Here is a 235,337-nt window from a genome sequence, read left to right on the forward strand (position 1 = left end):
AGCTCAGGGTTGCAGACTTAAAAAACAGCTTCCCTGCCCTGAAGAACCCAGATACTTAATTAAGGCAGATAAGGAAGGACAAATAAAAAACAAGACAAAACTTCTCCTGCTTTGAACCTGCTCTAGGGAGCTGGTCTTGGCAAGAGAAAAGAGAGATTGTAAAGCTGTAATAATAATAATAATGATAATTAATTGTATTTATAAAGCATCCCCTAATGGCTCTGGATGCTACACAACGATTTTAAATACAATTGAAGGCAACAAAAGTAACGAGAAACCAAATAAGGAAGGGTTGTAAAAATAAAGGTGTTTATTGCAGCAGATAGTAAGATTTCAGTGAGCTGTTTTGGGGCTCTCCTGCAGCATGGACATCAGTCGGGAGCAGCTGAGGATCCCGCAGTGAATTCTGCAGGCTTGCAGATTGCAGACTTTGATTACACAACGAGCAAATACATTTTCCAGCCTGGTTTGCATGTCAGTGTCTCTGCTTTATTTCCTTTCTGTATCCCAGCCAGACAGACGGTGTAACTCAACGCAGCCCAATTTATGCTTATGCTTCTGGATTGGCTTTCAGGTTTTTCAGCCTGCATTCGATAGGGGTAAATATGTATTTTTGGTAGATTTTGGGAACAAAGAAGGGAATAAATCTGTGGGCTTTGGGGAGGCTGGATCTACCCTCATGGGGGAGTCACAGAATGGTTTGGGTTGGAAGGGAGCTTATGGAAGGAGTGGCTGAGGGAGCTGGGGATGTTTAGCCTGGAGAAAAGGAGGCTCAGGGGTGGCTTTATAATTTTCTATTCATTGATGAAAGGAGGTTGTGAGCAGGTGAGGGTCTGCAGCCAGGTGGAGAGTCTGAGCCTCTGCTCCAGGTAACAGTGACAGGACAAGAGGATGGTTTTAAACTGCACCAGGGGAGGTTTAGGCTTTATAGGACATTAAGAAGAACTTCTTCACAAAAAAAAAGTGATTGGGTGCTGGAATGGGCTGCCCAGGGAGGTGGTGGAGTCACCATCCCTGGATATTAAAGGAAGGCTGGATGTGCACTCAGCGCCATGGGCTGTTAGATAAGGCAGTGTTCTGTCACAGCGTGGACTCAAAGGTCTTTTCTCACCCTAGCTGCTTGTGTGCGACCCTGCGTGTGCCACCACAGGTGTCCCACAGGCTGGCAGACCTTCCTTGCACCGCAGCGGGCTGCTCGGAGCCACATCCAGGCTGGCCTCGGACGCTTCAGGGACGGGACACCCAAAGCTCTCCGAAAAAGCCCCCCCCGGTTCTTACTCTCTCAGGGAGGAATTTCCCCCCAGCACCCACCTAACCGCGCACAGCGTGCACCCTGTCCCGCCGCGCGCCGCTGCTCCGTGTCCGGGCTGGGCCGGCCGCGGCTCTGAGGGGCCGGGCCGGGGCGGCGCTGCCCGGGGCGGGGGCGGGCGCGGGGCCGCGCGGCGCGACAGCGCCCCCTGGCGGGGCGGGGCGGGGCGTGCGCGGCCGGCGGGCGCGGAGCGGAGCGGGCGCGCAGCGGGAGCGGAGCGGGATGGCGGGCGCGCTCACCGACCTGCTGGGAGAGGTGCTGGTGGCCGCCGACGGCGAGGAGGTGGCCGTGTCGGCGCTGGCCGCCCGCGGGGTCTCCTTGGTGGGGCTCTACTTCGGCTGCAGCCTCGGCGGCCCCTGCGCGCAGCTCGGCGCCAGCCTGGCCGCCTTCTACGGGCGCTTCAGGGGGGAGGCGGCGGCGGCCGGCGGGCAGCGCCTCGAGATCGTCTTCGTGTCGGCGGAGCAGGAGCAGCAGCAGTGGCAGGAGGCGGTGCGGGCCATGCCCTGGCTGGCGCTGCCCTTCGCCGACAAGCACCGCAAGGTGAGCGAGCCCCGCGGCCGCGGCCGGGCGGGGGGCGGCGGGGCGCGCCCCGGGCTTTGTCTGGGGGCCGCGGAGCTTCCAGAAAGTTCCCCGGGGAGCCGGGGAGGTGGCGGTTGCTGTCCCGCGGGGCGACGCCGGCTCCTGCGGGGCCTGGGTACGAGGGGAGCCCTGGGCTGGGCACCGTGGGCATCGCGGGGGAGCGGGGCTGCAGGTGAGCTGTGAGGGGAGCAGCTGCTCCGGGCACGGCGTCGCTCCGGTGGGCACCCGGGGAAAGCAGACATTGCCCTGGCAGCGGACACGGTGCCCGTGGGCTCCTGCGAGGGTTCGGGCATAGAAAGGAGCCCCCGGCAGCCGTGGGAGGACACGCGGTGCTGGAGGAGCGGGTGAGCCCGGCTCGGCTGGCGAAGCTGCCCGGCCGGGCTGTGGGATGGGGTTTGTTCCTCTCGTTTGGTGCGTTCGGTACTCTGCAAGTTACAGCCTCTCATCCGTAGAGTTTAATCTGAAAGATAATGTACAGAAAGCACGCTAAGATCCAGACAGAGCAGGCTGTGAGGAAAAGAAAGGTACATGCTGAGCCTCCACTTCCCAACGAGCTTGCAACGCTTAAAAGGAATAAAAAAAGAAACCTCTTTAGAAATCTAATCTCTGGAAGCAATTGAGTAAGAATTGAAAAGATGGTGCCCCACAGTGCCATTTGTAAACGTCTTTCTGGCGAGTGGCTGAGGCAGCGGGCAGAGTCTGGCCGAGCCTTGGCTGGGATTGGGATAACGCTGGTACCTGCAGGGTGGCTGAGCCCTCTCAGGCATCCCCTGTATCTGGACACTGAGAGGCTGGGATGGAAGGGATGAGAGGAATGACATCTTCCAGGATGGGTCTCTCTGCTCTGTTCCTTAGGTGAAGGAATTGTTTAAGGAATAGTTAGCTGTTGTCCAGCAGCGCCGTGTGATGTCCCTGCTGCTGAGAAGAGATGTAGCTTTGAAACATGGATTTGCCTCTTTTTCCCTCATTTGCTGCCTTTTTTTTGCCACTGAGCCCCCACTTCTGCAAAAACTCTCATGGATTTAATGCTGTGCACCTGGATGATAGTGCTGCCCAAGGCCCCCAGTTTGGCCCTTTGAAGTCCAGGCACTTCTAACTGGGAGCTCACCCAAGTGCTCGGGATCTGAGCAGTTCCATTAATCAGAGGAGCTGCAACCTTCAGAGAAACTGCAGTTTAACTCAGGTTTCTTTTAAACCAAACCCTCTTCCTACAGGGATGTGAAAACACTGTGGTTCCAATTAGTAGCTGACCATTTCCCTGCAGAACAGATTATTTAGATGGTGGGACTTCTGCTTGCTGTATTTGATTTAAAAATTCCACTGCAATGTAGTTAAATGGTTGGGAAATCACAGAAGTGGAAGGTGGCATTAATTTTACATGCTGGCCAATGCTTCCATCTATTAGATTGCAAGAAAACATGAAATAAAAAGATTATGGGGTCTTAAACTCTTATTCCAAGAAGCCCTGAGTTAAATTCAGGATTATTTTTGTGTGGAGTGTAAAGTAATTGAAGCTCGTGCTGTATATTTTCAAAACTAAGCAGATGTGATGTGGCTTTGGAGGAAGCTTAATCTACGGATAACAGAGAACCTATTTGTAAGTTGTAAGGGCAATTATGTCAGGATATCAGATTTCTAAACAGGAGATTTATAACCTGTAGCTCAGGCAGTTAGAAGTTTCCTTGCATAATAGGCTGATTTTTTAAATAGTCGGGTTAATGACCTGACTCCCCAGAAAAGCACAAACTTTGTATTTTTCAAAAACATGCCAGCAGAGAGCTGGGGATGTCGAGCATATGTTCAGTACCTCACGGGCTTAATTTGTTTTAAAACAAAAGCATTAGAGGAATGTAGGCAGTGCTTTTGAGTTATGGTTCCTTTGCACTAAGGGATACTCCTAAACCCCAGCGAATTATATAGATTTATGGGAAGAAAGGAATATTGTAGATACAGGGTAGAGACAGCAAGAGAGATGGGAACAGTGAGAGCTCTGTCCCTGAGCTCTCAGCTCCCCATCCTTGCAGGTTTCAGGGCTTGTTTGGGTGAAGCTCTGCCCAGCAGGGTTGAGTGTGGGTGATGGCCAGGCTCAGAGTCCTCCAGAAGTCCTTTCAAGCCAACTCTTCCCATTGTGGGTTCATTACTTTATTTACTGAGGCCATGAAAGCTTTGTGGAGAGATGATGGCTTCCTATCCTATAGAAAATCATCACTTTTTTTGCTCAGTGTTATTAAAAAATATTACTTTTAAGGTCTATCTATCATTGTCCTTCTCTGGCGTACTCTGCATTTTTCTACATCTGCCCTTCTTCCAAACCCTGGGCACCAAACGTTGATAGATCTTAAAACCCAGGCTCCTTTCTGGGTTTGCAGTACAATTCCCACAGTCCTAAAAGTAAATTAGCATCTTACTCTGATGGTTATTGGGGAAAGTAGATGGAATTGTCAAAGCAAACAGCCACTCTTTGCTGAATTCCTCAGTAACTCAATAATGCCGGGGTGCAGTTACCAGGGACGACCAGCTCAATTGGAGTAACTTCAGCACACAGCAATTTTTGCCTCCAAACCAGTAATAAAAGAAAGCGGTACAAGTCAGCAAACATCTGGCCACGGGGAGAGCCTTTGATTAATGAGGAGGATGGCATTATGCCTCTGTCTGAGCCGCAGCCAGACCTATTATTGGGTGGGTTTTTTTCAAGGACAAAACCAGAATGAGCCAAATGAGATTGGAGGCCTTTAGCTCGTGGTGCACGTCCCTCAGTTAAGTTGTTCAGGCCTGGATTTGGGCAGCCACAGGTAGATTTTGGTGATTGATTTGTCTCTGATAATGCCTGGCCTGGCTGAGCAGGGCAATGGGGAGAAGACGTTGCTCCGTGTCTTCGTTTTGGTTGTGGTTTTGGTTTAACATCACCCCGTTGTTGTCTGTTTGCGTGGACATCTGCTCCAGTTCTGGAGGGCTGATTTAATAACAGCTTCAGTGTCCTGATTGCTGCTGAGAGCCTCAGTGCTGATGTGTAAACAGCCCCCATCTGCCTGCATGCCCCCAGCACCCACAGGGAGGTGTCTCCTCCCTGCTGGAGGAAGGATCCCAGACTTGTCCTGGTGAGCTCCACACCGTCCCTGCTGCAGAGTGAATTCACTCAGGGTGAATTTGGGTGCTTTTCAAGGCCTTGTGGCACACAGGATGTTGGAGGAGTGCTGTGTTGCTGTGGGACATCTTGGTCATCTCTGCTAAAAAATGCTGAACCGTCCACATTCCCCATTGAGTAGATCCTCTCCCATGGTTTCACATAGGAGTGGGAGAAAGGAGAGTGCTGGAGAAAAGGCTCCACAGCGAGAGAGCAGCAGTTTATCTTTTGCTGTTGTTTATTTGCCTTTGCTTTTGTTTTTACTTGTTAGTTTCTTGGCCCCGTGGTCTTCCTCATTCTTTTTCATCTTGAAATTTCTCCTGACATTTCCTTGGTGCATCCACGCAGCGCCACAGTGGCTCTTGGGGCTGTGCTTTGCCTCCCTCGTGTTTTGTGTTTTTCTGCTGTATTTATGCATCTGGTTGAGTGTTGTACAGATTCTTCTTGGGAAGGCTGAGATGCTTCTGTTCTGGATTTAAACAAACGCAAAACATGTTGATTGTTTTTCTGTGATTATTCAGTCAAGTATCTGAAAACAATTTGAGGATCTCCCTTTGCTGACGCTGGTAAATTTCCTTTGGTTGGGACGAGTGTTTTCCCTTTATCTGAAAAGATCATCTGCCATGGGAGCCTCTCCTAATAAGACGCCAGGTACTAAATTTGTGTGTAGACTTTGTACAAGAAATGGTGGGGAGAAGATAGAAATTTCATTAAATTAGACTGTCCACATTTTTTTTTTGTGGAGGAAAAATCTTCAAACCCTTGATTACAGTTTAAGGTACACCCTGATTTTCAGGGACTCAGAACTTTTCTGTTTGAAATTGCCATCTGCTGAGATCTGGGAGGCAAGTGGTCAGCACAGATGTGGGATTTGTCTTACAGAAGATTTTGTAAATCACTTGAAGCAGCTTTTGAATTTCATCATATAAAAATATCTAAGTAATCACTTTCAGCTGTATTCCTGACTCTGTATTTCTGGGGTGGGAATGTATATGAACTCTTTGGCTCACGGAGCTGTAGATTTGAAAAATATGGTCTTTTCATGACATCAGGCTATTGAGTAAGAAGCGAGGCATTAACAGCACCAACTGATTCTTTGTTTGCTTTGAAACTTCCCTGGTTCTGAAATGTAAGAATGGGAGATGTATGAAGGGAGCAGAGGGAAGCCTGTGTGCTGTTTTTCATTGTGGCATCTTAATCCAGATGTTGAAATGAAAACGTTCCTTTAAAAACGCACTCTTGACAATTTCATTCGGTACTCTCAGGTTGCAGGACCGAGCAAAAGAACTTTACTTTGTAAAGTAATCCGTGCATAGTTCTTCTCCAAAAATGCATTCTTTAGAGGCTGAACACGTAACAGCTTTACAAAAGAAAGTGCAGAACAATGGAGCGTTTTCCCTGCGATTTTGGAGACGTTCAACAGCGAACTCCAATTATTCACTATTTCCACATTGTGCAGATGACATCGAAGCCAAAACATTTTGACGACTTCTTGTTTTTGTTGATGCCTTTTTTCCAAATTATTTCTCTGTGCGTTTTACACAGCTCTGCAGTCACCCTCCATGCAATTAGCAGTCCTCTCTCATTCCAAGACCCTAATCCTTGTGTGAAATCCCCATCAGCGTCAGGAGGCTGTAAGTCTGGGGGCTGTGTCCTGCTCCTGGTCCTGCAAGAGTTGCAGAAACACCACTGACGTCCGTGGAGGTTGGATTTCCCCCCATATCCAAACTGCTGCCTGCCTGAGCACTTTCCCTGGGGGAGAATTAGTATTTTAAAAGTCTTGCTGACGTGTAGTCTGCTGTGGTGTTTATTACATCCTTCAGTGCGTAATTGCCCACGTTTTAGGACCTGCTCTGAAAGTCTCGGGCATCTTTCCATTATCAAATCCTCCTGGCTCCAGGGTGGGGACAAGCAGTTTGCTGATCACAGGGTTGGTTCTTGAACAGGGCTCTATACACATCCCATCCCAACATCTGACATCAGGTTTGCCTGGCCTTTGCATGGTGTGGTTCAAATACATTTTAGTATGAAATTTACGCCATCAAGTGGTTCAATAGCATTTTAGTTTGAAATGCAGTAGCTGCCTCCTTGTTCACCACTCAATCCTTTTGTATTGTTGCCCACAAATATTGCTTAGTACTAGAAAGTTGGGGTGAAATTCTTGATGAGTTCATTGCTGGCAGGTTCAGGTTTTGGAAGAGTCCAGGGTGGTTTGGAGTTTTTTGATCCTTTCTCATGGACAAACTTTTAGTGTTTCAAAGCAGTACTTGGTGGGGTGAGAGTGTGGGCCTGGGGTAAGGTTTCACTTCTGAATTGCATTTGGGTAGAGCTCTCTGTTTTGCATTCCTGTTTTTTTCAGCCATGCTCCCAGCATGGAAGTTGGGGCATGGTTTTAATCTAAGTCAAATCAGAAAATATTGCAGTTTTTAGTGACCACACCATGGGGATTCTTGTCCCAACCCTCCTCCCCAACAATCCAGATTCAACATAGTGATTGCCTCCTCCTTATTGTGGAGTTTGATGTGAAATGTCAGGATCTAGGGAAACCAAGAGGGCATGGGAGGCTGTTGTACAGCAGGCTGAACTCTGAATTCAGCAAAACAAATTTGAGCAGTGCTTGCCTGAGCATTTGTTTGATGAGAAGCTTATTGGTGTGCGTGGATTGCTTCCTCCTCCTTCCCCTCCCCATTGTTTTTATCAGGGAAACAAGTTCCAAGCAAAATATTCCAAAGTGATATTTAATTACTCTTTAAAATGCAACTATTTGTCTTATCAGCCATGTGGATTTCTATTTGCTGCTTTGATTTGACAGTTAGTAGTTTGTAATTTTTGAAAAGCTTACACGCTCCAGGAATCTGTGATTTTTATGCTTTTGAAAGTGGAGATGTTGAATTAACTGCGGCTTTGAACTATTCACGGATAATTTCAGGCCCCCCGCTTTCAGCAGCTACAAGCTGACTCCTGAGCTTTCAGGCTGGGTTGAATACTGAATAATCACAACTTTATAGCTGCATGTGCTCTCTAAACTGCTTCCATGGCACATCACAGTGTAATGCACGATAGGTTTGAAATGTTTTTGTAGACAGATCACTTTGTGCCATCTCCAGATAATAACGGCTGGGAAAGGAGGGAGTGCTGCCAGCCTGGGGAGGGAGCTTGGATTCACTCCAGCCTGGGATTTGGGCACGTTAATTCCTCTCTGTTCTTGAGGTGGGAGCCCAGAGGGGGAACTGGGGGTGTTCTGGGGAGGGGGCTTTCTCCAGCACTGCCTTGATGTCCCTCTGCAGAGCAGCTTCCTCTGCTGCTTCTCAGCTGATGCTCTGTAGGCAAAAAACCACAATCAGAGTTAAATCTGTAGGTTGTAAATTAAAGACAGGGTCAATGGAGAAGCTGGGAGTGGGATGAGTTGACAAGTAAGCAGATAGACCTGTTAAATTCTCTCATGGGAAAGTGAATGATTTGAGTATTTCAGATTACAACATGTGTGCCTTGTCTCATAGCTGATCACGTTTTCATCATCTCAGTTTTCCAGGGAAAATGCAGTCTCTTATTGATTTGGCATGGAGTGCACACAACTAATGGAAGGGTGGAACTAAAAAGAGGCAGGAATGTTTTCTGCATATTCTCACGTCTGTCTGTCAGCACTGAGAACAATTGCAACCAACAATTAATATGTAAAGAATTTGCAGTCTTTATTTAGTGTGACTGAGTGGCTGACTGCTCGGTTCCATCAGGGCAGTAGCTGAGCATCTGCAATCTGACCAAACCCATGCTGGGGCTCAGCAAGGCCCCGTGGCCTGAAAACAAAGGGATGGGAGCCCTCAACAAGGCACAGGGCAGTGTGGGGAGAGCCCCAACACCTCAGAGAATCTGGTTCCTAAAGGATGCAATCCTGGTGGTGGGTGCTGCTCCAGCTGTGGCAACAGGAATGGTGCACGGGAGGGGAGCAAACCCTCAGCACAGCTTGTGATGAGGAAGGCAGCAGGGATACCCTGGGACAATTCTTGGGTTGCATCACCCTGCAGCAGCAGGGTGGTGTGAGACATTCGTTGCTGGGGGGTTTTTGCAGCATTGGAATCTGTCCTGCCCAACCAAGGAGGGAAGCTCCAGGGTCCTCCTGCAATATTTTGTCTGTCTTAGCAACTGTGGCTTAATCCAGCCTGACTTTAAAATATTTTAATGGAGAAAAGGTGCAAAAGTCCCTATTTAAAATGAATTTGGCAAGAGTAACCAGATTTTAGTTATACATTTGAGGTTTAAAAAATAGCTGGTGGCTCCTCAGCTGTGGGCTGAGACCCCAGGGAATGGGTGGCAGCTGGCACAAGGAGACAGAGCCCACCAGGAGGGAGCTCAGCAAGGCTGGGCTTTGACAGCTGAGAAGGAAACATTATTTTACATTTCAGGGGCAAGGATTTAAAAATCTGGGTGAGAATTAAGTAATGTTTGCAGAAGAGAGAACAAGGCGACCGAAACAAATTGCAACTGCGTGAGCGAGCCGGAGAGAGAAATTGTAGTTCTCCCTTGTTCCCAGGAGATTCCCACTGGAGAGATGAAGTCATGGCTATGACTTCATCAGTGTTAGCTCAGGATGCTGACAAACGAGCCCCTTTGATTTGTGTCAGGCTGGCTGGGACACTGCTCTGGCTCTCTCCCCGTGCCCTGGCAGTCACTGCCCTTGCCATGACAGTGGCAGAAGTGGGCACTGCTTCCCCAGCCAAGCTGATCCAGCTCAGCATTTGCTTTTGAATTGCCTCTGCTTCATCTGAGCTGGCTTTGATGAATCCTGCTGGGCAGAGGGCAGCAGCCCAGGGATGAGCGAGCAGCAGCCAAAACATCTCCATCAACACCCGAGCCTGTGCCTGGTGTGGGGGGCATTAATGGTACCCAGCAGTTCCAGCCTGGCTTCCAGAGTGAGCAGAGGGGTGCAGGATCTCACCCTCGTGACTCTGAGCATTGCTGTAGGAGTCCCTTTTGGAAAAAGTGTGAAATTTATTGTAATACACGCTGAGGATCTTATGGCGGATCTGAGCTGCTAAATCCTCTAAACCTGAGCCTGCAATTTCATTGACAGGGCCTCTCACTTCACTCAGCTCCAAGCTTATGGTTTCACTGCTCCAATATTTTTCCATACATGGAAGCATTCCTGCCCCAGCCTGGGCTAATCCTGACATGCCACTGCATCTGGATGTTAGCTCATTTCTCGCAGCTGACACTGTGCAAAGGCAGATGTCTGACCTTACTTTTGTTTAAATAGATGTAATTCAGCCAGCTAAAGTCTCACTCCTTAGGTGAGCATGGGGGGAAAAAAAGAAAGGAAAAAAGGTGGTTTTCCATTTTATGAAGCTCCCAGGGCTGTTGAGTGGATGAATTGGTCACAAGGAATGTCATACTTCAGAAATGTGTAGTTTAATTTGCAGAGGGGTGACAAAACACGGATTTGTTGCTGTGGCTCTGAGAGGGGCCCCTACCCATCCCATCAGAGGATGCTGCTGATCACTCTGCTCTGCCCTGCTGGCTCTCCAGGCTCTCTGGGCTGTTTGATGTGTGTTTAGCAGCTCGGTGGAGCTGGGACTGCTGCACCCCTGCAGTGAGCCCAACGCCTCGGCCATCCCACAGAAAGAGATGCTTGTGCTGCTGAGCTGGGGGCCTGTTCATAATCCCTTCCTCACCGGGGCAGGCTGTAGGATTTAATTAAATGTCTGTGAGGTGCTCTGCGAGCCTGTGCTGAAAGGCCCTGCGTGAGGGCAGTGCCTTTGAATAAAAGCTAGAGACCTTCCCCAGCCACTGGGAAAGAGCTGGAGCTGAAGCAGTGAGAGCCAGGCTGTTGAATCTGAACAGATGTTGGTTCTCCCCCACTTGGGTAGTTCAAAAGGATTATCCTGCCTCTCCCAAAATAAAGGAGAAGCACAGGGATTGTAGTGGTGTTGCCAGGGGTCTCAGCTCCATCCCTCGTGCTCGCTGCTGGTTGAAAGGTTCCACGCTGGGCTGGGGGTGTGTGGGGGGTGTTTTGGTTGTTGGCTGTGCCCTTGTGTTTGCAGTTCAGCATCCACTTCCCCCTCACTGGGGTCCCAGTTTGTCCACTCTTCACTAAGACAAGCTGAACTGTGCCAGGATAGAACAGGTTTCAAATGAACCAAGCTGTGTGATGGCGTGGGAAGGAGATGACAATTTCCAGATCTGCTGTCAGATCTCTCAAGCAGTTGAAACTTCCCTTGTGTGACTGTTTCAGCCCCTGAGAACCAAGTGAGTCCAGGAGCTGTTGGGGTCTGTGGTGTCCCCAGCCCCACTGGGGGGCTGCTGTCCTTCTGTCTGTCCTTCCCAGTGCAGCTCAGGGTCTGAGCAGCAGCAGCACCCCAGTCCTTGTGCACAGTCCTGGGTCTGGTGGGATTTTCAGCATCAGATGGGTCACCAGGACATCAGAAATGTTCTTCCCCTTCATGTTTTTCTGACTGCTGTTCTGTCACTCTCAGAGCAAATCAAAGAGCACCAGGCTACAAATCCTGCCTTGCAAGTACTGCCTGGCTGTTTGGCTTGCAGGATTGCTCCTCTTTTATCAGCTGATATCTGGTGTTTTAAGAGGGCACGGAGCTGTGCTTATTTGCTTCTGAGAGGCTGATGACTCTACGAGCTGATTTTTTAGGATGCTCCCATTTTGATTTGGTTTTGTGGCCATAGAACAGAGGTCACTGTGCTGTTACATTACAGACTGCTTCTAATGAGCTCTTCCCTGTAATCTCTGCTTGGAAATTTGCAAATTGCTGCGTGCTTAGGGAAATCCTGCTGGCTTCACCCCGTGGGCAAGGAAGCAGAGGTGAGAAGGGGCTGGATGAGTGACCAGAGTGGGGCTGTGCCTCTGCCACAGATGTGATTTCCAGGTCCCAGCACTCCAGCCTCCCAGGAAAGCCCCATCTCACATGGACATGACCCCGAGATTGAGCTCTGCTTCCCTCAGCCATTGCCCCCTGCTGCTGCTTCCAAAATCGCTTCGTTCCACGGTTAGAAAAATCCCATTTTTGCGTCCTAAAGCCCTGGATTTCACAGATAGAGAAGGGGCAAGGTCTTAATGCCTGCAGCTTGATCTGCTAATCTGAAAGCATGGGAAGTTGTTCCTAGGGAGATTTGCTGCCCGGCTTTCTCAATGCAGCTTTGCACAAATGGGGTTTGTTCCTACAATGAGCTGGAGCAGCTGGATGCCTCCCACCAAGATTGCTGATATTTAGGCCTTTGATTTTGGCGGAGACATACAGCAATAAATTAAATGAGATGGGGAGTTTCAGAGAGTTGTACAGATGGTGGGAAACTGAGGGTAGGGACTACTTAAGTGCTAACGTATGGCACAGCTTCCACTCCTTCCTTTCTTAAAGGAATGGAAAATGCTATGGGCTGCTGTTCCAGGGATTTTGCCTCCTCCTTGTCTTTGGAGACGTGCAGACCACCTCTCTTACAGTGTTTTCTTGATGTTCAAGAAAGGAGTGTCCTGTGTGTACACAGCAATGTCCTCCGTGCCTGTCTTCATCCCTGCCTGATCCTGCTTTGCTGCATACTTAGTTTTTTGCTTTTCTCTCTGGGAAAAGCAACTGTTAAATAATATTTCTTCTATCTTTTGCTTTTTTCCTCAATAGGTCTGGCCCGGTTTTGCTTTTGTTAAGCTGTGAGGATTCAAGTGAAACTCTTTCATTCCTTTGTCCCCCTCTGTCTGCTTTAATTCGCTGTGTCCCGACTGATGGTTTAATTATTGTGTGTGACAGGAGCATCCAGGGCATCGATTGGTGTTTATCTCTTAGGTGCTGCACAAAATAGATGTTTGTCACCCTGGTGGCTCCCAGGATGAGTTTTTGCCTAGAGAGGCGGTTTTCAAACCAGTTAATTGCTGCCTTGTAAAGCAGAAGGAGTAGGTGGCTGTCCCTGCCTTTCCCTGCAGGCATGTCCCTGCCGGCTGTGTGGGACCAGTGGCTTTTCAGGTGGAAAGAAGGGGATGTGTTAGGCTGGGAGGAGCCTCCGAGGTTGGGAAGAGATGCTTTGGAGTGTGGGAGAAGCAGGTGGATGGAGGGAGGCATGAGGACCAGGCTGGAGCAAGGAGTGGTGCCTCACCTGAGAAGCCACTTTGCTTCAGACAGCCCAGATTTGAATTGCAGGGTTTACTCAGTTTTAAAGCTTAAGCTCCCTCTGAGCTCTGCATGTTTTGTGTTGCTCTTCTGGCTCTGGCTGACCGAGCAGTGCCCTTGTGTTGAGCCACATCCAGATCCTGGTTTGATGTTTGTCCCCACGAGGATTTGCTGCAGGCTTTGCTGCTGGAAAAGTGGAGTCATCTGCATAAACCCCAGTAAGTCTCTAGGTTAAGAGGCCACCAAATACCACCTCTGTCTGCTGCCATCCCTCTAATTATGAAAATAATAACCCCAGGCAGAGCTAATGGCCCTGCTGGTGGCTCAGGGTCTGTTGTGCTGGGCTCTGTTCAGAAAATTGCATTTGAAGGAGATGGTCCTTACCCTACAGTTGGTTATGTAGGGCTGTGTTACCTCTCCCCTACAGTGACAGGCCAGGCTTGATGCCTCCTGCCTTGTGGACACACAGCTTTGGGATCTGGAAGGGGAAGTGCAGATTTCCCTCACCTCCCTTCTGTCTTCATGGTTCTGCCTTCTCCAGCCTTCAAACTAGAAATGGGATTTACACCTGGCAGGTGGCTGGGCCGTAATAAATTCCCTAAAAGTGGTGGCTGCCATCTCTGGCTGAGTGCATCTTCATCTGTTTCCTCCCCTCCTGAGAGCCTGAGCAGGGATTATCCAGAACAAATCCTGTTACCCAGCTGCCTCCTCAGTGAAGGAGTCCCAGGACATAAATCTGTTAGCAGATGACATCACAGGTGAAGGCTTTTAGGGTTTCTTTGCCAGAAAGTGGCAGTGTTGATTGCCAGGCTTAGTAGTGAAGAATTTGAAGTTGTGATTCATCCCTCAATCCATGTCTTAAGTATGTAGTGGTAAAGCTTAGGAAAATTTGTGTATGAATTAAGTGTTTCCTCTTAGGGAGCTGAGAACCCCTTAGGTGCAGCAATTACTATTTTATTAATTGGGATTGAAATACCAAACGTTCAGAACATGCCAGCTCATGTCTGTTGTGGGGAGAACTCAATTGCTCAAGAGAAAGGGCTTTTCATCCTGTCTGGATGCAAATCTATTGAAAAGAAAAATACCTGACATTTTTTGCTCATCTGCTCAAACATCTGTCTGGGCCCATGGAGGTGGTTCTTGGTGGGGAAAGTCAGCTCCCAGAAAGGAAAAGGGTTCTTTGCTCATTCTCAGACTTGTGGTATTTAGTTTGGTATTTTACTTTGTAATTACTCCACCAATTAGCACAGCTACAGATTTGCCTTCCCTTTGCTGCACTGTGTGCATCTCACATGGTATTTGCTGGCCCTGAGGATAAACCTGCCTTGTGCAAAAGCACAGGCTAGCCCTGGAGAGGCTTTGGTGAATTTAGGAGAATCAGGATCCATGTGGATGTTGGCTCTGTCCCTCTGCAGTCAGTGAGACCATGCCTGGCCCTGAGCTGCTCCTGCACAAGTCAGTGCTTTGCCTGTGTCCACCTACAGCTGCTTAGTGACACAAAAATGAGGGGCAAACAAGCTGTCCCTGTGTTTCCCTTCAGCTGTTAAATACTTCCAATCATCCTTGCAGTAGCTGAAGGTGCATCAGTGTTGGTGCTGTGGATCCATGGCCAGAGCAATGCTGAGAACATGAACCTGTAAAAAGAATTAAACTTCTTCTGTAGCTCAGCAGATTGGACATTGTGTCACAGAGATAGAAAAGTCGTGCCTGACATGAGCTTGGGCAAACACTTTCCATGCCATTTTGTGGGGTTTTTCCCTCCACCATTACTCGCAGCATTTGCTTTGTTCAGAGCTTCAAGCTCCAGGAACCGGTGTGTAATTGCCCTGGAGGGTTCATCACACTGACACAGAGCTGCCAGACACCTTCTGATTTCAAAGTGCCACTCACTCACACATTTTCAGTGTTTCTTGTTTGTGCTGGTGAAGGCAGCTCCCGACAGGGAAATGGATATTGGTGTGAGCAGCTCCTGCTGCTGTGCTGAGCCTGCTCAGCTCCTCGGGGGAATGAACAGCCTCATTCCAGCTTCCCTGGGAAGAGCCACTGCAGGACACTTAGCTAAATGTTCCTAAAGAAAATAAGTTGATAATCAAGTCCTGACCTTTTTGCAGGAGTTGCTGTGCTTTTCTCCCACCCTGCTCTCCTTCCCCTGTTGTGTTGGAAGAGCCTTGTTGGCCAGGTGGGGTTCAAACGTCCTACAGTGACCATCCAAAGAAAAATGCAAAATCCCAGTGGTCAGGTTGCTGTCCCTCCGCTCTCCTGCCTGTAATCAGCCCATGCTCAGTTATGAGCTCTTCTTCATTCTGTTTATGCTCTACTTACCAAAAGATGTTGGAGCCAGAGGATTTTTCTGCAGAGGATTTAATTTCATTGGAGAGAAGTGACAGTTTGTAAAACAGACCATGGGATTAGTGTCACCTCAGCTCCTACACGATATTCCCACCCCCTTCTTGAGTATTATTTCTTTGAAAGCTGAAATTTCCATTGCTCTTGATGCCCTGCCAGGCACTCCAGCAGGGCATGCTTTCCCTTGGATGCAGCTCAAGAAACCATCATTCCTTTTCTCTTATTGTTTCTCATCAAAGGAGAGGAGCACCTTCCCTGCTCTGCCCAAAGTGGCCATGGATGTTCATACTGGAGATGTGAAATGGAAATAATTTTGGTGGCATGGAAGCTGAAGCATTCATGTCCTCAAAAAATAGACTTCAGCATTTAAAAATGTGTACTGGCAGAGATCTTGATTAAAGCCTGTGCATGTCATTGGAGTATCTTCAATTTTGAGGCTGTATAATTTAAGTAGACTGTGTTGGGTGAACTGGTGTGTATCTGCATCCTGTGTGTCCACCTGATTTACCTGATGTCTCCTTATCCCAATTCTCATTTATCATAATGAAACTACAACATTTGTGTTGCTGGGGGAAAACCCCTTTTCCTCGAGAGAATACAGAGGTTCTGTGGATTTTCGGAGAAAATAAAATGTATGAGTTTCACTGGCAGGAGAACCAGCTGGGCAAGTCAGCAGTGGATTTGAGATGTTGGCTTTGTGGCTTTTGTCTAGCAGAGCCCGAGCAGCATTTGATGTGTAGACATGTTTTCAGACATTTTGTATGGAGAAGGTGTTGGCAGGTCTGTTGTTAACACCCTCCCCTTTAGGCCAAACTATTGAAAATTCAAGTTCAGCTTGAATCTCATTTCAATGGCTTGGAAGGCTGCAATCTGATGGGCTGAAAAAAAAATCTCATCCAATTCCAGCCCTTATTAGGAGCTTAATCTGAAGTGTAGCCAAAGCCCAATAAGGGAGAGGGCAAAAAAAAAAAAAAAAAAGCAGTAAAATGGAACAAGAAATGTGCATCCAATTTACTGTATTCCTCTGCAACCTTAATTCATCCCCCTGTATACATTACAATGCCATTTCTAATTATGGGATCACATATGGGATTTTTCCATGGCACCCCTGCCCTTGCTGCTGCTGGAGGGCAGCTGAGGCAGTCCAGTGAAGGATGGGGTTCCTTGTGTAGAACCTCAGCCCTTCACAGGCTTGGAGGCAAGGGAGTGAGGAAAGTGATGGAAAAAGAGAGGATAAAGTGCTGCTTAAGGAGATGGGAATTCCTGCTCTGCTGCTGCTGCTGCAGGGCTCGGGGATGGTGCTGGGTAAATTGCTTTTCATGCACAAGGAGGGACTTGATTTCCCAGGTCCCCAGGGTGAGGGTTGAGCTGCAGAAGTGCTGAGTGCTCCTGCTGCAGATGATCTCATGGGAAGTTGTACGTCAAACATTTAAAATGCCTCTCCGTGCTATTTATTTTTTTAAAAGGGAGCTGGAGGCTGATTCTGGAACTGGGTGCCCAGAGCTTCTCTGTAACTCTTTTCTTCATCTGTAAACCCGAGGTGTTGTGAACGTAGTTCTCTAGGATTTTTTGAAAATAAATTCAGAACCTTTTGAGAAGAATCCCAGTCTGCAGTGGCAAGACGCCTTCATTTTTGCCTTGGAGCAGCACATGAAAAGTGTGAAGTGAAGAGAGCTGAGTGCTGTGCATGCACAACCAGCTGAAGCCCAGAGCTGAGTAATTCCCCTCTAGTTGTGCATCTATTCTTGGTTCTGACTGCGTCAGGGCTGTGTGCACACATGGTCTGTGGCCATGCTGTAGAGACCCCTGCAAGTGGGCTGGATTAAAGCTACAGAGACAGCACATTTCCAGCACATCCCTGCTCCTCGGGGCTTGGCAGCTGTGCTGTGTTCTTAATGCAGCCCTTTGGGTGCAGCACGGGATAAATGACAGCACTGGGTGAACCAGGAGGGCACAGGCATCACTGCAGCAAACAGGAACAAGGAGGAGGCTGAATGTGGTAATTCCTTTGCATTTCTGACCTGCAGCATAAAGTGGGAGGTTTCTGGATCATCCAGGAAGTGTGTAGTTTAGGCTGCTAATGCCAGATGTCTGCTTTTGGCTTATCTCTGAACGTGGCTTGTGTTTGATCTTTAGTCTGGACCAGTGTTGTGTGTTGGAGCCTGGCTTGCAGAATAACTCCTGTGTCCATTGAAGGGGGAGGTGGAGGGAGTTATTTTCTCCTGTGGTTTTGTGGAACTCGACACCGTTGTCTGTGTCCAAGGAAGATGTGACGCACGATGGCTTTGCAGCTATGCAGCTGACGGAGAGAGAGGCACATAACTGTGGGTGCTGCCTCAGGGATGCTCCAGCAAGGGGCTTGGAGAGCCAAGAGGCAGCCAGCATTCTGCTTCAGCACCCTTTGGACTTTGTCCCAGCTTATTTCCTCCCCCCCAAAACTCTCTGCAAAGCTTTCTGCAGGAGGAGCAGCAAGAAGAGCCCCATGAGAGGTGGCGTTGGGAGGAAGGGCAGTGCTCAGCCCTGCTCCTCCAGGGCTCTGCAAGGGTTTGAGCAGAGCTCCCTTCCATCAGCAGATGTTGTCAGGCGTGCACAGGCAAAACCTTGCTCTAATTCAGTAATTATAAAAATTCCTGGCAGGAGCTGCGTGTGACTCAGCTGCAGAAAAATTACTTAAGGGAAAAAGAAAAGTTTACAGAATCGGGCTGGCTGTAGCACACAAGGAGGGAAGCTGGGGCTTTCTGTAAATCCTTGTCCAGCTTTAGCCCACCATGTCTCTTCCTGGAGAGAGATGAGACGGGAGAAGCAGAGCAGTGCAAGCCCAGGAGCTCGTCCTCCCCTGGCCACAGCTCCCGGATGGAAGAGGATGGATGGATGGATGGATGGATGGATGGATGGATGGATGGATGGATGGATGGATGGATGGATGGAGAGTTTTCCCTTCACTGCCCCTCAGAGCCAGTGCCAGCCCTGAGGATGGGAGGAGGCAGCTGCTGCCTGCTCAGCATTTGGCTTTGCCTTTTCCTTGTCTGCACACACTGGCACAGGAACCCAAGGAAGCCTCAGACAGGTCTTGACTTATCTGCAAAGGGTGTTTGCAGCACTGTCTCCTAGGGAAGCTGCCTTTTTTTTTTTTTCCCTTTGTAAACATTGGATTTAATTTTATTTTTGTTAAAACCCACATAACTAATTTCCCTTGGAATCTTTTGCAGGCGTCTGCTCTCAGTGTGTTTTGGCCTGGCTGCCCTGTGCTGGTTTTGAATCCCAGTCCCAGTGGTGGGAAGTTTTTAGAATGAATGCCAGTTGTATTTTTTTCTTCAATAGAATCACAGTGTCCGCCTGTGGGTTTTGAACAAATATCCTTGGTTTTATGTTTTGCTTGCAAGTAGCCAGGATCCAAAGGGTGTGTAGGCAACCACAGAGATTCAGCAGGGATGCAGCACTTTCCCTTTGTCAAAAATGACTGCATTTTCCTTTTTTTATTTTGCACCTCCCAGACCCTGCTGCTGTGCCTGGCTGTTCATTTGTGCCTTTGTACAGGCACCCAAGGGAGGTGTGTGACAGCCCCAGCAGTGAGTAATTTAAAATCACACCTGGGGAGTGTGGAGCAGGAAACAATCCTGCCTGGTCCCTCTGGGAGTGGATGTGTCTTCACTGCCTTGAGTTTTCAGGTGGGAAAAATATATTTGTTTGCATTTGGTGCTGAATTTTCTGCCTCCACTGGTTCTGCTTTGGTCAGCCCCTCACAGCCACACATTTGTGTTACACTGGCTCTGTTGTCCAGGTATTTTTCAGCATTTCCATACAAAATCTAGTTGCAGTAGCACTGACTTCTCTGCAAAGCTTCTGTTATGTGGTTTTTTGTTTTTTGGGGTTTTTTTAATACGCCATTCGCTGAGGAACTTCTAAGAACACACAGCTCCCTGGTGTCTCCAGTGAATCAGTAAAACTGTAGCATTCATCAGCTGTACTTTTTATAGTTCCTGTAGTCTGCAGTTTCCTTAGTTCTTTTCCCTTTGATGTTGGTCACTGTCAGAAAAAGAAGTTTGAAGCTGGCTGGATAGGTAATAGCTGATGGATGTTATAAAGTATTAATAAAGAAATGGGAAGTGACTGTGTGGTGGTGGTTTCAGCAAGAACACCCAGTGGGAACGGTTGATTTTGGTGTTGGGGAAAATCAGTATAAACTTGTCCTTTGCCTGGTATGGGAGAGGGAAGCAAAAATCCTGGAAAGAAGTTTGTATCTGTGTGAATCTTCCATAACTGAAGAGCTGTCTATATCCTAAGAGAGGCTTTATTTATTCCTTGGAATCCTGAGTTTTCAGAGCATGTGTTGGCCATGCAAACTCTCAGCTTTGTCATAAATCTTTGTTTTGGCAGTGCTTGTCCAAATGCCATATTATCCAGAAAGGAGTAGATAGGGGATTAGAGCAGAATCCTTTGCTATTTATGGACTCCCTTGGGGAACTCATTGTAATATTCTTTTGAATGAGCTAAAAGGTAACCACAACAACCCGAAGCTGCAGGTGCTAAATCTTCCCAGTGGCCCTCCTGTAGATCTGCAGGGGAGATGGAGGGAGATATTTCAGCTTGCAGATCTGAAATAACCTTGTTCTGGCTTTGACCATCTGCCACCTGCTGACTCCCTGAGATTCAGAACAGAATCTGGGACTCATGCTTATTTATTTATTTTTTTTTTTTACAAACAGGCTAACTTTGGAGCTTTAAATCTCTCCTAAGCTAGCACAGAGCTGAAAAACCATTAATTTTGTACAATCTGTGGAAGAATCTGTCCTGTAGAAGTTGCTCATCCCTTCCCCTCGGAGCTGCCGTACCGAGGCGGGTCCTGCGTATCCGCGTGTCCCCGTTGGCACGGAAAAGGAGGAGCAGGCTGGGTGCCAGGCTGCCAGACTGTTTCCAGGCTGTCTGGAAATGTTCAGCAAAGCTGCTGGCTCAGGCTGTCCTGATGCCCTTCAGCAAACTGAGCAGCAAGAGCTTATTTACCCGGGAAGGGCTTTTCTGGTCCTTTTGAAGTTGTCAGTGATCCAAAGTGCCGCCAGCTCTGTGCCCAGAATTTAATGTGCCAGGCTCCAGCTCTGCCCAGTGCAGGGAGGAGCTGCTCAGACTTCTGGAGAAAGCACAGAAGACCCAATCCAATTGTAGAAGGTTATGTGTAGGTGGACTCTTCCTTTGTCTTTGCTTCCTGGCCTGACTGGGCACCTGGACCCTCAGACACCCCTTCTTTTGTCCACCACCTTAAAAATCACATGTGTAGTTTATAATGTGCAAAGCAAACACCATAAACTTCATAACTTGAAGACAGAACTCCTCTGTGGGGTTGCAGCCTTACAGACCTGCTGGCTCTGGTTTGGTTTGTCAGAGTTTGGGAATTCCCTGGGTTTGGGGGTTTATCCCAGCTGCCGGCCTCTGGGGCATTGTGTCTGCAAGGGGACCAAGGTGTGCTCCTTTCTCACTCCGTGGTGGGAGAGAGCAGTGCACAGGCTGTGAAGTGCAGGTTTCTTCTGCAAAACTCTTGGTTTTTATTAGGAGCAGCAGGTTTGTTCTTGGAGAAGGGAGCATCTGCCCATTTTTGTGTGTGCTCACTGAGAAACAACAAAAATCAGGAGCAAACTCGTGGCCAGGGCTGCCTTCTCCTTTATGTGCCTGTTTAACTGAATAACACGCATGGCTTTGCCTTTGTGTTTACCTTAGGGTTTGTTATGACACTGAAGATGGATTTTTCCTGGCTCTTGCACACACAGCATGTAAAACCAACACAGCTCAGTGCACAGCCAGTGTGTGAAGCCTGGTTCAACCTGGGGACTCAGGCTGTGCTTGGATGCACCCCATTGACAGCAGCTTTGATGATGCTGGTGGGTCCCTTCCAGCTCAGGGTATTCCATGATTCTGTTCTGTGATTCATTCTCAGACTGGGAAGCTCATCTCTTCTCATGCTTGTAGCCACTTGCACTGCTTGTCAAGCACAGGGGATTGTTTCAGATTGGTTTTTCTGGAAATAAAGATATTTGGGAGAAGAGAGACCTTTGAGATATTTCTGTGTTCAGCTGTGGATCTGTTGAGTTCTTGGTAGCCGTGGGGAATGAGTTTGTCTGCATCTACAGATGCTTTTGCTGTCTCTTTGAGTACAAAAAAGTTGCCTTCTAATCTTGAGATGATTTTTGTGCAGACTTTTTCCTTCAGTTCTCAGTTTCTGAGCCCTTAGTTCTTACCTAGGGAATTGGAGGGTTTTTTTCCTCCTGTGCATCATAATTCCTGGGAGATTATGTAATTTATCCATGCTGGCTTGTCAGGAGAGACTTGAAATAAAAGCCTTTGTAGTGTGCTGCTTAGCTGGCTGTATAAACATGAAAGCACCAGGTTTTTAACTGGCTTGCTCACATGGCTTTCCTCGGCAAAGCTTTAGCCAAAACACTCCCAGATAAAAGGATACTGAGAAAGTCCAGGTCAGGCAGAGTTTTCCTGAGAAGGGCTATAACATTGACCTTTGGTTTAGTTTTGTTTCTTGTAGCCTCTCAGTAAGGGCAGGGAATGAGGATAAATTGTTTTCATCTCTCAGTGGTCAAAGATTAAGGCAGATGAGGCCGTGGCTTGCCTGGAAGAAGCTGTTAAGTGAGAGCCTGGCTGTGGCTCCTCTCTCTTGGATCTTGGATGGAGCTGACTTTGTGCTTCCTGCTTCCCAGGCACACTTCCCCACTCTCCTCCTTAAATATCCGAGCTGCTGAGTGATTGCCTTGAGTTTTCTGAGCTCTGTGAACTAAAATAAACGAGACGGGCTCTGGGAATGAGGCCTCCCATCAGTCACCTGCCTTTCACCTCCCAGCACAGGGGTTTCCATCAGGTGTGGCATTAAAGGCACAGGGTTTGGTGCCCCTAAGGTCACATCCAGCCAAGCCTCTCATGGGGGATTGGGAGCCCCCTGGCACCTTTGCAATGCTCTCTTGATGTTCTCATTTGTTAATAAGCATCTGAAAAGGTGCTGGTTGGATCTGGATGGGGGTTACAGGTCTGGGACTGGACTGGTCCCTCATGTTCTGTTCTGAACGCTCAAACACTGATGGGGAAGGAATATTGGAGAAATACCCAAGTTTTGGGGCTCCCTGAGTAGCTGGAGTTTTTGAAGCCCCAAAAGAATTCCCTACAAAACACATGGCTGCTGTTTGCTGCTGTTGGAACTACAGCCCCTGATTGGCATCTCTGCTGTCACTAAGTGGGGACTGAAGCTCCAAGAGGCATTTTTACCCTCTGTAGCCCAAGGCAAGGGTTTTGGGGAGGGGAGGTGGTGGGTGCTGCTCAGGCAGGACCCTGGGCACTGCAGCATGGCAGGGTGGCTGCCTTCCTTCTCTTCCTGCCCTTTGATGTGCTGTGGGATGTGTAATGAGCATCTGCCCTCTAAGAGAAAACAGATTTGAGTTCTGAAGTTGGAAAAAGAGGGAGCAATTTTGTTTAATCATTTTCACACAGATCCACAGGCTGTAAGAGTGAGCAGCATCTGGTTCAAGGGCAGCCTTGGCTGCTTTGAGCTCTCCTGCAGCTTCTGCAGTCTCAGGCAGAGATTGATGTTCCAGATGCTGTTCTCAGCAATCTGATCAGTGATGTGCTTATTTAGACTTTTTTAGACTTTTCATTTTTTAAAGGAAAAAAAAAGGAAGTAGATTATACTTTTCAAGATCATCTGAAATATCAGAGATCTCTGAGAGGTTTTTGTTTTGTTTGTTTCTCAGATCAGGGACCTGCAAATTCTTTCCCTGGTTATGAACACCAGTCAGAAAACAGATGAGCTGCCTGCCTTGGTACCTGGGTATTCACCCATTCCCTCCCTTCAGCTTCTAGCCACTGCAAGAAATACAGGGGTTTATTATTCCAAACACAGAGTATTTGTTTTAAGGAGAAAGTACTAAATGCAGTAATGCCCTGTGCCCTGCAAGCTGCACTAGCTGTCCTGGTGTGTGCTTTGGGCTGTCTCCAAACTTGTTTGTGGATGTGAGAAAATTACTGAGTGACAGGGAAAGTGCTGGAAAGCTTTGGGGATTTGATTTAAATCTGATGAAAATCAAGGCTGCTGCCTGTTCTCCCATGCCAGCACCCATTGGGGTGGCTGTAAAAACGGCTGCTGTGAGTTTGTTGCTGTGGTTTTCCAAACCCAGGCTTCTTATTTACCCATTTCCATCCATCCAGCATCGGTGTTGCCCTCCCAGAGCCCTGTTGTGGTCCGTCTGTTGCTTTGGAGGATGTAGCTTGGAAAAGTGCTTGGATTTGGCAGGAGCACTCCAGGAGTCCCATGGGAATGAGAGTCCTGAACCACTGTCCCAGCCTTTATCTGCTGCCTTTAATCAAGGAGATCACAAACGCTGTGGTTGCTTGGGAGGCTGAGGCAGTGTTTGGCTGCTGGCATACCCTGGGGCTGCCCTGGGATGGAAGTCTCTGATGGTGAGCAGTGAAAGCTGCTCCTCACCAGCAGGAGCCAACAGCATCTTGTCCTTCTCAGGACCAGTTTGGCTGCTGGGATGGGCCCTGAATCCACACTTGGCTTTTGCTGACAGGAGGAAAAGCTTGAGCAGGCCTGAGGTCTAGGTGTCACATGTTAATTTTTGCCCCTTCAGGTTCTCCTCACAGTGTGAGATCCAGAAAAAAAAAAAAATCCCACAAAGTAAGCCAGAATTAAGCCGCAGGTTTTGTTCTCATTAGTGTAAAATCAGAAAATCTGGTGTTTCTGATGCCTCTGAGGAGAGAAGGAGAATTAACTCCCGGTGAATGTAAGCAGAGGATACTTAAAAGGCAAATTGTTCACATACTTTCTTTAAAATTTGCATGAGTGTAGCAAAAGGTCATCACAACTGCAGTCTCCTCCTCAGATCCTGCCTGCCGGTGGCTGATTGCAAGAGCCTGTTGCTAAGTGTTCCTGGAAACAGAATAAAGATGAAGCAAGATAATTGAGGGAGAGGAGGGAGAGGGAGAGGAGGGGGAAGGCTTGGAGCTCGCAGCGGAGCTGCCAAACGAGATGAGTGTGTTGGAGTTTGACTCGGTGGCTGCATTCAATCAGTTCTGACCCAGGGGTGGGGAAGGGGTGACTGAGCCTGAAACTTCATGGCAGATCCTTGGAAAAAGACACTTGGACACAAGTGGATGATTTGCTTGCGTTTCCGGTGGCTCATCCAGCTCCAAACAAGTTCCTTCCTTGCACTGAGGCTGGAGTGGGGATGGGAAGATAGACTGTGCTCCCACGGTGCTTTTCCTCTGTTCTTGCAGCATGGATTTAGTTACCCTGGGATCATCTTCTGGACAATTCAATAATCATGGAAAGCAACAGGATAAAACAAGAATGCAAGCAGCCAAATCCAGAGCTTGACTAAGGCAGAAAGCCTTCAACTCCAGGTGATTTGAGGGGTGTTATCTGTCCATTTCAAGTCAGGCTGCTCTCTGAGGAAACAACTGATGGTGGTTTTGTATGTTGCAGAATTAAATAAACTCCAGCACAGCTCCTTTTTATTGCTGAAAAGACAAGGAAGCAAAACTTGCTGCTTATCTTTGGTCTTCCTCTAGTAGAAGCTCTTGTAAAAACACCAGGCTTTCTCTGACTCTGTGAATCTATTTCCTGGAAGCAGTTTTAGTAACTTTCTGGAGTGATTTTTATCATCCCAAAGCATTTTACAAACTGAATATAGTAACAGCTGAAATGCAGCCCCATCTGAGGAGAGTCGCTGCCAGCGCACAGAAGTTTTCGGCATGTTATAAAAGAACACACAATTTGCTTTTTCTTAGCACAGAATCTCCTTTATTCTCACCAAAAACATGAGGCAGCCCTCTGTGTCACCTGCTTTGCTCTTGACTCAGGCTCAGTGGCAGAGCTGGTGTTGGGTATCCTGGGCTCTTTGAATCCTGCAGTCTCCGAGCCTCCCCCTCCAGATGGGGCTGGCTGTCAGCAGAGGGATTGAATACTCTGCATCTTATCTGACATTCTGAACACCCCCGTGGGATTCACATTTCACCAGTTCCTGGCAGCAGCTCCTTGTTTCTCCATGGCTGTCTGTGCCATGCCCGTGGTGGCAGGAGAGACACGATGGCCAAGGCTCTCTCTTCCTCCATATGATGCCTGCAGGCTCTTGGCTCCTTGGGAAACTTTTTATTTTCTGACTTCCATCAGTGGAGCTTTTGACTTGCTACTGATTTTTCACTGTCCATGTTCAGCTTCTTAGCTGGTCTGGCTGTTTCACAGTGCCTTAAAATGAAGAGGAGGGATTGCAGGCTGCTGTCCCATTCCTCCCTGCTCGGTGGCTCTGGAGCCAGGGGCCTCCTGTGGTTCGGTGCTGGGTTTCAGGGACAGATCGGGTTCCCTCTCTGGCCCTGCACCTGGCCCTCCATGTGTGTGTGTCACAAACCCCTCAGCCCTGGCTGCTGGCCCCATACTGGTTGTCCCTCCCCTTCCTCTGTGCCCAGCCCATACCATGGCTCTGCTCCTTTCCCTCTCCCTCCCTTCCCTGCTCCCCAGCTTTGCTGGAGCACTGTGTGATGGAAAAGCTGCTCTGCAGAAGGAATGGGTGGAGAAATGGCTTCTCCAACTTTCCACCTGCTGGTTTGTGCTGCAGTTGAGGTGTTGGTGCATCTGAGTTCTGGGCAGCTTTGTTCTGCCCTGGTTTTTCATGTGTGCAGGTGATTAACTGCAAACGTGGGACTCCCAGTGGCATTTTCCCATTCAGAGATCCTTGGCTGGGGCAGGTTTACACTTCCAGCCTTTCTGCTGAGGGGCTGAGTGTCAGTTTGGGGAGCAGGAGGGAGAGCAGTGCTCAGCAGAAGAGCATTTTCCAGCAGCCTGTGTTACATCTGTCCTGCCCACCTCACTTGAATGCTGTTCCCTGCAGGGCACCCAGTGCTGGCTCAGGCCAGCACAGCTCTGGGGCTCAGCTGTGCTGGTGAAGTGTGATAGGAGGGCACAGAGGCCCTGAAAACACATCATCATCATCATCAGGGGTTTGCCCAGAGCAGTTTTGTTGGTGTGATGTTTGCTCAGGATGGACTTGGGGCTCCAAAGGAAAAGCCCCCATGAGCGCTGTGGCTGCTCCAGGCTGGCACAGGCTGTGGGATCCCTTCCACCCTGAGAAGAGGAGTAGCAGGACTACTCAGAGCTGTCACTGGCAGGGATTGCTCTTTCCAGCTGGAGCTTGAGAGCACCTGGCTCTGGTTAGTTGCTGGCATATTTTGATCTGTGGTTACAGAGTGAATCCCTTGAGCTGGGAGCAGAGCCTGTTGCATGCAAAGCCCAGAGCTGCCCCCGCAGCCAGGGCTGTGGTTGTGGCCTTTGTAGCTCTGCAGCTGTGTAACCTTTGCATGAAAATCCTCCTTGGGTTGCAAACCAGGAGTGCTGCCAGATGAGGTTCAGTGCTGTCGGCTCTGAGACACCGAGATGGATGCAGCTGTAGGGAGGATCAGACCAACCCCAGCCAGTGCATCCTGAGATCAGCTGCTTTCAAACAGTCTGAGTGTCTGCAGTCATGCAAGAGCTGTGTTGAGTGGAGGAGGCATCACAGTGATGTGATGGATGAGCTTTTGCATTTCAAAAGGCGCTGTGGAAAAGCAAATTTGCCATCCACCCAGTGGGTACTTCAGCAGTGGGCACAAGGGGGTATCTGTGATATCTTGGTAGTTTTACAGGAATCTCCAGGTCTGGAGGATGTCCTGGTGCTGCCTTGTCACTGCTTGGGAGGCTCCTGGCTGCCTCACTCCCCAGGGTGTGTTACAGTGCTAACAAATGCTCCATTGTTTTCCGGGATTTTGTTGGTCTGATTGTGTAAGGTTCCCTCTCGGATTAACCACTGAAAACAAAACAGAAACCTCACTAATACCTCATTGTGTGCATTAAACAAAACAAAACAAAAAAACAAATCCCGATTTCCCTGCTGATTTAAAAGGCTTTTGTGTTTGGTGGGAACTCTGTTTTAACTCAAGGCTTTTCAGAAGTGTTTGTTTCTTAATGATCCGGGATTGCAAGGTGTTTGACCTTGAGATTACTGCCAGCACTCAAGTGAACAGTAGCAGCAAAGGCAGTGGGTAGGAAACCCATGTTCTGGCAACTGTCCCACTTCCAGTGACAGATGAGACATGGGACCAAGGGAGGCTCTGAACTCCAACATCCCAGACTCCCACCCCACCCCTCGCCTTTCCTATAAACAGATGGGAGAATATCCCTTTCCCATAGACAGAAATTATTCTTTTTTCTTATTGCCTCTATGTTTACATAGCTATTTCTTACTCAGTGTTAGTCATTTGGGGGAGTAATTTATAGGGGCCATGGATGATATACTTCTACATGTGTCTTAAATTTTTCCCACATACGTTTTAACTCCCACTGCCCTCACTGCTTTTTGTGTTTTTGCAGAAAGAAAAATGTTTATTAAATACCTTGCTCATGTGCAAGCCCCCTTTTAAGAGGTAAAGCATGGTGGTGTGCACATGGAGGAAAAAACCCCATTTATTGGATATACATGGAGGTGTATTTCCTAGTCCTGGGTTCAATGCTGCATCCTTAAATTCTGCATTCTTTGGGCTGTTGAATACAATTTGAGGAACGCTTGAAAAAAATGTATTTATGAAAAGCATCCTCAAAGTGTAGATAGACCAGCCTGTCTGGTGGCATCCTCCCAGCTTGATTTCCTGCCTGTGTTGTTATCTGTGTGTTTAGTCAAATGCTGCTTCCTCCTGATCCTGAGATCAAATCAAGCTGCCATCCCAGCACCTCTTTGAAACCTGCAATGTAAAACAACCAGGCCAGCTCCCGTGTCTGCTAAGGGCCCTGGGGCTTTGCTCTCCATACATCATGTTAACTGCTCTTCAGCTCTGCTCAAATTAAATGTTTTCCTATCAGCTGTGGGCTGCGGAGCATCCAGCCTGTCAGGCTGTGTGTGTGTCAGGGGGAGAGCAGGCAGCTTGTGCTCAGAGCCAGCCTTGCTGCCTGCCCTCAAACAAAACCTTCAGCTCTCCATCCCTGGGATGGCACAGCCTGGGAAATTGCAAAGAGCAGCAGCCAGTGTGAGGAACAGGGTGATGAGGGAAGAGGATGGGAGGAAACGCCAGGACATGAGGTTGGGCTGGCCCAGGTTCCTCATCGCAGGTTTTGGCTGTGGAGCTCCTCAGGGAACAAAGAGCAGCTCTCTGGCCGTGCCAGAAACCCACAGAGAGGGTTTCCTTCTGCTTTACCTCCAAACCTGCTGCTGATGTGCTCCGTGTCCAGGAGGAGCAAAAGCCCAGGGTGTCCCCTGTCCCCACAGCAGCTGTGGGGCGATGTGGGCAGCCACAAGCTGGACTGTGCTGTGCCAATCTCCCACCATGGAGAGGATGGAAGTGACAAGCAGAACTTTTGGGTTGATTTTCTTTAGATTTTTTCTTGCACTGAGTCATATTGCTGGAATGTCCCCAGCAGGTGCTGCCGGGCTGAGTGCCAGGGGACAGTGTTTGGGTTCCACTGGGCTTTCAGCCATTGCAGGCAGTGTGCACAGGGAGGGGAGCAATGGGGTCTGCATGGACCCACAGCCCCTGTGCCCCGTGCTGTCTGTCTCAGCTGTTCACATCAATCTCGTTTATTACAATTCCAAATCCTCCCTCCTCAGCTCATTAACGCTCCCGGAGCAGACATCTCTGTCACCGTTGTGTTTTGTAATTAGATTTTGATTTACTTTCAGAGAGGAGCGAGAGCACAATGGACATTAATTTATCCCAAGCCTCGCTCGGTCTCCTCCGTGTCACAGGGTCAGACCTTGGCGTGCACCATCTGGTCTCCCCCCTCTGCTTGGCTCTGTGTTGCTCCCTCATCGTGTTCTCCTTCTGCTCAGGGGCTTCCCTGATGGAAAAGGAAAAGGAGCAGTGAGGGAGGGCTGCAAGAGCAGCTTTTGTCCAAGCTGAGCTTGAGTCGTAAGGACAGGCGTGAAGTAGATTTAAATCGACAGGGAGAGGAGCAGCCTGTTGTCTGCAGAGCCTGGGTGGCCCCTGGTGCTTGTAAACCCTTTAAGGCACGATGTAAAAGCTGCAGTTTAACACTGTCAGTGAGCCAGGACAGAGGGGTTCCCGCAGCGCTGGAGCACTGGGAATGGCCATGGATATCTCAGCCTGGAGCTGCTCTGGGTGGCAGAGCTGGACATTGAGCTCTGCTGGTCCCTGCAGCCCTGGACCAAGAACATTTTCCCACCTGAGTGCTGCTCATGTGTTCCTCAGACAGATTTAATATTTCAGCCTGTGGCTCTTGAATGAGAGACCAGCAAGAGCTGAGCCCATGCTGTAATGGAAACCCCTCTCTGTGCTCTCACATGGTCACTCATGGAAGCTGAGATCTTTCCAATGCCTCACCAGAATTCTCCATTGCTTATAAGAGTGAATTTTTAGAAAAGTGGCTTTACATTTGTGCTACTACAAAGCAGCAGCCATCCACAGCAGGAATATGTTAATTTATTGCTGCCTTCGAGTATTTTAACTGGCTTTGTCTTCTGTCACTGGTCAAGGTGGAAGTGTAGGTTGCAAGATGAGTAGAGACCATGTCTGCCCTCTGCATCCCTGGGCAGAGTCAGCTCCATATGCAATGGAAGAGGGAAGTGTGAGAGCTTTTCTGGTCCAGTTTCACACAGCAGCAGAGAAATGCAGCCCCCAAGGAGGGTGGGAGCACCACTTTCTCAGTGCGCTGCAGGCAGTTGTGCTTTATCTCTGCCAGCATTCACTGCTGCAGCTCAGGATTTATGTGAGCCAGTGAATGCGAGCAGGGCTGATAAATCAATCAGCACAACCAAAAATAGCACCTGGCAGCTGTTGGAAGTGGGGGATCCCTTCCCCAGCAGAAGGAGCAGAGCAGGAGGGGATTTCATCCTCCCCGGCCGGGTGCCAGCCCTGCACAGAAACAGCCGTGGATGCTGGGGAGACCTCTTGTCTGACACCTTTATCTGGAAAAATTACTGTGGCTGTCTGCAAATGTCTCCCCAGCCTCTCAGCCAGGAATTCCCAATCTTCAGGATGAGGGGAATAATGGAGCCTGTGCTGGTGGGGAGAGCAGCCTTGTGCTGCTGATGGTCGATGTCTGTGGATCAATGTCTGGAGATCAGCCTTCAGATCACAAGTGATCTCTGAAAGCCTCTCCCAGCTGGCTGTGGATGGAGCCCCCAGGGTTTGTGGTTTCCAGGATGTCGTGGTGATGCTTTAGTGCAGGGATAAAGTTTCCAGAGGAATCTGGTGACTCTGGTTTTTCCACTGGACGCCTGCACTAAACCACCTGCACAGGAGCCAGGGAAGTTTCTGTAAGGCTGCTCAGCCTGCACAGAGCCTTGTGAGGGGCTGTATTTCCTCACTCCTTCTCCAGTGGGTGTCCTGGGGTGAGCAGTGACTGGAGCAGGCCTGAACCAGGAGAGAAGAGCCCTGCAGGAGATCAGCTGCTTTCAGGCTGAATAGTCCATAGATTATTTCCACATCTGTGTTAGCTTTGGCTTGATCCCACAGATTTGCAACAGCTGTTGGGAAGCAGAGCAGAGATCCCCTCTTTAAATGGATGATCAAATCCTTAGAGTGTGTGGAGTATGTTATTTCTATGTCATCCTCTTCACAGCAGGAAAAACAGCTTTTCAGAGTTGCTGAGGCAGCACTCTGCCCTGCTGCCTGAGCTATCATCCCATCAGCCACAGTCTCACAGCAAGTTGTAATTTGCTTTCTGCATCCCACACCCAGCCTGACACAGAATCCTTTGTGAGGTGTGTGGTTGTGCAGGTACCCATACAGGGATGCCTTTTTTCTCCTGGATTTCCCTTTCTGCATGGACCACAACCAGTGGGTGTAAGCTGAGCTTGTCCCCTTTGCAGAACTTTCACATGTGCAAATCCCTGGCATTTTACCCTGAGAAAAGCTAACTAGCACAATGGTTTGCCACAGGACAGGTTGGGTCATCCCAGTGGTTTTAGGTGGGGATCAGATGTCCTTGCTGGGAGCTGTAGTTTGGGTGCAAAATAATGGCACAGCGTGGGAATCCCATAGGAGCTGTCTTCAGCTTGGCTAAAATGAACCAGCCCATTTCCTCTCAAGGTTCTGCTCTTTCAGGTCAGACCTGCAGTAAAAGGAGCCATCAGGCTTCCTTCCCAAAGAGTCTGACAGGCTCTGGAAAGGCTGGAATCTGGCAGATGAGGGCCAGGGTGGTGGGAATTGTGGTAGATCCTGGCGCTCCTCCTGCGGCGCGTGCGTTTCTCATTCCCCATCAGCTTTCCTGGTGCACAGGGGACTCATCAAAGCAAACTGCTCCCACTTTAAACAGCACATTCCTGGATGGAATTAATATGGTTAGTGCAGCGAGACCACTAACTTCAATTCAAGGCTTTTATAGAGGGCTTCAAATGGCAGCCCAGTTCCAGTTGCTTTATGTGCAGTTGTTGTGTTTGTTCACTGGTGTTGTGTGATGCGTTTCAGTGATAACCCAGGCTGCAAATCTGTTAAAAATAGGAAGTGCTGCTCAGCCTGTGTGAAGCTCTGAAACTTGGTTTGGTGTTACCTGGGCTGGTGGGCTGTGTCCTTTAAAAACCTTTCCATTTGAATTGTTTTTCTCACTCATCCAAGGTGTGACTGAGCCTGACATGATGTTCATCAGGTTCAAGTCTCAGAGCTCAGTGATGGACATGCTCCCCCAGCAGCAGGAGATGTCACATTGACCTCTTTTGATGCTTTTTGACCCTTTTAACACACACCTGGCTTGATGCTTGCTTGAGGCATTCTCTTTTGGACCCTCACTGATGAGTGAGAAGTGGCAACTCCTGATTTCATGGGGACAGAGTGTCTGGATTGCAGATTGCCTCTGCCATCCATGTCTGGGATGTGCCTGCAGATTGTGTCCAGTGGGGCCTGATGGTTTTCACGTCCTGAGAAGACCCAGGACCAACTGTTGGCAAGAGTTGCCACATGTGCTGGACCTCATAGACTGCCTGGAGCCAGCCATGCCACGCTTGCTGCAGTGCTTTGGGCAGGTTTGGTTTGCTGTTATCCCCATCTCTCTGAGCACAGAGAGTCCATGCAGCCTCTTGGCTCCAAAGTGCAGACCCTGCTCCTTCCCCAGCCAAGCAAAACTGCCAGGACCCACCGTGATGCCCCGGGGGAGCTGCTTCTGTATACAAAGGACTTGGCAAAATGAAGTGTAATGTAAGCAACTATTTAAAGAGACTGATCCGATTGCTAGTTGTAATTTCCTTATTGTTTGCAGCACCCTGTTAAATGCCTGTGATCCTTATAAAGAGCTTTCCCCCACCCTTTAAACTTCACAGAAGTGGATTTTACCTTCTGTGGTTTGAACACAGTCATTGTGAGGGGGCTGATTTGCACTGAGTAAGGTTTCTTTATTCTTTTCATGCCCAGGGCCATTTGGTTTGTGTATCCATTAATATGTCTGTTGGAAATGGAAGGCTGGGGGGTAGGACACAAAACCTTGCCTCTCTGTATGTCCCCAGATCATTCCCATCTCAGGAAATGGGATTGCCTCTCTTTGCAGATCAGGGACAGCCATCTGCAGAGTTCTCCTCTGGGAACATGTGGGTGCAGTTTCCCTGTGAGATACTGCTGGAAACAGCAGGACATTGATGGTTTCTCTGGCTCTTGCACTGGCTGGCACTGGTGGGCCCCCTCTGTGCTGCTCCAGTGCCTGGGTTTTATTCTCCAGACTGGAGCACGTTGTAAACACACAGAGCCTGAGGGGCTTTGCAGAGCAGAGCTTGATGTTAGAGGAAGGTAGAGATTAGTTTCCTTCCCCATTTGGCTCTTGGTTATGGTTTGGCTTTAGTTTGAGAGTCTGATAATTCAGCACTGGGCTGTTTGGGTTGAAATGCTTGGAGAAATGAAGGAGAACGAGGTGATGGCAGCAGCTCCTCCGTGCATGGTGGGGAGAGCAGCTCTGCCAGCCCACACCTGCAGGCTGGGCTGTGCCAGCAGCTGCTGCTCCTGTTCCTCCTCATCCCAGCCAGCTTCTGTGCATGAATTAAGCTCTAAATGATCCTGTGCCAGCAGCATATCCTGGGGAACGTGAGCCCAGCAGTGTGTGACACCCAGAGGGCTCTGTCCTGATGCTGTGCAGAGCTGAGCTCGCTGCAGAGACCGGCACACAGCCTCATCCAGACTGGGATGCCCAAAATGTGGCCATCAGCCTGCAAAGCTGGCACTGCAGGATGGATGAGCTGGGCCCCCAGGCTGATGTCAAAACCCTTCATCAGCTCCTGGGAACAAACCCGGGAAGCCCCAGTTACAGAAAAATAATTTTTTTGTGTGTTGGCCTTGTGCTCAGCCTGGCTGTGTCTTGGCAGGGGTTGCTGGTTTGTTTAATGAACATGGAAATGGGAGGGGAGGAAACAGCCAGGGAAGCATTACAAATTGCTTCAGAGCAGTGGCATTAAAAGTATTTGTGCTTACCATGTCTTCTAAACAAAGAGCTCAAAGCATGGCAAGTATTATCCCCATTTTACTTGCAAAGAGGTAAAAGCAGGAGGAGGAGAAGCTTTGCCTCTGCTCATGGGCAAGCCCACAGAAAGTGGGAGATGCACAGGGGTCTCCCCTGAGGTCCTGAGGGGATGGTGGTGATGGTGAGGGTCTCTCTGGGCCCTCACCATCCTCACATTCCTTCACACTCATCCCTGAAGCACCAGCTCTGTTTCTTTGTTCACCTCTCACCTCTGCTCTGAAAGATGCTAATGCTCCAAAATCTTCCTCTTCACGCAGCCAAGTTTACCTTCCTTATCTCCCTTTCCAATCTCTTTTGCAGCTGAAGCTGTGGAACAAGTACAGAGTCTCCAACATTCCTTCCCTAATATTTATCGATGCCTCCTCTGGGAAGGTGGTGTGCAGGAACGGCCTCCTGGTCATCAGAGATGACCCTGAAGGTAAGACCTGCAGTGCCCTGTGCCACAGAAACATGGACACACAGCTGCCTTTTCATCTCAGTTCATTCTGAATGGCCTGGGGGAAAAGGGAACAAAGAACTATTGTCATAATTAACTATTCAAAGCACTGTGCTATTTTCTGCATCATTCCTGCCAGATCTTGTGTTTTGGTTTTGCTTACTGAAAAGAACAAAGAATTTCCCTCTAGGATTTTTGTCTGGAGTGCTAATGAGGAAAAGGTTAGGCTAACTGAAACATGAAGTTTGGATTTTTCCCTAATGGAGGCACATGGACGGACAGAATGGGAGCCCAGACCTTCCATACCTTGGGAGCAGAATCCTTCCAGAACACTGAGTGGGGCTTTTATCACTGACATCACACTCAGGTTAATGCATTTCCCATTATTTAGAAATTAAACAGAAATATATTACTATTCTCCCTTGCTGAGGTTTGCTGTGCTGGGAGTTGGTGTTAAATCCATCTTCCTACAATTTGGAAAAAACCCAAATGAGCCAAATTGTGAAAAAAAACCCATCCAAATGTGCCCTTATTCACAGACCCTGCAGACCCATCAGTCATGTGCTGTAGTTTTCCATCCATTTCTTTTATTACTGGCTGATTGTTTCTTGGTGCAGTAAATCCTGACAGAGTCTTTAATTCAGTGGCAGGAGCTGTGCAGCAGGAACATGTTGTGGCCTGAGCCATCTGTGATGTTTCCTCCTCTCTGGCTGAGCACATGGATGGATTGCTCTGGGAGCTGGCAGCAGATGATTCAGAGCATGTTTTTGTGTACACACACAGCTTGCTGTGGGGTGCAGAGGGTTAGTGTGAGATATATAGAGGTATATGGATATAAACACACCATCTTTTACATAGATATAAAGCTAAGGTTTGTAAATAAAGACATGTATGGATATGTGTAAAAATATATGGTTAGTGTCAGCTTAAGGGACACATTCTGACTGCATTCCTGAGCACGTACCACCTTGCCCTCTCTTGCTAAAATAAACACTGTTGATAAGGAAAAGGTGCCTCATCAGGCACAAAACCAGAGCAGGCTTTGTCAAGCTGAAGGTGCTGTGACTTGGGTGAGAGTGACCCTGGCTGCAGTGCAGAGCTTGGCTGTGCTGGTGCCTGACAGCTGAGGTGTTCTGCATCCCCCTTGGGTGGAATAAACCCCAGCAGGGTTCCTCAGGCAGGATCCCCTGTATCCTCAAGATGGGATGTTTTGAATCTGTAGAAGTTGCATGCACATGTTACCATCTTGTGTCTTCTTTCCACCCCTATCCCGACCCCTCTCCAGGTCTGGAGTTCCCCTGGGGGCCAAAACCCTTCAGTGAAGTCGTTGCTGGGCCTCTGCTAAGGAACAATGGGCAGACACTGGACAGCAGTGCCTTGGAGGGCTCTCACGTCGGGGTCTATTTCTCTGCACACTGGGTGAGTAGCAGGTGCTGGGCAGAGCAGCTGGACTGGGCTCAGGGAGAGTAAAGACCCCAGGCTGGCTGGTGCTGAAGAATTTAAAAACTTAAGAAGAATTTAGGATGCTTTGATTATCAGCATTGCAGTGGCCTGTCATCCTCAGGGAAAGAGTGGTCAGATTTTAAAAATGGAAGAGGTTTTGTTGGTAAATTACAGACCATAAACCCCAGGCACCTTCAGGCACTGCAGCAAAGATGAGGTGACTCCAGTTCATGGTCACTGGGTCACCTGGCCCTGCTGGCTGTGGGGCTGGTCCTGGGCAGGAGACAATTCCTCCTTATGCTTGTGTCTTGCAGTGCCCGCCGTGCCGAAGCCTCACGAGGGTGCTGGTGGAGTCCTACAGGAAAATCAAGGAGGCAGGCCAGAAGTTTGAGATCCTCTTCGTCAGTGCAGACAGGTGAGGCAGCCCTGAACACCCTGTGCAGGCAGAGCAGGTTGGCTCTGGCACCAGAAATCTGCCTGAGTCCTTTCCCTCTGCCTAGCAGGGAATTGCAGAGTGGGGTCAGCCAGAGCAGGTCTGTGCTTCACTTTGTGGCTCTGGGCTCTGAGGGATGCTTGAACTAGTGCTGTCCCCGTGGGCTGACATTCAGATGCCCTGGAGAATTTGAAATATTTTATTGGGGAAAAATACACTGTGGACTTCTTAATATTTTACTGGGGTAAAATGCACCATGGAGTTGTTCATGAAGAACAGGCAGCTTTAAATTTGGTCTGACTCTCTCCCAGCTGATGGGTTTTGGTGGGAGGGATAAAAGGCTTTGCAAGGCAGGATTTTTAGTGAGGAAGGAGCCTGGCCAGTGGAGGGCTGTGCCTGCCATGCCCCGTTCCCCTGGCACAGGTCAGAGGACTCCTTCAAGCAGTACTTCAGCGAGATGCCCTGGGTGGCCGTGCCCTACGCCGACGAGGCCAGACGGTCACGCCTGAACCGACTCTACGGCATCCAAGGTAGGAAGGGCCTCACTGAGGCACAGATCTCCTTCTCCCCCCTCCTTTTCCTGAGCATTTGTAATGTCTCCTCTTGTTTAACTAAACCAAGAAAACAGCAAAGCAAAGCACAGTGCCCCAGGCAGAGCAGCTTCGTGTTTCTGCTCTCCACAAACTCACATTCCTACCACCTGCCAGGCAGGCTGTTAGTTGAAACAGGACTTCCATAAACAACCTAATTCTTCCTGGAAACTTGGAAGCTGTTTTTGGCTTGGATGTTTTTTGTCTAATTACTGATTTATTTATTTTTTGCTATTTCTTGAAGGTTTAAATTTCATTTTCTTGCTGGTTTATGTAATGCAAAGGCAGGCCGTGTTCTGTGAAGGGGCTGAGGAAGATGGCATCTGGTTTATGTTAGTGACATGAATTACAAAGGACAGAGTGTTTGATGTAAACCATGGCTTTGCTTTTACTGTACATGCCATTGCCAGAATTCCAGCAGCCCTGGCTGCTCACAGGGGCAGGGAGAGACTCTGTGTGTCTGGGTGGCTTCAAAGAATCTCAAAGATGACAAAAGCTCACAGCAGCCATCCTGGGGGCTGGCACCTTGTTCCTGCAGGGACAAACTGCACACAGAGAGGTGCCAGGTGACTGGCTGGTGAGGAGATCTCATGTATGTACAAAGAGTTTCTCCCTGTGGTTAAAGGATCTTGCTGCAATGTGGCTGTTGCTCATCTGTTTCTGTGTGGTGTCATAGAATCAGAATATGCTGAGTTGGAAGGGACCCATCAGGATCATAGATCCAGCTCCTGGCCCTATGTAGGACACCCAGCAACCCAACCCTGTGCCTGACAGCTTTGTTCCAATGCTTCTTGATCTCAGACAGGTTTGGTGCTGTGAACACTTCCTTGGGGAGCCTCCTTCAGTTCTCAGCCACTCTCTGGGTGAAAACATTTTTTCCTGATATCCAACCTAAACCTCCCCTGCCTCAGCTTTGTGTTGTCCAGGTGGGTGCAGGCTGGCAGAATGTTCTTGTGATCTGCAGGGAAGGAGGAGTTTTGCCAAAGGAGGCCGAGGGCTTTTGGGAAGAGTGACAGGAGAAATAATCCCTCCTTGGAGTCCTCTCCAAATCCCCTTCTGGTGTGAGCTCAGGTGCTGCCACTCAGCCCTGTCCCCTGACCTTAGCCCAAGAATAACCATCAGCCTGCTTTAAATAGCCATCAGTTCACTGCTTAATGACCTTCCCATGAGGCAAGAGCTTTCCAAATTCATCCCTCTTTTCCCAGCCCACTCACAACCCTCTCCAGTGCTGGTTTCAGCCCAGCGCTGCAGGACTGCTGCCAGTTTCACTGGGACTTTCTGTAAATAAGGTGTCCAGACATGGATACTTGAGCACCAGGCATGCTGTAGCCAGGGAAACAGTTGCAACAGCTTTCCCTCCAACTCCAACCTTCTTAAAGGTATCTCTCTTTGTTGTGTGCCGACCTGAAAATGTAAATATTGGTTGTAATATGTAAATATTCCCCTGTATCCCAATCCCCTCCTCTGTCCCTGAATTTCAGCTCCATGCAGATTTGGGGCTGCCTGCCTGTTTGCAGTCAGGCTTTTCACACCAGCTGGGACCAAACCTTCCTGCAAACAGAGCTGGATGTCATGGGCTCTGCTCATCACCACACGTGGTTATTCCACCCAAATGAAAAATTAGATCTGTGTAACCACATCTGCATTTCCCACATTCATGGTTCTGATGTTCCCTCTCTGAAAGGAGCTGCACCTATGACCAGTGAGTGTCCAAGTTACCATCCTGGTGCTTGGGTTGTGAGCACAACATGAGGAAGTTTCTCTCTTTTTTTGAAGGCTGGGTACTGAAACAACACAAGAGTTTGTCTTCCCTGTCTGCTTTAAGTTCCTGAGTGGTGGAAAGTAGCAAGAGAGTCAAATCTCTTGTTGTTTTAGTCCTCTGTTGGCCCCTACAAACTTTTAAAAACTCGGTATAAAATGCAAGTTGAGTTATAGGCCTTTATTTGGGTTTAGTTTGAATGCCTCTATTCATAACTCATGCACACTCAGAGGCTGTGCCCTACCACCTCCAGTAAATTGCTTCTGGGTGCAGGGCTGTTCTGAGAAAGAGCCATGGCTTGTGTTGTGGCTGCTTAGAAATAATTCCCCTTTGTGCAGCAGCTCCCAGTCCTGCCTTGGGTGAAATCCCCTGCCCTTAGCTCTCCTTCCAGTGGGATGGGGAGCAGTGATAAATTTTGTGCTTTGATAGGAATCACCCCTTCTTGTTGTGTTCCCCAATATTCCCTCTGGACTCTGTGGTGTCTCTTTGGGATTTGCAATGCCTTCCAAAAACTGTTTCTCTCTTCCCCCATGCTTTACCTCAACAGGTCACCCTCACAGCCTGGAAATCACTGCTGCAGGAGATTTCTGGAGCTTTCTTCTGAAAAAGTGAAAACCCAGCAATAAAATGCACCACCTGTGCTGTGGTTGGTGTGGGGTTTGCTTCACTTAGATTGTGATTGCTCACCCAACAGACTTCATGCAGATGAGATTTCAATATCAGGTCTGGGGTTTAATGTATAAATATGTAAATGCCTTGCCAGGTTCGGTAACAAACCATTTGGCCCCTGTGTTTTCATAAAACGCTGCCCCCGTGGGAGCCAAATCCATTTTCTAGTGCATAAAATCCAACCAAGGCTGTCTATGCTAATTCTCATCCAAGCTTATACAATATTCATTGCAGTGTCTGATCGCTGATTTTTCTTGATAAGTAAATTCTGGTGTTATGACTTAAGGCAATTACCAAATCCCCCAAAAGGCACTAAAATAACAAATAGTGGCTGGGACGAGCGGGGAGGGGGAATTATTTGGGTTAGCAGCTGTGGATAACATTAAAGATGGTTTTCCTGGTCCTGCAGGTCTGTGTCCCATGGAAACAGGGTGTGTCTTTTAGGGGAGTAATCACAAAGGTCACCTGAGAAGATGAGGATGTGAATTATCTTTAAAAATATTCTGTATTTTGTATTTGCAGTTGGAGGTTCAATGGCTGGGTATGGGGAGGGTGTAATCTGCATATGGAAATTAGGTGAAGTCTAAAGGAATGCTTTGAGTAGTGGATGAAATCCTTGATAGCTGCAGAATCACAGCGATCTGTGTCTAAATTGAGCCCTTCATTTTCCCAGATCAGCAAAGCTCGTTTGAAAGCTCTGCCCGGGAGCGCTGCTCAGGCTGACTGATGACCTGGGCAGCCTGTCCCTCATGAATAGTGGATGGAAAGCAGGCGTTTGGGGTGGGGCTGGCAATCCTAAAAGGACCAAGATCCGAATCCTGAGAATCCCGCGTGCTTCTCCTGGTGTCAGTAGCACTTTGTGCCTCTAAGGGCAGGGCCAGCGTGAGATTTCCCAATTCCTTCCAGTCTGTTTAACCCATCCCTGCCCTGGGGCTACACTGAATTACCAGCAGGTAATGAATAAGCCTTTTTGTGATACAAAATGGTTTTCTTGGCGTACCCTAAGGATCTGCAAGCTCAGCCATTGGGCGGGTTCCTGCACTGCTGCTTAGCACCAGCCCCGGCGCAGGCAGGAATGCTGGGGCTGGAATGCCGGGAATGCGGCCGCTGCCTGGACCTGCAGGCAGGCTGGGACACACAGATGGCCGAGTATTTCCTCGAGAAACGCCTCCTCCGATTCTGAGGGCTTGTGAGTAACCCACTGTTGGGCAAACACGGGAGTGCTCGGTGCCAGCAGCCTGGCAGGGGCACACATGCTGTGAAGGGAAGGGCTCTGCAGGGGATTTCTGAGGAATGAGCTTTAAAATGAACCTTGAGATAAAGGGCAGGAGTGTTTCAGCTTGCCAGGGATGGTGCTGGGTGAAGGAGATGCTGCAGAGGGAGCAGGGCAAAGCCCAGGTGATGAGCAGTGACAGCAGCACTTGGCACTAACACTCATCACTTCATTTGTCCCTTGGGGGCTGATCCTGCTGTCCCCTCTTCCTTCCTGGTGGGATGTTTCTGTCTCCCTGATGACAGAGGAATGGTGAGCTTTCCAGATGAAGTCACCAACGTGAGCCACTCCTGCTGACCCACCCGTGGCTGTTTTGTGGCAGGAAAGCCAGTGCTTTATCAGATGGGCTGGTCACCAGCTGGTGTCCAACCTGCCCCACTGCAGTGACCTTTGATTTGTGACCTGTGCTATGTCTCTGCTGCAACTCTGCTCACCTCCTGTACAAAGCTTCTCCTTTATGACTAAAACTTTTCAGCCCCGTAGATCAGGGTAAAATGTTGCTTTTTCCCAAGGGCCAGACCATCACTGGATATGCCCTGAGCCACATCCTGCCAGGCTCCTGTAGATCTGGACATTCCTGCACAGCTTTGTTGGTCTCCAGAGGGATGTGCTGTGGAAATGGCTGGGCCATTAGTGCAGAGTGCTGGAGGGCTGTGGGGGCAATAATACACGGTGTTCTTCTAGGAAGGAACACACCCTGCTTCCTGGCCACTGCTATCTGCAAGCCTTATGAGTGAGTTCTTGGGAATTGGGCTCTTCCAGAGGCAGCCACATCTGGGCACTGGGATGGGGGTGCAAGAAGGAGGGTTGTACAGTGGGATTTGCACCCATTGGCACCAGATTGCAGCTGGCAGGGAGAGGCAGGCAATGCCAGAGCTGTCTGTCAGCTTCCTGCTCTGGCTCCTGACTCACAGTGCTCTGCTAGGACTGAAACAGGATCCAGGGAGCCTGATCCCTGTGGGAATCCACAAAATCAGAGGGTTTTGGGAAAGCTGCAAAAGGCAGGCCTCAGAGACAGTAGAACTGTGATTAGAGCTAAGCAGCAGCCATGAGATAGGTCAGCAGAAAAATTATTTAAAAAGTAGAAAAGCAAGGACAAATAGAACAATGGTCTGTGTATTAACACTTGTCTAAATAACTCCCTAAGCTACAGAAAAGTTTATCTAGCAAGATATTAGGAAGTTTAAAGCTTAATAATGGAGCTCTGTGCATTGTGTTTTAAGGCTTACAAGTAGATATTGTATTCAAAATAAGCAAGCATTGTTTTAACCAAAGGTAAGTATGCTTATAGTGGTTGGGCAGAACTACTGTCAATGTGCTTTTGCTTTGTGTGATTGGTCAAAAAACTTATAAAGTGAGTTGTAACATTAAGTTCTTTGTTTGCTGCCTGGGATGTGAGCTGCTGGCATCTTCCCATTGTCATAACCATGTAATGAGGCTGATGGTGAAAAATAAGCCAGCTCAAGGCAGTTCCACAGCAGCTCCATCCCATTTGTGATTTGTGCACAGCCCCTGGCTGGTGACAGATCCCCACTGGGTGAGCTGCACGGGGCAGGAGGCTCGCTGGGCTCCTGCCACAGCCAGAGGCCATAGGAAAAAGCCTTTTTCCCCACACCCTGTGTCTGGCCATTCATGTTTGGCTGTTTTTCCCACTGCAGGCATCCCCACTCTGATTGTGCTGGACGCCAAGGGAGAGGTGATCACGCGGCAGGGCCGGGTGGAGGTGCTCAACGACGTCGAGTGCCGCGAGTTCCCCTGGCACCCCAAGCCCGTGCTGGAGCTGACGGACTCCAACGCCGTGCAGCTCAACGAGGGGCCCTGCCTCGTTCTCTTTGTAGGTATGGATGGAGCACCCCTGCTCTGGCAGCAGAGCCTGTGCTGGGGAAGGGGGCTGGGTGACCTGAGAGCTGGCCACAGGGCTGGGGACTGCCTCTGGTGATGACAAAGGAAAGGATATCACTTCCATTTCCATTTTCCATCACTGTGTGCTCACAGAAGGGCCTGTGGAAGCCCCTTAGCCCCTTTCCTGTACCACAGCAGCTCACAGGGGTTTGCCAGAGCCTGCTGTGCCCACGGGGCTCCTGCAGCTCCCACACACCCCCCTGGGATGCTGGAGCAGTGATTGGCAGCATGGAGGAGCTGTCATAACAAAGGTGTGGTGGTGGCTGTGGATAGGAATGCTGATGAGCTGTTGGGAGTGTGGGAAATACACTGTCACAGCTGGTGCTGGTGGAGATGGGAAAAGCCTTTCTGGAGCAGGTACTTGAGGCACATGTGATGTAACAGAGGAGTCAGAGGAAGTGTATGTGCAAGGGATTAGAGATCTGTGCTGGAAACCACAGCTAAGGGCTTGAGCCCTGAACAGGGCTGTGACAATCAGAGCAGCCTTTCATGCTCTGCTGGTCCTTGATTTCCCCAGTTCCCCTGGCTGCAGGACAGGGTAAGGTTTTCCCCAAAGTTCCTGTCCTTTCACTGCTAACCCACACATGAAGCTTCCCTGCAGTTAGAAACAGGCCTGGAGCTACAGATGGCTCATTCTTCATCACTTCCCTGCCAGCAATGGACACAATAACTCAGGAAAGGGCATGGCTGGGATGAGCTGTGCTGCAGGCTGAGCCCTGGGGTGGACACAGCATCCCAGGCAGGGAGTTGAGGGGGTGCAGCTGTCCCCTGTGTGCTGTGTGGAGTTTGGGGGTGTGCTTCTTCAGCCCCCCTTGCCTTGCTGTGCTGTGCCTGGCCCAGGGCAGGGCTCCTGTCCCGCTTCCCTGTGTGCCCTTTGTGAGCAGCACACACTCCTCTGCAGCTCTGATAACATGGCCCTCGCTCCTTTCCTTCTTCCCTTTCAGATTTCCTTTTGACCCTGGTTATTTATTCAGCAGAGCCCAGCAGGGGATGTGAGCACAGAGCCAAAAATCCTCTCCTGACGCGGGAAGGGCCGGCTGGCCACGCCAAGCCTGATGGATTGGGGCTGGCCCTGCAGGCCTCTGCAAAGAGTTATTTTTATCTTGCTCTCAGCAAAGTTTTTCTATCACCTTGCTGCAAACAGCTCATCAGGGGAACAGCTGGGGCTCTTGCTCACTGCTTTTGGGGGTGGATGGTCTTGATGAAACCCACCAGTGATGTGCTGGGGCAGAGATGCAGCTGGTGCAGGGAATGGGGGCTCCTGGCCAGCTTTGTCCTGCTGGGAGACCCCCCGGCAGAGCAGTGCCTGCACTGCACAGGCAGCAACACCCCCAGGAGAGGGCAGCTTAGCAAGTGCTGGTGCTGAATAAATGCTGACTGATGCACCTCCTTCCCCAGAGGGGTTAGGGCTGGGTTAGCCAGAGTGCGCAGGGCTGCCTGGAGCACCGCCAGCAGCTGATGTTTGTAGGAAGAGCAATCCCTGCAGACACCCCCTAGTCAGTGTATTTATCACTGCCCTGCACGCAGGACAGACCCTGAAATCCAGTGTGCAGGACCTCTGAAATCTTCTGCTTTGCTTGGAGAGGAGGACAGGGATGGGTGAAGCAAGGGCAGAGAGTTTTCCTGGCATGGGCATGGCTTGTTCCAGCTGGGGCTGGACCTGTTGTGGTGGTTACATCAGAGACCATGAGGGGAGACAAGGGGCTCTCTTCTGCCTTCTTCCTTTAATGCCTAAAAGTTGTCCCCAGATTGGAATCTTTTAATCTCCACGCTTCCCAAGGACGCAGACTCTCCTCTTTCCAGCTCACTATTTGAACTGCAGTGGTGGCTGGCATTTCATTGATGCTGCCATCTCTTTCTGCCCTACCTCTGTCAAATCAAAGCTGCCTTCCCAGCGCTGAGACTGGAGCAGTAAAGCTGCAGCTCAGCCATCCTGAGGCAGAGGGACGGTGGGTGGTGGGCAGGGGTGGCAGCAGCCTCAGATCAGTGCCTTTGTTTGGTCTTCAAAACACTCTCAAACCACAAAGCAGCTTTTTTGTGCCTGTTTGTCCCTGCACCAGGGAGTGAGCAGTGGAGTATTTGGGGAGCAGGAGTTGCTCTTCAGTTTGGTGTTTCCCTGTAGTGCATTTCCCTGGTTCCTCCAGAGCTCTGTGCCTTTGAAGTCCGTGCGGCGCATCCGGGCTCCGGTTTCCTGCCTGGTGGTGCTGTGGGACAGAGCTGCCAGCTCCTGGCCCGTTTGCATCCTTTGATCCTAACCTCCTTTTTTTGCCCTGCCTCTTTTTGTTTTGTCTCCACCACCCCGTGCCCTGCAGATTCAGAGGATGACGGGGAGTCGGAGGCGGCGAAACAACTGATTCAGCCCATAGCTGAAAAAATCATAGCCAAGTACAAAGCCAAAGAGGAGGAGGCACCGTTGCTCTTCTTCGTGGCGGGTGAGGTAAGTGAAGAGGAGAGCACAGGGCTGTGTCCTGCTGGGTACAGGGACTGAGCTGAGTTGGGTGCTGCTGCTGTTGTTGTTGTTCATGGGGTAAACTGAGGCACGGAGCTACTGCAGATGTCAGGCAGCACAGAGCAAAGCCAGACTTGAGGCCTTGCTCAGTCTGTGTTCTCCCTAGCAAAGGGTTTGCTCTGAGATAGAAAAGCCTGAAGGTGGGAGAGGACAGGCAGAGTGGGGCAGTGGGAGGGAGTGGAGCTGCCATGCTGGGGCTGCTGCCTGCTCAACCCTGAGGCTGTGCAGGCAGGAAGGTGGCTGGGCAGGGGAAGAGGAGCAGGGTTTGGTTTTCAGCCTGACCCAGCTAGTGAAATTTTGGCTGTTTCTCTGAGCTGACCATGTTTTTCTTGGCTGGGATGGTATTTGAGGCATGTGCAGGCTGCAGTGCTCCAAGTCAAAGATCTGCTGGAGAGAATGGGAAGTGGGAAAACTGGAGGACTTCTGGCCTCCCTTGCATAGACACTTTGCCTTGCTGCAGTCTGGCAAACGAAGGTTTTGTGTCAAAAAAGCTCCCAGCACCCCCAGGCCTGCAGTTCCCCTCCCACATCCCTGCTCAGGGCCTGGGCAGGTGGCAGCGGCTGCGCCTGCTCCGTCCCCGCACGCCCACGTCACACTGCAGCGCTCCATGCGCGGAGCCCTCCGGAGCCGCCCTGCGACAAAAGGGTCCCCAGTGCCACACCCAGGCCCCCCCAGCCAGCCAGGCCCCCACTGCCACCTCCCACAGCCCCTTGGGCCCCCTCCGTGCAGCCGCTCCCGCTCCCACCAGCGTAACGGGTCTCTGAGCATCCCAGCTCAGCCCCGCACCCTTGAATAAGTCCCTTGTTGGAAAGGGCTATTTTGGGAGGGTCCGGGACCTTCCCCCCTCCCCCAGAGCCTGGCTTGCCGGCTGTAGTGAAACATTGCTGCTATTCATGCAGCTCCCGACGGCCCTGCAGCAGCCAGCCCGAAGAATGGGGAGCGTCCGGCACATCCCATTCATCCGTCACCTCAATAGCCGGGAGCGCTGGCCCCGGGGCTCCGCTGGCCCCCACGCACAAAGCAGCCCGGCCATGGCCAGAGCAGGCGCCTCCCATCGCTCTCCCAGCACCGTCTGCACCGATTTTGCATTGATTAAAAAATATTCCTCGGTGCCTTTGTAAATAAAGGACGAAGGCGTCCCGACACCTGGGTGGGGGGCGGTTGAGGCGACGAGCCCAGCCCTGCTGGCCCTTCCAGCCACGTGGTCCAGCTGCGCCAGAAACCCCTGCAAAGGAAGGGGAGGCGCGAGCGGAGCTCCCCAGCACTGCAGAGCCCCGGCCGCCAACCAGGTGGATGGAATCCAGATTCCAGATTCCATTCCTGCCCCTCGGAAGGGGCGCGCAGGAACGCCCCGCTGCGGGTGCGGCACAGCCTGGGCTCGGGGATGAATCGCGCCAGCATCGGCTCTTTGCATCCCGCAGCCTTGGGAGGGATAAATCATTGCCTTTGCCTAGAGCTGAGCCTTGTCTGGTGAGGGGAGAGCAGCCCTCTCCTCCTGCAAGCAGCCTGCTGCTCCTGTGTGTGCCCAGACACTGGGACCTGCTGGTGGGGTCTCAATTGTTGGCTCAAACTCTCCATCCCATCCCCGTTCTTTGTTTGGTTCTGGGCGTGCTCTTGGGTCCCTTTGGTACCACCCTTGGTGAGCAGCGAGGCCATGGCTGTGCTGGCAGAGAGCTGGCAGTCCCCACATTCAGCACTTGTCCCCAGTTCCTTGAGCTGTGGGTGTCCCAGAGGCTCTGGGGTGGCTGGAGCAGCAGGTCAGTCTGGGAGCAGTGCCTCTGGGTTGGAGGAGTGTGTGTCCCATTCCAGCCTGGGATAAACCAACCCAGTTTGGTTCTGACACAAACCACAAGCAGAGCAGGCACCAAGATCAATGTTGCCTGCTAGTGCTGGTGCAAGGCCCAGCCTTGTGGGATACTCTGTGGCAGCAGCAAACTGCTCCTGGTCTCCTGGCTCTGCTCTTGACTCCTCTGTCCTTCTCCTTTTGGCCTCCAGGACGACATGACCGACTCCCTGCGGGATTACACCAACCTGCCCGAGGCTGCACCCCTGCTCACCATCCTGGACATGTCAGCCAGGGCCAAGTACGTGATGGATGTGGAGGAGATCACACCTGAAATCGTGGAAGCCTTTGTCAGCGACTTTCTAGCAGACAAGCTAAAACCCGAGCCCATCTAAGGGCCCCTGTGCCAACAGACGTTATTTAAAACCAGGTCTCTCTTCCGCCGCTTGTGGATTCTCCAGCGTGTCCTCACGCCCGACCCAGTATCCAACCTTCTTGTGGTGCCTTGTTTTACGCAGTGAATCCTTCTCCTAAGCAAACTCCTTGAGATGCACTTTCAGCAGGGAGTTGTTGGCGTTTGGAGACTTCGCTTGTGCTTCATGGTGATATATTCTCTAATAACCAGGCCAGAACTGTTACAGTATCGTTATTTTATACACGGCACTAGCTAGCAGGCAAATCTTTTTGCATGGTGTTCTTCCCAACGTATGCATCAGGCAGTGGGTGGGGTTCTTGGGGCTCTTTTCTTTCTCCTCCCCCTCCCTTCTTTCCTTTCTCACCACCCCTGCTGACTAAATGACTTCCAGGAAGCAATAAGGAAACTGTCCCCATCGCCCCTGGCCAGTTCATTCTCTCCCACGAAAGTGCCCTGACAAGGCCAAGAAAAAGTCTTAACTGCTGACAACCTCTGAAAGACCACGGCACAGCCAAGCTCTTCCTCCTGGGGGTGAGACCTTCCCTTGTGGGTTTGCCACCCCCCACTGCAAGCACCGACAGCCTTAGGCAGCGCTGGCTGTTGTGTCAGGGTCCATCCCCCTGCCATGGGTGGGTATTCCCTCTGTCCCTCCCACTCTGAGCCAGGAGGAGGATCACCACCGGGCTGCCCTCACCTCTCGTCTCTTCCTTGTGCTCTCCCTGTCCCCTCTCGTCCCTCTCTCTGGTATGAATTGTCCTCTCCCCTCTTTGTTAGTTGATTGAGATGTTTTTCATAGGTGTGTCCCAAACTCAATGTCAATGGTGCTGTTCTTTAAAAAAAAATAACCAAAAAAACCCCTTCCCAAACCCTAAGAAAAAAAAACAACCCTCCCTCCCTAACCCAAGCAGCACAGCCGAGCCCTTGAAAAGTGACATTGTAAAAACTGTACATGGTGATTGGAACTTTGTAATAAAACTGTTACAATGACCTCGTCCCCGAGGTGCCATTGCTGTGTCCTGCTGTCACAGAGAGGAAACGTGTGGGGGACAGGAGCCCACAGCCTGTCCCCATGGATGGGGGGCTCCAGGGATTGTGTGGCCCCCTGGGCTCACAGCCCCTGCCTGTGCTGCTTTGCTGGCACTGCTCAGAGCTCTCCAGGAGGGAGGGAGCCCTTTGGCAGCCACTGGGGCGTTCCCAGCCTGCACAGCCCGTGTTGTGCAAGCCCCTGCTTCTCCCTTTCAGCTCATTAGTCAGCCATGGCAGGATTAGGGCCTCCCCTTTTATTCTGCTGCAGCTTCCTGCCCTGCCAGGAGCTGGGAAGGGCTGCCAGCTCTGCCTGCATAAACCCAGCCTGTGGTTTGCATGTTTCAGGGGTTCCCCTGTTCAGCAGTGATGAAGTGACTGGGGAGCAGCTCCAGGAGCAGCCCAGCACCTCCCGGCAGTGTGGGCAGGAGGAGCTGGGACACCCCACAGCACAGCCATGGCCATGGCAGGGTTGGCAATGATTGCTGGAGCACAGGATCTGGGTAAGCACAGGCAGGACCCTTTCAGGCAGCAGCAATCTGGTCTTTGTGACCCAAAACCACAGCCAGGCTGGGAAGGACACACACTGTCAGCAGCAGCTGGGCTGGGGCTTCATGGATTTCCTGGATAAAAGAGCTGGAGCAGGGAGGAACTGGCTGAGGTGAGGCCAGGGCTGCTACCCTTCCCTTCCCTTCCCTTCCCTTCCCTTCCCTTCCCTTCCCTTCCCTTCCCTTCCCTTCCCTTCCCTTCCCTTCCCTTCCCTTCCCTTCCCTTCCCTTCCCTTCCCTTCCCTTCCCTTCCCTTCCCTTCCCTTCCCTTCCCTTCCCTTCCCTTCCCTTCCCTTCCCTTCCCTTCTCTAGCATCACCGTGTGGCCACCACATCCACTGGGAGCCACACGTTCAATCCAGCACTCTCCAGCCTTAAATACTCATTTACTACAAACCAAACAGCCCGAGCTGCTCTTTTATTAACCCTCAAGGAACCAAATGCAAGAAGTGCTCCTTCAGCACCCAAACCACAGTTCAGCCTGGCACAGGCAGCTTGTGCCTGCCATCCTCCTGCTTGTGCCTGCACAGCAGCTGCCTCCTGCCCTCGAAGAGCAGGATGCCAGCAGCGATAGCAGAGTTGAGGCTGTCCACGCCTGGCACCACGGGGATGAGCAGCCTCCTGCCCCCTGTGCTGGCTGCCAGCCCCAGTGCAGCTGGGCTCAGGCCCTGGGTCTCCCCTCCAACCACCACGGCCACTGGTACCTTTGCCCAGTCCTCGTAGTAATGCTGCACAGCCAGCTCTGGGATTGCTGCTCCCTCCTCATCCTCGTGCTCAGGAGCAGCCCTGGGGCTGGGTTTCACAGGAGCAGAGGCAGCCCCTCTGGGCAGGGATGAGCTGCTGGGGGCGTTGTTGTCGGCCACGCAGACCTGGGTGCCCGCAGGGAGGTTGGTGGGTACAGAGTCCCAGTCCAGGCTGGCGATGATGGGCACACGGAAATGAGCCCCCATTCCTGCACGGAGCACCTTTGGCTCCCACGGATCCACACAGCCTGGGAAGAAACGGGGAGGAACAGTGACAGCACAGGGATCCACACCAAGGTGGGATTCACACCACAGCCAGCCACGCCAGCCACTCCTTACAAACTCTGGGGAACATCTCCAAGCACCTCATTCCTCCCCTTACCCCCGAACTTTTCTCTTACCTTTGGTGAGCAGCACTTTCTCGCAGCCTGCTCCTGCTGCAGATCTCAGAATAGTGCCCAGGTTTCCTGGGTCTCGGATGTTGTCGCAGATGAGGAGCAGGGGCAGGGAGTTGGCGAGCTGAGCTGCAGGGTAGGACATCTTGGCAGGGTCAGGCTTGGAAAAAATGCCTGAGGAAATGGAGTGTGACAGGTTTATGAGTGACCCACCCCAAGGAGAGGCCTGAAAGAGTTGGCCCAAACCTCACTAAAGATGTGCTGGAGGAAGCGTTAGGAAAAGCACCACCTAAAGGAAGTTTGAGCAGAGTTTGTCACTTGGCAAGGAAAACTTATTTTCCAGCAGTGCTATGTCTAAGGAAAGATTATTAAGAGAGTCATTATCCTAAATATGAAAAGTTTCCCTTTGGGCAGTGTTGCAACTGTTTCAGAGGCAACTTACCGAGAAGCCCCTGAGGAGTTACGAGGTCAGACCAGGTCTTGATGTCTTCAAATTTCACCTTAACCAAGCTGGCTCGTTTTATCTCAGCCTCAGGCAGCAGCTTCAGGTGCCTCAAGGTGCTGAAGAAGAGTGTCTGTGGCACAGCCCCTGCCTCCAGAGCATCCTTGATCAGCCTGTGCCCCTCCAGCAGAACCTTCCCGTGATTATCCCGAAACTTCTTTGACTTGGCGATAGTCACCACTTTTCTGTGGAGAAATCATTCAGGGAATGTGGCTGTGATGCTCACAACACCTCCAGTCTGACCTTCACCAGCCCCTCAGAGCTCCTCTGGGAGGTCACAAAGGTGATCTGAGGGATGGAGCACCTGTCCTAGGAAAGAAGGCTGGGCAAGGTGGCTCTGGGGTGACCTTTCAGTACCTGAATGGGAGCTGGTGAAGGACTGCGACAAGGGCCTGGAGTGCCAGGACAATGGGGAATGGCTTCAAATTGCCAGAGGGCAGGATTAGATGGGATATTGGGACGGAATTGTTCCCTGTGAGGGTGGTGAGGCCGTGGCACAGGTTACCCAGAGCGGCTGTGGCTGCCCCCGGATCCCTGGCAGTGCCCAAGCTTGCTTGGAGCTCTGTGGGAAGGTGTCCCTGCCCACGTAAGGGGTGGAACGGGACGGGCTTTGAGCTCCCTTCCACCCCAACCATTCCCCGGTACCCTCAGCCCGGCAGCGCCTGTCAGACCCCCCTCCCTCCCACGGGCAGCCCTTTCCCTCCAGCCCAGCGGGGCTCTGAGGGGCAGCACGGCCGAGCCCGCTCCCCGCGCTCACCCCAGCCTGCGGTCCCCGGCCGCCGCCTTCTCGTACCACAGCCCCGGCGCGGCCGCGCCGCGCTCCACAGCGGGCGGCGGAGGCGGCGGCGGCTCCTCCCGGGGGCTCTGCGGCTGCAGCACCCGCACGGGGCTCCGCCGCAGCGCCCGTACCCCGCGCCGCCCGCCCGGCTCCGCCCGCGGCCCGCGGGGCCTCAGCAGCGCCCGCCACAGCGCCCGCCAGGGCGCCGCCATGACACCGCCCCGTGACGTCACCGCGGCACCGCGCAGCGCCCCGTGACGTCACGGCCGCCGCCGCCATGGCCGCCCGCAGGGCGCTGCACTTCGTCTTCAAAGTGGGAGACCGGGCCCGCACGGCGCGGTTCTACCGGGAGCTGCTCGGCATGAGGGTCAGCGGCGGGGATCGCTGGGCTCGGGGAGTGGCGGCTGCGGCCGGGAACGGGCGGGTCTGCGCCCTCCGTGTGCCCGGGGCGCGGCCCTGGGGACGGGACGGGGACTGGGAACGGGGATGGGGAGAGGAACGGGGATAGGATGGGAATGGGGATGGGGACGGGGATAGGAATGGCATGGGGATAAAAAGGGGGTGGGGATGAGGACGAGGATGGGGATGGAATGGGAATGGGGTGGGGATAGGGTGGGAATGGGGACGGTGATGGAGACGGTGACGGGGAAGGGATAGGGATGGGGATGGGATGAGAATGGAATAGAAATGGAATAGAAATGAAATGGAACGGGATGGGGATGGGGTTGGAGCTGTTTCCTTCCTGCTCCCTCCCGCTTCCCCGGGCTTGGGGAAGGCGTTTCATGTTGGAATGAGGGGCTGGATCCCTGGGGTCCCCTCCCGGCCCAAGCCGTGCTGTGGCTCTCCAGGTGCTGCGGCACGAGGAGTTCGAGGAGGGCTGCAAGGCCACCTGCAACGGGTGAGTGCCCCGAGCTGTTATTCACACCAAAGTAAGGGTTATCTTGTCTTCTATTCAATTTCTTCCCTTGGAACATACAGCCCCCCACTCTGCAAGTGTGGTGTTATATTGAACATAAATACCACATCTATAAATTTGTTCTTAACTGAATTATTTCTCATCTTACCAGGAATTACATCCAGTTCCCACTGATTGTTTATATAAGCATGGCACTATCAGGGTTCCTGAGTTAAAAATCCCTCCTGTTAGCCCCAAAGGCTTTTGTAAAGAAAAAGGAATGAAAAAAAGAAGAAAGAGGAGCACATTTTATTCTAAAGTGGAAGGAATCTTACAGTTTGGTGCACTTTCCTATTTAGCAATAAGGAAGTGATTATGTAATTGCAGCTAATGAGCAGCCTGTGCCCTTAAAGCACTGTTAATGAGGTGGAATTGCTTTTATCATATGGGCATGAATGACAGCCCGGGGTCAAATCTGCCAGATCTCACTCTAGAAATGCAACTCCCCCTTGAAACACAAATACTTGCAGCTCTTGGTGGTTCATTGCAACACTAATGACATTAAAATATGGGTAATATTTATATTGCAGCCCTTATGATGGAAAATGGAGCAAGACCATGGTGGGCTATGGACCAGAGGACAATCACTTTGTGGTGGAGCTGACTTACAATTATGGCATTGGGGAATATCGCCTGGGCAACGACTTCCTGGTGAGTTCCACTGCAAGCAGCCAACCCTTCTCATGATAAACTCATTTACCTTAATAATTAGAAGCTCATTTGTTGTATGGGTTGTACCACCTGCCTTTTTTTTTTAATGCTGTTTGGTCCCTTCAACACTTCAGTGCTGCTTTTGTGGTTGTCTGCAAGATGGAAGAGCAGATTTGTGCTCACTTAAACATTTCTGGAGCTCTGCCTCTGCTCTGCTGTTTGCTGCCAGATCCACCAAGGAATGCTGAGCTAGGAAGGACTTGCTGCAGGAAAACACTCTTATATTTATTATTTTAATAATTTTTTTTTGTGATTTAGTGGCTGGCAGCAGGTGGAGCTCTTGTGTTTGCTGTGTGAAAACAAGTGATGCCTCTGCATCCACCCCATGGATTGTGTTGTGTTCTCTCTAGGGCATCACTCTGGTGTCCAGCCAGGCTGTGAGCAATGCCAAGAAGATGGGCTGGCCCCTCAAAGAGGTCACCTCTGGTGTCTTTGAAACTGAAGCCCCAGGAGGATACAAGTTCTACCTGGAAGACAAAGAAAAGCTCAAGCAAGGTGAAATATTAACCCCTATTGGTGTCCAACAGAGATTTACCAGTGGGGTGTCAGAGTGTGTTTATTTTGATGGCATTTTGTAAAACATAACACTTTTTTTATCGTTTCTCTGTTAATTCTCAAGAATACCCATGACATTAACTGTGGGTTTTAACCTATAATATGTTTGTAGCTAATTTGAAATTATTGCAATCCTCAAGATCCCGTGTGGAAGGTAACCCTGGGTGTCTCAGACCTGCAGAAGTCTGTGAGCTACTGGTCTGGCTTGCTTGGGATGAAAATATATGAGAAGGATGAGGAGAAACAAAGAGCTTTGCTGGGCTACGCTGATGACCAGGTCAGTCCTTGGAAAAATCACCAATTTCCTGAGAACAGAATCTTAAAAGGAAAAAGTTCTTAATTGAAGCAACTATGCCCTTAATTAGGAGTGTTTTAATTGAAGGTGTGTTGAATTGAAGCTTTTAAAAAAAGCAGAGCTGTTTGCTCTGGCTTGGTAGGAAAGGCGTGGATGGGGGATTTTGGAATCACCAGATGCTGGAGGAAAAGCTGCAGCCTGGAGAGCAGTGAGCAGTGTCCCTGCAGGCCAGGCTGTGTTTTGTGTTTTTCCCTGCAAGCCAGGCTGTTTTTCTGTTGCAGTGCAAGCTGGAGCTGAGGGCTGTAGGAGGGGCAGTGGATCACGGGACAGCGTTCGGCCGCGTCGCCTTCTCCTGTGCCAAGGACGAGGTACCAGCCCCCCTTCCCTCAGCCCTTTCCCATTTTTAGTATTAACAAAACACACCTTTTTATCTTCCTGGCATTGAGGTGATTTGAGTTTGTTTTCTGTTTCCAGCTGCCCAGCATTGAAGCCCTGATGAAGAAGGAGAATCAGAAGATTCTGACCCCTCTGGTCAGCTTGGACACACCTGGCAAGGCCACGGTGCAGGTGGTGATTCTGGCTGATCCTGTGAGTGAAACTGGGAACAGGGATCAAACTGGGGTTAAATTCTCCTGGCCATTGGGTATAACTGAGCTGCTTCCTTCCAGGATGGACATGAAGTCTGTTTTGTGGGAGATGAAGCATTCAGAGAGCTGTCCCAGGTGGACCCTAATGGTGACAAGCTGTTGGATGATGTAAGTGACTGCATGTTCATTTTCTTCCTGATCAGAGATACATGTAATTTTTCTCATAAAAATAATTATATTTTAAAATATTTTTATTCATTTTTTATTATTTTATATATTTATTTTTATTTTATTATTATATTCTGTTATATATTTTAATTTTCATTTATCCATAATTTTATTTTATTATTTTTATTATATTTTAGTATATATTTTATATCTTAACCTTATTTATATTTTGTTATTATTTTAATTATTATATTATTGTATATATATTTATTTTATTTAGCTATATAATTATTATATTTTATTTTTTTCATTTTCAGTTTTATTTATCTATATTTTTTATTTTACTATTATATTTTAGTATATATTTTTATTTTTAATCTTATTTATATTTTGTTAATTTTATTATATTCCAGTATATATTTTTATTTGTATTTATTTTGAAATTTTCCACATTTTATTTTATTAGTTTTATTATATTTTATAATACATATTCATATTTTATTATAAATAACCATATTTATAATAAATATGAATGAATGAAATCGAATGATTATGAATGTCCATATTTTTATTACACATTTCCATGTTTTTATTATTTTTATAAATTTTAAAATTTATTTTTAAAATCTAATTTTTACTCATAAAAAATTGAGTTTTTCCTAGAAGCAAATTACCCAGGCTCGGTAAGGAAAATAAATCAATTTTTAAAGCTCACTTTGTGCCCTAGTTGGACTTGTCCAGCTTCACTCTTGGGGCATAGTCACATTGTTTGCTGTGGCATAGAACATTGGTTTTCAGTGTCAATTCTCCTTATTAATGGCTAAAAAATAATTAATCCCTCCAGAGAGAGAGGGATAAATTATTCCTGCTGTTCTGAGCACTTCCCCTGTCTTTGTGCAGGCCATGGCTGCAGACAAGAGTGACAAGTGGTTTGCTGAGCACAACATGAAGAAAGTTTCAGCTTAGCTGAGGAATGGCCTGGGCTGCTCCTCCGTGCCTTGGAGCCCTTCCAAGAAAATCCCAATCCTGTTAAAGAGCTGCCTTCCCAACCAGAGGCTGCTGGGATGTCCCGTGGTGGATTTTTGGGTTGATTTGAGCTGATGTCTCTGCCTCTCACATCTCCTCCTTCCCAAAAACTGGGGCTGTGCAGCAAAGGAGCAGCTGAGCCCTTGCCTTCAAAACCAGGGATCACCAGTCAAGAAAACCTCACATTTCTGTGGTGTTTGAAAAGAAAGGTGAACAGATTCGTTATTTTCTGATTAATTAATTTTATGATTAGTTTGCTTTAGCTGATGTTTATTTGCAGGCTAGAGAGGAGATTTTGAGGTAGCTGTGGCTACTCCCCCTCTCCAGTGGGGTGTGGGGTGCATCCCTTTATTGGGAACAAAGAAATGATCTGTGTGAGTGCTCCATCCTTGTTTCATTCCAAGGTGTTTCCCCAAATTCCAGGGGGAAATTTCACTCGAGAGCCCCTGGGGTGTTTCTCACTGGGATCCTGCTGTTACTGGGATGGTTCTCACCCCTTCTCCAGGAGATTTCCATGGGCTGAGGCTGTGCTTTGGGGTTTGCAGCTGCACTGTCTGCTGAGGTGCCAGGGGCAGCTCAAAATAAGTTTTGCAGTTAGGTTTTGGTGAGAAATTTTTGGACATAACAGTTCAGAGTTTGTTCTGTTGGAATGAAGTCACTCTGCTGGAAATGCAGGGAGTCATTCCTGGCATTGTTTGTGCTGCCTGACTGCTCGTTTTCCTGATGAAAACCTTAAATAAAATACCTTAAATCTGATTTTCATTATGAAACTGAAATGAATTTCATGGAGAAGATCAGGCAGTGTTGGCACTTCTGAGCTGCAACAGGAAAAATTCCTGCTGCAATTTTGTCTGAGCTTTTCAATTCACTTTCAATGACGGTTTTGAATCCTATTGGTCAAATTAAACACGTTGATATTGCAGCATGACAATTAATTAATTAATTAAGTCTGATTAAATTAGTTTTAATGACTGTTTTGAATACTATTTGTCAAATCAAACATGTTGATATTGGAGCACAGAATTTATGAATGAATGAATGAATGAATTAAGCCCACTTCAATTCGTTTTAATGTTTGTTTTGAATACTATTCATCAAATTAAACACATTGATATTGAAGCGTGGCAATTAGTGAATGAATAATTAATTAATTAAATGCAGGTTTTGAATCTATTGGTCAAATTAAACACGTTGATACTGGAGCATGGCAACTAATTAATTAATTAAATATCGGCTTTGAATCCTATTGGTCGAAATAAACACGTTGATACTGGAGCATGGCAATTAACGAATTAATTAATTAAATGAATTAATTTAATGAATGAATTAATTTAACTTAATTTGAATCCTATTGGTTAAATTAAACACGTTGATATTGGAGCACAGCAATTAATGAATGAATTAATGAATTAAGACCACTTCAATTCGTTTTAATGGCGATTTGGAATCCTTTTGGTCAAATTAAACACGTTGATACGGGAACGCAGCAATTAATGAAAGAATTAGTTAATTAATTAATTCAGCCCACCTCCGCTCCGCCGGGGGGCGCTGCGGGCTGGGGGGCGCGGCTTGCGGCGTGACGTCAGCGCATCGCCGCGTTGACGTCATCTCGCGGCGCCGCCGCCATGGAGCCGGCGGGGCGCGGGGCCGCGATGGCGCCGGGCTGCCCCGGGGGCCCGTGGGCCGTGGGCGAGGAGACGGCGATCCTGCACGGCGGCTTCCTGCTGGCCGCCCGCCTGCTGCAGCCGCGGCCGCTGCGGGAGCTGCGCAAGGCCGACTGGGCCCGCGCCGGGGTGCCCATCACGGACGCGCTGCGCGAGATCGGCGAGCGCTGCCCCTCGCCGCGGGGCCGCTGGAAGGAGGAGGCCGTGGCCATCGTGTGGGCCAAGATCCTGCTGCCCGCCCCTCCCGCGGCGCTGGAGTGGGGCTGGAAGGAGGACGGGTTCTTCTCGGTGGGCGCGATGATCCCCGATGTGAACCACACCGCGCTCTTCGAGCTGGTCAAGGCGCTGGGCGCGCCCCGGCTCTTGGTGCAGCTGCTGCTGGCGCTGCCCCCCGGCGTGTGCCGGGCACAGCTGGAGAGCTTGGTGCACTACATCTCCAGCGACACGTCCCCGTCCGACGTCAGCTTCTTCCTGGACGTGTGGTGGGAGGTGCTGAAGCACAGGGAGGGACAGGAGGATGCCACGGTGGCGGCGTTCGGCGCTCTGATCCATCAGCACGGCGGGGAGCCCTCGCTGGAGGATGGGCTGCAGCCCCCCAAGAGGTTCAAGGGTGACCCCGCTGCCCCCGGGCTGCCGGCGGTGCTGCTGCAGGGGTTGAAGCAGATCCGAGGCTGCATCGCCCAGCCCCGCCTGAGGTGCCACGCCCTGGCCAACCTGGCCGAGCTGCTGTGCCTGTCCTCGGCGCTGAGGCCAGGGGACAGCCCCCTGCCCATCGCAGAGCACCTGGCCAAGCTGAGTGCCATGGTCAGGCTCTGGAGCAGTGACCCTGACAGCCAGTACCACCCCTGTGGGCTGGGGGAGAAGGTGAGGGAGGCACAGAGGAGCATGAGCCTCCTGTGCCTGACCAGACCCTCTCGTGAGGAGCTCTTTGCTGGCTTGGACTTGCTCTGCAGCTTGTTGCAGGCCTGGGGAGAGGAGCTGCAGGACACTCTGAGGGCAGCTGAGGAGCTGAGCTTCGAGAGCTACCGGCTGCTGGAGGCTCTGACCAGCCTTGGGAAGAACCTGGATTCCCTCTCAGAGACCACAGACCTGGGAGAAGGTGAGACACATCTGGTGTCAGAGCTGGCACAGCTCACCAGGGACTTCCTGAGGGACACCAGGGTTGTCCTGGAGGATCTGGACACCAGCCTGGTGTCTTCAGTTGCCATGGCCATCATTGCACAGAGGCTGGACCACCATGTGGACACCTGCTCTGTTTTTGCATCTGAAAAGACCTGGGCTTGTTCAAAGGCCTGGGTCGAGTGCCTGGTGGAAAACAAAGCTCTGTTCCAGACCCCTGAGCTGGTTTTGAAACTGCTGGAGACACTGGTGAGCTTTGCCACATCCCACCATGACAAGGAGGCCCAAGAGCTGCAGATGCAAGTGACCAAAGCCATCGTGGAGTGTTACACTGAGCTCTCACTGAGTGACAAGAACAAAGTGATCTCAGGTGTCCTGGCGTCCTGGGGTGGCCCAGGTGTGTCCCAGAACGTGCAGGTTGTCAGGGAGGGGTTCCAGGAGGACCTGAATGTGACTTTGAACCAGATCACAGAGAGTGTGTCTGACGAAGGCCTGGCCAGGGCTGTGGCTGCAGTGGCCAGGCTGACACTGCTGTCCCCCGAGGCCACAGTGAAGCAGGTTTGTCACCTTGCTGTGGTCAACCTTGGAGCACACCAGTTCCTTGCCCAAATCCTCTGCTCCTTCCCAGCACTGAGCTTCCAGGAGAGCCATGAGGATGCAGGCAGGCCAGGCAGCCTGGTGCTGAGGTGTCTGCAGGAGGCAGTGTGGGGGAAGCTTTCCACAGCAAGGGAAGAGGAGCAGTTCCTTCAGTTCCTGGCCTTTCTCATGCACCCAGGCTCAGCCGCCCCCCTTGTGTCACCTGCAGAAGTGACCAAAGCCTTTGTCCTTCCCTGTCTGAAGTCAGACTCTGCTCAGATTGAGCTGAGCCTGCAGATCCTCAGTAAAGTTTTGGGAACACCGTCCTGCTCAGAAGAGCACTGGATCAAATCCTGCCACCCATTCCCGCTTCTCCTCAGCCTCTGCAAACTTCTGGATGGTTACACCAAGTACTGGCATCAGCCTAGGGAGCAGCTCTTCCCTTCCCTGGAGACCAAAGATGTGATTCTGAACGTCCTCTGCCAGCTCTGTGAGCTGCTGGGCCCAGAGATTTTCCCCTCCTCGGAGCTGTGGGTGCAGTCTCTGGCCTGGCTCCACAGGAAGGTGGCATCCCTGGACTGGACCGTGGGGCTCCGTCTGAAGAACCTTTATGGGGACCACTTCAAGAACGAGGTCCCAGCAACGCTGTTTGAGATCTGCAGGCTCCCTGAGGACGAGTGGACATCCCAGTCCTGGCCAGCCTACGGGCCGGGCAGCGGGCTGCTGGCGTGGATGGAGTGCTGCTGCGTGTCCCCCGCGCTCAGGGACACCATGCTGGCACTGCTCTCCGTCAACGTGGACAACCCTGAGGAGGTGAATCTCTTCAGCAAAGGCTTCCTGGTGGCTCTAATCCAGGTGCTGCCCTGGTGCAGCCAGGGTGAGTGGAAGAGGCTGGTGCCCGTGGTGGAGCAGCTGCTGCGCAGGCAGGTGCTGCACGTGCCCTACACGCTGGAGTACGTGCAGCACCTGCCCCTGCTCAACCTCCGCCCCTTCTCCTGCCACCTGCAGCTCTCCGTGCTCCTCCTCAGGGGCTTCCAGCTCCTCTGCAGCTCCAGCTGCTCCAGCTGGCTGCCCCCAGAGGCCTGGCTGCACCTGGTGCAGCTCTACTGCTCCAGCCTCACCGAGCTGCTGGCCTCCCTGCAGGCCACGGCGGGAGCCGCGGCCCAGCCCTGCGCGCAGGAGGTGTCCTTCACCTGCATCCAGCTCTTCTGCCACCTGCTGCACGTGGCTGCCATGCTGCCAGCTGGGGGCTGCGAGGAGCCCCTGCTGGTGGTGGCCCTGGAGGTGCTGTCCCAGTATGAGGCGTCCAGCAGGGCCGATGTGTCGCCGTGCGCCGCGCTGCGCAGAGCCAATGAGGGGCACTTCCTGCAGTCCGTCACCCACAGCCTGGGGCACCAGGAGCTGCGCTGCACCCTCCTGCAGAAGCTCAGCAAGCTGGGAGCACGCTCAGAGCACTGAGCTGGACCTTGTAAGATGTGTAATAAACCCTTGTTTTTAATTTTTGAGTTTGTTCCCTCCCTGCGGTGTTCCCCCACTAAGCAGTGGAAGTAGGAGTATAAAGATGGGTAGGAGGAGCCGCTTTGGTTTTCCATTGGAATAACTGGGCACAGCTGTTCCTGAGCCAAACTGCCAGTTCTGTGGCTGCAGCCTTGCCTGCTGGCTCTCTGCATTTACACAGCAGCCTCCAGCATCGAGGAAATCACTTCCCTCTGGCTGCTTTGCCACCAGCCCTCTCCTAGTCCCGGGAGAATTGCTGGTTTTGCCACGTGCTGCCTGAGGCTGGAAAGCAAGTTGGAGGCTGGGAATCGAGTTGGGTGAGTTCAGGACAGGCAGGAACCTTTGGAAATCCATGTGTGCTGCTTCTGCCCCGAGGTGGGGGTGCAGCAGTAACCCCACATGTAACGCCCCCACCCAGCAATGAACAGCACGTGGAAGAGCCAGCCAGTGGTGTGACTCAGAGAGGAAATCTTTATTGGTCTCCTGATAGTAAATAGGGCAGCGTTAGTGCAAACTGAGGTGCCTCATTGGCTGGGGTTTTTTTTGGTCCTTACATAAGGCACGTTATTCGCAATGAAAACAGTGAGATACAACATCTGTAAGGAGTTGCAGGAGTTTGTAACATCAGCTGGTCTCGGTGGTTACTGTGACTGTAGAGTCTCTGCAACAACAGCCACAGGTTGGAAGAGGCCCTTTTTGTTCTTTTACACTGTATCCAGAACGGCAGCTGTGGTTGGGATGAGGTCCAACACCCAGAAGATCCAGGTTCCGCAGAGCTTGCCTGCTGGTTTCAGACAGAATGAAAGGCACAGAGTGGTCACAGGTCTCTGGGCATGGGGGCTGTGCCAGGGCTGTGCCAGTGCAGTTCCCTGCCTGGAGCAGGCACAGGAGGCTGCAGGAGGAGGTGGCTGTCCTGGCTGGTGCTGGCTGCAGGGGATGAGCTCAGCTGTGGTCTGATTGCACACATCCTGTGGTGCAGGGCAGGCTGGAGAGCCTGTGCCCATTTTGCTGTGACTAAAAGTGGAAATGGGCTGAGCTGGTCGAGGATCAGCTCAGCATCCTGCTCTGGGGTTGCTGGTTCCTTCTGTGCAGCCCCAGTTGTGTCCCTGGCAGCCTCACGGGGTGGGATGGGGCTGCAGGGATGTTTGCAGGGTGTGGCGGTGCCAGCTGCAGGGCAGAGCAGGGCAGGGCGTGCCAGGTGGTGTTAAATACCTGCTGAGGGGATGCAGGCCAGGTAAAAGCAGCTGTGGTTGGGTGAGGGGAAATTGCACCCCTTGCCAAGGAGGGGCTCTGCACAGTGCTCTGTGTGTCGGTGGTGAGACAAGGACTTGGCAGGCTCCTGTCCCCATGCTGCCCTGAGACAGCAGAACCATCCTCCTGTCCTGGCATGAGCTTCTGCCCTGCTGGGAGCACAGGAGTGCCCCAGGACCGTCACAGGTCTGTAGTGAAAAGCACCCAAAAGCACCGGGTGGGTTGAGCGGAGCTTGACCCCAGCAGCAGCAGCAGGAGCAGGTGAGGTGCAGGTGGGAGGTCAGAACAGGGCTGTAGTGTAGAGCTGAGGTCAGCAAAGGTCGGGAAGGGCTCTGCAGAGCTGTGCTGCAGCTCCAGGCCTGCCTGGGGCCGCGGCAGGTCCGGCACAGGCTCCCCGTGTCCGGGGCTGGGCCCGCTCCAGCATCGCCGCGCCGGTGTCCGGTGTCAGCGCCGGGGGGGCTGGAACAAACCCCTCTCGTGTAACCCTCGGGCCGCAGAGCCGCGTCCCAGCGGGAATGTCGCTGCTTCCAGGCCGGTTCCCCTCGGCAGGGGGACACGAGCAAAGCCCTCCCAGCCCCGGCTGTGCTGCCCGGAGGCGCTTCCAGCGGAGCCGCCGCTCCCTGAGGGACGCTGCCCCGCGCCAGCCCCGCCGTTATCAGCTCCGTTATCTGCTCCGGTGCGCGGCAGAGCTGCGGTAGAGCCGGGCGGCCTTGCGGCAGATGAGCGTGAACCAGTAGAGCTGGGGGGCGATGAGGGACGCGTTGGCGATGTTGCAGTGCAGGGGGATGCGGAACGGCACCAGGTACGCCGGGATCCCCACCTGGCGGCCGTACGCCGCGTACATGAACGGGAACAGGAGGATGCGGCACAAGAAGAAGGTCACCAGGACGATGATCCCGTTCACCTTGTGCAGGAGCGTGTCCTGCATTTTGAGCTGGGGAGGAAGGAGGTGAATGTGGGGTGAGCAGCATCCCAAAGCTCCGGGGCACTGGGAGCATCCCGGAGGGCTGGAGGAAGGGGAGTGGGAAGGGATGGAGGAGGGCAGAGGGCAGGGGTGGGAATGAACGTGGTGCAGGAGAGGGCAGCACCAGCCCAAGGCACAGCTCCCAGCTCTGGGGTGCCATTGGGCTTCGTGGTGGGAGAAAGGGAGGAAGGCAACGCTGCCAGAGAGATCTGTGCTACAGCTGTGGGGCTGCCCCTCTCTGAGACACCCCCAGCTCAGCCATGCTTGGAGAGGGGCTGATGGAGCCTGGAGCAGGGAAAGGGGATGAACTGCAGCTGGGGCCTTCCCAGCCCTGAGCCCCGTCCCTCCTGACCTACCTGCATGAGGATCTTGCCCAATGAAACAAAAGGCGTGCTCAGCTCTGCTGTGAAGATGCAGCCCACAAAGAAGTCCCCCAGCTCTCCCCTGAAGTGCTGTAGAGAAAGGCAGCACTGAGCACGGGGCCCTGCAGACACCCAGCACGTCCAGGGGGTCCTGGACTCCTGCAGCAGCCCTTACCTGGGTGATGGGGGTGAGCACGATGAGGATGAAGAGGTGATGGGTCACCATCAGCCTCTCCTGCAGGAGGAAGCTCCACACGCTGGCCAGGGAGTGCTTCTTCTCCAGGATCCCCTTCTCCTGGCTCTTGTGCCAGTGGCACAGGTACATGACATAGATGTCATAGGTCATGTAGGGAACCAGCACCCAGACATACTCGACAGCCAGCCAGTGCCTGGGGAGGAGCAGCACACACAGAGGCATCACAACAGCTCCCAGCACTCACTCTGGGAGATAGAAGAGTCTTTAGGACTGAAATGGCAGCATTTCAATGGATTTTGAAGCTGAATTTTAACTCTGTTTGGCTCAGGCTGAGCCAGAGAAAGGTGCCTGGTACGTGTGGAGGAAGGATCTCGGTGCTGACCCTGCTGCTGCTGGGCTGTGCCAGGCACTGAGCTCAGCCTGGCCAAGCACAAACACAGCACTAAGGATGGATCCTGATTAGCCCCACAGCCAGGTGGTTGCTACACAGAGGCACAGCATTTTTTGGTGTCCAGCACCAAGCCAACACCTTTGCACAGGTGATCTCCTCCCTAAGCCCTCAGACCCCCAGAGCTGGTGCTTGGTGGTGGAAATCCCCAATCCTGGGTCTCTCCTGCCTGTCACACTGCACCAGCTGGCTGCCTAACCCAGGGAATGCTCGGGAAGCACGTGGAGAACTCAGAGTTAAGAGATGGCTGGCCTGGAGTTTGGAGAGTGAAGCACAAAATATCCAATATAGGCAATAAACCCCCAAGAGGCGTTTGTCAGTTGGGAAATAATTGCAGGCAGCTGCCTGTTCCCAAAGCATGTTGGAATCCTGGTTGCACAATCTGGGCAGCAGCAAGCCCTGCTCTGCAGGGACACCAGCCTCCTTAAAAAGTCCTGCATGAAATCACACTGATTAAAAAAAAAAAAAAATATTAGACAAAACCACCCTTTGCTGCTGCTTGGAGAAACGTAGCTTGGGGCTCAAATCTCTTTTTGCTCTCTTGCCATCCCAAGAAAAAAAATTGTTGTGGCAGTTCTGCTCCAGATGGGAAGATGTGAGTGGTGTGAAGCACGGGTGGCAAGTGATTGTGTTTGCTAAACTTGCCCAGGGCTTTGGAGGGCAATTACAGCACCAGCAATATAACGATTGTCTGCCTCTGTAAATAAACTGGCAAATTTTGCTGCAACCTTTGTGATGCTTCCTGGCTCGCTGTCTTGCTGTCATCCTCCCTGCTGAGCACTGGGCTCAGTTTCCTCCAGATTCAAAGAAAATCTAGGTCTCTGCCCACAAAGTGTTTGCACAGAGCCCTTGGCCTCGAGTACACCCAGGCAGGGAGACAGCTCTGGGGGAAGGAGGGCTGCTGGCAGCACCTGCTGTCTGTGTGGCTTTGGGATCCGTCATCTGCCTTATCTCTACAGCATAAATTTTATTTCAGAACAAAAAGATAACTCATAGATTGCCTGGGTTAAGCAGGTGTGAGGATCTGGGTAGATATCACTACCTAGAGCAAGGCAAGATAATTCATATCTGTTGTGGTAAAGACAGGTGTGCTGTGGCCAAGGTGGCAGCCATTCCTAAAATTCACCATAAAATCAGTGTGTGACAGTCAAATTCCAGCTCAGCATAATTATATTCTTCCCTCCTGCAATCTTCTCTGCTAGTCTGGATAATAGCTCTGTTTTTAAGCCTTCTGACCCAGATTACACTATCACTCCTCCTGAGAGCCACTTCTGGGCAGTTTATCTCAGAGCACAGAGGAAAAGGCAGCAGGATTTTCCTTCAGAGCAAACTCCATCCCAACTTTACCATTTCTGGACTCTTTCAGAATCCTTTTGGATACACCTCTAAAATCAGTTCTTACCAGGTCTGCTTGACTCTGGAGCAATTTCAGTTTCCAGTAAGGAGGCTCCCTACCCTTTCAGAGCTTTGATATCTGTATTTTTGTTATGTACAGCCCCTTTTCCACGTTCCAGCCCATCCTTTGAGGGCACTGTGCTGGCAGAGCACCCCCAGGCCTGAGCAAGCTGCTGCTGTTTCAGGGGCTGTACAGCCAGCACATTGCCCAACCCGAGTGGGGCAAAGAGGAGCACGAAACCGATTTTCCTCTCCCCTTTGTACAATGTGCAATGCAAGCCTTTGGCAGAGCACATCCCCGGCACATCCCCAGGGGGCTCTGCCTTACCTGTCGTGCACCACGTTCTTGCAGCTGAGCATAACCGTGATCCCCGACACCGTTGCCATCGCGGCTTGGACCGTTGACACCAGCCTGAAACGGACGGAGAGGAAAGGGCTCACCCCAAAAGTGACCCCAAACGGGCCGGGGCTCGGGGCTGCCACCAGGAGAGCGGGTGGCACCGGGATGCCCGCTCCGTGCACACCCCAGCGGCTCGTCATGGCGAGGACGTGTCGGGGTGGCCGTGCCAGGGGGAACCGTGCCAGCTCCCGTCCCTTCCACCCCCGTGGGCCCGGGGAAACGCTGCCGGTTCCCCGTGGGCAGAGGGAGGGAGGGATGGAGAGCTGCAGCGGAGCATCCCCGCCCCGACAGCGGTACCGCGGCGCGGGTCCGGCCGGGCAGAGATGCCGGTGCTCGGGGGATGCTCTCACTCGGGGGATGCCCGTTCTCCGGTGGGATGCCCGTTCTCCGGTGGGATGCCCACGCTCGGAGGGATGCCCGCACTCGGGGTGCTGCTCCTGCCGCCGGTCCTTGCTCCCCCCGCTCGGGCCAGCCAAGGATCGTCCCCCGGAGCGTCGCGGCATCCCCGAGTCCAGGCTCACGGCCGGCGGGACTCGGTGCTCGCGGCCCGCCCGGATCTCTCCCGGTCCCCATCCCGGTCCCGCCGCTGCCGCCCGTACCTGCCGCTGAGGAGGATGCGGTCCTTGAGGCTCAATGCCGGGGCGGCCCAGCGCAGCAACCGGATGCAGAGGATGAAGAGCCCCGGGAAGAAGGCGGAGGCGAGGGCCAGCGTCCGCCACATGGGGACGAGCGCGCTGTCTCCCGCCGCTGCTTGTCAACAGCCGGCCGGGCGGCGGGAGAGCCCGGCTCGGCTCGGCTCGGCTCAGGTAGGTCCGGCTCTGCTGCCCAGGCTCGGCTCGGCTCGGTCCGGACCAGCCCCGCCGCTCCCGCCGCCGCCGCCGGGACGCGCCCCGCTCCGCCGGGCGGAGGCTCCGCCCCCGTCCGGTTAAACCCCGCCCACTCAACGGAACCACGCCCATCCCGGCACCTCCCCGGTGCCCCGAGCCCCGCCCCGCCGGCGGCCCCGCCCCTCCCGCGCGCTGCCGGCGGAAGCGGCGCCGCCATGGAGGAGGACGAGCCGGAGTTGGAGGCCGGGCTGGAGGCGGCGCTGGAGCTGGCGCCCGCCGTGCAGGCCGCCATCGAGCAGGTGCGCCGGGCGGGTCCCTCCGCGCAGGGGACAGGTGCGGGCACGGCCCGGGGCCGCTCGGTGAGAGCCCGCGGCCGGCTCCGAGCCCCTCCCGCCGGCTCCGGGCCTTCCGCTGCCGGGCCCGGGGAGCCCCGCGCTGGCCGAGCCCCGTCAGCCCCTGTGGGCTCCAGCCGGCCGGGCCCGCGTCGGGGGCTGAGCGTGGCTCGTGGTGTTCCCGTCGCTGTTGCAGACGCGGTCCGGGTGTGCAGAGCAGCCCCGTGCGGCCCGGTGTCCGTGGCTCGGCTGGAATTGGGGTAACGGGAATGTCCTGGTTCTGTTGTGGTGAAACACACATTCAGAGGGTGCTGGCACTGCCCAGGATCCCCAGGGAATGGGAATGGGCACGGCCCCGAGGCTGCCAGAGCTCCAGGGGTGCCCAGCACTGATCCCTGACTGCGCTTGGAGTGGAGCTCCTGAGCAGCCTTTATCTCCCATCTCACCCTCTTGTTTCATCTGCTCTTAATACCTGTGCAGATTTGGGGTTTGTGGGGTTTGATTGAGTGTGAGTTGGGCACCGCTCCAGGGGTGCCCGGGGTGGGGTTGTTGGGGCTCTGTGCAGGGCCAGGGCTGGGCTGGATAATCCTTGTGGGTCCCCCATAACTCAGGGTATTCTGTGTTCCAGTGTTCCCTGAAACCCTTCCAGGCACCTGGAGCCCATCCTGTAAGAACCCAGGGTCAAACCGTGGCTCTTGTCCTCTTTGAGCCTGCCCTGCCCCGCCTGCAGTGACTCTTCCATCCCAAGGGCTCTTCCTGGAGCAGAAGTCTGGGCAGCAGCAGTGTCCGCCTCACAAAGCAGCACTCAAATTTAACTTTTTGCACTTTCTTGAGTGTTGAGGTTTGTGGGTCGCTTTTGGTGGCTCTCTTTGAAGAGCAGAGGGTGACTTGGGAACTGGTAAATTAAATAGCAGCTTCTAAAGGGGACCTAGAGCTTGTCCAGAGAAAGAATCCTCTGCACTTGTAGACATGAGTTTTTGAGCAGCGGAGAACCCATCACATGCCTGGCTGAATTATTTTAACAAACATTAAAGCTGTAGGAAAATATTCACGTGCTGAACACTGGGAGATGCTGAGGATGACACCACCTGCTGCTTTCCATTTTCCTCTCTAGCACCTCTCAATAACCCTGTTGTTCCTGTCAGTGCTCCTTAACCAGTTTTGGGGCAGAAGCTGCCCGTTTCTGGTTAAATGAGCAGAGCAGGCTCAGCTGCCGTGCTGGAAGCGGGGTGGGGAGCACAGGCAGGGCTGGTGCCCCACCAAAGCCAGGCCAGCACTTTCTGATTAATGGGTTGTGACAGATTGCTGGGAGTGACAGCTCCTGCAGCTGCTCCAGCTGCCTGCAGCACTGATCCCTGTCTGCACTTGGAGTGGGGCTCCTGAGCAGCCTTTATCTCCCATCTCACCTCTTGTTTCATCTGCTCTCAATACCTGTGGAGATTTGGGGTTTGTGGGGGTTGGTTGAGTGTGAGTTGTGAGCAGCATGGGCTGGGTGTGATGCTGCAGTTTGCTCTTACCGTGGGGTGATGTCAGAGCATTTTCTTCCTTCACCACGGCCTCGTGCAGGTTTGGCAGCTGCCTGCTTCTCCTGGGCCACAGGAGTCACTGGGAAGGCTTCCCAGGAGGGCTGGTTCACGCAGAATTTGCTTTAATCTCACAAAATCACTGATTTCACAGTGCAAAATGTGTAAAACGTTGTGTTTCATGTGCCCAGGTGTGAAGGCTTTCGGTGAGCAGGGGGATGCTGTGGGATCAGCTCTGCTTTTGCCAGAGGTTGGCCATGATGGCTCTGTAAATGTGGGACAAATAGCAGAATCATGGAATACTTTGGGTTGGAAGGGACCTTAAGGACCATCTCATGCCTTCCAGCATCCCAGGCTGGTCCAAACCTCATCCAGACTGACCCTGACCCCTTCCAGTGATGGCACATCCACAGCTTCAGTGTGCTGGCAGAGAAGGGAAAGCACCACACTCCAGTCTGTGGGGACAAAAAGCAAATCCTGGCAGTTGTGTTTGTGTTGTTTGAGCTGCTGAGGAGAGATGAGATCTGTTTGCACCACAGCTGCTCTTTCCCCCTGCCCAAACCATTCAGCAGATTGTGTTTCTCTTCTGTGAAAAGTGGCAAACCCAAGTCTCCAGAGAGCTTGTACAGCCACTCCTTAATTCGTCACGTTTCTGATTCCAGGGCTGTGGAAAGCAAACCCTCTAAAAAGAGCAGGGCAGAGCCTCAGTTTTTTCAACAAAAGCATCAGCATGGTTTGGGATACAGAGCTCGTGTGTCCTGGGAATTCCTGGATGGATGGGTTGTGCCAGGGCTGTGTGTGTGAGTTATCTGTGTTGATCCAGGCTGATAGCCACAGGAATTTTGGGAGGTCACAGCCCTGCAGAGCATGTGGATGCTCTGCTCCTGGCCACTTGTTAGAGAAATGCTGTGAAACACAGCTGGAAGTGGGTGCTGAGGGAATTAAAAGTTGTAGAAGCTGTGTAAAGTTACAGAAATCACTGATATTGGTTGATTGTGTTTGTTTTCCTCCCTCTTTCCAGGTATTTCCCAGCCAAGATCCATTGGACAGAGCAGATTTCAATGCTGTGGAGTATATTAATGCTCTCTTTCCCACTGAGCAAGTAAGTAATGCTCCAAATACTCTCAGGCTTCACTTCCACACTTTTTACTATCAGATTTTAGTTGCACCCTTTACTATCAGGGTAACCTGATAGCAAATGACCAAAGCAGTGTTTAAACCTGTACCCAACCCTTTCATTATAAACAGTAGCACAGGAAATGAAGCTTTAACAATAATCACTTCTTAAATTTGCAGCTCACAGTGTTACTGTCATTATGTGGTGCTTGCTGCAGTTAAAGTCCTGCTTTGATTTGTAGAAATAAATTAATTTTCTCTGTAGATGGAGTAAATGTCATAACTTGCCATATATCAATCATTGGTGAGTTCCTGGGGTTTTCAGCCAAATCAGGCAGGTCATGCCTGTACAACATCACAGGAGAGTTTGAACCCAATTATTTATTTTGAGATTTAAACAATGATATTGCTGTGGGCCCACATCCCTGCTTTGTGTTCCCAACTTCAGCCCCAGGGGGAGTTTTGGATTAACCTCTTGCCAAACAGAGATGTTTCTACAGGTGAATTTTGCGTCTTGAGGCTGCTCCAACATCTCTCATGTCTGAGATCCTGTGCAGCACCCTGGTTTTGCCTTGCAGCTTTCTCCAGTGCTGTGGCTTGGCTTTTTTCCCCTTTGCCAGCAGGGAGGAGCTGTTTCCCCAGCAGTGCCTTCTCTGCATCCCCTCCCAGGCTGTTTTCTGTGGCTCTGGGCTCTGCAGGGGGGTCTCAGCCCCAGGGCTCTGTCCCCATGCCCGGTGCCCACTGGAGGTCACTGTCACACCGTTCTGCTGGCAGAGCACAGCTCAGCGATGGGGGGAGCCTGACCTGCCTTTTTCTGCTCTTTGGCATGTGGCAGAGAAGCAGCTGAGGTGTTGTCTCAGCTCCTCCACGTGTAAAACAAAACCATTGCTCTCCTCTTCCCCAAAACCCCTGTGTGATGGAGTGTTTGGGATCACAAATTCCTCTGTAAAACATTCACCTTTGGGATCACAAATTCCTCTGTAAAACATTCACCAGTTCACTTCTCGCTGATATTTTTTTTTTTCTATTCCAGTCTTTGGCAAACATTGATGAAGTCGTGAACAAGATCAGGTTGAAAATAAGGTAAATATTTATATTTCTGCATTTCATTGCATCTCAGGTCTGATTGTGACCAAGGCTTCATAAAGTGCTTCAGGATTTAGTTTGTTTAAAAGGCATGAATAGGACCAGCTTCAAGTCTAACAGTGGCACAAAACAATTATAATTTTTATGGCATAGAAACAATTAGAATTTTTATATTTCACTTCTATTACGTGTCCTTCAGGCTGTTTAAACTGATTTGTTGCAAAGTGCAGCTTTGAAAAACAGCTAAGAACCAAAAAATACCAAATTTTAGTGCAGTTTGAAGGCTGAGTGAGCAAACTACCCAAAAGACCCAGTTGCTAAAAATTCATTGTTTTTAGGGTTGGAATATAAATTGTAAAAACTCCCACTCTGTATTTTTAAATTGTCATTATTGGTCCGAAAAGTACAAAATAAACACAAATGTGCATGAAATAATTAAATTTTCTGTGCTGGCTGATACTGCCAACATGAAATGATTGAGACAGCATTTTCACATGTGGGAAGCTGAAATGCAGACAGACAAGGGAGAGCTGACAATATTGCTTAAGGGAACAGGAATGCAAGAGACCCTGGGTAAATTAGGAAATGGATTTTTATTTTTGCAACAAGACTTTGAAATTGTGCAAGATAGTGCCATTGAACAGAGAGGGAGGGGGGAAATAATGAGTTTAGCATTGGTTAGAGCAGGTTTTTTTGTTGTAAATTGGTTCTGTAGCTCTCAGGACTCCCCGAGTTGTTTGGGTCAGGCTCCCAGAGCTGGGTTTGACACTCTGGGGTTTTTCCTGCAGGAGGTTGGATGACAACATCAGAACTGTGGTGAGGGGCCAGACCAACGTGGGACAGGATGGCAGGCAGGTATGTGCAGTGCCAGGGCCTCTCAGCTTGGCATCTCACCCCGAGGAATGGCTCTGGCAGGCAGAACTCCACTGCTGCTGTTCTGAGATGTTCCTGTGCCTCTTGCACTGATGAGCGGCTCACTCAGCAGCTGCTGTGCCCTGCCTCTCCCTCTGAAGGGAAGGAAGTGAGGAATTGATTTAAAGATCCAAAGCAGGAGGCCTGTGTGCCACTCTGGAGCTGATATAAAACAAGCAGCACTGAGCAGGTACAAGTACGTTTGATCCTCCTGGGTGGGGATCAATCCAAGGCTGTTTGTCCTTTTCACTGAGCTGTTTGCTGGGGTGTCCCAAGTTCTGTCTCTGTGCTGATCACTGCTGCCCCTTCCCCTTGCAGCTCCTCAGGTTTTCACTTGTTTTTTGCCTGGCAGAGGTGTTTGCTGGAGGTTCAGCACTGGTGAACCATGTCTGCAGGGGCAGTGGGTGCTCAGCTGATTTTGGGCTGTCACCTGCTTTGGCTCTATTTCCTGTCGTGTTTTAGAGGGCACTGAACCTTGAACCATCAGTCAGAGTTCCTCAGTGACTTCTTAATACCAGCCTTAACACTGGCATGGGGTAAAGCCCCTCTCTATTTCCCACTTCTTAATACCAGCCTTAACACTGGCATGGGGTAAAGCCCCTCTCCATTTCCCACTCCTTGCTGCCACAACATTTGGTATCTATTTCTAATCTTATTTCTGCCACAGAGCCCTCAAGGGAATTATTTAAGCTGCCTATATTTTTGTCTTGCTTTAGAAAAACACGGGAGATGCTCACCTGTCCTGGCAGAATTAGTTGAATCATGGATGTCTCAGCAGTGCTGTTAAACTGGGGATGTGCTTGGGATGAGGCTTACCTGGGAGTGGTGCTGCTGTAATTATTGTGCAGGATTGAGAGCAGCAATCAGGTGGGGTGGCAATTACAGAAATTGAGGAGGGAGTGGAAACTGGTGCAGTGCTTGGAGAGTTTGGCTGTGGTTGGAAAGCTGGACCTGTTGTAGCCTTTTGGGCCCATCTGAGAGGATAAATTCTATGAGAGGCCACAAAGGAGTGGGATTGAGAAGAGTTGTGGGTGAGAAGTGCTTGGAGAAAAGGATGAGCACATGCAGTGCCATGATCAGTGTCTGAGGGGCTACAGGAGCATTTCTGTGCTGTGGAAATTGGCCAGCTTTGCTCAGAGCTCTGTCCTGGGTCTGTTCTTTCTCACTCTTCCATCCCTTTGAAGTTCTGCAGGGCATGCACAGTGTCCTGCTCTGAAGCACCAGGAAGGCAAAGCTGTCTGTGCTGCCCTTCCTTCAGTGGGGTTGTACAGGAACCAGTAAAAATCCTGATTAACTAAAAACCTTCAAGTGTTCACTTGGGTGTCCTTGCAGGACATGTTTCAAGTGGCCTGGAGCTGCAGTTAATCACAAATATTGCTGTCTTTAGCTGTGGATTTTCCTGTTTTCCCTCATTTTGCTGCTTTGCAAAGTAGAAGCAAACTTTAAGACAGATTGCAGAGCTTGCAGTGCATGGGCTGAGGCCAGACAATCTCCCAGGAGCACAGCTGTTGTTTCTTACTTTGAGATCCTAACAAATACTGAAACCATTCAATTATTTAATGCGTTACTTCTCTGGGAAGAAAAATAGATTGATCTGAACTGCTGTGAGCTTTTTCTTTCTATGTTTCTAGTCCAAGCCCATCGTTTCACACCTGGATTTGCATTTTTTTTTGTGTGAATTGCTGGAACCAGACTGTTGGAGTGGCAGGACTTGGCTGGGTCTTGAAGTTTAAAGCAGTGAAGGAGCATCAGCAAGCTCAGATTTTGGAGATCACAGGGACCTGGAGCAAAGGAGGTCTGAGGAACTCCTGAATGGCATTTCAGTTTGAGATGGAATTTTATATTTGTTACTTCAAAATCAGAGAAAACATAGAACGAGCATTTCTTTTTGTTGTCACCCTTGCCCTGTGTCCCCTGAGTGTCCTGGGTGCTGTGTGGGGGAGTGAGACACAGCCCTTTTCACATGACCACCCTGCTGATAGCACATTGTGGGGGTGCAAACCTTGTTTTCCAGCTTCAGCTGCCTGCTCCTGTGCTGAAAAGTGCCTTTGTTTTTGCAGCATATTCTCAGGGGGAACCAGGGACACTTGGAAATGTTTTTATTGAGTAAGAGGCCTGACTGCTCCCACTTGGAGAGGAAGGGTTTTATTTTCCATGCAAGAAGTTGTTTTGAAACAACTGAAAACAAGGTGTTGTTAAGGCAGGTCAGTTCTGTGCTTGGAAGGGAGTTGCTGTTTTCCTTATTTAGTTTTCCTGGTAATTTGGTCCCACAGCAAAATTAAGTTCTTGTTCCTACTCATCTATTCTTACTGAATTTGTAGGAAACTTATATCCTCAAGCCTATTTCCCTGCAAAATTGGATTGACACCTCCCCATGGACAGACAGTGGCATCCTGTGAGCCTCACCCTCAGGCAGCCCAGGATGAAGATCATTACTGCATTTTATCATCATAACCACAACTGCAAACCACCCTTGATCAGGAAGGAAACAGTTGGCAACCAGCTTTTGCAAGAGGTTTGAGACAAAGCTCAAAGGCAGCCACATCAGTAAATTCAATCTCTAATCTTCTTCCATTTGTAACTCTTAAGAGTTAGAGATGTCTCCTGCCTGTAGTGCACAGAACTTGGCTTCTGGAAAAGTCAGAAATTTTTGGAAAATTCCTGCATTTTGATTTCCATCCCTTGGCACGCTGAGATCCAAGGGGAGCACTGCAGTCCATCATCCCTTTGAAAGCATGTGCCATAAATAAAAGTGCATCTGAGCTCTGATTTTGTAGCTGCTTGGATTTCAGTGGGAGCTCAGGATCTTGTGTATTTAACTGCAGGATTGGGCCTGAAAGGTGTTTTTCAAAAATATCTTCCCTTCAGTTATTCTCTCCTAACAAGCCCTGATATTGTGGCCAGTGTTTGCCAGCATTGCCTGTGTTGTGTTGGAGATGTCCTTGTCTGAGGGGTAATTAATAGTTTGAATAAACATCCTTTCAGTCTCTGACTTCCTTCCAAGGGAAGCACAAACCTTGGATGCAGTGACAGAAGGAAAAAAAAAGTTGTTTAAGTTCTAGCAAGCCAAGAGGGGATTCTTTGCTGAGTCCCTGCCCCTGTGCTGGTCCATCCCATGCCCTGGCAGGTGAGGGAGCTCAGCGTTGGCTTTCCCATCTCCTGTCAGCCAGAACTGCCCAAAAAATGCTTGGGAATCTTGTGCTGGCACTTAATTCAAAGCTGCTTGAATTACTGGGGTTTATCACCAACCTGCCCAATCCCTTTTTAGACACCAGTGATCCAGGCAGGTTCTAGAAGAAAAACTGAGCTTATCAGCCTTGCCAGCCTGTTTTGTTCTCTTTTTTTTGGAGGAGAATGAGTTATTTACCCACTGAGGCCAGCAAGGAGCTTTCCAAAGCTGTCTTGTGGAGCTGCACCTTCCCAGCTGTCCAGGAGAGGGGAGCCCAGCCTTGGTTTTGAGAGCAGGATAACGTTTCCAGAGGAATCTAAATCCCAGTCTGAGCCACTGGGGAACATGGAGTGTGCAGCTATGGAAATATGCTCTCTGTGCTCCTTAAGGAAAAGGAGACCTTAGGGATGGGAAGTCCAAAATGCTGATTGCAGATCCAGCTGCTCCAGCTGTGCTGGAGTCTCCTGACCTGTCCGGCTGGGATGATGGTTGGGATTTCTGTGCCCCCCTGCCTACTGAGCAGGGCTTTGAGCTGAGTTGTAGCTATGAGAAGGCATTTCAGTAAGAAATTTTCATGTGAAAATAGCTTTTTTTAAAAATCTATAACCTTTTAAACTGTTCCCCAAACATTCTTGCTCATGTGTGGATAAATTAGCAAGGAGGTGTCTGAAAAACCAGATTCTGAGTCTAAAAATAAAGGCCATCACATAGATGTGGCCCCAGAAGAGTTATTTCAGCAGCTCTGAAGGCAGGAATGCTCCCTTTCCCACAAAGCATAACGTTCCCCAGTTCAAAGCATCTGCCTTCTTGAAATTTTGCCCTAGAATTTCCTCCAAATGCAAAAAGCCTTAAAATAGTCTGGCTCATTTGGCTTCCCCTTCCTGGTGCGATATTTCAGTGAAATCTGCAGACAATGCCCCGAACCTCAGAAATGATCTCCCTAATGATCCCTTTATGGGAGGAAACAACAGCCGTGGGTGGAACATTCCTCTGCAGGGTGTGACAGAATTTTCCTTGGGAGTCCCAGACTTGGACTATTTTGGATGCTTTGGGAGAGGCTGGGAATGCAGGAGCTGCTGTGCTTCAGTTGTAGCAGTTTCTAGGGAGCCAGTGCTGCGCAGATTTTTCCTCTGGAAGGTTTTTTTCCCCTCCCTCAGAGCTGCTGTTGGTGAACTGGAGTGTGGGCTGACCTTGCTGAGAGCTGCAGCCCAGTTGTGGCATCGTTTCCTCAGTGCCCCAGGGTGCAGTAGAAAAAGTTCCCATAGATTTTTCCAGGGAGCGTTGAGCGCTCTCCCTCTGGTTTGATGTGTCACTCCTCAGTTGTGTTTATTGCTGGAGCTTCTGCATGGGCTGGCTGTAATTTTTCTGACAGTTGCTGACATGCCTTTGCTGGTTGTTTGGCTGAAGCTGCTTCACCTATCAGGCTTTTGTCCTTGTAATAAGTAGCCTCTGAATTTACTGGTGGTTTAACCCTTGGCAGGGTCTCTGCAAGCAGGGTGAGTAAAGGTGAGGTGGATTCAGCTGAAATCCATTTTAGAAAGAATCAAGAGCCCCAGAGCAGTCCCAAGATCCCAAATGGATTTGTGATTTGATAGTTTGAATCTAAATAAAACCCAACAAACTTTTCTGTTATCTGTGGTCCATCTTTCCCTTCCTGCCCTGTGTAAGTGACTGAAGTTGCATCAAACAAGGACTGTGTTTCAAAGAAAAATGTGGTTTATTGCTCAATGTGTCTTATTCTGTTAGGGTCTGGCTCAATTAGTGCTAGAACAAAATTAAGTGTTAACCAGAAATGGATGTGCCTGGGCTGGGAAAATCTTTGGATATTTCTCATGGCTGAAGATACTGCCTGATAACTTGGATTGCTTTGCTTGGCTCCTTCTGTGTTTTGCTCCATGAAAACAGCGATATAGATTTTCTTTCTCATAACTCCAGCAGTACAAGCAAAGGGATGGCAGCTGCTGTGGTCAAATAATAGGAATATTTCCTTGCTGCCCAGACAGTTCACTTGGCCATCCCATCCTTTGGTCAGCCAGGGCTGTCCTCTCTCCTGGCATGTAAAAATGAACATCTGGGCTCTGCAGCTGTGGGGAGGCTCTGCCTGCCCTGCCCTGGGTGTGCTGCAGTCTCTGGCAGGGTTTGAGCCTGTGGGAGGAGGAGGAGGCTGTGTCTGGCGGAGAAAAATGCCCACAGGTTGTGGGTTTGACAAGGTCATGGCTGGAAATATGTGAAATACTCCCTTGGTTTTTCTTGTCTTTAAACAGAGATCAGGGAACACTTTGCAGAATCAATAGAGGGAGGAAGGAGGAGATGGAGATGGAGAGTGAGCAGAAGAGGAGAGGGATGCAGGTGCAGCACAGGGCAGTGGGTGTGTGGTGTTCACAGGGGTCTGAGGATGAGGGAAGAGATGAGAATGTTGACTCCATGTTTCAGAAGGCTTGATTTATTATTTTATTATATATATTATATGAAAACTATACTAAAAGAATAGAAGAAAGGATTCCATCAGAAGGCCGGCTAAGAATAGAAAAAAAAAATTATAACAAAGGCTTGTGACTGACTGAGACAGTCTGGACAGCTGGGCTGTGATTGGCCATTAATTAGAAACAACCACATGAGACCAATCACAGATGCACCTGTTGCATTCCACAGCAGCAGATAACCATTGTTTACATTTTGTTCCTGAGGCCTCTCAGCTTCTCAGGAGGAAAAATCCCAAGGAAAGGATTTTTCATAAAACATGTCTGTGACTCTCTGCTGGTTTTCTGAGCCGTGTCCTGAGCTGCAGGAGTGTCAGCCTGGCAGGCAGGGAGGTGCTTTTGTGCTCTGTGTGTGCAAACCTGCTTAGGAAGCTGCTCTGTTGCTTCAGCCTCCCTCCTTCACCTGCACCTCCTTTCTGACTGCAGGTCGTGTTTCCTGCTGAACTGAGGCACCCAGTGCCTGCACATCTCCTACCCCAGGCACTTCCCTGCCATTTATTTGTTTATTTAAACACTTCCAGCCATCAAATTCCAGTGCTGCTTCCCTGGCCCCAGTGCCAGGTTTGGCTCACATGGGAGGTGTTGATGTGTCCCTGCTGCTGGGACAGCACTGGCTGTCATAATCTCTTAATAAATAATTAAACCTAAGTCTCTGGAATATTTGGGAGCTATTTTGTGTCACAATCCCTGGTGTTGTAAGCACCATCTCTCAGTTGTATTCATTCTCTCCTGCCTGGCTAAGCTTTATCACCTGGATTTTTATGAATGGGTCATTATTCTGAAATGTGAGCATATGAAATATGACTAGTGTTAGATTTCAATACCTTTTTAAGATAGTGAATGGATTGGGGTTAAATATGGGGTTTTAAGCTGTGTGACTTCATATATTTTATAAAAAGTCATGCCACAGATCCTGTAAGGCTCCAGCTGAGTGATTAAAGTCCCATAATGTTCTTTTGTAACCCATGAATAATAAGCAGGAGCTGAGCTGCCAAAATGAATCAAAAGTGAGTTTCATTCAGAGTTATTTCCCTAGTGAATTGTGACAGCTGGACAATGTCCTTCCCTTGTAGTGACACCGAGCTTTTTCTAGCCCAGAACACGTTCAGTGAGCAAGGTTTCAGGTGAATGGCATGCCAGGAAGAGCTGCTGCTGTTTATTCTCATGCTGGCACAACTTTTGCCATCTGCTGCAAGGCAGGAGCAGGTCTGAGCTCGACCTTGCCTTGTGCTTGAGCTCAGGGGCTGTTCCTGCCCTGCAGCCTGAGCCTGGGCATGGGGCTGGTGCTGTTGGAGGCACTGCAAGCTGCAAACTGTGACCAGTCCTGAGTGCCTTTGATGCCAGCAAAGCAAGAAACCCAGCCTGAAAATAGAATTCCAGACAGGCAGGATACTGTGTCTTATTGTGGATGTTTAAAATTGGTTTTTCCCCCCTTTTTCCCCCCTTTTCCCCTCTATCCACAATATTTATTTTTTTTTTAAATATTGTGGATATTTAATATTCTTCCCCCCCCCCCCCCCCCCTTATTTGTCTTTTTTTGTTGTTGTTGTTGCCTCACATACATTTTTGGTGTGTGGTCACGTTTGTTCCAGCTGTGTTGCATCCGTGCTTATGGCAGGTAAACTGACAGGAATTCCACTTGGAAATCCCTCCTTGCAGAGTTCCTGGTGTGCCTGTCCTTTCCCCCCATTTCTATTTGCTTTTAAACTCTTCACCTGTGCTGGTTTTGACTGGGGCAGAGAAAGAGCCCCATACTTGTGATGAAAATTAGAAAATTAGCTCTTTCCCAACCCAAACCAGCACATGAACCTGGATAAAAATTCATCTTGCAAAACCTGATGTAACCTGAGTGGTTGCTAAACTTACCCCCCATGGAAGTCAAGCTCTGGAATTGCAGATGTGGCTCTGATGTTTCAGATGTGGCTCTGATGTTTCAGATGTGGCTCTGATATTTCAGATGTGGCTCTGAAATTGCAGATGTGGCTCTGAAATGTGGCTCTGAAGTTGCAGATGTGGCTCTGATGTTTCAGATGTGGCTCTGAAATGTGACTGAAATTGCAGATGTGGCTCTGATATTTCAGATGTGGCTCTGAAATGTGGCTCTGATGTTGCAGATGTGGCTCTGAAATTGCAGATGTGGCTCTGAAATTGCAGATGTGGCTCTGAAATTGCAGATGTGGCTCTGATATTTCAGATGTGGCTCTGAAATTACAAATATCACCAATTGCAGTGTGCAAACACCTCAGCACACAAATCAGCTGGAGCCCCTCAGTCATTTACAGCCTTCCCAAATAAATTGAGAGTGTTTTCCCTCCGATCAAGCCCAGGATGGAGGGAGGGTGAGGAGCATTTCCAGGGTCCCTGGGTTCTCCAAGGTGTGTGCTGGGCACAGGGAGGTGCAGCAAACCCTGCAATCAGGGTGTCAACACCAACAGGAGGGCAGAGCCTCACCTTGGCTATCCTGACGCAGATAAGGAGAATAATGAGTGGCTGCAGAGATTTTCTGCATGATAATAGTGTTTAATTTTGGGTGTGGGCAAGGCTGTGGCTGCTCACCTGCCACGTGAGGAAGCTGTAGTAACCTGCCATGAGGTGATGGTAAAGCTGTAGTAACCCTCCATGAGGTGATGGTAAAGCTGTAGTAACCCTGCATGAGGTCATGGTGAAGCTGTAGTAACCCTCCAAAAGGTTATATATGTTTTTATAAATACTTATAAGTACATTTATAGTATTTATAATACATTTTTAGTATTTTATAGTATTTATGTAATATTTTTATATTATTTATACTATATTGGGCCAAGAAGCCCCCAGTGCTCGGGTGTAAAACTGTTTCTTCCCAAATCCTTGCCATCCCCCAAATTCTAAAGCTGCACCACTAGCATCAACCTTTCTTTTTTATTTTTAAATTTTTATTTTTTAACCCTTTTATTTTCAATTCTCATTATAAATATTACCATGAGGTGATGGTGAAGCTGTAGTAACCCACCATGAGGTGATGGTGAAGCTGCAGTAACCTGCCATGAGGTTATATATATTTTTATAAATACTTAAAAGTACGTATATAGCATTAATAATACATTTTTAGTATTTTATGGTGTTTATATAATACTATACTGTATTTATATAATACATTTATAGCATTTATGCTATATTGGGCCAAGAAGCCCCCAGTGCTCAGGTGTAAAACCATTTCTTCCCAAATCCTTGCCATCCCCCAAATTCTAAAGCTGCACCACTAGCATCAACCTTTCTTTTTTTATTTTTAAATTTTTATTTTTTAACCTTTTTATTTTCAGTTCTCATTTTAAATATTACCATGAGGTAATGATGAATCTGCAAGGTTTTGGCCAGAACTACCTGGAAGTCAGCTGTCACTTCACCCCCTGTGTCTGTCAGTGTTTGTGCAGCTGTGGAGAACGTGGGGTTTGATTTCTCAGCGTGATTTGGGGTTAAGTGAAGGGGCAGCTCCAGCAATTTTAAGCTTTGTGCAGCGTTGGATGTAATGTGCTGATGGAAAGTGTCCTGTGCAGCCTGAGTGGTTGGGATTGGAGCTGATGACACAGAACTCTCTTCTTCAGTGACAATTGTGGTAGTTATGTTCTATTTGCTGACCTGCCAGGGTGGAAATGTGCTCAAATCAAGCCCCAGGGTGATGAGCCCTTCAGGTTTGCCTGCTCAGGGAAGTCAGCTGGGCACTGTCCTGTGCTGAGACGAGCCCAGGCTTCAGCTTGCAGTGGTTAAAACTTGAGGGTTTTCTCTCGAATGAAATCAGTCTGAGAATCAAAGTAAAATTTCCACCCTTCCCCAGTCTGGAGGGACTCGTTTGTGTGAGGTTTCAGCAGCAGAAAATGTGAGGCTGGTTCCAGTGTGAGAGGGTTGCTTTGAAATCTCCACAGCTGAGGCTCCTCGGAGAATTTGGGGATGGGAACTTTATTTTTAGTCGTGGTCTAGATGTTCATTGATCTGGGCTGGAAGTGTGGTAGCAAATGAAAGAAGCATTAACACTCAGAATTCAAGAGCAGGGACCAGGCCAGGAGCATTAAATTCTCAGCATCATGACCACAGCCCTATTTGTAACATTAAAAATGCATTTGGATGCTGTGAATTTGGCAGATGTCAAGTGTCTATAAAACACTTGGTAGAGGGCAGCTTTCTGATGTGAATAACAACATTCAATTGAACTATATATTGGCTAGAATCAAATAAAAATAACATGTTTCTAGCACAACACCAGCAAGCAAATAGAAACCATGGAGGTATTTTAACCATTACTGGGAAAAAAAAAAATCCCCAGTGTTAGTTCAGTTAATCCCCAAGCAAGGGAACCCCATCTGAAAATTTGCTTTTTCTCCCACTTCAATGACATCTTCTAGTAACACACAGGCCTCTTAATTCCTATTTGCATATTTCCTGGTACTGAAGGTATTTTCTTGCACAAGATTCCTGATGGGATGCATAAAGAGGTATTTGGAAATTAACACACCCACTAATGAGCTGCTGGTTGATGGGGTGATGTGACAGCTCTGTACCTGGCTGGAGGAGGAGGCTGTGTCCATCTGCAGCACTGCAGGGATTTGGAGAGACTGGCTGTAATTCACTGGGCTGGTTTGTTTTGGCTGCAGTTATTGTTGCTAACACTGTTTTTTGTCAGCCTGGTACTGTAAGTCACTGGAACATAACCTTTTAAAGAATGCATCACTTCCAAATTTAACAAACATGTCACAGTCTGGTCCCACCTCTCGCTTGGGTTATTTTCTTCTCTCCTTTTGCTGCTTGGAAGATCTGGTGTGAGGGGGTGACACAAGGAATGATGTGTGGTCTGACCTCAGGAGCTGCTTGGGACAATGCCAAGGAAAGCAATTTTTGAGGCAGTCTCCCAGTGATTCATGGTTTACCTCTGCTCCCCATTGTTTTACACCGCTGCCTTTGGAGTCTTTTGCTGTCGCATCTCAAGGTGAAGGAGGTTGCAGAGCTGTGGCTGATTCATGGGCTGTGTTTTTCCCTCCAGCTTTGGAGAATTTGGCAAACAGCAGAGCTGCTCACTGGCTGCCCAGCTTACCTGGGCTCAGGCTGTGAGCTGGGGTGGAGTTTTTCCACCTGCTGTGTGTGGTGTGAGCACAGCAGCTCCCACTGCGTCAATCCTGCCTGAAAAGCAGGGATGGCTGAAAAAGCACAGTGGCCTTAAACTGGGGAGTTTAACACCTTGGTGTGTTCCTATCCATGAATTATTCTGGGGACTCACTTCTGGAAGCAGGACAGGCCACATCTCCTCCTTCCCTCCTGCACCCAGGATGTGTCAGACACTAAACCACAGAGGAGGAATGTGATCCCTGGCTTGTACCAAGCACTCTGTGCCTGGAGCCACTCCCCCCAAGGCTGCTCCTGCCAAATTTACAAATTTAGTGGGTTTTTCTAAATTTACATTGCTCAGAGCAGTTGGGAAGCCTTGGTCAAACATTAGGGAAAAACCTCGGACACTGCTGGCTCTGCCTCCCAGCCCAGCCCTCTCCATCCCCACCATGATTCTCATGGCACTTAGAGGTTGCACAAAATAGAATAAATAATTCAACTGGTCCTGCCAAATTTACTAATTTAGCTGGTCTTTGCTAAATTTACACTGCTCAGAGCAGTTGGGAAGCATGGGGCAAACCTTAGGGAAGAAGTTTGGACCTTGCTTTCTCTGCCTCCCAGCCCAGCCCTCTCCATCCCCACCATGATTCTCAGCTGGTGCTGGCACTCAGAGGTTACACAAAGTTGAATAAATAATTCTGATGGGTTAATTGTAGCTTGCAGGCTCAGCTGTTGATTGAAGTCATATGGTGTTTTTCCAGTGTGTCACAACCTTGTTTTCAACATCCTCGTTTCGTACAACCACAACAGATGATGTCTCCAGCCTCTTTATTTCTTCCTGCTCCTCTGCCCCCAGAATGAACTGCAGGAAATGCAATAACTTCACTCCTGGTTGCTGTTTGGGGTGTGTGTGCATTTCCATGTTTCCCAGTTGCACTGATGAGGAAAGCAATAAATGAGTGAGGCAAAGTGCTGGGGCACAGCTGGGAGAGCACTGCCTCTCATCCATCATGGCAATAAAAGCAATTCCTGGCCTCTTGATACTGTTTTTCCCTAGAATTTCTGTCCAAAAGAAACCTATTAATAAAATAGTAACAAAAGCAGGAAGAAAATGCTTTTAAAATTCATGATTCACCCTTGTAGCAGGAGCAGAGTGTGAAGGGAAATGCATTTTTTGGATTCTGTGGTTTCCCCTCTCTTTTTACAGCTGAAAGAGCAGTCATTTGTTACATTAATAAACTTCTGTATTGCACCTTGAGCAATTAGACCTAATTTCATGCCCCAGATGTTGTTTTCTTATCCCCTAATAACACTATTTATTAAAGATGAGGTGTTTTCTTATATTTGAAATTTGTTTTTCTATTTGCTTTAATCTGTCTTTATAGTAATTGGGAAGGTGATGGTTTTCTTTCATTAGTGGTTAATTTTCTTTATTTGTTTATTGGTTAATTTTTTTTGTTGGTTAATTTTCTTTATTATTGGTTAATTTTCTTTATTTGTTTCTTCTACACTCAGTATTTTACTCTCAGATGCTATGGTTAGAGTGTACAGCAAAAAAAAAGTTTAATTGATTTCTTTTAACTGTCTTTTATCACAATTATTAAATATCACCATTAGAGAAATAGGTTCTTTTGAAGAAGCTCTGAATTTCTGGGACTGTGCAGAAAAATCAGCATTTTCTGTTAGTGCTGAAGCAAAGGGAGACAGCAGTTGGCATCCGTGAAGAATTTCAGGCTGAATCTTGAATTTTATCCAGACCTATCCAAAGCTCAGACCATACAAAACAGTTGCTGCTTGCTTAATAATTTAATTATTAATTATTAATTATTAATTACAGAGTAATGTACTGCAGACCTGAGCACAGAGACAGAGCTAAATACGTTGAAAAGAGCATTCTTTGCTCCTTTGCTTTGCACTTAATCCACAAGCCTTTAAATGGAGGAGAAAATTGAATTCTCAGAAGAATTGGAGAGGCTGCTGGGGACTGTTCAGCCCTCACACATTTTTGTGTTTTCATGTCCCTCTGTGAAAATCTGTGACACCAATGCATAAAGTGTTAACTTTCACATGATTCAGAACATTTTTCAGAGGAGACTTTCCTTCCCCCCCCCCCCCCACTCTGGAAAATGAATTATAAACCATCTCCAGCTTTTTCTACTTTTATTATAACCCAGCTATATTCCAGCAAAAGCTCCTGGCAGATAGTTTCCTCATCCACTTCCAAATGAAGATGTGTTAAATTTATTTGCTGAAGGAACTTGTAGCTTGTGCTGTAACCTTGGTCATGGGACTGGATATAAAAGCAGAGGGATAGAAGCCCACTGAACAGCAGGGAACAAAGTGGAGCTGGAAATGTTATCAGGCTGGGCAGGCAGAACGTGTAGAATTACTGCAGAAGGCAGATTTTGGCCATGTGTTTTTGGATTTTGGATTTTGGACATGTGGCTTCCTTCACTGCATCCACGTGTGCTTCACACTGCTCTGCCATGGCTGAGTAAATAAAAGGGACCAGGTGCCCCAAGAAAATAGCACTTAAATCCTATTTTAAATATTAAAAATGTTTTTTAATCCTATCAAATGGTGAGAGCCATTTCCTGGGCTCCACCTCTTTACCTGTGCTTAGGAAGAGCCATTCCTGCTGCAGGTGTGTGGGAGGCTGAGGTGCCCATTCCAAAGGAATCAGCCTCATGTTTTCCACCAGGATAATGTCCTGTTAATTCAGCAAGGGGTTTGGGCAAGCACTCAGTGTTCTATATGTGTGTTTTTTATTTATAATTAATGATGAGCATAGAGGTCTTGTGGAGGTTTCATTTTTCTGCTCTAAATATCTGTTGATCAGGAGTAAGTTCTACCTATTTTTCCACACTTAGTATGGAATTAGTCAAAATATATTCCAGCAACCCTTAAGAGCTGCTTTCATAAAATATCTAGATGAAATTTTGCCAAATCATTATTGTAAAGTGGATACTGAAACCCTGGCCCACTCAGGTTCAATATTCCAACGTGGTATATTGACTTTTGTTGTGCTGCTGGTATTTATTTTCTTTGTAAGAAAGCTGCTCCCCTCCAGTGCCCCAGCCCCAGGGAGTGTCAAGAGCAACTGTGTATTTCTTAGAAAGGTGAAAACTGAATGCAGATTTTCTTTCCTCTCTGACCTTGTTTCTTTTCCAGGCCCTGGAAGAAGCCCAGAAAGCCATTCAACAGCTCTTTGGTAAAATTAAGGATATTAAAGACAAGGCTGAAAAATCTGAACAAATGGTGAGCAGCACTTTCTTTCTGGCCTTTGAAAGGGAGGGGACACTGACTTTTCCTGGCAAGTGACATTTTTGTCCTTGGTGCTGGCTGGTTGGGAATTTCCTGTGTTGAACCTGTGGTGTCCACAGGGCTGCTGATCTGACGGTCCCAAAGAGGAGAGAGTGCCTTCTTATCTCCTGAAAATTCCATTGCTGGGGCTTGATATTGAACCAGAATCCTTTTTCATTCCACAGGTGAAGGAAATCACCAGGGACATCAAGCAGCTGGACCACGCCAAGCGTCACCTGACCACCTCCATCACCACCCTCAACCACCTGCACATGCTGGCAGGGGGGGTGGATTCTCTGGAGTAAGTCTGGGAATTCTTGGTGTGATGTTTGTGCAGTGTTCTCAGTGGGTTTGGCACAGCCTGCCTGGTTTCTCTGAGGGAATTTTGCTCCCAGGTCTGGATTTCTGCTGGCAGGTCTGTGTTGCTCTGAGTGACCCCCAGCCTGGGTTGTTGTGTTTAATAATTTGCAGCATTGATTGCTTGTATTTCTCTGTTGCTTTTTGGTGATGAGGAATGAGTATGGCTTCAGTAAGGAATCCTCATTAGGGATGTACTCTTGGGAGGATTTTTGTCACTCTTGTATCTAAAACTGCAATGAGTTTTGGTAAAGGTCAACTCTAATTTTTATGAGTTTAAGGAAACCTTGCAGCTTGTACCATGTGTAAATTGGGGGTTAAATATTTCCAATAATCCTTTTTGGTTTTTTTAATGTGCTTGAGGAGCACACAATTTAGGAAAATACAGGTTTTTTACATGTTGCATCTGTGAAGTTGCACAGCCTGTTCTTGGTTTGTAGCAAATCCTGCACGAACGCCGGGTCGTGAAATGCTGAGAATTAAATTTTACTCAGCCTGCTGTCTCCACTGGAATGATCCTAAAGGATGATATAAAAATAAATTAACTTGATTTTCTTTTTTTTTCCCTGTCAGTTCCCTGTGAAAGTTATTAAACAGAGAAGTCAAGGCTAATGGCTTTTCAGCATCCTTCTCCTCCAGAGGAGCTTTAACTCACACTTTGTGTGTGATGACGAATGGCTTCACTCAGGTCATTACAGTGAAATAACATTTACTGCCTCCAGACCCATACTGGGAAGTGGATGCACTCAGTAGTTTACATGTTCCTTGCCAAGTGTTGCTTTGACATTTATGGTTTTTTTTGAGGCATTGTTAGATTTGTGCCAGATTGGTTTATTTTAGCGTCGCTTAAGTGAAATTTTAATGCAGCGTTGGAATGTTAATGAAGAGCTGCGTGTTTTAGAAAAATAAATGTCAGTAGGGACCAGTGTGACCCAGTGGGGATGAAGTAACCTGTGGAATTACCCCCCAGGACTTTCATTGAATCTGCCTTTGTAAATCTTTAATTTCCTCTGCAGGGCTATGACCAGGAGGAGACAATATGGGGAGGTTGCCAACCTTCTGCAAGGCGTGGTGAATGTGTTGGAGCACTTCAACAAATACATGGGGATCCCTCAGATTCGACAGCTCTCTGAAAGGTAAAAGGTTCAAACCCTGAGCATTCCCTTTCCTGCTGGGGAAGAGGGGTAGGAAATGTCTTAGGCAGGTTCAGAATCTCAAGGAGGTGAAGCTTTGATTTTTCTGGAGTTACAATAATTTGGTGAGGTTTGGTGTGAGTCCCCACCACCCTCAGCAGTAGCAGGTGAAGGCTCAGTGGCCACTAAGCCACCATTTCTCCTCAGTCTTGGCTTCATTTGGGATGTGACAGCTGGGATTTGAGAGAACAAGGTCATCCCTGTTCTGGGGGACAGTGCTGTGCCTGCCTGAGGTGACTTTGATCATTACTGGGGTACTCAAAGGAGTCTCCCAGGCACAGTCATTAATTTTTTGTGGTGCCTCTCTTTGCTAAGACAGCAGCTGGCTCCCTGTGTTGTTTAGTGATGGAAACAGAGTTTGAATGATTTGTTTGTAATGTTTTCATGTAAATCTGTTGGACTTTCTTTATGGCACAGACACCTCTTCCAGAAAACACAGATGGAATCCATGAAGCAGAGCAGAAGAAAAATCCACTCTAAATCTAGAGAAGGGATGGGGCCTTGTTTAACAAAGCATCTGACCATAAGCATTTGCTTAAATGAACATGAACATCAAGGAAATGTAAACATATGTCAGTGCTTTTCTGAGCTGAGGCTGTTGTCTATTCCAACCTTGTGCTCAGAGATTGCTTGCAGTGGTAATGCCCTTTGGGCAGAAACCTGCTGTCATTGGCCATTTAAAGGCCAAATATAATTTAAGCCTTGCTCTAGAATTCTGGCTGGTTTTCCCTTTCTGCTGGATGATTATTTAATACTTTTGTAGTTTGCTGATTGTTACAGAAACCAATTCAGGCTCCTGCTAAAAGTCAGGGTGGTTTCGAGTCACGCCAGCAAGACTGGCAAGGACATGGAGGAAAACTTCTTTTGTTTTATTCTCCCTTCAAGATAAGGATCTGAAAAGCTCAAGAAAGTCTGTTCCTCCTATTTTTAGCATTGCCTCGGCAGGGTTTTCCTCCCAGTGTTTATACAGGGAGAGCTGCACCATCTGGTAGTGATAGAGGAGGCTGCTGTGGGGTGGAAGGAGCTGCTCTGGGGGCTCCTCACTGCTCCACATCCAGGCAGAAAATTCCTGCAGGGAGGTCCACGGCACCATCATTCTGCTTTTGGAGTTTGACTCCGTGGCTGTGTGTCAGGGTCTGGTTTGGAGTTGATTTTTCTCTCTCTTTTTTGCTTGGGAATCCTTTTGTGATTCATGAAACATCAGAGGAAGTTTGCCTGGGTTGAAGGAAAACTTGCAGCTTGTACCATGTGTAAATTGGGGGTTAAATATTTCCAATAATCCTTTCTGGTTTTTTTAATGTGCTTGAGGAGCACACAATTTAGGAAGATACAGGTTTTTTACATGTTGCATCTGTGAAGTTGCACAGCCTGTTCTTGGTTTGTAGCAAATCCTGCACGAACGCTGGGTCATGAAATGCTGAGAATTAAATTTTACTCAGCCTGCTGTCTCCACTGGAATGATCCTAAAGGATGATATAAAAATAAATTAACTTGATTTTCCACATCCAGGCAGAAAATTCCTGCAGGGAGGTCCACGGCACCATCATTCTGCTTTTGGAGTTTGACTCCGTGGCTGTGTGTTAGGGCCTGGTTTGGAGTTGACTTTTCTCTCTCTTTTGCTTGGAAATCCTTTTGTGATTCATGAAACATCAGAGGAAGTTTGCCTGGCTTGTTGCAGGGGTATTTTTAGACTGTGAAATTGCTGGGGTTTGATATCTCATGGATTTGTTTTAATGGTACAAGTGAAGCCTCTAGGATGGTGGGGAAGGCAAGAAACGCTTTAGTAGATGTTGGCACAGACCTGTGACATAACCAGTGTCTGTTATATACAATAACCCCTTTATATGCACTGCTCAAGGAGCAGATTCTGTTGCTTTCTGAAATAAAAAGCCTCTTTTTTCCTGGTGTGAATGGAGTGAAGCCAAGTATGAATGGGAAACCATGGGAAGGAGAAGTGCCTGCTTGGTGCTGTTGGATGTGCTCTTTGTCATGGGGTATCCAATTTAGGCTGCTGCTCCTGGATGCTGTGAGAAGCAATGATGTGTTTTTAATGTTGTTTTCCACCTGTTCTGTCCCTTTGAAAACAACCAAGCCAAAATCCCACTGTAAGGATTCATTGGAAACCTGGACTGAACTCTCAATTAGTTGGCTTCTTGTGCTGTTCCTGTTGAGTATTGATGTAAAAATGTCACAGTTCAGAGCCAAATGTAAATATTTTCCTAAGAGTGTTCCTAAAGCAATTTCTAAGGCAGTGCATTGGTAGCTGTTGTAGTAAACAGGAATATTTTCTTATCTCTTAATGCTCTGCTGTTTTCTGAGTTTGGAGGGAGGTACAATTAGTGGTCCCAAACCCACCCAGAAAAAATGGTCTTGCAAGCCTAGCAGATAGTGGAAAAAAGCCTGGAAAGTATTTAGGGGAAAGATAACTATAAGTTTGCCACAGGAAAACAGGCTGGCTCAGCCTCTTTTTATCTCAGCAAGCTGCCAGGCTTGGTTTAAGATTTCTGGTAGCTTTGGCTAAAGGAATTGTGGTTTCCAGTAATTGAATGTCATTTGAAACATAGCAGTGGCTTTTGTTGTTTTTATTTTTTAAAGGCAGGGGAAACAGAGAACAAAAGCCACTAATAATAAAACAGAAGTCAGAGGAACAGAAATCATTAATAGCTGGATAACCAGAGGGTTTGGCAGCCCCAGGAAAAGGCAATTCCCTGCTGTGTGGGATGGCTGCTGGGGTATCCCAGGTTCTGGGGGAACCTACCCAGGGAAAGAGACCCTTAGCAAACCCACTGAGGCTCTGAGGGATCCTAAATCTCTTATCTGGGCTTGCTGAGCCAGCTCACCTGGTGCAGGGTTGAATGTCCAGGCTTTTATGGCTGCACTTTCCACTGCATGGAGAATATTCTGAATTATTGCTGACAGCTTTCCACAGGAGCAATAATCTCCAGTGGCTGAAGCAGGTGCCCCCCTTGTGCTCTGCCTAAGGCAGGTGAGCTCTAAAGAGGTGGCAGAAAGGTTTTCTTGCTTCTGGCTGCGTGTTCATAATCGAGAAAATAATTGAGTGTTTCTCTGTGTGTGTGGTTGTATAAAAAGTGAATTTTACTGGGAGGGCACTGGGGCTCCCTGTCCTTGCCCACACCTCAACTTTGGTTCTGCTCTGTCCCTCTCTTAGAAAATATGAAGGAAAAAAAAAAAAAAAGAGATTCAAACTTGTTCTCCCTGCCTGCTTTTGAGAGATTTTTATGCAGGACCTATTTTTAAAAAATACATATTTTTAACATCCCACTGGAGCAAGGCATTCCTGCAAGTTTCTTAATTTAAGGATATGAGAATCCCCATTAAGATTATCCTTAAGTACTTTCCTGAATCAGAGCCTAAACCAACAAAGCTTGTGGACAGGGCTTTTAACTGTTTGACAGAGGCTCTTTTAAATGTGTTGAGTCTTGAGGAATCTGGCTGCTGCTCTTTTCAGTGCCTCCACTGTGCTGCACTGCAGCTGTTGTCAAACAGAAAGGTCCCCACAGCCACTCAGAGGGAAAGAAGTATCACTGCTGATAGCTTCCAGTTGTTCATACAAACTAAACTCACTAATTTCTGTGACTTCTTGTTTCTGGATTATTTAGAAGATAAAAAATTTCTTTTTTTTTTTTTTTCCCATTTCTTTTCCTGAAGAATGAAATATTTCTTTCTGTGATTCTCACATGAGCTACAAGTGCTTTCTTGTAGAATTTAGGCAGGAGTAAACCTGTAGCTGTGACTTCTTCCTTACTGATTAAATTCCCCACTCCTATTTCAACAAATGGAATTAGATTTCAACATTTTGTTTCCCACTTATGAAGCTGTTTTCTGGATGTCTTTACCTGGAAGAGTAGAGGAGTCTCTGAACATTCCTGTGAAGCAGAGAGCTTAAGTGAGAATTATTTTTGACACTGCAGGCAGGAAGCTTTTCCAACAAAATCCCCATAAATAAATCCTGAGGAAGGCAGGTCGTACATCCAGTTAAATCACAGATATAAATTTATATTTCAGCCATCAATTTTAAAGGACCAGAGTTTTCTGCATTTGGCACCAGGAAAGAATCCAGCATTGTCAGATCATCTCGTGGGTTTTTCCTACTAATGGAACTCAAATGGGAAGATTAAAGAAGCAGATCATTCCTTGATAAGGTCGAGGAGTCTTAAACAAGCACAAAAAAAATTCCCAAGTCTTCTCCCCACAGTCTGAACAAACATTTTCACAACAGTAAATGTCGCCAGTCTTGCTAAAGTATCAATCTCAGTGGAAAAATCCAGTGTGTGAGTGATCAGCTCAGACCTTTCCAGTATAATAAAAACTGATGGAAGAATTCAAGGGCTGCAGAGGGATAGAAGTGCCTCACTGTTTGCTTTGGCACTTTCTAGTGTGTGTAGGCATTTCCATTTCCCTAGAAGTATCAATTAAGCTGTATTGACTTTTATTTCTGGAAATTGGAAGCTTTATTCTCTCAGCCAAATAAAGAGCAAGGTTGTGGTTTATTCTACTCTCATTTCATACCTTTTGCTCTTTTGTGCTTCTCTGAGACACTGAGAATTTATAGGATAAAAGTGCTGCCAGCTGTATTCATTTAGAAGTGGATCAGCACACCTGGAGCTGTGAAAGGTTCATGGTGGAGATTGAGACATTGTGAAGCTTTTTGCATGTTGGAAACATATTTCTGTTGAAATGTGGGCAACAGAAATGAATTTCAGTGTAGATCACACTGGCATTAAAGGCCTTTCAAAGAGCTGATTAAGTGGCTCTTATCGAAATATTAAATGGCAGCAGGGCAGGAGAACCCAGAACATGTTCTGCTGCAGCTGAGGGCTCAGGAATTGCCATTCAGGGAGCAAAAAGTCTCCCAGTTTTGACACAAAGACCTTCTGGGTGTGGATATTTTCTCTTCAGCATCCTTTTGATCCCTTACAAACCTTCCTGCACCTTGCAGGGAGGTTTTTGAGGTGCCCCCCAAAGCCTTTCCTGTATCCCCTCAGGGTGAAGGCAGCACAGAACGAGCTGGGGCAGCAGATCCTGGCTGACTTCGAGGAGGCCTTTCCTTCCCAAGGTACAAAGGTAAAGTTCTCACTTCCCCTCTTCCTCCCATTGAAAAGTGTCACTGAAAACTCTTCAGGGTGATTGGTTGTTGGATTTAGTCTCATTTTTCCTCTAGGTTTGGTCTCTGCCTGTTTCAGGAGTTTCTCTAGAAAGCAGAGGGGGATTTCTGCCAGCCTTCCCTTCACCCTGCACCCAGCTCCTGCAAGAGGGCTGCAGCCAGGCAGGGAATGCTCAAAAATTCATCTCTGGGGTTTCCTTGGGGTCTCACCCAGTCACTGGCTATTGGTTTGTCACAAAAATCAGTGTTTTGTTCAGAGGAAGCCAAGCACAGGCTGGCTGCTGACACAGTGCCACCAAGTTTGTGTCTGGTTTGCTCAGCACAGATACAAATCTGGGCTGGGGCTAAAGCACCAACTGTGCTTCCCCAGCACTGTGCATCCAAACATTTGCAAACAGTAAGGGGAGTAGGTGTGAATTTGAATTTACTTCCAAGAAAACACCAGTTCTGTCTTTCAAAATACCAGCTCTGCTGTTTTCTTCATACAAGTACAGAAATGAGAAGACTCTTTGTGAAGGGCAAATCTGTTTGTGAGAAGCAGCACCAAAGCAGCTTTTGATTTTTTTTCTTTAAAGTTTCTAAATTTTCTGCCTTTACCATGAAACAACTTCATGGTCAGTGAAATGGAAGCAGCTCAGTTTTCATGCAGCCACAAATAAAGAGTAGCAGCAGAAAAGAGAATAGTAGGAAAGGATAAACTTGGATACATTTACAATCACCCATTGAACTTATTTAACCTGAAATAATTTTCTTCCTGTTTATTTTGACAGAGGACTGGTGGGCCCAGCAATGTCCTACGTGATGCCTGCCTGGTAGCCAACGTCCTGGACCCCAGGATCAAACAGGAAATCATCAAGAAATTCATTAAACAACACCTCTCCGAGTATCTGGTCCTTTTCCAGGAAAATCAAGATGTAAGGGAAGCTTTGCAAGCTCCATTTGGATTTCACATTTTGCTCTGCTGGCATTCCCAAAGTTCTCACTTCCACAGGTTCCTGTGGTGAAAAGTTTTTATCCCAAGGGCTTGGAAACTGATTCTGGGTGTGATCTGGAGTGGCTGATGAGTTGGGAGTTATCTCTGCCAGGATCCTCCCACCTTAGACCTCAGTTTCTCAGATCATCACTAGAAATGTTTTCTCCCACATATAGAAAATAAATTTGTGTTAGTTTTATTTCAACCCTGCAAAAGGTTGAAAAATGAAACTGAAAATTGAAAACTCAACACCACCCCCCAAACAATCAAGTACACCCCAAAATGCTCAGGAAGCTGAGAGGGAGTGATTTCTAGAAAGTTGATTATCTTTATAGCTATTTTTTAAACTATCCTGATACTAACAGCTTTGTAAAAGTTTACCATAACCTTCTTGAATTTGGAAAAAAACCCCACACAAACCAGAATCACCTTTAGATCAAAATGTGTTTTATCAATTCAAATGTTTGACATAGGCAGTTTAGGCTTTCTCTATTCTAAGTTTAAATAACATTTTTCCATCAAAGTTTTCTGACCAGAAAACACAATTATTGAGGGGAAAAAATCCCATCCTGCTCAGCTTGTAAGAATTTTAGTTGGAATTTAAATGTGAGCTGAATGTAAGAATCCAGGAATTGCTGCACTCTCATCCCACTCACTTTAACCTCTCTGTCTGAAACAAAGAGGGTGGGATCAAATGAAATATTATTGGATTGAGTTTTCAATAATCTCTGCATGATTTAGGAGCACTGTTATCCTCATTTTCAACAGAACTTGCTCTCTTAATTCTCACAAGATAGTATTTTCAGTCTGGCATGTGTTTAAGCACTTAGAATCCCAGAATCATTGAGGTTGGAAAAGACCTTTCAGATCCTTGATTGCAGCCCTTGCCCAAGCCCACTGCTAAACCCTGTCCCTAAGTGCCACATCCACACATCTTTTCAGTCCCTCCTGGGATGTGACTCAGCCAATTCCCTGGGCAGCCTGTTCCAGTGCTCGATAACCCTTTCAGTAAAGAAATTTTTCCTAACATCCAAGGGGGATTGATATTCTCTGAACCTGGGAGAAGCAGTGAGAGAAGCAAAGAATGATCAAAACAATTCTTATCTCATTTACTCATTTGCTCCTGTGTTGTTGACAAGTGGAATGCATTGTGGAAGGTTGTTTACCTGAAGGGAATTGGTGATTGGATTTTTGTGTGAGTGTTTTGATTCACTGCCCAATTGAATCCAGGTGTGTGTGCAGTGGAGATGAGTTGAGTGCTTGGCAGATTCAGTTTAGATGTAATTTAATATAATACAGAATAATATAGTATAATCAAGCAATTAATTAGCATTCTGATAGGATGGAGTCCTCATCATTTCTCTCGGACATCGGGCAAAAATATCACCAATAATCCAAAGCATTCAGAGGATGTTAATCAATATAAAATCATGAGACACAGCAGAGCTGCAGCAGCAGCACAAGTCTGAATATTTGCTAAAGATGCTGATGGTGCTAAAAAGTCATTTTCTCTGGGGTTCAGGTGGCCTGGCTGGACAAGATTGACCAGCGCTATGCCTGGATCAAGATCAATGTAAAATAATCAATGTAAAATCACCTCTGATTGAGAGAGAGCAGAGCTGCAGCAGCAGCACAGCTCTGAATATTTGCTGAAGTTGTTGGTGGTGTTAAAAAGTCTTTGTCCCTGGGTCCAGGTAGCCTGGCTGAACAAGACTGACCAGAGCTACGCCTCAATCAAGATGTTAATCAGTGTAAAATCACCTCTGCTTGAAAGAGAGCAGAGCTGCAGCAGCAGCACAGCTCTGAATATTTGCAACTGCTGCTGATAAAGTTGGTGGTGGTGTTAAAAGGTCTTTGTCCCTGGGGTTCAGGTGGCCTGGCTGGACAAGATTGACCGGCGCTACGCCTGGATCAAGAGGCAGCTGGTGGATTATGAGGAGAAGTACGGGCGCATGTTCCCCGCAGAGTGGTGCATGACGGAGCGCATCGCCGTGGACTTCTGCCACATCACCAGGTGAGCCCCTCCTGGGTACCACACATCTCTGACAGACACAGAACTGCCCCAGGATTCTGCCACATCACCAGGTGAGCCCCACCTGGGTACCACACATCTCTGACAGACACAGAACTGCCCCAGGATTCTGCCACATCACCAGGTGAGCCCCACCTGGGTAATCACATCAACAGACAGACACAGAACTGCCCCAGGATTCTGCCACATCACCAGGTGAGCCTCTCCTGGGTACCACACATCTCTGACAGACACAGAACTGCCCCAGGATTCTGCCACATCACCAGGTGAGCCCCTCCTGGGTACCACACATCTCTGACAGACACAGAACTGCCCCAGGATTCTGCCACATCACCAGGTGAGCCCCTCCTGGGTACCACACATCTTTAACAGACACAGAACTGCCCCAGGATTCTGCCACATCACCAGGTGAGCCCCACTTGGGTATCACACATCTCTGAACAGAGAGACACAGAACTGCCCCAGGGTTTTCTGTAAGAAAGCTCAGAGAATTAAAACAATTATTATCTCTCTTTGTATTATTTACAGATATGATTCTCCAGAGTATACTATTCATAGTTCACCAGTAGTGTAAAAAAAGATTCTTATAGTGTTGCTCTGGTTTTTTAAGGTTTTTTAAGCTTTCTGATGTTTACATTCTTGTAATGAACTTTCTCACACGCTTTATGTAAATAACTCATTGTTTTGCATTCTTTTATGGAGGAGGAGAAATTTAATAGACTGTTGGTTTGTCCAGTGTCATTGGAGAGGTGGCACTTTCATCCTCCAATCCACTGTCACTTTTGGAAATCTATAAATATTAGAGTCAGAAAAATAAAAGTGCCTTTTTTACCTTAGAAAGAGCAGTGAGTCCATGTCTTATCCTATAGTGACACTAAAGGGCAATCAGGACTTAAGTCCACCATTGTTTCTATAAAAACTGTAAAATAATAATAATAATAATAATAATAATAATAATAATAATAATAATAATAATAATAATAATATAGAATAATAATTTTAAAAACCCTGCAAATTTCTGATAATAAAGTGCCTTTTGATGCCTTCTGATGATAGAGTGTCTGTATCACCTTTGTCTGTCCCAGTACCCCTTTGGTGATACCATGCAGCTCCTGCTGCCTCCCAGCTTCCTGAAAATAAAAGTTTGGCTAGGCTCTTGCCATGAAGGTCAGTGTCTGAAGGCAGGGTGCAAATGTCTCTGTGGAATTGTCTGTGGGTAAAAGGAAGTGAGGAGTGAAAAGGCTGAGAAGCATCGCTGAAACGATGAGAAATTGAAGTGATGTGAAAATCAATTTTCAGCGTAACAGGGGTAAAAATCAGCAATATTTCAGGCCAAGTGGAATAGCCTGAGCTGACTGTGGTGACCAGGATCTTTGCCAGCCAGAGACAGGGAACAGAGGGAGGTGCCAGTGGAGTCCCAGTAGCACCATTGGCTTTATTGTGGGTCCCAGTGGGAATCCCTGAGCTTCCCAAGCTTGGTCCCTCAGGGCTTCCCCAACAGGAGATGGGGTCCTGTTACCCACAGAGGCACAACAACCGTGGCTGTGTTTGAAATGGGATCTGCAGAGCAGTTTTATGTTAGAGAGCCTCTTAGGAATCAGCCTGAATTCTGTGATGAAAGTCTCTCTGGGGAACGGAATGAGTTCCAGTGTTGGGTTTCAGACCTTTATAGGAAACCACATTTGTTTTTTCTATCTCCCCTCTCTCTTGCAGGGCAGAGCTCTCCAAGATCATGCGCACCAGGGCCAAGGAGATTGAGGTGAAATTGCTTCTGTTTGCAATTCAGAGAACAACCAACTTTGAGGGGCTCCTGGCCAAGCGCTTCTCAGGCTGCACCCTTGCTGATGGCACAGGGGTAAGGGCATTTCTGAGGAGCTCTCTTTACTCAGCAGCTTGCTCAGGAGGAAAAAACTCCCTCACACATAGCTCAGGTGGTGGAGACTACAAAAAGTGTCACCTGCAGCCTCCCCATGCTCAGTGTGACTCTACTCAGTATCACTTTTTTTTCTGTATTGGAAAAATGATTTTTTTAGTTGTGTAGACTGTAGAGAAGATGGCACAGGGCTCACAAGAATAAAGAATGCACTACTTGTGTGCTTTTTTTGTTCTCCTGGGGCCCTGTGCTGTTTGAAGCCACAGAGTGATTATGGTGTGGTTAAATGCCTTGTAATGTTTGTTCTCTACATGTCAGTGACACATTATAAATTAAAGTCCCCTCTTGTCCTCATTTCTGGGTATCACACATTGACCACATGGCACCAGCTTTCAATCCCACATTGTTGGGTCACTCTGGCTTGCAGGGACATTGGCAGCTTCTGCTTTGTCTCTTTTGGTAGATTGTAAAGGCAGAACCAAGAGAAAAAAGCTCAGGGAATATCTCTGGAGCCATCTGTGAGCTTTTCCTGCCTGGAATCTCAGCCCAGAGCTCTGCCAGCCAGATGCACACACAGAGCATGTGTGCTTGGCTTCTCTGTCCAGCCTGGATGTGAAAATTCAGCCTCCAAGGAAAGCCTGCTGGACCCACTGGTCATTTGCTAATTAAAAGAGGAAGTCCTGCGAGGTTTTCCTCCTGGCTGAATTTAGATCTCTCAGGAGTATAGCTTTATTAATTCTGACAAGTTTCATAGAAAATTTGCAGCTTTAATTAAATTGACTTCTCTGGGTTGTTGTGAGAAAAGCAGAAGGGAAGGGTGTGCTTTCAAATGACAGAAAATCCTGTGTTTTCCCCTTTCTGACATGTCCAGAGGCTGTGACACTCTGGCTGTCATTTGCTCTGTTTTGTACTCAAAATGAAGGCCACCATTATAAATAGCTGGCTGAGGGGAGGGACAAACAGTGGGAGCAGCAATTTGGGGTTTATTTCAGGGCAGAGTTTTGGAGCTGCCGTTGTGGTTTATCCCAGTGGAGACCACACACTTTGGAGTGGAAATGTCACACTGGATAAAATGTCACACTTCCAAGGAGGATTCAAGCAGCATGGAGGGGTGGAGAGGGAGCCAGGAGCTGATCAGCTCTGCTGGGAGAAGGGAAATTGCTGGGCAGTGCTTTGAAGGGCTCAGGAAAGCAAAATGTGGGTGCAGCTGTGTGCCAGAGGGCACAAAACTGGCTGTTCTCTGAAGAGCTCCCTCTTTTCCAACAGAAGAAGCCAGAGGTGCCACCTCCCTCCACCAACCCCTTTCTGGAAGATGAAACTGGGGCAGAGACAGATGAGATTGTGATGGAGAAAAGTGATACAGACAAAGTAAGTCTTTGAAGTTCCCACTTCTCAGCCTCTGTCAGGATCTCCAGTGGGGCCTCAGCTTTTCCCATCCCATTGATTTGAAAAGTTTGTTTTCACAGCGATTAATTTAGCGCAGTTTTGATCCTTTGTGCAGCATTCAGGCTCCCAGTACGACCATGCTTTGCTCTGGCTCACTTCACTGAAACCAAAGCAATCTTTATTCCAGTTAATAGTGCAGAGACAATCCTGCCACGTGAGAGTGAGCTGGATTCTGTTCCAGCCTCTACAGCAACAGCCCAGGTGTAACTGCAGCATTTCTGTCAAAGGGAGATGAAATAGCTATTTGGGTTTTCAGATCCCCAAAGAAACTCCTCTACAAACAGTTGCAATTCATATTTTGCCCTGTCAGCCAAGCAAACTGTCTGGAGTCACCAGGCAAGTCATTGACCTTTCAAGTGTCAGCTTTAGATTTTCACCCCAGATAAATCACTTGTGGGATTTTTATCTTTCCAGTGCTTTTTATCCATTACCTCTGCAAAGCAGGCAGCACCTCACTGCTTGTACAAGCACAGGGCTTCCAAAGCCCTCTGCAGACATTAAAGGGTGAATGGTAAATGCAATTGTTTTAATTGGCACCAATATCAAAGCCTCTAATTTTTTTTTATACAGCAGAAGGATGTTTTCTAAATGTTCAATTGTGGGTTACTTGAGGCTGGTACTCTCCTCTTATTCATGGGATTTACAGCCCTGTAAATGGGCCATGTACAGGTGTATCCTGATGGGTGACCAGGGCCTCAGGACCTGATCAAATCCATGGCCCTGGGGAGAGCAGGAGGTGGGAGCTCTCTGCCTTCATCTGTTACAAACATTTTTTATGAAAAGCCTTTTCTTTAGGATTTTTCCTCTTGAGAAGCTGAGGCTTCAAAAGCAAAATGTCAACAATGGTTATCTGCTGCTGTGGAATGCAACAGGTAGATTTTTGATTGGCCTATGTTAGTTGTTTGTAATTAATGGCCAACCACAGAGAGTCCAAGCCACAGGCTTTTGTTACCATTCTTTTTTATTCTATTCTTAACTAGCTTTCTGATGAAATATTTTTTTATTCTTTTATTATAGTTTTAATATATATAATAAAATACTAAATCAAGCCTTCTGAAACATGGAGTCAGATCCTCATCTCTTCCCTCATCCTAAGACCCCTGTGAACACAGTCATATTCAAAGTCCTGAAACAGAATGATTTAAGCAAGGTTTTGCTCTTTCCATTAAAATCCAGCTTGGACAGTTGGTATTGTGTGGATTTTATCAGTGAGACAAAGATTGGGAAGCTGGGGAGACACCTCTGATGCATTTTTTGGGAGGAGTTTGCTTTCCAGTAGCTCTGGACTGGACTGTTGGCTGGGATGTGCAGTGTTGAGATCAGAGGACATCCTTGGAAAAGCCAAGGTGTTAGGAGGCAGGTGAAGAGATAATTACAGCAATTAGGGCTTTATTGAGCAGCAGAATGCAGCAGTTCTGGAGCTTCTGAGAGAGGAACTGCTGTGTTCTTTTTACCTTGTGAAGCCATCCATGGAGAGGAGACATCCCTGGAAGTGCAGGTTGTGGTGAGGCTGCCCTTTCCCTGCAGGAAACAACAGCTGCACCCTTTAACCTAATAATTTTCAAATTAGATACTAGTGATTGTATGTTTGTCAGAATATTTTTAGGGTAAAGGTTTTCCTCCTTTGGTTTTAGTTGATCAATATTTTGTGTGTTGCCCTTTTGCAGTACGGATTAACCCCAATTCATATTTAGAGAATAAAAACCTCTGCCACTTTCTCTGTGAAATTCCCTTTTGTCTGCAGAAATATTTAAAAGAGCTTTAGAAGTTAGAAAAGCTGTGAACACTGTTGAACACAGCCCCAGATTTCCCCCCAATTTTTATGTAATTTTAATGTTTTAATACAGTCATATGTGGCAGATAACTTTCATAATTCCCATGAGCAGATAACCACTAACCTGTGAGTAGGAGTTAACTTTGATGCAGCTGTTGGTCTCTTTTGGGCTCTGCTGCCCTGCAGCCTCCTGGGTGCCAGGTGGGCTCCAACATTTCAGTGTCCCAGTGCCAGCAGCTGCTGGTTCATGCTGGGAGTGCTGAAAATCTCATTTTTCCTGTCACTGCATGAAGAACAGAAGGGACACAAAGAGTTGAAGATGAAGGGTTTTCAGTAAAAGAGCCCTTCCAAGGCACCACTCCTGAAAATTCAAGACTCTTGGGAATCTAAAAGGGAGCACAAGAATTTTTTTGGGGGGAAATCCATGTTAAAAAAGCACCTCTTTTGGTAATCCTAGCAGTTCCATTTAATCTGTTTACTTTGGATAGTAATGAAAGGAAACTGGGCCAGCTGCAGACCTCCTTGCTGTGACAACAGTAACCTTTTATTATTTCCATCAAACTCAAGGAGGAAATAGCTTAAACATCTGCAGCTTTTGGACAGGGTTGCACACTCAGAAATACAGCTTCAGTGCTACTGGTAAAAGATTTAATATTCCTTCCACCAGACATGCTGGGAGCAGCGTGGTGCAGAGGCACAGAGAGCCAAGCCTGCTGCAGGAGCTGAGTGCTAAACTTGGTGAATTTGCAGCTTTGTGCTGGCACTGCCATGCCAGGGCTTTGCATATAGAAGTTTTTTGTGATTCCCAACTATTTTTTAACTCCCAGCCCCATTGAGTGAGTGCATCCTGCATTGGGTGGAGGATGCCTGGTAATGGTTCTGTCCCAAGGCTCCTAAAAGTTCAATTCTTCATTCAAGGCTCACAGAGGTGGTCTGGCCTCCATAAAACCATTTCCCCACTTTAGGTTTGCAGCCATAAGTTGGGATTCATCATTTGGGGCTGAATTGTTGCTGAGAAAAGTTTGCCTTGTCACACTCTGATAGTTCTGCCAAATTCTTAGTGCCACCTCCTGTGTTGTTTAGGAGAGAAAGTCCTTTAGGCTTTGCTTCTTTTGTTTGACTTTTCCTGCATTAAAAAAAAAAAAAGTCAGCTGGAAAAATTCATATCTTCATTGGCTGGGAGCTGATCTTGGCTTTTTGTGGAGAGAGAAGCAAGAATTCCATTCCAGAGTCACTGCAGCCCTTTTTGCATCCAGGGAAAAGCTGCTGGTCTGCTGGGAAGCACCAAGAGAAATTATCTATTAGTGAAAAAGAATAATAACAATCTAGCTGTAGGGCAAAAAAGAGCTTAAAGGTCCTGCCTAGCCTGGTATTTAAACATGCACAAATTTAAATGTGTGAGTAGTCCCAGGGCTGTGCTGGGCCATGGTTAATGCAGCACTAAACTCAAATGAGGGTAAACAGGATGGCTCCCACATGGCACCTGTGCTTAATGCTCTGAAAGTGATTTAAAAATAGAAATCTTTGCATCGCCAGAAATGTGTTTCACAGTGAAAGCAGGCCTGTATAATTCTGGCTCCTGCTGTAATTACATGCTGTTTATCTAAATAAAATTCATTCAGATGGAGCCTGTAGCTTTGAGTTATTGCCCTTGATGCTCTGAAATGTAAGGATTCTTTAATCTTGCTTCCAAATAACTGCTACATTTGATTTCAGAGGGGACTAGGGGAGCCTTGTTACTGCTTGAAGGATTCGGGGAGATTTTATTTGCAAACTGCATTAAGGTTCTTCAGCTGAAATCTGTTAGCATGGAGCAGCCTTCTCTTTAATTCTAAGAATATTTTACAAGTGGAAAGATAATTCCTTGGATTGCTAACAGCTCTCTAAGAAGGAGGGAAGACTTGGATATAATAAGATTTATATGCTTTGATGATTTGACAGCAAATTTCTGTGTTACAATATCTCTAAAGATTTCTATCCTTCTGTGCTGTTGCATTGCTGTTCCTTCAAGGCAGGTTTGAACCAACATTTTAAATGTTCCCTTGCAGCCAAAGAAGCCAAAGGTCCCTGACAATCCTTTCCATGGCATTGTTTCCAAGTGCTTTGAGCCTCACCTTTATGTGTACATTGAGTCCCAGGACAAGTGAGTAACCAGCCTGAATTTCAGCGTTTGTTTGGTTTTGGATGTGTTGGGTTGTGCTGGATTCTGTATTAAAGCTGCAGAAAATTTAATGTATTGCAACTCTGCTGCCTGATTTCAACAGGAGCAGTGTTTGTGGTTCAGGAAACTTTGAGTGGGGCCTTTGCTTGGACAAAATGAGTGTTCAGGGGGCTGTGGAGTGGGGTTTGTGTGTAATTGCAGAGGGCTGCAGGTTTGGTGCCTGCTGCCTTTCTCTGGAAGAGGCTCAGAGCTCCTGAAATTGCTTCTGTTCCTCTGCAATTCCCACTGCAGACGTGTGTCTTTCTTTCATCTCATGTCTTCCACAAATAACAGGGTTGGGTTTTCTGTAAAACACACATGTGGCTTTGTGGCAGAGGAGCTGCAGGATTTGCTTTGTAGGAATAAGTTATTTGAGATCCTCAGATGAAAGCTGGTTGTAAGATAACATTATCATTGCTCACAGATTGGGACTTTGTCAGGGGCTTTAATCCCTGGCACCCTTCCTCACCTTCCTCTTTGACTTGCAGCAAAATAACTTGAATGAAAGGAGCTTTCAGCTTTGAGCTCTGAGGAGTTTTCAGGGCTCTCACCACATTTCCTTGTGCACCTCCATTCACACCAGGGCTTAAATAACATCTCAGTAACAACTGCAGTGCCACCTGGGAGAGGAAATAGCTGAAAAAGGTTCAATTTTTTAGCACAGATTAGTGGCTGGAAACGAGGAGGTTCCTACTTGGTGTATCTCATCTGTGTGTGCTTTTGTATCTTCCAATGAGACAATTCTAACTCAAGGCTTGTACTGTCCTGATTTTATCCAAACTCCATGAAAAACATCTTGGAAAAGCTTTTCCATGTCCCATCAACTTTTTATGCTTAAAGAAATCATTAAAATAGCTGAAACCTTGCACAGTGCTGTGTCCTGCTGGGTTTAGGTTCTGCTCTGCAATATCACAAAGGGAAACTGATATTTCCCCCCTGCCCTCGGCCAACTGAGCACAGATTTCTTTGAGTATTTCTTCCCTTTTCACTGGGGGCCATTTTAATCCCCATTTTGGTAATTCTACCCCACTGTGCTCCTAGCCCCTTCAGTTGCATTTTTTTTTTCTTCTCCTTTTCCTTTACAATCATGAGATGTTTTATATTATCTTTATAGCCACAAGCTGCAGGGAGTTAAAAGAAAAACTGTCACAGTATTCCCCATGCTGCCCTGACTGCCAAAAATTGCTTTCCTTCCCTATTTTCTCTCTTCTTCTTCCTTTGATTGAACTTTTGAGGAATCTGTTGCCATTGTCTGAAAATGAGATGTTGCTTAGATCATTAATTGTATATTTGAGCTCTGAATAGTGAGAGCAATAGTTTTGTCCATCATTTTTCTGCCACATTAAACCTGTGGGCATTTTCTGCCAAAAAATTGTTTCCATACCCATTTATATAAACACAGTGCCAAAATCTGTAGCAGTTTAAGAGGAGACACCTGAAAGAAGGAGCTTAAAGATGCTGCTCTTCACCCTCAGCTGCAGAGTAAATATCAGATTTCTGTCCAGCAAAGTAGAATTCATTCCTGCCCCTTTGGGATGTGCATCTTTAGCTGTCCTTTGTGGTCAGCAGGAGCACACAGATGTGAGCTGAGCTGTTCTGGGAGAGGAGGAAGAGCTCTGTCAGGGCTGAGAGTGTGCAGAGCCCTCCTTAAATCTGCTCAGAGGCACGTCTGAGTCCAGAGAGCTTGGAAAGCTGGCACTTTGTGCTGTGTGTTTGCAGCCTCATCAGCAGAGGGGCTTCCAGAATCCCCAGGGCATGGAAAATGCTCTGCAGTGCTCCAGGTGTGGCAGTGCCACCGCTCTGTTCACACCCAGTTTCCTGAGCATCCTCTTCTCCTCTGCTGCTCCTTGTGAATTCCTGGTTCTTCTCCTGATTGCCAGAACAACCCTGAATAGGTTGAGTGAAAGAAAAAAAACCAAAACAAACAAAAAACAAAGGAAGAGGAATGCGGGAATGAAAAGAAGCAGAATAGAATTCCCTTTATGTGATTTCATTTCATTCTTTCTCTTGGTTAGATTTGGCGAGTTCTCACTGCCAATAAATGTGCTACTGTTAGGAAATACCACATCTGCACTACCAGAGACTTTTCTTGGAGCTTTTCCTTTTTTGCGGAGTCTGTGCAGAAAATACTCATTTTCTGCAGCTCTCCTGCCTTCTGCATGTTTCACCTCCCTGCAGCTTTTTCCGCCAGGCTCTCTGTGCTCCCATTGCACCACACAAAGACTTGTGGCCTTGGTATCATGTCACAGACATCTTTTCATGAAAATCCTTTCTTTAGGATGTTTTTCCTCCTGAGAAGCTGTGAGGCCTCAGGAACAAAATGTAAACAATGGTTATCTGCTGCTGTGGAATGCAGCAGGTGCATCTGTGATTGCTCTCATGTGGTTGTTTGGAATTAATGTCGAATCACAGCCCAGCTGTGATTAACTTTTGTTATTCATTCCATTCTATTCTTAGCTTAGCTAGCCTTCTGAAAAGAACCTTTTCTTCTATTCTTTTAGTGTAGTTTTAATGTAATACATATCATAAAATAATAAATCAAGCCTTCTGAAACACAGAGTCAAATCCTCATCTCTTCCCTCATCCTGGGACCCCTGTGAACACCATCACAGTATCACATTTGGGACAAGCTGAGGCTCCTGTGAAGCTTTGCCATCAGCCAAGGTGTGCATTAATGATGAATTAGCTCTTTTAGTGCACAATATCCTGATGTTTTGCTGTCACCAGTGCCATTCTGACATGGGAGCTGTCCCACAGCCTGCTTTGATGGCAGCTTTATCCAGGCTGGGATCAGAACAAGCCTGTAGCCCCAGCACTGCTCCCCCAGCCCTGCTGAACAGCTGCATTTTCTCCTGCATCCCACTTGACAAGGCCTTGTAGGGCGGGCAGGAAAACTCAGATCCATTTCACTTTGCCTCAGAGAAGAGGAGAACATGTGGCCTAAACATAAAGAAACAAAAGCCATCGACATTCCTGACCGTGTCTTGAGACTGAGAGAAGGCAAAAAATAAAAAAAAATAAAACCAAGTGACTGGTGAGTGCTAAGAAAGCTCCACTTTGCTGCCCAGCTGGAGGCCAGCACAGATGCAGAGGTGGAGATGCAGCTGTTGGGTTTGACAGGGAGTGAGGCACGTCCTCTTTCCTTGAGGAGCTGCAGGGATGTGCAGGCTGCAGCCCCCCTGCAGCAGCCATCTGTTTGGCTCTGCTACAGCTACAGAGGGAGGTAAATTCTGCTTCTCTGTGGCCCAACACAATCAGTGCTTCACTTCAGCCCCCAATTGCTGCTGCCAGCGTGGAGATTTATCACATCAGTGGAGCAGCCTGATGTTTTTACAGTGCTTGTAACACAGCTGAGGAGCTGGGAGTGTGCAATCAGAGCTGTGTGCAGGGCTCCAGCAACAGGCATGGAAAAAGGGGCTGCTTGTCTTTGCAACAGCCTGGCTCCATGATGGAGATCCTGATATTCCAGGAACATCTCTGGAGATAAGTTTGGCCCAGCAGATCACCCCTGGTAGGAGCTCATCCATGCTGAGGCAGCAGCCTCTGAGTTTATCAGGGAAGAGATTTGTGGGTTCTTGAATTCTCTGAATTCTCTGACTTGTGGGTTCTGTGAATTCTCTGACTTGTGGGTTCTCTCAATTCTCTGACTTGTGGGTTCTCGCATTCCCTGAATTCTCTGACTTGTGGGTTCTCTGATTCTCTCAATTCTCTGACTTGTGGGTTCTCTCAGTTCTCTGATTTGTGGGTTCTCTGTTTCTCTGAATTCTCTGACTTGTGGGTTCTCTCATTCTCTGACTTGTGTCTCTGAATTCTATGATTTGTGGGTTCCCTGATTCTCTGAATTTTCTGACTTCTGGGTTCTCTGATTCTCTCAATTCTCTGGTTTGTGGGTTCTCTGATTCTCTGAATTCTCTGACTTGTGGTTTCTCTGAATCTCTGGAATTTTCTCTCTCACAAGAGGGAAAGCAAAAAGTGATAGAAACTGGGGGAAAGTTGGTGGTGATGGGTGTTTCCCCTTTCACTGGCAGAGGTCTCAGCCTTTCTCCTGAGGATTTGGTTTTCTCCTTAGGAGCTCTGGACCATGGCACAGCCCAACCATTGCACCCTCAGAGATGTAGTTTGTGCCATGGCAAGAGGAGAGCTACAGAAAAACCATATTAAAAATAAGAATATAAAATACAGGAACTCCTGGTCAGCAGAGTACCTCTCTCATCTGAAAGGCTTATCTATTTCCCAAAATCCAAGCTTCCTTGAGGAAAGCTGTGTGAATTTGCCTGGGGGAGGAGGTTTATTGCTGGAATTCATCTGGCAGAGGTTATTCCATGGATATTCCATTCATCTGGCAGAGGTTATTCCATGGAGCTGGGCTGGACATGGATGTGCTGTCTCTGGAGGGGCAGGACCAGAGGAACTCCCCAAGATCAGGAGATTCTCTGCTCCTGTGTTGATGGCTCTGGCTCTCTGCCATGCTCAAAAGCCTTTTTGTCCTGGTGAAAGGATGGAGTGAAGTTTATTGTTGCCTAAAGACAGAAATATTAGAGTAAGGACCAGGCTGTAATGAATCACTGGAGACAATAAGAGGGCTTTTTGTGCTTTTAAAAAGGGTCTGAGTAGGAAGTGCACTTTGTGCTCACGCTAAATAAAACTTCTCTAAAGGAAGTGTGAAGTTGTGCAAAAGCAGGTGGTATCCAAATGGGACCAAGCAATGGCAAATGGGACTCACCATTTTGAGCACATCCCTTCAAAATCCAAATTCCCTAAGCTCTGCTGGGATGGGAGGCCTGGCTGCTCCTTTTCCTGGTGCCAGGAATGAAACTTGAGCACAGGCTTAATGCACTTGCATCAAATGTGCTGAACTGAGCCCTGGCAGACCTGGGAGCTTTTATGTGTGGCTGGAGAAGAGATTTGAAGCTGCCACTAAAACTCCTGAGCACAAAAAGGTTTGGGCTGTGGAATTGTGTGAGCTTTGTGCTCAGAGTGTGGAGATAAGAAAGGGCTGGGAATACCCAGCTGCTAAACCTGAACTCGCTGCTGTCACAAGACAGAGCATCTCACTGTGAGCATTATTCTCTCTTTTCCCTCCCAATTCCTCCCTCAGCTGACTCAAATATGTTTCTATTCCCCGCCCCAGGAATCTGGGAGAGCTGATTGACAGATTTGTGGCTGACTTCAAGGCTCAGGGTCCCCCCAAGCCCAACGTGGATGAAGGGGGAGCTGTGCTGCCCAGCTGTGCTGACCTCTTTGTGTACTACAAGAAGTGCATGGTGCAGTGCTCCCAGCTCAGCACTGGGGAGCCCATGATAGCCCTGACCACCATCTTCCAGAAGTACCTGAGGGAATACGCCTGGAAAATCCTCTCTGGAAACCTGCCCAAGTGAGTCTGGCACCCCCAGTGCTGCACACATCCCCCTGCACTGAGGAGCTGATCATTTGTAAAGATAATTCATGAATACATCCTTGTGAACACTCATTTCCCTGTCAAACAGCCCAGGTAGCAGCAGGATCACTCCATTTACTTCATGGTTTTCTCCAAAATTCAGTTTTTTGCACAGAGAGAAAAGCAGGAGAGCAAATGTGCAGTCACACATTGTTTTTCTTTTAAGGGCCTCTGGAGGACAGCTTCATATTTGGCTTTGATTCACAGTCAGATTTGCAGTTTCTTGAAGTTCCTTTTGAAATGCCAGCCCAAGACTCTTCAGAGGGTCCTGGCTTTCAGAATTGCTGCTTGGGTAACCAGCTCATACTGGGATTCTCAGCTGCCTTAGCCCAACACAATCTATATGGTAATTTGTAATGAAGGTGGTTTATTTCTGAGATGCTGAAGTGCTTCCCTGTGCCTCCCTCTGCTCTGGAACATTTTATCTCTGTGTAAATAAGATCTGGAGATGTAAATCCAGTGAAAGGAAAGGAAATCATAATGAGATTGCACCAACATGGATCAGTGTACAGGCTAAAGGTGCTCCTGAGATGTTGCCAAAACTCCACTGCAGATAATTTTATTTGCCATTTAACATCTTCAGCTTGTTTCCTTTGTAAACCTGGGAGCAGCAGAATGACTTTCTGAAACCAGTAAAACCTTTCACAGATGGAAGGGGAGAGGGTTCCATCCAGACAAGTGGAAAGATAAATTTAATGTGTGTTCTCCAGCAGACCTCAGTTGCATTCTTTATCCATGTTTTTTTGAGTGCTCCATTTTTGCTGTCCAAGATAAATATCACTGTCCTATTTTTTTTAATGGATTTGGATTATGAAGAGTTGAGAGGTAGGGAATTTCCTGCCTCTAAACTGCTCTGAGTCTGCCTTTGTTGATCCATGAACCTTGCTCACTGGAAGACAGTGGAGGGGAAGGCACACCTTCCATAATTTACTTTGTTGATACCATCAGCTTTTAAACCAGGTTGCCAAAGTCTCAGATGCATGTGGACAGCTGTTTAGTGCTGCAGAGATAAATATGACAAGTTTCCTGATAGTTCTGAGATCCTCCTGCAATCTTTAATTAGATTTTGGCTAAGTGGCAGTGAAGGTGAAGCTACCTGGGGAAGGCTGTGTTCCACTTGCATCCTAATCTGTTTTCTTGTCAATGAGTGAGTTGTCCTTTTCTTGAAGTTCTTTGGAAAAGAAATTCCTTTTGTGGGTTTGATGTCCTGTATTGCTGTGGTCATAAAGCCCTTTTAGGGCATTAAAATCCAGCAGTAATTTTGCACTTTGAGTGTCAAAAACCTCACAGGTTTTATCTGATTTGTTTTTGGTTTTTGTTTTTTCCCCCAGGACAACCAGCAGCAGTGGTGGGCTCACCATCACAAGCTTGCTGAAAGAAAAGGAAGGCTCTGAAGTGGCCAAGTTTACTTTAGAAGAGCTCTGCCTCATTTGCAGCATCCTGAGCACTGCAGAATATTGCCTGGCCACCACCCAGCAGGTGAGCTTTCCTCTGAGGGGGCACCAGCCCCTCCTCTGTGTGCCTGTGGAGACTGGGACAGCCAAAAGTACTAAAAACATCCATTGATTATTGAGCTCTACATTATTCATTCTGTATTTCAAAGAAAGAAAAGTATTGATTTTCTCAGAAAAGTAATTTGCTTGTAATCCTGCTTTGCAGCCTCAGTTTTGGGGTCAATCCTTTTCTGCTTGTTACATAATTTGTTTTGGCTTGGGGACCAAATGTTAGAAAAAATTAATTCTCTGTTCATTATCTCCCCTTCATAAGAACAAGCACAACAATAATTTTGGGAAAATACTTGCATGAAATACTGGGGCAATGTGGAGTGGAGAGAGGAGGAATTTATGCTGATGTGATTTGCAGCCACTGCACTCATTACATTCAGGTGCTTCCAAAATGCCATGGGTCAGCAATGAGCTGTGATGTTTGGCTCTCTCCAGGCCTCTCCACCACTAGGTCTGGCAATCCTCCTCCTCCTTCTCCTCTGCAGTTTGGGCACAGGCAGAGTGTTGAGAAACATCTTTATTAGCAGGACAGATGCCACAGTGTTAAGCTAGCACGGTAGCATGTCATGCTAGAGTTACATATTTGACCTTGGAGCTTTCATTCTTTGAGCACATGGAGCCACCATGGCCCAGCCTGCCAAACCAACAGGTCTGGGATGCCAGGAAGGAAAGATTTCAGTGTCACTAGATGAGTTTTGGATATGGTTTGGTCACAGATGAAGTTTGAAGAAGCTGACCTTTCCAGGGCATAAGTTTTGAAGAGCGATTATTTCGAGTTGGAAACCTGATCTGCCTGTTGCTTGTTTTGTTTCCCAACAGTTGGAAGAGAAGCTCAAAGAAAAAGTGGACACAAGCCTAATGGAGAGAATCAACCTGACAGGAGAGATGGACACTTTCAGCATGTATGTCCAGCACATATTTCTTCCCACAATGTGTCAAACATCCCCTTTTGTCAGCCAGATGGTGCTGGAGTAAAATCAACCCTGAGGTCCTGGTGTGACAGGATGGGCACAGGCATTTCCCTGCTCAGGAATGGTTTCCTCTGGCTGAGCACTAGCTCAGGCTTTAGCTGCTCCCCATGGCCCAAGCCAAAGGAGCAAGAGCACTGGAAAAGGGAGAGGAAATAGTGAGTTTCCATTTGAAGCATGGTTTGCATCTTGGCAGCCCTGCGAGGTGGCTGTTACATTTCAAGAAAAGGAAGCTATTTCAGTACATTCCTTCCTGCTTTAACTTCCCCCTGGTAATCAGCAGCCTTGTCAGTATGATCAAACCCCATTTCAGATGACATAAAAGACTGATCCAATCTTATATTTGGGGATTATAATTGAGAGAAGATTATCATTCATTAAAATAACTTTTCATGTAGCGGTGCTAAAAATATTCTGCTCTAACATCCTTTCCTCTCCACCCCTGACAGACAGATTTAATGTATTTTTTGAGACAAGAAAATTGAGGCAAAAGTTGTTTTGCCTCTTATCAGACAAAAGAATATCTTGGCAAGACTGGGAAAATAATCCCTGTCACCAGCTCCTCCTCTCCCTAAAACAAAGATTCAGCCCAGATAGCAGTAAGATAATTTTTTCAGAAGACTTCCTTCCTGTGATTCCTCCTTTTCTGCTGCAGTGGACAGGATCCCAGTGAATCTCCATCCAGCTCTTCCACATGGCCCCAGGCTCCATTCCAGGCTGCACAGACTCCCTTCCCTTCCCTCCAGGCTCTTCTCAGACCTTTTTAGGAGTGAATCCCTGCCTGAAATTCAGGGTTGCTGTGTCCACTCAGCCAAAGCAAGCAAGGTAGCAGGAAAAGAGAAATAAAATGTGCCATAAGATGGGGTTTTCTGAGCATGGACAGGTGAGTTTTGCCAGCAGGAAGCAGCAACTTCAGGTGGCTGCTGGATTTCCACAGTGGCTGCCTCAGACAGCCCATGTGAAGTGTTTTGGAAGTTGTTTAATGTACAGCTCACATTTGCTGCTTTGGACAGGTTTAAAGTCCAACTGACAGGGCTGATGTATCTTGTAACAAAGGCTTTTAATTGACTTTCATTCTGTTCCAGCTGAGGGCTTTGTCCAGCCTTCTGTCAGTGGAAGTCTGAGCTATAAACCTTGCTGGCTCATTCAACATCAAACAAGGGGTTTCTTCTGGGATTTGATGTCTTGTTAGGCAGTCATAAAATAAGTGATAAAATGCTGTTTATGCACCCTGGGAAGTGTTTCTTCTTTCAGAGAAAGGAGAGTGCAGAACCACCCCAAACGTGGAGAAAAAGAGGGGTTTATCCTTGGGGTGGCAAAGCAGCTTCTTTAGGAGAGTTGGAGAAATTATGGGAACTTCTTCTTGATATTCCACAAAAGAAAAATTATTGTAATGCAAATCCAGCAATCCATCATTTCCCTGTTTTGTGGAATAATGGGCAGCACGCAGAGAACCCCTGAAGTGCTGTGCTCCCTGGGGCTGCTGCTGCTCCTTCATGGCCTCAGCTCCTGATCCATCCCTCTGGGCATGCCAGGATTGTGTCAGGAGTCACCCACTGCTGCCTGCTGAGGATTGGAAGGGTTTTCCTGCAGAACCAGCCTCCAAACCCTCTCATCCAGCACGGGGTGATCCTTTGTGCTCCCAGCACATCCCTGCACAGCAGGAGTTTGTTCTGAAGTGCAGATAAATGAATTTCTCTCCCTCTTTTGTGGTTTTCAGGTGAGAGCCTGCACTTCTGACAGACTCCTGAGCGTGGACACAAATGGTGGGGGGGCATTTTCCACCCACTCAGAGCTTGGTGTTGCTCCTTGGATGGACACAAATGGTGGGGGGCATTTTGCACCCACTCAGAGCTTGGTGTTGCTCCTTGGTTGGACACAAATGGTGGGGGGCATTTTGCACCCACTCAGAGTTTGGTGTTGCTCCTTGGATGGACACAAATGGTGGGGGGCATTTTCCACCCATTCAGAGCTTGGTGTTGCTCCTTGGATGGACACAAATGGTGGGGGGGCATTTTCCACCCATTCAGAGCTTGGTGTTGCTCCTTGGTGCTGAGCTCATCTCCTCCCTGCCTGGCAGTGGCAGCAGGTGCCCTGCAGGGTGATAATTTCAGCCTGGCCTGGGGGAATCCCCCAGGGAGGGGATTCTGGAGTGCCCAGCAGCAGCAGAAACAGGCACAGGCTTTTTTTATCCCAATGCAAGTTTTAGATGGTGTAACTTGAAGCCTGTAGTCGCTTCACCTCCCATGTTAATTTTTCCAACTTATTTTGGATGAGTTTGCCTTTACAAACAAATGAATTGCTTTGAAGGAAGTGTTTTAATTTGCATCCTGTTCCAGACTTTGTGCTGGAGGTGCAGGAAAGGGAACAGGCAGCTTTTCTGCGTTGTGATGAAGAATAAAACCCATGTGGGTGTCACCATATCTCAGTGAGAAGGTGGACACTTACAGATATTTTGAACAGTGAACCCCAGATTAGTGTCCAAAACTTCACAAAGACAATGAGAGAGAGGAAAGATGGTTTGAGGAAGCTTTCTGGTTTCTGGTTTAAAAACCCTAAATTGCTCAGATTTCTCACAGCCCTGTGATTCTCATCTGTGCCACCATCATGAGAAAGAGCAAAAGTAAAATCCACTTCTTACAAATATAATCCTGAGGTTGTAAACACGCATCTGTGGCAGATTTAAAGTTGACACTTTTAAAAAGCTGTGCTTAGTGAAACAGAATCAGTTCTTGCTCCTAGCAGAAGCTGCTGCAGGCAGAGTTTCTTGGCTGCTGTTTTAGGATCAGCTGCACCTCTGTTCACATCATATCATGATGGCATTAAATATGTCTCTAAGCAATATCATGCTGTTCAAAATTTAAAAAAAAGGGGGGGGAAGGGAGGGAAATGTGTTTGACTAATGTGTCCTTTAGTCTGGTATATGTCTCAGGAACTCAAACAGTGGATGGCAGCAGTCCTAGACATAGTGTAAATAAGACATCTGCCTTCATCTTCACACGTGGGAGACACAGAACTCATGCAGATGTCATTTTTAAAATCCTCTCTGCGAGATCCTGTGAGCAGTAGAATATTGGCTGTGAATAAATGGAGAGATGATAAAATGTTGGTGTTACACAGCCTGGATTAAATGTGATGCTGAATCCCAGGCTGGGCTTGATGCTTGGGGATTTCTCCTCTTCATCTGCCACCTTTGATCCCCAGCCCCTTATTTGTGTTAAAACAGAGAAATGTCAACTGTAAAAGCATCCTGTCTGCCCTGGAGCCACTTGAACCATTGTGCAGCTCCCTGCAGGGTTTCCCAGCTCCTCCCCAGCACAAGTTGTGGCTGTGAGCACTCACATCACAGTGCTGCTGTCAGCCAGTGGAGGATTTTCCTCCTCTCACAGACAAAGGCTCCAGTTCTGGCACTCTGTTACTCTGTGTGATTCTGAAACTCATGCTTGGTTCTTTTTTTTTGCAGTGTGATCTCCAACAGCATCCAGCTGTTAGTGCAGGACCTGGATGCAGCCTGTGACCCTGCCCTGACTGCCATGAGCAAGGTAGGGCTGGATTTTCAGAAGAAATCACCTTAAGATCCATGTGGAGTTCTTGTGTGCTTTCATTGCTTGATTTCACTACTGATACATTCTTTTACTCTGATTTTTTTTCTTGCTTTTTACAGCAGCAATTGCTGTATTTATAAACCCATCCCTCACTCCAAACCCTCTTATTATTCAGATTAGAGCTTCCAGGCCTTTTGCACCACATTAAAACCTACAGACAATGAAATACATTCACTAAGTGCTCAAGGCTTTCTCTTTCCACTCCCAATGCCAGTGAGAGCATTTCAAATTTGGAAAAACTTTTGTCAGCGTGAAATTCCAAGTACACCTTCAGGTTTTGCTCTCCCCTTTGTCTCCTTTGGCAGGGAGTTTTACCAGGCTGCTTGTTTGGGGCTCTGAAATGGAGGCAGTGCACTGGAGGTGATGTGGAATTGAGATTGAGCCTTATTGCCTCTGTGATCCTCTCAAGGACATGTGGAGCCATTCCTGGAGAGGCCCCTAGCACTGAGCTTAAGGATTTTGTTGCAGTTACACTGCTGGCTTTTATATGTTTGAAATGCAGAGCTGTGTTTCCTTGCCAAAGTATTGTGAAAACCCAGACTTGCTTTAGACAGAGGTGAAGACAACAAAAGTGGATTGAACTATATATATTTTTTTTCCCTTTTAATTAGAAATATTAAACATAGAGCTCCATTTTTGTAGGATCAACGCACTGTCTGGCTGCCATGAATTTTAATAGCTTTCTGCTTTATGATGTATTCCAGCTGTAACCAGCCCCACCACCACCCCCCAGCTAATATTTGAAGTAGAATGCAGCTGGTAATAGAGCTTGTACAGGTTCCAAATGGAAAGAGGATTTTTTTGCCCAGTCAAATAACACCACTAGGAAGGGCTCAGCACTTCAGGTGTTGCCTGTGTGCTGTGGCAGCCCCTCAGATCTCCTGAGCCTACAGAGCACAGGAATATTTAAATCACTTAGCTCTCCCTGTTTATACCCAAGTAAACCACAACCTTGAGAAAGCAGCAGCTGGTAGGCCATTTATTTTTGTCTTTGGAACACTGGTAAAATGCAGCACATGTGATGGGACTGATGAGATATAAACAAGTTTAAGTGTTATGAAATTAGCTAAATAAATACTTGTCACTTGTGCACACACTGCTCTGTTTGCATCAGACAGAGTTGCTTTTATGTGATTTTATTAGACCTGGATTTGGTGCAAGAGGTTTTTTTCCCCTCACCTTCCTCCTCCCTTTCCTTCAGGGCTGGGTTATTACTCTGACACTTCAATAAGAAATGCATGTAATTATTTAAACACAGAGGTAGTATTTGGAAATGTAAAATTTCAGCCTATATTAAAGAAATAAAGATTGTGTGGCTGATCCATTCCAGTTTTGCTCTCTCAAGCTTCATGCTCCATTAGGGCTCTTCCTTTGTTTAGCTTCTTTTCATTTACCTCACTCTGGTGTCCTCCAGGATTGAACATTCCCATTCCTTTGTTGGAGTCTGGCTTTGGGTTTTGTTTTTTTTTCCCTTTGCAAAAATGTTCAGGAACTATAGAGGTAAATTATGAAATGCTTAAACCTCTCAATCCACTTTGGCTGCAGGCCACGTTAAGAGATTTAACACAGAAAACAGCATCAGGAATATTGCTTTCAGCTGGGAATGCTGCTTGGTTTCCATGATTCTTTACTTGGTGTGTTCTGAAGAAAATGGTAAATGCTGAGAAGGGCCCACATTATGAAATTTGTAGGTGATAATCCTTACTCAGGCTTTACAGCAGGTGTAGGATGATTAACCAGGACTGCAGGACAGGGAGCTGGGATGTGGGTGGGAGGAGAATTTGCCCTAAACCCCCCTGTTGTGATATTGTGGATAACTAAGAACTGTTAATGTGTCTGTGCTGATCTGTAGCAGGCACTCACATTGCCTGGTGTGCTTCCTTTTTCATTTCTGGGATGAGGGAGCTGCTAATCTGCACGGGATATTTTCGCCCCAGTTAAATTTATGGATTGCACTGGCTAAGGCTTGATTTACATGCTGAATTAAGCATCAATTTATATGCAAAACTGTGCCTGCAACTGGGGCTGGGGGACATTTTAGTGCCTCCCATCAACCTCTTGCTGGCTTTTTACATTTTCCTAAACCCTTTTGGCCCAGCTGCAATTCCCTGTGCCCTCACAGCCGAGCGGACAGAGCGGGGCATTCATCATTTCTGCACTCCACACACAGAAAAAACCCTGAGAGCAGAGCAAGCAGAGCTACAGCTGCTAATTAAGAGCTCTCAGGAGAGTGTGTGAGCCCTGGAATATGTGCAGAGTGTGACAGGGCAGGGTGTGACAGGGCAGAGCCCAATTTGTGTCCCCAAATTTGGGGCCAGCAGCGCTCCCTGCTCCCCTCCCAGCCCCTCTGCTGGTGCCCAGGCTGGAGCCTGCAGGGAGAAGCTGGCACTGGGATGCTGCTGGGAACAGGGAGAGATGAAGGTTCATTCCTCCTCTTCTCAATCCCAAAGCAGCTCCTTTGCTGCAGGGCTGGACACAAGGAAGGACCTGGTGGCTCTCTGGGGACACCGTGCCACCCTTGATCCCTTGCCCTTCCCTGGGTTCCCCATTTCTGCTCAGGGTTTCTCTGTGATGGTGCTCACAGGGGTCTGAGGATGAGGGAAGAGATGAGGATCTGACTCCATGTTTCAGAAGGCTTGATTTAGTATTTTATGATATATATTATATTAAAACTATACTAAAAGAATAGAAGAAAGGATTTCATCAGAAGGCTGGCTAAGAATAGAAAAAGAATTAATGAATAACAAAGGCTTGTGGCTCAGACAGAGAGTCCAAGCCAGCTGACTGTGATTGGCCATTAATTAGAAACAACCACATGAGAGCAATCCCAGATGCACCTGTTGCATTCCACAGCAGCAGATAACCATTGTTTACATTTTGTTCCTGAGGCCTCTAAGCTTCTCAGGAGGAAAAATCTTCAGAAAAGGATTTTTCAGAAAATATCATGACTACATTTCTCTTACCTCCTGCCTGTTTTAACCTCATCCCTGTGTTTTGTTGTGAGAAGCTCCTCCAGCCCTTGTGTGTCCTCCCAGCCCTGCAGGTGCCTTTGGGCTTCTCCCTGCAGTGAAATCTCCCTGCTCCTGCTCCTTGCACTCATTTCCAGCCTGTGGATGTAAACTGTGTGGATATCCCAAGAAAAACACAGGACAAGGGAAAAAGAGGAATAAATTTAAAAGGACAGGAACAAAGCTTTACCAGCAGAGTTGGGCTCATATTTCTTCTGATGACTTTTCAGTATGTGTGCTATTCCTTTCTCTGCAGCTACTGGGTGGGTTTTTTTGGGTGAAACACACCCACAATGCACACACACACACACACAAAAGGGCTATTTTTACTGTTCATGCTTTAAAGGTTTGGTTGTAAAGTATTGCTTTTGGAATGATGACCAACAAAATGAAAAAGCTACTGTTTCATTGTTGGTGCAATAATTCAGCTCAGCAGTCCCTTCCCACTTTCTGGCTGTTTCCCACTCTGTGGGGATGCTGTGTTGGGTGAGGACTGCTCTGTCAAGAAGGGAATGTGTGAATCCATCAGGGAGAAAGGCACAGAATATTCTGTTTTGGTGTGATCAGCACCATGAGGAGCAGAAAAGCAGGAAACCAGTGACAGGACTTGAGGGAATGGCTGGAGCTGTGAGGTTTAGGTTGGATTTTAGGGGAAGGATTTTCCCCAGAGGATGCTGGGGTTCCCCAGGGAATGGTCACAGCCTCAAGGCTGCCAGAGCTCCAGGAGTGTTTGGACAATCTCAAACACAGAATGGGATTTTTGGGGCGTCTGAGTTGAAGTTGGTGCTCCTTGTGTGTCCCTTCCAACTCAGGATGTTCTGTGAAAACCTGTGGAGCAGGTGATGGGAGAGAAATCCCTTCCAGCCACCCAGCTGATGTGAGAGCAGCAGGCTGGGCTTGGTTTGTTTGGTTTCAATAAAAGCAGCTTTAGTGGGACATGTGTAGACTCAGACACTGTGGTTTTTCAAAGAATTTGGCTTTTCTTTCCCACTAAGTCACTTAGGTTGGGATTGTTTGGATGGAGTTGAGTCAGCTGAGTTGCAGGGGGGCAAAGTAGCCATATTAAATTAAATTAAATTAAAACCAGGAATAAAAAACTTTATATGCAAAATCCAGAGCTTGGGAAAACAAGTTTGAGGACAAACAGCTCCTCAAAGGAAAAAGCTCATCTTCCATTTGTGCCCAGTTTCCTCTCCTGATTTCCTATGAGTTTTCCTCCTGTCTCATCTCCAGCATGAGGAACAGATCTCCAAAGAGTTTTTGGGAGGACACTGAAGAGTTCAGAGAGCAGCAGCAGAACTGAGTGTGCTTTTCTGCGTGCTTGTGTTCCTCAGTGAGACTCTGGTACATACACAACACCAGGCCAGACCAAATAATCTCTTTTAGTTTTTGTTTTTCCACTTGTTTTAAATTGGGAGTGCCCTGTGTACTGCAAACCAGGCTCAGAGAAAATCAAGGGAGCCACACATCTGGCTCACAGGGGCTGTTCTCCTGCAGTTGTGCTGAGAATAAATGAAAACAAAATGGGAGGTTGAGTAACTCCTCTTGTTTTGTACTTTTTACATGCGTTTGGAAGAGCTGGACTTGGGCATCCTGGCTTGTGCACCAGCAGTGTTTTCAGTGAGCTACACTGGTGTAGAGTGCTTTGGACTTTAAGACTTTTTACCTCTTCCATCTATCTGTCATCATTCTCACCAGTATTAAAGTCTTGGCTGCCATACAGGAATCCAGACTTTGCAAGCTTGCAGATATTTTCTCAAATGCCTCTAATCAGGATTTATATGGGCACTTCATCCCAGCAAACTGGAAACTGTTAAATATTAAAGCAGCCTGGTGTGCTCCAAAGGCTTTTTTGATCCTAGTGGTCCCCATTTGTGTGGGTTACTGGTCACAGTCTCTGCTCTGGCTTTTCTTTGGGTCTTCTTGTGAAATGGTTTTGCCCAATCACTTTAATGATGAAGGACTTGACCTTGGTGGTGAATTACAGAAGCAGTCTCTGAATTATTCCTTAGAGATCCCCTGGCAGGAAGTTTGTACAGTTTCCCTTAGTTGTTACTTGAATGTTGATGAATTAACCAGTCATTTTTGGTTGTTTTTTCCACTCTGTGCAGATGCAGTGGCAGAATGTGGAACATGTTGGTGACCAGAGTCCTTATGTCACCTCAGTGATCCTGCACATCAAGCAGAATGTCCCCATCATCCGTGACAACCTGGCCTCCACCAGGAAGTATTTCACTCAGTTCTGCATCAAATTTGCAAAGTAAGTTCCCAACACAGACACCTCATTCAGCTCATCCCATAAAACAGTGTGATGATCACTGGGTGGTGTTTGCCAAGTGCAGAAATTTTGGGTTGGGCACCTTTAAAAGACTTTGAATATCTGACTTAAATATGACTCTTGCTGTGGGGAAATCTGCTTTTCTTCCATGGGGCTTCCAGGTCCTGAGAAATTTGCCACAAAATAACATTGCCCTGTAAGGAGGGCATGTGTGAGAAGTATATTTTACCTTCACAATCTGAAAGCTGCTTTTCTGTGCAAAAATAGCTCAGAAGGGAAAAATAGTCAGGAGGGGAAATTCACATTTAAATGTTGTGGGGTATTAAAGCATCTTCCTGGCAAGCCACCTAAAGTTGAGCAGCATGAAAGAAATGGCAGATGAGACAGAAATGCCCCTTGCTGCTGGATGCAGGGTGGACATCCAGACTTTGTCTGAACCACAAATTCAGCTCTTTGGGAGGATACTTTGAGCTCTTCCCTGCTTGCCTGTGGCCAGCTGAGCTCCACATGGCAAAGCCCCAGGAAAAGCCCTTGGGAGGGCAGTGCCAGTTGTAGCTGCTGCTTTTGGTGGCACATGTGACCCTGCTGGTGGCCTGCAGGGCAGTGGCGTGCGTGTCATGTGTCACTCTGAAATACCTTAATGTTTCATTCATCTCTGATAAGGTAATCAGCCTGAAATAAGCCCTGTGGCCGGGCAGGGGCTGTGTGGGTTGGAGATTTGAGCTGCAGCTCCTGCCTCAGCAGGGTGGGATGCAGCAGAGCTATCCTGGGAGCTTTCACAGCAGGGAGGCTCAACCTGAGAGCTTCATCCCCCTCTGTGTCTCAGGGTGCTCATGAGTTTGCTTTAGTGAGCAGTTCCTGATAAATCATGTTGTGATGTTGCCCATAATCACTGTTTGAAACGCTGTCTCAGGGAGAATTTATTGTATGAAAACCTTCTGTGTGGTTACACTTGGATTTTATGTGATAAATAAAACCCCCCATTTATTCAGCTGTTCACAGCACACTCTTAATACCTCAGCTTAGTTGCCTCCCTTTTAACTTTATTGCTGGGCACATACCAAGTAAACTCCAGATGAAACAGCTCTCAGATTTGAGGGAAGTTCCCATCTCTCCTCATCCATGAGCACAGAAGCTCATGCTCCTCTCCAAAGCATATTTTTAAGACAACTGCAGCACATTAAAATTAAGACACAGTCCTGAACTCACTCTGCCATGGATCAGATGCAGAAGGGTAAAATGAGTTCCTGAAGGTTGATTTTGCTGCAGTCGATTTTGCTGCATCTGTGCAACTTGGTGCTAAGGAAAATCAGCCCAGTGGTAAGGGTGATCTTAATCTCCTTAAAATGCTTTTTAATACCTATAAATATTTGTGTTTTTCAAACTCTGCATTTTAATGGAGTATTCTGGCTGGGCCAACATAAATACCTGGCCTTTTGTGTGCCCCACAATGCTGAAAATCCTTTTAACAGGCCTTGTGCTTCTCCACATGTTAATGCCCGTGTCTTTGTGAGCTGCCACTTCTCAGCTCTAATGGATTGTATAAAGCGTGAGTGTTGAGTTACAGGACCACAGGGGAGAAGGCAGCTAAAGTCACTAAATTTAAACCAGCAGGATCTGAGCCAAGTCTGGAGAGAAGAAAAATGGCCATCAGAAATTGCATCAATCCTTGAAGCTAATTTGTCGTTTTTTGCTTTGTTTTGACCGAGGAGCGATGCTGCCGGGCAGGGTGGGGGGCTCAGCTCTCCCTGCACCTTCTGCTTTGAAACCAAACCCCACAGCAGCCAGGCTGCTCTGCTGGGATGTGTTTGGGAAGTCTGTGACCTGACCTCAGCGAGGAAGAGATTAGAGCTGAGAGACAGGAAAAACAAACAGCTCTCCCCCGGCCGGGGACGCGGCTCCTCCGTGAGCAGCAGCCAGGCCTGGGGGGTGCTGGGCCCTTCCAGGTGCTCCAGGGAAAAACTGAGAGGAGTTTGGTGGAGGAAAGTTGGGATGTGGAGGGTTCAGAGCTGAGCTCAGCCTGGGTAAGGGCTGGTCACCAGCTCAGAGGGTGGCGTAGAGCAAAACCCTCCTGGGCTGCAGTGACTCAGCCACCCCAGAACCTTTGGGGGATGTCCTGCAGCAGCTCAGGCTGTCAGACAGACAGACAGACAGACTGTGGTTGCAAGTCTGTCTGTGCCTCTCTCTGTGTTTGATGCATCATCAGTGCAGGGGATTGGGAAAACACGGCTCTGGCAGAGCCGCACTCGTGTTGGATGGGAGGCTCTCAGTGCTGTGGTTTCTGTGCCTCAGGTTCCTCATCTGTCCTGCACTGCTTTATTGTTACACTGGGGACTTTTCTGCTTCTAGTGGGGGGTTTCTGTGTTCAGTTTTAGAGCTGAAGCTGTAAATGAATTCTGGCACCCAATCTGGCTGTGATTGTGCAGGGACTAAAGGCATTCAGAGCACAGAGCCCCTGAACATGCACATATTACTCACATCAGGATTGCCTGCTGCACTCTGAGAGCACCAAGCATTGAATCCAGCCTAGGCAAGAGGCACCTTCTGTTAAGTGCAACTGCTCTTGATGGTCTCTGCTAGTCCAGGAAAAAAATAAAAACCAAGGGGAAAAATAATCCAGAGCAGCCCTTGGCTCTGACGGTTTGTCTTGTCTGTCCTGTTGGAGTGGGGAAGCTGTTTCCAATAAGGCAGTGTGAAATAAGAGGCATGTGGGGATGGAAGGTCACTTTACCCCTCTGCACTGATGGTGGGTGGCCATCAGAGAGGCCTGGGAATTGTTTCATGCAGGACAGAATGCTGTCTATGGGAGATTGTGTGGTTATATAGAAAAGAAGATTAAAACCAACAGGGGAGGGGGTCCCTGGGCTGCCAGTGTGCCACCCTGCAGCAGGAAAGGCTCACCCTGTTTTCCATACACAACATGAGCTTTAGCTCCATGCCTGACCGTGCAGAGGGAGGGACACTTGGATTTACCTGCACTATCAAAGGCACAATTAATTTCTTGGTCTGTTCTGCCAGCAGTGAGCTGCTGCATCCAGAGCCGCTGCCAATTTATCATTTTCTAGGATCACCTCAGCTCCAGCTGTGCTCATCACTCTCTAATTGCCCTCTGGGAATTAGTTATAGCCCTGAAAAATGGACTTTTAAACCAGATAGGTTAAATCTCCACTGTAATGCTGTTGTGCAGGAGGAGTCAGGGCTGCTTTTCCTCCTCCTCTTTCTGTTCTGTTGCCAAGGTTGTTTCTCTGGTGGCCAAATTCAAAACTACTCAGGGCAGCCCAGTAGCTGCTTCTCAACAGTAGCTTGAAATTGTTCTCCTTGACACCTCTCCAGGAGAAAGTGATTCACTGAGAGAGGTAGGGACTGTGTCTGAGGGAAGGAATCTTTGCTTTTGAGGGCTCTCCTGAGCCATTCCTCTGGGTTTGCTCAGCAGCTTGGCTTGCTCCGTGCCTGAGCCGCACTTCTGTCACTTTTCCATGAGAGAGGATGAGAAATGAATGTCCTGCCTTGGAAAACAGGTGGCAGGACAAACAAGCTGCTGTTGTGCTCCTTGCTTTGTGGGGAGGGAACAAAAAGCTTAGCAGATGCAAGGAGGAAACCACGCTGAATTTAGATCATCATCATCATCATCATGGACAGCCCCAGTCCAGAGCACAGCCCCTGACTGACTCAGGACAGAGCCATTAAAAATCCAGGAGCTGCCACCAGGTCATGGGCAAGTCCTGGAAATGTGAGCCCTGCAGGCATTCAGCCAGAGGAGGACGTGGGGAAGGAGCAGAGTACATTAAAAACAAGGCAGTGAGAGGAAGACTTGGTCAAGTGTTGGGTCCTGACAGAATTTGTGGCTCCTGAGCTTTCCTGGTGCTGCTCTTTGCTGGAGCAGGAGCAGCAGGAGCTTGTTCTGAAGATGTCCAACCAGTGCTTTTGCAATGAAACTGCTTCAAAGCCTCAGATCAAGAGGCAAAAATCAGCTGAACCCAGAGCTGATGCTCTGAAGTGGTGAATATTGGGCTTCCATCCTCACCAAGCTCTCTCTGGCTGGGCACTCATTTTTGTGAGTCTGAAACCCACGACAGTAAAATATGGTAATGGTGTTTTCCTTTTCACAAAACTTTTTCTTGTCTTGATTGTGTTGGCCAGGAGCTTTCTGGAAAGGTGCCTCAGTGTGAGTGTCCAGGGCCCAGCCTTGGCTGGACCTCAAGTTCAGTGTGTAATATGCATGTTATGGAATTACTTGTGTGCAGGAAAATGTAGGTTCTGGATGCAGTCAAGATACATCCACTCATGAGCAGTGAGGCTAATCCTGATAAATAAAATTGTTTGTTTGCTGACCTTTTACTGCAATACTTCATATTTAGTTTATAGCAATTTATTTACCTCTAGAGTGAGTGTGTGCAGCTTCTCAATAAACTTTGAGATCAGGAGGGATGAAAGCAAAAGAACTGTGCCTAAGGGTTGGGATTTTTTTATTTAGTATATTTAACATGTCTGGAATCACTTTGGGAAGCTGGCACTGGGAGTGTCTCTGTGGAAGCCATCCTGGTTTGGTTCTGCATGCTTTGTCACCACAGAAGACTGTCTGACTGCAAATATTCTTATGTAATTGTTTCATTTTGTACCTCTCCTGCAGCTCCTTCATTCCCAAGTTCATTAACCATCTCTTCAAGTGCAAACCTATCAGCATGGTGGGTGCAGAACAGGTAAGGAGCAGTAGGTGCATTGGCTGTCTTGTTTGATAGATTTTGGGTTCAAGAAATTGAGATATCTCCCACTCTGCCATGGGCTGGGATTTGGAAGGGGCAGGATTTCATCTGTCCCCTGCACATAGAGATTATTACTCCTGTGGGCTCATAAAAAAAAAGGAAAAGCAAGAAAAAAAAAGCAGAATCATCCCTAATGGGACTGCTGTGAACTTCAAATGGGTTCCTTCAAAGCTACTTGGGTTTTAGGCATCAAAGATGGTTCTGAGCAGTGTCTGCAAAAGGAAATAGGAGCTTTACATCAAAACCTTAATGGAAAGCAAATGAGTGAAGCTCAGTGCCTGTTTGTCTTGTGTGATGAGCAATAACCTGAGAGTGATTAAAGGGAGTCTTTTTAAAATAAGCTTCTCAAGTGATTAACCAGCAGTGGGCTTGTGTCTAATGTTAAAAGCTTTCAATATTCCTGCATGGGAATCACAGGCCCAATTTGCTGCTTTAAAGCAGGCTGGGAAGATTTTTATCAGCCTGATTCCCAGTGAATCCATGCCATTAGAAGTGGGACACACATCCCTGGGGTTAAGGGTACAGAGGGCTCAGGAGCTGATCTCTCTCTGCAGCAATTCCCTTAAAACCTTTTGAACTCTCCTGGTCACCCACCAGCATCTTTCCATGCCACCTTCTCCTCCCTGGTGCAAATGTTGCTGGGGAATGCATTTTCCTGGCCTTTCTGGTTCCACACACAGCCTTTCCTGCTGTTTGCTGATAATTACAGTTGGGATATGAAAGCTGGGGTGATATTTGTGGAGGTATTCAGTGTTCAGTGCAGGGAACAGGACCTGTGGGGTTTTGCTTTCTGTGTTTTCCTCTCTGACTTAACAACTCTGCACCCCAGCAAGCTTTGGCAGTGAGTTAGCAATGCCAGGGGCCTGGGATGGAAAATGGGCTGAGGGGACAGAGTCTGCAGGAGCTGCTCTTTCCTCTGCTTTGATTTCAGATTTCTGTTCTTCACTGGTCTTGTGTCCTCAGACATACTTTGTGCAATCAGAGGAGTGTGGTATTCAGGATAATTTTGCTCTAAGGAGCCCTGACCCACAGCATTTTATCATGAGACAGTGCTGTCTGTCTGGGCTCAATTTCATGGCTGCTGCTTATTTATTTGCTGGGGTAGAAACAAACAACATCCAGGCCGTGGGCAGTTCTCAGTTGAATTGTGTGACAGTTTTTAAGGAAAAAACCCAATCAAGGGGTTGGGTGAATGCAGAAAACCTGACTGTGTGTGTGGCTGATGTTAGTTCATTTGACCTCAGTATCTAAACCATGGTGCAGCTCCAGGTAACCAAGATTATTTCCCTTCATACTTTTTGGGGGGGAAGGACTGGAAATCTGTGCCTGATGTGCCAGATGTTGGGCTGCCATAAGTAATTTCCAACCAGCAGAGCAGTGCTGTGTTAAAATCAACCACCATGCTGATCTGTAGCCATGGGGGTGATCCTGTCTCCTGGAATTGTCACTACATGGCTCAGTCCCTCCTTTTCCTGCAGTCAGATTAACAGGATTTCTTCCAGTGTGGGAAGTGTTAAACTTTGAAGGATGTTAAACTTTGAAGGATGTTAAACTTTTGAGGATGTTAAACTTTGAAGGATGTTAAACTTTTAAGGGTGTTAAACTTTTGAGGATGTTAAACTTTGAAGGATGTTGGGTTACAGCAGTTGATGGATTTTGGTGTAGAAGGAGCCTGAGTAACAGAGTGTGGTTAACCCTTGCAGCTGCTGCTGGACACTCACTCTCTGAAGATGGTTCTCCTGGATCTGCCCTCCATTGGGTCCCAAGTGGTGAGGAAGGCTCCTGCCAGCTACACAAAGATAGTGGTGAAAGGCATGACTCGGGCTGAAATGATCCTGAAGGTAACTCAAGCCTGTTGGTACCCTGCCAGCCAGACTGCTGGCCTGGGAATCACAGCAGTGAATTCCAGGGGGCCCTTCCTCTGAATGCAGCAATCTGCAATTGCACATGAGCTTTGTGAGCCTGCCTGGGGGCTCTGCCAGCTGCTCTGCAGACCTGGCTCACTCCCCTTGGGTTTGCCCCCACTCCCTTCTGATACCACTTTGGAGTTTTCACCCTCACTTTTCAAGGCAACCAAAGGCTCAGGTTTGGAGAGTTGGGCCACCAGGTTCCCTCAGGAGCTGGTGGAAATCAGTTTGCATCCCTGAGGGTCTGCTGTGGTTCAGGTTGGTTACTCCAGGCCTTTGTGCAGACTCCTCACTCAGGGGAGCCAAGCTGTGCTTGAGTCACCTGTTTACTGTCTAGTGCAACAGCCAGTGCAAACATGTCTGGCTTACTGTACTCACCAGAGCCCTTTTTCATTTTCCAGACCTGGTGCCTGGAAAATGACCCAAAAGCAGAGTGTTGTCTTCATGAAAAGCAGCAAGCAAAGCAATCTGCCCTTCCCAGTTTGAAGCCAGGTTGGATCCCAGGAGGAGCTGTGGCAGCTGCACAGTTGTGCCCTGCTGGGTGCTGGGATTGTCCCCTGCTGGCCAGCAATGCTGGGAGGGCATTCCTGGGAGGGAATCAGTGGGACCTGGGGTCAGGCAGGACAGGCAGCTGGCAGCCAGAGCCTCCTGTGAGCACAGCCAGGGCCAGGGGCTGAGGAGCCTGAGCTGTCCCTGCTCAGCTGCTGCTCAGGGTGGCTCTGCTCCCATCCCAGAGCAATGTCACAGCTCAGTGTGTGCTCTGGATTCAGACATCAGCTCTCCAGCTCCCTGCTTTTGGACTGAGGTGACTGAGATGTTAGTGAATTGTAGTCTAAATTTTCCTAGAAATCACCAGAATAAAAATGTTCCTGGTTTGTGCTAATGGGAGCAGGGAAGATTGGTGCCTGTTGTGTGCAGAGCAGCTCTTTCCTTGGAGCTTGTGTGTGAATCACAAGAGTAATGGAGTTAATTTGTTTACCCTTAGCACCACATTGGAGAGGAAAGCAGCACATGGAGAGCTGCAGGTCCCCAGGCTGTGTAGCAGCAGTGGCACTGCTGTGTCAGTGTCACACAGCCCGTGCTGGCCTCTGTGTGCAGAACTGCAGATCAAACAGCCACAGGCTGACAGCACTGGGAGCTCCAGTCTGTGTTCCCAGGCTGGTTCTGGGGCAGGTAATTCAGGAAGACAAACTTTGGGCCCATGGGCAGCACAAACAAGTCCATTGAGCTGAGCCCCACAGATGGGAGTGGGGAGGAGGGCCCTGGGCCATGCACACCCTGCTGAGCTCTTCCCCTTCTCCTCTGGCCACGCTCTCTGAAGCTCCAGCTTTTCATCTTGGCACAGGATTTTTACAAGGGCTGTAAATTAAGGATTTATAAGTGTATACATGGCTATGATGTTTAGTGGTCTGAAGTGCAGGGAAAGAAAGAAATGTCTTGGTGACAGAATGCAGTGTGGGGTGAGCTGGGTCAGTGCAAACATATGGAAATGGTTTTGGAGACAGGGAAGGGTCTGGTCTGGTGCTGTTTCTGCCCATTTACACGCACTCAGACAAACACAGACACACTCTTCCTCAGAAAGAAGGTTTGGCTCCCCAGTATTATCAAAAGATGTGTTCTCTGTGGAGCTTGCTGCTTATGTAAGAAAAACCCATCAGTGAGGGATCATCTTACCAGCTTTGAGGCTATTTTGATTTTTTCCTTGTTTTTTATGATTGCTCCTGGGCAGATGTTGGTGGGGGGTTCCCATCCTTCATCCCTCCCCTCCAGAATGTCCAAGAGGAGCTGCAGCCCAAGGACAGAGTGGCTGTGTGTGGCCATGTCAGGAGAGCTGCAGAGCAGAGAGCTCTGGCCCTCGCTGTCCTGGGCACTGAGGGGGTGACCAGAGTGTTGTCACATTCCCCTGTGACACGCTGTGTGTCCTGCCTGCAGGCAGGAGGGAGCAGGAGGGACACACAGCCAAGCTGAGGGTCTGGACTCTGTCCAGGCTGCCTGATCTCCTGGGACTTTGTGAGTGTCACCACCACTGCCAGCACTGTCCCCTGAGCAGCTCCCCAGCTTGTCTTCCCCCTGCAGCATGATAAAATCTTGAGCTTTCACAATGCCCCAGTGCCTGCTAGCCCACAGGCCACAGACAAAGTCCTGCTGCCCTTTGAAACAGGATGCAGAGCCCATGAGCAGCACTGCTGTGCTGAAAGAGACCCAACTTCCTCGCTGTCCTTACTCTGCTTCTCTTCACTCACCTTTACCCCTCTCATATCCAGCCCCTTTCTTGTTCCTTAAACATTTTATTTTAGGAGCCAGCCCTGCTGTCACTCCTGTGCCAGAGCTGACTGAGCACTGCCTTTAATTCCTATTATTTGTCTGATCTCTTTTTCCTTGTCTTGGCAGGTGGTGATGGCTCCCCACGAGCCCCCAGTTGTGTTTGTGGACAATTACATCAAGCTCCTCGCTGACTGCAGCACTGACACATTCCAGAAAATCCTTGACATGAAGGTGAGAGGATGGGAATCTGCTCATCCTCTAGTGCTGCTTGGGGATTGCTGGGGACTTTATTTCAGTGTGAATTCTGAGGGGCTTGGGGGGTGAGAGAAGCACTGTAAGTTTATCTTTTCTTTGAAAGTAGAGTTGCTGCTGGAGAAAAGGTTTTGAGTTTGTTTCACATTTTGATACCTGCTCTGCTCGGGGTTGTTCAGGGCTCTCTGGTGGGTGAGTCTTTGAGGTGGAGGTTTGAGATGGGCTCTGCTGCAGCTGCTGGCAGGTCAGTGAGTGCTGTCCTTTGCTCCCCCAGGGCCTGAAGAGGAGCGAGCAGAGCAGCATGCTGGACCTGTTCCGCCTGCGCCTCCCCTCTCCTCCCCCCGGCGGCGACGGCTCCGGCTCGCTCTCGCTGAGCGCTCCCACGCCCGAGCAGGAATCCTCCCGCATCCGCAAACTGGAGAAGCTCATCAAGAAGAGGCTCTGAGGGAGCACGGGGGGAGCTCCCTGCCCCGGGGCTGCTGAGCTGGGCAGGTTGTGATTTACACCCTGTGCTGTCCCTCCCAGCCCCCGTGATCTCTCAGCCATCGGCGCTTTCAGACCGAGGAGGAATCTGAGCAAGGTGTTTGCCCTCAGCTTAGCAGGAGTGAAACCCAGGGCATTGCCAGGTCCATGTGGTGGAGGAAATAGAGGCACCTGGAATTCATCAGTACAGAAAGCATTCAGGTGGATTCAGAGCCTGTCTGGCTGTGATGCACTTGGGGTCACAGCTTTTACCCTGGCTGAGCTCCTGCTGCAGCACTGAGGGCTTTGCCTCAGTTCTGTGTTAGTGCTCACTCCCTGCTGCAGAGCTGTTCCTCTGATTCATTATTTATTCTGTGGTGGGGGGAACCAACCCCATCACCACCATGAAAACCCCAACCCTCTATCAGCTGGGATCCAGGCACCTGCAGCTCCACTGGATCAATGAGATGCCCAGGAGGGAACCCCAGGGCAGATTTCTCCCCTGCTCCCAGGACAGGCATGCACAAAGCACCATGAAACAGAAAGGCAAATCCTTGGCACCTCTGCTGGCCTGCAGGGAGAGGTGCTGGCTCTGTCAGGGAGCCAGGGCCACTTGGTGCCACAGGAGGCTTTCAGCAGCCTCAGGCTTCAAGGCCCTCCTCCTCCTCCTGTTCCTCTGAGCCTCAGCTTGCAGCAGTGCAGAGGGGAGGAGAAGCAGCAGTGAAATGTTTTGGATAACCCAGCCCCTCTTCCCATGGGCCAGCTCCTGGCTCCCAGGCACAGAGCCAGCGTGGAGCAGGGCTGGGATCAGTGGATGCTTCTCCAAGGAGTCTCCATGCACTGAGGCCTCACCTTTTTATTGGCACTGTTGGATTTCTTCCCAAACTCCTCTGTGCCCTTTCTGGGAGACTTTGAAGGCGTATCCCCAACCATGAGTGCATCCCAAATGGATGTAGGGCAGATCAACCAGTCGTGCCTGTGTTATTTAACCCAAGCTTCACTTGCATGTGCAGGAAAGGGAAATCCTTTACCAGTGTGGCAGGTGAGGAATAACCACGCTGTCAGATGCCTTCCTGGGAGGGTTGTGCTCCCCACCAGGGCAAGTTTGGGCCTTAGGACTGTATTTATTTAGGGGCTGTACTCACAGGGATTGTAAAAATCACTGCTGCACATCAGGGAGGGCAGATCAGGCTCCAGGAACATGAGCTGCATCCAGAGCTTTGCTGAGATGGGGAGTAAAGAGCAGCAATAACAACACCTGTGGGGAGGGACAGCAGTTTCTCATCACTCCAGTTTTACAAATCTGCTGTTGCCTCCTGATTCCCTGTTTGGTGACAGAGGAAGGAATGGTTGAAAGCACATTGGGATTCTGAGCAGCCATTCCCCAAGGACAGATTATCTCAAGGTGCATGTGCAGGATGGCCAATGAGGTGCCACACTGCAGAGCTGGAGAGGAGGGAACATGGGTTTGCAGAGATTCATTATTCCCGTGAGGGGATGAATAATTTATTTTAGATGAATTTTTCTTTGCTTTGTCTAAGGCTAAGTCTCTCACTAAATTATGAATAGCTGAAGACGATGTTGAAGTTATCATCGTGTGTCTTACCCAAAGGCTTCCCCCATTTCATTCTCTGCATTTCATTCTGTAGATAAGAGGAAATAAAATGAGAAATGAATTTTTAGTTTCAGCCTTTGAAGAACGCTACAGGGCTGAGTGTTTGGAGTTCCATTTTCAGAGAACAAATCCACAGTTTCCTACTTCTGGTGTAAGAGTTTTGTGCCCCTGGCTCTTGGGTGTTTATTAGATTTGGCAGGCCTCTATTTGTGCATTAGCTCTTTGGAGTTTACAGCTTTGGGGAATAAAGGATGATTACTGTTTTCTGTACAAAATGCCACTTTTTATGGTTTCGGACCGGGGTGTAATCCTGACTGTACATGGGGTGTGACACTAACGTGAATTAAATGGTAACTGATGCTCATTGCTGGGTGTTTCTGTACAGCTGCAAATCCCAGTGGCTGGGATGGACCTCACCCAAACTGTGCTGGACCCAGCACTCCCTGCTGTCCATCTGCTCCTGCAGCTCCTCTCTGCCCTTTCCACCTCCTCTGGCACCATCCCCATCCACAGCAGCTCCCTGCCCCATGTGGGTGGCTCAACGCTCCCGACCTCGCGCCCCTAAATAATCACATCAGTTCTGCTGTCTGCCACTGCGGGAGCGTTTTCTGGGAGATCCGAATTTTTCCTTTGGAATTAATTAAGGGGTAGTGCCTTTTTCCACGCTCGGCATGACGCTGGAGCAGCTCCTTTCACTCAGAGCATTAATGACTCATTTGCTTTTCTCCTGGCCGTCCTACCCCCTCCGCCCTTGGGCAGGAGCAGCGCCGGGCGCTGGGTGTTCCTTTCTTCCCCCGGGTTTACAGCCAGGACTCTGAGCATCCCAGTGACGATGGCCAAGCCTCCACGAGCCTCTGCTTGGCTCCACGAGGGCGGTGGCAGCAGGGCTGTAAAAGCTGATGAAACCTCAGCAGCTTCAGCCACGTGCTGTCAGCGCTCGTCCCTGCCATCAGTGCTCTGTGGCACAGCCTGGCACTTCCCATCCTTTGGAAATAACTTCCCAAAGTTATTTTTATTATTATTCCCAAAGTTTTATCATTTTCAGGTATCACAGGGATCCTTTTGGTTTGCCTCTCCCAGCAATGGGGCTGTCGCGTGGCATTGCCTGTGGTTCCGTTGCTGATTAAGCCGAGCACGCCCAGCCTCGTGTGAAAGTCCTTTATGGAAGGAGGATCTTGATAAGAGACTTTTTATCTGCCCCATCCTGCCTGTGTGTGGGCAGTTAAAGAGTAAATAATGTGGACAAACAGGCAGGGGAAAAGATTTCCAATGGCATCAGGGATGGCACGGGTTGGTACAGTTTGAGACTTAAAACCAGTCAGACTTTCCGAGGGGGCAGAGTACATGTCCTGAAAAAGCCCCTGTACACAGTGACTCAACAGTATTTGAGTTATTGAGCAGTTAAAATTCTGCTTAAATGCTTCCTTTTCATCATAGCAGGCAGAATTGCAGGTCTGGATGCTGGTGCTGCAGGAGACCCTTGGCTGGGCTGCAGAGCTCAGAAATGAGAACCTGGAAGGGCACAAAAAATTAACTTTTGTGTCAAGCCACGCCAGAATGGGAGGTTTTTTGCTGGTAAATAAGGAGCAGAAAGATTTCCATGAGTTCTGCTTACCCCAGGCAGATATCCCTCTCTCTTGGGCCCTGATCCCCATGGGAGTGGCAGTGGGAGCAGCCACAGCTCTCAGAGGTGACTGCTGGGATGTGCCACAAGTTCTCCCCTCCTAAACTGCACGTAGTGGGTTGTTGGCAGCGTTGGTTTCCACCCAGGAGCTGCACAGCAGCTCTGAAATGATGATTGTGTTCATCTGGAAACTGCTCCAGTGCCTTCCAAGGCATCTGATTTCATAAAGGGCTTTTATGGGAGATTTTGGAGCGAGGACTGATCAGTTTTCCTATTGCTTGCAGAGACCAGCATCTCTTTTTTTGGGGGGGGGGGGATACACTTAAATTAGAAGGAAGAAAACACCTGTCCAGCACATTTGCTCAGACCCCAAAGATTTCAGTCAAAATTCTTAATGTTCCTTTTCTTTCCATCTGCATTTTTCAGCAAAGACAAACAGCCTCATAGTATTTCTTCAAAGGAATGTAAATTCCTTGAGGAAGTCTCCGGAGTTCCCAGCACCGCATAGCTGCAAACCACAGACGCCTACGGCTGAAAGTTCTGCTCTGCTTTTAATTTTGGGGCAGGGAAGGAATTTTTTTCAGAGGTTTGGGTTCACTTGTGCTGGGCCCATCAGCCCAGACTGCTGCTTTCTGTGCAGGGGAGTGTTGACTTTGGCCGGCTGCAGGGTTGCTTTCCCTCCACAAGAGTATTCCCCCACCAAATCTGATGACATGGCGCAATTATTTCATTAGGATTTTCCAAAAAAGGTTCCCTCGCTCTCCTGTAGTGCTAGAATGACCGTTTCCTTCTGTTCTCTTGTTTCAGCTTCGGCAGCTTTGCCTGAAAAATGCAATTAGGGGCAGCAGCGCTGCTGCCTGAGCCTGAATGCTTGGGAATGAGGAGGGAGAAGGAGCAGCCTGGAGGGGGAATTTGGGGGGTTTAACCCGGCTGCCAAAATCCCTGTTCTTGGGGAAAGCACCACTGGAGGTGGGGGCAGCCCAGCAGGATCTGGCAGCTCTTTCAGTGCTCCCCAAAATCCCCAAAATCCGTGCTGGCAGCACATTGGGATGGTGCACTGTGGGTTGGAGCAGGATGTGTGGAGGGAAGTTTCCATCGGGCACGGTTCCGCAGAATCCCAGAATCGTTTAAGTTGGAAAAGAGCTCCGAGATCATCGAGTCCAACCCGGCAGCCATCCCCACCTTGTCAGCCCCACCAGAGCACTGAGTTCGGTCTGGCCTTACCCAGGGACGGTGACTCCGCCACCGCCACTTTCCAATGGCAAATTCCGAGCGAGGGGACGGGAGTGGGGTCGCCAGGAGGGCAGGGACTGCGGGAAAACGGCGAGCACCGGCAGGACGGGGACAGCCCGGGGAACGGGGACACCAGTGGGGTACACGGACACGGGTGGGACACAGGGACACCGGTGGGATAAAGGGACATGGATGGGACATAAGGAGACGGGTGGGACACGGGTGGGGTACAGAGACACGGGCGGGACACAGGGACACCAGTGGGATATAGAGACACGGGTGGGACATAGGGACGTGGGTGGGACGCAGGGATACGGGTGGGACACAGAGACACCGGTGGGACGTGGGGACACCAGTGGGGTACGGGGACACGAGTGGGACACAGGGACACCGGTGGGACACAGAGACACGGGTGTGACACGGGGACACGAGTGGGATACAGGGACACCGGTGGGACACAGAGACACGGGTGTGACACAGAGACACAGGTGGGACACGAGGACACGGGTGGGGTACGGACACACGGGTGGGACACAGGTGGGATCCAGGGACACCGGTGTGACACAGAGACACGGGTGGGACACGGGTGGGACCCAGGGACACCGGTGGGAGCCGGGCACGCCCCGCCCCCGTGTGGCCCCTCCCCGGGCCGCCCCGCCCCGCCCGCCGCCGCCGCCGCCCGGGCGCAGGCGGCGCAGGGAGCGCAGCGCGGGCAGGGGCCGGCCGGGGCAGGCGGCGGCGGCTCGGCCATGGTGGGGCGGCTCAGCCTGCGGGAGGTGCCCGACCTCCCGGACATGAGGAAGCGGGGCGACTCCGGCCTCGACAGCCCCGACTCCGGGCTGCCGCCCAGCCCCGGCCCGGCCCCGCCGCCCTGGCTGCTCTCGTCGGGCAGTCCCGACCGCGCCGCCGCCAACGGGCTCCCGGAGCCCGAGCCGCCCGCGCCCTCCGCCGCGGTGAGTACCGGCCCCGAGCCGCTCTGCCCGCACCCTCCGGGACCGGCAGCCCCGGTGCCGCCACGGCAGGTGCGGGGTCCCGGCGGGGCCGCTGCCCTCCGGAGCTCCCCGCGCTGCTCCGCGCATCCCGCGGGGAAGGAGGGAGGAACCCGCGTCTGGTCGCCCTGGGATGGGCTGGAAGAACCGCCCGCTGTTTTTCTCCGTTTTAACCGAGCCCTCCGGCCGCTGTGGTGTCCCGGAATAGGTTTGCAGCGGGAGGGAAGGGTCCCGCCGGGAAGCGGGGTGGTCGGGGCTTTTCACAAAGCTCTGGCTGCAAGGGAAGCTCCTGTCCCTCCTGGCATCGCAGCACGTCTTTGGAAATCCCTGTGGAAAGTGAGCTCCCGTTATTCCCGAGTGACCCGGAGCAGTAACTTTATCGTGCATAAAGTGCGGTTTCAGTTAATTTGCTTTTTCACCAAATAGTTTTTGGATGTGGAGCTGCTGGTGCAAATAGTTTGGAAACTGCAGATGTAGAGGGAAAATCCGTTTTCTGCAGGGTTGCTGCTGTGGAATTGGAAAAAGCCATAGGAGGGAAAGATGCTCACAGCCCCCCAGCCCCTCGATAGCAAACACACGTGCAGAGGTGGCTCCAGAAGCACACGCGGGTTGGGTTCCATCCTCCAGGGCTGCTTTGGTTTCCTCGGGCTGTGGGATTCAGTATCAGCTCCTGGTGCTGGGTGTCAGGAGAGCAGCACAGGGACAGGCAGTGAATCACCCACCCCTCGGCGGGAATGAGTTAATCCTTCCCGACACTTGGTGTGTGAATTAGGTTGGATTTAATGCCCACAAACAGGAGCCAGGGCGTAGCTGTGGAGCAGGGAGGTGGCTCATGGTGAGGTGCCCTGTGGTAATTTCCTCTGTGGTCTGTCCGTGGGGGTATGGGGTGAATTCAGCAAGGAGGGAACCCTCAGACATCAAAAAATGTTGGTTATAACTTGATTGTGGGTTCGTGCAGGGAACAGACCACACTGCACAGAGGGGTTGCAGTCCTCCCTCATTTCCCAGAGTGGCTCCTCTGCATTAAGCTGCTGAAGACAAGTTAGGACCTTGTCTTCAAAAAATGCTCCTGGCCACCTCTAGGATGCTTAAGACCAGTGTGGAGTCAGGCCTAAGGGATGCACCTGTAGCACATCTTGGTGCAGCAGATCCTCCTGCACGTAAATGTGAACCTCAACATCTCCCTACCAAGGGATAAATAAATCTGTTTCCCTGAGAATGTGCTGCATTGTAACATAAAAGGTGCCACAGTATGGTAACATGAAACATTTTGCATTTCTTTTGCAGAGTTCCGTGTTCTCCCCCAGCCCCATTCTCTCCGGCTGCCCTCCAAGATTGTGTCCTTTATCCTTTGGTGAAGGAGTTGAGTTTGACCCTTTACCAGCCAAGGAAATAAGGTAAATATTGTCTTACAGTCATCTCCTTTGGAGGGAGTTAGAGGAGTTAGCCTGTGAAGGAGCAGTTAGGCCTTATCAGTGCCTGTGAGTCAAGTTAATTTATTTGCAGAGCCATTGTTCACTGCAGCTGTACATTCCTGGACCTGGACATTTGTACAGGCTAAAGGAGTGTTCAGCCTCTTTTAATCCCACCCATATGGTTGTTTGGTTGGTTATTTTTCCAGGAAGACTTTCTTACATTTTACTCTCCTGCTTTTCCTTTCTTGCACTGCTCCAAAACGTTGCCCTTGAGCTGATTAACCAGGAGGCAATCATGAGGGAAGACCTTCAAAGATCTTTCTAGGGCTGTTTCATTAAGGGAAAGAAATGTTGCTCTTTCAACCTCCTGGTTTTATAATAAGCACTTTCTATCTTAACAGCTGTGGCTGGTTGTGTGAACTGAAAGAAATGTTAACATTCAGAGGAGTGCATAATTCTTTTTTTTTTTTTTTTAATGCACTGCATCACTTCACAGCCTGTGAATTATTCCTTTGAACACCACGATTTGCAGTAATGAGAAAAGAAGGCTCCCAGTTGATGACTGTGCAATTAGAGGAAGGCTGATAAAATCAAATGGAAGCCTAATGCAGGGGAGGGTAGGGAGAATTATGTCCTGGTGTGGGGAAGGAGCTTGTGCTGTGGCTGGAATTGGAGGCAGTTAACTCCTTAGTTAGTGGAAAAGCCAACTGAGTTGTCTCAGTGTGAAGGAGATTAAAACTTTCTTTTGCAACCCAGGCACAGAGGGTTTGGGTGTGCAATCTGGAGTGTTTTCCTGCCAGCTGAACCTTGAGGAGTTTGTCTTCAGAGAGTGCCCCGTGCCAGGGGTGATAGCAAAGCACTCCTGGGTGATTCCTGGCAGAGAAAAGCTGAGGAGATAACGTGTGCTTCCCAGCCCAGAGGAGTTGGGATGTTTGTGTGCCAAGCCTAAATGTAGATCAAGGCCTCTGGGTTTGGGAGTTTGCAGGAGGTTTGTACATTCAGAGCTTAGGGCTGAGAGGAAGTTTTGGTAGTGCTGGCAGCTGGGCTGGGTGGTGATAATCCTGGGAATGCTGCTAACATAAGGCTCTTTTCTCATCCTGTGAATGTGTAAGACACCAGCAGATGGTTCTGTGTGAGGTGGGATGAGGAGCCACTCCAGTACCTGACAGCTCCTCTTCCCAAAAACCCATGAGCAGAGCTCACAAATCCCCTGCAGCAACCCATCCTCAGCCCTGCTTCATCCACCTCAAATATCTCATCAGTCATGCTGATGGCAGAGCACATTCATGCAAATATGAAACCTTGTCCTTTAAAGAATCACTGACCTGACACTACACAGAGTTATTTCTATGGATGAGGTCAACAATGTTTAAAGGTTGTGCTTCTGTGACTGGAGCTTGTCTCCAACAGAAATGCTCTCCTAGCTACCAGCTACAATTGCACTGCTGTAGTTAGTAATTCTAATTATATTAATTATCTAATTAGTAATTCTAATTATATTAGAATTATTTCTTCCTCCCTGTAATTGCTCTTTGTGCCCCTCAGTTTGGGAAGGACGTTGAGATGCTTGATTGTCCAGAGGAGGGCAACAAGGCTGGTAAGGGGCTTGGAACACAAACCCTGTGAGGAACAACTGAGGGAGCTGGGGGTGTTCAGCCTGGAGAAGAGGAGACTCAGAAGTGACCTTATGACTCTTTACAACTCCCTGAAAAGTGGTTGCAGTCAGGTGGGGTTGGTCTCTTTCTCCAAGCAGCAGCTGACAGAACGAAAGGATATTGTCTCAAGCTGCACCAAGGGAAATATAAGTTGGGTATTAGGAAAAAGTTTTTTACAGAAAGGGTGATAAAATATTGGAATGAGGTGCCCAGGGAGGTGGTAGAGTCACCATCCCTGGATGTGTTTAAAACAAGACTGGATGTGGCACTTGGTTTAGCTGAGGTGTTGGGGCTGGGTTGGACTCGATAATCGTAAAGATCTCTTTCAACCCAATGATTTTACCTGATTATTCCATGATAAACCTGGGCTTTTCTGTCACAGGTACACCTCCTCGGTGAGGTACGACTCGGAGAAGCACTTCATCGCCGACGTGTACCTGCCCGTGGGGCTGAGCGTGGCCTCGTGCAGCCAGACCATCGTCTGCGTGCCCAACTGCTCGTGGCGCAGCTACAAGGCCGAGGTGCGCTTCGAGCCGCGCCACAGGCCCCGCCGCTTCACCAGCACCACCATCATCTACCCCAAGCACGCCAAGACTGTCTACACCACCACGCTGGACTACAACTGCCGCAAGGCCACGCGCAGGTTCCTCTCCAGCGTGGAGCTGGAGACCTCGGAGTGCCTCAGCGCCGAGTGCGGCCTGGACGGCTGCTGACCGCGGCCTGCACGGCTGCTGAGGGCGGCCGCCCCTCTCGCTCCCATCCGCCCCTCACGTACTGTGCTGACTCCATTTGCTAAAAACAGGCACAGACCCTCTCTCTCAGCTCTTAATTCCTGCTTTTAAAGCCTCACGGCAGCCCGAGCGTGGTTTTCTGTGGGAAAGTAACTTAGTGCGAGGGGCTTGGCTCTTCGCCTCCCGAAAGCCGCGGGTTCCCTCCCCTTCCCCGCTGTAATCAGGTGAAAATAACAACGGGAAGTGATTTCCCCCAGAGGAAAAGGTGACAGGTAAGGAGGAGTGTGGGGTAGTGGTTGGTAGGTGGAGATCCATTTGGTGCTTTGGTGATGTGCAGAAAGTAAGGGCAGTTTGCTCTCTTGCAGAGGATCCACCACATTGTGTAGTCACATATATTGCTGTCAGCCATTTCAGTTTAGATCGTGTTTTCTCCAGAAGAACCATCCCGTGGCAATTGCTGGGAAAGGCTAACAGAAAAAAACCCAGAACTCTGCTTTTAACACGTACAAAAATGTTAACGTGGCATTCACATTTTGTGTGAAGGTGTAAATTGGGAAGAAGAGGAGTTCTGAGCAGAGTGGGGGATGAACTGCTTCTGCAGCTCCAGGCAGCAGAGACAGGATTGTGTGATTCCAGTTCTTAGGGTGATGAGGAGCCCGTGTTCTGTGTGACACACAAGTGTTTCTGTGCCTGCAGCACAGAAGAGAGAATACCAGGCCAGAAATTATCCCTGTGCTGTTGGGATCTTGGTGATGTGGAGGTAGAAAACCACAAGTGCCTTGTTTTTGCCCACACAGGCTGCGTGCACTAAAGGAGCTGTAAACCAAAGCAAGATTCAGATTAAGTGTTGGACAGAGAGACCCAGAATGGCCAAGGAGGTGCTGGATTGGGTGTGAGACACTATTGTGGGGTTGGGAGGAGGTAAAAGTAGCAAGGGACAGGCAGGTTTGTGGTGCATAACAAAATCCACAGCTGTAGCTCTGCTTCCCAGCTGAGCTTGTCATGGCATAAATCTGTGTCCTGGGGATTGGGGACGTCACTGGGATGGGGCAGCCTCTGCCTGTCTGCAGGCTGCTGAAAAACCTCTCCTGAGTGTGTGATGAGTTTGGGGACCAAAGGGAATAGCTTCAGATACTATGAAAGTCTGTCTGGCTGTTATGTGCGTTCGTTTATCGTGTGCCTTGATGAAAATAAGACAGAGAGGTTTCCCTTGTTTTCCCAGATATTTTTTTTCCTGTGTTGACAGAGCATAGTGTGGAGAGTATCTGCTTTGGGGAGCGTGGGTTGTGCTGTTTTTTTGTGTGGTGTAGTCTCTCAGAAACACCTGATAGACCTGTCTGAGCTGGACACCCACGTGTTCCAAAACTCCCTCAAGGTGTGGGTGTGCAGCACCAGTCCTGGAGCAGCTTTTAAAGAGGACTTGGCAGTGCACAGCCCCAGGGGTGAGTTTTGTCAGTGGCAGCCTCGGGAGGCTGTTCTTGAGCTGTGCTTAACGTGTGTTTGTGCAAGTGTGATGGATGGTGTGGAAGTGAATCCCTGGGAACTGAAAGGAGTCTGGAGATGAAGAGTGCAGCAGGAAGGAAACCGTGAGTTTGTATGGTTTGGGGTTTTTTTATTGTTGTTGTTGGGTTTTTTTAACTTATTTATTAGCTCAGCAAAGAACATCCTTCACCTTTGGTACTTGCCTCAGAGAGGCAACTCCCAAAACAATCCCAGGATGAGAGAGGACACGGCCGGGCAGGCAGCGCTCCGGAGTTCAGAGCTTCACTCTTAAACACTTTGGTCTCAGGCTGCAAGAGTGGGGAGATGTGTCTTAAACAGATGATGCAATTGTGCCCTAAGTGTGCCCCAGGATGTGCTGGTGTTGTAACAGGAGGCCCAGCTCACCCCACAGCCCGTGGGGTTTCACACTCTGCTCGCTGGGTTGCTCCATCCCTCGCTCCCCTCAGTTTGCTCCTGCTGCTGCTGGGCACAGGGTTCTGGGAGAACACGGACCCTGGATTGCTCCCACAAATGCTCTCCCAAGGAATCCACTTGGAGCACATCTAAGAGGAGGTTGTTTTAAGTTGTAGCCATTAGCTGTTCCCAGTTAGAAGCGAAATAACCCACAAAATGCCCCTCACGCTCAGGTTTTAGGATAAAGCACCTGATTTTTATAAAGCAAGCAAACTTAATGTGTACCTCTTAAGGATATTTTAATTGGTAGAGATACCTTTTAAATTATTTATGTTCCAACATTTGCGAAGCTCTGATTAGCTCTGTGCAAGTGTTCTGGTGTCTGTGATGTTTCCCACCCCCTCCTTCTGATTTTCAATTTGTCTTTTACTTTATTGGTAATAAATGATCTGAAAACCATCCTGCAGGGAAGTCTCTTTATTTCTCATTCAAAGCTTTTCAGTGTTTACTGTGGTAGTTACTTAGAAATAAATACATAATATTTCCTGCCAATCCCAGCTCCTCTCCTTTCTCTTCTATTTTTGTTTACATATTCTAGGAGGGTGTTTCCTATATAAAACTTTCTATATTTAAAACCAAACCACCACCAAATGTTGTGGATTTGTCAGTTTAATAAGACATTGAAAAAGTTCTTTAAAGACAGCTGAAAATCCTCTCCTTAATGTGTTTGAATTGTTCATCTGGTACAGCTTTATTTTTAAAGAGAGTTTCTGGTATGAATTTCAGCATATCCTACAAGTGAAGAACTAATCCCTTTCAAATATAACATGTATTTAACCAGGCAGGAATTTATTTTTAAAATGTAGATGCATTAGTAAACACAGCATAAATATAAGATTAGAGTGTGTTATGCATTAAACTTTATAAAACCAAATGAGATGATTATAAGCTATTGTGTTGAGAGAAATGCTCTGGTGGTTTTCTGGATGCTTAATCTGTTCTTTTAACCTTTCCACATTTTGCAGGCGTGCTGATTTTGTTAGTGACTCTGGCAGAGCAGGAATGGATGTAATTGAACATCAGTTAATTAATTCCTAATGGGATTTTTTGCTTACTTTTTTATTGTTCATCTGGTTATGTGCTTGTGGAAGCTCTAGAGTTGCATGTAATGACATTATTGGGGTCTGGGGAGCCGTGGAGCTGCTGCAAAGCTGCTGCTTCCAGCAAAAGGCTCTGAGAGCTTTTGGGTATCCTGGAGTTTTGAAGTATTAAACAGGAGAAAAGCCACTTATAAACATCAATTCTGTGTAAAAGGGTCGATTTAAAAAGCCATTAAGAAAAAATTTGAGAAGTCAGCACAGTATCTTTCAGGGGAGTTCGGGGAGACTTTCAGATGTCACCTAACTTTCAAATACTTCCTTCAGCGAGGGCTGGGCTGTTCTCCTTAAGAATTGTCATGACACTCTGTATGAAAAACGTTATTTTACTATAAAAATTTGAAGTTGGGGAGTACAAGGCTGTTCCATGGGATTTTTAAATCATTGGCCCAATGAACTTCTAATTAGCGTTAGAAGGAAGCCCTGTTGTTCTGCATGTGCTGTTTCCCTTTCACATGTGCTTCTCCAGAATGTCACATCTGAGGGTCTGAGATAATGAATTTTTATTACAAAAATAAAGCAAAAATTGGATCAAAAGCCAAGAGGTGAGGGCTGGATTCCCATCCTGACTTTGCAGCTTGCTCGGTTTCAAGGAAGGGAAGTTCATGTGCCTGGAAATCATTTCAGCCTCTAAACAAGGTGTCTGATCCTTCATCTGCTCACAAATCTGCTGTGTACAACGTGAATAGCTGGAAAGTTTAGCAGTGTTGTTTGTAAATAAACCAACAGCAATAATTAGCACAAACGCAGTGTAGAAAGGAGCACTTCTAATTGTTGATGCAGTCTTGAGCTGCAGCCATATTTTAACAGGTTGGTTTGTTTTGTAAAATATCAATGTCCTTTTCTCCACACAGACATTGAGGAACCACTGTTAGGATACAGGAATTATTGGGATTTTGGGTGACACCCCTGGTGCAGCTCAGAGGCTCCTTCAGCATTCAGCTCACAGCAATCCCTCAATCAGCATTCGGGCACAGCGACTTTTGCTCTTGCAAATAATCACTGCAGGAATCTCCTTTACCTGCTGCTGCTGCTGCCGTGGAGGGGTGGGGGATTCCTGGCAGCTGGGAAGTGCTCCTGGATGTACAATTCATACCTTTTCCTCCTATAAACACACAGCCTTTCCCTCTCTGCCTGGGGATCCTGCAGAACCCCATCCCAGCGGCGGCTTTGGCTCGGCTGAGCACTGAGACCTTCCCCTGCCCCAGCAGAACCCAAAATGCTGCCAGCTGGTGCTACAGCCTCGTTTATTTTTGCATCCTCCTCATTCCCCTCTGCAGAGCTTTGGGCTGAGTCAGGGTTCCTCCCAGGAGTTGGGATTTGAAGTGCTGGAGGGGAGTGGGCCCGCTGCTTTCTGCTTTTGTGGCGCTGTTCTGCTGTTGGAATGATAAATGCTGCTAGCAAAAAGGTAAGTGTTGCCTCTGAACTTTCCTGATTATTTCATTAAACCAAAATAAAATGAGGCAACGGCTTGCTGTGCCTTAATAAAACCCCAAATCTACGGGAAAAGTAGTAATGGGTCAAAAATCTTATTTTTAAGTAGGAAATAGATATTTTTCCAATTGGCCAGCATAGGGATTGTCACACCTGTAAAAATGTATTTATTGAAGCTGTTAATGCATTAATAGCACTTCTGCACTGGCATCAAGTTCACTGTGTTTGCCTGACTCAGTTTTAGCAGGAAATTGTTCTGAGTTGTTGGGGATTTTTTTTTAAGCTGCCATTTATTAATACAGTGAGCCATATGATTTAATTTTTTAATAGTACAATTTCTGGAAACTTTCAGGCACTTTTTTGTACTAAGATAGTGGAAATGAATGGAATTATTCCTTTACACAGAAAATTTTTGGGATTACCTTTCCTTTTCTGTAGTTTTACCAACCACTCACCCCCACTGTTAGATCAGTACTGTAACCCAGAGCAAGGGTGAATATTTAATTATCCCCTAAATATGAACAGCATCCCAAATCCCGGGCAGTTTATGGAATTCTAAACTCCCTGGCAGGTGCCTTCTGCCTCCTACTGCTTATTCGGTGTAGTTACATGTGCTCCATCTCTGGGATCAATTTGTAGCCAGAGAGGAAAATCTGTGTATAAACAGAGGGCAGGAGAATGTTTTAAATCACCACGGGTGATTCCCTGGGAAAAGCTGTTTTTTCTCACCTGCCCTGGTGCTGGCGGTGGTGGCACTGGTAGCACTCCTGCGTGGTGGCTTCTTCCTCCCCTGGTGGCTTCGTGCCCGCTGCTGGAGGGGGTCCCGGCTCCCTCCTCCTCCTCCTCCTCCTGCCCGCATCCCTCTGCTGCCCAGCAGCCCTGGAATGGCCTGCAGGGAGCAGGGGGAGGAAATTCAGCAGCCCCAGCGTGGCCTCCCTCCTGCCTGTGACCCCTCTGCAGCTTCCTCCCCTCTGAGCCTTCCCCCCCATCTCCCTTCAGCCCTTCCCCTCCTCTTCCTCACCGTGTCCCTGCCCCTCTCCTCCCTCCATGCCAGCGCCTTCCCTCGCTCCCGGCAGCTCTGCAGGGCAGGGTGACACAGGGACAAGCCTGGACTCGCCTTTTTGTCACCAGGAGCAACTCCCTGCCCTTGTCCCCTGTGTGAGCAGGTGCTGGGCTGTGCCTGTCCCTTGTCCCTCATCCTTGTCCCTTTTCCCTGTCCCAGCCCCGAGGTGCTGCAGGATTGGCAGGGGAAGCACCAAACCCCAAATCATCCCATCCCTTCACGCACCTCAGCCCTGTAAATCAGGGTGCTGAAGGAAACTCGTCTTTCCCTTCCTTCCTCTCCCCATTTCCCCTCCTTTTGCCCGATTTGCCTTTTCCTTTCCCTCCCTCTCCACCTTTACTCCCACCAGAGTAGTGCAAGCTCAGTTTCTGAGGCAGCAGCATCTCTCTGAGGTTTTTGGGGCTGGTGCAGCCCTGCCCTTGCTGCTGGGGGTTGGTGGGAAGAACTGTGAGACCCTGGCAGACTCCAGAGGTGAAAATCCTTCCTCCCAACTCCAGGAACAGCTGCTGAAGCCATGCTCCTCTTACAGGTCCTCTCCAGGTGGTTTAATCCTTTTTGGATGCTTTTTCCTCCTCCTCCCTTCTTCTTTTCTCCTGATGTGTTCAGATGTGACACTGGGACAGGATGTGGCATCAGGCTCCTGCTCCCACCAATGCTCTCATGCCCAAAGTTGTTGCTGGACAGCAGCCAGAAGGTCCCCAGAGCTGCCTGTGAGTAAAAGGGACAGTGACACAGGGCAGAAGAGAAGAAAATGGCAGCAGCAGTGATGGAGTATAAATAATTCATCCATACCAGTGTGGTATTTTTGGAAGGGGATTACTTGTTGCTAATGACAAGTGCTGGTTGTTGTTAATTTTATTATGATAAAACCTGACTCGCCAGCCAAAATTAGAGCCCAGTGGGAGCTGCTGGCCTGAGGTGCCTGTAAAGAAAATCATCTTCTGACAGCTTTTCCCTGGATGCCAGGACAGGTAGGAGCAGCTTTCTCCTGCTGACCTGCCCCTCCTGCTGTTGCAGGGCTGGCAGTTGGGGTGCCCCTAGCAGCAGATTGGGTTATCCTGGAAGGGCAAAATCCCCAGGCAAACCCTGCTGCCCTTTTTGACTTTGAACACAACTACACTGAGAAATTTCTCTAAATTTCTCAGTGTATTTCCAAATGTGCATCATTTTCCTGTGCCACAGAGGCACAGAATTTGTGTATGGATCGCCCAAGGAAGGCTTGTGAAATGATCTTGTGGGAGCTGCAGGCTCAATGTGGACAAGGAAAAGAGAATCAAACCAGAGCCTTGCCATGCAAGCAAAATGTGGATCAGATTGGGAATTTTTCTTTCAAACAGGTTAAAAAAGAAGCAGATTTTGCTGTGAAGCATCAGTATTCTTCCAGCATTTGCTTTGTCTTGTACACCCTTGAGCAGGTGTGCTCTGTAAACAAGACCTTTCTGGTTCAGATTAGGGACAGAACCGTTGACATTTTATTCAGGAGAGGTAATTAGAGGGACGAACACAAATTGAATCAGAGGATTGCAATCAGAGCAACAGCTTGGAGAAAAGCCCTGGACTTGTTGCTGTGAATTGTGAAGCAGCTGAGCTGAGCTGGGGCAGTCAGGCAGGAGGGGAAGCAGTGCCAGACAGCTCCTTGCTCCAGTTTTCCTGGGAAATTGCTGTTCAGAAATAAAGATCCAGCCAGTCTGACCTGCTGGTGTTCACCAGCCCAGCATCCAAACTGGGAGTGCTCCAGGATTCCCCCAGCTTGGACCATTCTAAAGCTGCTTTTAAACACCCATGGTTCCTCTGCAGGACCAAGTTTAACCTCTCCAAAAAGCTGCTGCTCCTTCTTTGCCATTCCTTGAGGAGCATCCCAGCCTGAAGTGACACAGGAGAAGAGAAGGGATCAGCTGAGGGCAGGCAGGGTGCCACTGCCAGCAGCACTGGGAGCCTGCAGGAGGAGGTTGTTATCCCTCATTGTCCTTGTCACGGGGATATTTAAAATCTCTGGCAGCTGTGATCTGGTGAATAATTCAGCAAAACCCATCATTGATAAAAGAGAGACTTTGAAGGGTTCTTTGGGTGGAACTGGAAGTGCCTGGCTTCTGAGAAACGAGTCTATTAAAAATTGACTCTGTGCTATCAAAGATAAAACCTTGTATTTAGCCTTTAAAATTTTTTAATGTAACATCATATTTATTCTCTGTGGCACCCAGCTGCCAAGGCCCAGCCTTGCACACTCTGGAGCAACTGTGGGGATCCTGACAAGAAAAACTCAACAGCAGGATGGATGCAGGCTCTGAGATGTGTGTCATTTCCCTGCCAGCACAGCTGGTTAAATAAGGTAATTTATCTTCTTCCTGAAGTTGGCTGAACTGTGTGTTTAATTTATTTATATTATTGACTGTGTGGAAGAACTACCCTGGTGCGAAATGTCATCGTCAAGTGTTTTCTTCCACGGAGCTGCAGGCTCTGCGCTCATGCAAAATGCTCCCTCTGATGTATTTTTCAACAGTTGCCTGAACCAAAAAGAAAAATATCTGCTTAGACTTGAGCTTGATTCAGGGGCAAGTGGGCTGAGGGTCCCTGAGCTGACCCTGGTGGATGTAGAGGTGAAAGGTTTTGCAGAAAGATTTGTCAAGAGCCAGCTCTGAAAGGGAAATAGAAACACAATTTATTTTCCCTTCTTTTCTCTTTTCCCTCCCTCATTCCCCCCCATCCCTTCCTGTCACATGGCAAATTTACTCACAGCATCAACTGGACATTTAGACAGTGAGGAGCCCAAATTCCTGTGTTCTGGTGCAAAGCAATAATTGTGTTCCTGTGATCTGCTGCTGACTCACCACAGGATCCCAGGCTGTCCCTCCACAAACCCAAATTTTGCTGCTATTACCAGCACATGTCTGTAACTGGGATTGCTCAGGAGGTTTGGGTCCTTCAGTTTTAAAAGGTCTGAGTCCCCTGTGCTTGTCTCAGGCCTGGCAGGTGCCTTGTTCTGTTCTAAAGATCCCTTTTTGTAGGGGTTGGGTTTTTGTTTCTTTCTTGCATGGATTTTGGGTTGGTTTGGTTTTGGTTTTTTTTTTTCTTCTTTTTCTGGTTGTTGGAGGGTTTGTTCTGTTTGTGTGGGTTTGTGGTTTGTTTGGTTGGGTAGATTTGTTTGTTTTGTTTCTGTTTTGGGAGGGGTTTTTGTTGTTATTGTTTGGGGAAACTTTTTGTTTGGTCTTTTTCAGGGTTTGTTTCGGTACCACCTTTCCTTGTTTATGGTTGGGTGCATTTTTCCCGTGGGCTCTTGCTCTGTTTTGGGATGCACATCTGGCAGTGCCCACAGCCCAGAAAAGGTTCTGGGACACATCTGGCTGTGCCCACATCCCCCTTAGCCTCACCTGGATCCCATCTGGCTGTGCCCACAGCCCTGTTCTGCTGCAGGTGAACAGGAGCAGTGTCTGGAGCCTCACACAGGTCCTGGGGCACATCTGGCTGTGCCCACATCCCTTCAGGCCCTCCCTATCCACATCTGGCTGTGCCCACATCCATCCAGATCCTCCCTATCCACATCTGGCTGTGCCCACATCCCTTCAGGCCCTCCCTATCCACACCTGGCTGCAGCCACATCCCCTCCAGACCCTCCCAGGTGACATCTGGCTGTGCCCACATCCCTCCAGCTTTTCCCAATGCACATCTGGTGGTGCCCACATCCCCTCCAGCCTTACCCAGGTCACATCTGGCTGTGCCCACATCCCTCCAGGCCCTCCCTCTCCACATCTGGCTGCAGCCGCATCCCTCCAGTTTTCCCCAATGCACTTCTGGCTGTGCCCACATCCCCTCCAGCCTCTCCCAGGTCACATCTGGCTGTGCCCACATCCTCTCCAGCCTCTCCCAGGACACATCTGGCTCTGCCCACATCCCTCCAGGTCCTCCCTCTCCACATCTCGCTGTACCCACATCCCTCCAGCCTTTCCCAGGTCACATCTGGCGGTGCCCACATCTCTCCAGCTTTTCCCAACGCACATCTGTCTGTGCCCACACCCCCTCCAGCCTCTCCCAGCCCATGTGGCGGTGCCGGGGCCGCTCGGGGCCGCTCGGTGGCCGCTCCGGACACCAGCAGGGGACGCGCCGAGGGCGGGCGGGGGCGGGCGCAGGTGCGGCTCCGTTGGCGGCTCCGTTTCCGCCTCGTCCCGCCGGGGCAGCGGCTCCGGGAGCGGCCGCCGGTGAGGCCGGAGCGCAGGTGGGTGCGGGGGGAGCGGCTCAGCCCGGCTTCACTCGGCTCAGCCCAACTCGGCTCGGTTTGGGCGGAGTTTGAGCCGGGATCCAGCGCCCGGCAGCGGGAGGAAAAGCGGCGTGCACGGGTTTGTGGGTTTGGGAATGGGAACAGCTTGGAGGGGCTCAGAGCCGGGGGAGATGTCCCTGAAAGGCTCCGGGAGCAGCTGGGACATGGCCGGGATGTGTCCTGTGAGCCTGACCTGGGGCTGGGCTGGGCGAGCTCCGCAGGTGCCTTCCCACCCGCGGCCCTCCTGGGAATTCGGGTGGGATTCGGGTTCCTGAAGGGAATTAACTGTGAGTGGCAAAGATGTGCAGGGAAACGAGTAAAAAGTGAAAGCGATGTGTGGAAAAGTCACCAGCACGTCCTGCTCTGGGGAGGTGGGAGAAGCCACCTGTGGGAGGGTGCATTGTCCTGGGTTTTAGGTGATATCACACCAATAGTGCGATAGAGAAGAAGGTGAGTTGAGTGAGTAGAAGTCTATATTTAGCTGATGGGAATTTTGAAGTTTTTTCCTTCTCAGAAGAAGTTAGGCTTTCTGTTTTGAGTAAATGTAGGTTGTTATGGCGATTGAGCTGATTAGGAAGGAGGTTCTGGCTGTGCTTGTGATGGTGGTAGGGGTGTTCTTGAGATTGTTACAACTGGGAATAGGATAGGGGTGGAGAGGGTTATTAAGGCTGGATGTGCAGGTGACAGCGACATGCTGTGCCCACCCCCAGGGTTTTTGGGGTGCTGTAGGTTGGCTCAGGTGCTCTCTAGCGCCTGGTCAAAGTCCACAGCTTTCCTTCTGCTCATAGCAACGATGTCAGGGTGATAAAAACCTCTCCGTGGCCGTGCTTGTGGTGCTGTTTAAGGGTGCCTAAAACCAGTTTTATACCTTAAGGATGCCGAGAAAAGCTGTCCCATCCCCCAGATGTGCTGGCAGGCTCAGAGGACAGGGAGTTTTTGGGAGGGCCTGGCTGCTCAGCAGAGTTTCTCCATGGCCAGGAGCTGTTCTTTTCCTGGTTCACTGGAGTTTACTGTGGAACAGCCTGGCATGAATGAGGCTCCTCTTCTGCACGGGATTCCTGGACAAAGCTGGGCTGTGCTCAGCGCTTCCCTCTGTCCCATTCTTTCTAAGAAACCTGTTGCTTCTGGGAGGTGCCACACTGCCAGCCTCCAGCCTGAGCTTTTTAGCATATCAGAATAGTGAAATGAGTTTCTCTAATTGGCCATTTAGATGCTAATTTGCTTCTCCCATGCCAGATCAACCTGCCCCGAACTCGAGTCAGAAAGAGCCTGCTGTCTTCATGAATTATTCACTTTGCATAAGGCACCTGCCTGGCTGGGGATCAGGAGGAAATGGGTCCAAAGTCTGATAAATAAAGATACACCTTGGCAGGTGCAACAGTGCTGGCTTTCCTCCCCGGCATCAGGGGGTGCTGGGGCACCTGGAGGCTGCTTTGCTTTGGCAAAACCTGTTTGGTGGTTTTTTTTTTGGTTTTTGTTTTGGTGGGGTTTGGGTTTTTTTTTTGTTTTTGTTTTTTTGCAGCTCACTATGTCTCAGGAAGCCACACTGACAAGTGCCTCTCGTTAATAGAGAATTGTTGCTGCTGGATGTCAGCTTTCCTGTCGAGCTGATTTTATCTTCCCACTCACAGGACTGGCATGGACCTCCAGGGCATTGTATTTTAAAAACTCTTTATAAGCTGCATCTTAAAAAAGCAGTTGGGCTTCTTGCTGCTGCTGCTGGGATTGGGAACAGCTGTGGTGGAGAGGAAACTTCTTGGTTTTCCCCCCCAAACCTCATCCTCACCCACTTCTTTACCAGCTTGGCCTTTCACCATGAGGACACCTCCCAGCTGGTGTTTGATTTGGGCTGGGCCTGCCAGAATGAGGATCTGAATGAGGTTGTCCCCATTTTGCTGGCACTGATGCTGCTTAGATGGAGCTTTCATGGGGAAAAGTCTGATTGGGCCCTTAAGTTGTTCTCTCCAAGCTTGGCAAAGCTTTGTGGTGTTTATTTGGGCAGTGTTTTGGCTCAAGCTGCAAGTCAGGTCTGATCCCATTAAATCCCTGTGCCAGCTCTGATCCCATTGCATTCCCTGTGTCAGCTCTGATCCGTGGATCCCCGTGCCAGCTCTGATCCCATTGCATTCTCTGTGTCAGCTCTGATCCATGGATCCCTGTGTCAGCTCTGATCCCATTCCATTCCCTGTGCCAGCTCTGATCCCGTTGCATTCCCTGTGCCAGCTCTGATCCTGTTGGATCCCTGTGTCAGCTCTGATCCCGTTGCATTCCCTGTGCCAGCTCTGATCCCATTGCATTCCCTGTGCCAGCTCTGATCCCTGCATTCCCTGTGCCAGCTCTGATCCCATTGCATTCCCTGTGCCAGCTCTGATCCCATTGCATTCCCTGTGCCAGCTCTGATCCCGTTGCATTCCCTGTGCCAGCTCTGATCCCTGCATTCCCTGTGTCAGCTCTGATCCCGTTGCATTCCCTGTGTCTCCTGTCTCTCCATCTGCTGTTGGGGGTTTTTAAGGAATGCCAAAACGCTGCTCCTCAGCCATGCCCAGGTGTGTCTCTGCCTCAGAGAGCTGCTGGGGATCTCCTGGCTCTGTTTAACCCTTATAAAATCATTTCCCAGCATTTTATTGGTGCCCACAGCAGGCTCCTGATGAACTGCTGGATGTGGGTGTGAATGAGCAGCTCAGAGTGGCTCACGTGTGAGAAAAACTTCTCCAAACCCTGATTCAGCCTTGCTCTGGCTCCCAAGCCAACTTTGCATTTCCTACAGCCTTGAGGGTTCTTCTAGCTCCTCAAACCAGCTCTGAAATTCAGCTGGGGGCCTTTAAAGCACAGGGCAAGAGTGGTGGCTGCAGCAATAACCTTCCTGCTGGTGGGCTGGGTTAACCTTATCAATCCCTGCCCCTCATTTGTGTCATGGCAACACCAGCAAACACTCCTGGGTTGCCAGGGTTTCCCTGGGATAATGGGGTCTGGCTGCAGAGCAGGAGGTGATTTCACTGGGAAAAATGTGCGTTATGTGATTGGCTTTTTGCAAATATTAACATGGATATTATATGAGTTGCGTTAGAAAGTTATGCTGTGTTAATCCTTTCCAGTAGTGTGTTAAATATAGTTTTAGGTTATAACAAAATGTTAAAATAGAAGCTGTGTGATGTAAGATACTTTTCTAACCAGCTCAAGGAATGGATAAGATAATAAAGAAATTCTTCAAACAGACATAACAGCAAGAAGACACTAAAATCCCAAAGAGAAAAATTATTACCTCCTTATTGAGAAGAACCAAACTCCTACCTCCTTTCAGACTCCAGAGCCAAATCATAATTTACAAGATGAAGGGGGAAGAGTTGACAATAAACAAAATATCCCTAGTTTAAAAGAATGTTTATATCGTGTATGAAATATATGAATATACAACAAACCATTACTTAAAAAGTTAATTCTTTGTTAGCAGACATGCTTTTTTGAAGAAAGCATCCAAACATTCATAATTCTTTACTTTTTTTATTGTCCTTTATTGTCCTAACTCTGATTGTCCAAATTCTTATTGCTGTAATTTTATTACTATTTTTATACTATAGTATAAAAGCATATACTATAGTATATACATATAGTATATACATATACTATAAAAATATAGTAATATATAAAAATATACTATAAAATACTATAATATACTATAATATACATAAAAATATAGTAAAATATAGTATATACATATATTATAAAATATAGTAATATATTAAAATATACTCTAAATATACTATTATATACTACAAAAATACATAAAAATACAGTAAAATATAGTATAGTATATAGTATATATACATGTCCTATATGTATATACTTTTAAAATTTTAACACAAGTAATTAGCATTTTTCACACCACTGATTTCTTGGAGGGAAAACCTGGGAATCCTGGGAGAGGTGATGCCCTGGGAGCAGGTGAGATAATTACACAGCTTGGGAATTGGGAGCTTGTCTCCAGCCAAATGCCTCATTTTGATTTTTGTAAAATGAAATATTTAAAAAAAAAAGTAGTCTAATTAATTTGCTATGAAAACAAATTAATCTAGACATGAGCTGCCCAGCTGAAATAGGCAGGCAAATGGAAGCGGGCTGGAGGCCTCCTCGTGGGTCTGTGTAGGATTTTTTTGTCTTTGTAGGGTTCTGAGGAGTTGGTGCTTCGTGGGCCCAGCTGCAGGAGGGCTGGGGCAGGCTGTGCTGTCACTGCATGAGGAGGTTTTTGTGCCATGTCGGTAAAACCCTTCAGTTTTAACTTTGGTGAAGTCAAAATGTCTGAGGTGGAGGAGATGGGAAGGGTTTTGATGCCTGAAAATCAAGCTGGTAAATTTGGGACAGGGAAATGCTGAGGGTGTTAAACAGAGCTGCAGGCTGGGTCAGGCAGGGCATAATCCAGGGATGCCTGCAGGCTGGGAGGGTGTTTTGGGGAAGAATTGCTGTGTTGTGCTGTTACATTCTGTTATATTCCTGTTATATTCTTCCTTAAGCACCTGCTCTGGCAGCTGGTGAGGTGGCAGGTATGACCTGCTGTGTCCGTGCCGTTATTGAGGTAAAATTCATCATGCTCATGTTGATGTTCTGCTGAGAAAACCTGGATTCTTTCTCAGGAATTCTTTGAAGAGCGTCATGTCCAAGGGCTGTGTCTGCCTGCCTCTGCTTCGCTCACTGGAAGGTTTCTCCCTCCCTGATTGAAATCATATTCTGGTTTCTGGTTGCCAGAGTACAACTCTTATCATGGAGACAGCAGAGGCAGAGCCTCAGCAGAGCTACAGGCAGGGATGTGCTCAGCTCTGCATCCTCCTGGATGCCCCTGGCCCCACAGGAAAGGGCAGCCCTGCAGGGCACTGCTGTGCCAAGGGCAGCCAGGTGGACCCAGATTTAATGAGGTTTTGTCTCACATGACTTCCTCCATCACAGGAAAGGAATGAGCAGGTGGAATGGCTTTAAAGCAGGTCACAGAACATTGATAAGAGCTCCCTCTTTTAAATCTGAATTTAGGTAAAAAGCAAAGGATGGAGTGGGAGGTTTTTCTGCACCACAAAGGGCTCGTGCTTTGCTGTCACCCTGTGTGCAGGGCCAGGAGCTGTGGGTTTCTCTTGCTCTCTCACCAGTAGAGAAGAGGAGAACAGGGAGGGGATGGCTTGGAGTATTTTTGAGAGAAAATGCAAGACTGCAGGAGGGGAATATTTCACCACAGCCCATGGAAACGACTCCCCAGGCTGGCGTGGTTTTGCTATCTGGGTGTTTCTGATTTCCCTGCACTTCTCGTCCTGTACTGAGATAAGAGAGAAGATGCTCCACGCCTTCCACTCCTCTGGCATCATTCCCACACCCTGAGAGACAATCCTTTCCCTCCAGCCCTGCTTTTCCCCCTGCAGTCCCATTCCTGTTTCCTTCCTCGAGCTGTGTCCCCACCAGGCTTTTTCCAGAGGCAAAAGTGGAAAACCAGCAATTCCCATCAGAGGAGATGGCACGTCCTGTAAATATTTCAGGGAATAATCTCTCTGAAGACTCTTTTGGGGATCTGGTGGCTCTTTAGGCTGTGTTTTGTTTGCCTTTTCTCTTTGCAGATGCTGCTCAGAGAAGGGGGAGGACAGGGAGCTTGTGCTGAGTAACAAGAGGCACAGGACCATGACATTGCTTGTTTTTGTTCAGTCAGGCTGAGCAAAGCTCACTGTGCTCTGAGGCTGGAGAATGCCTTTAAGCCTCTCCTGAGAGAAATGCTCAGCTCATGTGCTCTGTTCTGACTCGCCTCCAGCTCTGGTGGAGCAGATAAAGCTCAGCTGAGGAGGGGCAGATGCTTCCAGCACAGCTTCCCACCCTGAGAGCTGCTGGCAAAGCCAACTCCTCTGCCCTGGCTCTGCTCTGGGGCTCATCTCCAGCTCCAGATTTTATTCCAAAGACCCCCACAGGCACCCCCACACCCTGCATGGACACAGAGTGTGGGCTGTGCTGTTCTTCAGGTGTTCACGAGTGGGAGGGAGGAATTCATGGTGCAGCTGAGGAATAATTTAATATATGCATTTGTGTGGGGGGCTACATATGCATATAATCCTGTAACCACACATCACAGGCTTGGGAAATCTCTGGAAAAATCCCAGGTCAGCCATTCTGTGTGCAATTGTAGCTTTTCTCTGCTTGTAACTCAGGCCTGAGGGTGGGAGCCTCTGTGTTCTGGTGCTGTTCATGCCTGATTGCTCCCCTGGGTGTGAGCACTGTGGGATGGCAGTGGGGAAGGTGTTCTTGGTGTTCTCTGCTGGCTGGAGATTGTCAGGAAGATTAAAAGAGCAGGAGGTGTTCTGGGGCTGGATGGAAATGCAAACCCAGCGTGTGGCACTGAGCAGGGTGGGGAGAGCAGTGCCAGGGTTCAAGGGTTTCTTCTCTTTCAAAAGCCATCACTTTGACTCATTTAAAAAATCCTGTGTGACATTTCTGTCTGTCCTTCCTGCCTCAGCCCTGCTTCCTGCAGCTTTCCCATCTCCCCCATGCCTCAGACTCTGCTGAGCCTCCACCTTTCTTTACACACATTTCCCCTTGCATGGAAAGAAATCTCTGTGGAATTTCCCCTCTTCCCTCCTGCCTGTTGCAAACACTGGATTTTCAGTCTCTCCCCATAAACTGGGATAGCCAGAGAGAGGAGGGAACTGCTCCATTTTGGCTCTGGGGGCTGAGGTGGGGTTAGGCAGGAGGGAGCTGGCAGTTCCCTGTTGTTTCTGTGATGTGTGAGCTCAGCACAGCAGGGAGGGTTTGATGTGCACAAGCTCTGTGTGAGGGGGCCAAGGCCACCAGGCACAGCACCCAGAGCTCAGTGTGGCAGCAGCAGATAGCAGGGGTGGCTGCAGCACTGCTGGGGAGAATGAGGCTGGAAAAAGCAGAGTTTGCATGGGAACTCCAGCTCGGCTGGCAGGTGATACACCTGGCCTGCCATTGGGTCTGATTCCTGCTTGCCAACCAGCATTAAACACCTTATCTCTGCCCAGCAGGTGTGGTTTCAAAGCTGGCAAGTGTCTGTGCTGGGGACAAGCATTAATACCTGGGAATTTATGCATTAGGGCTTGTGAGACACCCGCTCTGCTGGAGAGCAAATCCAGCTGGTTAAAAGCTCAGTACATCAAGCCTAGTTCAGCATCCATTGAAATCCTTTGGCTGTGCCTGTCCCTTGGTGCTTTCCATTCATCTGAGCTGCTGGTAGGACTCAGAACTGCTCAGCTGCAGAGTCTCCTTGGGGGATGTTGCTCCCATGAGCATCTGGAAGTTGATTTTTGCTGCTGATCAGTTCTTGCTGCCTTTCCTGATCAGTTCAGAGGAATTTTCACTGAGCACTGGTGTGACCATGCAGGAGATCTGCTGCAAGAGGTGCTGTCTTGAGCATCAGAGGATGCAAACAAGCTGCTATTGCAGGCTGGAGTTATAAATATCAGGCTATTATGGAGGCAGTTTTAATGAAGGAAATGACTTGCCACTATTCATGCTGATTGTTGCGTGGGTTTTTGTTTGTTACCCCATTAAGAGGTTAAAAAAAAGGCAACTGTAGCTTCTTTGTGTCCTTTGGAGTGGCTTTCTCTGTCAGAACTGCAGTGCTGGGGATCTGGAGGTGGGGAGGCAGGGATTATTTTTACAGACAATGCTTTTCTTTAGTTTGAAATGAAAAATCAGGACTGACAAAGAGTGTCTGGTTTTTTTTTTTTTTTTTTCTCAGTGTATACCATAAAATCTAAACATCCAGCCTTGCCTTCAAGGTATCTGAAAGTATTTATTAGCTTCTATTTTATGAGACTGATGGGATGTTTTTATCACTGTCTGTGGGTGAGTCTGGCTGCTCCCAGTGTGTGTGGTGCTGGCAGATCAGCTCTGTTTGCTTCTTCCAGGTGTGACTCCTGCCAGCTGGGGCCATGGCTGACATGATTTTTGGCAGTGGTTCAGGCCCCTGGGTTTGCCCCAACGACCGGCAGCTGGCCCTGAGAGCCAAGTGAGTCTTTTCCCTTTCCCTTTTCCCTCTTCCCTTTCCCCTTTTCCCTTTCCCTTTTCCCCTTCCACCCTCAGCTCTGCCCTCACAGCTTTCCTGCTGTCTCTAAACTCTTGGTCTCATCCCGCACCCCTGCAGTCCATCCCACAGCCCTTCCCTGGGTGAAAGGAAGGGTTGGAGCCCCCTAAATATAATTGATGGCATCCCCCAGCTGCCAGCACCCTTTTGTTTTAGGAACTTGTCATTAGTTCTCATTTTCCCCCAAAGTTAAAATTACTGCACAACCTAAGGAATGAAAGGATGGGGATGAGTCAGGCTCTAGAAGTTCATTTTTCTTGGGTGTTTTCATTCCCTGGCAGCTGGGACTGTGCCACCTCTGCTTTTTCCTGAACCCCTGGGCTCAGCTGCTGCTGCAGAGTGTGAGAAAATAGGGGGACACCCCATGGTTTGAGGGGGCTGCCTGGCTGAGCGCCCCACTGCCTCCTCCCCAGCCTGCAGAAACCTTCAGCAAGGCAGTGGTGCCCAGCAGTGCATCCTCCTTGCAGCCATAAGTGTATCCAGTGACCTCCAAACCCCTCCTGGATGGTAATTAATTAATTGAGCTGTGAAAGCTCCTGCCTGTTGCCAAGTGAGCCAAGGAGAGGCATCAGCTGCTGCATGGGAGGCACGGGGGTTTGCTGGAGTCCTCGTGTGAACCTGGGCCAGACCAAGGGAGGATGGTGCCAAATTTGTGTTTCTAGGCATGCCCAGAGGTTTGTGTGCTTGAACTGGGGGCACGAGGGATGTGGGAGCCCCTGTGTCTGGCAGTTTGCTCTTGGCATTTGCCTGCCTGGCACCAGCATCCATCCCTGTGAGGGGATCCCCAGGACAGGCAGCCCCAGGGTGCTGCTGCTGCTGCTGCTTTATGGACAGACAGGATCAGGGGCTTGGAAAAACACAAACAGGAGCAGAAAGGGAGGACAGAGAGCAGGGAGAGGCAGCGCAGCACTCATTGCTGCTGTGGAAGTGAGCTCAGTGAGAGGAGCTTCGGGATTTAGGCAGGGAACAGACATCCCTGATGGGAGGCTGCTGTGGGTCTGCGTGCCTGGGCTGTGGGGCAGGAAAGATGAAACAGCAAAGCTTTAGAAATATGATTGCCTGGCAAAAGATTTTGAGAATATAGAAACTGATGGAAATATAGAAATGAGATTTTGAGAATATAGAAACAAGATGGAAATATAGAAACAAGATTTTGAGACTATAGAAACAAGATGGAAATGAAAGCAAGCTTTGAGATACCTCAGTTACTGAGCAACTGGAAAAAACAATGGTGTGGCCAGTTGAAGGTAATCCCCTTTTGCAGAGACAACGCCCTCTGCTTGCAGACAGCTCCAAGGGGCAGAGCAGACCCCACTGGCTTGGCAGAAGGGGTCCAAAGAGTAGGTTTTAGGATTTAAAATGTAACACAGTATGGTAATGTAGTGATTCTTATAGGCTGTATGTAAATGCTATAGGATTTGTATCTTCTATTAGATTGGCTAGTGAGAATTAGAATATTCAGCAATATTCTTCTTCAGAAGATTTATGGTATTGGAACAGAAACCTTGCTCTCTCATTTTCTCTTTACCACACCCTTGCCTTCTCTCTCTTTACTTCTCTCTCCCTCTTTGGGGCCTGCTCGGAGCTGGCAGCTCCCAGCAGTGCCCTGCACTTGGCCCTTTGCAATAAACCCCAATTTCCACGACCTGCCTCCAGATTTCTCTGCTCTCCATCCATCCCAACCATCCTCCAGGGCAGGGCTGGGGCTTTGTGCTTCCCTCCCCAGCTGAGTGCTGCCCTCCACACCCTCCCACAGGCTCCAGACGGGCTGGTCAGTGCACACATTCCAGACTGAGAAGCAGAGGAAGATGCAGGCTCTGAGCCCCCAGGAGCTTGAGCTCATCCTGGGAGTGATCCGCAAGGCAGAGCAGCTGGACGTGGCGGAGCAGCAGCGCGTTGGGTACGGCCACGTTCCTGTCCCTTCCCTCCCTTCCCTCCCCAGAAAAGGCCAGCACAGGCAGGAGTGCCTCTCCCAGCTGCCTGAGCTCAGCCTCCATCCCTCACAGCATCCCTTAGGTCAGTGATTTTCCCCTCCTGCGATGGTGTTCACAGGGGTTCTTGGATTGGGAAAGAGAGGAAAATCTGACTCCATGTTTCAGAAGGCTTGATTTATTATTTTATGATATGTATTACATTAAAACTATACTAAAAGAACAGAAGAAAAGGTTTCGTCAGAATGCTTAGCTAAGAATAGAAAAGAAAAGAATGATAACAAAGCTTCTGTCTCGAACAGAGGGTCCGAGCCAACTGACTGTGATTGCCCATTAATTAAAAACCAACATGAGCCAATCCAAGATGCACCTGTTGCATTTCACAGCAGCAGATAACCATTGTTTACATTTTGTTCCTGAGGCCTCTCAGCTTCTCAGGAGGAAAAATCCTAAGGAAAGGACTTTTCATGAAAAGATGTCTGTGACACCCTCCCAAGCTGCTTGTTTGGAGGTGATGACCGCTGGGGAGGGTGTCCTGTTTTCCTTCTCACTGAAGTCTTTTCATGCTTTCTTTGAGCCTTGGGGGCTGCTGAGGGTGCAGCCCTGACACATGGGAAATGCAGGTGGTGCTGGGTGAGGCAGGGGCTCAGGGAGAGGCTGGGCAGTGCCCAGGGCATGGATGGCTCAGGATCACTGCTGGCAGTGCAATCAGGTTTTCCCTTGTCCGTGCCAGGCCCCTGGGATTTTGCCTGGAGCAGAGAATGAGTTTATGTTCTAGTTGGCTGAGCCCTCAGGATGGGGTTTGCTAGCTTGAATTATTTAATTTACAGGCATCCTTTTGCTGCTGCAGGTTCCCATTTGCTCTCAGTCCCGCTGGAGGCCTGGCCTGAGCTCTGTGTGTGATCATCCTGCCTTCAGAGGCAGGGAGCTGGGCAGCCCTGCAGCATTTCCCAGCAGTGTTTGTGTTCATGAGACACAATCCCAGGGACCCCCAGCCCCTGTCCAGCAGGCCCTGCTTCCCTGTGCTCATTAGTGAGGGCTAATGAGGAGTGGCAGTGATGTTTTTGTGATAAATGGGAGCCCCCAGCAGCAGCCAGTGACCCTGAGGGCCTGCCTGCTCCTGTGTGCTTGCTGCTGGAGCTGCAGCAAGTGCTCCCCTCGCAGTTCCTGCAGTCAGGCATCCTCTGAAATGCCTTTTGTTCACTCCCAGGAGCTCTTTTGTGCCAGAGTCCAAGTCGAGGATCATAAATCCACTAATGATGGCACTCTCTGGCTGTGCAGCCTGAGCTCCCCACCACGGCAGCACCTCTTTCAAACAGCCCTCGCCTCGCTCTCCTGGTGGATGGGACATTAGCACTAATGAGAGTGGGATTCATGGATGGCAGGATCAGTCCCTCCTGCTGCTGGTGCTGATGAATGGCCTGGCTGCGTCCTCATTGCCTGTCCCGCCTCCCTGCCCTCTCCCAGCCCTGCTGCTGCAGACATTGAGCATGCATATGTGCTTCTTGTCTTCCAAATGCGCTCTGGGAGGGAGCAGGGAGCAGTCACTGCCATTCCTGTGCCACAGCCAGGCTCATTTTGGTCTGATGGCTTCAGTCTGGCTCATTTTGGCCTTCAGCCTGGCCTTCCTGCTCCTAACGGGATGTCAGTGCCTGCCCTGCTGCTTTCAGAGATGGGAAATGGAGAGGGCTTGGCAGGTTTAGCTCCTTTGCCCCTTTCCCAATGCTTTTTGACTTGCCCTGGCGTGAGGGCAAGACAATGTACAAAACTTAAACATTCACAGAAATAGATATGTGCTATTTTGATGTCCCCACTTAAGTATATTGTGTAAAGATCTTCTCCAGCTACATTGAAATATAAGATTTCAAGACCCATATACAAGCCTTGGGTGCTGTAGAATACTATAGATCATATTGGCTCCCCTTGGGAAGGCACGCAAAAAAATTTCATTCAGGTAGCAATATTTTTACTGCTGTTTTGTAGATTAGAAGTGTTCCTGTATTGTTTCAACTAATTCAATTCATTCAAATTTAGATTTTCTCACAAGAAATAATAACTTGAAACCATGGCGAACTTTTCTGAAACGTTCCTTTTAGCATGCCAAATGTAAATAATAAAGGAAATAAATGGGTATGGGCTGGGAGCTTTCCCTGCAGTGCTGTGACTGTGCTGTGCCTCCTGCCCGCAGGCGCCTGGTGGAGAGGCTGGAGAACATGAGGAGGAACGCCATGGGGAACGGCCTCTCGCAGTGCCTGCTCTGTGGGGAGATGCTGGGGCTGCTGGGCAGCTCCTCTGTCTTCTGCCAGGACTGCAAAAAGGTGGGTTTGCTCACACGAGCCTGTCCCTGGCAGCAGAACTCTCCAGGAAACACCAGCAGGCCCTTGGAGAGCTCTGCAGGGTGATTTTATTGTCACGGGTGCTGTCAGACCATCGAGTTTGCTGTGGCAGCCTGGTGATAACAAGAGATTCCTCAGGATCTGGTGATAGCAAGAGGTTCCTCAGGATCCTGGTGATAGCAAGAGATTCTTCAAGATCCTGGTGATAATAAGAGATTCAGGATCCTGTTGATAACAAGGGATTCCTCAGGATCTTGGTGATAACAAAAGATTCCTCAGGATCCTGGTGCTAACAAGAGATTCAGGATCCTGTTGATAGCAAGAGATTCCTCAGCATTCTGGTGATAATAAAAGATTCCTCAGCATTCTGGTGATAATAAGAGATCCTGGTGACAATAAGAGGTTCCTCAGGATCCCGGTGATAATAAGAGGTTTCTCAGGATCCTGGTGATAACAAGAGATTCAGGATCCTAGTGATAGCAAGGGATTCCTCAGGATCCCAAAAAGTGCCTGAGCTGCCCTCAGAGCTCGGATGGGCTGTGCCAGCCCCCTCTGCAATTCCCCAGCTGGGATTTTTGGGGTTTGCCACATGGGACAAGGGGCAGGAATGTGCAGCCACCAGAGACAGCTCACAACAGAGTCTGTGAGCTTTGCTCGTCCTCACTGCAAGGTCTCACTTCCAGGAGGACCCAAATCCATCCTCAAGCTCCAAACCAGTGCAAGTTTTCCATCCCTGAGCCTCAGGGAGTGCCTGTGTTGTGTGAGTTGCTGCTCTCCAGCACCCCAGGGTTGGTTCCTGCTGCTCTGGGCTCCACAGCTGAGGGGTTCATCTGTATTTCTGTGGAGATTATGATCTCCAAGGCAACCTGCCTCTGCTGGGAGGCTGCTTTTCCTGCCCTTGAAGCCCACCTTCCCTGGGGAATCACCTCTGGGGGGTTCCTTCGTGTCTGCTGTGGCAAGGTGAGGGCACCTGCTGGGTGCTGCAGTGGTTCTGCTGAGTTAAACCTGCTGCTTTCACTTTTTTTTTAATAAAAACTACCATGGACTGGTTGTTGGACCGTGGTGGACCAACCCTCTGTGGCTCTGCTGGCTTTTGTGGGACACAGCCCTCGTGCAGAGCAGGTTCCTCCAGTGGAGGCCACAGAAATCACTGGGATTGTGCAGAAAATTCCTTCCAAGGCAGTGCCTGGGGAAGGAAACACAAATCTTGGAGCCCCTGGCTCCTAAACCATGGGGAAAGCAGATTTTAGGGAAGGGGTGTGGGACGAAGCAGCAGTGGGGAGTGGAAGGTTGGGTTTGGATGGGAGCAGCGTGGTCTCTGTGCACTGTGGACAGTAAAGGGTGGGTGACAGGCAGCAGATTCTTGGCTGTTTCCTGTGTTTCAGGCATGTGGAATAACAGGATGTGCTCTGTTCCTGCCTCCTTCCCCTGGCAGTTCTGCCCTCACCTAGTCAGGAGCCAGCTAAGTCACGTTGCCATGGGGCTTTTTAACCAATTTCCTGTGAACTCTGAGCACTATTGAGGGGGCAGGGGCTGCTTCAGGCACTTCCCAGCCCTGTCCCCTTGCAGGAGTGACTGTCAGCTGTCCCTGAGGAGGGCTGTGACCAGAAAACCCCAGAGAAATGCTGGGGTTTTTTTCTTTTCTTTTTTTTTTTCTTTCTTTATATTTTTCTTTCTTTTTTTTTTTCCTTTTTTTCCTTTTTTTTTCTTTTTCTTTTCTTTTCCTTTTTGTCTTTTTGTCTTTTCCTTTGTTTTCTTTCCCTTTTCCTCCTTTCCTTTTCCTCCTTTCCTTTTTCTTCTTTTCTTTTTTTAATTCCCTTTTGTCTGGAGTCTGTTGGGCAGTTCAGCAGCATTCACATCCAGGTTGATTTAAGTGAGCCCCAACTTTTCCAGGGTGCATTTTGCAGCTGCTTTCAGACTGGCTGCACTTTTCAGCTCTGTGCTAGCCCAAGCCAATTCTGCTTGGGTGCCCTGGGCTTGTCCCCTTCTGCTTTTTAATGTTGTGAACTCAGGGAACAGCCAACCCTTCAGCAGAGCACAGAGTGAACTGCTTGTTCCCTCTTGTCCAGGGATATCCATCACTCATGGAGTGCTGTGTGCAATGAGCAATTTGTCAGGGAATTATGGATTTTTTAAAGTTCATATTTTTCTGGCAGGCACTGCTCTGGTACCGTGTCATTGCAGCACATTTAATTCAGTGCCAGGAATTGTAATGATGCACCTGAAGCACAGCAAAGAATTTACCTTCAGCAAATCCCTGCTGCTGAACAGAGCTTCTGCACTTGTGATGGATCTTCTAAGTGCCACTTTCTGCTTTGGAAAGAATGCTTTTAATATTGGTTTTTATTATCTGGGAAATAATAATTGTGGCAAGACAAAGGTGTGTGCAAAGCCAGATGTGTTAACAACAGTAGGAGTGAGACAAAGCCCAGGGTGCTTTACCATGCAGAGGGGATTGATGTCATGAGTAAAAAGGTGAAGGATGAGTGGGAGAGCAAAGTGCTTTGTCTTGTGTTTAATGAGAAATGGGGCTGCATTTAATGCCCTTGATTTTTATGTCTTCTTCAGAGGGGTTCTGAGTGATGCTAGATTTCCCAGCCACTCTGCAGAGAAGGAGGAGGAGGAGGAAAACACCGTTTTAATGTTGGGATTGTTCAGAATTCGTGGCTGGGAGTAAAACCGGTCGGGAATTTCCACTAGAGGGAGCGTTTGAATGTGTTATCCGTGTGGGGATTGGGATTTTGGAGGGTGTTCCAGGCTGAGCTGCTCCCTCAGGAGGGAGGGAGAGTTTGGGGTGTTTTAGGTGGGGTCTGTGACTGAATCTGCCAATCCCCTTGGCTTGGGGAGCTCCGTGCTGAGGGGTGATGCTCCAGGCTCAACAGGCTGCTCATTATTTCTCTGGGAGGATGAGGATGAGGGCAGAATTAAATCATTATGCTGAAGAGCACTTGTGTGGCCTGGCAGGGGATGGGGCTGGAGGAACCCACCCAGATCTCCATTCTGCCCCCTCCCAGAGCATTCCTCTTTTCTCACTCATTCTTTCAGCAGGTACAATCCAGGAATTCAATCTTCTTCATCAGAATGACCGAATTTTAAATTAGATGGGGTGGGGAAGTGGGATGGGGAAGATGAGACCTTCATCCCTGGGCACAGGAGCAGCCTGGTGTGGAGGATGTGTGAATCTGTGGACATCCAATCCTCATGGATATCTCAGCAAGCTCTTGCTCTCCTCTTGTGAGTGGCTGTTCCTCCGTGAGGATCAAAGGATTCATCCCATTTCTCATTCAGGCTGCGCTGCCAGGGCTGATAGGCATCAGCTTCATTATGTAATGTTGTGATTCAGGTTGTAAATGGCTCGGGATGCCAGCAGAGACAGCAGATAGGGCTGTGCAGAGCCACAGACACTCAGGAAATGTGTGTAACCATGGCCATGGCTAAACAGCCCCAGAGCAAGGAGAGAGTGCTGAGAAGGAAGGGAAAACGTGGGATTCAACAATTGTGTGTGAGAGGAGGAAGGAGAGCATTCCCAACCTTGCACTTGTGCCTGCTTGCAGCTGCTTTCCACACCACAGAGATTGGGGGATTCAGGGGAATAAAAAAGCAGCTCTGGAGATTCACCTGTGTGTGATGGGGTTTGGTTTGCCCTGCCCAGTTCTCTCCTCTCCCTGGGGTCAAGGACTGTGCTGTGGGTTTCCCTTTGTCTCCTGTCCTCACAGCCCTGCAGCACCTTCCTGCAGGCAGCGCTTCTCCAGGAAAAACCGGGAATTTGTGCCACGCTTTGGGTTTTTAAGGGGAGCAAAACAGAGCTGCTGCTTCTCAGCCTTCTGTCCCCCAAGGGCTGTGGGGAGCTGCTAACACCACCTCTCTTTTTTTTTTTTTTTTTTTTTTTTTTTGTTTTTTTTCCCTTTTTTTTTTCTCTCTCCTTGTTTCAGAAAGTTTGCACCAAGTGTGGGATAGAAACTGTTGGAGCCCAGAAGCGTCCCCTGTGGCTGTGCAAGATCTGCAGTGAGCAGAGAGAGGTAAAACCCAGCTGTGGGGAGCTGGGGCTCAGCAGCACCCACCTGCCCAGCCCAAAGCTGTGCACAGCACCTGTGGGCTCTTCCCTGGGCATTGCAAGGCAGAAAATGGGATTTGGGAGGCCGGGCAGGCTCAAACACACACACAGTGGTGACAACTTTGTTTTATGAGGGAGTGAAGGGTAAAAATCCCACTGACTTTGTGGGATTTTTCTAGCTCTGGCCATAAAGTTGTTCCCTTACACCCTTTCCCTCCTCACTCTGTGGGAAACAAACTTGGCTAACTGTTTTTTTTTTTTTAATACAGCTTGAGAGATGTAGAGCATAACTGCAATATTTGCCCCACTAAAAATAACTAGAATTGCAGCCTTTAAATCTGTTTTCCTCCCTGCCTGCAAAATCCCATAACTTGCCAGTGTGTGAGGCTTCTAATGCAGGTCTCTAAATTTTTATATCCTTCATCCTTGACTTTACACTGCAAACAAAAAAAAAAAAAAGAAAAAGTAATGGTCTGCCTCAATTCTTGTCTGCCAGCCAGCATCCCCCAACATCAGGGCTCTGAAGTGAAGTCTGTGAATTTGTTCTGTGATTACAGATGGATTTTCACTTGTTCCCATCAATTTATTCTGGGCTTTGGCTTGTGGTCCTTGAGCATCAATCCAGTCCAGCTATTTCAGACCAAGCTGTACCCAGCTGTGTAACCTGGGTGCTCTGCTAAATCAATTTTTGAAGTGTAGTGAGAGTGTTTGTGCAGTTTTTGGAGGTGCTGAATTTTTTTCTTTAATTAGTTGTGGAAACTTTGCATTGCTTAGGTTTTACATTGGAGGGGGGTTTTTTTTTGTGTGGGAGCACCCACAAAATCCATGTTCAGGTAAAATGAGGGATACGTGGATGGTGATAATTTAAATTATCAGCAGCAGTGTGGGTAGGGCAGGAAGAGAGAATTCCAGCTCCCTGGATTTTGATAACAATTTGATACACTGAATCATCTGGATGTTTTGAATTCCAGATAGAGATCCCAAAATAGAGACTGAGGCAGGTGCAGGTATTCTCTGTGCTCTGCAGAGAAAGGCAGGGACTAAAATTTGCTTTATTTCCTTTATTCTCGTGGGTTTTTTTCAATCTCTCTGTACCACTGTGGGTTTTTTCCTATTTCTTAAAAAAAGAATAAGTAACCTGGTCAGTGGGCAGAGAATATTGATGTGTCCAGCACGTGTTATGTGTGGCCAGAGTGGGAGGGTGTGATAACCTCCAGCACTCACTCTGTGAGCCCTGAGATGCAGCCAAAGTGCATCCCTGAGGAAAATGGATGGACCTTTCCTTCTTAGACTAAATCACAGCCTCAGCTTGCCTCTCAACACTTAGCTTCTGCTTTATTTTCCAATTCCCTTTAAGAAGGTGGGTTCAAGCCTGTCTCCTTTTTTATTTATGCTGCTGCTGGTGCCCTGCACAGGAGAAGGTTGGGAGGGTCACAGTGAGGGCAGACAGACATCAAATCATCCATACCCTGTGTCTTCCTACATGCCCTGCCTTGATTTTGGGGGTTTTATGCCCTGCCTTGATTTTGGGGGTTTGGGAGCTGAGAATTAGAGAAACCTTGGCCAAGGAATTTGAGGTAAATCAGAATAAATGTGGCCCAGCAGGATCTGAGGCTGCTGGGGTTGGGCATCCCATGCACCCCAGCCCTTTAACTCTCTGCACAGCCTTATTTTGACTGGTAGCACCAGATTCTGCAGAGCACCTTCCTGAATTACCCCTTATACATATATTTTTATATATCTATATATCCATAATTAGCAATGCTATCATTGTAATTAAATCCTCTTGGAAGCATTTGTGCACATTTACATTTGAATTGACACATCCAGAATTGTAGGGATAATGAAAGCAGTTTCAGTGGGGTGGGGGGAAGCTTTTTTTTTAAAACTGCCTTGAATATGAGAGTGTCAGCTACCTGGGACCTGTTAAAAGTTTTAATTTGCCCTCTCTGCTTCACTTTCCTTTTCATTCCTGCTCCTTCACTACACAGCATTTTCATGGCTGCATTTCTCAGTTTATCACACAAAGATTTTTGTGCTGGAGGAGCAGTGTCATCTCCTCCTCTTTTGCCCCTGGGGCTTCCCTTTTCAAATATCCACTCCTACCACTTGGAACACTGTAAAGCAGCATAGCTTGGGGTTATTCCTGCCTGGCATGACGATTTCCTGGCAAAACACCCCAGGAATGGAGAGGGGTGTTTATTTTGGGTGACTCTGGATTGAATAGGAGCGATGTGCACCTGTTTGCAATTGAAAGAACTCATCAGTAGCCTCTGCCATATTATTTTGGGGGTGGCAGCGAGTAGTTAGACTCAAAATAGTGTCCTCTAGAATAGAGGGGGGAAAAAAAGAGGCCTGATTGAAAGGGGGATGATAAATGGTTGAAGGCTGGCAGGCACTGCAGCTCGAGAAACGTCGGGGTCAGGGGGGCGATGGATTTTGCTGTTCCAGAAACAAAGCTGGGAATGGTAATTCCACTGCCTTTTAATTTCCTTCATCCTCAAGTGCCCAACGTGGGAGTCGGCAGCAGCTTGCTGTAAATAATGTAATTGGAAATCTCTGTGTTATGGAAAAGCAGATGAATGCAAATAACGAGGCTGAGGAGCTCTGGCTCTCTCCCTCTCTCCGTGCTGCCAGCGGTGTTTGCAGGGCTGGGACAGAGGGGCTGTGTGGGGATGTGCTGCAGGCAGGACAGTTTTCCTTGCTGGAGCCCACAGAAAGCTGCTTCCCCACCTTTGGGTATTGCTGGTGTCTGCATGGCAGGGTAAATGTGGGTGGTTTTGCTCTCACCAAGCCCAGGCTGCTGTGAAGGAAAGGGCTGCAGGGTGCTGTGATGGTGCTCACAGGGGTCTCAGGTTCAGGGAAGAGATGAGGATTTGACTCTGTGTTTCAGAAGGCTGATTTATTATTTTATGATATATATTACATTAAAACTATACTAAAAGAATAGAAGAAAGGATTTCATCAGAAGGCTGGCTAAGAATAGAATAGCAAAGAATGATAACAAAGGCTCTGTCTCGGACTCTCTGTCTGATCCAGCTGACTGTGATTGGCCATTAATTAGAAACAACCAACATGGGCTGATCAAAGATCCACCTGTTGCATTCCACAGCAGCAGATAACCATTGTTTACATTTTGTTCCTGAGGCCTTTCAGCTTCTCAGGAGGAAAAATCTTAAGAAAAGGATTTTTCATAAAAGATGTCTGCGACAGGGTGGGAACACTGCATGGCACGAGCAGGAGCTGGTGGAGCAAAATGTGGCTTTGCAGCAAAGATCTTTTCTAAGTGTTGGAACTCAGAACATCCCTCTGGGTGTCCAGAGTTGCCAGGGGGCTCAGAGACCCTTGCCAGAGCACCTGTATGAGGACCTGAAAGTCCCAGAAGTTTAAATAGTATAATAATAAAATTATCACAGGGTGAAAATGTAGATTTTAGGATTTTTGGCATGGGGGTTTTGGAGACAAGATGGAGGAACTTGGGCATGCCTAGCCTTTCTTCTTCTTCTTGGTCTCCATCTTCTGCAGTGCTGTTGGCACTTTGGGATTGGTTTAGAATAGAAGTGCACTGTCTAACACAGGTGATGGGTATTGGAAAGTAAATTCTAAATATGTTATATAGGTGATAGGTATTGGAAAGTAATTGTAAATATGTAGTTTGTAGTATAAAAAGACAACACCACCCTGAAGGAGGTCAGAGTGCCTGTGGCTGCCCTGCTGAGCAGATCTTGGCTGGGCAGAGAGAAAATTTTATAGATAAGAATTAATCAACAACCTCAAGACTGAAAACTGCAGAGCTCTGACTCGATCTAAGCAGGGGTTTGGTGAGGAGGACTCTGGGGAGGCTGCAAGTGTTTGTTGTGATTCCCCAAGCTGTGATCCACCTCTTTATCAGCAAGCCCTAGTGTTTTCCCTGCTCAGGAGCTTGTTTTAGCACTTGTGTGCTCAGAGCAGCAACATGAGTCCCAGCAGGGCCCAGTGATTCTGTGTCAGGTCCCATTTCCAGGCTGCTCTTGAAAATGCTCGATAAAATCCCCATCTGCTTCTGCGTGTGTCACTCCATAGCTGCAGTGATGGCTTGATGCAGCTTTAATGGGAATATTATCAGGGTTATAAAAGGCATTTATCTGTCATGGCCACGGCTGTCCCTCTCCCTGGTGACATTCCAGCTCCACCCAAACTCAGACTGCTGTGGGGAACAAATTCCACCTTAATGTGAGCTGGTGGGAGCGGCATTCTCCTTTCCTTGGCAAGAGTAAACTCCAGCTGAGAAGTAAGAATTTTATTCTCAAGGCTCTGTTACAGATGGATTAATCTAAAATCAAGCAAGGACTTTGCTGTCAGGCCACTCTGGCCATCAATCAAATGCCATCAATAGCAGTCAACAACATCAACCATGGATCAAAACATGGAGTTTTGATCCAAGGATGCTCAGAGTGCAGAGCAGGATGTGATCCCTGGTCCTTTGGGACGGGCTGTGCTGCAAACCTGCAGGGGCAGAGGGACTGAATCCATCCAGGGCAGAGCATCTTGCTGCAGTTATTTCAGAGCTGATTTCAAAACAATTTCACTGCTGCCATAATAGGACCAAACTCTATTAGAAGCACCAATTTAAAGGGAATGTGTATGCAGAGAATCGATTTTATAGTAGTATTAGCACACCGGAGCTGGGTGTGTTATGTCATTAACTCTTTCTGTAACGACTTGCTCTGGGGTAGTGAGGAACCTGGAGGTGCCCAGCCTTTGTTCCAGCCACCCATGCTGTGTCTGATTGGTTTTATGGTGTGTCTAAATTGGAGCTAGCCTGAAGATAATAGGTCTCTCCAGTGCTTCAAATTAAATTACAGATGTTGTAAGGTCTGTTCAGAGAGTGGCTGTACCAGAGGGCTGTTTCCTCCCCAGCAGCTCATCCAGGGAAGGTGTGTGTGCACACCAGATCCCCAGCACGTGTCAGGGATGCACAATCCCAACCCTGTCCCTGTTCTCCTGCTGCTCCCAAAACCTCCAGCCCTCCTCAGGGACCCCTGGGCTTGCCCAGCCTGCAGCTCCACGTGTACCTGAGCTCTGTGCAGGGATATCTATCCCTCACTTTAAAATCTGTTTTATTTGTTTAAATCCCAATTCCCAGCAAGCAGAGCCCGTTCCTGCAGGGTCCCTGTGCCCATGTGCTGTTTGGCACACTGCACCGACTGCTGGGAGTCCCCACGTGCCAGCAGCAGGGACAGAAGGAGCCGTGTCAGCCTGTGCCTTGCCTGCCTGGGTCACTTTGGCTGAGGCGTCCTGCCTGCCAAACCCCCTCTGCAGAATTACAGCTTGCAGCTTCTTGGGGAAATTGGCTTCCCAGCTCTTTTCCTGGGTGGCAGGCTCACCCTCCTGCTGGGTGGTTATTCCTGCAGGGTGGTTCCCCAGCAGGAGAACGTTGGTGGAGCTGTGGGATGCTCTCACCTGGTGCTTTGCAGACCCTGCTGTGATGCACGAGCCTCCCCCCATTGCACGTGTGCTGGGTCACAGCACTGCTCTGCTTTCTTCTTCTTCTAGGTGGCTTTCTTTAAAAACCACCTTCTGCATTCAGATCACCTGCACGTGGCTTTCAGCACTCCAAACACAGAGATTTGAGCTCTCTTGGTGGCTCTGGGAGCCAGGCAACCAGCAGTGTGGTGGTGCTGCTGCTGTCCCGCTTTTTGGATGTCAGATTTTGTCACTACAGGTGTCCTCCTGAATGCCAGCTTTTGTCACTGCCCTCTGCTTTTATTAAGCTCTAAAGGCAAGTTGCAAATGTATTGCTGCAATTAGGGATATCTGCGTTTGCACCCACTGCCATCATGATGAAACTGTGTGTGAAGTGCTTTGGGAACTTGGAGTGGGAGCACTCATGATCTCCTTCACTCTGAGCAGAAGTGCAAGAAGTAAAAAATGATATTTTTACTATATTAACTTATTTTTGCCCTGGCTGTGTCATTAGCTCATTATCAGGCTGCTGGAAGGCACACAAGAATTAGCTTTGCAAGAGGCCATTTCTCCTTGTCTGAGCTGCCACCCTTCTCCCTCCCCCTGGCTTACAGCAGCCTCTATATTAAATATACCTAATAGAGTGCCTTCATCACAAGCTGCATTAAAGCTAAATTGGAGAGGAGAGGCTGTTCTTACAGCAGATATTACAGTTTGGTGCTCGAGGTCCATTTCCTGCTACAGGTTCAGGTTATTTGAGAGGAGTTCTTGTTCTTTTCAAGCTCGTTACATGACCTGGCTTGGCCTTATTGCTCTGTGGGATGGGCACTGGGGTTGTGCTGTGGGTCCAGCATGAGGCAGCACTGCCATCACCTTCTGCTCCTCCTTCCATCTGCTGCTTCCTCCCAGCTGGGATTTTTCAGCTGTGGAAGGAGGACAGAGATGAATCCGGGCAGGAATTTGGGATCAGAGCGAGCGGCTTGGTGGGGGGAGCTCATTCTGCTGTAAAAACCCAGCTCAAGGTGTCCTGTCTGTGTCTCTGGCAGGTGTGGAAGAGGTCTGGGGCGTGGTTCTACAAAGGGCTGCCCAAGTACATCACCCCTCTGAAGAGCAGCAACAGCAGCAGAGCCCTGGAGATGCAGGGCCAGCCCTGGCAGGAGCCCGAGCGCGTCGGGAGCAGCCGCTCCTTCACCTGGGCCAGGGGAAAAGGTTGGTTGTGCCACCCAAAAAACATCTGGGAGAAGGAGCTGCCTTCTCCTCTTGCTTCCCAGCAGTTAGGGGAGTTCTCTGTTAGAGGTGTGGTGTGTTCCCCACGTGGATGTTGGAGTTTCGTGGTTTTTGGAGGATTTGCTGATGTTGAAGTGCACGTGGGTGGCTCAGATTAGTCCCAGTCTGTGACCGTGCTCACAGGGGTCTCAGGTTGAGGGAAGAGATGAAGATCTGACTCCATGTTTCAGAAGGCTTGATTTATTATTTTATTATATATATTACATTAAAACTATACTAAAAGAATAGAAGAAAATGTTTCATCAGAAGGCTGGCTAAGCTAAGAATAGAAAGGAATGATAACAAAGGCTCTGTCTCAGACTCTCTGTCTGAGCCAGCTCACTGTGGTTGCCCATTAATTATAAACATCCTAGATGGGCCAATCACAGATCCACCTGTTGCATTCCACAGCAGCAGATAATCAATGTTTATATTTGTTCCTGAGGCCTTTCAGCTTCTCAGGAGGAAAAATCCTAAGGAAAGGATTTTTCATAAAAAGATGTCTGCGACACCAGTCCTCCTGGAGCACCTGTCCTTCAGTCCAGCCCTGCTTTCCTCCATTCCTTCACCCCAGCAGCCCTCACCCCACTGTTTTTCATTCCTTCTCCTTCACTACACAACCATGGAACTGCCTGAGGAACTGCTCCTGCTGAACCCCAGGGACTGTGCCCCTGCTGGACAGCACTGTGCAGCCAAAGCTGACCCAAAACTGGGCTCATTCCCTCCCTCCTTGCTCCTCACTTCTGCTGCTCTGCTGGGCAGGTTCCTCAAGTCACTGTGAGCTGGGTTAGGAATTGCTCTGCCAGCGTGTGAGTGCTGCAGAATCAGAGCTGCTGCCAGTTCTGCTTTGATTTCCTTTCTGTCTGTGTGGATTAGCAGAGCTGTCTGGCCTCTCCCCTTCTGTTTTTTGCTGTTAGATCCCCTCAGCTGGAGGAGACCTCTCCAGTGAAGCAGCTGCATGCTCTCCTCCACTCAGCAGAAGTGCAGGGGGAAATAACCTTTTAATAAAGAAACCTCAGGAGCCCTGGGTTTACAAACCTGCTCTTCAGGGCCCAGCTAAGAAAGCACTCCCAGCCCTGCTGTAACTTTTGTAATTAAAGACAAATTAGATCAACAGTAGATGGTTGTGTTGCCCTCCAGGAGATGCTTGGAAGGAGTTAGCAGAGGGACTGATTGATGAGGTTTTTTGTTCACATGATAGAATAATGAGTTAAGAGTTGAAGCTGTTGAGCCCAAGCCTGGCCTGCTGCTTAGTTCAGCTTTTCAGTTCTGTTTTTTGGAGAAGGCTTCCCCATAAATACAGGCAGGAGCAGGGGGAGGACAGCAAAGTGACCTTTGGTGAGCTTTGATGTGGGTGGTGAGCTGCCTCTGTCCCTGCTCTCTGATGTCTGTCTGGCTGCTGCTTTATGGCTTGGGTAATATTAATTTATGGCTTTATTTTCTGATGCTTTCTTTCCCTGTTGCCCTGCCTGTCCTCTGGCCAGCTTTCAGTGGGCACTGCAGGCTGTAATTCATCTCTGGAGCTGGGAGCTTGTGCATCTCCCCCCTCCTTTCACCTCCTTTGACGCTGCCGGTGCTGGGGCTCCTGCTGTTTGTCATCCCCCAAATGGGGCAGGGCAGCTCCTTCCCCCGTGGAAATGCGGATCCATGACATTGCCAGGGTGAACCTGCAGCTGGAGCTGGTTCCCTGGGCCTGGCTGAGAGCATTTGTCAGCTCACACCTTGTGCAGGCTCCCCCAGACACGTCCTTGCAGCTGGGAGCACAGCCCTGCAGCTGGCTTGGCAGGATGTTCCTGGGAATGAGCTCTGGCATTTAACACTCTGACAGGCTGCTCTCCATGGGCTTTCCATCATCCTGGCCACCCCTGTCCAGCCCCTCTGCTGGTCCCTGAGGTGCTGAAGGAGCCAGCTCTGAGCTCTAAAGGGATTCAAGGCAGGTGGGGCCAGCCCAGTCCTGCCACACCCTCCATGCCAGGAGAGATGGGACAAACCTCAAATGTCCCTTTTTCCACCTCAAAATTGAGGTATCAGTGCCAGAACCTGGGGATTTGCTCCCACTGCAGGAGGGTGGAAGGCAGAACCCACCAGGCAGAAGTTTTATTTCTGCACCCCCAGTATTTCCCCTGTGCTCGCTTCCACTGGGATTTGCTGGTGCCTTTGGTTTTTCTGCTATAAACAAGCAGTTGCCATGGGAACCCTGCTATTAATTAAGGCACAAATGTATTGTCAGGAGGAGAATGGCAGCAATATTTCTTCTGCTGGGCAGCAGCTCTGCTCCATGTGCTGGAATGTGGGTGGGATTCTCAGCTGGGTCAGGAGGAGGGAGCAAGAGCAGCAAGGGTTTTCCTGATCCAGGCTCTGAGCTGTGCAGGAAAAAGGTGGAAATCAAACAGAAGTGTGACCCCTGAGCTGCTGCACTGTTTGGCAGGAGGGCTGCCAAAATCCTGGGGGATTTTCCTGTTCCATCCCTGTTGCCAGGCAATGGGATGTGTCAGAGGCAGGGGAGCAGCACTGGGCAGGGGGATGCAGGGGGATGGAGCAGACAGGGATGTGCTGGGAAGTGGCTGCAGGTCACCCAACCTGCCAACTTGGCAAAGCTGCAACTTGTGCTGCTCCTGAAAGGGAAAAGAGCTGGCTCCAGTCACCTTTTCCTTCTTGGAGTGTGATGTGGCAGTGGGACCCTGGGCAGTAAAAATCCTCATTTTCTCTCACTCTCCCACCTGCACTGACCAGGAGCTGTCGCCCTCCCTGCTCCCTGTGCTTGCCAAAAATCTGCAGGGGCTGTGATTCCCACGTGCTTTTGGTGTTTCTGACAGCTGCAGGAGGTGCCAAGGGCTCTGTGTGTGTGCCAGGCTGGGCCTGCCCTGAGCTGGCACCACCAGGGAGCTGGCATGGCTCTAAAATCACACATTTAACACCAGATCCCAGCCCCAGCCAAGTGCTCCTTCCCCTTGGCCTCAGCACAGCCTCCCCACGTCCTGCTTTGCCTCTGGGGACAGGAACAGCCAGAATTGTCCTTCCCCATCCCCTGTGTGCCCCTGGCTTGGGGATTGAGGCACGTGGGCTCTGCCAGCAGCTGCAGGGCTCCAGGCTCTCACTGAGTGACCCATTCCCTGTGGAAATATTGCATTTCCAGCAAGTTTTATCTCAGCAGATTTTATTTTATGAGCTTGGTTTTTTTTTGTTTTTTTTTTTTTTTTCCAGTCAGCTGGAGATAGGGATAAATCTGTTCCATCCTCTGAAAGAACAGCTGTCCAACATCTCCTATTGATATATCAGCAGCTGCTGGAACACCAGATTTAATACTTCTGGGCTCTGGAAAGTGCCAGCAGAAGGTTTGGATGAAGGATTACCTAAAAGAGAGACTTTGGTGCAGTGAGTAAAAGAGAATCTTATTGGCAGCAGAGGAAATGAGAGCAGACAGGGCTGGTCCTGTGGTGAGAGTGCCTTGCAGTCATTAATATTTTCTTCCTCTTGTGCTGCTTCTCTCTGAGCTGCTGAATGGCAGCAGGGACAGGCAGCTAAAGTCACCTCCACTGATTCACTGGGGCCTTCTCCAAATAAATCCTGGCTCCCAGCATTTCCAGAGGATTCATGGAGGAGGGAGCTGTGCTGAGGAAATGGATTTTATGAATCCAGGAGAGCAAAAAAAGAAAAAAAAAGATGATGACCAAGTGGAACAGGACTTTATTTTCTGAGAGAATTGAGCAATAAGATGGTCAGAATGAGTCTTGCAGCTGAGATTTGGATTATATAGGAAAAAAAAAAAACCCTCTGGTATGTATGGATTGTTTTTAGCAGTGTTTATATAGAACTCCCCATCTCTCCCAGGGAGTTCTGAAGATGTTTTTCCTGAACCTGACGCTCCCAGGTAGTAATGGAGATATTTTTTTAGACAAACCTTTGGTGTGAGGACTCTTGGCCAGCATTGCAGCCCCCCAGCTTTTAAAAGAGCTTTTTTCCCTGCAGGGAAAGGCTGTGCAGGGTGTGTGTGAGGAGCTGCCTGCCAGGCCAACTTCAATAATGCCTTGCAATAACACTGCCTGCCAGCTTTAATATCCTCAGAGATGTTAGCATTACTTTAGGTATTCATTCCTCTTTTTTTTTTAAATGAAATACTTTGTGTAGCACAGATCCTTGAGTACAGGCGTGCCTGCAGAGGTGCTTGGCAGGAATATTTGACAGCTCCTGCTCTGTGCAAGGGGAGGGATTCCCATCCTGCTGCCCTGGGGAGAGCTGGGGGGTTTGGGCTGGCACAGAGGGATGAGCTGACAGCTCTGTGTTACCCCGTGGCTGTCACCTTGTTCCCCTGCACCCACGTCCCCACAGAGAAAATCACTTCTCACAGCAGTGTGAGCTTCTGGAGACGTCCTGGTGGGTCTAAAAAACATCCCTGGGGCTTCCTTTTGCCTCAGGAGAGGCTGCAGGTTGTGGTGTTACCCGCTTTACATCCCTCATGGGCTGATTTTGTACTTTTCTTCAGGAGTTGTGACCTGCTGTTTGAAGTGGCTGCCAGGAGAGCTGGTATCTGCCTGCTCAAATGGAGAAGTGCAATCCCTCAAACAAAAAACAGATTTTTTTTTTTTCCCCATTACTTTCCTACTCAGCCCCACCATTTCTGTTCTGAGATCAAACCACCACAAAAATCCAGGAATTGGGAAAAAACATTATTTTAATTTTACCCAGAGCAGCTGGCAGCCGAGTTATCTTTTACACCAGTGTAAGCAGGAGAGGTGTTTGCATAATTGCATGGAAAAGTGGGAAGAACCTGCCAGTTTGGGAAGCTGTGTCTGGCAAAATGAGGCTCCTCCAGCTCTTTTGGAAAATATGGGGAGTGGAAAGCAGCAGGAAGAGAGCCAGGATTCAGGGGAAGAAAAACACAGAGGGGAAAGAAAGGGAGAGCAGAGCCTGGAGCAGCAAAGAGTGGCACAGGAGCACCCCAATGTCACCGTGATATTTTCTGAAAAATCCTCTTTGCCCAGGATTTTCTCCTGGGAAGCTGACAAGCCTCAAAGAAGAATGAAAACAATAATTATCTGATTGCTGCTTCTGTGTTTGCTGCTTTGGAAATGTGGCTTGGATATTTTTTGCCAACAGGTGGATGTTTGATTGGTTCCCTGTGAATTGTTTTAATTTAATGGCCAGTCGTGGTCCAGCTGTGTTGAGGCTCTGAGGAATCTCAGGTTTTTATTATTCATTCTTGTTAAAGCCTTCTGGTGTGTCCTTTCTCTTTCTTTAGTGTAGTTTTAGTATATATTATATTATATTATATTATATTATATTATATTATATTATATTATATTATATTATATTATATTATATTATATTATATTATATTATATTATATTATATTATATATAAATAATATTATATTTTACATTGTATATAATATATAATACATACTAAATATAATATAATATAATATAATATAATATAATATAATATAATATAATATAATATAATATAATATAATATAATATAATATAATATAATATAATATAATATAATATAATATCAGCCTTCTGATAACATGGAGCCAAATTCTCATCTCTCACCTCATCCTGGGAACCCCACAAACCCCACACCCCCTGGTCCCAGTCAGCTTTAGGAGAGAAGCACTGGTGGTGTCTGCACCTTCTAGAGTTCTAAATCATCTGCAAGGAGTAAAACCACCTCATGCTGGGGAGGAGCAGCAGGAAGGGTCTGCTTTGGGGAGGGAGAACGTGAGCAGGGAGTCAGAGTTTGTTCCTGTTTCCTTTGGATCCATCTGGCAGCTCTTTGGGGAGTGTTGTGAACGTTGTGAATGAGCGTCTGTGTCCTCTCCTGCAGGGGTTTCCAGTGACAGCGAGAGCGACTCGGAGCTCAGTTCCTCCAGCCTGGATGACAAACCCATCCCCGTGGGGTCAAAAGGCTCCCAAGGGAGAAAGCTCCAGGCAGGAATGGGTGAGGAGCTGCACTTCCCCGTGGCTGGAGGATGGGAGGTGTGAAGTGATTCAGTGTTTGGCTCTTGGCTGTGCTGGGTGAGCGTCTGAGCCTTTCTCCCTGGGATTTCTCCCTGGTTCCTTCCATGGCCTGCAGCATTCCAGGAGCTGGGAGCTGCTCCTCGTTGTATTTGTGGGGTGCCCTCGTGGTGGGGAGGAATGATGAACCTGACTCCATGCTCTCAGAAGGCTAATTCATTATTTTATTATACTATATTATATTAAAGAATGCTAAACTAAACTATACTAAAGAATACTGAAAGGATACTTACAGAAGGCTAAAAAGATAATAATGAAAAATCGTGACTCCTTCCAAAGTCCTGACACAGCTTGGCACTGATTGGCCAATGAGTGAAAATAATTCACAGCAGAATCCAGTGAAACAATCACCTGTGGGTAAACAAACTCCAAACACATTCCACATGAGCAAAACACAGGAGAAGCAAATCAGACAATTATTGTTTTGCTTTTTCTCTAAGGCTGCTCAGCTTCCCAGGAGAAAAATCCTGGGCCAAGGGATTTTTCAGAGAATGTGAATGTGACAGCTCCTGGCACCACGTCCCTGGCCAGCTCCTCGCTCCTGGCATCACTGGGATCACTGGTGTTTCCTGGGAGCAGAGCACAAGAACTGGGGCTGACCCTGCTCCTGAGGGCTCCTGGCTGGAGCTGGGATGTTCCAGCTCCTGTAGGACCCAGCTCAGTATCCACATTCTGTGGATTCTGAATTCACATTGTCTGGAAAATTCTGCATTCGCATTCTCTGGAAAAATCCCTTTGCTCAGTATTTTTCTCCTGGGAAGCTGAGAAGCCTCAGAGAAAAAGGAAAACAATAATTGTCTTGATTTGCTTCTCCTGTGTTTTGCTCCTTTGGGACGTGTTTGGAGATTGTTTACCCACAGGTGATTGTTTCATTGGATTCTGCTGTGAGTTGTTTTCACTCAATGGCCAATTAGGGGCCAAGCTGTGTTAGGACTCTGGAGAGAGTCATGAGTTTTCATTATTATCTTATTTATTAATTAATTATTTCATATTATCATTATGTTAGCCTTCTGTAAGTATCCTTTCTGTATTCTTTAGTACAGTTTAGTTTAGCATTCTTTAATATAATATAATATAATGTAATAAAATAATAAATCAACCCTCTGAGAACAGGGAGCCAGACTCATCATTCGTTCCCGTAAATATAACACCACCTCCTTCGATGCCCTCACCACATCTCTGTCCTGTCCCTGCAGCCCCCACCAGGGGACCCAGCCCGGCCAGGAGCAGAGCCCTGGAGGCCCCGCAGTGTCCCCAGCAGTGGGGCAGCCACAGCAGCCTGGGCAGTGAGCAGGGGGCCGAGCTCAGCCCCGCGGAGAGTGACCAACCCTCGGGCAGGCGCCACAGCGACACCGGCACCCCTGGTAAGCTGCACCCCCTCCCTGTGCACATCCCTGCTCCTTGGGGCTGAACCCCCTGAAAGCACAGCTTTCCCAGAGGCTTTGTGTGCTTTCCCAAAGGCTTCGTGTGCTTTTACACTTTATTTTGGGAGGGGAGGGCAGGGCAGTGCTTCCCCTGCCAGAGCCGTCTGTGGCCAGAGCGGATGGGTGACCAGCTGGTGTTTGGGTGTGAAAAACGCCAATCACAAAATTTTAAAAGTCTCATAGTAATAAAATAGTTGTAAAAATAGTAGTACAATTAGAGTAATAATAATCGGGACAGTTTGAATTGCCAGAGGCACACAAAGCTGTGGCCCCGGGATCACTTTTCTCTGTGTCATGGTTTGAGAGGAAGTGAGTTTTTAGGATGCTGTGGTCAAGAGGTCTCAACTGTGTTTCTGTGGCACAAGAGGGGCTCCTCACCCCTTGATGAACTGAGAATTGATTATCTGAAGGGTGGTGATGGACTGAGAGTTGGTGATCTGAGGGGTGGATGTATTGGAAATTTGGTGGGGGGAGGAGGAAATGTTTTTGGAAGGTTTTCATTCTTTCTGTATGAAAATTCTATTCTTTCTTTCTAACTATATTTTTACATATAGTTTTAAGTTAATAAAGCTTTCTCTTCTTTATTTCTAAGTGGGAGCCTGCTTTGCTCTATTCCTGGTCACATCTCACAGCAGACACCAGGGAGAATGTATTTTCACAGGGGCACTGGCATTGTGCCACTCTGCTTCTTTTTCTTTGAATTAGCAGATGCTGTCACGGTGTCACACCTTCTCCCCTGAATGCAAAACCTTTTCTGCAACATGAGTAATGGTCTGGGGTGGGAGCTGCCTACACCCACGGCCAGCAGCACTCAGAGCCTGGGGCTGTGGCCCTGCAGAGCTGCTCTGTGTCCTGCAGAGCCAGCAGAACAGATTGAGCTTCTCCTGAAGCAAAGCAAAGCCCAGCAGCTTTATGAGAACGAGGAACATTTTTTTCCTGGAGTGAGGTTGCTCTTGAAGCCAAGCATGGCTCTTCCCAGAACTCTGCAGTGCAGAAGAAAGACACTTTTTCCCCCTCAAAACCCTCAGAACAATTAAGTGACTGGGAAAGCAGAGGCTGCTATCACACCTGAAGCAGCTGAAAGAGATGCAAATGTGTTCTCTCTGCAGTTCCCACTAATTTAGTCACTAACCCCTCAAGTTATCATGCAGCCCCGCTCCCTCCTCAGCATCCCTGCCCTCTGAACTGCCTCTGCTGTTCTTCCTGAGCCTGCTTGGTGCTGGCCATGTTGAGGCATAAATTGGATTAGAGAGAGCAGGTTCATCCTTCAGTGCACCAGGGAGCCGTGGTCCCCCTCCCTCCCTGCTCTCCCTGCTAGAAACAGGCAGCACAAAATTGTTCCTCTGCTCTTCCCTCCCTCCCCAGCTCACAGGCACCAGCAGTTTTCCTTTGGTTTTTCACCAGACAAACCAGACAAGTGATTCTTCTGCTCTGTCCTTCCTCCCCCTGGATTAGAGCCTGCCCTGGCCTGGCAGGGGGGTTTATTTTAAGCTCCTGTTGTGCAGGATTAGAGAGGGTGGATTCCAGAGGAGCTGCAGGTTGTCCTTGGGGCTGGAATGGGTGTTGGTGGACAGCAGGTGACCCTTTGGGTGCTGCCTCTGATGGATGGATGGATCCACTCCTGGACAATGTGTTTGTACTCAGTGTTCTGTAGCTTCTCTGCTGCTCTTTGAGCCAGCTGCTGCCTGGCCATGACAGTGCAAACTCTATTTCAGAGCCTTAAAAAAAAAAGAAAAAAACCCCCCATTTTCCTGCTAAAAACTCCATATGCAAAGCTTGGCACAAGGGGTCACATCTTTCCAGAGGGATCTCCCTGTGAAGATGGGGGAGAGCTGGAGTGACAGGCAGCATGGGCTGATATTTAAAAAAGGAAAACTGCAGCAATCTCCTGAGCCCAGTTAAAGCTGGCCCTGAGATTCAGAGAGGATCCTGCTAGGGAAAAGGTTAAGCCAGGTTGGCTGCCTAGGGACTTTCTGTGAAGATCTTTATGTCTGGGGTCATTTATTTCTCAGTGTTCCTGCAGAAGGGGCTGCTTTGTTCAGAGCCCAGGTACAGGGGCTCTGTACCCCCAAATCCAGGCAGGGAGGCAGGAGATCAGCACTTTGGGTGCCTCTCTTTGCCAACAAACAGAGGCTGCTCTTGCTGTTGATATCTTCAAAGAGTGCTGGATTTCAGGGTTCCCAGCCTCTCCCTGCCTTTTGGGCATTCCCTGAGCTCTGCCCTGCCCCAAGAGCAGAGCAAGGGGCAAAGATCCTTCCTCATTTCAGCTGCTGATCCTCAGCTGCAGGATGGGGCTGTTAAAAGCTGATTTTCTGCACCTTTACAACACCCTGTCAGGAGCAATTTTTGCTCCATATTATCACCTCAGGTGTTGTTCTTTCTTTGCACTTCTTTTCTCACCTCTGCTCTTACTCCGCTCTCGAGTGCGACTTGGCAGAGCATCCTGAGATCCCAGGCCACCTCCAGAGCAGGAGCTGGGGACAGGTGCTGCAAAAGCAGCTGCTCTCACTGTCCTGGGCTCTTCCAGCCTGAAGGCCAAGCCAGCAGCAGGGTTTTGGCCAGGGGAGGACAAGGAGCTCTTAAGGAGAGGTTGGAGGTTTCCAGCGCGATGCTGCAGCTCCGCCTGGGCTTTGCTGGGGCTGATAATGAAGCCTGGGGTTTGTCATAAAATGACTCATTGTCAGAGCTGCATTGGGATTGAGGCAACCTCAGCCCATGAGCCAAAGTTTCAGAAGAGTGGTGAGTTGAGAGGCTGCCAGTTTTATTATTATTTTTTAAATTTTTTTTTACCACCTGCTCTCAAAGCCTTTCAAAAGCCCCATTTTCTGAGGGGCTGCTGCTCCTTCTGCTTCTGAAGCTGCAGCTCCTGGAGTGCCTGCTCTAACCTGATAGCTTTCAAGAGGAAGGTCATACACTCATTGTCCTGAAGAAGGTTTTATCCTAAAGAAAATTAAATTTGCACATATGGAAGAAGAACAGTCTTCTTTTCCCCTCTTGCTCCCAGCTAGGGCAGGTGACTCACCTTGTTCTGGCTGCACAGCTGATGCTGAGAGATGCCTTAAAAAAAGAGCAAAATCCTCACTTGTGTTGATTATGATGTTTTTATTAAGGAAGGGGAATATTAAACAGAGTGAAACAAAAACAATCAGTATCTTACAGTGGTTTTCATTAGCCCAGGGAGAGCTTTTAATGGAGATAAGAAATCCGAGCTTGGGCCTGCTGCAGGGGGTAAATGAAACCAAAGTCATCTCCCCTCAGATCAGCAGCAGGTTCTGCACTGATGGGTGCCAGCTGATGGGGTTCTCAGCATCCTCTGAGGAATCTGCCCCAGAAATAGTGAATCCTGCTGGCTGCTGGGGAGTGGGGAGCCAGCCTGGCACGGGCTGTGGGGCTGCAGAAGCTCTGATTCCTGCTGGAATCAGCTCTGAGAGGCAGCCAGGAGAGAAGCTCTAATGAGTGAGTGCAAATCACAGCCTCCCCATCTCTGCCTGCTTGCCAATTGTGTTGTCTAAATCATTAATACTTAAAGAGTGGTGCAGCAGCTGGCACTTGAACAGAGGCACGTTGAACGGAGCTGAGACAAGGCTGGCACCGCCTGCTGCGGGTCAGAAATGTTCTGGTGTGCAGGAATGGGGTGGGACCTGCTGCAAAGATCCCCAGATGTCACCAGCTCCAGCCTGAGCCCTCCTCCTGCATCTCCTTTATGGTGGGAGAGGCTGAGGGAGATGGACAGGGAGTGCTGCTCCCAGCTCTCTTAATTTGAGCAGATTTACGCCTTGTCTTTCAGGAATTGACTGGATTTAGGAATGAGGTGCTGTCTCTCTGTGGGCTCCCTGGCTGGGCTAGGCATCCACTTTTTGCTCATAAATATTCAAGCTGTTAATACACGAGCCAGGCAGAGCCATCCAGCATTATTGTTGTGGCAGGAAATTCTCTGGGCATCTTTGAAGTTAAAGCATTAACTTCTATTTTCACTTCCATTCTTCTTTTCAGATGTCTGCTTTGCTCCCTCAGGGACCATGAGGAGGTGGCATTTTGCTTCAGTGGGTCTGACTACTCCGTTCCATGTAGGAAGGAAAAAAAAAATAAAATGTCCTAACAGTAATTAGGCTCCAAATGAGGTAGTAATTTCTTTAATTACTTGCTTCGTGGCAGTCTTTGGGGAGTTGACTTTTGTTTTCCTGTGCTTGGTGAGAAAGTTGCTGAGATGTTTTCAGGCTTGTTCCTTGTTTGTGTGGATTTCCAGGGCTGGTTTTGCAGCAGGCTGGAAGAGGTGGGAAATCCCTGCTTTAGGGTACAGTTTGGGAAGGACAGAGGGATCAGATATGAAGGAAAGACCCTCACCCACACCCATCCAAGCCCCTGCTCCCTTCATTGGCTGCCTCATCACATTTTTCCTCCTCTTTATACCCTTTTGCTCAGAGCTCACTGGGATTGAGATTTCCTGCTGCCAAGGCAGAGGATAAGTTGTCTGTCTTCCCCCAAAGTGAAAAAAATTGAATTGTGCCTTCATGGCTGAGGAGCTTTGAGCTGTCTCTGCCTCCTCAGATGCTCAGAGCACCGAGTGGTCCTGCTGTACTTATAAATAAAACATAGCTCTGGGTAGTGGCAGCATTAGGAAATGATTCAAGGTTTGCATTCCAGATACAATGCATTTGTAAATATGAACCTCAGGAGAAGCCTGTGCCCCCTTTCCATGTTTGAGGGAATTAAAATATTTTCATCCTCGAGTGGAAGAAGCAAAACATTTCCAGCTCTTTCAAGCCCGTCTTGGAGTTAAGCGAATAAAGGCTCAACTAACTAAAAAATAAATTACTTTCACTATTCCTGTAATTCTTTATGGAGTTTTAAATTGAAGGCTTCTTCCTTCAAAATAGAGGGATGACAAAGATTCATTCTCTCAGCTCTTTCACTCAATCTATCAGGAAACAAGCCTGCTGCTGAGGATGAAACTCCTATTTTTGTGCCTTCCTTCCCACTGCAGAGGTCTGTGATCAAACAGCCTGTCTGGCCTCCTGTCCCCACCTCCTCAGGCTCATCCTCTGCCCTCTTCAATGCATTCACTCCAACTTCCCATTCAGCATTTTGCACAAAGCACGGGGGCAGGAGCTGATGGCAGCTTGGCAAACAGAGCAGGAAGGGGAGAGCAGGGGAAGTCAGCAGGACAGAAGTGAAAAGTGGATTTTGGAGTCTTTGCAAACACAGGGAGAGGTTCTGTGGTTTATCTTTTAGCAGGGATGTCAGGCAGCAGCCGCTGGCAGGAATTTGCTTTGGGACTCCTGGTGCCTTGAACAATTGACATTGAATGCTGTGATTGCTGTGGTTCCCCTGTCCTTTCTCCAAGAGGAGCAGCAGTGTGTCCCAGCAGAGCCTGAGCTTGGCCAGGGCACTGAAGGGATCAGCTCAGGGTTGTTCAGGCAACAGGAGCCCTGTGAAAAACGCCAATCGCTTGTTTTTAAAATTTTAAAAGTATTATAGTAATAAAATGGTTATAAAAATAGTAATACAGTTAGAGTAACAATAATTTAGACAATTTGAATTAGGACCATGTGAGACAATAGAAACAAAGAGTTACAGATGTCTGGGTACCTTCTCTGTGTAAAATAAGCTCAAAAAAGGATCCACGTTAACAGAGGATTAACCCTTAAATACAATAACCCGTTGCATATTCATACACCTCATACATGATGCATAAATTCCATTCAAACACAGGATTCTGTCTGGTCAGTGCCAGCTTCTTCCTCTGGATCCTAACAGCACCTTTGAGGCAGGAAGAAGTTCATTTCTCCTGATAATGGGGCAATCAATTCTCTTTCTCTGAAAGATTCACGTGTCCTGTGGCTGCTATCTCGCTGCCAGTCCTTTCTTTAAAAAAAAGTGTCCTACACAGCATAGTTTCTATTTTAACAATTTTTATAACCTAAAACTATATTTAACACACTACTTAAGAGAATTAATACAGCATTACTTTCTAACACCACACATATAATATTCATTTCAATATTTGTGAAAAGCCAATCATAAAATGCATGCATTTTTCCCAAGCCCAGATCTGGAGCAGAGCAGGGCTGTGCCCATCCCCAGTTGTGACTGAGCAGGAATGTCTCATGGACCAGTCCTAGCAGCACAACTCCTCATTTCTCCTCCTCCCCACATTTCCCTCCCCTGGCTTTTCTTCCTTTAATCGAGTCTAATGGGCTCTGACTGCTGGACTAATGATGCATAGATGTTCTCTTTATTATTTTTAGGGAGCTCTCAAAATGGCACTGAGCACACAAAAGCAACGTGAAACAACCCTGTGGAGCCTCTCCCCTTTGCCGCTTTCCAAACAAAAACTTTTATTCTTTATTTTATTTTTTTTTTTGAAGGCAAACGAGGAGCCCACACCAGAACACGGCTCTGATTCTGAAGGGGGTGAAGATGGAGCTGCTTTGTCCTGGATCCAGCACTGCCATTCCTGAGATCCCACCCCAGACAGGAGCTGCTGCCAGTGGTGATGCTGTGATGGCAGCAGAGGGCCTGGGGCTGGGATTTGCTCCCATCCTTGTGTTTGTTGTTGTTTTGTTCTGTTTGGAGCGAGTTTGGAGGGGGCAGCAGGAACAGGTGAATCTCCTGTTCCCTCCCTTCCTCTCTGCTCAGGGTAAAGGAACACTCCAAGGAATTTGCTGGGCTGATGGGTGCCAGCTGATGGGGTTTTTCACTCCCCTTGGAGTGAATTTTTCACTCCCCTTGTGCTCGTGGGAGGGTGGGGGTCAGGGGAGATGTGTTTGCTGCGGCACACCCCCAAACCCCAGCCCAGCTGCCCAAATGGGATAAAAGCTTTCGAATTACTTTATCCTGTAAAGCTCTGCAGATTCCCCTCCCACGTGCACCCACCTTCTTTTGCCTTTTTTCCTGGAAGTCTGGAGCATCTGGCTGGCTCTGGTGGTGTCATCATGAGTCAGGCTCTTGAAAACTGCGTGCCCTGGTCCTGCTTATCCTCCAGAATGGACAATTTCCCTCTGAGGCCTGACAGATGAGAAAAATCAAATTACCTCACGTCTCTGGAGCTATTAGATCTTTGAAGGCCTGAACAAAACCCACACTGGGAGTCTGTGGATTTTATTAAATGCTTTGGAGCTGACCTGTCTATTATGAAGAAACAAAGGATTCCAAAAAGTTCCCTCTGAAATCACAGAGTTAAAGGCAATTTGTGCCCATTAATGTCAGCCTTTCCCCTGGTTATTTCTCTTTTGTTCTGCTTCCCTTTGCTCTGGGCACTCTGTGTGCATGTAGTGTGTGTTCTTACAAACGGCTGCAGGATGAAGATAAATGAGATTGGGTGCTGGAACACTCTGGCAGGAGATGGGAAATCAATCCCTGGCTTGCTTTCCAGATGAGCCTGGCCCAACAGAGGCCGTTCCCTCCCTGCTCCCCAGGTCAGTGCCGTGGCAGCTTGCTGGTGAAATGCTCCCAGCCCTCCCTCTGGGATCTGCTCCTGCCCTTTTGCAAATGGGAACAAAACCTTTGCACTCCCTGAGATGGCAGAAAAAGAAATCACTGAGTGTGAGGGGCACACCATCAGTGCTGGAGAGAGCAAGGGGTGAGGTTGTTCTCCTCTGAGGGATGTTTTATGGCATGGTCTGTTGTTAACCTGGCCATTAACTGTTAACCTGGCATCTGTGCAATGGGAGATGCCAAAACCATCAGCTGTATGTGAAAAAGGAGCTCCAGCTGAAATACTGGTGTGGTTTCAGGGCTGTAGGGTCTTCAGTTTCCAGGGTGTGTAGGCACCAAAGAGAGTTCTGTTGTGCCTTGAAGCTTTTGACAATCCAAGTGATTCTTGTCTTGCTCATTAGTGCAGTGCCTCAGCCAGCCGGGCCTGCCAGGCAAAGTTAATTCCACAGCAGAAGGAGAAGGGAAAAGACTTTTAGGAATTGACTCTGTTTTCTTTAAACCTGCTCAGCTCCACACTGAGCTGGAAAGAGCTTTTGAAATCCTGAGTGTCATTCCTAGCTGTCCTTGTGTCCCTTGTGTTTCTCTCCAGGGCAGTGCAGGCAGGTCCCTGGTGTCCCCATTCCCACCCTCATTTCCCACCCCACGGGATCCCAGCTCTGCTAAGGAGCCTGGGAGTCCTTGCTGTGCCACTGAGAGGTATCAGCTTGGTTTTTAACTGAGGCCAGCTTTTATAGAACACTCTGAGAGATAAATTTGACATTGCTCTGGTGCTAGCGAGACTGGAAACTTTGCTTTCTTATTTAAACTTTATTTATATTTTCTTTCTTACCTGTGTATTTTAACTCCATGGGGTAATTGCACCTGGGTTTGAACCAGAACTGTTCAATCAGCTGTGGAAAGACTCCTCTTGGATTGAGGGACGGATCTGGTCCTGGACAACGTGATCCAGGCACAGCTGAATGTGATAGAGCAACATCTGCAGCTCTGGGCACTATTTTGTTTTGAAGACCACTTTTCCCTTTGTGGTGATTGTCTTGGTTGTGTTTTGTGGCTTTTGTTGGAATATTATCCTGAACCTGTACCTGCCTTTTGAGCCAGCTCAATGTGGGCAAGAAGAGCTCAGTGAATGTTTTCAGTCTGCTCTGGTCATTTGTGTTTATGATTTTCTTGTTCTCACCTCCATCCCTCACAACTTTTATGTGGTGTTTTACTACTGGAAACAATAAAGCTTTTGCTCAGTAACAGCTCCTTGCCATTCCTGAAACAGTAAAAAAAGGTTTTTTTGTAGATACTCTCGAAATCCTCCAGCAAGGTAAGACAATAACCCAGCCAGTGGAAATGGGATTGGTGTGGCTGGACTTTAATTGAATCCTGCACTTGAAAGTCACCTTTTGTCTTGTCTCCTCCTCTGTGCCTGGTGCTGGTGCTGGCAGGGGCACAGATCAGCTCCTCAGCCCCTCCATGGAGGTTTTCCACACTGCAACCAAGACCCAAAGCAGCAGCAATTGTCCCCACAGCCTCTGTGACAAGCAGGGCCACCAAGAAACGCCTCTGTGTCTCCCCATTGTGTGCTGAGCTCACACAGCCCTGGCTCTCCTGTTCCCTCAGCATTCAGCCTCAAGGTTTCAAACTGCTTTTTAATCTGTTTTTCCTTTGCTTTGCCCTGCTCTAAAAGCTCCTCAGTGATTGCAGTTGGGATTGTTGTGCTGGGGAGCTGCCATCAGGCCAAGGATGGAGCGTGTCAAGGACTGAGCAGCTCCGGGGCTGCTGCTTCCCCTCCCTGCTTGCCATGACAACAGCCAGCAGATGGGAGAGGCAGCTGTGGGATCTCTGAGAGCCACGAACTCTGCCTGGGCACTGCCAAGCTCCCCTGGTTGGTTTGTACACTTTATTTTGGGAGGGGAGAGAGGGCAGTGCTTCCCCTGACAGAGCCGTCTGTGGCCGGAGCGATTGGGTGATCAGCTGGTGTTGGGGTGTGAAAAATAACAATTTGTTTGTAAAATTTTTAAAGTTTAATAGTAATGGAATGGTTGTAAAAGTAGTAATGCAATTAGAGTAATAATAATTTGGACAGTTTGGATTAGGACAATGTGAGACAATAGAAACAAAGAGTTACTGACCATCCAGGTACCTTTTCTGGGCAAAATAAGCCTGAAAAAGGACCCACGTTAACAGGGGAGTAACCCTTAAAAACAACAGCCTGTTGCATATTCATACAGCTCATACATGATGCATAAATTCCATTCAAACACAGGATTCTGTCTGGTCAGTGTCAACTTCTTCCTCTGGATCCTAATGGCGTTTTCAAGCCTGAGCAAGGTGGGAAGAAGTTCATTTCTCCTGATAATGGGGCATTAATTCTTTTTCTCTGAAGGATTCAGGTGTCCCTCGGCTGCTATCTCAGTGTGAGTCCTGTCTTTAGATAAAAAAGTATCCTACATAGCACAGTTTCTATTTTAATGTTTTGTTATAACCTAAAACTATATTTAACACACTACTTAAGAGAATTAATACAGCATTACTTTCTAACACAACACATATAATATTCATTTTAATTAGCAGCAAGCCTGGTGACTTGCTGCTAATCAGAGCCTTATCAGGAGAGGGCTGCTGGCACAGACACCTCCTCCCCTGAGTGTGACTGACCTGTGATTCCAGAGCTGAGAAATCCCCACAGCACCGTGCCTGCTTTTAGTTATTTGCAATTACACAAACTTCTGTTCCAGCAAACTTCTGCTCTGAGCAGAACAGGGGTGTGGGAGCTGCCCTGCTCTCTGGTTTTGGGGCTGGATTTGGGGAGATCACACCAGCTCTGAGACTGGTCCTGAAAACCCTGCTGGGTATTCCAGAGACTCATCCCCAAAAGAATCCCCAGCCTGATCCACTCCCAGCCCCTGGGACAGCAGCTGGGTCACCCAGAGCAGCTGATTCCAGCATTCTTTATTTCCCAGCTGGTGAAACCAAGCCCAAGAGAACACTTTATTTCCCAGCTGGTGTAAACCAGCTTTATTCTTTATTTCCCAGCTGGTGAAACCAAGCCCAGGAGACCAAGAGAAGCTCAGTGACCAGCTGAGCAGGGGCAGGAGGAGCAGCCCTGGAGCTGCTGGCAGGACAGACAGCCCTTCATCTCCAAAAGGCACCCGTGCCAAATCCAACCCCTCCAAGCAATCACATCGTGGCCCTTCAAATGGTGCCTTGGAGGGAAGAAAAACAAGCTGAGAGATGGAAATGAGGGATGTAAATCTTCCAGGCAGTGTCTGGGAGGGACCTGGTTAATCAGCATCGCTGAGCAGCCCTGATGTGGTAAGTGCTGAGGAGGAATTTTGGCAAATTCCCCGGGTTTGGATAGCAGGTGAGCTGTGTTCTGTTTGAATCTCCACCTTGGGATTGTTTTTCTGTACTTCCAGAGTTGCTGTGCTGCCTGTAGCATGAGCAATTGGCTCTTGTGTCCCGGGCATCTTGGCGTGGGATTTATTAATGTGATAAATAAGAATATCCCTGTGAGGGTTTGGGTTGGGGAGTTCCTGAGCCTTTGTTTCTCCCTCACCCCTGCCTATCCCAGTGCTAATTGGTGCCACATGGGTATTTTCAGCACTGATAACGTTTGGGAGCTGCCTGGGGATTGCAGGTGAGGCTTTCCCCGAGGTGCTGCCTTGCCAGGTTTGCATCGTGCTGTGTCACAGACCCCTGTTCCTGACCTGTCACCGTGGGAGATGCTGGCATTAGGGTGATGGAGTGCTTGGAGAGGATAAACAATAATGATGCTGCACCCAAACAATGCCTTTCACTTCTCCCTCCTTTCTTTTCCTGTTGCTTCCCCATTCAAGGCTTAATAAGATCAGTGCAGATAATTTCTGTGTTCGTGCAAAACATCATTTTCCCTCCTGTGCTTTGCCAGCTGCGCTGCAGTGGGGAAGGAAAATTCCCACTTTCTCCTGCTTGGATGGGTGCATCTGTTCCTCGAAGATAGGGAAAGGAAGGTGAGAGGGCTGGAAGGGGAGAGGAGAAATCAGATGCAGCCTGGGGCATTACCTCTGTGCAGGGGGAAGCCTGCAGGAGTCTGATTTTTGCTGCATTTAGTCTCAGTCCTGATGGATTTTGAGCTAACATAGAATTCTCCATGGCTTTTTCCTTGGAAACAGCCTGAGCCCTAGGCTGGGTTTAGGGGTTAGGGTTAGATTTAGGGTTGGGGTTTGGAAAACCACAAAGCCCAGAGCTCCAGGCACACTGCAGGTGCAAATGGGATCCCAAGGGGAACAAAAAGCTGCCACAACATGCCTTCCTCCACAACTTTTTCCTTGGGACCATCTCTAACGCTAGGCTGATTTACCTGCCCAGGGTTAGGGTTCCAGTTAGGATTAAGGTTTTTAAACCACAAAGCCCAGAGCTCCAGGCAAACTGCAGCTGCAGAATGGATCCCAAGGGGAACAAAGAACTGGGGTTTTGCTTAATGGGACAGCACAGCCACCCCACAGGTGCCTTCCTCACCTTCCTCAGAACAGAGCTGGGCTCTGAACCCAATCCCCCAGGCTTGGATTCACCCAGGTGAGCAGATCCTAATTCTCCTTTTCTTTTCAGTCTCTCCAGGAGGGGAAGCAGCAGCTGTGGCTTGGTTTGGGTGAGCAGACCCTGCAAACACCATTTGAGCTTTCATTGCTGTGGCAGCACCGTTGTGGGCACCAGGAAAGGGGACAGAGGGCTCACAGCATCCCAGGAAAACCTTCCCAGCAGGAATCCCTCTCCTGATGGGTTCAGGTAGGTTTAATCCCAAAGGCACTTTGGGGTTTTTAGCTCTTCACATCTTGCAGACCAGCACTCAGAGATAAACCCCTGTAATTTGCAGATTTGTGGTTACCCTGAGCCTGGGTGGAAATGGTTTGGACAGCCCAGGGCTGGCCCTGCTGTCAGTTTTTATGGCAGCCTTTGGAAGGAGCCAGCAGTGATTTTTGGGGGGGCTGGAGATGCCTGGGAGTGAATGTGCAGCTCCTGCTCTCTCCCAGATCATAATTCCTGGGGTTTTGGAAGGATTTGGTGACTCCCTGAGCAGCTCTGCCCTAGGGAAGCACTCAGGGGCGCACAGCCAGTAATTTTCAATTGGAAAAAAAAAAATTTAATTTTCAGTAATTTTTAATCTCACCCTGTAATTTTGTGGGTGGGCTGCAGGACTTTGTGCTCAGATATTTATTCCTGCGCTCCTTTCATGTTGGGGCAGGTTCTGCTGAGGAGCCCAGGAGGGGAAACTGCTGATTTCTTACAGCCCCATAAACCAGATGTTGCCACCAAACTGCTGTGATGCTGCTTTGAAGGGATTTTTTTTGCCTTTCTGTGGTTGCAGAATTTCTGTGGTTTCCATGTTTCTGTGCTAAGAAATCAAGAACCAAATAATTGAATCTCCCTCCCCCTTTCCTATAAAATCAAGTAATTGAATCAAAGAGCGCATGATTTGAAGAGACAGAGAAAGGAGTTCATTTTGGGCTCCCTTTATTGGCCTCTTAAATTCCGAGCTTTGCAGCCTGCTGGGAGTGTTTTATGGATCCCTTTTCACAGCTGTGAGTGGGATGGACTCACCTGCTCCTTTTCCTGGGATTTGGGAGACAGCAGGAGCTTGGGGGAGCTGGGGAAGGACGAATTTAGCCTGGGTGACCCCAGTGCTGAGGCTGGGGATGGATAAGAGGTATAATGAGCTCCAATCTGTGTGAGGAACACCTCGAGGAGGGAAAATTTTGGTTTTTGTGGGCACCTGAGTGGTTTGGGATGTCCCTGACAGCAGGAAGTGTCTCCTAGGTGGAGGGTGCCAATGGCCTGTGATTGGTCAGGATGCAAATGGGATGTAAATTCATGTCAGCATATGTCCCGTGCAGGTAGCAGCTCGTGCCCAAATTATGCAAATGGGATCCAAATTGGAACCAGAAGGAGAGGTGGCAATCCTCAAAACACAAAGTTTAACATGATCGCCATTGAGGGAGGCACCTCCCAGGTCATTAGAGGAGTCACTCTGCCCCAGTGCTGAGGCTGGGGATGGATAAGAGGTATAATGAGCTCCAACCTGTACAAGGAACACCTTGAGGAGGGAAAATTTTGCTTTTTATCAGCACCTGAGTGGTTTGGGATCATCCCTGCCAGCAGGAAATGCCCCGTGGGTGTAGGTGCCAATGGCCTGTGCCTGGTCAGCTGCTGAGGATGCAGCTTGATGGGGATGCAAATGGGATGTAAATTAATGTAAACATATGTCCCCGTGCAGGTAGCAGCTCGTGCCCAAATTATGCAAATGTGCTAATCCAATAACGCTAATGCCATGATTATCCAGCAGCACGGGGTTCATTAATATGGTTCCCTGGCTCTTACACCCATCACTGTCAGCATCGCTGTGCTGAGCCCTCCAGCATCCCTGGCACGTGGGGCCGCTCTCGGGGAGGGCAGAGGGCACCCAGGGCTTGGTGGCACCAGGAAGGGCCCCTCACCTGCCACCTGTCCTGGCCATGGTGCCACCTGGCTGCCACGCTCTCCTCGAGGCCCTTCCTGGCAGGAGCAGACCGGGAGCAGCTTTCCCAGCTCCTGCAGAACAGCCAGGGCAGCATTTCTCCATATCCGTGCTGAGATCAGATGAACAGGGCTAGCAGGGCCATCTAGTGACTCCTCTGGCTGCTAAATGACCTGGGAGGTGCCCCCCTCAACCGTGATCATGTTAAAGTTTGTGTTTTGAGGAATGCCACCTCTCCTTCTGGCTCCTGTTTTTTTCAGCTGGTTTTCTTTGCTCCAAAGTTTTGTTTTCCCTGGATCACCACATAGCTGGAAAATGCTCCTGCAGTGGAGAGGAGCTTCGTGCTGAGTGGGGTGACATGAGGTCAGGCAGTGAACAGCCCCTGGGTCTGAGAGCATCCTGCAGGCTGGCCTGGCTGCCCAGCCCTGCCAGGAATGCTGCTCTGCAGGCAGGAATCTGCTTGTCTGGGCTGTGGCCTCAATTCCTGCCCTGCTGCCCTGCAGGTGCTGCTGTGAGTTTGTTTTTGTGGTGCCTGTGTGAGCAGCCCTGCCTGGTTCAGGAAATTTGGGGTTGTTTGACTGTCCAGCAGCCTGATCCCACTGTGGATCTGTGGGGTCTTTTCTCCTTCTTGTTCCTCTTTCTTCTTGTTCCTCTTCCTTCCTGCTCCTCTTTCTTCTTTCCCCTCTTCTTTCCCCTCTTCTTGCTCCTCTTCTTTCCCCTCTCCCTTTTTGCTCTTCTCCCTTTTTGCTCTTCTCCCTTTTTGCTCCTCTTCCTTCTTGTTCTCCTTCCTTCTTCTTCCTTTTTGCTCCCCTTTTTGCTCTTCTTTTTGCTCCTCTTTTTGCTCCTCATCTTGGTCTTCCATTTCTGTTGTTTTTTTTCCTGTTGGCACGATGCTGGGATTTGTGGATGTGGCCAGGAAAACGCCCTGGCACCCAGGATGGGCGATTCCCTCACATCCCATGGTTCAGCCTCATGCTCCAGGGATGGACAGGACATCTGCCAGCCCTGGGAGGGGCAGCAGGCAGGACAGAGCTGCCCCAGAGCTGTGCCAGGTACTGCACAGGGGGGTTGTGTGGATTGCTTCTGACAGGATGTCATTAGCCTGACGTGGATGTGGGAGAGGAGCAGCTCTAAAGCTCTCTTAATGCAGCCAAATTGCTCTTTAATACTGCAGACCCAAGATGTTATTTTGTGAATCCCTGGAGCTCGCTCTGCTCCTGGTTATTGGTGGCCTTTTCCCCTCTGCTTGCATCCAGCTCTGAATCCCTGGAGAGTGGGGTGGGAGCAGTTTCCCCTCAGTGCCTCTGTGGAGCTCTGCTGCTTTCTGCCCTCACTTGGCTCCTCCTGTGCTCACTCTGGGAGCTGCTGTGACTCCTGAAATGCCTCTTCCCACCAAAATGTGAGCAGAAAGTCTATCCATTTCCATGGCAACGGGGCCGGGCCCTCACTGCTGATGGGGACTCTGTTCCTGGACATTGATGGAGTGGGAAGGGCCCAGCCCCAGCTCAGCTCTCCAGGCCAGCATGGGTGTCCCAGCCACCACAGCATCAGCTGCTGCTGCAAAATGAGCACCAGGCTTTGCTCCTGGCTGCCTGGGAAGTCTTGAGCAGGGATGGGATGCTGTCATCCTTCTGCAGCTGGGAGACAGCCGGGAAGAGGTGAAAGCAGGGTGGAACTCCTGAGACAAGTCAGCTGGATAATCTCAGAGGACGTTGACTCCAGCTTGGGGAGGCTCTGAGAGCAGATAAAATTAGTCTAATAGGAGTTGATGCTGCACAGAAGTCTCCCCTCCCTTGATTGCAAGGGTCTGTGTTTGTCTCACAACAATCAGGGCCAGCCGTGTGAGAGGGTGGCTCTGGTGGTGGCAAACCCCTGGAGTTCAGAGGGACACACAGATCAGGAGAGAAATCTGAGGGAAAAACCCCAAAAAGGTTCATCCCCAAGAAAACCCCCCTGAGGACTGAGCCCAGAGAAATCTGAGGAAAAAAACCCCAAAAAGGTTCATCCCCAAGAAAACCCTGAGGCCTTGGCAGTGCTGTGCCCCAAGACTGGACGTCACCCCAACCCTGGGCACTGCTGGGGTGGATTTTCCTGCTGTGCACAGACCCATCCTGGGTGGATTTATGCTCTTCTCCACAGAACTGGGATTTACAAAGCTGTTTGTCCCCTCTGCTGGGCTGGCAGTGCCTGGCTGTTGGCACGGGGGTGTCAGGGAGCAGAGCAGGGCAGGTCCCCTCCCCAGCAGGAGGGGCAGACATTCCTCAGGACTCCAAAAAACCCTCAGAGCATGGAAATTACAAAAGAAAACGCCAACTATTTTGGGATTCCCATGGAAATGGCAACATATGCTGAACGTTAAACATCAGCCCCTACCAAAAGTATAAAAGCTATTCTGGGCCCATCTGAGGATGCAGGGAGAGCTGATGCCTCCCTCCCTCCCTCCCTCCTCCTTTCCAGGTCCTTCTGCAGGTACCAAAGTGCTGGCCAGGAGGATTCCATCCACCTTTTCCACTGGTTGGGTGTTTTAAAAGTCCCTGGGAACCTTAAGCAGTATTTTGAGGGGAGAGGGCCCTTCCCTGCTGGCATTTGGCCCTTGCCTGGCTCAGTGCAAGGGTTTGTTTGTGTCTGTGTTGTGAAAAAGGATGTGGGCTGTATTCCACCACAGTGATTTTGCTCACAGCTAGTAATTGCTGGTTAAATCTGGTCAAATAATGGTTGTTAGCAGGGCCTGTTGGAGCACAGATAACTTCAGATATTATCCAAGCAGAGGAGCAGTGGGGGCCGGGGTGCACTGGGATATCAGCACTGATGGGGAGCCTCAATCAGCACAGCCTGCAATAAGCTCCTTAGGATTATTTTGGCCAAGTTTCCCAGTTATCGCCATTATTATTATTGCTTTACTTAGCAAATGCAAAGTCTGTTTGACCAGGTAAGGAGTGCAATGGGCTCAGCCAGGGCGGGGATCTTGGAGGGGAGCTGAGCATCAGCCAGGAGACAGAGCCTGAGCCAGGCACAGGTTGCTTTTCAATTAACCCCCTTCCCATGCACACAGCCATGCTGCAGCTCAGTGGAAAAAAATAAAAAATATGTTTCATATTTTCCAGCCAGGGGAGCTGAAGGCAGGGACAGTGCTGAGGGATGGAGGGGTCTCTTGCAGCAGTGTTGGCATCCCCTGGCAGTGTTGGCATCCCCTGGCAGTGTTAAACCCCACAGCTCTGCCCCTGCAGCCAGATTGAGCTGCTGGTGCCTGCTGGCACCTTCTCCTGCCTTACAGCTGTGGGGACTTTCAGGCTTAAAAATGGTTGGGAAAAGCAAAATTCCAGTCAGGCTGGTGCTGCCTGTGTCACTTCCCTGCCCTACCTCTCTGAGGTCAAGGATGAGATCCAGAGGTGGTGAAGGCTTTGATTTGGCATCTTTGTGCTCTCTCCAGCAGAGCAGGGGGCTCAGAGAGATTTTGAGTTGATAAATAAATAAAGAATCAGTGGGTGAACCCCTGGCAAGCAATGGGGTGTGCCAGCCTGCTGCTGTGCTCTCCATTTGGAAATGAATTGATCAGACTGGAATCAGCCCCTGCTCTCATGGATTTAAACCTGGAACAGCAGAACTTGGTGCTCAGCATTTGCAAGAGAATTGGTTGAAGTGTGTCCTGAGGACAGACAGTGGGTTTGGGTGTGTGTTTAATCTGCGTGCTGCATTTTTGGGGGCTGTAGTAATATTCCTTCTCTTTGCCCATTTCCAGAGGAGGAATCTGGGCTGTGGCACAGGGAGAGTGAGTGCCACAGGCATTTTCTGGGTGTATTTAAACCTGTGCTTGTGCCCCTGTTCAGGACAACATTTAAAGTAAAACCTTGGTGTTCTCAGAGCCTGGGCTGGAGCTGGAGTGTCAGTTCCTGCATCCCACAGCCCAAGCACAATGTCACAGGTGCTGGGCTCAGTATCTTGGGAGAAAACATGGGTTTTGACAGAGAAAATTGCTCTTCTCCTCATCCCATCCCTGCTTGGATGGGGGCTCTGTGATATCCACCTCTCCCTCCCTATGCCCTGGCAGAGTGGCTCCGCTCCTGCCAGGCAGAGCTGTGGGTTCAAATTGCCATCTTAACATTCAAACTCTCTCTTTTCCTCCCGGGGGGCTGCTGGGGAAATCAAACTCCCCCTCCCAGGGCAGCAGAGGCCACGGGCGTGGGCAGAGCAGCCCCAGCAGAGCCAGGGATCAAATCAAGTCACATTCCAGGGCATTAGACAGACGGTGGGAATTAAGAGCTTTACCTGGAAACTGGCTTTGTATCTGCCAGCCCTGCTTTTGTCTTCCAGCCCAACTTTCTATTTTTGTCCCTTTCTCCTTCTGTGTTGCTTTGTGTGACACGTTTGGGGAGCCCTGGGTGCGTGTGGGGCTGCGCAGCCCAGGAGGGAACACTCAGGCAGGGAAAATGTGGTTTATCAACACCAAGCTGCTTTGGGATTCATTAAAGGCTGAGAAAATGCTCCAGCTGCTTTCTGCAAGCTTGGGATCAGGCAGGGACCACAATGTCCCACCTGGGCTGTGAGCAGTGAGTTTTGGTTTGGGTTTATCAGTCTGTAGGGCTGGTGATGGGGTCTCCATCAGGGACCACACCTGCCCTGATTCAGGGAGTTTTTCTGCTTCAATTCTGCCTTCTTTTGTCCCCTTGTTGCTCTTCTGGGTGAGCTGAGCATCTCCCATTTGGTGCTGCTGGATCCTGATTCCAGCTGTGGATGCAGGAGGAGGAAGAAGAGTCCAGAGGTTCAGTTTAATTCCCAGAGCCTTGATTTTCAGCCCTATAAAACAGGAGGAAGAAGAGTCCAGAGGTTCAGTTTAATTCCCAGAGCCTTGATTTTCAGCCCTATAAAACAATCTTTGCCCATTTGGGTCTTTGAGGAAGCGTTTGAAGCGATGACGCTTTTGCAATGGCAGTAACGGCATTAGGCTCTCGCGTGTAACTTGATTTTATTTATTTATTTATCTGCCCTTTCTCGGAGGAAATTGCTGCTATTTTCTGGGCATCAGGCCCAATTTCTGCTTCGCTCTGTCTGAGTCCACACCACATCCTGCGTGCTGCACCCGAAGATGGAGCCTGTGTGGATGAACACACCCAAACCCAGAGGTACCTCCTTGTGCTTGCCGTGATCTTCCCACCCATAATCAGCCCACCTGTGAGGTTTTCAGCCTCTGAGTGACATTTCCTTCTGAATTAATGTCCTTGCATGTGGGAAGGGAGTTAAATTGAGGCTGGATGTGCTGTCAGACCTGCAACAGGCAGGAGCCACCTGGGAGTGAAAACACAGCAGGGACACAAAGGAGCAGTGAAAACACAGCAGGGGCACAGAAAGGGGCAGTGAGCTGCCTCCTGCTCTCCCAGGTCATTAGATCATCCTCAGATGTGCCTCGTGTCTGGGTGCGGAGCAGTGACAAGTTTGGATGCTTCAGGAGAGAAACATTCACTTGCCTGTGAGGAGTGAATGAGGTTGGTTTGCCTGGTGTCAGTGTGTTATGACTCAAAGACTTGCATTAACATTTACCAAATTGTGAATGAAAGCTGAACTCTCTGCTGCAGACAGACAGGTTGGGTGTCATTTTGTTGGGATTTGGGGGAAATCCTCTGAAGAGAACAGAGCTTTGTTTTTAATAATCACTTGCCTGCCAGGGGCCTGCAGCTCTGTGTGTATGGCTAAGGGATGTGCCAGGTTACCTGGTGGGCAGCTGGGCATGGTGGTGGGTGAGCAGAGCATGCCAAGTGTCCCAGGCTCACACCAGACCCCCCCAGAGCTGAGGCTGCTCCTCTGAAATATTTCAGGCACATTTTCCTGTGCAGGGTGAGTAACTTGGGCAGGATTTTGCATCATTTTCTCGCAGTGTTTCCCTTCTGGCACTCCTTGCTGAAAAGTCCACTTCCAGCAGCTTGTGAGGCCACAGATTTATTGATTTGGATACGGGGGGAATGAGTAAAACCAGCAGTTTGAGACAACTCCCTGAGCAAAGCAGAGCACAGCACAGCTCAGCATTTTCCAGGGAGCCTGTGGTGGAGCCTGTCCCTGTCCTGGCTGTGCTGGGCCCTGGCCGTGCCCAGCAGGGGTGCTGAGCATGGCCACAGTGGCACTGAGCCCTGTCCCATCCCATCCCTGTGGTGCTGTACCAGCCCCATGGCACAGCCACACACCAGCTGGCAGGGGCTGTGCCACCCTGAGCAGGGCACACGTGTTGCTTCTATCCCCGGTGTGTCCCCAGCTCCAGAAGCTCATCCAGCCGGTGCTGAGCTCTGGAAGGGACATTGCTGTGGGCTGGGACAGCAGGGATCCGAATCAGGGCTGTCCCTGCCCCTGGGGGCTGCAGGGAGTGGGCAGTGATGGCATCTGTGCCCCAGGTTGGGGATGTGGCACAGCATCGCCCTGGCACAGCATCTCCCTGGCGCTGCCTGTGGGGCTGTCACGTCCCTGGGGTCTGTCCCTGTCCCTGTGGGCTGTCCCTGTCCCTAGAGGCTCTCAGGGTCCCCGGGGGCTGTCCCTGTCCCCTGGGGGCTGTCCCTGTCCCTCTCCACACCACCCCAGATGTGACACACCAGCACGCTGGCTCCTAACCCTGCCCGGTGACCTCAGGAGGGGTCTGGCAGGGACCAGCCCCGCTTTGCCAGGGCGATGAATCCAAGCCCACCTCCCTCACCCCATCACCCCAGCTCCTGGGACAGGGCGGGCTGCCCACGCCGCTGGCCGTGTGCCCGGGGCGCCAGGCCGGCCACAGCCCTCATTCCTCCGCTGCTGGGCACCGCTTTGTTGCTAGCTGGTGACATCACCCGAGAGCCCACCCCCTGCCTCTTATCCGTCTCTCTGTCTCGCTCATTTATTCCCCGGCAGCGCTGGCAGGATCAGGGGCCGTGCGAGCGCCGGGGCTGGCAGCGGCAGCAGCAATAGCAGCAGCAATAGCAGCAGCATGCGTGCGGCCACCGAGGCTCAGGGCGCCACAACCACCTAAGGAACCCTCCGGAGCCTCCTCCTCCTCCTCCTCCTCATCTGCCCCCGGCTGAAACTTCCCTCTCCGGGCTTCCCCGGGGCTGGGGGCAGCTCGGCAGCCACAGCCGCATGCATGACACTCCGCAAAGGAGAGAAAATGACCATAAGTATCCAGGAGCACATGGCCATTGACGTCTGCCCCGGCCCCATCAAGCCCATCAAGCAGATCTCCGATTACTTCCCCCGCTTCCCCCGCGGGCTCCCCGCCGCCGTCGGCCGCAGCAGCAGCGGCGCCCCTCGCCCCGCGCCCAGCCAGACCTCGGGCAGCCCCTCCGAGCATCCCCGTGAGGATGAGGAGGATGTGGACCAGCTCTTCGGAGCGCACGGAGCGACGCCCGCCGAGCAGCCGGCCAGGAGCCAAGCGCCCGAGGAGCTGGTGGACCCCGAGGGCTACGAGTCGGACGATTGCAGTGAGTTGCTAAGTTTCCGTGGGAGTTTGCCCCGGTGTTGGGGATGTGGGTGGGTGTTTGGGGCTGGTTGTCCATGCTGGGGAACCTGGGATCGCAGTGCAGCGCTGAGGAGCCCCCAGGTGATGCTCGGGGGCCCTGGGAGTGTCCGTGCCGCAGCCAGGCAGGATGCTGAACCCTAAGTAGGGAAGTCTCCCAAGAGCCACCAGTTGCTGTCGTGCTTGGTGTGCACTCCTCTGCCTCCGTCCCTGCTCGGCTCCGTGCCTGCAGCCCTCCGGGTGGGCTCAGAGCCTTTTAACCCGGCTGGATTGGGCGGTGCGGGCTGCTCCAGCCACGCTGCGATGAGCTGGCCGTGGGCTCCGGCATCGCCCGGCTCCACAGCGGGGAGATGCGTCGGGAATGCGAGCTCTGCCTCGGCAAACTCCGGCCGTGTCATGCCTCCATTCCTCACCGAGAGCCAGGGGGGCCTTGGGAGCAGAAGGCTCTGGCCGTGGCGGATGCAGGTGTTTGCAGCAAGGGTTAACCCCTCCCCACCCAAATCGTCCTTCCCAGCCGGCGCCTGGAGCTGCACGGCAGCGCTGCCCGGCCCTGGGCCCCCGGGACCGCCCGATTTCCCTCGGTGTCACAGAAAAGCCAAGGGCTCCATCCAGCCCAGCCTCCGGGGACAGATCCTGCGAGGGGATGCAAAGTTTGGAGCCGGGAGAAGAGAAGGGAGAAGGGAGCGGGTGCTGCGTGCTGGTCCTGGGGGAAGGGGAGGCTGAGCCGCGCAGGGCCCAGCGCCCTGGTGGCTTTGCCTTGGCACAATGTCACGGCCCCGGTGGCTTTCCCCTGGCACAATGTCACAATGTCACAGCCCTGCCTCGGCATCGCTGCCGGCCGCGGGGCTGCTGCCATTTATCCCATTTACACCCCAGAGTGTGACCCCAAAGGGCTGTGCTGCCGCACGGTGGCACGGCTGTCCCTGTGTCCCTCTGTGACAGTGAGGCTGGCGCTGGGTGCCAGCCCCAGACTGGCACACACTCTCTCTGTGCCCATGCTGGTGTCGGGGTCACGGCTCCGTGGAGGGGCGGCAGCCCTGGCACTGCCAGGCAGGAGGACATCTCTGCTAAGCCGCGTCTGTCCCAGCCGGGCACTTCACGGGGACTTTAACCGGCTTTGGGTCATTAGCTGCTCTAATTATCGCATCGTCTTTGACAGTGGGAACGGGAGAAACCCGGGCTGCAGGGCCAGAGGGGAGTGTGGCACTTGGGGGCCCAGAGTGCAGCGTTTTCTTGGGGTGACTCGGAAATTGCCCAGGGCTCTGCATTCTGTATTTATCCCTGGATAGTGCTGGATGCTGGATGTTGGGTGCTGGAAGCTGGGTGTTGAGTGCTGGATGTTGGATTGTGGATGCTGGGTGCTGGATTTTGAGTGCAAGCTGGATCCTGAGTGCTGGATGTTGGATTTTGAGTGCTGGAAGCTGGGCGCTGGATTTTGAGTGCTGCAAGCTGAATCCTGGGTGCTGGGATCTGGATTCTGGGTGCTGGATGCTGGATTTTGAGTGCTGGATGCTGGATTTTGAGTGCTGGATCCTGGATCCCGGGTGCTGGATGCTGAATCCTGGGTGCTGGAAGCAGCCTGGCTCTGTGCCGGGGCCGGCGGCTGTTTCTCTCACCCAGGCTGGTGTTAGGAAGTGTTTCCCGCAGCGTAACAGGTGTCAGGCAAAGCTGCTGAGGCTGTTTTGCCAGAGGTGTGGTGGGGTTTTGGCTGGCAGAGGCACAGCGGCGCCAGGAGCAGAGCAGGGAGGTGGCAGCGCTGGTGGCACAGCGCTGGGGACAGCACGGGCTGGCACAGACACCCTGAGGACATTGGCCGGCACGAGTGTGCAGGGTGGGACTGGCACTCCCCCGTGTTCAGCAGCCGAGTTGTAAATGCAGAAAAGAGCTGGGAGCAGGGAGGGGATCCTGCAGCCTGACTGGAGCCATCAGCCACGCTGGGGAGTGTGTGGAGCTCCCCCACATCTCTGGAGGGTGATTCAGGGATGCTGCATTAGTCACCTGCACTAAATTTCCCCTGGAGAACCTGTCTGTGCCTGCACTGAGGTGTCAGTGGTGTCAGTGCCCTTGGGGGCTCAGGGGGTCTCTGGGGATGGAGGTGTCAGAGCTGGGTGCAGCACCCATAAATCGAGATTTTGCCAGGCACAACTTTCCTCACTCCTCAGAAATGCTCCCAGCCCTGGAGAGGTGCAGGGGGAGGGATTCTGGTGGCAGGATCCATGAGGAGGAGGAGGAGGATTGAAGGGCTCCCCCCTGTTTGTCCCACCTGCCTGTGGGTTTCCCTCCTCCCGTGCCAGGGTGGGAGGAGGAGAGCTGCCCCTGCCTGGAGAAATGCAGCAATTGTCTGGCTTTCCCCAGGCTCCTTCCTGCCTGGAGTTACTGCTCCAGCCTGGGCGCTCTGGGGTTTTTCCAGCAGCACCTCAGCTGCCATCCCAGCCCGAATTCCAGAACCCCAGCAGGGCAGGGTGGGTCCTGCCTGGCCCTGGGCTGGCTGGCTGCACCCTGTTCTTTAATCCTGCGCTGAGTTGTGCTCCAGACCCCACCAGCAAAGCCTGTAGTGTCTGTGGAGCCTGTGGGAGCTGCAGTGCCTGCTGCCATCCAGGCAGAGTGGCCTGACCAGGTGTGGCACCTGCAGGGAGCAGGGAATTGGCATTGGAAATCTGGGAACCCCCAGGCTGAGGGAAGCAGGTGGAACCCTCCCAGAGATGGGCAGGGACCTGGCTGAGGTGGGAGAACACCTGGGGACAGCCATGGCAGGCTCAGGTTTGTGGGTCTGCACACCTCTCCAGCAGCCTGTTGAATGCAGGGAGCAGGCAGGGAACCAGCACAGCAGAAAACGAGTGAGGACATCTGGGCTGGCTCTGGGATCACTGGGAATTCCATGGAGCCAGCTCTTCCCTGCCAGCAGTGCTGCTGTGAGGGTTTGCAGGGTTCTGGTGGGCACCCTTGGGAGACCCTGGCACAGGGACCCAGCACTGCCCTGGCAAAGCAGAACTGCTCCTGCACTGGGTTTGTCCCCAGCAGAGCTGCTGAGGAGGTGGAAGGAATGAGGCAGGAGAGGAGGGAAATGTGTATTTGCTGCAGAAAGATGGTTTGGTGCTGTTGGACCAGGCAGGAGGCTGGGAGGGGAAATTGGCTCCTGCTCCTCTCACACCTGGCTGTCACTTCATTGCTGGCTCCCCTGTGACAGCAGCAGCTCCCCAGCCACCAGGGATGCTCCCCACCCAGCCGGGCAGCACAGTGCCAGGGAAACTCGGGTTGCAGGGAAAATAAGCAAATGCCAGCTAGATGGCAATGTGCCACCTGTGAGGAGCTGCTCTCGCCTCCCATCTCCACCGATTCCACCCAAATGCTGCTGCCCCTCCACTGCCTGCACCTTCCCCTCCACAGCACCAGCAGGAATTTGTACCTGGGGGATTTTTAAAGGAATTCCTGGATGAGCAGAGGTAGGGACAGGCCCTGGGAGGGGGCACTGCCAGGGGATAGCCCTGCAGGGAGCAGCCATCCTCCTTACACAGGCAATCAAGTTTCCAGCCCTTGGAGAAATGCCCCATTCTCTGAGCTGCTGTTTGGCTTTGGAAAGAGGCTCTGGCCACACTGGAATTCCTTCCCTCCTCCAAATGTGTTTGGCTCGGGGTTTCCAGGTGAGGAGAGAGCCTGGGAGCCACGGGCTGCAGCGGGAGCCGCTATCCCTGCAAATGCTGCCCCATCCTGCTCCTGTGTGCACCAACCCATCCCATTCCACCTCTTGGCCAGTTTTATTCATGGAAGAGCATCCTCTGAGCTCTGGAGCTGCAGCAGCATGGAAAGCACTTCTCCAAAGTGCAGCTGAGAGGCCAGTCCTGGTGCGCGGCGGCTCGTGACGCCTGCAGCGCCACACGAGTTATTTAGGAAGACTCTTATTTTGAGCAAAGAAGATAATTAGGCAGGCAAAGCCATCATGGAGATATTAATTACTGGCTGCTTGAAGATGTAAAGAAGGAGGAAGGTCTGAAGGGGTGCAGGGTGTGCAAGTCACCTGGCAGTGATTGTGGCCAGACAGGGGGAGGCAGAGGAGACGGCGAGGCACGAGCAGGGTATTTACTTCTGAAGCACAGCTCCTTAGCATATGCTGCAACTGCTATTTATAAGCTTTGAATCGTCTTTTCAATCCAGATAAGGCCAAAAGAAGTATTCTTCTCGCTCAGGAAACCAAACAAACCACCAGAGATTTCAGCAGAGCATGGCTTTGCCAAGCAGAGCACAGTCTGAGAAACGTGAGCAAGGACTGGGCAGTGTCACTGAGGTGTCCCAGGAGTGACTCTGGATCAGCTCCTCTCTGCTTTCCTGTGGGATATTTGGGAGCTCTCACACCTTCCTGCTGGCCCTCCCAGCAGTGACATCCAGGTGCAGGACGCACATCCTGGTCCTCCAAGGAGCTTTGCTCTTCCCACGGGCAGGGACACCCCAAAGTGCTGGGGGGGAACACCAGGAGAGGAAAGCACAGCAGGGTGAGCAGGGTCTGCCTGGGCATCCCTCCTGCAGCATCCAGGGCAGCAGCATATGGGCTGTGGCCTCTGGCACCTCTGCTAATGAAGGAGCCACAGCTGCTGGATAACGAGGGTCCCTCCTCCCACAGCCCTGCACCTGCCCCACTTCCAGAGTGCAGGAGGACAGACAGAGAGACAGACAGACACCCCTTCTTCCCAGGGGGTTCCCTGATCTCTCCTCTTTGTATTTAACACTGAAGGCAATTTTGGGGGGTTGTTAATTGCAGTGCTGTACTTCATTAGAGGAGGAGAGCGGGAGAGATTTGAAGGCCATCTCTAAACTGAAATTGCTGAAAGTCTAATTGCTGCTGACATCAGGGACCATTTAGTGCTGTAAAACATAATTGCATCTCTGAACTGTTCCGAGCAGATAAGTGTTCCTCTGAACACTCCTCCTGGAGAAGACAGAGGAGCTGATGAGCATCCATCAACCAACCCCATGAAGAAGCAGCTCCCTGCTCCAGAGCTTACCAGGGGCTGGCTCCGTGTCTCCAAAATGAAGAAATATTAATTGCTGCAAATTTTAAGTGAGAAACCCACGGCCAGGCAGGGAGCATTGCAAGAGAGAAAAGTTGTGTTTGTTCCTCGCTCCTGATCCCACGGAGTTCAGCTGAGGAGGGAAGGTCTCCTCCTGTGTGCTGGATCTGCTCCCTGCTGGGGTTTTTTGTAGATTTGGGGATGTCCTGCCCTGCCAGCAGCACATCAGAGTCACAGAATCACAGAATGATGAGGTTGGAAGAGACCTCTGAGATCAACCTGTGCCCTAACACCTCATCTAGACCACAGCACCAAGTGCCATGTCCAGGCTTTTTTTAAACACATCCAGAGATGGTGATTCCACCACCTCCCTGGGAAGAGCATTCCAGTACTTTATTATTCTTTATTATTCTTTATTATTCTTTATTATTCTTTATTATTCTTTATTATTCTTTATTATTCTTTATTATTCTTTCGGTGAAAAAGTTTTTCCTAATATCCAACCTATCCCTTCCCTGACATAGCTGGAGACTGTGATCTCTTGATTCCTGTGGTGCTGACGGGGATGTTCATGCCCCAATGTGTGCTGTGCTGCCCCTGGGACGTGCCCCAAAACCTCCCAGAGGATCTGCTTTCATGGGATGGCTGAGGGTGATGCCAGATTTCAGTCGTGCCCTGTTCCAGCTGCCTCCAGCACGCCAGATCCTGCAGTGATGCCAAGGCTGGAGCTCCATGCCAGAGGTCAGTGCTGCCACCGGGCACACCTGGCTGTCCTCAGCACCTTTGGGATCCATCCCTGACTGCCCAGCAGCATCCTGAGTGGATCAGTGCCCAGGTGGAATGCTGAGGGAGCTGAGGGAGCTCAGCCCCAGCTGCAGGAATTGATGGTGCTGTTTTCCAGGAGAACCCTGAAGGTTTTCCAGGCTCATGGAGCCAGTCCTGAAGTCCCCATCGTGTGCCACTGGATGTGTTCAGGATGCCAGGGGGGGCAGGAGCACACCCACCAAAATGTTCTTCAGCAGCCAGGCTTGGAAATGGCAGGAGATGATAATTTCTGTTCCTCCTGAGGAGTCATTTGCCAACATTTTATATGGGGCTGTAAGAGTGCAGAATTACTTGCTGCCTTTCAGGACCTTTAAAATTATCTCCATTGCAAGGGAAAATTAAAGCAATGGAAGAATAGGGACCTATCTTTTATAGTGCATTAAAAAATACCCAGTCTGAAGGTTACTGAACCTGTGCTTTCTGTAAGGGAGAGCTAATCCAGACAATCCCCAGCAGTCTTTTTACTGCTCCACTCTGATCTCCCTGGCACAAAATCCGTGAGCAGATTATCTTGGGAGCAGCAATGCTGATAAGCACAGGGACTTAAGGCTTTTTGGACTCCTTTTTAATTAGTTCTATAGTGGGGTTTTTGTGTGCACACCTCAACTTCTCCTGCTGTGGAGCTCTGCTGGGCTCTCTAAAGCAGTCACACCTGCCTTGGGAGGGTAAGGAGTGTGCTCCATCATCACCTCCAGGCTTTGCTGAAGCTCTTTCTGGGAGCGACAGTGGCTTTTCCACATGCTGGGATGTGAAATTCTTTTCTTTGCAGCATCCCAAGCTATGGAGAGGGCGGCTGTGCCACCAAGGGCAGGGGCTGGGCAAGGGAGCAGAGCTCAGATCCATCACCACGGGTTTTTTGCCTCTCATCCCACAGGTATAAATAGAAGCTCCTTCAGCCTGGCCTCACCCTGGGCTCAGCCAGGAAATGTCAGCAATAAACAATAAATTCCTGCTGACTTGGGGACACATCTGCTGCTCCTGCTGCCCCCCAATCACCCCCTGGCCCCCTGAATTAATCCAAACACCCAAAGGTGGGGTTTTTCCCCAAAGGTCAGTGGGAGAAGAGGCCACCTTCCCGTGCAAGTGGGATCTATTTTTCCTTTTAGAGGCTGTGTTAAAAGGCAGGCCCTGGCCAGAGCCTTCCCATCAATCTCTCCCAGCTCACGGGGAGGAAAGAGGGTCAGAACCTGCTAATGAGTTCAGTTTTCCTAATGGTTATTTTATCATTGGAGCAGAATAATTGTAATAATAATGATACATCCTGCCTGCTGTCTGGAGAGCGCCAAGCTGCCTTTGTAAAGCCTGACAAAGGCATTTATTTATATTTTTTATTTGCAGCCTCTGTGATTAGAGGGCAGTGTTCAGAATAGCCCAGTCGAGTTAAATAATCCTGGTAGCAGTGCTTTGAGTCTAATTGCTGCCCTTTTCTTTTTTAGGTACTTGCTCCCCTAATTAAGATCACAATCGAGCTGCATCTCGAGTGGGAGGGGGAAAGCAATTAAAGGAGGGGGATTAGGTTGCTCTGCAGAGGTTTTGGGCCCGATCCTGCCAGCTGGGGGTGCAGGATTCCCGGAGTCAGGGCTGGATGTGCTGCTGGGAGTGGGAGCAGTGGGACAGGGTTGGTGGCTTGTGCTGAGCCCTGCAGCAGCACAGGGCTGGGATGGGGCTCCTGGGGCTTCACTGGGTGCTCCTGTGGGGTGCAGGGGTGGCTCCTTCTCCTGGTACAGCTGAGGGTCTCCTGCCACCTCCTCAGCCCTGAGGATCTCCAGCTTTGTCTGGGCTGGATCCATCCCTGCCTGTGCATTCCCAGGATGTGCCAGAGGCTGTGGGGCTGTCACCCTGTCCTGAACGTGTCCCATGAACCCTGGGCATCTGGTGGCAGTGCTCACCTCCAGCTCCACAGCAGCACCTTGGCTGCCAAACCCCTTTTTGGCAAACTTTTCCTCCTCCCCTTTACCAAAAAGCCACATTTTTAAACAATTAGCGTGCGTTGTGCTGATGTTTCCACATCCCTCTGCATAAGGGCAGGCCCTTCCTTGGGAATTGAGACTCACCATCCATAAAAAACCATCTCTGCCTAGAGGAAAACCCCTCCAGGGCTGGGAGGGCATGGCCAGGGATGCAGGGCTTCAGCTCCTAGAGAAATGGGAGCTGCTGGATGTTTGCCCATGGACATGCAGGACTCCAGCTCCAGGATAAATGGGAACTGCTGGATGTTTGCCCATGGACATGCAGGGCTCCATTTCCAAGAGGGATGGGAACTGCTGGGTGTGTGCTCATGGACATGCAGAGCTCAGGGCAGGACCTGAGTCCCCACCTGCAGAACAAGCTCCTGCTGCTGTCTGAAGGTGATTTTAGGTGTTTTTAGCAGTGCTCCCCGCTGTCCTCGCCCCGGGGCCAGGCTGGGGCTTTGTCAGTGTTTCCTGGCCGAGCTCTTGTTTGCCTGCCAAGCTTTTTAATTTGTTTTATAAATTGCCAAATGCAGCAGGCTGAACCGCGGGCCCCCTTCTGTGATAAAAATAAAATAACAGCTTGAACTCGGAGGGCAGAGCGGTGGGGCTGGCAGGAAATGCTGATTAAAGGGCAGGTGGAAATGATGAGGCTCCGAAACCGGAGCTTTCATCTTCCGCTCTTGAGTGAAAAATGCAGATTTGGGAAGTTTTGCTGACTGGGTTTGTGGAGCCTCCAGCTCCTCACGCTGCCATCCCTGAGCTGCCCAGCACTGAGAGCACCCAGAGCTGTGCTGGTGCTCCCTCCCTGCAGGGTGTGCAGGGGCTTTAGCTGGGAATTATTGCTCTGGAAATGCTCATTGGAGCCAGACCCAGAGATGGAGCACGAGGCACAGCAGGGTTGGCCTCGCCCCTCATCTTCCCCTGGCAGGTAAAACCCCTCTGATTTGTGCCTTGCCCAGACCAGGAGCTAATGTGCCATGAAATTGCTGCACAACCACGGGGGTACATTATTCTGGCAGAGCTCTCTCTGGGTATTTACTCTGCTTTGAACTCAAGATATTTGCTTGGGAGAAATGATTTTTTTTTTCTCTTGCCAGCAGGCAAACCTGTAGCTCCTTTTCCTTTGGGCTGGGAGATCGCTGTGAAATTGCAGTAGGATGGTTTTGGTCCCCTGAATATCCTTAAACTCCGTGGGTGCCTTGCTGCTATCAATGCTGGGGGAAAAAAAAGCACTTTATTTTCTCCCATAAAGTTTGTCCAACTCTTTTCCAGTCAGCAAACCCTGCTTTGACATTAAGCAAAACTGTTCTGGTTTTTATTTTGGATGTTTTCTCACGTTCTGAACACGGCAGGAAGGTGCAGTTACCTTGGAAACAGCAGTGGGATGGTGCTTGGTGGCAGGGCAGCACTCAGGCAAAACTCTTTTGGGGAGGTGGGCATGGAAAAGTGGGGTTTGCTGTGTCCAGAGCCACCCTGTAAGCTCCAGGCTGGTGTCAGGTAAAGCTGAGCCAGGGCAGAGGCTGCTCCATGTCCAGGCTTTGGTGTGCAAATCAGGCCTGGCAGCCTTGGAGAAGGTTAAGCCATGTTTTTGGGAAGCCTGTCTTTTTAAGGCTTTTAGATTAGTGAGATGTGCTCAGATCATCCAAAGGGAAAGAATCCCTCAAATCAAAAGGGATTTTGCTGCTGAGGCTCCTCTGGTTTTGTTCTGCTCCTGTGTCCCATCCCAGGAGACGCTGCCACTCCTGGATCCTGAGGATGCCATAAAGGAGCACTGAGCTGATTAAAAGCTTGTTGGTGTTTTTCATTTTAACCAGGAAAGTATTTCCATCCTCACTGGGTTTAATTTACAGTTTGCAGCCAGATTGGAGCTGGGAAGGGATCCCACTGGTGGCTCATTTGTTTGAAGGTGTCGCTGTACAAATACACGCTCTGGGAATGCCAGCGGCGCTGGAGGGGAGGATGTGCCAACAGCAGCTCTCAGCTGTGTCCCAGCCATTCCCAAAATCTTCCCAGGGGACATCCTTCATCTCCTGGGGGACAGGGAGCTGCTGGATGTAGCCAGGCTGCTGAGGGATGGGGATAGCCCAGGTGAGAGCCCATGGAAGCAAAGCTGTGGCTGCAGAGCTGCACCCACTCATCCTCACTCCTCTCCCAGGGCTGTGCCAACCAACCTGGGAACGGCCACGTTTCATAACAGGGCTCCCAGCAGGATGCTTTGTGCTTTATAATGCCTGCAGCCTGCTCTTCAGCATCTCCTTGAGTGCTCAGAGGGAGAGCAGCCCCGTGCTTGCAGGTTAATCACATCTCTCCTCCCTTGCAGCCGCGCTGGGGACGCTGGATTTCAGCTTGCTCTACGACCAGGAGAACAACGCTCTGCACTGCACCATCAACAAAGCCAAGGTAGGGCCCAGCCTGGCTGGGGGGACAGCAGGGACTGCCCGTGCCATGGGGAATGTGACCCATGGCTGTGACAAGGGAATCCGACCCACGGGAACCTGACCCATGGCTGTGCCAAGGTCTTAGGAAAGTTAATCCACAGACACCAGAGGTTTATGTCCAAAAAGGAGACAGAAGAGTCCTTTTTGGCTTTATTCCAATAAAGGGAGAGGCCATGGGGTATTCCTCTGGCATTTCTTGAATTTTTGGAGGATGCAGCCTCCTTTTTATCCCAATTTCCGTCTATATTTCCCTTCTCTCTTTCCCTGTTTCTGAGGTACTCGAGAGGTTCACACTTCCCAATACACCTGATACCAAAGATTTCACCTCTAATGTATAACGCTCCATTTTAACTTTTAATTCTTATGGAATTTTGGAGTTTTTTCTTCCCCATTGTTTATTTCATCTTTCAATGTCTAATTTCGTTTATCAGCAAACTTAAAGTTTATTCGTAAAAGCAAATCTCTTTTTTTTCCATTCGTCAATCAGTGGAATCCTTCCCATTGTTTCTTTTCTCTCCCAGTGCTGGTTTTATCTACCAGCAGACCCACAGCTTTGTTTGTAAAGACAAATTTGCCATTCCTCTTAAAGGGAATCTGACCCATGGCTGTGCCAAGGGAATCTGACCCATGGCTGTGCCAAGGGAGCCCCATCCATGGCTGTGCCAAGGGAGCCCCATCCATGGCTGTACCAAGCATCCCTGGGTTCCACCACCTCCCCAGCCCCTCTGCCCTCTCCTTCCCCTCCATCCCTGCCTCTCAGGGCGTTCCCAGGGTCGGGAGCCGGCTGCTCATCCCCCGTGACGAGCAGGGATTGATGGCTGATGCTTTTTCCAGCAGCCCATCCCGATGTTGTTATTTACTGTGACCGGCTGTCGGTTTATAAATGGCTCTTTTAAATGCTGCTAATCACGGCCCCAAAGTGCTGCCGTCTGCGTGATTGAGGCAATTAGGGGCTTTTTTTGCGCATTTGGGAGCAGGAACGGGGAGACGAGGTCCTGATGCAGCCTGTGGGAGATGCTGCTGGGTTCCCCTCTGCATCACACAGTGACCATCGGAGAGGGCTCCTGATGGGCTGGGGGGAAGCACCTCAATCCCTGCAGATCTTGGGAAGGGATGGGGGTTTGGAGAAGGCAGGAGAAGAGGTTGAGCCCCCCCAGAGGGTCAGACCATGCTGTTTGCCTCCATAGGATGCTCTTCTCCCCCCTCCGTGGCTCGTTTGCTGTGGTTCTCCAAGGCTGGAACACCAGCAGCAAAGCTGGATTTTGGGGATGGGGGTGGAAGGATTTACCCCAGCTCTCCTGGAGCTGTTCCTGGCCAGGGCAGCACCCCCAGGTGCCAGCAGGGCAGGGCTGGGGCAGACTCTGGGCTCTGCTCCCCTCCCTGTCTCCTGTGGATCCGCCGGGTCAGGCTTCCCTCGGCGCACACGGGAGCCGAGCCAAGGAGGAGATTTCTAATTGGGTTTGGAGTGGGTGGAAGGCAGCGAGGAGGGAGAGAGCTCTGGGCAGCCACTGATAAATCTCACATCAGCAATGGCACAGGCAGGGCTGGCACAGGAGAGCCCTGGTCCCTGCGGTGCCCACCCGGGGCTGTGGGGGCACCCCAGCATCACCCCCGTGCCCCTGGGGAGGGCAGAGCCACCCTGACATTCAAGCTCTCGAGTCCTGTTCATTTCCATTCTGCTCTCATTCTCCCATTTTTCTCTTTTATTTACATTGCCATCTGCTCGCTCTCATTTCATCTCTCGCCTGGGGAAAGCTGCCAAAACTTGACTACAGAAAGGTAAGGGCCAGGACCCCGCTGGCTCCGGGGCTGGGACAGGCAGAGCTGCAGAGGAGGAGATGGGGGAAAAGCCCCAGCAGGGCTGGGATGTGATTTACCCTTGGATTTACCCTTGGATTTACCCTCCTGGGTGGCTGTGTCACCCTCCAGGGACATGCTGTGCCCAGCTCCAGCAGCTCCTGGAGCTCTGATTGCTGCCAGCAGCCATTCAAACCTATCCCAGCCACGTGAGACACGTTTTTCTTTCTCTCTGATAACCCCAAACAACCTCCCTCTCTCCCTTTATTTTACTTCTCTGTATTATTATTTTTTTTTTAATCTCCAGCACTTCTATATCTGCTGCTGTTCCTCACGAGTCCCATTATCACTCCAGCAGGTTCAATCCGACCTGTGGTGCTCCACCAGCCATTCCCTGCTCTGAGGGCTTCACTCCACGTGGGGATTCACCCTGCCTCTGTGCCTGGGAATATTTGGGAGGGGGTTTCTGAGGGGTTTCTGAGGGGTGTAAGTTCACAGCAGGGTTTGGGAGACTCTGGGAGTCACCAGACAGGTGGGAGCAGGCAGGAGCAGGCAAAAGTAGATAGGATGAACGGGGATGAACAGACAGGAGCAGGCAGGAAGAGGCAGGAGAAGCCAGGAAAAGGCAGGAACAGGCAAAACCAGACAGGAACAAGGATGAACAGACAGGAGAAGCCAGGAAAAGGCAGGAGAAGCCAGGAAAAGGCAGGAACAGGCAAAACCAGACAGGAACAAGGATGAACAGGCAGGAGAAGCCAGGAGCAGGCAGGAAAAGGCAGGAACAGGCAGGAACAGGGAAAAGCAGACAGGAACAAGGATGAACAGGCAGGAGAAGCCAGGAAAAGGCAGGAACAGGCAAGAACAGACAGAAACAAGGAGCAGCAGGCAGGAAAAGGCAGGAGAAGCCAGGTAAAGACAGGGACAGGCAAAACCAGACAGAAACAAGGAGGAACAGGCAGGAGAAGCCAGGAAAAGGCAGGGACAGGCAGGAGCAGGCAAAAGCAGACAGGAAAAGGGAAGAACAGGCAGGAGCAGGCAGGAAAAGAGAGAAACAGGCAGGAGCAGGCAAAAGCAGACAGGAGCAAGGAGGAACAGGCAGGAGCATCCAGGAACAGGCAGGAGCATGCAGGAACAAGGAGGAAAAGCCAGGAAAAGCAGGAGCAGCCAGGCTGGCAGCACCACCTGGCCCTGCTGGCTCTCAGCAGCCCCGCCCGTCACACTTCAGGCACGGCTGGGCTCAGACACGCTGTAGCTCAGCTCGGATCAATAGCAGAATAAATCAGGGCATTGTGGAAGCTCATTCCTGGACTGCAGGAGCAGCCAGGCTGGCAGGAGGGCTCTCCCCTGCATGAGCCCTGGGATTGTGTGGGTCTCTGCTGTCCTGCGTGGGGCAGAGCTGGGCTGTGCTGGGCATCACCTGGAAAACAGGATGGAAAAGGTTTTGGTGAATGTGCAGCCACCTGGTTTGGTGCCATGCCATGGCTTTGCTGAGGATCTCACTTTGTGCTCAGTCCATAGGGGATTTATAGGGGCATGCAGCACAGTCACAGCAGGATGTGCTACCCTACAACTCCAGTGTTCTCCTGCTTTTGGGAGAAAGATGCCTGGCATGAGCCTCAGGGGGCTGCAGGGCAATGGTGAAGGATGCTCCAGGCAGCTGCTGCCCTTTGGAGCATCCTTGGGCTGCTCTCCCTGCACCTCTGGCCAGAAAACACCCAGGAGTTTCCACCCCACTGAGCATTTGGCTGCTCCCTCCCTCCCTTCCACCCGAGGTGAGTGCTGGAGGTCTGCGCTGATCATTACTTATGTATTGACTCATAAATATTCATCACTGCAGGGAGATTCCTCCAGCTGCCGGGCTCCTCTGGGCTGGCAGGCTGGAAATGCAGCTTGCCCCCTTTTTCCAGAATGGGATGGCTCAGCCAGGCTGGTTTTTGGGCAGGCAGCTGGTTGTGGGGTGAGGGATGGAATGGATCCATCTCCTGCGATTTCTGGCCGCCTCTAGCGCGGCGTTAATCGGCAGCCCCCGATTAGCCCGAGCTGTAATTAAATCCTATTGATTAGCTAAATGTCACTGGCACGGGGAGCAGCTGGCAGAGCCTGGCATGTGCAGGGAGCTGGAGGTCTCTGTGGGATTGCAGCAGAGATTTTTGGGGTTGGGTAGAGGAAGGGAAAAGATGAAACTTGATCTCAGCTCCACGAATCAGCGCAGCAGCAGCAGCAGGAAGGGTTGGAGCCAGGGATTTTCCCCAGATGGAGCTGGGGGTGACTCTGTGCCTTGTCTGCCTCTCGTCCCTCTTGGAGAAGCTCCAGGGTGGTGGTCCCTGCACCCAGAGGGGGCTCTCCCTTTGTGGGAGGGATCCTTGCAAAGCAGAGCCCTGCTAAATTCAGCTGTTTGTGCCAAACACGTATCCAGTGACACGGGAGGGAGGTAGACGTGACATTAGGAGCCATTTTCCAGGCTCCTGTCACTCCATCTTCCATAGCACATCTATTAAAAAAGCCTTTAATAGCCTCCTCAGAAGGTAATTTAATTGAGCTGAATTGATGGGTGAATTACAGAGCTGCCTGTCATTCTCCATCCATTTTCCTGGGAATCTGCCTGCTCCGTGCTGATCTCATTTGCTGTGCAGCCTGGGCAGGTTGGGCACCTCTGGCCAGGGACAGCACCAGTGGATTGTGCAGAGCCTGGGGACAGCCCAGCCCCTTCCTGCCCTGCCTGCCCCATCCCCATCATCTCCTGGCCCAGAGGCAGCACCCCAGAGGCTGCACTCAAAGCAGGTTCACCTCCATTCACTGCTGGTATTTTTATCCTTGTGGCTTTGCTATAGAAGCAAAATCCTCTTTGCTGGGCACCATTTGGCCTCCCTTGCCCCAGGGCAGCAGGTTTGTCTCTGTGGCAGAGCCCTTGCTCCAAGTCAGAGACGCTCCCAAGGTCAGGAGCATCCTGGACAAAACTGCAGCTCAGAGAAGGTCCTGTGGTGCTATAGGTCAGGCTGGGTGAGTTAATCCCTACCTGATTATGATTCCCCCGGCATTTCCCTGCTGGATTTGCCCAGATCCTGGATGGCTGCATTCCTTCTGCACGCAGAATTCCATACAAATGCTTCCCTGCCCCTGGATCCTGGCAGCTGCACACACACACTCATTATCCAGGCACTCTGCTCCTCACAACAAGGCTGTGAGGACTCTTCAGCATCCCCCTGGAGCCAGGATGGGGTGGTACCTCTGCAGAGAGCCCTGCTCTGATCCAGGCACAGCCCTGCCTTCAGCCAGCCCAGCAGTAATTCCTGCAGGGATCCCACAGCCAGGCTGGAAATAATCCAAGGGCTTCCACCACGGAGCCATTCTCATTTCTACTTAGGGCTGCTGAAAATTAGGCTCCATTTCTCACCCTCCTGACTTGCTTCCCTGCCCTGTGGAGTTGTTTGTCCGTGCAGTCTGTGCAGGTGTGGCTTTGATCTGGAATTGTGCATCACCTCTGGATCATTTTTGGGGGGTTTAGAAGAGGAACAGAGGCACAGCTTGTCCCTCCCTGATAACAAACCTGATCCACATCATCCTCTAAGAGCTGTGAGGGTTTTGTAGAAAACCCATCAGGAATGGCCACAGGGAGTGTTTCCTTGGATTGGTTCCTCCTGCAACCCCAAATTTACTCTGTGAACACCACAGCATCTGGCTGGCACCAGCCTCCCACTGGCCTGGAGCTGTTCTTCCTTAATAACCAAGAGTAGGTAGGTGCTATCACACCCTCTGCAAGTGGCACCACAACAGCAGAGGTGTGTGTTTGCTCAGAAGCAATTATTCAATGACAGAACCCTGTAATTTCAAAGCTGGGAAATCACTGCACTGATTCTCTTTCACCCCCAAATGAATGTGATGAGGATGGCAGGGAGGGAGGGAAGGTTGGATGGTGCCATGTGCAGGTGAGGAGCTTCCCACAGCCCCTCAGACTGGAACGCTGAGCCTGGATCCTGCAGAATTCATTCTCCCCTCCTTCCCAAACCCTGGGGAAGCCACAGCAGCTCCATGGACCCCAGGATGGGCTCAGTGAGCCCCCCAGCATCCCCCTGCCCTCCTGATTCCTGCTTTTTGCTGTTCCCTCCTCAGGGGCTGAAGCCAATGGACCACAATGGTTTGGCTGATCCTTATGTCAAGCTGCACTTGCTCCCCGGGGCCAGCAAGGTGAGAAACCTTTTCATTGTCCTTCCTTTCCTGGGGCTGCTGCTTCTCATTGGAAATCAGGCCTGGGAGAAGCTCCTGAGCCAGGGGCTGTGGGCTGCTGCACCCAGAGCTTGCGTGTCTGGAGTGAAAAACGCTCAGAGAGAGCAGGAGGAAGGAACTGGGGTTGAATCCATCCTTACAGGGATGGAAAATGCCCTGCTGGGAAACCACTGGCTGGCAGCCAGGTGCCAGCCCTGATTGCTTACCTTGGGAGCCCAGCATGGGAATGCTGCATTCCAGGAGCCCTGGGAAGCACTGAGTGAAACATCCTCAGCCATAAACAAATCGGACCCTTTTAATTCCCCCTTTTTTTTCCATCCTTATCCTTTTGCATTTAAAACCCCTCAGATCATAATAAAACAGAGTATAAATCATAAGGGAAATATTTCCATCTCCTTAGGTTCAGCACTTGCTGGAGAGAAGAGTAATTAAAGATATTGATGTGTGGTGAGAGCTGGGTGTAAGTGATGGGGATGTGGAATTTAAATGCTCGATGTGTGTGTCAGGAATATTAATTGCACTCTTATTCCACACGAAAGGAAAGACCTTTTTTGGGGAGGGGGGAGGGAGGGAGGGGAGGTGTATTTACTTGTTACAGTTCAGTTGGATTAATTCCCAGTGCTCAGGGTGGCAGAGGGAGTTTTTAACCACATCCTGAATTTCCGCTGCACGCGGAGCCGCGAGCGCTCTCAGCAGCAATATCATCATCATCATCGTCCCCATGTTTTGCAAATCCATTGATTAGCATTGCTGCTGGAGCTGGGGGAGGCAGGAGGGGAGGGAACACAGGAGCTGCAGATCCACAGGCCATGGGGGGACCCCATCCTTGCCCCATCTTTGTGCTCTGTTCCAAACAGTGCTGCTGGATCTGCCCTGGGAGAGGGGAGCAGCTCTGGGGGATTGGGATTTGGGATTTGGGTTGTTTCTGCAGCAGGACAGTCCCTGAGTCCCTCAGGTGTTTCTGTCCCAGATTTGGGCTCTCAGGCACCCGTGGGTGTGGGAGCAGGGCTGGGTTCGTTCCCCATGCAGAGCTGGCGCTGACTCCTGAGTCATCCCAGATGGGAGGAAAAGGCATTCCCGGAGCTCAGCTCCTCTGATCTCACTCCTGTCCCTTCCCAGGGCAGCTTTGGCAGCTGGGTGATGTTCATGTCACCCCGCTTTCCTTCCCAGTCCCTGGAGCCCCGGGGATCAGGATCAGGTACCTGCAGACCTGAGCAGGCTGTGGGTGCTTCCCTGCTCTCCTCATCACTCAGGGCTCCTAAACCCAGGGTGGGGAACGCAGCAGCTCCCCATAAAGATCCACAAGACACCTTGGAGGTATGGATGTGCTGAGGCACAGCAGCAGCTGAGGCAGGGATTGAGTTGTCTGACACCTCATTAGAGGGAAAATTGCTGCTCTGCCAGGCGGCGCCAGGCTGGGAGCCGGGTGGAGAAGCCCAACCTGCAGCCTCAGCCTCTTTATTCTGCTGTCCCCAGACATGAGAGGGGCTCAGGGAGCGAGGAGATCCCTGTCCCCTGGGCTGTGTGCCAGGATGTCCCATCCATGCAGGGGACACAAGCCCTGCTGTCCCCATCCTCCTGCTGGTGCTGACAAAACACCTGCCAGGGAACTGGTTTGGAGTCAGGCAGGATCAAGAGCTGTGCTGGGAGCAGGAGCGCAAACAAACAGCCAGAACAACAAATCAGCATTTTTTTTATTTAATCCAGAAAGGATTTTTTCCTCTCCCTTGCTCTCTCTTACTGCTTAAATGAAATCCTGGTCCATGCTCTGCCAAGGTTCCCATTTTGCTGGCTGTCTCCAGGATGAGGGGCTGGGATGGTTTGGAAATGAGTGAGTTGCTGTGTCCCTGACCCTCAGGTTTTTGCTGGATTAGGGGTGGATTTGGGCCACCCAAATGAGGGTCCCAGCACTGAGACAGAACAGTGACAGCGCCCATTGTCCCTTTGTCCCCAAACTGGGCTGTGGCATTTGCTGGGTGCCCAGGATGAAGGAGGAATTGAGAATCTGACTCCATGTTCATAGAAAGCTTATATTATATTATATTATATTATATTATATTATATTATATTATATTATATTATATTATATTATATTATATTATATTATATTATATTATATTATATTATATTATATTATATTATATTATATTATATTATATTATTTTATTTTTATATTTTATACATATTTTATTAAATGTTTTATTTTCTTTTATTATAACAAAATAGAATCTATTCTATTTTATTATATTCTATTTTATTTTATTTTAATTTTATTTAATTATAATTATAATTATAATTATAATTATAATTATAATTATAATTATAATTATAATTATATTATAATTATACTAAAGAATAGATAAAGGGCCCTTACAGAAGGTTTAACAAGGCATTAATTAAAAACTCGTGACTGACTCCTCAGAGTCCTGACCCAGCTTGGACAGTGATTGGTCATTAAGTAAAAACAATTCACATGTTGGATGAACAATCTCCAAACCACATTCCAAAGCAGCAAAACACGAGAGAAACAATCAGATAAAACAATCAGATAAAACCATCAGATAATTACTGTTTTCAGTTTTCTCTGAGGCTTCTCAGCTCCCCAGAAGAAGAAATCCTGGCGAAGGGGTTTTCCAGCAAACATGGCAGTGACACTGGGCCTCCTCTGCTGCCCAGATGACCAACCCCACTGACCCCACCTGCTCTGCTTTGCCAGGCAAACAAGCTGAGAACCAAAACGCTGAGGAACACCCTGAACCCCACGTGGAACGAGACCCTCACCTACTACGGCATCACCGACGAGGACATGATCCGCAAGACGCTCAGGTGGGTCCCCAGCCTGGGGGGACAGCCTCCCTCCCTCTCTCCCTTCCTCCCCCCAGCACCCTGCCAGCTGTCCCTCCCTGTTGGGGAAGATGAAACAGGAGAGCCTTATCAATATGATTGTCTGGCAAAAGATTTTGAGAATATGGAAACTGTAAGTGAGATTGAAATGAAAGCAAGCTTTGAGATACCTCGGTTACTGAACAACAGGAAAACAATGGTGTGGCCAGCTGAAGGTGATCCCCTTTTGATGGAACAACACCCTCTGCTTGCAGACAGGCCCAAGGTCAGAGCAGACCCTGCCAGCTTGGCAGAAGGGGCCCACAGAGGAGCTTTTAGGGTTTAAAATGTAACCCAGTGTGGTAATGTAATGATTCTTATAGGCTGTATGTAAATGCTGTAGGATTTGTATCTTGTATTAGATTGGTTAGTGAGAATCAGAATATTAAACACAGAAGATGATTTATGGTATTGGATTGGGAACTTCGCTCTCTTAGCTCTCACCTCTTGTCTCTTCGCTCTTGCCTTTTAAGCTCTTACCCCTTTTACTCTCTCACCCTCTCATCCTCTCTGCCCCTCTCTTCTGTCGGGCCTGCTCCGAGCTGTGGCTGCAGCTCCCTGCGCCCAGGCCCTCTGCAATAAACCCCAAGTTCCACGACCTGGCCTCAAAGATCTCTCGTCTCCATCCGTCCCGACCATGCTACCCCCATCAATTCTGCACCTCCCCACCCCAGGGACAATCCCACCCATGCCCAGCCCCACAGGAGATGCTGGCGCTGCTCCCAGCAGAGCAGGGCAGAGTTATCCCCCTCAAACCCAGAGTTGGGGTGTGTGCCCTGCATGCATCCATCTCCCCCCAAGACACTGACAGCTGATTTACAGGGCTGGGGGAGGCAGTGAGGAGCCTGTTCCTGCTGCATCTTTACCTTCAAAGCCCTCTGGTTGCTTCCTGCCTGCCCAGGTGCTGTGGTTTGGGTTTAACCTCTCCATGCCCAGCTCTCACGGGCACGTGTTGAGGCTTTGTGGTTGTGTCTTGCTGAGAAAATCTCCTCAGGGAAGTTCTGGGTCCCTTTCAGAGCTGAGCTTTTTGTTGAATTATTGTCCAACCAAACAAAGAATGTAAGTCTTTATTTTATTATTTTGTTTTGCTGGTTCAGTCTGTGCATTCAGCATCTCCCAGGGGCTGGGAGAGGCTGTGTGAGGGTGGAGCTGGGCAGGGGCAGAGCTTGGAATGATGCTCTGCAGGGAGCTGACACCTGTGAGTGCAAAGATTTCTCATGTTTTGGCCTCTGCCCCACCTGGATGAGGGCAGGAATTGTGAGCAGCCTCGGGTGCTCAATCAGCATCCTGATCTGGGGCTGTTCTGCAGGATTTGCTGTAAAATCTGGCAAAGAAAGGATTTTACACTGGCAAAGAAAGGATTTTACATCCTTCTGCAAGCACTCAGGGCTTTGCCAGCTCCGTGGCTGCAATCCCACCCTCCTCACCTGCAGATGCCCCTGGGGTTTTGTGATTTTCCCCATGCCAGGAGCTCAAATCTGCCTGGTGAAAGGTGCTGCTGGAAGGTGAACCAGGGCAGCGCCCACCTGTTGTCTGCAGAGTGCAGGGTGGTGAGGAATTCAGCACCGTGGATTATTATTATTATTTCACTTGGAAAGCATTAGTCATGCTGGAAGTGCTGCAGGCTGGTGGGGCTGGGAAGCCTCCAGTTTGTTGTTATTATTGGTGGGTGTTTTTTCCACTGCAGGCTTTGAAGTTTGCAGCCTCCTCAAGCGTGGAAATGGGTTTGTAAGGAGATGTTGGCTGAGTTGTTTGCTGGAAGCAGACAGGGAGCAGCAGGGCTCGACCCTCATTCCTCCAGGGCTCTGGGAGCCCATTCTCCCTTGGGAAGGGCTGTTGATCCTGGAGCTGTGAGATGGAGGATGCACCAAAATATGTGCAGGGCTGGATTTGCCTTTTTCCCCACAGAAATCCTGCTCTGCCCCATCCCATTCCTGCCTGACAACCTATGGAGATCCTTGTGCCCTTCCCAAAGTTCAGAACTGTGCACGGACCCCCGTGCCCCACCTAGAATCCCTCAGTGTGCAGGAGAATGTGGCTGGATTGACTTTAAAGATAATTTCCTTTGGGCAAGGACATCTCCACTATTCCAGGCTGCTCCAAGCTCTGTCCAACCTGGCCTTGGGCACTTCCAGGGATCCGGGAGCAGCCACAGCTTCTCTGGGCACCCTGTGCCAGGGCCTGCCCACCCTCCCAGGGAAGGATTTCTTCCCAATATCCCATCTAAACTGGCCGTCTGTCAGTGTTTTGGTGTGGCTGGAGCTGTTTCCCTGCTCTGAGCTGGCCCTTCACTCCCCACAGAAAACATCTCCATGCACTGGGTGCTCTGCTTCACCCATCCACCTTCTCCTCCAAATATCTCCTTCTCCACGAGCAAAAGCCACCTTCAAAGCCAGCAGGACTCTGGTTTTCCCTGTGTTAATCAGTTGAGGCTCCTGCCAGGCAGCTGGTGCTGCTTGAAAGAGCATCAGTGATGCTCCGCTGGCTCTGGGTGGTGCCCGTTCCCTGGGAGCCTCCCTGGTGCTGAGCTGGGCAGGGGATGCAATTCCAGAGTCTCTTTAATGTGAAAATAAAGGCAGAGAGATCAAAGCTGCCTCCCTGCAGCCTGGAGATGTGGCAGGGAAGCTGGAAAAGCACCCAGAAAAAAAAAAAAAAAATCTTCCCTGCCCACCTGGTGGGATGTGTCCAGCATGGATTGCTGGGGTGGTGCTGGCATGGGGCACCATGACAGGGCCTGCAGCCTTGTGGAGGGGACAAGTGGCATTTGTCAGGACATCCCAGAGGGTTTGGTGTTGGATCCCCTCCTTCCCAAGCCCCCAGCCCAGATTCTCCCTCATCCCTGCATGGCCTTGTCCAAAGTGGTGCAGTGACTTTGCTGTCCCACCTCCCCGAGGTGAAGGAGAGGTGAAGGCAGCCCAGCTAATTGCTCTGGCAAGCAGGGTTTTGTTAATGAAGCAACCCCCTCAGATATTTGGGATTTCGTGGAGAGCAGCAGGTGGGAGGATCTCGAAAGGTCTCATCCATTCATTGAATTAAATATCCCTGAGTGGAGCCCAAGGCTTAGCAGGGATGAAGCCACCCACCAGCCTGGGAAAAGGCAGGTTCAGAGCCGTGCAAAACACCCTGGAGTGCACAGATGGATGGGACTGGGGACAGATTCCCTGCCTGCAGCAAGGGGGAAATCCCACCCTGGAGCCCCCATTCCCACCACGGGGTACAGTGTCAGGGGGAGGCAGAGAAATGCTGCAGGGGAAGCTGGAACAGGCAGGATACAATCTCCCCCAGTTAAATAATAGATGTAATATACAATAAATAAATTGCATTCATAATAAATACCCGAGCTGGCCAGATATTGGATACAATTATTCATATCCAGATATATTGGCGAGCTGATGCATTATTCATGGGCTACTCAGCTAGCCCACGAATGCCAGGAATTCTTTGTTTAATCATGTGTTTGACAAACATCATGACTCATTAAATGTATTATTCAGAAAATAGTATTTGATCAGGACTAATAAGCTGAATGCAGCCACTTCAAGGTTTGGGGTCCCAAATTGCTTTAGTCTGGATGAATGAGGCTTGCTCGGAATTGCAGGTGCACTTGTAATTACAGCTCATTTCTGCTGTGCTTTCTGTGCTCAGACTTGGAGGCATTTTGTGGTGCAGCCCATGATGGAATCCTCCTTTTGTTTTCTGGAGAACTGGCCTTTCACAAGGGGTTATTCTGTCTCCTTGCCTGGTGTGGCCTGTCCTTGAACCAAGCCAGCATCACCTGCTCCTTGCGGGGAGCCCACCTTGGGGATTTTAGGTACAGGGGATGATCTCAGGCTCTGCTCTGGGTGTTTTTATGGAAAAGGGTCCTTGCTGACCCCCATTTCCCCTTTCCACACTGGGAAGGAGCCCGTGTGAGGGAGCAGAAGCCATGAGTCAGCTGCTGGAGCCGCTCAGTGAGTCAGGGCTGGAGCCCAGGAGCCCGGGCTGAGTGGGAGGGAGGAGAGGTTTAATGAGCAGTGATTGTTCATTTGCTGCTTAGTTTCCTTCCAAGGTGCTTTTCACAGCCATTAATGTAAAGATCACGACCCCATGGTGAGGATATCAAATGGAACACCAGGCTGGAGGGATTTGGGTTAATAAGGAGAGATGGGGAAGGGGTGAAGCTCCAGTTCCAGGCTGGCGATGGAAGGGGAATGAAGCTGCCAGAGGCAACTCGTGCTGTTTGTCATGGGGCTGATTTTGTAACCCAAGGCATGAAAATTCCATCACATGGATCTCTCCTAATGAAATCCAAGCTGGTGTGATTGCAGTATGCCCTTTTCCAAAGGGAGGGATGGGGCTGGAGCTTCCTGCTCGTCTCACTCAAAGCTCACTGCCCTCACCAATGGGCCAGTGCTGGAAATCCCATTCCAGAGGGGATGAACTGCAGCTGGGAGGAGGAACTGGGGCTGGGACTGGCAGAGCTGGCACAAAACTCCCTCTGGGCATCACAGCAGATGGGCACAAATGTGGGGACCAGAGGTGCCACAGGAAAAACGGGGCTGAGAAGGACCTGGAGGTGCCTCCAGCTCCACTGTTCATGGCAGGGACAGCTCCCAGGGCCAAAATCCACTTCCCAAGGGCCTTCCCATGTCCCTGAGGGCACTGAAACAGGGCCCAGTGTGACAGATGTGGGAGATGCTCTCCCTGCCACCAGCACTGGAGTTTTCCACCTTTCCTTCCTGGGCTTTTGCCCATCCTGAGGCTCCAGAGCTCTCACAGCAAGCAGGACGTTGTGTTTGGGATCTTGCTGTGCTCCCCTGGACATTGCCAGGAGAATTGTCACGTTTTTGAGAGGTAAACCATCCCAAACCCTGTCTCCCTGAGTGCCCAGGAGCCAGCACCACTCCTCAATTGCTGGGTGTAGGCACAGATCCTGGGCTGCCAGCTCCCTGTGTCCCCTCCTGTCCCCTCCTGTCCCCTCCACACTCCTGGCAAGTGCAGTGGAGCTCTGGAGCTGCTGCTCCTTTGCTGGTTTTGTTCTTTACAAGAAAGAGGAGAGGAAATGGGGAACATTGTGCCTGCATTTGAGATTCTCTTTGAGGATTTCAGCCTTGTGGTGGGGTGGTTTTTGCTGTGGGTATCTATAGTAACGCTGCATCCAGCACACTTTTCTGGAGAGCAGCATTCCCTATTTTCCTGCTCATATCATTATTTTTTTTTTCCCCAAACCCCTTTTCTGTGCTGCTCCCCAGCCCTGATGATCCTTGTGCTGTGGCACTGAGACATCCCCATGGCTTCCTTGCTTCCTTGCTGCTCATTTGTGAGCATGAGGGGGGTCACACCATCCTTGGATAAGGCACTAAAGCATCCACAGATAAATAATCTATTGATAAATAGATTTATGGGCAGGGATAACCCATCCATGGATAAACCAGCCAGATGCTGAGCAGGCCAGAGGTGTGCTGTGTAATTATTTACCCTCAGGTGGGATCACAGGGCATAATTTATCTTTAATTACTGTGGTCCCTGGGGGAAGAAGTGCCACCCATGGGGAGATGGACTCCAAAGGGAGTGGGTGTTTTTTTGTTTTTTATGGAGAAAGGATGGAAGGGAAGGGAAAATAAATTTCTTCCCTTCATGGGCAGGGAGCCCAGCCAGTCCCTGCATGGCTCCAGTGGGGATGCAGGATGCTCCCTTTGCCTGGGGATGGTTTTCCCCATTCCCAGCCCTGCTTCTCCCTCAGGGCACCCTCCTGGCCCTCTGGGATTTGGGGAGCTGCAAGCAGAGGCTCCTGCAAGCACTGACTTTGCTCCTCTGCCAGGAGCAGCACAGGAATGACTCATGAGCTGCCAGCTCAGGGAAAGGCAGTGGTGGCTTTTTCATGGAAAAGCTTTTCCATGGAAAACAGCCTGGGCTCAGCCTCGCCTCACTGGGGTGCACCCCAGGGTCCCAGCAGGGCTGGGAGAGCTTCACCTGCCCAAGGTGTGACATTTCCCATGCTCTGGGTGTGGGAGTCACTCCTGGCCCTGGTGGGGCAGGAGGTGGCAGAGCTGCTCTGTGTCTCCTCTGGGTCACCCTGGGAGCTGCCAGCTCCAGCAGTGCCTGAGATCCTCAGGAAGGAGCTGTGTGGGAAGCAGGCTTCTCCCAGCCACACAAGGGAGGCATGAGGAAGAGCCTCCATGGCTGGGCAAAATGCAGCTCCAGCAACTCTGAATAATTTTGCTTCAGTCGCTGATGACTCTGATGTTTTAATGGAAGGGTCATTAGGGTGGTTGCTTGCTTTTCCAGCAGTGCCTGGGCTGGGTTGTGCATTTAGGCACAGAGACTCACACCCTGAGCTGCCCTGGCCGGGCTGTGCCCATTCCATTCCATTCCATTCCATTCCATTCCATTCCATTCCATTCCATTCCATTCCATCCCATCCCATCCCATCCCAGCTGTTTTCCAGCTGCCAGCAGAGGAGCTGCCCTGTCCGTGGCCTGGACAAGGATGACCTCAGCTGCTCCCTCTCTGTGGGGACACTGCCCTGTCCCCAGTGTCCCTGCTCACCCCGTGCTCTTGCAGGATCTCGGTGTGTGACGAGGACAAGTTCCGGCACAACGAGTTCATCGGCGAGACGCGCATCCCGCTGAAGAAACTGAAACCCAACCAGACCAAAAACTTCAACATCTGCCTGGAGAAGCAGCTGCCGGTGAGTGAGGGGCGTTCAGAGCCTCACCCCACCCTGGAATCACAGGCACAGCAGCTTCTCCCTGTGGCATGTGGGAATGTGGAGCTGTTTGATCCCTCAAACAACATCAGGGATGTGGGGAAGAGCATCCCTTGGCTGGGGAGGTGTCTGGATGTGGCTGTACCCCAGCACAGCCCCCCAGACTGGGTGCATTCCCTCCCCAGATAGATAAAACAGAGGACAAGTCGCTGGAGGAGCGTGGCAGGATCCTCATCTCCCTCAAGTACAGCTCGCAGAAGCAGGGGCTGCAGGTGGGCATCATGCGCTGCGCCCACCTGGCTGCCATGGATGCCAACGGCTACTCCGACCCCTACGTCAAAATGTGAGTGTCACCCCTCAAAATGTGAGTGTCACCCATCAAAATGTGAGTGTCACCCATCAAAATGTGGCCAAAATGTGAGTGTCACCCATTGAAATGTGGGTGTCACCCATTGAAATGTGAGTGTCACCCATCAAAATGTGTCACCCATCAAAATGTGGTCAAAATGTGAGTGTCACCCATTGAAATGTGAGTGTCACCCGTCAAAATGTGGTCAAAATGTGAGTGTCACCCGCCAAAATGTCACCCATGTCACCCATCAAAACGTGTCGCCTGTCAAAATGTGAATGTCACCCATTGAAATGTGAGTGTCACCTGTCCAAATGTGACTGTCACCCGTCAAAATATGAGTGTTATCCATCAAAATGTGAGTGTCACCCGCGGCCCTGCTGTCCCCTCCCGCCCCTCCCCGCAGCGGGAATTAATTGCTCTCATTAGGAGATGCAAATGAGGCTGTCAGGCAGCAGCCTGCCCCTGCCTGGGGCGTTATTCCCTGGCATTGTTTGGCAGAGCTTCCAGGTGAGGTGGGCACAGCACTTGGTGCTGAGGGGATGTCTCTGTCTCACCACAGCTCCTGGTTATTTTGGGATGGAACTTTTCAAATTCACTCCCTGCCTGTCCCACCTCCTTGTCTCCACTGTGCTGACTCAAATTTGGGCACTTTTAGGGATGGGATTTGCTAAGGCAGAACCACTGTGAGAAACCACACCTGGGAGATCCAGGGATGGAATTCATCAGCAGCAGGCTTTCACCTTCTTATTTAATTGGTTTTTAGGGGTGGAGGTGTTTGTATAAAAATCCCCTGTTTCTTTTATAGATGCCCATGAGAGGCTCAGCCCCTGAGCAGCACAATTGCCATTGCACCCAGCCAGTTTTGGGTGTCTCCTGTGCCATCCTCAGGAGATTGCATCTGCAGGGATCAGAGCAGATAGGGAGCTGATGCTTCTCAGTACAAGCCCTAATTTTTTTAATTATCAGCAAGATCTGGAACGTGTAGCAAGGAAGCAGAACCGATGTTTAAAGGCGCAGCACCAGCACAAAACCACGATGGGTTGGCTTTGGCCTGGCCCATATTTCAGTCCCCTCTCTGCCTGATGACACATGACACTTTAATCTTGTTTTCTGTCCAGAATATCAGCAGGGAACAGCTCAAAGCTGCTCCATTTCCCACCCTGCATGTGGTTCCTGTCTCCTGGAGAGGCTCTGCATGAGCAGACCAGTCACAACGCAGAGTGTGGACAGGTCCTGGGCTGGGAGTGCTGGCTTTGGAGAGCATTTTGTGTGCAGTGCCAGTGTCCCCTAGGGACTGGAGATGGGATAATCGGTGCTCTCTGATGGCAGCTGGCTTGGTTCTGAGGAGGGGAAATGCTGAAATGCTGCCTCCCCCCAGCTGGCCCCAGCATTTTGGCAGGGGAGGAGGATCTGGAGGTTCAGGTGGCTCAGTCACCCACCTCACCCTGGCTCTGCTCAGGAGCTGCAGCCACTGATGTCCCCACCCTTGGCCTCCTGCCCTCCTCACTGGGACCCACTCTGGTCTCCTTGCAGTTACTTGAAACCAGATGAGGACAAGAAATCCAAGCACAAGACAGCAGTGAAGAAGAAAACGCTGAACCCCGAGTTCAACGAGGTGGGTGTGGTTCTCGCCAAGGGGCTTTTTTTAACCTCAGACTTAAAAGATAAAAATTCACCACCTTGGTCACTGTGTGAGGGATTGGGGTTGGGTACCCTGTGGGCAGCAAAGCCTGAGGAGGAGGAGGAGGATGGGCAGCCCCAGCCCCTGGCTCATCCTGGCTCTGCCTCTGCTCTCCACAGGAGTTTTTCTATGAGATAAAGCACGGTGACCTGGCAAAGAAGACCCTGGAAGTCACTGTGTGGGACTATGACATTGGGAAATCCAACGATTTCATAGGTGAGTGGCACTCTCCAGAAGGTCTCCTTGGCTTTCCTTTCTATTTATCTTTGCTGTCTGTGCCTCTCATTTCTCCTGCACTCCTCCACCCCCTGGTTTGTTCTCCATGCCCACATTCATTCTCGCTGGCTTTCTGTTCTGCTTTTATCCCTCTCCTGCACCTGAGCCTCTCACAGAGCATCCAAGCAGGGAGAAAATGCATCTGCCTCTCCCCTTCTGTTTTCAGACGTTTTCCTCCAAGTGCAAAACATGTTTAACAGGGAGGTTTCATTTATCTCTGTTGGATGTCTGGGCTGTTTGTGATTTTGTCTCTGGTCACTGTGATTTATCACTAACTAGTGCCTGGTACCTCTGACAGCCCCTGTGATTGCAGTGAGCCCTTGGCACAGGGGACAGGGGCACTGCCTCGGGCTGGGGCACTGCCTGGGACGGATCCCACACCACAGCCATGAGGGTGTGGGGAATTTGGGCTAGGTTTCACATCAGGTTGGATGCTGTGAGGATGCTGATGAATGCTAATGAAACCTGGCTACCTCCAGCATCCTCCTCTGTGACGGTGTTCACAGGGGTCTGAGGATGGGGGAAGAGACGAGGATGTGACTCCATGTTTCAGAAGGCCTGATTTATTATCTTATTTTATTTTATTTTATATATATATATATATATATATATATATATATATATATATAAAATCTAATATATATAATATTTATATAATATATTACATTTAACATATTATATAATATATGTATATTATATAATATATATATAATATATATTATATTATATATTCTAAATATTAAATATATTATATATAATATATATAATATATTGTATATATAATATATATTATATATTATATATATTTTATTAAAACTATACTAAAAGAATAGAAGAAAGGATCTTTTCAGAAGGCTAGCTAAGAATGGAAAAAGAAAGAATGATAAAAGCTTGTGGCTTGGACTCTCTGTCTGAGCCAGCTGACTGTGATTGGCCATTAATTAGAAACCACTCTATGAGACCAATCCCAGATGCACCTGTTGCATTCCACAGCAGCAGATAACCATTGTTTAGATTTTGCTCCTGAGGCCTCTCAGCTTCTCAGGAGGAAAAATCCTAAGGAAAGGATTTTTCAGAGAATATCATGGCTACACCCCTCCGCATCTCTCAGCATCAGCTGATGCTCCCCCCACACCTCTCCCTCTCTTTCTCCCTCCCAAGGCGGAGTCGTGCTGGGAATCAATGCCAAAGGGGAGCGGCTCAAGCACTGGTTCGACTGCCTGAAGAACAAGGACAAGAAGATCGAGCGCTGGCACACGCTGACCAACGAGCTGCCGGGCGCCGTGCTCAGCGACTGAGCCTCGCGGCTGCACAGCCTTGGGCTCCTCCCAGCTTTGGATTTGGGGGATCCCAGGACAGCCAGGACAGCAGGACACCCCCAGCAGGGCCTGGCTGCAGGGAAGCCCTTCCCAGGGAAGAAGGCACAGGTGGTTTGCTCTGGCGTCTCCAGAACGCCTCTTTGCGCCCTGCCGCACTCGCAGCCCCGCTCTGGAGCGTGCACTGCACACTCACACTCACACTCACGCAGGTGTGCGCCCCTGCATGCACTGCAGTCTGGCTCCTCTCCCAAATCCTGCCTCTACTCACAGTTTACCTTCTCGCTGCCTTGCAAGTCAGTGGCAAAAAAAAAAAAAAAAATGAATGCGTCCGTCCGCGTCCATGTGTCCGGCATCGGCAAAAGGCATCCCCAAAAAAACACACACAGAACCCAGAACTGTCTCCTGGAGGCAGCTTGTGCCATATCTCTGGTGGTTTGTCAGTCTCTGTGGTTTGGGCCTAAACAGTCTTTTCTGCATTTCAAGCTCCTCTGTTGGAATGATTGTGTCCCTGGTGAACCCGGACAGAGTGTTTGCTCTCCTTCCAGGAATGCTGTGCTCGTCCTCTCCAGTAAAACTCACTGCAGGCAGCAGAGCTGTGCAGACCAAGCTTTTCCTCCTCCTGGGATCAGGCAGCTTCACCTTTGGGAGGCAAAATGAAAAAGGTCCCTGGAACAGCCTGGCTGTTCCTGCTGCCCAGGAAGCAGCTCCTCTCCTAATGAAACCATGCCATGCAGCAGCACGGCTGCTTTTCCAGCAGAGCCAGCTTTCAGGCTGAATTTTTCTATAATTTTTCCCTTTTTCATCCCTTTCTAATTCATGCATTAAATAATGAAGATGCTGAGCCTCAGAGCTGAGCCAGAATTGTGTTTGTAACTCGGCATGGCCGTGAGGTTGATTCATTTTCTGCCTCAGCATCCAAACCAAATAAATTTCTGTGTATGGCACAGTAATATTAATATGGCAAAGTAATAATATATTAATATTATAACAATACCAGATATCATCCTCTGTGATCCACCTTGGCTGGATCTTCATCCTCATCCCACCAGGCATCCAGTGGGATAAGCTAAAGCTTTCTAGGAAATGCTGCACCATTCCCAAAATGTTTGGAAGCCTTTAAACAATGATTTCATAGAAAGAGCTGCTCTTTCCCCACGAGTCTCAGTTACCCTCAGCTTCCAAGCCCTGTGCAGGTATTGCCAACTTCTTTTTTTTTCTCTTGGGAAGCAATGGAATCTCTGGAAACCTATGTTTACTTTTCCAAGTGATGATCCTGGTACACCGTGTTACACCTCCTTTGATATTGGGGTGGGGGGAGGGAGATAAAAGGAATAAAACCAACCTTCATAGGGGTTTTTTAAATAACTCAATATTTGTAATGCATCCTGCAGATGTGCACGGATTTTATTTGAATACTGGCAGCCTGTCAAGTCGGATGTTCCCACTAATCCTTTCTGGTCCAGCACCTTAAAACCTGGTTGGGATCTGAGCTTCCAGGGAAGCTCCAGGAGCACCAGGTTGGCTGTGCCTCCCTTTTCTGACAAAATTCCTTTCAGTCCATCCTTTTTCCCAGCCTATGAAACTGGTTGATGCCTGAGGTGGAGTAGGACACGTGTGTGTGGGTTCCTTCACTTTGTACCCCAGTCTTTTCTAAGTGGACACTCCGTCCCTCGTCCCAGCTGCATGCAGAGTTGGTGGTTGTCATGCCAGGCCTCGTGAAAATGTTTGATACCAATGTTTTGCTACCATGTGAAGGCTGCAGAAACCGTCCTTACCTGCATCCTGAGAGACTTTTGTATTTCAGTATTACCTATCTGTGTACTTTTGGTCAGATTTGTTAATATTTATAACGAGAACCGAAAATAAAAAGGTTAAAAAATAAAAATTAAACAAAAAAAGAAAGAAAGGTTGATGCTGGTGGTGCAGCTTTTGAATTTGGGGGATGGCAAGGATTTGGGAAGAAATGGTTTTAAACTAGAGCATGGGGGGCTTCTTGGCCCAATATAGCATAAATAATATAAATGTACTATATAAATACTATAAAATACTATAAATGTATTATAAATATTATGTAAGTACTTATAAGTATTTATTAAAATATATATATGGGGATGGAGAAATATATATAGATATAGATATATAGGGATATATATAGATATATATATATATGGAGAGAGAAAATACATAAATATGGCCCAATATATGGAGAGAGAAAATACATATATATGGCCTAATTAAGTACATATTCTACATGTATATTTTTATTTATTTATGTTTAATATGTATTCAGTAGCCTTGAAGCCCAGCAAACCCAGGGCACAGGGAATGATGTCCAGACCCAGGTGCCAAGGCAAGGCTCACAGATGGAAAACACAAGGAAAAAAAATATTTACTCAATTAAATGATGCTCTGTTCAGCCATCAGATTTCTGTTTAAGTCACTCTTTATCCCCTTGGGAATAAAGAGCTGATTATAAAAAGCAGGAGGGGAGGACAAACCCTTCAGATTAAAATAAAGCTTAAGGTATTTGAAAGCCAAGCTGCTCTGGGGCACGTCAGCCCCTCCAGCTCTATAAAGGGGCTCAGCTTTTGGGGGAGCTCACCTGCCCCAGGTGCTGCTGCTCCATGGAGAGCACCCAGGACCCCCCAAACAGCAGCACCCCAGGGCCCTTTGATGGCCCCCAGTGGCCCCACCAGGGCCCCAGGGCCATGTACCTGGCAGTGGCCGTGCTCATGGGGCTGGTGGTAGCCTCGGCCTCGGTGCTCAATGGCCTGGTCATCGTGGTGTCCATCCGGCACAAGAGGCTGCGCTCGCCCCTCAATTACATCCTGGTGAACCTGGCCGTGGCCAACCTGCTGGTGACGCTCTGCGGCAGCTCCGTCAGCCTCTCCAACAACATCCAGGGCTTCTTCGTGTTTGGGGAGCGCCTCTGCCAGCTGGAGGGCTTCATGGTGTCCCTGACAGGTAAGGAGAGCACTCCAGACCTGCCCCTGGGCTGTGGGTGGTGCTTTTGGGTTTGGCAGAGGGGCTTTGGAGATGTTTCTGCACCTAAAGTCAACGGTTTTATGTTGTGGGAAGTTGTGTCCTTCAGCTCTTGGTTAGCACAGGGAAGGGTTGGCTGTGCCAGGTCACCACATGTCCAGTCTTGGTGTTGACAGAGTGGGAAATGCCACTTGGGGACATTGGGAATCCTTGTTTGGGATGTATTTCATGGGTGCTGGCTGTGCACCAGGGACTGGAAATTGCACAAAACCTCTCCTTGAGGACACCGTGCTGTTGTAACCACGAGGCGTCACAGCCACCCATTGCCAACTTCATCTCTAAGGGCCAAATATCCCCGTTGTCCCTGCTGTGAGAGAAGCGGTGCCAAAATCAGTTTCTAACAGCCAAATATCACAGCTGTCCCTGATGTGAGGAAAAAACATCCGACTTGTTGTTCAAACAACATTTCCTTGAACTAAACCATCGCCTACCAGGTGCCAGCACGGGCAGCAGAAACTGTCCCTGAGACACAACCCCTGCTGTCCCCCCAGGCATCGTGGGGCTGTGGTCCCTGGCCATCCTGGCCTTGGAGAGGTACCTGGTGGTCTGCAGACCCCTGGGAGACTTTCGGTTCCAGCGCCGGCACGCTGCCAGCGGCTGTGCCTTCACCTGGGGCTGGTCCCTGCTCTGGACAACCCCACCTCTGCTGGGCTGGAGCAGCTACGTGCCTGAAGGTAGGGGAGATGTGCATCAGACTCCGCTGTGCTGTCTTCTTGTGTCTTGTTTTCAAGCCTGGGGTAGCTGGAGGGTGTCTGGGCTGGAGTCTAAAGGGTTAATATCTCCTGTTAATATCTCCTGCTTGCTCAGCCAATAATCCTCTCCTGGAGGTTGTTCTTTGGGTGTTCCCCACCACAGGACACTCTGCAGCAGTTGTTATTGGAGCTGCTCTGGCTGCTGGAGCATCACCCAGCCCAAACCTGCTCTTGTAGGGGCCTGACACAACTCCACTACAAATCACAAATCACATCTGGCCAGCCCAAACCCCCAGTGGCTGATCTCCAGGCCCTTGGGATGGACACACGAGGTGGCATGGCTGTTTTGGAGCCTGTCCTTGGGCCCTTATCCAAGCCCCAACTGCTTTGGGCTCATTCCCAACCTTTATTCCAGGCCTGAGAACCTCCTGCGGGCCCAACTGGTACACGGGCGGCAGCAACAACAGCAGCTACATCCTGGCCTTGTTTGTCACCTGCTTCGTGGTGCCCCTCAGCCTGATCCTCTTCTCCTACACCAACCTGCTGCTGACCCTGCGGGCAGTAAGTGAGCCCAGCAATTGTTTCATCCCACAAGGGGTGGGATGCTGTTCCAGGCTGCTGACAGGCCTCTCCTCTCTCCCAAACCCCCACAGGCAGCAGCACAGCAGCAGGAGTCGGACACGACGCAGCAGGCGGAGCGGGAGGTGACACGCATGGTGGTGGCCATGGTGGTGGCCTTCCTCACCTGCTGGCTGCCCTACACCACCTTTGCGCTGGTGGTGGCCACCAACAAGGACATTGTCATCCAGCCAGCCCTGGCATCCCTGCCCTCCTACTTCTCCAAGACGGCCACGGTCTACAACCCCATCATCTACGTCTTCATGAACAAACAGGTGAGAGAAAGCTCCAAACAAACAGAGCAACCAACAAACCAAGCTGGAGAACAGCTCAAAAATCCTGGGGGAACCATCTATCCTATCTGGAAGTGTGGTCCCAGGCTCGGGGTTGCTGTGTAAGCAGCAAGGATTTGGGGAATAAGACGGAAAGGGAGGGAGCAGCCTGCGAGCCCGAACAAGAGCTCATTTTCTGCTTCCATGGTTTTATGGGGGTGAGGAAACTTAATGTTGGATCACAAGCTGCTCGTTGGATCACAAGCTGTTTGCTTTGTGAAGGCACAAAGCAAACAGAATGAAACTTTTATTGTCCATAAACCACAAAGAGTTGGGCTGGGAATAGACAGAGATCTTTCCCAAAGTACAACCAGGGTCCAAGCTGCCGAGTCGCCGGATTTCTGCTGCCGCAAATAACCTGTCCCTTCCTTCCTGCCCAGTTCCAGAGCTGCCTGCTGGGAATGCTGTGCTGTGGTTACCACCCCAGGGGCATGGGGAAAACCTCTCCAGCTGCCCCCGGTCCCCAGGTGGCTGCAGAGGGGCTGAGGAACAAGGTGACACCATCCCACCCCGTGTGACAACAGCCACATCCTGCCTGCACCAGTGCCAGCTCCAGGACCTGCCTGTGCCACCCACAGCAGCACAGAGGGCTCGGGGTGGAGCTGATGGGGGCTCTCCGAGGCTGGAGAGGTCCCCAACAACATGAAAAAGACAGGACAGTGTCTTCTTGCAGGTGAGGAGCCATCCCATCATGGGAGAAAATGCAGATTTTCACTACGTCCCTCTCCTAAGGAACCCCCTCCCTCCCAGCCCCTCACCTTGGAGCCTTTCAAGAACACAAAAAATGAACAGTAATTTTTCCTCAGTGCTGTTTGGCCCAGAGTCAGGTGGAACATGGTCTGTCACCATCCCCTGACAGACCAAGCCCTGCCTGCAACGCCTGGTCCCGCTGGGAAGTTCAGGGAGATGCTGCAAACCTGGCATAAATCCAGCAGGAATGTTTGAGAGCCAACTGTGTTAATAAACACTGATAAATACTGAGCAGTTCATCTGTTTTATTGGCTGATGGAAGGTTTGACAGAAAACACATCCCCTCCTGCCACCAGAGCTGGCACATCCCTCGTGGCAAGTGCCACAAATATCCCTACAGACAGCCAGGAAATAAAACAGACACAAAGTTAATTTTCTTTTTTTAGACTTAAGGCAATAAGGAAAGGTCTGAATTCACTGATTTCCCAGCTAGGGTGAAAACACAAGTGGTACCAGGCCTCAAGGCATAGCAGAGGCCCACCAGGAGCAAACAAAAGATGCCAAAGCCTGAAAGGATAAAATAAAAGATAAAAAACCTCCACGGGCTCCACAGCTTCACACCTCGTCTCAAATCTCCAATCCCAGTGTTTATCTACCCCAGCTGCAATCACACTTCTGTTTTTGGAGGCAGATTCTGTCATTCAGGAGCCCAGGAAAGGCTGCTGAAGGTGATATTGAAGGCAGCAAGTCGATGAAACTGGGTTTCACCCAATTCCTCTATCTCTAAAAAAGCCTGCCAGCCTTCAGAGTTGTCTTACAGAGTTCTGATCCTGAACCCTTGAATTGCTTTCAAAATGAGGTGATCCACAGCCAGGCACCCCAGCAATTTGCACTGCCATGGAGGATGATGAGATCTGGGAGACAGAGGGTTTGGTTTTTGGTTTTTTTTCACCATCTGAGAGTCTCTGCTTCAATCCAAAAATAAAACAAAAATC

The 235,337-nt window shown here is 49.5% G+C and overlaps 10 protein-coding genes across 12 annotated transcripts; 8 read left to right on the forward strand and 2 right to left on the reverse strand.

Moving 5' to 3' along the window:
* Positions 1–1,531: 1,531 nt before the first annotated feature.
* Positions 1,532–48,128, forward strand: NXN (nucleoredoxin). The gene is made up of 8 exons (XM_059487163.1): positions 1,532–1,849; positions 34,230–34,347; positions 35,651–35,784; positions 36,123–36,223; positions 36,665–36,771; positions 42,191–42,370; positions 44,747–44,871; positions 46,939–48,128. Exons 1-8 carry the CDS (start codon positions 1,532–1,534, stop codon positions 47,119–47,121), a joined length of 1,266 nt encoding a protein of 421 aa, XP_059343146.1. The 3' UTR covers positions 47,122–48,128.
* A 992-nt stretch (positions 48,129–49,120) lies between these two features.
* MRM3 (mitochondrial rRNA methyltransferase 3) lies at positions 49,121–51,341 on the reverse strand. Its single transcript, XM_059487252.1, has 4 exons — positions 51,109–51,341; positions 50,292–50,536; positions 49,856–50,023; positions 49,121–49,702 (listed from the first exon to the last, which is right to left on the reverse strand). Exons 1-4 carry the CDS (start codon positions 51,339–51,341, stop codon positions 49,188–49,190), a joined length of 1,161 nt encoding a protein of 386 aa, XP_059343235.1. The 3' UTR covers positions 49,121–49,187.
* Positions 51,342–51,394: 53 nt separating this feature from the next.
* On the forward strand, positions 51,395–56,182 carry GLOD4 (glyoxalase domain containing 4). Its single transcript, XM_059486963.1, has 9 exons — positions 51,395–51,496; positions 51,978–52,027; positions 52,615–52,735; positions 53,146–53,290; positions 53,491–53,627; positions 53,927–54,013; positions 54,120–54,233; positions 54,314–54,400; positions 55,301–56,182. Exons 1-9 carry the CDS (start codon positions 51,407–51,409, stop codon positions 55,364–55,366), a joined length of 897 nt encoding a protein of 298 aa, XP_059342946.1. The 5' UTR covers positions 51,395–51,406; the 3' UTR covers positions 55,367–56,182.
* Positions 56,183–56,958: 776 nt separating this feature from the next.
* Positions 56,959–60,285, forward strand: GEMIN4 (gem nuclear organelle associated protein 4). Its single transcript, XM_059486962.1, has one exon. The coding sequence runs from the start codon at positions 57,052–57,054 to the stop codon at positions 60,241–60,243; it is 3,192 nt and encodes a 1,063-aa protein (XP_059342945.1). The 5' UTR covers positions 56,959–57,051; the 3' UTR covers positions 60,244–60,285.
* Positions 60,286–60,738: 453 nt separating this feature from the next.
* TLCD3A (TLC domain containing 3A) lies at positions 60,739–66,156 on the reverse strand. The gene is made up of 5 exons (XM_059486973.1): positions 65,898–66,156; positions 65,227–65,310; positions 63,035–63,248; positions 62,854–62,949; positions 60,739–62,467 (listed from the first exon to the last, which is right to left on the reverse strand). The coding sequence occupies exons 1-5, from the start codon at positions 66,017–66,019 to the stop codon at positions 62,198–62,200; spliced, it is 786 nt and encodes a 261-aa protein (XP_059342956.1). The 5' UTR covers positions 66,020–66,156; the 3' UTR covers positions 60,739–62,197.
* Positions 66,157–66,309: 153 nt separating this feature from the next.
* Positions 66,310–130,521, forward strand: VPS53 (VPS53 subunit of GARP complex). 2 transcript variants are annotated; one of them, XM_059487040.1, is made up of 22 exons: positions 66,310–66,424; positions 69,002–69,082; positions 70,130–70,179; positions 70,971–71,037; positions 84,988–85,074; positions 85,305–85,420; positions 86,493–86,612; positions 91,676–91,754; positions 92,565–92,708; positions 94,639–94,781; positions 96,513–96,654; positions 97,939–98,040; positions 101,941–102,035; positions 107,224–107,466; positions 108,861–109,008; positions 109,854–109,936; positions 113,466–113,544; positions 118,727–118,875; positions 123,524–123,593; positions 125,360–125,497; positions 127,955–128,059; positions 128,355–130,521. In XM_059487040.1, the coding sequence occupies exons 1-22, from the start codon at positions 66,341–66,343 to the stop codon at positions 128,523–128,525; spliced, it is 2,496 nt and encodes an 831-aa protein (XP_059343023.1). In that variant the 5' UTR covers positions 66,310–66,340; the 3' UTR covers positions 128,526–130,521. The 2 variants fall into 2 exon arrangements, with proteins under 2 accessions (XP_059343023.1, XP_059343024.1); XM_059487041.1 differs by lacking the exon at positions 66,310–66,424 and adding an exon at positions 66,456–66,717.
* A 3,241-nt stretch (positions 130,522–133,762) lies between these two features.
* On the forward strand, positions 133,763–140,159 carry RFLNB (refilin B). Its single transcript, XM_059486876.1, has 3 exons — positions 133,763–133,967; positions 135,291–135,400; positions 137,456–140,159. Exons 1-3 carry the CDS (start codon positions 133,764–133,766, stop codon positions 137,784–137,786), a joined length of 645 nt encoding a protein of 214 aa, XP_059342859.1. The 5' UTR covers position 133,763; the 3' UTR covers positions 137,787–140,159.
* Positions 140,160–147,529: 7,370 nt separating this feature from the next.
* Positions 147,530–186,826, forward strand: RPH3AL (rabphilin 3A like (without C2 domains)). Of its 2 annotated transcripts, XM_059487160.1 has the most exons (9): positions 147,530–147,564; positions 155,496–155,596; positions 157,428–157,571; positions 159,791–159,920; positions 163,871–163,957; positions 170,484–170,646; positions 176,533–176,646; positions 177,920–178,087; positions 184,516–186,826. In XM_059487160.1, the coding sequence occupies exons 2-9, from the start codon at positions 155,520–155,522 to the stop codon at positions 184,548–184,550; spliced, it is 918 nt and encodes a 305-aa protein (XP_059343143.1). In that variant the 5' UTR covers positions 147,530–147,564; positions 155,496–155,519; the 3' UTR covers positions 184,551–186,826. The 2 variants fall into 2 exon arrangements, with proteins under 2 accessions (XP_059343143.1, XP_059343145.1); XM_059487162.1 differs by lacking the exon at positions 163,871–163,957.
* A 12,216-nt stretch (positions 186,827–199,042) lies between these two features.
* Positions 199,043–230,820, forward strand: DOC2B (double C2 domain beta). Its single transcript, XM_059487159.1, has 9 exons — positions 199,043–199,495; positions 209,631–209,710; positions 215,656–215,730; positions 218,486–218,595; positions 225,196–225,322; positions 225,526–225,683; positions 227,226–227,307; positions 227,493–227,589; positions 228,811–230,820. The coding sequence occupies exons 1-9, from the start codon at positions 199,159–199,161 to the stop codon at positions 228,945–228,947; spliced, it is 1,203 nt and encodes a 400-aa protein (XP_059343142.1). The 5' UTR covers positions 199,043–199,158; the 3' UTR covers positions 228,948–230,820.
* A 772-nt stretch (positions 230,821–231,592) lies between these two features.
* On the forward strand, positions 231,593–234,170 carry LOC132082485 (pinopsin). Its single transcript, XM_059486758.1, has 5 exons — positions 231,593–231,932; positions 232,502–232,684; positions 233,118–233,263; positions 233,356–233,595; positions 234,033–234,170. The coding sequence occupies exons 1-5, from the start codon at positions 231,593–231,595 to the stop codon at positions 234,168–234,170; spliced, it is 1,047 nt and encodes a 348-aa protein (XP_059342741.1).
* The last annotated feature ends 1,167 nt before the right edge of the window (positions 234,171–235,337 follow it).

Source organism: Ammospiza nelsoni, chromosome 21 (assembly GCF_027579445.1).
Source record: "Ammospiza nelsoni isolate bAmmNel1 chromosome 21, bAmmNel1.pri, whole genome shotgun sequence".
Taxonomy (NCBI): domain Eukaryota; kingdom Metazoa; phylum Chordata; class Aves; order Passeriformes; family Passerellidae; genus Ammospiza; species Ammospiza nelsoni.

What these genes read in the sequence shown, in the direction of transcription:
- LOC132082485 (XM_059486758.1), top strand. Translation starts at nt 231,593, where the DNA reads ATGGAGAGCACCCAGGACCCCCCAAACAGCAGCACCCCAGGGCCCTTT. An exon ending in CTTCATGGTGTCCCTGACAG is followed by an intron (nt 231,933 to 232,501) that starts GTAAGGAGAGCA and finishes CTGTCCCCCCAG; the next exon opens with GCATCGTGGGGCTGTGGTCC. An exon ending in TGCTGCTGACCCTGCGGGCA is followed by an intron (nt 233,264 to 233,355) that starts GTAAGTGAGCCC and finishes AAACCCCCACAG; the next exon opens with GCAGCAGCACAGCAGCAGGA.
- NXN (XM_059487163.1), top strand. Translation starts at nt 1,532, where the DNA reads ATGGCGGGCGCGCTCACCGACCTGCTGGGAGAGGTGCTGGTGGCCGCC. An exon ending in CCGACTCTACGGCATCCAAG is followed by an intron (nt 36,772 to 42,190) that starts GTAGGAAGGGCC and finishes TTCCCACTGCAG; the next exon opens with GCATCCCCACTCTGATTGTG. An exon ending in CTGCCTCGTTCTCTTTGTAG is followed by an intron (nt 42,371 to 44,746) that starts GTATGGATGGAG and finishes CGTGCCCTGCAG; the next exon opens with ATTCAGAGGATGACGGGGAG.
- RFLNB (XM_059486876.1), top strand. Translation starts at nt 133,764, where the DNA reads ATGGTGGGGCGGCTCAGCCTGCGGGAGGTGCCCGACCTCCCGGACATG. An exon ending in CGCCCGCGCCCTCCGCCGCG is followed by an intron (nt 133,968 to 135,290) that starts GTGAGTACCGGC and finishes TTTCTTTTGCAG; the next exon opens with AGTTCCGTGTTCTCCCCCAG. An exon ending in TTACCAGCCAAGGAAATAAG is followed by an intron (nt 135,401 to 137,455) that starts GTAAATATTGTC and finishes TTTCTGTCACAG; the next exon opens with GTACACCTCCTCGGTGAGGT.
- MRM3 (XM_059487252.1), bottom strand. Translation starts at nt 51,341, where the DNA reads ATGGCGGCGCCCTGGCGGGCGCTGTGGCGGGCGCTGCTGAGGCCCCGC. An exon ending in GCCGGGGACCGCAGGCTGGG is followed by an intron (nt 50,537 to 51,108) that starts GTGAGCGCGGGG and finishes ATTTCTCCACAG; the next exon opens with AAAAGTGGTGACTATCGCCA. An exon ending in AACTCCTCAGGGGCTTCTCG is followed by an intron (nt 50,024 to 50,291) that starts GTAAGTTGCCTC and finishes CCATTTCCTCAG; the next exon opens with GCATTTTTTCCAAGCCTGAC.
- VPS53 (XM_059487040.1), top strand. Translation starts at nt 66,341, where the DNA reads ATGGAGGAGGACGAGCCGGAGTTGGAGGCCGGGCTGGAGGCGGCGCTG. An exon ending in TACATTGAGTCCCAGGACAA is followed by an intron (nt 102,036 to 107,223) that starts GTGAGTAACCAG and finishes TCCCCGCCCCAG; the next exon opens with GAATCTGGGAGAGCTGATTG. An exon ending in GCCTGGCCACCACCCAGCAG is followed by an intron (nt 109,009 to 109,853) that starts GTGAGCTTTCCT and finishes GTTTCCCAACAG; the next exon opens with TTGGAAGAGAAGCTCAAAGA.
- GLOD4 (XM_059486963.1), top strand. Translation starts at nt 51,407, where the DNA reads ATGGCCGCCCGCAGGGCGCTGCACTTCGTCTTCAAAGTGGGAGACCGG. An exon ending in CAAAGAAAAGCTCAAGCAAG is followed by an intron (nt 53,291 to 53,490) that starts GTGAAATATTAA and finishes GCAATCCTCAAG; the next exon opens with ATCCCGTGTGGAAGGTAACC. An exon ending in TGGTGATTCTGGCTGATCCT is followed by an intron (nt 54,234 to 54,313) that starts GTGAGTGAAACT and finishes GCTTCCTTCCAG; the next exon opens with GATGGACATGAAGTCTGTTT.
- GEMIN4 (XM_059486962.1), top strand. Translation starts at nt 57,052, where the DNA reads ATGGAGCCGGCGGGGCGCGGGGCCGCGATGGCGCCGGGCTGCCCCGGG.
- RPH3AL (XM_059487160.1), top strand. Translation starts at nt 155,520, where the DNA reads ATGGCTGACATGATTTTTGGCAGTGGTTCAGGCCCCTGGGTTTGCCCC. An exon ending in TCTGCCAGGACTGCAAAAAG is followed by an intron (nt 159,921 to 163,870) that starts GTGGGTTTGCTC and finishes TCCTTGTTTCAG; the next exon opens with AAAGTTTGCACCAAGTGTGG. An exon ending in TCTGCAGTGAGCAGAGAGAG is followed by an intron (nt 163,958 to 170,483) that starts GTAAAACCCAGC and finishes TGTCTCTGGCAG; the next exon opens with GTGTGGAAGAGGTCTGGGGC.
- DOC2B (XM_059487159.1), top strand. Translation starts at nt 199,159, where the DNA reads ATGACACTCCGCAAAGGAGAGAAAATGACCATAAGTATCCAGGAGCAC. An exon ending in TGCTCCCCGGGGCCAGCAAG is followed by an intron (nt 215,731 to 218,485) that starts GTGAGAAACCTT and finishes CTGCTTTGCCAG; the next exon opens with GCAAACAAGCTGAGAACCAA. An exon ending in TGAACCCCGAGTTCAACGAG is followed by an intron (nt 227,308 to 227,492) that starts GTGGGTGTGGTT and finishes TGCTCTCCACAG; the next exon opens with GAGTTTTTCTATGAGATAAA.
- TLCD3A (XM_059486973.1), bottom strand. Translation starts at nt 66,019, where the DNA reads ATGTGGCGGACGCTGGCCCTCGCCTCCGCCTTCTTCCCGGGGCTCTTC. An exon ending in TGCTCACCCCCATCACCCAG is followed by an intron (nt 62,950 to 63,034) that starts GTAAGGGCTGCT and finishes CTTTCTCTACAG; the next exon opens with CACTTCAGGGGAGAGCTGGG. An exon ending in TGGGCAAGATCCTCATGCAG is followed by an intron (nt 62,468 to 62,853) that starts GTAGGTCAGGAG and finishes CTTCCTCCCCAG; the next exon opens with CTCAAAATGCAGGACACGCT.